This window comes from Ochotona princeps, chromosome 4, assembly GCF_030435755.1.
Source record: "Ochotona princeps isolate mOchPri1 chromosome 4, mOchPri1.hap1, whole genome shotgun sequence".
Taxonomy (NCBI): domain Eukaryota; kingdom Metazoa; phylum Chordata; class Mammalia; order Lagomorpha; family Ochotonidae; genus Ochotona; species Ochotona princeps.
In genome coordinates, this window is record NC_080835.1 from 92,559,301 (window position 1) to 92,847,658 (window position 288,358).

Here is a 288,358-nt window from a genome sequence, read left to right on the forward strand (position 1 = left end):
TTTAATACAATTTTTGACATACATCATGTAATGCCAAAATAAGTAAATCAAAAATTGTCAGAATTATAGGAAAAGCAGATTCACTCATAAACATGGGTAAGAAATCTTATCACGATTCCCTCAGTAACTAATACAACAATCAATCTGCTTGTAACAATTATGACAAAATCAATTAGTTACAAAAATCAATAAGGATCTAAGAAGTTGAACCACACAGTTAACAAACTAATTGCTTCCATAGAATCTTGAACTCAATAATTATAGAATACAAATTCTTTTTTTTCCCAGATTCATCATATGCTGAGCCAGAAAGCAAAGCTGGATAATTTCCAAGAAGAATGAAATCTCACAAAACATTTTCTCTGACCACAGCTTAATCACAGTAAGAATTTAATTTTAAAGTCCCTTTAAAATTTCTGTACATGGGAAAACGAAATACAGTTCTTCTATTTTCCTCTAACTTGAAGGTCAGGCCTCCCTGGAGAGTGATTTTGAACTCGAGCCCTGTCCTGTGGTAGCTGTAGGGGATTTGGTCAATGATGTTATATTGTGCCTTTCATAGGACACTTCTTTATGCTGGTGGATGGCTAATGTGTAAGTGTCCTATCTGTGGTCTAATGTCTGAAGTATCCAGCTTGTGACCCAGTGTCCTACTCACAGGAAATGTATGTACACTGGCAGAGGCTCTCCCGATTCTGGTACGATCTGTGTCCAGTTTATTCCTCCCATGAGAATCACTCTCTTATTAGGGAGCTCTGTCAGTTAAGTGAGACACAGAGGAAGCAACACAATAACACATCTGAGGTAACAGAATCATGTATCACAAATGCTAAAGAAAAGAGGATAATATGCTGTGCTGGGCCAGCAGTAGGGGGGCAAATCTGTAGAGTAAGTGGGCTCAACTAGCATGAGAGCACAAGAGAGAGCGAGAGAAATAGAGTTGTGGGCCAAAGCCACAACTGGGGTCTGGGGCATTACTATGCTGGTTTGCCCTGTGGATTCACAACAAGCTGGCACGAGCTTCCTGAGGTTGTACAATGACAGGGATGAGGTTGCTGGGGAGGGGGGTATCTCTACAATCCACGCCGGGTTTGGGAATCAGTAAGGTGAGTCAAGTCAGTTGTCTATCTATCGCTTCTCAGCCAGTTGGGTAAGATCAAGTATAATCCAATATATTATATCTAGCTGTCCCAAAAGGAAGTGGTCACCAGGAGGCAGCTGCATAAGGAAGATAACTGTGTGGTATTAGAAGGAGCTGAGGAACAAGAAACTATGTCAAAGGTGACCAAATCCTGCTTCTAGTATAACACAATAAAATACATTTAAAATGAGGCAATAGGAAGTTGTAAGAATTCACTACACTTTCTAAATTACCTAGGAATCAAAGAGAAAAATCACAACTGAACGTAAAAAATATTTTGAATTAAATGAAAATGACAATACAGGTTAAAATTCATGGGATTCAGCAACAATAGTGCTTAGAGGAAAATGTGTATCATTGAATGCAAATATTAGAAAAAAGAAAGATCTAAAGTCAATTATCTAAGTTTTTGTCTTACAAAATTAGAAAAAAATAGGGAATTTAAACTAGTAAAAAGAATAAAAGAAAGAAAGAAAGGAAATCTGAAACAGAAAATTCATGGAGAAAATTCAATGAAAACGAAAATTGGCTCACTGACCAGATAAAATTGACAAGCATCCAGATAGGTCAACTAAGAAAAAAGAAAGAAGACAAATAACTCAATCAGAAAAGAGACAGCCAACAAGAGAACATCACTGCAAATCCCATAAACACAAAAAGAATAATAAAGGACTATTACAAACAACCCATGTCGCACAGATCTAATAACCTAGATAGAATGGACTAATTCTTTGAGAGATGTTATCTGCCAAAACTCAGATAAGGAGAAATAGCTAATATTTATTAAAGAAATTCAATCAATAATACATTTCAAAACAGAAAACACCTACTCAAATGGGTTTATTGGTGAATCTATGAAACATTTCAGAAATAAATGGCACAATGACCTGTAATCTTTTCAGAGAATGGAAATACTTCCTAGCTCATTCTATGGGACCATCGTTATCAGAGAAGACTATTGCAAGGAAAGAAAACTACAGAGCAAAACTTCATGAATACAGATGAAAAAGATTCTCAATAAAATGTAGGCCAGATGAACCCAATAATATACATGAAGAATGCTACACTGCAAACTAGTGAGATTTCTAAGGTAAGAGGCTGGTTCACCAAAGCAATTCACATAAGTCATCACAGCAAGATGCTAAAGAAATCCACAAAGAGTTAAAACTAAAATACAATGCAACGTTACATATCAGCACACAATGGTACACAATGAACACTGTATACAGAGCAAATATATACATTTCTAGAGATTTTTTTAAAAGAAAAACCAGTAAGCTAAACAAAACAAAAACAGAAGCCAAAGCACAATGAAGAGCACAGCAGAAAATAATAAAGCAAGGGAGGAAAACAGAGAGCTTCTTTGTCAAGAGAAAGGGGCAGGACAGAAGTAACCAATGCATAAAATAAAATCAAGAAATAATTGTACATCCTTTAGATATAACAAACAAATGAGTCATCAAGAGCAATTTTATGCCATGAGATTTAAAAATTAGCTGAAACAAATCACTAAAAAAAATACAGCTGACTACAATGAACACAAGTGAAATTAAAAAAAAAACTTGAAGCGTTCTAACTATGAAATAAATTGAATCTGTAATGTGAATATTTCCCATATAGAAAACTCTGTATCAAAATGGCTTCACTGGAGAAATATAACAATCATTTAGGGAATAAACACTGCCAACATGATACAGAGAATTATGGTACAGGGAATTTTTGTAAACAGTAGAGGGAGAGAGAGATGCTTTCAACTAATTTTATGAGACCAGTAAGAAAAAGACAGGCCAACTTGACAGAAAAAAAACATGCCTTGTCTTTTCATAAAAGAGTTTATTGATTGGCCAACAAACAGAAAAGACATTTAATCTCCTTATCATTAAGGAAATGCAAGTTAAAGCAAGATAAAATCATACCACACAATCACTATTAAGCTAAGATTAAATAGAGCGGCAGTACCAGTGTTGGTGAGGGAGTGCAATAGTTGCCTCCAAGGATGTCAATTGGCATAACTACTATGGAACACTGTTTCGCAGTGTTATCCACGGCTAAACTATCCAATATGGCCGGTTGTAATTACTTTTGTTTTTGATGCCTGGAAAAGTGGCTAAATTGCTGTAGTATAAAATATGTGCTAACTTTATAAGATTACTGAAAAAGATTAATCAAATGCAAGATTAACATCAATTTTGTATCTTTTTAAATATGACCACCAGATAAATCTAAATTGTATATTTGACTTTATTTGTATTATGTTTCTATTGAACAGTGGTAATCTCAAGCTATGAGCCACAAGCTTCAACTTGGTTATGTTCCCAACAGAATGTGTGTGCAAATATACACAGACACACACACACACACACACACACACACACACACACACACACTGAACATCAAGCACAAGAATACTCATTGTGGTATGTGTAATAGCCCCAAACTGGAAACAGCCCAAGTGTTTTCCAGGGGAGAAATGGATAAATAAGCTGTGGTATGACTGTAAGTTGAAATACTATTTAGTATCAAGAATGAATAATTGGTCCGATGAAATAGCCTAGTGGCTAAATCCTCAACTTGCATCTGTTGGGACTCCAGACAGGTGCTGGTTCGCATCCCGAATGCTCTGCTTCCCATTAAGCTCCCTACTTGTGGCCTGGGAAAGCAGTAGATGATGGCCCAAAGCCTTGGGACCCTGCACTGTTATGGGAGATCCAGAAGAAGCTCCTGGCTCCTGGGTTTGGATCAACTCAGCTCTGGCCATTATGACCACTTGGGGGGTGAATCAGCAGATGGAAGATATTTCTCTGTATCTCCTTCTCTCTGTATATCTGCCTTTCCGATAATAATTTTAAAAATCTTTGAAAAAACTGAAAATTTATAGCTACATAGAATATGAATAACTACAATATTATGTGACAGAGACCATCTCCTCTGATCCCGGTTACATGAGGCTTTAAAATAGGGGATTAACTACAAATTAAAAGTCAAAATGGTAGTTACACTTTTAGGGAAATGCTGGGTGTAAGAATGGGTGGAGTGACTCTATGGGCGACAGGCTACCTTGTGTGACTTGCATGGGTGGTGTTTGCAGGGGAGTTCGTGTGAATTTATTAAGTGTTCTATATTTATGAACACTGTGTGTACTTTCTGTGTGTGTGTTGTCTCTCACAATAAAAAAAATCAAGAGCTTAGTGAGGCTTCTATGATTGGTTACAAATGATTCTAATAACTCTAAGTCCTCCTTGAAAATCAAGCTTCCCATGACTGATTCATTTATGGAAACTGCAGCAAAGCAAATTGAGTTGTTTTTAAGAGACCATATTCTGCCCAGTCAGGAAATCACGGTATTTTCTAAATAGTTCTAACTATGACTCTCCACTTTAAAATAAATTTACAGATCTCTACTCTTTGCTTGCTCACTAGGCTTGGCACAATATTCCATTTCCTCAAAAATTTGTCAACAAGATGGAGAAAAATAATATGTGAAATCTGAGAATTGCAGAACTTAAAGGGATCATGTACCCTACAATTTGTTAAGTCCAGGGTTCTTCTTGAATCTTATGGAATCTGTGGCGTGTATAAACAAAACAGTATACACAGTATACACAGTCTATTACATACGTCTTGAGATGATTCATCACAGTAGTTTAACCAGATTACTTGTTGGACGGTAGCCTAAGGCAGAAGGGTTTCATGACACATACCTGGTTAGTAAACAAAGCAGGACTGGCATCAAAAACTTAATTTCCAAACCAGCTATTACTTTTTAAAGCATATCGGCTGCTTTTCCCTTGCCCCGGACTCCCGTCTCAGCACGACTCTTATCCACATTGAATTCTGCAATTCCTCCCTTCTCTTACTGCTTACTTCGGAAGAGTCTTCAGCTACAAAGGTGATGCCATTATTCCTTTCAAAAAAAATCAACATCCCTTTAATTGCTTTATATCAGTTGTTTGTGTGCTTGCATAATTTTTACAAATACATCATAGCATTCATGCTTTATTTTTATTTTCCCCAAACTGCTTAGCTAAAGGACAACTCATGCAACCATTATGGAACTAATACTTGTTGAATTAGAAGGACATGCAAATATTTGACAGAAACTTGACATTAGAATTATATTCCATCGCTTGAGGGTTATTGTGAACTGAGATTCTGGTGTCAGGCTGACCTGAAGAGGAATTCAATCACTGCCGTTGACTGGCTGTGGTTTGCTGAATGTGTTACTTAACCTGAGTCTCACCAGATAAATCTGATAGAATCAAATGTATTTCACTAGATCATTGTGAGAATGCTGGGTAATAGCATATGTAAAATATTTTAAGCAGTGTCTGGCATAGCAACAACTCAGAAACAAGCTCTCATTGTCATTATACAATACTCTGAATCAAAGCATGAGTTAAACTTAGAATCAACTGGTCAACCAGCCCAACCTATTCATGATTTGTACGTTGTTGTAAAAGATTCTTCCTTTGCTTATCCAATGGATGCAATCACTGGAATTGATCAAAATTGATCAAAATTGTCCCAGTGCTTCCAAAGGGCTTCCTTATTAGTAGCCTACACTCTGTGACATTTCTGTTTGTAGGTCAAAATGATCAAATTATCAATGATTTATAATTCAATAACTGGACATATGTCTTTGTTATTTCCTCCTGCCTTTAGTTGAATATCCACTCTTTTTTCTACTTGAAAGCGCTATAGAAATAATGAAGATTCGATCTTGAACATGCTAGGCCTAACTCCTGGCTTAAGTGCAGTCTATAGAGTTGTCAGGGAGACAACAAGAAGATAAGCAATTATGTATAATTTTAAGTCTCTAGGGGGTAGAAGAAAAATGTTTGAAGAAAATGCCCTAGCAAAGGGAATTCTCACAGACTACATTACACATGAAAATATGGGAATGTTGATTATTATGTTTCAGTGGAACCGTGTGATGAGGACAGTCCAGGGGTGCAGTGGGCAATGTGACGCTCACATCTTTTATGGCAACCGAGCAAGCATCTGCAATGCAGCTAGTGTCCTGTAACTGAGGAGATGGAATTTCAATTTTAATTAATTCAGACATACATAATCACATGTAATCACATACTCACATGACAGGTGGCCATAAGGTTGAACAAAATAAACACATAGTAAGGGGACACAGAGGTGAGAAATTTAGTTGGGTTAGCAAGGCCCAACTTAGGAAGAACCTTGAAGCAAGTTAATGACTGTGGGCCTTATCCTGAGAGTCACAGGGAGTCTTTCAAGGGGTTTAAGCTGCAGGCAATAACCCAGTAAGGTGAGAGCTTTGGCAAAATAACTCTGGCTGGCTTGGGGTATAGATAGGGGAAGATTAGAGGCACTGGTCATGTCTCTGGGAATCTGCTCTATTTGGGAAAAGATGGGAACAAAATACAGAAAAGTTACTCGTGGATATTTCAAAGAAACAAAGAAATATACAATCCGTCACATCTAGTCACATCCAATACTTAAGTATGCATTGATATATTTTTATATAGCATTTGTTAACAGCAGTGGCTTAGGTTGCCTGCCGCTTTTACAAGTTGCTCACAGAGCAGCTATGTATTTTATGTATTTCTGGGTGTTCCCAAAGGTACCTGAGCTTACAGAGAAGTCTTTCAGCAGAGTGCCTATGTAACATCCACCTTAATCTTTTTCATTTAGTTCACTCTGTTCTCATGGTCCTCAGTACTGAGACACTTGTGTTTATGGTCATGACAGTGATCCCAATGAAGCTCCCAAAGGCTTCCATTGTTTTAAAAACATATTTGTTTATTTGAGAAAGGGGGGAGAGTTGTAGGTATTGTGACATTTTCTATCCACTGGTACATTCTCCAAATGGCTGCATCGCTTGGGGCTGGGCCAGGTCAAAGCCAGGAGCCAAGAACTCCAACTGGTTCTCCCCTGTGGGTGCAGAGGCCCAAGTACTTGGCTGATCTTTTGCTGCTTTCCAAAGCACATTAGCAGGGAGCTGGATTGGAAGCAGAATAGCTGGGATTTAGACCTGCTGCAGCTCACGGCTTACTCTGCTGCAGCCCAGTGCTGACTGAGATGCCTGCTGTCTGCGGAAGGGGAGGGAAGCTTGTAGGTCTGAGCGATGTGAAGCCATGCCACTCGGCTCTTCCATCCCTTCATCCTCAGAGCAGTATCTTTACACAGCCCCTTCTGGCGTCTTCACCCTCCAAACCATGCCCATTGGGGTAAAACAAGGCAAAACCAAAGGACACACGTCCCCAGGAGTCCCCTTCGGAGACTTAAGGAGCTTCGCATTTCTCACTCCAGGACTCAACACAAACACATGTACACCACTCCCCATGTCCTCCCTGACACATGCTACAACAAAAGACACAAAACACACACCCGCCTGAATGAATTCTTCCTGTCACTTCAGCTAACAGATTTGATCTCTCTTTGGGATCAGTCAACACCATGCCTACTCCATGAATGTTCCTACAAAAGAAATGGACAAACGAATACATAAGCAATCACAACTGATCAGGCAGAGAGGGTCAGCACGGAGCAGGATCAATGGCATGCGATCTCGTGCGCCCTGCATGTTCTTTGGCGCTAAATGGGATTTCTATCTCAGTCGGTGACTTTCCCTAACAGTGAATTTCCACTTTTGAGTCTGTAAAAAGGACTCCTTTGGGAGAGAAGTAGCATGTTTGCACAGCACACTGCAAGGCACGTGCCTGGAAGGTGCTCAGTGAACCCAGCTGCTGTTTCTACCTTGGGGTTGAAGTTCAGGCTGTCACAGGCCTTGTGAAGGGGCCACCTCCCTTCCCATAGCTTTCTATGGCTGAGACCACTGAGATCAGAGACGGAAGTGACTTGATAAGGGTCACACAGCCGATCAACGATAGAACAGGCCAGGACTCCAGGTGTGCCCGGTAAGGTTGTGTGAACTGCCCAGCCTGCTCTGGCCTGGCTCAAGTTGCTTCTGATGTGAAAACTGTACTCCTCTGCCTTGCACAGGGGATGTCCCCGCAATGCACAGACAGGAAGACAGCTTGAGCTGTGCTGTCTGTGCTCAAACCGAGGCCAGTGCAGCATCCCCGTCGCCATGGCAACCGCAGCTTGGTCTAGGAGGACCAGCTCCTCCGGCACCCCTCCCATCTACGCAGCCGACGTAACACGTGCGGCAAGGTCACGTGTTGTTGTTGGGCCTGGGAAGTTGCTTCCGGGTCAATGCAGGACACTGGGCTTCGGCGGCTGGATTGGGGGACGAGGTGAAGAGGCGCCGGGCCGGGCCGGCCGCCGGGGACCAGGCCGGAGGCTGAACGGCGGCGGAGACGGCGGTGGCCGGGAGGGGGGAGGACAGGCGCAGCCGGAGGAGTCGCCGAGCAGCTCCCCCGCCTCCCCGGCTGAGGGGTGAGTGGAGCCCGGGGCCGCCGGCTCTGCCGGGGATGTCGAGGCCCGAGGCGCTCCGCTCCGGAGCCGAGGCGCGGAGGGCCGCTCCAGGGAGGCGCCGGGAGGGGAGACCCGGGCACGGGATCGGGGGTGGCTGCCCGTGACAGCTGCGGAGCTGGAAAGCCTGCCCAGGGCTGGAGGAAGGATGGGGCCTGGTCGGTCTGGGCAGAGAGGGGAGGGCTCTGGGCTGGGAGAAGGGAGACTGACTCCAGGTTAGAGGGGAAGCCTGTCCGAGCTCCTGGGAGAATCTAGTTTGCTCACTGAGACCCCAGGGCGGTGGGAGGGAAACGTGCCCTGTTTCTGATGGGACATGGAGACATGCCTGTGGAAAGTTGTCTCGGAGCTGGGAGGCCAGACCCGGCAGATGTGCACCCTGGAAGATCTGGAGGGAAGGGAGAGGGCATGTGCAGGGCGTGGGACCCCCGGCTTGCCCCCTGCTGGAGCTGATTAAAAGGTGTGCAGAGGATAGAGTTGCCCAAAGTTATAGTCTTCAGAAGGGTGAGGTTGCAGGTGCCCAGCCCTGGCATCTTCGCTGGGTGGTGGGGGCTGCATAGTGGAACTTGTCTTGGGATTGGGGAGCACAGTGTCCCAGGTCCTATTCTAGGAGCTTCCTAGTTCTGGGAGTTGTTGAAGGGACGAGATGGAGTACTATCTGCTGTTGGGACACAGAAGTGGTAGGTGAGGAAAGTTTGTTGCCAGAGTTGAACTGTTTACAGCCGGTGTAGGAGGGAGGAGCTGTATGCTGAGGGTTGCTAAGCAACTGAGAGTTTGTAGGCTCCGCCTAGGGCTGTCTGGGGAAGCTAGCAGGGCTCTCAGGTCTAAGTCCAGGCAGGACGGGGGCTTGTCCCTGTGCTTTGAATGCTGCCTTGGAGCCCTTCCATGGGTTCCTGGGCTCCAGCTCGAGCTAAAAGCATGAGCGGGTACTGTGGCCTGGGGAGGCTCTAGAAGGTGAGGGCTGCGACTCACTTTTTCATTCTTTTTTTTTTTTTTTTGATTGGCCTCACAGAAGTGCATCTTTCATTGTGATCTAGTATACACCTACCTGTCAACCAAAAGTTTCACAAAGCAGTATGATATGTTCACGTGACACTTTCTGATAATTTGCTGCATTTTTTTTTCTCTTTCGTTAAAACCGTGATGATGTTTACCACTTTGATTTATGGGGAACAATGTAAAGTTTGGAAAGCCCTGTTGTGAAACACATTGCCTTGGCTGAATCAGGACCCTTATATTGTAATCTTCTTGAGGACAGGGGGGATTTTAAGAAGGTAGATAGTTTTGGAGAGCAGCTGGGGGCAGATGACTAAATTGTTTAGGTGTTTGTAACATGAGTGTATTTGACCCATATTTTCTTGAAGTAATTGTCATCTTTGATATGTTAATGTGGCTTGATCATCTGACCAATGAAATTGTGTATGGATGTTTTAATTTTTCTTTATCCTTTGTTTTGTTTAAGAAAGATGAGAGGCCTAGTCTCATTTAGTTGCTGTATCATCAGCAGAAATGTTATTTCACTGTTCTAGCATTCTGAGGATACTCTGGCTTGCTTTTCTGAGATTTAAAAACATTTCAAACTCTTACTATAATAACTACAGTATAGCAACATCATCAAAGATAGAAGGTTCATGGCTTTACCTTGTAATTTAAACTTAGGGTCAGTTAACAATTTCTTCTATGCAAACAATGTTTTCATCTAGAATGGGTGAGGTCCTTAGCTCCTAATAAACATTGTTGAGTGAGTGTTGGTGAGTAGCTAGTGGTCTTCATACTTTGACATGTTCAAGTTCTTTGAAAAGTTGTTACCCAGCTTATTGCTCCAGGTTAGTATCAAGTGATGTTGTCTAATTTCAACAGGTTTATTTATAGGGTCTGTATTTAAGACCAGTTTAATAGTGTTACTTTTTTGTTTGTTTTTTTTTAATGGAATGAGTTCATTTTATTTGGAATGCGGAATTCGAAGGGGAAGTCGTCAGGAAAGTGTTGCCCAACTGAACTTCATCCCTGGGCGCCCATTCTTGATTGCAGGTCTTCTGAAAGCATTCTGTCACCTTCAGTGTTTCCGTTGTAGAATGTGTCCTTCTTGCCTTAACCATTTATTGACTGTGTATCTAGGTTACTGATGAGAGGGGTTGTATTGCCATGTGTTAGCTATTCTTTAAAAATGACCTTTTAAAATCAGATATACATCATTTGTTTTGAAATATTAAGCTTTGAAGAAGATGTTTCTTTTGTGTTAGTTGCTTGGAACATTAAGAAAGACAGTCATTAATTTTATTTTTCTGGGAATCATGTATGCTTGTCAATAAACAATTATGGAGAACTTACTCTGAGTGATTTTGTGGTTTTTTTTTTTTTTTTTTGTAGTTTTTATTGCTTCTTTTGACCCTCAGACTGTTTGAGTGTGTCTACCTGTGCCCTACCTATGCCCTTTCCCCTTCCAAGTCTTGCTTCAAAAGTGGTATGGGTTTGGAAATCTGATACATGGATTCGTTAGAATTTTCTAGAAAATGGGATTGTGTCCCTCTGAATTCTACTTCTTTTCCTTAGGTGATGAACTGTGTGAGGCATATTCTGTCTTTTCAGGGGCCTATTTCCTGATCTCTGCCTGGACTGTGTTTTAAACAAGCTTGCTATATATTTTGGGCTTAGTCGTCGAATTAAAAAGTTGTAAGAAATAACATAAAACTAATAGTGATACAGTTTATCTTCATCTCTAAAAGCTTTTTATTTCATGTGGTTTTAAATATACAAAACAAAATTATAATACAAAGAGTTCCCGTATACCCCACACTCAACTGCTGTTAACATGTTTGATTAGTAGGACAGAGTTATGACACTTGGTAAACCACAATTTAATGACGCAGCTTCTCCTGTTATTACAATTGTTATTATTATTATTGTCTAAATTCCTTGTATCCTTCTCATTCTTTCCCCCTGCTAGAAATCAGTTTTCTGTCTTAAGGACTGAACTTTTCTTTTTTAAGGTTTATTTTTAGCGTTCATTTTTCTTTAATGATTTATTTATTATTTTTATTACAAAGTCAGATATACAGAGAGGAGGAGAGACAGAGAGGAAGATCTTCCGTCCGATGATTCACTCCCCGATGATTCACTTCGGTGCTACGCCGATCTGAAGCCGGAACCAGGAACCTCTTCCGGGTCTCCCACGTGGGTGCAGGGTCTCAAAGCTTTGGGCCGTCCTTGACTGCTTTCCCAGGCCACAAGCAGGGAGCTGGATGGGAAACAGGGCTGCCGGGACTAGAACTGGTGCCCATATGGGATCCCGGGGCGTTCAAGGCGAGGACTTTAGCTGCTAGGCCACACCGCCGGGCCCAAGGACTGAACTTTTAAAAGCTCCCACATATGAGAGAGAACATGCATATTTGTGTTCCTGTGTCTCACTTACTTCACCTGATAGTATCTTCTGATTTGTCCAGTTTACAACAAATGACAGGATTTCATTATGTTTTTATGGCTGAGTAGTATTCCATTTTAGAAATACCTATGTATGTATATTTTCTGTTTTTCTGATGATGGACATGTAGGTGGTTCCATATCTTGGCTATTGGGGATTGTGCTGTGATAAACAGGGTAGGACTCAGTTTGAATTTAAAGGATGAAGATTCCATTTAGTTGTTATTGTTGCCTTTGCCTTATAAGCAACTAGTCATTAAGATTTACCATCTTTTCCTTTTTTAGACCATTCTTTCTTGACTTTTGTTTTTTTGTGATTAATGCTAGTAGCCTAACTATTCCCATTGTCTTTCTTGTGCTACACTGCCTTGTATAGTTTTATAAAAGACTCCCAAAAAGATTGCTGTGATCGTTTAATTTATCTTCCCCCAAACCAATAGGTGCTGTGCAGTGCCAGCACTGAATAAAGCCATACTGTTTAGTTTGCCATTCCGGGCCACCAGCAGCCCTTCTCTGCCTACTTGTGACATTGCCATTCAGTCCCCAAGTGCAGATCCTCTTCCTGTGGAGGCTTGTACTCTTTATACCTGATGATGTGTGTGACATCTGTCCGTTCAGGTGTCAGGACAAAACATGTTCCCTTTTTTTAGTGAAATCCCATTCATTTCTTTTCAGATGGCCCCTCTTCTCTGAAGTTTTTCTTGCACGACTTACCCTATTATTTTCCTATATTTCTCTGTTGTGTGTGTTCACCTCATTTTCCCCCTTTCATATGGTAAAGATGTCAAGAATAGGAGACTCAGTAGGGTCTGTCAGAACCTGTTTAATGGACTGACTGAATCAGAATTGGCTGAACTTAGGCTTAAAATGGAAATCTCTGAATTCTACCCTAGACTTACTGAAGAAGAATCTCCTATAGAGCTTAGGAGTCTGTTGTTTTAACAAGCTGCTGAAGTGCTGCTTTTATACAGTAGAATTTAAGAGTTACTGATCTAACATAATGCTTTAAATTATAATAGATACACATAAATTATTTTTGAGCCAGTAATGTGAGTGAGCTGAACAACATGCAGTTCAGGAGACTGGTTGAATATTAGGACATTGAAACTCAACCTAAGTGTGAATTTTGGCCCTTTCATTCATTAGGCGTCTGAACATAACCTATCAAGGCTTCAGTTTTATGATTTGGAAAATAGTACCCCTCATGAGAGCGTCATGAGAATTCAATGGAATAATATGTGTAAAACCACACAGTATGTGGCACATAGTGAACAACCAGTACTTTTTTATATGCTATTGTGAGTACTAGCACAACAGTGATCTTGTTAGTATAGGTTGAGCATCCCTTATCCACAAATCCGTGATCTGAAATGCTCCAACACGTCTGAGCATGGATGTGAGGTCACAAATGGAGAATTTCACATCTGATAACACTGTGACAGATCACAGTTGGTGCAGGTACTCTTAAAATCCTATATAAAATTGCTCTCATGTCAATTTACAAGATGGATAGAAGGATAAAATAAGTGCATATTGTGTTAATATGCATACCTCCTCTGCAGAGTACCATACATATATGTGTGTGTATGTGTGTATTCTAAAATCAGAGAATCTTGAAATTCTGAGTAGTTCTGGTTCCACAGGCTTTTGGATAAAGGACACCCAACTTGGAATGAAACAGGTTGTGAGAAAATGTTCCAGCTAGGTCACTGTTAATAAACAAGATTTTATTTTGGTTATTATTTTTCGTTTTAGGTTGACCTAGATTGTTGGCCTATATGTTGTTTAGAGGTGTAAAGATATTTTACCTTCTCTAGAAGAATTATTATCAAATTAGGATGTTAGAACTTTCTGCCTGTGTCGTCTTGATGCCACAGAATGAAGTTTAAACTTTCGATTAAAACAGGCAGTTTAACCCGTTCCCATGCGACCCTCCCAGTCCATCTTCGTCTTCCAGTCTTCTTCCCTGACAAGCTGCACGCCAGCTGTGCTGCCTTTCTTACTTGTGTCTCTTGTGCTGAGGCTTCTTTCTTCTTCATTTAGGGAAGGTCTGCTGCTGTTTCCTTCTAAGACCTTCGTAACCAGCCTCCTTGAAGAAGAGAGGCAGGCACTTGGCTTCTCAGAGTGTTTGCCCATCCTTACCATGCATTGTCTTTGTGTGTGCATTTATCTTCTCAGAAGGAAGAGGAGTTAGTCCTGGCCTGTGTTCCTGATACATTGTGTAATTCCTGCACACTGTAATTACCTCTGCTAGCAGGGGAGAATATGTCTTTGTTATCTGACTCATATCAACTTACTGTTTTTTTCTCACTTCCCTACTCTTAGCTTTCACAAAAATAGCCACAATTTATTGATCATCTACTACATCATGGGCACTTAGCTTTTTTTTTTTTTTTAAGAAAAAATTTATCTGTTTTTATTTGAAGGGCAGATTTTGCAGAGAGCTGGTAAGAGGTCTTCCATCCACTGGTTCACTCCCCAGGTGGCTGCAGCAGCCAGAGTTGAGCTGATTGGGAGCTGGGAAATTTTTCTGAGTCTTCCATGTGGGTGCAGGGTTGCAAGGACTTGGGCCATCCCTCTGCTGCGTTCCCAGGCCATAAGCAGAGAGCTGGATCAGAAGTGGAGCATCTGGGACACAAACTGGCACCCATATGGAATGTCAGTATCACAGGGCAGAGAATTAGTCGGCTCTGCCACTGCGCTGGCCCCAGGCATTTAAGTATTTTTTTTTAATCTGTGTCTTTGTATTTGAGAGGTAGAGATAGAAGGCTTCCATCTGGCAGATTACTCCCTGCTGTAGTCATCTGTGGGTCTGAGGATCCAGGCCTTCCTATTCTGTGTGGGAGGTCATAAGGGCGCAGCACACTACGACCCTGGGAAAATGGCAGAGGGCTTGACAAACTGACCTGCTCTGACCTGATGGCTGACAGGTAGCCCGGGACTGGATATACATACCCTGTTTTCCTCTGCTTAGAAGGTCCTTACCTTGCAGTGGGGAGATGAGGGAACCAATGAGGGGCAGCTACTGTCAGGTCAGGCTCGCAGGTTGCTCTCATCAAGAAAGACTGATCTTTAAGCTGATTGGTGGTTGTAGGGGGTGGGGTTCAATCAGATTGCTGTTGCAGGTACTCTGGCCTTACATAAGCTTCACTGTTAGAATTAGTAAGTGGGCTGGTTTGCTGACTCCTGGTTGTCTACTTCCTTCAGTGGTCTTCGGCAGAGAACTCTGGAGAGCAGGCTCAACTCTGCATACCCACAAAGGCTGAAGCCAGAAGCAGTCCAGGTCTGGTGTGTGAGTGACAGGGACCTCGTTGCTTGAGCTATTAGCTGCTATTTCCCATGGTCTGTACTAACAGGAAGTTGAGAATGGGAGCTGGAGCTGGGGCTTGAACGTAGGCACTCTTACTATAAGAACAAATGCCGCTTCAGGCTCACCTTCCTGACCCAGCTGATGCAGACACTTAAGTAGATACTTATTGTTGTATGAAACCTACATTAATAATTCACTAATCATCCTTAGGAATGGGTCCATAACTATACTGTGTTATTTAAAAGATTTATGTTTTTATTGGAAAGTCAGATTTACAGAGAGAAGGAGACAAAGATCTTCCATCTGCTGGTTCACTTCCTAAATGGTCCCAATGGCCAGAGCTAAGCTGATCCAAAGCCAGGAGTCCAGGAACCAGGAGCCTCTTCTGGGTCTCCCACTTGGGTGGAGGGTCCCAGGGCTTTTCTTAGCAATCTGGGTTTCTTCTTCTTCTGATTGTGTGTTAATGTCTTTTGTCTGTTTTTCTGTAGGGCTGTTGACCTCTTCTTTTTTTTCTATTGTTTGAAAAGTTATTTGTGTGAGTTACGGACTTGATAGGAACCTTTTTTCCCCTAGCTTCTGGCTTGTCTTTATGTTTTTGAGTCTTTTGATGCTGCAAAGTTTTTCCATTTTATTGGCAAACTTTTTTGTGTGTATATTTCTTTAATGTTTTGTACCAGAAATAGTTTCCTAAATCATGATCATAGAGTTCTTTTCTTATTTGAAGAAACAATGGTTTTGTTCTCAGGGAAATAAATTTGGCGTTCACATTTTCTCTTGAGTTGAAATTTTTTCTGTATTGTTGAGGTTCAATTTCATTTTTCCCAGATTGCTATTCACTGTCCCAGCATCAATTATTGAGTAGTTGAAGCTTTTCTTACTGATATTTGTGCCACTTTCTGCCATATTTACATGAGCATGTTTCTGGCCTCTCTTTTCTATTCCATTGGTCTATTTTTCTTTTCTCAGAGGTTTGTTGTTGGTTTGTTTGTTTTTTAGCAAAGTGCTATAAATTCTTGGTATTTCCAATATTTTTATGTAAAGTTATCATGAACACTGAATTAATGAATATGGAATCACTGTTCCTTGGGGAAATATAGGAGTTTCCAGTGTGCCTCTGGCATAGCATTTTCATCAAGTGATCAATATTTAAGCTTGTTTTATGTGCGTTTATGTTTCAAGATATTTTATTTAATATATATACAATTGATTTATTACCTTTGAATTTACCATGAAAAGTGTTATAATTCATGCCTGCATGAAGCCCTCTCCCTCATGTATTTTCTCTGTAAGGCACATCACAGCTTCCTCGTGCTTGAAGAACACTAGGTAGCATTTTTGCACTTCTCTTGGGAGTCATTTTAAATAGAGAAATCTCCAAGAAACATTAAAGTGCAAAAGATTGGACATTAAACAGACCACCAAAAGGACCCTTGTTTATGGCATGAGAGCTAAAACAAGAGGGTGAAGGGTTGCCTCATTCTGCTTCAACTGCTCAGTGGCTCATGTATACAAGAGCCATCAATTTGTGTTCATTGAACCTGCCAAACTCTCTTAAGGGTTCCAACAGTCTCTTTATTAAATCTTGGTTCTCCTAGTATAGAATCATGTCATCTGCACACAGGGATAATTGTAATTCCTCATTTCCTATTTGAATTCTTATCTAATAGCTCTAGCGAGGACTTCTAATACTGTATTGAATAGCAGTGGTGAAAATGGACATCCTTGTCTAGTTCTAGATCATAGTAGAAAAGCTTCCAGTCTTTCCTCATTTAGTATGATGCTGGCATTGTGTTTTTCATATTTTGTTTTGATTGTGTTTAAAATGTTCCTTCTAATCAGTATGGAGAACACTTAAACAACTGAAAATCTGCATGCCATGTGATTCAGCAATAGCACTCCTAGGAATATATCCAAAACACGTGTTACATGAGAAACCTACATGCGCCCCTATGTTCATAGCAGCACAATCAATAATTGCAAAACCTTGGAAGCAGCCGAAATGCCCATCAGCAGAAGACTGGATAAGAAAGCTATGGTTCATTTACTTCATGGAATACTACTCAGCTATTAAAAAAACCGAAATGCAGTACTTTGTGGACAAATGGGCCCAACTAGAAACCATTATGCTAAGGGAAATGAACCAATCCCAAAAGGTTAGATACCACATGTTTGCCTTAATTTAAGATGAAATGAAGTCAATCTGAAAAATAGTATCTGTAAATTGTAATATTATTTCAACCTCTAACAGCCTGTATTACACACAATAAGATTATGTGATATAGGGCCCGGCGGCGTGGCCTAGCGGCTAAAGTCCTCGCCTTGAATGCCCCGGGATCCCATATGGGCGCCGGTTCTAATCCTGGTAGCTCCACTTCCCATCCAGCTCCCTGCTTGTGGCCTGGGAAAGCAGTCGAGGATGGCCCAAAGCCTTGAGACCCTGCACCCATGTGGGAGACCTGGAAGAGGTTCCTGGTTCCCAGCTTCAGATCGGTGCGCACCGGCCCGTTGTGGCTCACTTGGGGAGTGAATCATCGGACGGAAGATCTTCCTCTCTATCTCTCCTCCTCTCTGTATATCTGACTTTGTAATAAAATAAATCTTTTTTTAAAAAAAAGATTATGTGATGTGTTCAATGAACCAACAATCAATATGAGTCAGACTGTTCATGATCCACATCAAAGAATTGTAAAACCTAATGCACTTTTAAGACCCTATGCTTCTCGGTATTGGGGCAGGATAGCAGAGAAATCTTCTATCTCCCTAGAATGAGTGAGGAAGACGTGAAGTATAACCTATCAAGAACATATCAAGTAACTTATAGACAACAGATTCTAATCAACATTAGACAATAGTATATAGATAAAGACATATAGGGGGAATCAAGAGCGATCCTGACAGCCTCATAACAGGAGGTCATATGCACAGAGCAGGCAGAGGGGGACCCCACAGTAGAGCAGGTGGACAGGATGAGACTTGTATCCCAACCCTGGAGACTCCCGGATCTTCACCAAGGACTATCAGTACGGGCACCAAGGACTACATCCCAGCTTCCAAGGAGACCACGGGGAATTGGAGTGCCTTTGGAGGCTGAGTACTCTGAGGTCATCCTCTCCCATTTGAATCTCCCACATGGGTTGGAAGAAGCCTAAATCCTTCCTTGCAGGATTCAAGGTCATTGGAACAACAGCCAGGAGCCCTGAGCGATCTGCAGAAACAGAAGAACAATAAACTTCCTTTGGGACTAGGGAGAGGAGCTTTCTCTGGGCCTTACTTAGTTCTAACTTTGGATCCCTACCCTCTCCTGCAATGACCATCAGGGTCACCGTGGAGCCCCTCCAAAAAAACAAAACAAAACAACAACAACAAAAAAAATTAGAATAGATAGAGAACAACAAAGAAAGCTTAGAACCAGACAGGAAACAGTTAGTGGGAACTCCCATATACCTTGCTAGATAGGGCACGAAAATAAATTACTCCTCACTGGGCAATTGAAGATTTCTCTACACACCCCTCCTAAAGCTGTTCTGTGCCTCAACTGTTGACATATACCCTGTTATAAGCCAGTTTGGACTATCCTAACATCTGCCAAGTTCAGTAAAAATTATGCTTCAATACAATAAACTAAATATAAAAATGAAAATAGACACGAGACAGCTGTCTAGTATCCTATAGCCATTTTAAGGTGGATAGAAGCCGGTTGTATAGAAACTAAAATTGAAATGTCAATGAAGTAGTCACAGGATGTGATTAAGAACTTGCATTTTCTAACGTATCAGTCACTCAATATCATGTCAGTTAACTCCATAATGTTGTAAACTGTTATCGATGTTATGTTATGACTTTTAATTGGTTGGGACGATTTTCTGCCAGCTCTGCTTTTGGACCAGAGATGGTCTCCCCAAGAAACTGTTGAATTTACCTGGACAATAAGATGCTGGACTCTATGCATGGCACATTCTTGCAATGAAAGAAGCTTGATTGGTTATGAACTGTAATACTGCAATAAGGTGGAATAATCCACCATGGGAGGAGGACGGGGAGGGGTTGGGGGAACCTCAGAGCCTATGAAATGAAGTCATAAAATGAAATGCAATAAAGGAAAAAGGAAAAAATAGAATGTTTCTTCTATGTCTGTCTTGCTTAGATTTTTTTTTTAGCATGAAGTGGTATTGGATTTCATCAAATGCCTCATCTGCATCTATTGATATGATCTTATGGTTTTTGTTCTTCATTTTGTTGATGTGGGGTACCACATTTATTGATTTGCATATCTTAAGCCATCCCTGCATGTCAAGGGTGAATCCCATCTAGCCTGGGTGATGTATTGCTGGATTCTGTTGGCTAGTATTTTGTTAAGGATTTTTGCATCTGTGTTCATCAGGGATATTGAACTGTAGTTCTCTTTCCCTGTTGGGTCTCTGTCTGGCTTTAGTATCAAGCTGCTGTTGGCTTTGTAGAAAGAGGTTATAAGCATTGCCTCCCTTTCTTTCTGAGTAGCTTGTAGAGGATTGGGGTAAGTTCTTGAAACTACTGATAAAATTCAACAGTGAAGGCGTCTGGTCCAGGGCTTTCCTCTGTTGGGAGGGATTTAGTTACTGATCCAATCTCTATTCTGGTTAGATATCTATTGGGATTTTTAATTATCTTATGATTCAGTTTTGGTAAATTGTATGTATCCAAAAGTTTATCCATTTCTTCAGGATCTTCAGATTTGTCAGTGTATAGTTGCTTGTAATAGCTCCTGATTATTGCATGTATGTTCAAGATATCTATTATCATATTTCCTTTTTTGTCTCTGATGCTTTTGCTGCTTATCTCCTCCCTCACTCCTCTTGCATTTTTTTTATTTGTTGGGCTAGTGGGAAATCTATTTTGTTGATTATCTCAATGAACCAGTATTTGATTCATTGATCTTATGCATTGTTCTTTTGGGCTCTGTTTAGTTTCTTTTCTCCCATATTTTGAGTATTTATTGTTTCTGTTGATTTGGGGATTATTTCGCTGTTGTTTTTCCAGTTCCTTCAGACATATGATTAGGCCATTTACCTGCTGCCTTTCCAGTTTCCTTAAATAGGCACTAATTGCAGTGCACTTTCCTTTTAACCCTGCCTTGATTGTGTTGCGCAAGTTCTGTTCTATTGTGTTGATGCCTTCATTCATTTCAAGAAATTTCTTATTTTCTCTTTGATTTCTTCTTTAGCTTATTGTTCATTATTCAGTCCCCAGATATTTGCATGTTTTCTGATGTATTTTGAGTTGTTAGCCTCCAGTTTGACTTCATGATGGTCTGAGAAGATTGATTCTGATTTTTTAGAATTTATTGAGGCTTGTTTTGTGACTTATAATTTGATCAGCCTGGAAAATGTTCCATATATTGATGAAAAAATAATGTATTCTCTGTAGGGTGAAAGGTTCTGTAGATATCAGCTTATTTCGTTTGTTCTATTGTGTGGTGAGCTCTATTGTTTCCTTGATGAGTTTCTGTCACCTTAATTTGTTTTTTGAGGTTAATAGGTTGTTAAGGTCCCCCACTATTATTGTATTGGAGCTGATTTCTTCCTTTAAATCCATTAATATTTATTTCATGTAGCTAGGTGCCTTGTCATTTGTTGCATATAGATTATTGTGATTTCTTCTTGTTGAGTGAATCCCTTAATCATTTCATGTTGCCCTTTTCCATCTCTTTTTAATGCTTTTCACATTGATATTAGAATGGCTACGCCAACACATTTTTGCTTGCCATCAGGCTGGAATATCCTTTTCCATCCTGTTACAATAAAGATACCAATCTTTACTGGTGAGATGTGTCAGCAGCCTTACTTGTCGTGCTGTGTCTTTTTCACCCTTGGTCACTGCAACTCTGATTAGTGGATTCTTCTCCTTGGGGTCCGTTTTCAAGTTGTCTTACTGTGTCTACAGGTCGAGATTACTGATGCTGTTCATTGCCTGATTTTTCCATTTGCATTAGTTGTGCCACTACCTCCAGTGAGTTTCAGTTCTGGGCTTCTGTCAGGCCTCCGCAGCCCTGGATCTTGTGTTACCGTTCTCCACCTTTTGTGATCCCATGTAATGCCCATACTGTTGTCTGCTCAGCCTTTCTCCTGCTCACGGATCCATCAGTACCCAGGAATAAGGAGGCATCCGCTGTGACTTCAAACTAGATTACAGGGCTTTCAGTGGCACCCATTGCATGGAGTTGCTTTTTTTTTTTTTCCTATCTCTTGCTGGCTCCTGTTGGAAACTAGGTCTGGAGCCAACCTGGTCCTATTTTGAATGGAATCCATGGGATGCCAAATTGATATTATTTTGCCTTGCAGTGGGAGCAGTGCAATTCATTAAGCTAGAAGTAGCTCTTCCCTGGCTCGACACATGTGCAGCCCGCTGTTGTCCTCTACAGGGACTTTGCCACAGAAGTCATAAGGGTGCCCACTGTGGCACTGGTGGGGAGCCGCGCTGTGAAATCCACTCTGTTCCCGCACTTATCTGATAGGGCGCCATCACTCTGCTTTTGCTTGTGATAGGAATAAATAAATCAGTGGGACCCACAGTTCTATGGCTGGTTCACCTTTTGCATTTCTGGTGATCTCCCCTTCCCACATGGCGGTTGGTGGAGCTCTGATCACCACTGGGGTTGCTGTTTGCTACAGCATTGCTCCACTGTCTCCACTGCTTCCCCCGTGTCCATGGGTTTCCAGATGTCCCTGTGCCATTGGCCTGCCCCCTGCTATTTCCCAGGATTGCACTCTCTCTGCTTCTCTCCTGTCCGTTTTAATGTTCTTCACCCTGTTCCGCCATGTTGCTATGCTGTATGTACAGGTTTTAAGTTATGGAATGCATAAAGAATGAGACTTGACCTGTGAAATATTGGAAGTTGGCTTTTTGTAAATATGTCAGGTTGGTAGCACTTTCTCTTCTTTTTTATATTTAGTTACATAACTTTTTAACATTTTTATTTTGAAAGATATTTTAATGCAATAACTTTCACATACTAAGTGTTCTGATTGACAGATGCCATTATCTCTTTTTGAGAATACTTTGATAAAAGGGTGTTTCAAAGAGTTTGTGGAAAGTGGAATTAAAAGGTAAGAATTACTGTCGTGCAAAAAGGTTTATAAAAAATATGTATTACAAAAAACTATGCATGGGTTTTAGTTGTTTTTCACCTAAATAAAATTTTAATTCTATTCTCCATAAACTTTTTGAAGTGTTATAATCATGGTACTGTTGTATTAGTGTAGTTCATTGGTAAGTGTTAGACCAAAGTGATTTTGGGAAAGAATTTCACCTCCTAAAATGTTGAAAAACAAATATTAACATATTAAGCTTTTATTATTGTGACTTATATGAGGATTATATTTTCACAATAGTCAGTATTAACAAGTTAAAATATAAATTTTTTAAATGTAGGTGTCCTATGGAGGTTGAAATTTCAAGATTAACTATTAGTTCCTCCTTCAATTACTGGCATTTCTCCTATGAACATTGGTGAAGAGAGTAACGACAGGAACAACTGGGTACACACAAAAATGCATATACATTGTTGGTCTAATCTTCCAGTAATTGCATTTATTGAGCCCTGGCTCCTCTGCCCTTCTGACTTAACTCCCTGTTAATGCACTGGGAGAGGTGGCAAATGATGGCCCAAGTATTTAGGTTTTGCCACTAATGTGGAGACCTGTAGTCTGCTCCTACGTTGCCTGGTCTTGCCCCAACTGATAGAGGCATTTGAGGAACGAACAGTAGTAGAAAGTCACCTCTTCTCCCCAACCCCATCCTGTCACTCTACCTTCCAAATGTATAAGTAATTCTTTGAAAAAATAAAGATGTACAAATACCCGCTTCACTTCCTGCTTTCAATTTTTTTTTTTACATGTAACCACAAGAAGAATTCCTGAATCCTATGGCAATTCTGTGTCTGAATGTTTGAAGAACTGCCAGGCCATTTTCTATACTAGCTATACCATTTAACATTTCCAGCGCAGCAGTGCACACATATTCAGATCCTTGGTTGTGTCTGTTGTTCTGAAATACTGCATTAATTAACTCTTGCATGTGGGTTGTAGCATTGGTGCAGGGCTACAACAATTATATATATTCAGTATTAATTTTATTATTTCTATGATTTTACATGAGAATGCAACATACTAGAGGAACAGGTACCGTGGCCTAGCTACTGATTCTTTGCTGTTTCTCACATCTTACTTTGGAACCCTGTAGAGTAAGCATAAGTGTGTATCCCAGCTGTGGCTTCGAAGCTTTTTTTTGTTAACTACTCTGTTCATTTCAGAGTAGTTAATGAAATACAGTAAATACAGTAGTTTATAAAATACAGAAAAGTTGGCATCATATTTTATAAAATGTATGTGATATATGTATATATATGTCTGTATATGTGTTTGTATATATGTGTATATACATATGTGTATATATACATGTATATACATATATTTATATATGTATATGTGTATGTATATGTACATGTATTATATATATATATGTATCTCATATATATATGATCAGAAGTGACTAGAAAACCTTTCACTAGCAGGTTTCCTGGGTGCCAGTCGTGTGCAAAGTTCCCATCTGTGATAGTCACAAAGAAGCATTAAGATATGATTTTTACCTTCAGGAGCTGCGTGCTCTGAGATCACAAGAATTAAGCACATACAGGATAAAAATGAAAAAAAAAATGACATGCAAATATGTTGTTAATTAATTGCTCACTGAATATTTTAGGAAATAGATGTTGTGAGCTTAGGGGAAATACAATGACATCCAAAAATGCATCAATTCTGAAGTATGTTTTGAGTAGAGTTTTGAATGTTATGTGGAATTCAGACGGGTGGAGAGGTGTGTTCAAGAACATCCAATAAAGGAAGGATAGCTTATGAGTATCAGATGTTTTTATTGTGCTGGCTCAGTAATTGGCATTACTTAGTCTACTCCTGTTAGCTAAAAAGTTAGAACAAATCCATTTAACCAAATGTCAAGTCCTCCTACCCTACATTCATGCTCCCGTGTTCACTTGGGTAGTCATGGTGGTGGTAGTAGGTGTAGCATTAGCAGTAGAAGTAATAGTAAGCCAATACTTAGTAAGTGCCCATTTGTCAGGCATTGTGCTAAAGGATTCTATTCATTCTTTAGCAACATGATGAGCTAGGAATTAGGGGCTGTCTGTTCTCCTTCCTGTGGACAAGGAATTGGAAACTTGTTGAACTTCAGTAACTTTCCCATGGTTTTCAGTGGAATCAGTCAGGATTGATGTTCAACCAGTGTACTGTAGAATCAGCACTTAATATTACCAGGAAAAATTGCTGTGGTACTCACTAAATGTGAAAGGGGTTAGTGAAAAAAAGTTTTGTTAGTGACCTGTAAACTTCTCAGTGTGGCTGATGTTTGATAATCCGGCAGCCCATGGACATGAGCCAGAGTGGTTTATAAACTCCTCTAAAAGGCTGCGGAGTGATGAGCTGGTATCTGTTGCCACTGAGGCCTTGGCACTACACGACGGCTTCTGTAGAGCAGAGATAACGGGGGTAGTTTATTCCATAAACGGCTAAGTAATGGCCTTGAATTTGTTTTCTCAAGGCTGAGACAATGTGTGCATGTAGTTTTTTTTTCTGATGAAACCTAGTCCATTCAAGATTTAAAAAATACTCTGATTTTTAGAAGAATAGAGAAGTTGAAAATACTTTTTCCCCTTTGGTGACTAGGCCAGTTAGTTCTGCTGTTTGTTTTTATTGTATTTAATTTTTGGTTCAGTCACTTTGGTCTTTTGGCTGTAATGTTTTTCATATATTTTAATACTTGTTTAGTTGCGTTTCTATGATCTGTATGTAGGATTATACACTGTTGACATTAAGTACTTTTTTTCTTTCTTTTTTTTTTTTTAAGAAAGCATGGCTCAGCAGATTAGGGTTGCAGAAAGCATGACTTAGCATGCTGATGCCACAGAAACCTGAGCAAGTCCCTGCCATTTCCTATCCTGTAAGTAGAGATAAGTACTGGTGTGTCTATTTTAGAGAGTGGTAGTCAAAAATACTAGGCTTTACAATGATTGTTAATCTCAGTATGGAACACTTGGTTTGGGAACGTCTGTTCATCCTGCTTTGAGTAAGTGCCACCTGAAAGGCTGGGAGTTTTCCCAGATTCTGGGTCAAATATAAGGTAAGGTTTGATGCAGTTTTGCTTGTGAACGGGTTGGATGTATGTATAGTGGGTGGTGAGGATGGAATTCCTATGCTGCTGAAATAAAGGGTATTGTGAATATTAAACCATGATTGTCATTAGGATTGCTTCAAGGATGTGGAAAGTGATTTTGTTCTGTATTCAGAAGCTTAATTTAATAGTGATGCAGACAGTTGGGATAAACCAACATTTTTGGAAAAGTAGAGGCTATGGATGTCAAGGAAAAAGTGTTTAGAAATATTCTAAAAGGAATAATTCAGTTTAAATAGCAGTATTTGGTGTTTTTCCTCCCACATTTCTCGTCAAAATCACAAGTTTTTTTGGGCTAGTGCATTTGGATCTGAAATTTCAAGTGCTGTTTACATTCAGCGGACCTAGCCTGGGACTCGGTCACATCTGCTAATGTGCAGTTGGAGATGAGAACACTTGGTCTCTTTGTCTAATTTCAAATGGGCCTTGTTGGCAGTGTGTTTCCTTAGAGAAAAATATTGACAACCCTGAAGCAGTACTTCTTGCAGACAGTATAGCCATGGCTTTACACATTTTTAATGTCACTAATGTGGTAAGATAAAGAATTTGGGGTTGGAATTTTAATTTTTGTGATACTATGATTGAAAAAAGAGTGTAGCAGTTTTGGATTAATAGCATAATTCAAGGAATGATTAGGGTTTTGAATTCATATTTCATGTGACAGTGCTGGATTTTTTTTTAAAGATTTATTTATTTTTATTGGAAAGTCAGATCTACAGAGTGAAGGAGAGACAGAAAGCTCTTCCATGCACTGATTCACTCCAAGTAGCTGCAATGACCAGAGCTGAGCTGAGCTGAAGCCTAAGAGCCAGGAGCTTCTTCTGGGTCTCCCATGTGGGTGCAGGGTCCCAAGGCTTTGGACCATTCTCTACTGCTTTCCCAGGCCATAAGGAAGAAGCTGGATGGGAAGCGCCGCAGCCAGGATATGAACCAGTGCTCATATGGGATCGCAGACATGCAAGATGAGGACCTTAGCCACTAGGATACTGCACCAAGCCTGTTGGATTTTTTTAAAAGTTTATTTGTATTTGAGAAGTAGAGAGAGAAAGAAATGGCTCACTGTTCCTAAAATGGCCAGCCTTGGTTGGGCTGAGCTGAAACTGGCAGCTGGGACTGCAATCCAGGTCTTCCAGGTGGGTAGCAGGAACCTAATTGCTTAAACTGTATCATTTCTGTCTGGTGGAACAAATAGTTTCCTGGCAGGAAGAGCTGTTGTTTCTTCCTGTATTAGTAAGGAACTGGGGTCAGCAGTTTGGAGTGTGAATCAAACACAGGTACACAAATGAAACAAACATCTTAACCAGTGTCTTAACTGCTAGGTCAAATGCATGCCCAGGATTTTGGGTTTAATTTTCAACCAAAAAATGTTGGTTTTATATATATATATTTGATAATTGCTAGTTTATGTGAAATATATAAAATATATAAATATACTTAATATTAACTTATTTATTTGAAAGTCAGTGTTATTGGAGGGAAAAAGGTAGGGAGAGAGTGAGAGAGAGAGAAAGAGAGTAGACTATCTTCAATCTACTGATTCACTCCCCAAGTGGCCACAACTAATGGACTGGACTGGTCTGAAGCCAGGAGCCAGAAGGCCAGGAGCTGAGTCCCCTAAATGTGCACAGGGGCCCAAACCCTTGGGCATCTTCTGCTGCTCTCCCAGGTGCAATAGCAGAGAGCTGGATTGGAAGTGGAGCAGCCAGGACTTGAAGCAGGGCCGTATGGAGTACTGGCATTGCAGGAGGTAACATTACTGCTATGCCACAACACTGGGTTCAGTATTATCACACTTGATAGAGGTGTAGCATATAGTTGAGAAAGAGAGCCTGAAAAACAGTGTGGTTCCTAATAGAGTTGGAAAGCATGGTATGTTGTGATAACGTATTTATCAGCTACACTCAAGTTTTGCTCTTGGAATGCTAGCAGTTGAAGCAGTGAATGGACTCTAATTCTACAGAGTACTTCTGAAAGTTTATTTTAATGAGTTAGTTTTTATTACTTTTCATCCAGATAAAGCATCTACACTGATATATAATGCTTAGAGAAAAGCAGTGATATAGAATTTCAGGTATATACACTTAAGTACAAATGAAATGAGAAATGCTATTGAAATGAGACCACCCAGTCTCATTACATTGACTTGGACAATGATTCAAAGTGTTTCCATGTGAAGAGAGCTAGCTTTGCAGCTGTGACATCAACTAGTAGGATAACGCAAACATCTGAAAACAGTTATGTAAATGTGCATTTGTTGTCATTGAAAGCAAAAAATATCGAGGTTACAAAACTGTATATCTAAAAATAATTTTTTGCTAAAATACATACTCATATATCTACATAGACTGGAAAAATGGTCTGGAAGGATCTATTCCATAAGGTGCATCCACAGGCTTAATCTGTTTTCTGAATCTCTCACTGAAGTCTCTTGGTATAGCCATGACTGTAAATATGCTTTAGTTATGAAAAGTGTTTGGACACAGTTATTTACAGCTTTAGTGTAGCTGAGATATTATATGGTGAGGGACACAGGCTGTGCTGTTATTCTTTGGTTATTTTAGATTAGAAATTTAAAATTCAGAAAACATATTTTTTGAATCAGATATTTAGTAAAAAACTGATCAGTAGGCCTTTAATCATTGACTTCTCCTGTTATTCTTGGAGGAAAAAAATACATGTATACTGCATACCCTTAGACTTTCCCAGAGTTGTTTGATCTCCCTGGGGATACATTTAATGTGGCAGGCGAGGTCAGAAAGACTGATTCGTAAAACAAAATAAATAAGCAAAAGTTTTAACTTTCTAAAATGCTCAGTAATCTGTCACAGCTTAAATATAGTTGGGGAGTTTTTTTTTAAAGAAATCTTTCTGGGGATGAGATTAGAAAAGGAATGGGCTTTGAAAAGAAGTTAAGACAAAATTGAGAAAGGTATTGACTTCCCCATCCCTAAATGCAAAATCAGCCTAAGTGCGTTTGCCCATTTTTAAGAAAGAGCAGTTCATTACCCTTGACTGTTCTGCATGAACTCTGCCATTTCTTCCATCTTCATTTAAGCCTCTTAGTGTACAGTCCATCCTCACGGACTGTGTCCATTGAAGTCTCTGCTTTCACTCTGAATGGTGCTGAAAGTGCTTCCCCCGGAAGGACAAACTCCTCACTGCACAATCCTTTGGGGACTTAAAAATTCCTCTTTTTAATCTGTGCGTATTCTAAATAAAGATCAGTAGCCCTCATCCTTGTGCTCAATTTAGAGTGCTGTATGAGAGACTTTCCTTTTATCCCTTTTGGATAAAGTCTGGCCTAGAGCAGGGACAGTCGTGATGCTTTCTGTTAGCGCTATGGCACCATCTCCTGTCTCTGACCCCCTTACCAGTCCTTACCGTAACCCTGTTCCAGTGTTTTATGTGTGTTCGTTAGCCTACTGTGTGCGACTGAGGTGTGTTTTCCTATCCTGTATCCTGATCTTTTCTCCTTGAGAACGGTTCAGGATTCACCTACTTGCTTGCTCACCCTTTTCTGAGTTAACTGCTTCTCATTATGTTTTAGCTTGCCGTTTTTGTGTAACTGGTTTTGGTGTGTGCCATCTTGTAGATTTCATCCTAGAGTTGGATGCCCTGAGGACACTTTGGGTTTGATTCATTTTCCCTTTCTTTAGTGCCAGGACTGTATTTTGCACTGATTGTGCATCTGTTACATAAGCTTGTTAACAGCACACATTTTGTTCATAAATGAACAACTAAGTGTAGTTATGATTACTTGGTGGGATGCAAAAGGAACAGGGGAAACCAAATATATTTTCATTTCATTTTTACTAAACAATTGGTAGAGAGCTTTTTATGTAGGTTGTCTTGTAAGGGAAACAGGCACCTAAGTGGAGAAAAGAATTACTGGGATGAAATGTCTTAAGGTGACATTGTGGAGCCTTTGACCAGTGTTATTTAATGCAAGTTTTGTTTTCAAGTTTTTGGAAGCACACATTTACAAATAGCTTCTAACCGGCATATTTGGTTCTCTGATGAATAGGTAAGATTATGTGTAAATGAGTCCATATGAAATGTCTGAAAGTATTGAATTTTTTAAAAATAGATTTATTTAGTTGAAAGAGAGTTACAGAGCGGGGGGGGGGGGCGGGGGGGAATCTGTTCCGTTGACTGTTTCATTCCTAAAATGACCACAAGCCAGAATCCAAGAGCTTCATCTGGGTCTCTGACATGAGTGACAGGGCCCATGCACCTGGACCAGCTTGCACTGCTTTCCCACTGCTGGGTTAGAAGCAGAGCCACTGATATGGGAGCTGGCACTCACCCATATGGGATTCCTGTATTGCAAGTCGCGGCTTAATCCGTTTCACCACAATGCTGTGGTGATGCTTTAAATTTCTTGTGACTATTTTCCATTTCTCTATTTTTATGAAAATTCTTCTCAGAGATTAACCTTGTCTTAATTGAATGTACATCTCGAATTATTAGTTTTAAGATATGCAAATTTTTCTCCATCTTTATTATTCCTCTAAGTTGAAATCGGTAGGAGCAGCTTCCTTCCCCTTTTTTGGTTCACAGCCAGAGGTGGACTGGAGGCCTGAAGCTCCCCAGGATTTTTAACACCATTATCTTATGATGTGGTTGTTGCTGCAGAGGCAGGATAATTAGGATAAAATTGGGAGAGTTCAGGTGAAAAGATTTGGGTTACTCGTATTAACACATTATTCTGGTCATCTTCCAGCCTCCCAGTGTCCATCATGGAGCTTTTGCTTTGCTCTCGTGTAAGCCCTGCTCACCAAGACAGAACACTGATCCAGCTGCCATCTTAACTCACCTCCTTCCCCCCTTCCCCTTCCTGTTGGTCTGCTTGTACTTCACTGCTAGGCTCAGGTGTGTTTATTTCTGCTTGCTTTTTCTTTCCTGATTTTGTTTTACTAAATATCCAATTCTTTGGCCATCCATCTTGCTTCTCTTTTCATTCCTTTCCCCGATTTCTTTTAAAATTACTTCTTAAAAGAGACTTATAGGTTTGTTTTTTTTTTTTAAAGATTTATTCATTTTATTACAGCCAGATATACACAGAGGAGGAGAGACAGAGAGGAAGATCTTCCGTCCGATGATCCACTCCCCAAGTGAGCCGCAACGGGCCGATGCTGCATCGATCCGAAGCAGGGAACCTGGAACCTCTTCCGGGTCTCCCACACGGGTGCAGGGTCCCAAAGCATTGGGCCGTCCTCAACTGCTTTCCCAGGCCACAAGCAGGGAGCTGGATGGGAAGTGGAGCTGCCGGGATTAGAACCGGCGCCCATATGGTATCCCGGTGCGTTCAAGGCTAGGACTTTAGCCGCTAGGCCATGCCGCCGGGCCCGAGATTTATAGGTTTTTATTGGAAAAGCAGACATACAGAAAAGAGAGGCAGAAAGATCTTCCGTCCACTGGTTCACTCCCCAAGTGGCCGCAATGGCTGGAGCTGGGCCAATCTGAAGCCAGGAGCCAGGAGCTTCCTCCAGGACTCCTACACAGATGCTTTCCCAGGCTATAAACAGGGAGCATGAAGGGAAGTGGAACAGCTGGGACATGAACTGGTGGTACCCATATAGTATTCTGGCAGTTGGAGGATCAGCCAGTTGATCCATTGTGCTAGACCCCTTAAAATTATGTTTAATACTGTAAACTCCATATACAAAATTTCCAATTTGGATTTTTTTTTTTAAAGATTTTATTATTGGGCCCGGCGGCGTGGCCTAGCGACTAAAGTCCTCGCCTTGAAAGCCCCGGGATCCCATATGGGCGCCGGTTCTAATCCCGGCAGCTCCACCTCCCATCCAGCTCCCTGCTTGTGGCCTGGGAAAGCAGTCGAGGATGGCCCAAGGCTTTATATCTGGCTTAGAGGAGGAGAGACAGAGAGGAAGATCTTCCGTCCGATGATTCACTCCCCAAGTGAGCCGCAACGGGCCGGTGCGCACTGATCCGAAGCCGGGAACCAGGAACCTCTTCCAGGTCTCCCACGTGGGTGCAGGGTCCCAAGGCTTTGGGCCGTCCTCGACTGCTTTCCCAGGCCACAGCAGGGAGCTGGATGGGAAGTGGAGCTGCCGGGATTAGAACCGGCGCCCATATGGTATCCCGGTGCGTTCAAGGCGAGGACTTCAGCTACTAGGCCATGCTGCCGTGCCCCCCAATTTGAATTTTTAAGGGACTTTATAATAATAAGGAAATAAGAAATCTTTGTGTCAGTAGTTCATTCCCAAATATGTTAAAATATTTTGTGCTTCAAAAAGATGTATGTATCTGATAAACTCAAGTGGTTCTGACAAGTGAACAATAGTGAATAAATATCTTTTCCACATGGTTCCCCATTTCTTCTCTCTCATACTGCTTTTATGTTATTTCTGTTTTTTCCTTCTGGAGGCATTCTAGGTATCCACAAGCACATAAATCTATTTTTATAAGACTAAAAATTTTACCTTGTCATTCTATGGACTAGAATTTATGTCTTTTGGAAGTTGTGTATAAGGCTGGCAGTATGAACTTTCTGGAGGTGCTACTCCACATCGGCACACCTGCATAAGCCTGTATCTTAAGTATCTTTTGGGGTTAGAGGTCAGACATGTCACATTTTATCTTTTCAGCTATGTTGGATTCCATACTAATTTTGAGCTAACCCTTTAGTTGAGAGCCCAAAGTACAAACGATTTAATAGCAATTGAGAGTGCTTAGGTGATTGGATGCTCTGTTCTTATATAAATTCACTTGACAGAACTGTGCTGAGTAGTTTATCCTCCAACATTCTCCTAACTTTTTCTAAGCACCTGACAAGAGGACATGATATTCAGAATCTTGAGGCACAAAGGAAATTGAATTTTTCTCACACGTACTCCACTTCCTGGTAATGGAACAAAGGGACATCACCCAAGATTCCTGGCTGCCTGGCTGTAAGCACCAATTCAAAACATTTTTACAAATGTGTTAGAATAACCAACTCTAGAGGTAGGGCAATGTAATTTGATGCCTGTTACTTCCAAAGTGTCATAGATGAAGCTGCTCCCCACACACTTGCGCCTAAAACCCTTTTAAAATGACACCAGTTAAGGGCCCGGTGGTGTGGCCTAGCAGCTAAAGTCCTCGCCTTGAATGCCCCAGGATCCCAGATGGGCGCCGGTTCTAATCCTGGTAGCTCCACTTCCCATCCAGCTCCCTGCTTGTGGCCTGGGAAAGCAGTCGAGGACAGCCCAAAGCCTTGGGACACTGCACCCACGCGGGAGACCCGGAGACCCGGAAGAGGTTCCTGGCTCCCGGCTTCGGATCGATGCAGCACCGGCCCGTTGCGGCTCACTTGGGGAGTGAAACATCGGATGGAAGATCTTCCTCTCTGTCTCTCCTCCTCTCTGTATATCTGACTTTGTAATAAAATAAATAAATCTTTAAAAAACATGACACCAGTTAAAGACCTTTTTCTACCCTGTATTTCCTCATTTTTCATTTTGTTTGGTTTTCAACCTCCCTTTCCCACCTGTTGTTCTTTCTCAAACTGCCCCAACAGATTTAGAGTAGATTTATATTACCATTCCGTTTTGCAATCTAAATGTTCTAATTCAAAACTCATGTATTAATATGCACACCATCTGCATTCCTGCAAAGCAAGTGCAATAGAATATCCTGGAAAATGACCAATGAAGGTGCATGCTGTTGGTTTTCAATTTTAGAAAAAGGAAAATTAGGAAAATACACATATAAAGAACAAATTTGTTTGCAAGAGATATTAAAACATTGGGCCCTGAGGAAAACTTAAGTCACCAGATTTGCTTGCCTGCTAGGACATATTTTAATTTGTGCCATTACTATCGCTTCTCTGCCTTTTGGCTAAGATCAAGTGAATGTGCCATTACTCTGTGTTTAAATAATGTGTAAGATTACTGCCTTTGAATTGTACAGATTTGAGTTGGAGTGCTTTTGAAACATCCAAATAAAATATGCTGCTAACACTTGTTGACCGTTATTTTTACAAGTGTTAACACTCCCTCTACAACACATACACTTTTTATTCTTTTGACCTGCCAATTTTGTGAAACATAGCAGTGGCGCTTCTTTGCGTGTTTTTTGTGAAGCATTTCTAAAGATTCTGTTGGAATCCTGTTTGAGACTGGTCTTTGCTAGAAGCCATGTTGCCTGTTGCTAGTGGCATGGCACCGCTTTATGTTTTCTGCTGTTGGTGGTAAGAAGTTTCCATGGAAGAAATGCTTTTCATCCTGGAGGTTCTTGAAGTCCTAGAGGAAGACAGTACAGTTCAGTGTTGACACAAACAGTGTTGAAATAGAGCAGCTAGGTGGACACTTCCACTCTATGTGGATGGAAAGAACACACCATCTTGTACTACCACAGATTCTATGCTAGACTTACAAATGAGGATTTTTTTTGAAAAAGCATTTATTTATTTGTGTATTTGAAAGGCAGAGCTACACAGAGAGATGGGCAGATAAAAAGAAATGATCTTCCATTTGCTTGTTCACTCCCTACCTGACCATACTGACAAGGGTTAGGCCATGCTGAAGTCAGGATACAGGAGCTGTATCTGGGTCTTCCATATGAGCATCACAAATACTTGGCCCAGCTTCTAGTACCTTCCCAGGGAGCTGAATTGGAAGTGTATTAGCTGGATTTGAATGAGTACTCATATGGAATGCCTCCTCAAAATCAGTGGCTTAGCCCACTGTACCACAATAGCAGTTCCACAAATAAGGATCTTGCATAAAGAGCAGCCCTGTTTTTCCAAAGTTATGTGTAGTATACTCATTATAAAATGTATTCCATGGTCAAACTTTGCTAAATAATAAATATATATAATATATAATATATATATATATTATATATATATATTATATATATACACAAAACCTTTGTTTCATGACTGGACATGTGCCCAGTGGATGGGTGTGTTCCAGGCATGTATAAATTGATTTTACACAATCCTGTAGACATGGTAGGACATCAGCCATGGTTAATGTCCACTTTTATGATCCTGCTTTTTTAAAAAAAATTCTTTTGGCAAACCTGAGAAAAAGGTTCAGGCTATCCATCCGTGAGAAAATTAGTAGATGAGCAGCCCCTTTACCCAACTCTACCCAACTAGTGAGTGAGTCTTAATTCCCTAACTCCAGGTGCTTTTTACTTGTTAACACCTTCTCTTATAGGTTTTATAGCTTTAGGAGAACCCTGTAATGTAAACAATGCCTTTATACATTTTAGGTCCCAGCAGCACCCCTGAAATCCAAGTAATACTGATGTTAATACCGTATTTTATAGACGAAGGCATTGAGTTCCTGAGGAATGGGGTGACTTACCTGAGGACACACAGCTACCTGGTCATGAGTACTTCATGAAGCCCTCACCAAATCCCCACACTGAGTTCTCTTCTCTTTCTATTCAGATTACCCTGGATGTTAGCAGAGAGAGGACTCTGGAGAGGGGATTTGGAGGTGTGTGTGTGTGTGTGTGTGTGAGAGAGAGAGAGAGAGAGAGAGAGACAGAGACAGAGAGAGAAATCTACCATCTGCTGATTCACTCCTATAATGACCACAAGTCAATTAGGATCCCAGAACTCCATTTAGGTCTAACATAGGTATAGGGACCCAAACACTCAAATCCTCTTTTGTAGCTTTCCCTGGTCCATAAGTAAGGTGCTGGACTGGGAGTGGAGCAACTGCAGGCAGCAGCTTAATGTGATGTGCCACAATGTTAGACTCAAGGTTGATTTTTCATTAAACAACAACAACAACAAAAACAGATTTTTTGGTGTTTTCTCCCCAAAAAGCTTTGTTTCTTCCTGTTTCCTGTAAGATAAAGATCAGTCTCCTTAAGTGGCATACAGATCTCTGAGTGTCTTATTTAGATACTTCAAATGATGCCTTGTGTGGCTGTGCTGCTTAGGCCAGTTCTAGATCCCCAGTAGTTACTTACGAATACCATTGTTCATTCTCATTGCTCTACTTTCCCCATGATATCCTTTCTTCCTTTAATAATCTCTATGCTTTTATGATTGTTTTTAATAAAATTGCTCGATGCATGATCTTTAGAATCATAGAGAGCAGTTATGCTGACTTGATTGATAGTCAATACATACTGTAGGTCAGCCTCTTAAGTTACTGGGTTCTCAGACTATATAATTTGGCATGTTGGTGAATTGTACCTATTTTAACAAAGGCATGAGTACTGAGATGATGCCACAGTTGCTGAATATTTTTTTAAAGATTTATTTATTTTTATTGGAAAGCCACATTTACAGAGAGAAGGAGAGACAGAAAGAAACATTTTCCATCTGCTGGTTCACTCCCCTTGTGGCCACAATAGCCAGAGCTGAGCTGATCTGAAATCAGGAGCCAGCAGCTTCTGCTGGGTCTCCCGCATAGTTGCAAGGTTCTCAGGCTTTGGGCCATCTTCTACTGATTTCCCAGGCCATAAGCAGGGAGCTGGATGGGAAGTGGAGCAGCCAGGACACAACCCAGCACCCATATGGGATTCCTTGCGGCTAGAATTTTAGCCACTGAGCCATCATCCCAGGCCCCAGTTGCTGAATGTTTGGACCCATAATTGAGGTTACCCAACCTTAGAACCACTGACAAGTATTAGCTAAGTCAGTACTGTTGTAACACACACACACTCATGGAAAAGAATGGTGACTTAAATAAAATGGATTATTTCTCTGTTGCTCAAATGCCCCAAGAGTATCCTGTGTGGCTGTTTGCTGTGATGAAATCATCATGGACTCAGACCCCTTTCAGCCCTTTGTCCCATTCCTTGGGTGAATGGGCTAAGACAGCATCTGTATTCTAGGCAGCAGCATACAATAAAACATAAAAAAGGAGGGCAGATGGCATACTCTGGCTCTCTGTTAAGGATGAGTTCTGGAAAAATCCCCAGAATGTTTTTATTTTGATCCAGTCAGCTTGAACTAGTCATATATTCATGTCTGCATGCAGGCAGTCATGTATACAGCTGAAGTTTCTTCTATTACAGAAGGAGAGACTTTATTTTGAGATAGATATTAAAGAATTCACTGAGACTGTTTAGCCAAATGTTCAAACCTTTTTCAGCCCTTTGCTCAACTATCACATAAAGTCTCCAGCCCAGAGTTGTTATGGTTGGTAGGAAGTGATTACCTCCTCTTTAAATCTCATAGTATTTCCCTCTCTATTGCAAATACCATGTGCAGAATAGTTATTGCCATCATTTTTCTACATATGAATCTTCCCTGAATCGTAATATCTTATGAGATAGAGACCATGGATTGTATGCCTGCAATACCTAGCCTAATGCTATATGAATCATTGGTTTTCAATAAGTATTTTTATATAACTAATAATTTGATGATTTATTGGTTTCTTACAGAATTTTAGGAAGGAAAGATGGATCAGCCTAGCGGAAGAAGCTTTATGCAAGTATTATGTGAAAAATACAGTCCAGAGAACTTTCCTTACCGCCGTGGTCCTGGGATGGGAGTCCATGTCCCAGCCACACCTCAGGGCTCTCCTATGAAAGGTAAGACTGATGAGATCTAAGTACCCACTTACTGAAGCTTAGGTAGGAAGTCTTTACAATATGCCTTTGTTTTGAAGAGTTTCCTTTATTTTGAATGAGCAGTCGAATAGTCTTTCCTACTGGTTATAATTTTTGTTTTTCTTTGGAACCCAATAACACTTGTTTTCTCTCAGATTGAGCAGAAATACGTTTTGGTTACAAGTATTGGGCAAGGTCAATGTTTGAGTGACAATATTTCAAATGCATATTCTTTCATGGAACTTGAAGTAGACAGATGTGTATGGTTGGGGTGTTCCCTGAAGGACCTAACAGCTTCACTGATTTTAACAACACTCACTTTTACAAAGGTGTAATACAGAGTATGGTATGTTTAGCCAAATAATAGCATAGTGATTGGGAAACAAATTTAGAACCTAATTAATATGAATGTGATTAGGAAGGAATTCAAAACTATAAGCCTTGAACTAGTTCTTCAAGAATTTAGAATTTATTCTCTTTATATACATTAAGTCATTAAAAAATGTAGAATTTTTTGTTAGAGTGGAGAGAAAAGTGTTCTAGGAGAAGGATTAAATGTGAAGCAATTTTTGTAACTGGAAATATACAAGGCATATTTTTATTTGCCTTTTAGCTTACTGTTAAATCAACAGTTCTTACCAATAGTATTTTTGTGATTATGTGGGACTAATATGGAATGAGTGTTTTAGTTCCTATGTTCAGAAGTTACTGTTTGTTATTTTTCCACACAGTTATCATTTCATGCAACTTAAAATGGCAGAAAATAAACTTAGTTCTTAGTAATTTTCTCTAGGATTCATTCTCATTCTGAGAAATTTGATATTCAAAATATAAAGTAAATTAATATAATTTACAGTTTCCATTAAAATATCATCTTAAAATTAATATAAATTAATATAATGATAATATAAATTAATATAAATGAGTAGTTGGAGTCAAGCGTTAGTTTTTTTTAGTGGAAATGGCAGTGATCAGAATTACTTGAGTTTCACCTAAATTCATGAAATATTTTAAAACTCTGAAACACTTTCTCCCATTACAAAGAAAGCTTCACAAGGGACAAATTACACATAGATACAAAGGAGAGAAGAATTCACAGACAAATGTGAGAGAAAATGATGTCGAATGGATCCATTTAAGTGAGAGGGACTTGAATGATGTGAACTTGAAGAGATTTACCAGATAGATTAATGGATTGGAGTAATTTTCAAAGGCAGCAAAAGGTAAAGGGAGGGGAAAAAAAGGCTCTCCAGAAAACCTGTGACCTGAATGTTTAGAAAGGAAAGCAGCAAGAGCAGTAAGAAGGTGGTAGTGGTCCGGGCCTGAACTGGATCTGGTGTTGGGTGGTAAGAGGAGAGCAGGGATGTGGCTCAGGTGTAGGGAACTGAAATACACAGTCCTGCTGAGAGTTACAGGCTGGAGGATATCTTTACTGGTACTGGTTGTGTAATCCTGACCTCCTGGGCTGTGTTTGGCTATCTCCTCCTTGGATTCACTTCCCTAGGATCCCATGATAGTCTGTATTTTCCAGGTCTTAGGTAATTTCACACGGTTTGATTTTTGTTTCCTGGCTGTTTCTGGGGGCTGAGCACACGTAGACGAGAGTTGGACTAATGTGCAAAGGGTTTTATGTCTCTTGCACTTTAGATCGCCTCAATCTCCCAAGTGTACTAGTGCTCAACAGCTGTGGAATAACCTGTGCAGGAGACGAGAAAGAAATTGCTGCCTTCTGTGCACATGTCTCGGAGCTAGATCTTTCTGACAACAAACTTGAAGACTGGCATGAGGTAAAGTTCTTACAGTGCTGCCTTTTGTAGAAGGACAGCAGTAAGCACCATATCACTGTGTATGTCATTATATGTTCTGCTGACTGCTGCTCACTTGAGAGTCGCATTTTCTGTGTGTTTCAAGAGAAATAACTGACCACATCAACTCTGTGATGATTTTTTTCAAATAACTTTGCAGTTGCTAATTTGTTTCAGACTTCAAGAGGTTAACGAATCCATAATGGGTTTAGGCTACTGAGAACTAAATTCCCTACTATTCTATTACATATACTATACTTACTATACTGCAATATCTGTTCCTCAAATTAACAAACATAAAAGTTGCTGGATACTAAAACTGAGATTTGGGACTGGCACAGTAGCCTAGTGGCTAATGTCCTCATCTTATATGCCCAGGACCCCATAAGGGCACTGGTTCATATCCTGGCTGCTCCACTTCCCTTCCAGCTCTCTGCTTGTGGCCTGGGAAAGCAGCAGAGGTTGACCCAAAGCCTTGGGCCCCTGCAACCATGTGGGAGACCCGGACAAAGCTTTTGGTTCTTGGGCTTCGGATCAGCCCAACTCTGGCCATTGTGACTATTTGGGGAGTGAATCCTTGTGTGCAAGATCTTTCTCTCTGTCTTTCCTTCACTCTGTAAATCTGGCTTGCCAATAAAAATAAGTAAATCCTTGAAAAAAAAACCCTAGAATTTATAAAAGCATGTATTCTAGTTGCTGAAACTTATTCCTAAGAATCTAGTATTTATATTATTAAATCTTTTCAGTAGTTAGACTGAACTTATGTTTTTTGGACCTCAGAGTAAGTAACTCTAAGCTAAGTAACAATACTATAAATAACAATACTACAACATCCTCTCATTATTACATAAAACATTTCCTACCTGACTTTATTATTACCTGATGGTAACTACCCCAAAGAATAAGAGGAATTTCATCCTTCCGGCGTGGTTCATGCTCTTGCTGTAATTTGGGCTTTTATTTTTTTTTTTTGCTGTGACTGTTGATAAAGTTTCCTAATGGATTTTCCTGGGTCTGCTTGTGTGCTGCTTTCCCTGAGTGATTTTTGCAGTGCTGTGTCACACTCCTTGTAACAAGTGACACATGACTGTCACGCTGTCCTGCATGGAGCCTTTCAGTTGGTTTCATTACCTCATTTCTAGCAGCTGGCCTCCAACTTTACCCATATGCTTTGCCTTAAACCCTTGATGTGAAAATCTTCCTAACCTTAATTCATCTTGAACCCTCCGCTTTCTTCCATTTTCTGCCTAGCCACTTAACTCTTCCTGTTTGGAAGGCGTGGCTAAGATGCTAGTCCTCCATATTTCCCCTAATTTGCGCTTGGACAGAGTCAGATTATCCCAGAGTCCCTGTCCTATACTGTTAGACAGTTGCCTACTTGACAGTTTTCCTGTCTGGATCTGCGTGAACTTAAAGTGGAGAGTTTTAACTTTTTTTTTATTGCCATTGCCCAGCATAGTAGGTAGTGTTTGTTGAATATGTTAATCAATAAGTGGTTATATCCCAGGGGTTGAGTAAAACCAATTACTCCATTTCCTGTGATATTAAAGAGCTCCCTTAATCTGCTAGTGCCTTGGTTAGCTCATCCATGATGGAACAGGCTTGCTGATAAAATGATCAGGCAAACACTTGTAGATACTGAATGTTGTACAAATTCTATGACAGATTTTGTTGTTTGAGTGAAAATGATCAACTAGTTTTGTTCAGCTTTTTGTACATTTATCTGTCTCTAGTAACCATGCTTGTGGTATGGTTTCTATTATAAGTTTTACTAAAACAGTGATAGGTATGTCAGCTAACTTCTAAACAATTTGTTAATTAGTATGTATAGATTTATAAAGGCTGTTCTAAAAAATCATCCCTGCATATCCTTTCATTTATGCACTTACCTAAACAACCAGAATGACTCACTGTTTCACAGGTGACTTTTCCTGCTTCCTTAGTCCCCTCAGACACTTACTTGCTCTGCACAATCTGTCCACACTACACAAATGCAAACATCCTCCTCGATACCTCTCCCAACTATCCTGCTACTGAACCTCTGAGATGCCTGGCCTGCACAGAACCTGCGACCCAGGAAGCAGTTCAGCTGCTCGCATCATAGGCCGAACCCCTGAGATTTGTTTTTTCAAGAGTATAAATTTTCATAGAGTTTTGTGCTTGGTGCTTTGACTTACGAGCTTTGCTAAATGGTGGGAATCCTTTAGCAAATCTAGTTAATGTTGTTGATGTGAATGTGGCTGCCACCTCACAAGGAAGATGCATGTCACATGGATCACTGCAAACCTGGGAAGACAGTGTTCTCTCGGCTTAGACAGAGGTCTATATTAAATATTTCTCAGGCTAAGCAAACATAAGGCCAGATGGCTGAAATTATTTGTACTTTATTTTCATTCAATTTGTAGATTCCCACATGTGCTTAATAGTCTGTTTCTATGTACTTTTCAGGTCAACATCTGCAACATTCAGGTTTCCTGTTTCCAGTTTTTGTTTTAGCATCCCTTGAATCCCTTTCTGTCCTTTGTGTAGTTGATCTCAGAGGTGTATATCAGAGCACGGAGAGATGGGAGAAATTCTGACAGCAAAAGAATATTGATTTTGGGAGCTTGATTAAACTTCTTGCCAGACTACAAATGCCTCATAGGTCATGGTTTTCAGACACTATATTTCAACCCCATTACAACCCACATTACTAAAAAACATCATTTGTCCTTAACCGTCAGGTCTGCCTCTGCCTGTATTGCCATGGCAATGTGGAACAAAATAATACAGTTTGTTCTTTGATGCCTTTGAGTGGTCACTAATGCTATGAGTTATGAGTGGCATCTGATGTTGTTTAAACTGCTTGATGCTGTGTTTGGAGACTAAGATAGCTGCAGGTTAAAAATGGAATTCTTTCGGGGAAAGTGAACATTTCTTTACACTCTTAAAATTGATTATCCATGTGTTTAAAAAGGCATATTTTAGCTTTTTATTTGAATTTTTAGCTGAGTAGAGTTTTGTCTGATGTTTCCTAAAGTATCTCCTTATTTCTCCCCTTTATATCAAGACCTTTTAATTTAAAAAATTAGCTAGATATTTGAAAGGAGGGAGGAATGAAATAAAAAATTAGCTAAATATTTGAAAGGAGGGAGGTGCTTTTGAGAATAGTTTGGGTATAAATTATAGATTGTCATCTTAAAACCCTTTCCTCATTTTTCTTAAGTCTTTAGTTTCTTCCTTTTTAGAAGCCAGAGCGGAGGCTCTTCTATCTGAGCTATACAGACCTAAGAGGTGCTCTGTTTATCTCCATGTTTCTGCACGGAATCATACTTCACGTATCTCAGCCAGCACAGTCTTTTTGATTTGTTCAGTTTAAAAAAGGGAAACCAATACACTCACCAAAAAACTCAATGCAATGTTTGTCAGCCATGGCTATCAAGAAACGTTTCTATCAGATGTCAATTTATCTGCAGTTAGTGGATATTTGAGATTACACCAATAAATATTTTATTTTAATAAAAATGTTTGAATTCCTTAAAGAAAGGATTAGGTGTAACATACTGTTTTTTGTGCTTGAGTGAGTAGCTTCTAGTCCAATTTTGCCTTTATAGGCTGTTTTAGGACTGACGAATATTGATTATTCTGGCTTTATTCTCATTGAGCATAGTGAGCATACAGACCCTGAAGATTTCTCTGCATAGCTGCTATCTGATGAAATTGCCCAGGAATTGTTTCAAAATCCATAAATTATCTATGTTGAGTGTTTTTCTCTTTATTACAAACAAGTTGCCATTAAAAATCATCAGAAAAGGATCCATGCTGGCATCCTCTATGGATGCAATTCAAGTCCTGGCTGCTGCGCTTCCAGTCCAGCTGGTTGCTTATGGTCTGAGAAAACAGCAGAGTCTGGCCTAAGTCCTTGGGCTTCTGCACCCAAGTAGCAGACCCAGAAAAATCTCCTAACTCCTGGCTTTGGACTAGTCCAACTCTAGCCTTTACAGCCATTTGGGGTGTTAAACAGTGAATGGAATATCTCTCTCTCTGTAACTCTGCCTTCCAATTATTTTTTTAAATATCAGAAAATGAAATTAAAAGTATTCTGATGCAAAAAATTGAAATCCATGCATAGGCTTAGAAAATAATATGTATTTTCTGTGAACTATTTTTTTTTAAAGATTTATTCATTTTATTACAGCCAGATATACAGAGAGGAGGAGAGACAGAGAGGAAGATCTTCCGTCCGATGATTCACGCCCCAAGTGAGCCGCAACGGGCCGGTGCGCACTGATCCGAAGCCGGGAACCAGGAACCTCTTCCAGGTCTCCCACGCGGGTGCAGGGTCCCAATGCATTGGGCCGTCCTCAACTGCTTTCCCAGGCCACAAGCAGGGAGCTGGATGGGAAGTGGAGCTGCCGGGATTAGAACCGTCGCCAAAATGGGATCCCGGTGCATTCAAGGCGAGGACTTCAGCTACTAGGCCACGCCGCCGGGCCCATTTTCTGTGAACTTTTAAGTACTTTTATAAATAAAATGGGGGGAAAGTATATGTAACAAAGGTATTCATTTTGTTTTTATTTAATTGGAGTTGTTCCGTAATTAGTAGTTATTTCTGCTTTAGTTCCTCTTCTTGCCTTAGAAGAGATAAAATATAGGAGTAAATATTGTGGCTTAATGGATAAAGCTGCCTGCAACATTGTCATCCTGTGTGTGCTGGTTCGTGTCCCAGTTGCCTCACTTCTGATCCAGCTCCCAGATAGTGGCCCGTGTTTGGGCCCCTGCCACCCATGTGGGCAGCATGGGTGGAGTTCTTTATTCCTGACGTTGGTCTGGCCAAAGCCAGTGTGGCCATCTGGGGAATGAAGCAGTAACTGCTTGGAAGACTTCTCTCTGTCTCCTCTCTGTAACTCTGGTTATTAAATAAATAAATAAATAAGGTAAACAATGGCTGAAGTAAACATGGCTTCTCCATGGAAGTTTGTCGTGCTAGGATTCGAGTCCTGGAATGCAGTGTAGGACTCCCTTGTTGTGTCTGGGCTGGGGTCACAGACTAAACTCCCAGATCTAGCCAGTGAGTATACAAAGGTTGGGCTCATTTGGTCACAAATGAGATAAAGAAGATATTGTATGCAGAGTGATACAAGTTTTTTCATATCAGAAACAGAAGCCTAATGTATTTTCTCTACAAAAGTAGTTCATTCGTGAAATGTGGGTAAATGTGGTATGTGTTTCAAAGACCCATCTGTGGAAGAGATGAAATGGTAAATGTGAGGACCTTTGCGATATTCTCCTCTGAACCTTCTTAGAATCGATCTACTTCTCACTGATTGGAGAGCTCCTGAGCTGAATGTCTACAGTAGGTCTAGTACAAGGTAAAGCTAATCTTCTTTCTACATGTGTTTTTCTCCTTGGATGTACACTTTAGGTGTTATGACTAGAGCTTGCCAGAGAGACAATTTTTTTAAAAGACTTTTTTTTTTTTTTTTTTTTTTGGAAAGGCAAAGAGGAGAAAAAGAGAGAAAGAGCTTCTGTTCACTGATTCACTCCCCAAATGGTCACAACAGCTGGAGCTGAGCTGAAACAAAGCCAGGAGCCTCTTCCGGGTCTCCCATGCCAGTGCGGGGTCCCAAGGCTTAGAGTTATTCTGTACTGCTTTCCCAGAGCACAAGCAGGGAGCTGAATGGGAAGGTAGCAGCTGAGACATGAACTGGCACCCATATGGGACCCCAGTGCATGCAAGGTGAAGATGTAGCTACTAGGCTACCGCACCTGGCCCACAGAGAAACAAATTTATACTCAATCTGTGAGGGCTTCTACAGTGGAACTTGTGAGTCAATATATTTTAAACATTCTAACAATGATTCTAATGGACAGTCAAGGTTGAAATATTGGTTCATACTGTATTTATCGTATTAGTATTTGTTGAATGATTCTATACCATTAATTTATTCAATAAAAAATGGTCACTGTACAGAAATAAATTAGGTAGGGACTGTCCTTGCTTTAATAGGATTTATGTGTTGTCAGGGAAGGGAACAAGGAAATGAGTTTCAGAAAGATGTGATCATTGCTGTGCTGAATGTGTTACATGTCAATTCTACCAATAATCCTGTACCTTTTGAGGTTGGATAACTTGTCTGAGACCACATCTCCAGTAAGTGCTGGAACCTGGTTTGAACCCATGGTTTCCAACTGTATAACTAATCCTAATTATTCTTTTATATACCGTTTCTTATAACAGTTACCACATTGGCTGGCTATTTTATGCTTGTTAAAATTTTAGAGCATGTTACATTAATTTCATATTTGTTTATTTCTTTTCACTGAATTATGCCAATCACTCTTCAATATTTAGATCCAGTTTCCTTTTTATACTTATATTCATTGTGTTATGTTAGAACAGTTATTTGATTTTTAAATTCCAGTAGTAGCTTTTGTGACTGTAAGGCTTTAGTCAAATTATTTAACATCCCTAAGCCTTACTTTCCTCATTTACTAAAATGAAAACCGGCATATTTATCTTGCAAGTTGTTTTGAGGATTTAGTAAAATAAGCTATCTTAAAGGGTGTAATACTAGGCAGAGTCAAGGTGTATAATGCTCATTTCTTTTTTGTTGCTGTTTTGTCTGCTAAATTGTTAGCAAAATATTGACTTGATGATCATGTTTTCTTTTTAAAATTTATTTTCATCTTATTTGAAAGGCAGGGCAGGTGGAGGTGGGGAGAAAGAAGAGCAAGAGTGGGAGTGCGAGATCATCCAAGCACTGGTTCACCCCACCAATGTCTGCCGTAGCACAGGCTGGCCCAGGTCCAGGCCAGAAGCTAAGTCAGGAACTCCATGTGGATCCCCCCCAGAGGTGTCCAAAACTCAATTATGAGCTACCTTTCAGAGTGTGCATTAGCAGAGATCTGCAAATGGAAGTGAAAGTGGGAGTTGAGCTTAGGCACTCTAATGTGGGATGTTTCTGCCGGTTGTCCACTACTTTCTTTATATAGCCAGGGATGCCTTTTGATACTGAGTAAATGTCTTTAGAGTTTGATATCTTTTTAAAAAATTGATTTATGTTTATTGGAAAGTCAGATGTACAGAGTGAAGGAGAGACAAAGATCATTTGTCCTTTGGTTCATCCCGCAAGTGACTGCGATGACTGGAGCTAAACTGATCCGAAGTCAGGAGTCAAGAGCTTCTTTTGGGTCTCCCATGCCAGTGCAGGGTCCCAAGGTTTGGGCCATCCTCTACTGCTTTCCTAGGCCACAAACAGGGAGCTGGAAGGAAAGTAGAGCAGCTGGGATATGAACCAGTGCCTGTATGGGATTCCAGTGTGTGCAAGACGAGGATTTAGCCGCCAGGATATTATGCTGGGCCCTAGAATTTGGTATCTTTTATTCAAACTAGAGCAGTTTTCTGACTTGTCATGATTGCTTATTTGTGAGGACATGGATTGTTACCAGTGGGTTTAAACCTTTAATTAGCCTTAATGTTGTGCTGAGTCTGAGAGAAAGGAGAAATTAGGAGAGAATTATATGAGCCAATCTCAGATCTTTAAAAACTTACTGTCTAAAATGGCTGCTAAAGCATCATTTCTTCATTTATCAAAGCAAGCATCATATAGAGCAGAATCAGAACTCTTGCTCAAGGGACACAGGGAATCTTTCTTTGATGCCATTGTCATTTGCACCACTCTTTCATAGAAAGAGATCAATTATTTGCCAAGAGTTATTGAAATCACCTGTGCCCCCTCCGTGGGCACTGCAGTTAGGTAGGACTCCCCAAGGTAAAGGCCCCTTGCCTGGAGACATACTCAGGCTTGCTTGAATGTGATTGCGATTTAGAATCTGATTACTACCTGATACGCCTTTCTTTTTTTCTCCATAGGTCAGTAAAATTGTATCAAATGTTCCCCAGTTGGAGTTTCTAAACCTGAGTTCCAACCCTCTGAATTTGTCGGTTTTAGAAAGAACATGTGCTGGGTCCTTCTCTGGGGTTCGCAAACTTGTCCTCAACAACAGCAAAGCTTCATGGGAGACAGTCCACACAATCCTGCAGGAGTTACCAGAGTAAGTTGAAGGAAGCAGCGTGAAGAAGGAGCTATATTGCCACCTGTGTTAGTACGCAGACTTACTGCTGATCTCCCATCTAGGAAATACTAGAACTGCAGATTGGGTGGAGAAAGAGATTAGAAAAAACGAAATAATGAGAATGAAGGTGGGAGAGTAACTCAGTAGCATTTCCAATGGAATACTTGTTCAGTGTTGAGTTGCACCAAGACACAGGATATGTAACCTTCTGTCTAGAAAATGCCCCTGAGAAGCACTTATCACTTCTAGATCAACTCAGTCTTTCTTCATTTTAATCTTCTGATTACCTGATTGAAGGATTTTGCTTCTGGCCTTTTCTTTGGGAAGACAAAGATCTTAGTATCTCTGAAATATGTTAGCGTCTACATGTTTATGTGCCTAGCTGGTCTAACAGAAAAAAAAATGGACTTTGTATTCTTTTGAATAATGAAAGAAATTACACACTGTGTCAGTTTGAAAATCCTTATCATGGTTTGTTTGTATATTTTGTAGTTTGAAGAAATATGTGATGTTTTAGTTTGTTTAAATATTGAGAAAAAATAACGAAGTCCCTCAAAGTCTTATTCAATCATAATCTCTCTCTCTCACTTTCATGAAACCAGTTTCCTTGCCATATGCTGCCTGGATAGAATGAGCCTTTAAATTTCAGTCCTAATAAGCCACCAAATGACCTTTGCTGAGCTGCTTAACAGTGGTTATGAGTTGAGCTCAACTGCTTTCCTTGTCCATAAAATGAGCATAATTTGTATTTACCTTGCATAAAGAAAAGTAAAATCTATAATGTACTTGGCAAACAACATGACATAGGATAGGAACTCAGTAAATGGTAGTTATTATTTCTAAACATTTATTCATTTTATTTGTAGAATTTTCTTCTACCTTCTCTCAGCATGTACAAGTCTACTCCGCTTTTAGGGCTATGCCCCCTTTCCTGATTTTCCTGACTACATTGTCAGTGTCATTGCTATATTAACTACTGTTGCTTTCAGTTAATACAGCTTGGTTTAGTGCTTAATCAAGTACAAAATTAATTTAGTGTAAGCTAATATAATTTTTTCCATCTTGTGTAGTTTAAGCTTTCTCTTCCTTGATATATTTTGATTTACTGTATCATTGGCATTTCTTTACCTACTAACTAATTGGAAAATAAGTGTCAAGTAGAAACTAAATGATTTAACCAGTGAAATATTTTTTTTTATTTTTCTCTCTCTGCAGTTTGGAGGAGCTTTTCCTGTGCCTTAATGACTATGAAACAGTGTCTTGTCCTTCTATTTGCTGTCATTCTCTTAAACTACTACATATAACAGACAATAACCTCCAAGACTGGACTGAAATACGGAAGTTGGGAGTTATGTTTCCTTCACTGGATACCCTTGTGTTGGCCAACAATCATTTGAATGCCATTGAGGAGCCTGATGATTCATTAGCCAGGTTGTTCCCCAATCTGCGATCCATCAGCCTCCATAAGTCAGGTGAGGTACAGGCTGCTTCTCACTCCATGTGCAGAATGATCTGAGCTTCCGCATGAAATACAGCGAATCAATGTCTGGTAGTCGTAGCTCTACTTTTTCAGAGGATGAATTTTCAACACGACACGCAGATGCCTGTTGTTGAGCTAAATATAAAACCTTCATTTTCATAAATGGACTGATAAATATTAAGTGACATAGCACTGTGTCAGCAATTTATAGCTTATACATTAAAGAGGTTATGCTAAGGAAGAAGTCGAGTGGAACTGATGAATCAGATAGTAAAAGGCAGAGTAACAAAGGGTACAAGGAATTACAAATGAGATCATGTTGTCTGTATATAAAAATCCCAATATTCTCTGTCTTTGTAAGTGCTCACTTTTTTCTAGTATCTGCATAATTAGTTGGAGTTTATTGCTGTGGGGTCACATTTATCACAGGAATGAATATATTTAACCTATTTCCCTTTTTACAATTAATCAGTTTTGTTCTTTATAGTAGTTTTAGGTTTTTAATTACACAAAGGCTTCATTTTTTTTTTCAATTTAGCTTCCTCAGTTTGTTTTTTGCCTTCAACACTTCCACAGTGATTTTCTGCTCCCAAATAAGGAAAGCCCACTTGATCCTGTCATGGACACACATAGCACACATGGAACCACCATAGGCCCTCTAACATGTTTTTTTCATTGTAGACTATCGCATCAGAACTAACAGCACAAACCCCTTTGCAGTTGGCCAAGGTACATGCCACACGTAGATTTTTTTTCAAAGAAAGATTTAATTAAAAAATTGTTTGAAAGGCAGATTTACAGAGAGAAGGAGAGGCAGAGGCCTTCTGTCTGCTGGTTGACCCACCAGATATCTGTAATGGCTGGAGCTAAACTGACCCAAAACCAGGAGCCAGGAGCCTCCTCCAGGTTTTCCCATGTGGCTGCAAGGGTCCAAGAACTTTGACTCATCCTTCACTACTCTCCCAGGCCAGAAACAGGGAGATGGATGGGAAGTGGAGCAGCTGGGACACAAACTGATGCCCATATGGGATGATAGTACTGCAGGTAGAAGATTATTGTGCCAGGCCACCATGCCAGCCCAACACATGAAGACTTTTGTGCCTTCCAAACTTCATAGTATAACAGCAAGCAGTTCTGTTACCAGTAGTTTGGAGCAGTCTGGATTTGTTGCAGGCTGTACAGAAGAGAGAGGATTGGGCAGAAACCACGGAGAGTTGCCATGTTTTCTGCACTGTTTTCTCTAGTATAGGCATCTGTACCAAAGTAGTACATTTGTGCCTCTTCAGTCAGTGAGCATGCACTGACACATCATTTCACACCAAATCCAGATGTTATTAGGGTTCACTCTTGCCGTTGTGTGTTCTATGGATTTTGACACATGGTTAATACCTCATGTCTACTCTTACACTGTTTTACAGAACTGATTAACTTCCCTAAAAACTCTCTGTGATACGCACATTCATGCCATCTAATCTTGGGAAAAAATTATTTTTTTCTGACTCTTTGGGATTTTCTGTTAAAAGATCATGTCATGGACCCGGCACGGTGGCCTAGCAGCTCAAGTCCTCGACTTGAACGCCCCGGGATCCCATATAGGTGCCAGTTCTAATCTCAGCAGCCCTGCTGCCCATCCAGCTCCCTGCTTGTGACCTGGGAAAGCAGTTGAGGGTGACCCAAAGCCTTGGGACCCTGCACCCATGTGGGAGACATGGATCAAGACCCGGGCTTCGGACCGGCATAGCTCCGGCCATTGCGGTCACTTGGGGAGTGAATCATGAACCCAAGATCTTCCTCTTTGTCTCTCCTCTCTGTATGCATTTGACTTTGCAATAAAAATAAATAAATATTTTTTAAGAGATCATGGAATTTGCAACAGTGACAGTTTGATAATTCCCCTTTCCAACTTGGCTTCCCTTTGTTTCTCTTTCATTCCCAGGTTATTCTGCCCAGAACTTCCAATACTGTATTGAATACAAGTGATGGAAGTGAATGTCCTTGTCTTCCAGATCTTAGAAAAACCTCAGCTTCTCCCCATTTAGTATAATGCTAGCTGTTGACTTGGTTATTTATGGCCTTTATTATGTTGATGTAAATTATTCTATACCTGTTCTGACTGGAGTTTTTATTATAAAGGGATACTGTTGTATCAAATGCTCTTTTTGTGCCTATTTATGTTAGTACATTATTTTTGTCTTTCACCTTGCTAATGTGTGATTTGCTTGTGTTGAACAACTTTTGTGTTGCTGGGACAAATCTCTTTTGGTTATAATAAGTAGTCTTTTTAATGTGTTCTTGAAGTCAGTTTGCTGGCATTTTGTTGAGGATTTTGCATTTGTGCTCATCAAGGATATTGGTCTGTAGCTTTTGCTGTTATTGTTGTATCTTTGGATTTTTTTTGTATTGGTGACCTTATAGAATGAGTTTAGAAAAATTCCTATCTCTCCTGACTTTTGTAGTCATTTAAGAAGAATTGGTTTTAGTCCTTGAATTGTTAAGCCATCTTATGTTAGACTTTTCTTTATTGGGAGCCTATGGAGTTTGTTGGAAGATCAAGGACAATTTGAGTGTTTTCAAATTACTGATTCAGTCTTGTTTGTTGTTGATATTTTTAGGAATTTTTTCTGCGTGATTCACTCTTGGTAAAGTATGTCTAGGAATTTGTTCACTTGTGGATGATCAAATTTGCTAGTATTTAATCATAATAATCTCTAACAATTCTTTATACTTCCATAATGTTAGTTTGATATCGCCCTTTTCATCTCTAATTTTGAATCTTTCCTAGTAGCATGTGTGGCACAAAGCTCCAAGGCAAAGTCCTGTACTCAGGTTCCTACCCCACCGCTCAATAGTTGAAGTTCTACTCTACTATCTTTCTGAAGTAGGGGCAAGGTGAGGGAGGACTTTCTGGCTTAAAAGAGTACAGAAGCTTGGTGTGTAAGTACAGCTCTAAGGATGGGGCTGTAAGGATGTACGGCACTGAGTTTTGGTGTGGCAGACTAGGCACTGAGTTAATTCTCAAGTCTGGACTTAATTCATTCTCTTTGCCTGCAAGTGAGAACCAATCAGTCTCTCTCTCCTTCTCTCTCTTTCTCTCTTTGGTTTTGCTGCTTGGAGTTAGGCTAGGGGTGACTTCAGAAACTGTTCTTTCTTACATTTCAGTTAATAGCTGTTCACATTGATGAGGTGGAGGAAGCATGCCTGAAGTATCTTACTCAGCTGCTTTCTTTTTCCCTTATGGTTTACAGTTTTTAAAAAAATTTACGTACTTATCTGAAAAGCAGAGTCATGGTGGTGGGGTGAGGGGAGAACAGAGAGAGAGAGACAGAGAGAACCATCATTTGGTTCAATAACTGGGACTGGGGCAGGCTGAAGCTAGGAACCTGGTGCTCCAGGGTGATTTCTCTCTTAGCTGTAGGAGCCCAAGCACTGGGCCATATTCTGCTGCTTTCTCAGACACATTAGCAAGGAGCTGGATTGGAAGTATAGCAGCCAGGACTCAGACTGGTGCCTATATGAAATGCTGGCATTGCAAGCAGTGACTTAACTTGCTCTGCCACAACACTGGCCTCTTATTGTTGCATTTAAGATTTCTTTGTGTACTTTTATTTTGCCTAATGATCCTTTTTCTGATGCAAAAATACATTTTCCTTTACAAAAAAATGTGTTTTCCTAATGTGTGATTAAAAAATACGTAAAATGGGTAATTTTCACCTAGATAGTGATACACATTTAGGAGCTTATTGGTATTTCTCACCTTACCCTCTTCCACCTACGTTTCCCATCCACTTTCCCCCTTTCTTATATCTTTTTTTTCTAGTCTTTCCAATAACATAATTTCATTTCACTTTGCAGTTGCAAACTTAACACTTTATTAGATAAAGATACCAACATATGACAAGTTGAAAATGACAGCAAGAGTAATAATAACAAAGAACCAAAGCCCAGAGAAACTAAAAGCTAGACACCTGTTTCTTGGGAATATAAACAAAGACTATATCCACTAATCAAACCCTAGAATGTTACTCTTGCACCCAAAGATTGCATATATTATCACTCTGTATGTTATCACATATTAGGGAAAGCATGTAATATTTATTTTTTCCTAATGTATGATTTTATTCTCATTCTTTTAGTGTTATCATTCAGCTATGTCTTAGAATGACTACACAGTTAAAAATCTACAACTGAGAAAACTTAAAATCAGTCTAATTTACCATAAAGGTTATAAGAGGTAGAATTAAGATTTAAAAATGAGTTTTTACTGAGGAAAGCTGTTTACTTGATAACTTGCTGTCTCTCAGTCTTTTCCTAGCTGGAAACACCATTCTAAGGGAAGATCGTGGTTATGACTGGACATAGTTTTAGTGCTAAGGCTTTCAGAAGTTGCTCCTCAGCCTTTGGCCTTGATAGAGGTTGATGGAAATAGAAAAGGAGGTCTGTGTTTTCTAAGGTGTTTTATATGTTGTAAGATGAACCAGCTTCATTCCTACCAGAATATTTCTCCTTTTTGGAACTCCTACCTGACCAGGAAGTTGAGCACAACTATATGGAAAATGTTATTTGAATTTACAGATACAAAAATATTAACATGCAGTATGTTCTTATATTCAGAGAATCAGATTTTTGTTTTGTTTTGTTTTGTTTCAGCTATAGTTTTAGATATTTTTTCCATCAGCAAGATGAGGAAAACATGGAAATAATACTTACTTTCTGTTAGCTATGTCCCATTTTAGGAGTTGTCAGATAAAAGTCGGAGTATGACAGTATCAACTCTGATCAGTAGTTACATTCTATGCGTCTATATGTGAGTAATATGAGTTGGTCATATCACTTTTTAAAACTGAATAATCATGGCATACACCCTTTTTCTTGAAACTACCAGTGACCCTCCTTATAAGCCATCGTGGTAGGCAGTCCAGTAGATGGATCCCTTTCCTTGACTACCTGGGTCACATAGATGGGAAAAACTATGGGAACAGGCTTATGGTATTTGATTATATTCTACACTTTCCTTCACTGAAGAAAAAACTGCAGGCTCTAATTTACGATCATTTTAACATCTCATAAATTATGGAAGTAATTTTTTGCTTCATTTACCTTCTGATTTGTGTGCTTTTCTTGATTTACTCTACTAATATTGTTTTTTCTCAAATTAGGTTTGCAGTCCTGGGAAGACATTGACAAACTAAATTCATTCCCCAAACTTGAAGAAGTAAGGCTGTTAGGAATTCCTCTTCTGCAGCCTTATACCACTGAGGAACGAAGGAAACTGGTGGTAGCCAGGTGTGTTGTCCCGACATTGTCTGCTTGCTTTTTATTTCATTAAAAGGGTAATGCACTACTAAAAGGGGAGTAGGGCCCTGTGAGTTTATCCATCTTTTGAGCAGGGTGTGCTGGAGGAATTGCTTTTGAGATTCTAAATCCTGGATGAAAAGAGATGCAGACGGATAAGGAATGCATGAAATACAATTGCCTGGCAAGATGGCTAAACAAAATTCTCTCACAGATCTGTTCTATTTTTATGCGACTCGGCACTCAGAATATTTGAATAATATTTGAAATCCTGCTTTGGTCATGAAGCACAAATGTACATCATATGGAAATATTTACAGTTGTCCTTATTTTTTTTGCTCTCACACTGGCTTTGTAAAGTAAAAATACCTGAAAACTGGGCTCTTTCTTTAGTGTTAAACCTAAGAGAACAGAATGTGTCTGTTGCCTTGGATGTGGACCGACTCCTGAACATGATGTGTCCATCCTTGGACTTCTGTGGCTCTTCATATCTTGGACTCTGCCACCACAGGTTCCTGGAATTTCTCAGAGCGTTTATTTTAGTATAAACCTTTAGCAGAAGTAAAATTGTGGCTCTTTTGTAAGTGAACATGGAGCTTGGCTTTGTTCTGTTTGTGTATTATACATACTAATTTGATGAAGGAAGCAGTATAGGCTTTATTTTTCCCTGAAGAAGAGTGGTTCTTTAAGGAGGGTATTGATCTTTCTGACCAACTAACGCCTCACTGATCCTTACATACACATTAATATCTCATTGAAGAAAAAAATACCAACATACTTGTTTTTCAAGAGTAATAAGTCTCGGGGTCAGCGTGGTCCTCTGCCTGTGACACCAGCATCCAATACAGGCGCCTTTCATGTCTCAGCTGCTCCACTTCATCAGCTGCCTATTGATAGCCTGGGAAAGTAGCAGAGGATGGCCAAAGGCCTTGAGTCCCACACCATCCCGGCTCTGACCATTGTAGCTATTTGGGGAGTGAACCAGTGATCTGAAGATGTCTTTGTTTCTCCCCCCTACCCATAACTCTTTCAAGTAAATAAATCTTTTTTTTTTTAAAAAAAAGGTTAATAAATCTTGCAATATTTTATTTCATTTACAAAATCCCTTTCAAATATAATCAATTAATTTATAAATACTGTAACCAAATTGTACTAATTACTGTCTAGTTCTGTGTTGTTTAACATTGTAGTCATTGGCCATTGATGGCTCTGAGCACTTAAGATATGTCTTGTCTAAATTGAAATGTTCTATTAGTGTGAAATCGACAGTGGGTTTCAAATATCTTTTGAGTAAAAGAACATAATAAGCAGCTCATTGTTTTAATATTACCTGTTAAAATGATTATATTCTGGATATATTAAGGTAATCAAAGGAATTATTAAAATTAGTTTCATCTGTTTTAACTTTACAAAACTGACTGTTGAAGAATTTAAAATTAGGCGTGGGCTTGCGTTGCCTGTATTTAAGTTGGGCAGAGCAAAGTAGAATTTTTTTGTAAGATTTATTTATTTTTATTGGAAAGGCAGATTTACAGAGATAAGGCGGTTCAGAGAGAAAGACCTTCTATCCGCTGGTTCACTCCAATCTCAAGCCATGAGCCAGGAGCTTCCTCCTGGTCGCCCACGTCGGTACAGGGTCCTAAGGCTTTGGGCCACCCTCTGCTGATTTCCCAGGCCACAAGCAGGGAGCTGGATAGGAAGTGAGGCTGCCGGACACAAACTGGGACCCACATGGGATCCTAGCATGTACAAAGCGAGGGCTTTAGCCACTGAACCATTGTGCTGAGCCTGCTAAGCAAAACCTTATTTTGAAAGGTGAAATGTGATTATGAAGGTCAGTTTCACATCAAAATATCAAACCAGATTTCTTTTTGGCATTTTATTTTCTGCCACACTGGGTTGTGTCAATAGTTGTACATAAGCAGATCTCTGTCACATGTACTTAGAATAAAGCTGCTCCTCAGACCAATTATTATTGCTGAGACTAAATATTTTTAATACGTTAAAATGTACATGCTGGTTTTGACTTACAGATTGCCTTCAGTTTCCAAACTCAATGGCAGTGTTGTTACGGATGGTGAACGAGAAGATTCTGAAAGATTTTTTATTCGTTACTATGTGGACGTTCCACAGGAAGAAGTGCCATTCAGGTAAAAAAAAAATCTTCTCAGCTGAGTGAGCGCATCAGAGAGTGTTGAGTGATGCAGAAACTATTACTTTGGAGAAAAATCTAATAATTTGTATTGAATCCTTCTTCAAAGCCTCTGATAATAGGTTGTTTTTTTTTTTTAGGAAGAAATACAAGCCTGCTTTCTCTCATTTTCCAGTTTGTTTCTTTTAGTAAAAATTCTTAAAATAAAAATCACTGAGAAAGTATCTCACTAATTCCGATTACCAGTCCCCACTCCACACTTGATATCCTCAGTCATTTCTCTGGGAGCACATTTTAAAAACCTGTCCCCCAAATTGGTCTCTTGACTAATACTCTGTTTTAGGATGGACTAAATTCTGCAGTATGGAAACGTTGGCGCATGTGCAGTAGGTTCATGAATATGAGAACAGGACTGGGCTGTACTACCTTGAATACCCTGTTAACGTAGAAAGAAAGTAGCAAGTATATGACATATGCAAATAAAGAAGAGAAAAAAACCTCACTAAAACAGATTGCTAGGTGTTTTAATTATTTTAAAAATAACACCACTTCTTGTTTTAGACAAATAGAATGAAGTTAGGGCTGAATGTCAAATTATTTGGTGCTTCTGGTTACATATGTCTATTATTCTAATTAACTATTACTGAACATATCTTGTTTCCTTGCAGAGTTCTCTGTCATATGTAGACAGGAGCCTGGGAGTTGACACTCTGGATGCTCAACCAGAGCATAAAGCCTAAGCATTTAAACAAATCAGAAAAATTAACTGAAGTCGTTGAAGGTGACTTTTTAAAAAGATTTATTTATTGTACCTGAAAGAGTTACAGAGAGAGAAAGAGAGACACAGAGAAAGAGAGAGAGACAGAGAGACAGAGAGAGAGATCTTCTATTTCTAGGTCACTGCCCAGATGGTTAGTTGGTTGCCATGGCCAGAGCTGAGGCAGTCCGGAATGGAATGCAGGAGCTTCTTCATGTGAATGCAGGGGCTGAGGCCTTGGGCCATCCTCCCCTGCTTTTCCAGGGCATCAGCAGGGAGCTTGATCGGAAGTGAAGTGGCTAGGACACAACCAGTGCCCATATGAGATTAGCTTGGTAAGCCACCACAGCAACTCCTGGAGAAAACTTAAATATTAGCTGAGAACATTCAGACACAGGTACTATGTCTTTTAACACAATCAAATATATCAGATTGAGCTACATAAGATTTTTTAGGTAAAAAATGGCCTAATATCTGTAATTTCATGTAGTTGCATCTAACGTATTAATGAAAGAAGTAAACATTCTGACTTTGGGCATAAGTTTAGCATCATCATTTGCGTCACTTCCAGTCTGTTACAAGAAGATAATGTTTTCTGTCCCTGATCATGTAATTACCTAGTGTGGATTTATGCATCTGCACTAGTTGGTACAGATTGATTTTACTTATTTGGAAGGGAGAGTTGAACACACACACACAAACACACAGACACAGAGAGAGAATGAGAGTTAGAGAAAGAGAGAGAAAAAGCTTGTATCTACTGGTTCATTCTCCAAATGACTGCAGTAGTCAGGGCTGGGCCAGAACGAAGCCAGAAACCAAGAGCTGCTTCAGGTCCTGCGGAGTGCAAGTACTTGGCCGTCCTCTGCTGCTTTCCCAGACACATTAGCAGAGAACTGAACAGGAAGTGGAATAAACAGAACTCAAACCAGGGCCCATTTAGGATGCCAGCCATTTGCAGGCAGAGTCTTTACCCACTGTACAACAGCACCGCCCCCTACTCAGCATTCTTGAATGCTCTGAAAAGCCAACTGTGATAAGCTTCATTCAAGGGAGGAATTTACTGCAAGGACACTAGAGAAGCTAAGTCATTGGACAGTGTGAGACACCAATATTATGTAGGGATCAAGAGATACAATGACAACCATGGTGTAAACGCATATTCTACTTGTTATTTCATTTCTGGCATTGGCATCTCTAGACATTACAGTTCTGGCCTTGCCCATTGGATATTTTCAACAGTGTCATTGGACCTTTGATTCTCATTCTGGCCTCCTTTTCCATTTAAAAATATTTTAAAGTAATTACTGCATGGTTAATGCCTTTCTAAGTACAGTTAATAAAAGGGCACAATGTTCCTCCTTGAGCTCACATTCTACTGGGTCCTCTTACTGACCTTCCCTTGTCCCCAAGAGTCAAAAATCTGCATGAGGCTCCCCAGTTGGCTATGTCCAGGGCGTAAGCTCACACTCTGTCTCAGAACAGAGGGCGAGGGATTGTCTGCTCCATTCTGGTTCTTATAGTAAGAAGGAGAATATTGTTTCCTTGATCTGGAAATTTCCTCCAAATAGAAGCAATTCAACAAAAACAACATACATTGTAATCTGCCATTTGGGCACTCCAGCATCTATGCCTACCTTTAATCATGGCTATATTTTAGAAAATTATTCTTCCCTGCTGTAATGTATTCCTTTGTGTAAATGAAAAAATAGTTATCCTTCCTGAAGCCAGATAATGACCCCTGTCTTACAAATTGCTACATCTGGCTTCAAGTCTTAGATTTTTGTGTACTGTCCATTTCTTTTATTGATGCATTTTGAAACCTATTGATCCAGTTGTAAAGTTAACCATTCAATATTGTCTTTAGAAAATAATGGGGAAAAACAGACAAGAAAGAAAAAGAAGATTAATAATTAAAATTTATAAATGTTTGTGACACAATAAGGAACATAATATAAATGAATTGATGCTGTCATTTTTCTGCACTGATTTTTGAGGCCATAATTGGTATTTGTGTATTCCTTCTTACATTGTCTGCCCTTTTCATTTGCTTATAACTAACTTTTCCTTCAAATAGCTTTCTTGGGCATAGCTTTTTATCTGTTTGGAGATCAGGAATGGATGTGTTTTCTGCTTTTGTGAGATCTGTATCTTTGGTAGTGTTTTTCATATTCCTGGATTTTTTTTTAACCGCTCTTCTGGGTAACACCAGTAGATAGCAAATGTTTTTCTGTTACTCTATTATATTTCCCCCTTGACACTCAAAATCACATTGCTTGTGACTTTTGAGGGGTGCTTTTGGCTTTGTGATGTATAGAAATTATACCAGATAGTTGGCAGTCTCAGTTTCTAGTTGAAATAATTATTGTAATACTAATGGGGCTACTTCATTTTGGGTTCTCTATCTAGGAGAGCTTAGGAATATGAGGGAATACTTATGCAGATTGACTATAAATATAATTATAGATACCTCAAGCTCTTCCTTTCCAGCTTTACTTTGTAGAACTATTTATTCTGACCAAGGGATAACTTGCATGACTTTTGTTCTTCAGGACTCATACCAACTAATTTAATTTGTGTTACCATTTAGAGAAGGCAGTGCTGCCTATGGTTTAGTGTTTTGCTTGAAAGGGTTAAGAGGCTGTCTAGTTATTCAAACCCTTGATTGGCACCTGCAAGCCATTTATGCAGGCTGTTACCCTCTTGTCTTTCTGCCTATTGATGGAATTAAGCCTACTTTCCCACTTGGCATTAAATGTCTCAGTTATCCTCTTCTATCTTTGACATCAAAATGGGCAATCTGATTTCAGTGTTTCCCAACTCTGCCAATAAATGGTTTTTCAGAGGTGCAGGAAAACTCTACTTGCTAATTATTTTCCTGATCTTATACTAGGAGGGGTGATTTGGGTTCTTTTAGGGTCTGTAGATGGAGAATGTGATGAAAGGATAACATGGGTGATATTATTTCTGTCCTGAAGTGTCCTTCCACATTATCTCCCCAAAATATATGGCATCTCAGCTTCCTTTGAGCATATGTCTTCTCTGAGTCCAATTTTCAGCCAGCCAGCTGGGCAAACATTTAGAATCATTCTCAGCCACTGAGGCATAGATTTTGAATTCAGATTTCTGATAAATGTGCCTATGTCAACAGAGTCAACTGGATCTAAAATTGCCTTTCCTTCCTTGGTTTACCACACTTAGAATCTGTTCCTGGACTTATTTTCTGTATGTTTATCCTTATAAATGACTGAAATCTTATTCATTTGATGGTTTTGTAATCAATCCCACATACACTGCTTCTATGTAATGTTATTATAATAGTATGTGTGTGTTCAAGAAAGAAACAACTGGGAAATTGCTTTGCTTCTCTCATAATGGAATTCTCTTAGGCAAGCAGATTTGACTGTCTTCAAGTCAGAGAGGAACAGTGTCCTTCAACAATAGAGGAGGGGTTCCCCAGGTGGCAAGGGGTGACTGCAGGAAACTAGGCATTCAGGGTGCTCCCAACTCCTCAGATTCTCCCATACACCTCCATTTCAAAGTTGCAACCTTCATATTATAGTCTCAATGTGAATGTAAATATAACTGAGTTGTAATTCAGCAACCCAGAGCATTAAATGGCATGTGTTTGTTTCATGACTACCTCATCTCTGTTGTAAGAAAAAAAGAGAAAGGTCCCATTCTTAGTAGTACCTGGGTTTCAGTAGTACTAGAGCCTAATTTATAGGGATTTGACCTTTATGTTTCTTTCTTTTCAGTTATCTACACTTTCATGATAGCAAGAACTCTACCTCATAGAATAACCCTTCTTATGTTCTGTTCTTGATACTACTCTTTCAATCACCTAAAGCATTCTGTAGGCTCAAAGGTGGTAGTTCTGCTACTGATGCTAAGGACTTAGCAAACTCTTTGCATGAACACTAATGTAACATTCTAGGCCAGAAACAAGCAAAATTTTCCTGAATTATCTGAGGGTCTGTCCAGTTATCTGTTTCCTGGTTCCAATTTCCTAGTCTACCAGAAATCAACTTTGGGCAACTAAAGGAGAGTGAGAGTTTAGTAAAGGTCAGTGCATACACTATGAAACCCAGAGAATTGGCAGGAAGACACAACACGATTTTGTATGTCACTGTACAAGTAGGGCACTTTCAATGCTGGTCATTGCAGTCCTCATAAGCTGCTAGGCTCTGGACTTCATGGTTCTCAGACCTTTATAGCTATGCCTTTGAAATCTTGCCTCTTCCATAGATTCTATAATCTCTGATTCTCTGTGTCTTTGTTTGACTCCTTAATATATCAGATTCCGGTTACAGTTAGTCAGGTTTGTGTCACCTTTCCAGTTTCTAGCTTCCAGAGAGGAGAGGAAGACAATATCTACGTTTTTTCACTTTATATAGAAAAAATGGTTTTTCTTCCCATCTGTCTTGGTTTTCCCACTAGGTTCCCAGAGTTGGGGAATTTTTTTTTTTTTTTGCCAAGGGCCATTTGGATATTTAAGTATCATCCAGGGGCTGTACAAAATTATCAATTTAAATATTAGCTTACTATATACATGTATTGAATTTTGAGTCCCAAAATGTGGTTGTCCTAGTAGAGCTAGACCACATGATTTTGCAGGGTTTACATGGCCCACAGGCCAGATATTCCCTACCTTTGGTGGATGCTGGACTGGCAGAACTGACAAATCTATCCACCATAATACCTGTTCCCTAGTGGTTTTTCTTACAGTTCTTTAGTAGAATTATCCATTAGCAGCAAATACTTTTTTTTGAGCCTTTGTTGTGTGCCAAGAAATGTGTTAGGCATTTTAAAAGGAAGTATAATAGCATTCATGCTGATGGCATTGGTCTAAATTAAGAATAGTGATAAACAGAGTATTCATGTTGTACTCATCCCTGTGTTGCAATTTGTATGTGTAGTTTTCCCCTAAAATGCCAGTGAATCTTGAATGACACAGTACATGGTAAATAGTGAAAATCTGATCATCTAGACAATTCACTGCCTCATAGAGTCACATTTGAATTTTAGTTTCCTTAAAGAATGAGGTATCTATTTCTTTTTTTTTTAGAAAACTTTTGTTTGACCAGGTATTTTTTGTTTTAGTTTTGCTTTATGTTTCAGCTTGTACAATCCTTTCTTAGTTAGATTCCTTGAGTTTTTCCTCCCTCTTTACTTTTTCTGTATGGTGTTAACATGAGTTAACTCTACCCAACTTAGAGATTACAAAAATGACCCAGAATGCCTTTGAGGGTACTGATGAAGAGCAGTTAGGATCGGCTGAATGTTCTTTATGGCTGCGGAGTTATTCTGCGAGTCAGTTGGATTATTCACTTGCTTCCTTCTGGCAGTAGAAGACTCTCAGAATAATGCAAAGATTTATGTGTAGTGTTTCCTCATCCCAGACCAAAATGCAAGCTTTAGTTACAGGAATCGTTTGAATTTTTTATGATGAAAGGAGTAAAATTAGGGAACTAATGGGAGACATATGCATATGTTTTATACATTTATCTTGTAAAAGTCTTACAGGTGCGCAATTATCCTTTTTATTGCCTTTTACTGAGAGGCAGAGCTGGACGGTTCACCTCTGCACTATAAGCTGCTTATGATGATAATGGGAAACCGAAAAACTAAGCAGCCTGTTCTGTGTGTCATATTTATTTACTTTGTGAAACAACTGAAGATGAAAAATGTGCTTTCTGATTCTTGGCCTCTGAACGCCGTAGTTCTTACCTTTCCCATCAATAGACTCTTTCTTTTCAAGCTTTCATCTGTGCTTGTCTCCCAGTGAGTTCTGTAGCAGAGGTGTGTATTTCAAAATAAGTTCAGTGTGTGCTGCAGGTGGTTGGAAAGATGTCCTGACCAGGCTGGTCCTAATTCAATTACAGGATTCTCATGCATTACCAGGAGAACTTCTAGGAAATGACTCTAGATTCTAGTTGGAGTTCAAAGGACAGTTTCATTTATTTACTGAATACCTCCTATGAACCAAGAGGCACTGGGCCAGAGGCAGGAGATAAAAAGACAATAACACTAGTGTCTGCTCTCGAGAAGCTTGCCATTAGACTAAGCCAGAGATCAGTTTCCTCCGCTGGATCTTCCTCATGTCCCCAACCTCTGAAAATCAAGTCACCCCAGGACTTAGTCCTTGAACCTCACCCCTTCTTTACCTCTCTCTAACATATTTTTAGCCGGTCCATGGCTTTCAATATCTTCTGTTTTCTGATGACTGCCAAATGTTTATCTCTAGCTCTGATCCGTTCCTACATGCCATGCCAGACTAGAATTTCCAACCACCTGCTTGGCATCTCCACCTAAGAGTGAACTTGTGATTTTGACACTCTGCATGACCTGTGCCCTCCCTCCCTCTGGCCTGCACCACGGTGCCTGCTCCTCTGCAGAGCTTTCCTCCATCTTTCCATTTTCTCAGGGCAAAAACCCTGGAGTCATTTGACCTTGATTTCTTTGTTCCACACATTTAGCCCATCTAGGGTGTTTTGTTTGTTTGTTTCCTCTTCCTTTAAGCCCTACATTAAAAAATATTCACAGAGTGTGACCATCACTTACCACTCACTTTTGTTTAAGCTTTCACCATTATCCTGCACTCTCTCTTTGTTTTTCTGTCTCTACAGATTTGTTTATTTGAAGGCCATTGCTACAGAGAGAGACAGAGAGAGAGAGAGAGAGAGAGATTTTTCCATCTGCTGATTCACTTCCAAAATGGCTAGGGCTGAGCCAGTCCAAAACCAGGGACTAGGAGGTTCATCCAAGTCTCTCAAATGGATATGGTGACCCAAACACACTTGGGCCGTCTTTAGCTACTTTTCCTAGGACAGTAGCAGGGAGCGGAATTGGAAGTAGAGCAAGTGGGAAATGAGCTGGTGCCCATATAGGATGCCAGTATTGCAGACAGCAGCTTTTTCCTCTAAGCGACAATGCAGGCCCCAAGCCATCATCTCTTACCTGTGTTCTTTTTCCCTTGCTCCTGTGTAGCCTGTGCTCCACAAAGCAGCCAGGTAATAAGCATGCAAATTTATACATATATAAAAAGTGAAGTGAAACACCTTCCTTGTCCTGGGAAAGCCTGGGCACACTCCCAGCACAAGCCTTTGTGTCTTCCCCGCCACCTCCTTTTTCCTTTTTTTTCTGGAACAAAGAAATCAAGGTTTGGAATATGCCCAGTTACCTGCTTGATTCTGCCTGCTGCTCTTCACTCTGCCTCTCGCATCTAAAAGAGCACACTTCTGTCTGCTGAAGTTCTCTTAACCTACTTTTACTTTTCTTGTCACTTATCAACACCTGGCCTACATTTCTTGTACCTTTTCTGTCTCTCTGCACTGTGCATGAGCTCTGTGGAAGGCGGCACCTTTTCTGTTCTGTGCCTTTGCTATCTCCCTAGCCAGACAGTTCAGTGAGATGATTGAATATTTGCATCATGTTATGGGAGCACAAAAGAGAAAGAGTTCAGCCTGCTACAAGATGCTGCTTTACTAGAAAATTAATGAGTTAACCTGGTGAAGATGAAGGGAAACTGTTTCAGATAGCTGTGACTAGCATGGGACATTAATGTCTAGAGGTACAAAATGTGTCTGATATGTGCACTACTGTCCCTGCTATAAACTGCAGCAGCTTGCTGGAACTGGAGACAGGCAAGACACGGGGAGAAAGGAAGGAGCCAGGGCAGGCTTTTAGAGACATGGGTTGACACACGGAGGGTAGAAGAGCTTTGTCCTGAGACAGAGGCAAATCAGTGAGAGGTTTCAGGTGGGGAAGTCACAAGGGCAGATCTTGGTTTGTAGTTAGAAAAAGAAGCTGCAAGATACCCACCTAGCTAATAATGAAGACATTGGGTAAGCAAAATAGGAGTTTGCGACATCATGTGTTTTTACAGAGGTACATGCATTAGTACTGACTTTCACTATGGAATTTGAAGTAGTTCTCTGAAAATGTGTTGGGAAGTTGTTTTCTGGTATTTGTAGCCCAAACTTCTTTCGGGGTGTATAAATATTATTTCGACAGAAAGCTCCATTAACTAAGGCTCTGGTGCATGTTAACACATTCATGTTTAATATTTTTGCCTTTTATGAGATGCCTAGCTAATGTTGCCTGTATTTATTAGTTTTTCCTTTATTTGTTTTCTCTCTCCATTTCCTCCAGGAGATCCAATTACCTTTAGTACCTAATACACAGTCCTCCTTTGTTTACTCTTAAGGAGAAAAACAGAAAAATGATGCAACTTTTTTTTTAAAGAAACATTGTATATCCTTTGACGCTCAGTGATTTTGTTTTGTGGTTAGTGAGGGGTAAGGAAACTTCTCATGTTTTAGAATGTCTCTTTTTTCATCCATGAATAAGGGACACAGATCCAGGGAATTGTTGGAAGAAGGAAATGCTTTGCTTTTGTCAGAGAGTGTTGAAGCTGGAAGCAGGTTTTCTTTTTCTTTTTAAGATTTATTTTGTTTTCCATGTAAAAGTCAGATATACAGAGAGGAGAGGCAGATAGGAAGATCCTCCATCTGCTGATCCACTCCCAAAGAGGCTGCAACAGCCAAAGCTGCGCCAATCTGAAGCCAGGAGCCCCGAGCCTCTTCCGGGTCTCCCATATGGGTGCAGGATCCCAAGGCTTTGTGCTGTCCTCCAGTGCTTTCCCAGGCCACGAGCAGGGAGCTGGATGGGAAGCATGGTTGCTGGGATGAGAACTGATGCCCCCCATGAGATCCCGGACTTTAGCCACTAGGCAACCGTGCTAGGCCCCAGGAGGCAGATTTTCTTAAAGGCTTTTCTTTCCCTTGGGTTCCTTGCTTCCTGTTTGTCCTAGAGGATCTCTACACTACAGTGTGTCCTGGGAAAATCATTTTTTTTTTATGATGTCAAAGATTACATTAGGAATTCCTTCAATACTTACTTGACTGTCATTAGTGGTCAGTACTTTTTAACCAGTGGAGTGTAAGTCTTTTCCCTGCCTGGACTAATGGCTTTTCTGAGAGCTGATTGTATCGCCGTGTCATTGTGAGAGCAGGGCAGTGGCCCATTCTTGGACACCATCGTGATGAAGGCTGGAGAAATCCTAGTGTGTTGTGCCCCTTACTTCATAGTCCTTGCAGACAGAGGACCTGCTGTTGTGAGGGAACATTCCTAACCTGGATGCCAGTCTCCTGGGGTGCTCCATACTGCCAGGCTCCATCATCCCCTGACAAGGGCCGTGACACAGCACTCCTCACATTCAGCTCGGAATCGGATGAGACACAAAAGGAGCATTCTGCACTGTGCACAGGCAGAGCCTCTGAAACGCTAGCTCTCCCTCTGGGTCACAGCCTTTGTCATTCCAAGGACCTCAGAGCCTGACTTCTGCCACTTTCCCAGCCCAGCAGAAGGTTAGGGACCCATCTCCCTGACACCCACCCTCTATCAACCACTGATCTCTTTTTTTGTTTGGGGGTTTTGACTTCCAAAGTGTTGTACAAATGGACTTATATATCATATGGTCTATTTTTAATTGAAATCATTGAGGTAATTGCAAATTTATATGTCGTTGTAAGAAATAATGTAGTGGGATCCAGTGTACCCTTTATGTGGTTTTCCTCAGCTGTGATCTTTGCTTACTTGAGAAACAGAAGGAGAGAGAGAGAGAAGGGCATGGCAAAGGCTGGGAACCTCTGAAGCTGGAAGCCAGAATTGGTAAAGTCAGTGCAGGTCTTCCACCTGCTCTACTACGCAAATCGCCTGCCTCCCAGACGTCTGCCGTAGACTCTGCCGTTCAGAGTCTGCGTTAGCAGGAAACTGGAATCTGTACCCACAGCCAGAAAAGCCCAGGCACTCTGGTGTGGAATTGAGTATCTTATTAGAATGTCTTAGCCACTTAGCCAAATGCGCACTAGAATTGTGTAACATTTTGCAGCACTGTAGTGAAAATATCACCACCAAGATCTTTGATCTTATTCAGATTTCTCTAATTTGTACTGTTGTGTGTTGTGTGTGTATTCATTCTGGCTGTTCTATTGCATATGCATGCGATAAACAAGCAAGCCATAGTTGCTTAGCTTTCTAGAAGGCATCTGAAAGATATCTACATTGATCCCAGTTTGGGTTTTTATGAATACAATTATCTGTTCCCATTCATGTACAGCTTTTTGTGTGAATATGGGTATTTGTTCCTCTAGGATAAATACACCCAGGAGTGTAAATGCTGGTTATATGGTAATTACATGTTTAGTTTTATAAGAAACTACCAAAGTTTTCCAAAACAACTGTAGCATTTTATATTCTTCCTTGCTGTGGATGTGTGTTCTAGTTTCTCACATAATTGCCAACATTTGGCCTCATCACTGTGTCTGACTGTAGTCGTTGTGATAGGTGTGTGCCATCTCATTGTGGGCTTTGGATCCGTTTCCCCAGTGACTGAGGATATTGAGCAGCTTTTCTTGAGCTGATTTGCCATCTGTACCAGCCTCTTTAGAGAAATGTCTGCATGTTCTTCGTCCATATTTTGATCAAATTGTTCTTTACTGCTGAGTTTTGAGAGCTCTGTGTACAGATACTAGTCCTTTGTTGAAAATTGGCTTTCAAACACTCTCCCTTATTCTGTGGCTTGCCTACTCTTTATGTGACCTTTTGTAAGGCAACAATATTTAGCTTGCTGTCTACTTTATTGCTTTTTTTGCTTTTATAAATTGTGACTTTAATGTCAAGAGCCTATTGCCTAGCCATAGATCTAAAAGATTTTTGTGTTTCTTTTCTAAAAGTTTTATAGTCTTATCTTTTACATTTAAGTTCATAATTCACTTAGGGTTAATTATTTGTAAGATGTAAGTTTAGGCCAAATTCCATTTTGTGTTGATTATTAGTTGTTAAGTTGCTCTTGCCCTGTTAGAAAGACAGTCTTCTCCCACATTGCTTTGCTTTTTGCACATTAAAAAGAACCTGTAGTTTATTTGCGTGTGTCTGTTTCTGGATTCTTTTGCTCTGTTTAACTGTGTGTCAGTCTCCTGTATAATATTCTGATTACTTAAGCTGTATAGTAAGATTTAATATTGCACAGAATGATTCTCCTAGTTTCTTATTTCATATTTTTGCTCTTTCTAGGGCTTTGCCTTTCTATAAAATGTTTGAAGTAAACTTATATCTGTCTGTAAGAAAGCTTGGTTAGGTTTTTGGATAGGAATTTTGTTAAACCTATAGATCAGTTCAGGGAAGATTGACATACTTACCATTGATTTAGGTCTTGTTTGATTGCTCCTTTAACGTTTAAATTTTTTTCCCCTACAATTCCTAAACATTTTTTGTTAGGATTATTACCTATTTCAAGTCATTTGAAAATATGGACACTTTCATTTCTGTTTTCCCATCTGTGTAAATGCTTTTTCTTACCTTTTTGTGGTGGCTAGAATTTTCAGTACTGTGTAGAATAAGAGGAGTAAGAGTAAACATCCTTGTTTTTTCTTCCTCCTACTCATTTCAGGGAAAAACATTCAGTCTCTTAAAGCTTAGTGTAATTTTAGCTTCTGGTTTTCTGTAGATGGTTTTTATCAATTTGAGGTCATCCTTTGCTATTTATACCTTGCTGAAAGTTTATGTTGTCATGAGGCATTAGATTTTTCAAGTGCTTTTTCTTGTCAATGAAAACATTGTGTTCTTTTGATTGTTCATATGGTAGTTGTATTCATTGATTTTCAAATGCTGGACTAGCCTTGCACAACTAGAATAAATCCCATTTGGGATATTTGTTTCTTTTTGATGTAGTGTTGGATTTACTTTGATGATATTTTGTTGAACGTATTTGTAGTTAAGTTCATGGGAAATATTGGTTTATAATTTGTTTCATGTGCTTTTGATACCACAAAGTAAGTTGGTATTTTTACCTCTTCTGTTGTATGAAAAAGATTTTGTAAAATCGGTGTTAATTCCCTTAGTTCATGATTTTTAAAATTAAAGATGTATATAACATTTACTATCTTAAGCATTTTAAAATATTACAGTGAAATATACATAAAATCCATCATCTTAACCTTATTTTTTAAAGATATATTTATATTTGTGTATTTATTTGAAAGAGACAAGGACAGATCTTCCATCTGTTGGTTCACTCCCCACATGGCCACATCTCAGCCAGGGCTGGGTCAAACTAGATCCAGGAGCCTGGAACTCCATCTAGGTCTCCAGGTAAATGACAGGGGCCAGGTACTTGAGCCATCTTCTACTGCTTTCCTAGGCACATTAACGGATAGCAGAATCAGAAATGGAGCAGCCAAGACTTGAACTGGTGCCCATATGAGACGTGAGTGTCATAGGAGGCAGCTGCAGAGACTTAGGAGCTTGAGATACAACCCAGATAGAACTCTTATCTTATATAGGTGATTTTGATTGTGAATAATTTTTTTAAGGATTTTTGTGTCTACTTCTATGAGGAATAATGATCTCTAAGTTTCCTATAATATTTTCATCTGTTTTTTGGATAGCAGCTTACATTGACTTTAGAAACAAGTTTCTGAATGTTACTTCCTCTTTTCTAAAAAAGTTTGTGTAGGATTAGTACTTTTTTATTCTGAAATACCTTGTGGAATTTTTCAGTGAAATCATCTGTTCTAATGTAAATTTAGGTAATAATTATAACAGGAATTGCCCAGTTCTTTCTAAATGAGTCTTAGTATTTTGCATCTTTGAAACAATGTATTCATTTAATCTTAGATTTTGATCTAATAGGCATAAAGTTATTCATATTACTAACTTACTAGAAGCCTAAGCCTGTAATGTGTATAAAGTTTGTAATGAATAGCTACCCTCCTTTTTTGTTTCTCTGATGTATTCTTTTCTTGATCAGTCTGGAAATAGAAATTTGTCAAATTTACTAATCTTTTTAAAGAATTAACTTCAGGCTTTGTTGATATATTCTCTCTTTTTAAGAATTATATTGTTTAGTTGATTTATGCTCATTTTTATGAGTTTTTTCTTTAGGTTCAATTTCTCATTCCTTTTTAGTTTGTTAAACTTGCATTATTCAAGATCATTCTTGTTTTCTGCCATAAGCATTTAATTCTATAAATTTCCCATCAAGTAGTACTTTAACTCTATCTAAACTTTCCAATATCCTGACTTTTCTTTGAGTTCAGAATATTTTCTGAATTCCCTGTAACTTCCTCTTTTATTTATGAATTATTTACAAGTATATTTATTTTCCAAATAGTTGATGACTTTCTGGTTATCGCTGTTAGTGATTTCTAGTTCAACTTCACATTGATTCGAGAACATGCTCTATATTGTTTTAATTCTTTTAAACTTATTATGTTTTGAGCCTTAGGATATCATTAGTAATCCCATGTATACTAGAAAAAAATGGGTATTCTGATTTAAATGCTGTGTTTCATAAATGTCAGATCAAATTGGTAGTGTTACTCAGGTATTTCAAGTCAACAATTTTCTATTTGGTTTATCAATGACAGAGAGAAGAATACTGTTATCTCCAAGTATGATTCTGGATTTATCTATTTTGGTTTTTGTTCTGTTAGGGTTTGCTTTATTATCTTCTCTGTATGTGCAGCTATTTTAGATATACAATTTAAGTTGCTAGGTCTTCCTGTTTGAGCTCACCTCTTGCTGTCTAATGGTTTTGCAGTTGCCTCTAACTGTTTCCTGGATTCTTGGCTCAGAAACATTTCTTAATGGTATATTTTGGAGAACTTTCCTTACAATAATTACGAAGAGAGTGTAGAGACAGGGTTTGATTAAATTCCTGGCAGTTATCTTTCACACTTCCTTTTTCTCTCTTAAAAAAAAAGAGAGAGAGACTGATTTTCTGTCTACTGGTTCACTGTCCAAGTGGCTACAATGGCTGGGGTTGATCCAGGACAAAGCCAGGAGCCAGGAACTCCGCTGAAGTCTCTACGTGGGTCACAGGAATCCAAGTACCTGGGCCAGCTTCTATCGCATTACCTAAACTTTACCTGTGCTTTAAGCACTGAGTGTGGCTCAGGTTCCGCTTTTTCCCATAGAACAAATTGGATTTCCCTTGCTGTATAGGACTTGAATTTCTGCCCAGGATTTGGAAGCCAGTGATCTTATGCATGCAGTTCTGATATTTATATTTCTGTTCAACTTATGGCCCATGCTGATTAGTCACTGTATCTTCTAGGAATTGAGCCTTTAATATTTGCTCATTGCTACTGTGAGTTGGAGCAGAAGTGCACTAAAATGGGAGCTTTTGGAGCCATTTTGACCAAAATCCTCTTTGTATTTATAAATGTGTGCTGAATTCATTTATTTAAGTGAATAGTATTCTATCATGTTATTAGGCTCCATTTAAAAAAAAGATTTATTTATTTTTATTAGAAAGCCAGATTTACAGAGAGGATGACAAAGATCTATCTGCTGGTTCATTCTCCAATGGCTGCAACAGCCAGAGCTAATCCAATCCAAAGCCTACGGCCAAGAGCTTCTTCGGGGCCTCCCACATGGGTGCAGGGTCCCAAAGCTTTGTGCTGTCCTCTACCACTTTCCCAGGGCATGAACAGGAGCTGGATGGGAAATGTAGCAGCCAGAACATGAACAGGCACCTGTATGGAATCCGGCACATGAAAAACATACAGTCACTAGGCTACTGTGCCGAGTCCAGTCTCCATTATTCTAACCCATTCTCTGGGTGTGGTTTTGCCAACATTTGGATTTTAACCAATAGTAAAGTGAAACAAATATAGTTCCATACCTTAGGTTTTGATTTAAAGAAGCTAACTATAGGAAAACTGTTCAGTTCAGTTTATGATGCTGTGCTATGTGTGAAAGGTGAGAATAAACAATTTTAGAAGCAAAGCAAATTGCAAACACTTGAGAGAAGTAAATGGGGAGCAGCTGTGACTTAAGTGACAACTCCAGGATGGTAGATCATAAACAGAAAAGAGAACAGAGTATAAGAGTGAACTCTTAGGATATTTATGAACCTGTTGTGGTGTAGGCACCAGAGTAAGGTGAAAATCCTCTTGTTTTTCTCTGAGATAGTCCATGAGCTGCTTTTTCTGTGTATTTGGGACACAATGTCCAAATATGAAATTCTTCTGCCACACACACAACACAAATTCTGATACCAGACATAGTTTAGTTTTCTAATTTACTAAAATTATGTAAAACATATAGTATTTGAATTAGGATAGTTTACAAAGCTCCTCTGCAGGTAAGAATAAATTAACATTTTTGTCTCTATCCATCTTTGAGACTTATTATCAACAGTGGCAGGGACATACAGTCATTTTCAAATAGTATGCCAAATCTTCTTTAGATTAGCAACTGAATTGTGGTTGTGAAAAATGTTCCTCCATTTTGTGAATCCAGAGTGAGGGTAAGCAGGAAGATCCATGTCTCCCTGAATGCCACATTCCTGAGCATCATGCCACCGTCATGCATTCCAGTAGTGGATCTTCCTGGGCCCAGGGCCTTCCTGTGTAAAGGTTTGCATGTTTGCACCAGCAGTAGGGATGGTTCATATCCACTGAAGGGGCCACAATTTATATTTCTTCTTTCTTTAGTGCCACCTTCAACCTCTGCCTGATTACTAACTGCTCATGAATCAAAAACCCTTAGATTTGAAACAAGCTTTTCTCTCCAAGTGAGTATTTTTATTTAATAGGGAGGAAGAAAATCGCGCACCAGTTTGCCTGTGGGTGGTGTTCTTCACAAGGTTGCAGTGAGCATTTGGTTTCCATTTATCACTCACTCCCAGTTGCCCATGTGGTTATGCTGGCCTTTATGCTGTGTAGTAAATTGCGCTTTGCTTGTGATTGGTCATTTTCTGCTGGAAGGTCATGTTGGAATGGAAGAGAGAACTTCTGAACACAAATATAACACATCTTAAATTTTAGCATTTGATGATTGCAATACACCCTTATTGATAACATCTTCCAAAGTAGGCTTATGGCATTTTGCCCACTTCATAAATGAAGCATACTTGCTGTTAATAGTCAGATGAAGATGCTAACAGACAAAATATAAATTGAGATCATTCATTTTGAAGAAGACTTAGTCATCAGAAACCATTTAGATCTTAAGAGTACAGCTTTAAGAAGTCATTGAACAGATGCTAGGAAAAGGTCGTATAATATAAAATATGCAAGTATAGTTCAGCTTTGATGGACTTTTGAGTAGTGAACAAAATATCCAATCTGGAAAGTAGGAAGAAATTGATTCCTAAAATTGACTGGACTGGATATTTTATAAAATCATGATTTCTGTGTTTCCTCATTTTTCCTGCTAAAGTGAAATAGAATAAAGGTGAAAATAAACAGATTGTCTTGCAATCATGGTTTTCACTGATGTAGGTTTTTTTAAGGAATGTATCCAGTATGTGTAATGAATCACAGCGCTAATACTTTTTCTTCACTAATATTTCTTCTACCTTGCCTCCGAAGTCTAACCACCATACATTACTTATTTTATCCGCAAATTAGCAAATAAATGGTGACGTTAAGATTTAAAGATATCAAAATGACATTGCAGGAAATGATCATAGATGTAGTACATTATAAGATTGGAAGGTTATGAAGGACCCAGACCTTGAAAGGTCTTTGATAGTCAATGTATTAGTTTCCTGTTACTATTATAATAAGGTACTAAAAATCTGTCCAGAAATCTAGATACAATTTGGCTTGGGTGGGTCCTCTACTTAAGGTCTCATAAATCAGGGTGACAAGGGGATTGTTTTCCTTAGTGGAGGCTGTTGAAAAGCCTCATCTTGCAGGCTAATTTGGTATGGTGACAGAATCTTATCCCTAGGGTCCAACGTGGTGGCCTAGCAGCTAAAGTCTTCGCCTTGAACATGCTGGAATCCCAATTTGCGTGCCAGTTCTAATCCCGGCAGCCCCACTTCTCGTTTAGCTTCCTGCTTGTGGCCTGGGAAAACAGTCAAGGACGGCCCAACACCTTGGGACCCTGCACCCATATGGGAGACCTAGAGAAAGTTCCGGGCTCCTGACTTTGGATCGGCACAGCACTGGCCATTGCGGTCACCTGGGGAGTGAATTATCGGACGGAAGATCTTCCTCTTTGTCTCTCCTCCTCTCTGTATATCTGACTTTGCAATAAAAAAATCTTTTAAAAAAAGAATCCTATCCCTCCTTAGACTTTCATGTACCTGTCTGTCTTCAGTAAGTCCTTGGGTTTCAAGTCCTTCTCATGCATCTTCTAGTAGCTGGACAAATTTCTCCACTTTTGATACTCATGTGATTAAATTAGGCCCTCCCAGATGTGGGAGCTGAAATTATTCATGCCTCAAACATGTTAAAAATGTAAGGGATTTGTTCTGGTGAGTATTTTGTGATTTTAAGTAGAATGATGTAAATAAATTTGTGGTTTTTGAACCATTGTTTTGGCTATAATATAGGCAAGGATTGTCTTGAGGCTACCCTGAAAGTCATGGGTGCTGTAATGAAGAAGAGATACAATTCCGAAAGTAAATCATGTTCTTAGAAATATTTGGAAGACTTAGAGGAAGAGACATAGGCCACTTCCCTATAATTGACACCAAGATAGTACCACAGAATTGGTTTATTCAGATCCTTGCTACCTCTACCCAGAATCAAGGGGGAAAAAAAAAAAATCAGCCAGCTGCTGTCCCTGGTGCTGATCACGACACTGACTACAATCTTGTGATCATCAAACTGCTTCCAGAGAACGTGCTGCTTGAACTGCACTTTAGAAGGTGGAAAATCTCTAGCCAAACTGTTTCCTCAGCTTGTCTGATAGATTCATTGCTTTTCTCCCCAGGGCTGGCTCTGATTGACAGATGTTAAATCTCATCTTCAAGGGAGAATGGGAAATGTAGTGTTCAGCATTCCAGTTTTTGCAGTATAGGAGGTCTGTCATGAAGAAACTAGAACAGATGTGAAAGGAACTTATCAAGCTCATGTGTTCACAGAAAGTGGCAGCAATACAATTTATCAATGATAGTGGCTGTAATGTACTGGAGGAGTGGGCAACATAGATACAGATAGATTTATGAGATACTTGGGAGAATTGGTGGGATGTGCCTATCGATTGACAGAAGTAGAAAGAAGAAATAGGAGAGAAAGGAGTCACGATGACAGTTTCTAGCTAGCTTAATCAGGTAGCTTTTGTGCTATATGAGATACAAAGAGAAGATGTTTGGGAATGGCAATGAATTCTCTCTAGCATAATGATTCTAGACAACTTCAGGACCTTAACACTATCCAATTTATAGGTCTTTTATTTTGTAGATTCTTGCCAGTGAAAACAAGTAGGCTGATTTCTGTCTGTGGCTTTTAATTTTACATATAAATGAATATTTCTGTGAAAATTGAGTTGGCTATAGTGTCAAATTTAAATGAGTCTTAACAATACAATTGTTAACTTTGAGTTTTGTTTTTGTATTTAAATAGATTTAGTGATTATTACTAGTTCTTTTATATCATTGTTGAGTAGTGTTTTTTTGGGTTATTTCCATGAAGTAATAGATTGATGTTCTAGTCCCCAAATTCTTTCTTTTCTCAAAATTTCTGCTTGTTAAAGTCCGTTTCTGAATAAAACTTGGCTGGGTATAATATTCCTGGATCATCCTTTCTAATTTATTTATATGGCCAATAATAGTGCTGTGTTGTTGCTCATTTTGTTTCGATAGCTCTTTTGTCTCCCTTTTCATCTTATTCTTCTGTTTATCATTGTCTCTGAGCTCTTGCTTTTAAATATTCATGTACTTATTGATTAATTTGTAGACTTGGATTATTTGAGGGGCATTTCCTTTCCAATTAGTTGTATTTGCTTTCAAATGGAGCTCTGACAGTGCCTCTTTCTTGCTGATGTATTCCTTTCCTTTCCTTTTTTTTTTTTTTTTGCTGTGATCTGTGCCAAAATACATCTTTTTGCTTGTGCTTAAAAGTCGACTCTTCTCTCTAGATCATCTCTTTGCTGAAGCATAGAATGAGGGAACTCTCTTTGATCCTGCTGCTGTTTTGTTCCTCCCAGATCAAACTGGAGAGCTAGAGCATTATGGGAAAACATCTTTCACTCTGAGTTCAGCTCTCCTTTGACCATCTGGGTTCAGCTGTCTTTCCTGAGATCTTGTTAAACCATCACATTCTAGTTCCACATATTTGAAGGCATGCATTAGGAGATGGAGCAGGTGAAGGATTCCCTTAGAGTTGGAATCCTTTCACCTTTTCAATTTGGATCTTGGGAAATTTTCAAGTCCTGCTGTAATTTTGTTTGTTGTTTGTTTTAATGTTTTCCCATTTACTTTGTTTCATCATGTTTGCCTTCACTAAAATCCTGATGCTCCAGCAGTGGGACACAGAATCTTCTTGTCCCCCTAATTTTTTTTTTTCTCTACTTAGCTGACTCCATATCACCCCCGCCCCCAGCCCGCTTTTCTGTAACTGGAAGTTATTTATCATATGCTCATAATTTTTTGCCTCAACTTCTTTCTTGGTAATGGTTTCTTGGGTTGGACTAGGATCCTTGCTTAGCTAATCTACATAGTACAGTTTTTTTATTCCTTTGAGAAGGTTATGGCAATAAAGGTATACTCTCTCTTGTTAGTTGCCACTGCTGATTTTTCAAAACCCCTTTTAAAATATTATTTTTGTTTGAAGTCCCAAGAGATTTTAGAATCTGTGTCTGCATAGAAATATTTTTTCCAAGAAGTTCCGTCTGTGCAGTCTGCAATCTTGTATTTCCTAAGTGTCTGTGGGTGTTTTAATGATAGAAACTCTGGGTAGAAATTTGGTACAGAGGTAAAGGTGCCACTCCGGATGCCCACATATAGTATGCCTGAGTGTGCACCATGCCTCTACTTCTGCTTCCAGGCTCCTGATGATTCACAGCCAGGGTTGCAGTGATGATGGGTCTGTTTCTTACGTCCCTGTCACTCATGTAGGAGACCCTGGCTTGAATTCCAGATTCCAAGTTTTAGCCCCTCCCTGCTGCTGCAGGCATTTGCAGAGTGAACTAGTAGATGGACGACCACTTTCTTTCTCTCTCTCCTGTTCAAATAAATCAAAATAGATATATAAACATTTTCAGTGTAGGGTTAAGAGTGGCAGGAACACAATGTTAATATTTGTATCTGTATTTAAACCTAGAATTTACAAAGTGTATGTTCATTTGTTACTTAATTGTTATGACTGTCTTAGGAAACATGAGAGGTAGGACCCAGTTATCTTAATTTTACTAATGAGGAAAGAGAGATCCAAAAGGATTGTGTTGCCAAGTCATACAGCTAATTGAAATACAGAGTCAGCACTGTGAAGTCAGAAGCTATTTTTATCATACCCTGTTACTCCACTTAATGGAAACGATTACCTCCATTTCCAAGCACAGATGGCTTATTATGTCTTTAATGTTCCTACAAACCTTATTGTGACATTGATTTAAATGAGTGAAAGCCAAAAGTGGAGTGGGGGAGGTTAGAGAATAATCTTATATGACTATTGTATTCTGATATTAATTAACCTCAGTGTGTCTTAGTTATAATAATGCTAGTATTTTAAGTCTCTTTGGTTTGTTTTTCCCTCTCTGATGTATAGAAAATTGCTTCACTTCCTCATTAAAATTGGTCTACAATGGGCCAGCACTATAGTGTACCGGGCTAAGCCTCTGCAGTGTTATCCCGCATGGGCACCGAATGAAGTCCTGGCTGCTCTGGTTCTGATCTAGCTCCCTGTTAATGGCCTGGGAGAGCAACAAAGGATGGCCCAAGGCTTTCATCCCCTTCTGCACCCAAGTGGGAGACCTGGAGGAAGCTCCTGGCTCCTGACTTCAGACTGGACCCGCTGTGGCCCTGTAGTTATTTGGGAAGTGCACCAGCATATGGAAGATTCATCTCCCTCTCTCTCTCTGTTGCTCTTTTCTCTGTAACTCTGCTTTCAAATAAAAACAAAGAAATCTTAAAAGAATTGATACAAGAACCTCCAAAGCAGCAATGGAAACAAAACATTGTTTACATTAAAAAACTGATCTGTGAGGCTCTGTTCTTACCTCTATAATTCACTTTCCTCATTTTTTTTAAAGGGAGAGCCGGGAACCAATAGAAAAAGATCTTCCATCTAGTGGTCTCCTCCCCCAGTTGGAAAGCCAGGGCTGGGCCAGCTGAAAACCAGGAGCCTGGCACTGCAGTTGGATGTCCCACATGAGTGATAAGAACCCAGGCAATTAAACCATCATTCACTGCTGTCCCAGGTGCAGATAACTGGATTTAAAGTGGAGGAGTCGGGACGCAAACCAGTACTTTTTAAAAAATTTGTTTTTATTGCAAAGTCAGATATATAGAGAGGAGAAGAGGCAAAGAGGAAGATCTTCCACCCGATGATTCACTCCCTAAGTGGCCACAACAGCCAGAGCTGCACTGATCTGAAGCCAGGAGCCAGGAGCCTCTTCCAGGTCTCCCATATGGGTGCAGGGTCCCGAGGCTTTGGGCTGTTCTCAGCTGGTTTCCTGGCCCACAAGTAGGGAGCTGGATGAAAAGATGGGCTGCCGGGATTAGAACCAGCGCCCATATGGGATCCAGGCATGTTCAAGGCGAGGACTTTAGCCACTAGGCTTCCACACCAGACCCAAACCAGTACTCTGTTATCAGATGCCGGCATCATAGGCTTGGGCTTAACCCACTGGTCCTCAACACCAGCACCATTATCTTTCCTCTTGATATATTTTGCTGTTTCTTCCTTCCACAATAAAGGAACATATATTTCCTATTTGTCTCCCTTTTCCCCTCAAGAGATATCCTTGACACTTTTATAATAAATTTTTGGTTGGAATATTCGAATGATGCTTCACAGAAAGAGTAAGGTGGAGTTGTTAGCCAACCAAAACTGGCATTCTTTTATTGCTAAGTCATGGATTTTCCAGGTCTCAGAATCTGCCAGTGTATCTTTCCATCTGTTACCAAGGAATGTGTGCTTAGACAGCGGCCCATCTTGAAAATATATATTTTTGGGAAACACTTCAATAACACATGATGGACTTGTGACTGTTCATGAAGGACGTCCATTGTAAACTTAGAGGGGAAATCAGTGGGGGAGAGGGGGAAGGACATAGGTTCCCCAAAGGCTATGGAACTATATAAAAACTATTTTTAAATGTAAATATATATGTATATATACTATTTATTTATCTGAAAGACAGGGAGAGAGGCAGTGATCTACTATCCATTGGTTCACTGCGCAAATGGCTGTAACAGCTAGGGCTGGGCCAGGTCAAAGTCAGAAGCCAGTTCTTCCAGGTCTTACATAGGGGTGCAAGGGCCCAAGAACTTTGGTCATCCTCCACTGCTTTTCCAAAGCTATTAGTAGGGAACTAGATTGAAAGCAGAGCAGCCTGGGCTTGAACCATGGGATACCAGCATCACAGACGGCAGCTTCACCTGCTATGCGCACAGTGCCAACCCCAATATCTGCGCTTGTTGATGACATCCAAGAAAGTTGTACAGATTAGACTCTTTGTCTTCGTAGTGTCTACTTGTCTAGTTTCTAACCTGTTATGTGATGATTAACAGCGTGCATGGTGCACTGTCTTCAGGAGAAGCACTATGGCCACAAGGATGTAGCTTTACTGTGACCTCAACAGGGCAAGCACATCAATTCCCAGCATCCACAACAGTTATCCAACACATACGTACAGAGATAGAAGGGATAATGTTAGATAGAATTAAGTATTAGAAGGATGTTGAGAACAGTGTAGTTTATCTACAGTTTGGAAGAAAGAAAGCCTTCACTCCTGCTAGTAGTTTACGTTGACACTGTTGTTTTTATCCTTCCAGGTATCATGAACTGATCACAAAGTATGGGAAGTTGGAGCCTTTGGCAGAAGTGGACCTAAGACCCCAGAGCAGTGCAAAAGTGGAAGTCCACTTTAATGATCAGGTGGAAGAGATGAGTATCCGCCTGGACCAAACAGTTGCAGAACTCAAGAAACAATTAAAAACTTTAGTGCAATTACCGACGAGCAACATGCTTCTCTACTACTTCGACCATGAAGCGCCCTTTGGCCCAGAGGAAATGAAGTACAGCTCTCGGGCCCTGCATTCCTTCGGCATTAGAGATGGAGATAAGATTTATGTGGAATCCAAAACAAAATAACCTCTATCGGCCTTGTAAAAAACCCGCACATGAGGACTTGTTGCAGGGCATTTTTTTCCAATGTGGTTTTCTTTAGAAGATTGATTTTGTTTCATGTTGTTTAGGTTTGGGAGGGGTTTTCTATGTTTCCGGACCCCAGCCCCACCCCGAGAATGGGAAGGGGATCGTATTTGGTATTTTCTACTACAGGTTTCTTCAGCACAGCCAGCAGAATTGGCTGCATCTCCAGTCGAGTGACGTGCCCTCTCATGAAGGATGACAAAGAAAGAGTGCTTCCTGTGCTCCCTAGAGATGCCTTGAGGTGTATGCCGGTCCCTCGCACAGGAGTCGTGGGGTGTTCACTCCAGGATACGGGAACCTGCAAGGAAGGGCCTGCAGTCCTCTCTCCTGTGGCTTCCTTTGCCCTCTGCCACCCCTTCCCGTTTGGGTTCAGTTTTGTATTTTGAATGGCATCATCCCATGTTTATCTATAGTTTCATTCTGCGCATCATTAACTTTCCTATTTTTCAACTTGGTGACTCCCACCTCCCTCATTTCTTCCTTTTAAAATGTTTCAACCTGATTTTCAACCTGACTCTGATCTCAGGTACTCAGTTAGAACCTATCGGGTTAACATCTGTTAGGATGTTGAAATAGAGTAGTTAGAGAGTTTAAACTCCGGGAAATTCAGTTGTTCTGGAGGTCCAAGCCGAGTGTTCTGATCTCTGTGTGTGTTACTATTTCACTTTAATGTCCTTCATATACTATATCAGCCATTGCTTCCAAAACATGAAGGATGTCGATTCCAGAGTTCTTTAATTTTTGCTTATTGAATGTACTTTCTTGGATCTTTCATTACTTTGGACTGCTGGAACTAGAGGCCTGGCTTCATGAATGAATCCAATACAGTAGAATGTACACATGCCAGGAGAGTTGAGAACCAGCTAATAAGTCATCTTTGGTATGTGTAAGGGAAAAAAGAGGGGAGATATGAGAGACCGAGCTTTCCAACTTCTCTGCCTGTGTTGTCCATTTGGAGCCCTGCTTTTGCACTTTGCATTAAAAGTGAAGAATTTTGATCAAAGGAGCTTTGATTCCCAGTTCTTTCCTGGGACTTTGTGGTGTCAGAATTGAGCACTTCCTTTGGTTTTACATTTCCACTTAGTTGCCCCAATAGAAGAACAATTCTGCCTAATCTTTAAGTAAAGATTTGAGTATCAAAACTTTAGAATTGCCTCAAAGTTCTGTTTTTTTGCAGAAGCAAATTTAAAGCAGTTTTTAAAAGAGCCAGTTCCTCACCTGTTTGGAAATCCCTTTGTTCTGTTCCTTTGTTAACCAAATATAATACTTCCTTTAGTGTCTTGTTCCACCGTGTTTATAGGTGGGGCTCTTGAGAAATCCTTAGAGTAACTGGGGAAGAAGGTATACAGGTTAAGTATTTTAGGAAGGATGCAGTCATTTTCTGATGGCATTTGACCTTTAGTTACATGATTCCATCCCTCCTACAAATTTGATTTCTTGCAATATTTCTAGATAACTCTTGTAATTTCTTCATGTTTGGGGGTTGTGTTTATTATTGCTACGTTTTAAATGTTCCTATGCCATTTGGCAGATGTTTATTCTCTTAATGCACTTCAGATTCAGTGTCTATAAAGCCTTTGACCGAGGGCCAGTGAGTCAAATTTACATTCACTGTAATGTTAAAGGTGGGAACCAAAGGGTCTGAGAAAGGTGATGAATGAGCCCTGCTCTGCTGCTGCTACAGACTTTGTCAGAATCCTAAGAGCAGTGGAGATCCAGGCTGGGTAGACAAGAGTAGTTGTCTCCTGGCAAATTTTCAGAAACAGGAAAACTGTGTAGCAACAACGTCAGGAAAATGAAAACTGGGTGCTTTGTGTATGTGCATATGAGTGCAAGTGAGATTGCGGGAGGAATGGTGTCAATGAGCCTGTTGATTTTGTCAACCTGGGAAACAGATACACGCTTATTTTTTGAAGACGTGTGATTCCTGACTGTTGTGCAGCAAAAGGCAGAGTGAACACTTATGTTATCATAGGTGGAATAGTCACAGTAAGATATTTTATATATTTGATGAGATGCTTTTTTACTATTAGAGACCTGTTTCTTCTGTTCTTACAGAGCACAGTATTTATCAACTGCAGGCATCATTCCTTTTATTATACAGTTGCATGTGAAGGGTACTTCTCATTTAATTCAGCAGACATGGATATTTTTAGGGCATTGTAATGGATAGTTTTAATAATTGCTGAATAATTTTTGATTAAGAAAAATTCTAATACAATTACTGGTCTTTTAGAGTAAATGAACAGAAGTAAATAAGAAAAGCTATTTGAGCATGTATACTTAGAGATTCATTTAGGTGGCTAAGTGAAGATGCTGCTCTTGGAATAAAATTGGTGCTGTGTAGACACTGTAACCAAAATTATTTTTATAACAGGCCTAGAAGGACAGAAGAGACCAAGGACCTCTGAGTCTACAAGTTATGCATATTTCATTGTCTGTAGCTTATCTGCATTTTAATATTGACTCTGTCCAGTTTAGTAAGAGCATATATTAACATTTGTGAGACAAAATGCTGTCATTGCCAGTATTACAGATTGTGTTGCTACAGGCAGTGTATATAGAACATATGTTTTCTAAAGTAGGGTTTTTTTTCAGTTATGAAAAGGGAAAGAAGTAATAAAAGAAAGCCAAATGAAAACCAAGGGATCCTTTCTACATCGCTACTGAAGTCACAGTGGGAATGTGTTTGAATTCACATTGTTGAGATAACCCAGATTGCTTTGAAGGAAAAAAAAAGTCTAGAGTCATATGTCTTTATTATTAAAAGTTTATATTGTTCCTGCAGCTCACCACCACCATTGCCATAGTATACAAGAAAGCAGCAACTATTATAACTCCCTTAATTTTAAAGACCTTTTTGGTGACAAACCCAAAATAGAAGTTGAGCTATGTATAACAGGGCTGAAAACTATGATGCAATGTTTTTTAACAGTTCTTTTTGTGTAAAAAGAGACAGGAAGGAAAAGGGGGAAGGGGAAGGAAAAAGGGGAGGAAACAAGGAAAAAAAAGAAAGTGACTTCTAACCAGATATTCAGATTTGTTGGCAAATCTGCAGCATGAAGACCAGGGAACACTTGTTGCACAAAGTGCCACTCGCCGTGGGAGGCATGCCGCTGACAGCTGTTACTAACGCACACGCGAGTGTGCTGTGCTGCATGGGAGATGCTGGGCTCCAGGGCATGGAAAACATGAATACAGAATACTAGATTGTTCTCAGCAATGTCATTCCTGTTTATGAATTTGACTTTTCTCTTCATTACATGCTAGATTGAAAATACAAACTGATTTCAAGCACATCCTGAACCTATCTGTTACCAATATGTGTTGTGAACACTACTGTTTTTTCATAGGTGCTTCCTTCAAATCTGTGTCCCTGTAGTGATGGAGAGGGACTGGACTCTCTCAGGCTCTTTACTTGCCAGTTGTCTCCTGCAGTTAATGGAAATATATATTTTGTTTTAGAATATAATTTAAACATGAAGGTCTATTCTTTGCACTTTTATTAACATATATAGAGAGATGATCTTTAAAAAATTAAAAATCCAAGTCCATTTTCTTTTGTGTTCTGAGTTTTTTCCTGGAGTGTGGGGGTTTATTTTAACATAGATGAAGATGGATACCAGCTTTGTTGTTGAGTTCTCTGGAGGATTGTCCTGCATTAGACAGAGTCTGACCATGCAACCAAACAATTAGAATTTTGCAAAAGTTGAAACAAAGCTTGATAGGAACTGTAATATTAACAGCTAAGTTAGCAAAATTTTATACTGCGTATACTTCCGTTCTTTAAGGAGAACTATCTGAAGATAGTTGGCATCAGTTTTTCTAAAATTGAGAAATCTCATTTTGGTGAAATAAAAACTTTCCAGTCCTTCTCCAAGAACTACTATTTTCCTTTTAGAAATAAATTTCTAGTAGTACTAATTTCTAGTAGTATTAAAAATCTGGACTTTGAACCTTATTGTGTCAGTGACTTCTTGGTAGGCTGTCATGAATTAATCTTGTACCAAGAATTAAGGTCCAGTAACTACTTATTTCAATACTTGAAGACAGAGCCCATTAATTTAATGCTTTAGAAATGCACAAGTTCATGATTTGCTTAAATTTGAAATCATTTCTATTCAAATTTCTAAGAATTGCCATTTTAACTTCTCTTCTAGTTTGCACGTAATTACTGTTTATGAGTATTTCTGAGCACTTGGAAATGGCAAGCTATCCAGACACCTAATGCCGAAGGACTGAACATTGTTAAGACTTTTTCCAGCTTTCAGAGCAGCATTCAAAACAAGAAGGCTGACCTTTGTAGTCCCATTTCTTTTCTTACCTCTTCTCTGGAAAGGAAGTTCCCACTTGGCCTTCAAACAACCTTAAGAAATCAGCACTGTTATCCTGCTTTATTACTAATGAAGAAACTGATGCACAGAAAGAGAAGTAACTTATTGACAAGTCCCACAGTTGGTAAATAACCAGGATCCAGACCCAAGCAACTTGGCTGCAAAGTGTGTGCACCTGACAGCTCTTGCTACTAATACTGTCCTCCAGTCCTGCCCCACAACACACACGTTTACTGTTAGTTTCACGTGTCACTAAAACACTAAAATGGGATGTTCCTCAATATCCACTTGCTGAATTTAATTGCTCTGTAACAGGATCACCAGTGAGGGATTGCCAGATTAGATTAGGATTGTACCTCTTGAAATCACTGTTGGGATGTGTCTCTTGTCCTCCCTGCACCTCTGAAATCCCATTTGAGACACTTGTGGCAGATGCCACTACAAGACTAAGTGAGCTATTAATAGACACAAGAGGGCTGATCACTTAGGGTTTTTTAAAAAATATTTATTCATTTTTATTGGAAAGGCGGATATACAGAGAGGAGGAGAGACAGAGAGGAAGATCTTCCATCCGATGATTCACTCCCCAAGTGAGCTGCAACGGCCGGAGCATGCCGATCCGAAGCCGGGAACCAGGAACCTCTTCCGGGTCTCCCACGTGGGTGCAGGGTCCCAATGCATTGGGCCGTCCTCGACTGCTTTCCCAGGCCACAAGCAGGGAGCTGGATGGGAAGCGGAGCTGCCGGGATTAGAACCGGCACCCATAGGGGATCCTGGGGTGTTCAAGGTGAGGACTTTAGCCGCTAGGCCACGCCGCCAGGCCCTGATCACCTAGATTTTTAACCTAGGACATTCTAGAGTTGTAAAGTATGGTTTCCTCAAATAGCCAAAAGCAAGAGACCTCACTCACTTCCCTCTAAGACTCTTCTCAGGGCGGCCCAGGGAGCTTGAAAGTCCTGTTTGTAAAGGAGAAAGGTGAGAGTGAGAAAAACATTTATAGTGCAGTGGAGTCTTTATCAAAGGTTTTGGGATGGGGAGGGTGATGCTGTCATTGCTGCTCCATAAGATTCAAGAGAATGGGGCCAGCTTTAGAGCTCAACTAGCTAATCCTGCAACTGCAAGCGCCAACATTCCATGGACACTGGTTCGTGCCCTAACTGCTCACTTTTCATCTAACTCCCTAATTATGGCCTGGGAAAGCTGTGGAGAATGGCCCAAGTCCTTTGGGGTCATGCATCCATATAGGAGATCTGGAAGAAGCTCCTGGCTGCTGGCTCCTGGCTTTGGTTCGCCTCAGCTATGGCTATTGCAACCATTTGAAGACTGAAACAGCGGATGGAATATCTTTCTGTCTCTCCTCTCTGTAAATCTGCTTTTCCAATAAACAAATAAATCTTAAAAAAAAATTCAAGGGGAGGTTTTATGAAGAATATAAATACTGCTTACTAGATAGAAGAGACAAGCCATCTATTATGATCTGCAAGATCCCGCACTAACAAAAATGACAATGCAATTTCAGTTTGTCAAGTCCTCCACACTTCTCATTCTTGAATGCCTCTTAATGGTTCTAAGTTACACAATGAAGGTGTTAAATAATACAAATGGGAAGGCAGACATAAATAAATCAGACTAAAAAAGAAAAATACGGTTTGAAATTCAAGATTCCTTCGAGAGCAGGTATAAGCTTTACTGCACTGTGAGGAAATGCAGCTAGGACAACATGAACTGTCCTGGTTACGTAAAAATTTCACTTGCTGTGAATTCTATTTGTTAAAAAGTCTTTTAAAACATTTTAATTTAACTATTAATGGGTAACATTAGCAAGTTCAAAAATCAAGCAATAAAATGAAGAAGATAACATCAGAAAGACCCTTTCTAATGCCATACTTCATCTTTTATTAGTTTCTTGTGTGTCCTTTCAAGATTTACACAAACATTAGCAAATGAAAAAATATATATAGTTTGTTCCATTTTTATGCAAAAAACTAGAATAATATACACTATCACACCCTTGGGGCTTTTTTTCAGTTAATTGTATCTTGATTTTCTATAAACATAGGGAATTTCCTCACCCTTTTATGATATAAATAATAATTTTATAGATGTGATATAATCCATCCAACCAGTAATCCACTGACATTTGAGTTGTTCTTTCTCAGTCTCTCTTTGTCTTCTACTATTTTCAGTTTGCTGCTATAAACAGCCTACGTTTTTTCACATTTTAGAATCTCCTGTAGGACATTATCCCAGAAGCGAGACTGCTGCGTCAAAAGGTCAAAGTGTTTGTAACTTTAGTAGATACTGCTAAATCATTCTCCATTGAGGTTATAGAACACAAGTGACCTTGCCTGTTTATTAATTCCCAATTCCTTTCAAAACCAAAGGAGACGTTCTTGATCTTGGGTTAGATTATGGATCCTGGTTACTGTAAGCAAGGTAATAATCTTCCTCATTAGGCATGCAAATCTAGGCACTTCCTGAATTCAACATGTTATGGATGGCGTGAGGCACCTGTATCATTTGTCTTATGAACCATCTTTCCTCTGGAACCTGTAATTTATGATCACTGGTGAGATTTTCCCTCTCCAGCACAAGGTATAGGAGTATCATTTATCCTTAACAATGTGTAAACACTTGTTTCAGCCAAGCCCTCTTGAAAAGTGATGGATTAATTGCCCTGAAATCCTGTGTTTATTGTCTAGAGTAAGCTTCAATCAGAGCTCATTCTTGCCTACCGGTGAATTTTTCCTACAGGAACTGTGTGATTCCTTGGTGGATCAGGAATATGGTATGTCAACCTCCCTCCCTTTCCATCCTCAACTTGATTGCTAATATACTAGCAAGGATTTTAGAATAAGGCCAGATATCAGAGTTTTGGCTATCAGTCTGTTTAGAATTAGTTGTTGCAAACTCCTTGGCTAGAGATACTTCAGAAAACATCTTTGAGTCCTGGTTTAAATTTCAGAGATGAACGTCTTTTATTAAGCTCTTAGAGATGGAAAATACTGCCAGCTAGTGAATAAATAATAATAAATGTCACTCAGTGTGCTTTTCAAACAGCCAATGTCATATTCCTTATAATTAAACCGTATTTATTAGTTTTAGCTCTAACCAAGAATCTAGAATGAATAAGGCCAGTACAAAAACGTCTTGCAAGCAAATAGTATTAATTCTTTAAAGGCATGGATTATGCAACATTTACTCTAAAATTTAACCTCCTGATGCTTACAGTTTACAGTTAAATGAGTATCACTATGATACTAATAAATATAAAAAATTTTAAATATTACATCAGGGTTTTTCAAATCTATTTCAATAATGAAAAATTAATACACTGCATTAGCATTTCATTTGGGGAAAGCTAGCCCAAATGCCTCGGAAAGAAGATTATAAGCCAAGAAGAGAAACAAACTTCAGATTGGAGGCTCATTAGCACCTTTCTATTATGAATGTTCAAAAGAATGAAAGGATATAGTTATGATTTCCTCATCGCTTTATCCATCTCCAAGATTGTCAGGGGGAAGGTAAGTATAGCCTTACATATAATTACCTTAATGAACTAAATTGAGGAGATTGAACATCTTTTAATCAGTGGCTAAGTGACAGAAGCAACTGGTCTACAGACATTATTTGAATTCCCTGTGGCAGATTACACAATGAAGCAACATGATCCATAGTAGAGGGCTTCTGAATTTATGGAGAGCATCAATTTCACAGTTCGCTTGTTCAGGAAGCAGAGGCTAGGGTGCACAGCTGGCGGTGTGGAAGGATCATTGGACAAGGAGAGATGTTTGGTGAAGTGTTTTAAGCACCCACGTTCCATATTAGAGTATCTGAATTGACTACTCTACTGTTTGCAATCCAGCTTCCTGCTCATGTACAGCATGGAAAACAGAATATTACAAATGCCTGAGTCCCTGATACACGTGTAGGAGACCCAGATGGGGTTGTTGACTTCAGCCTACCCCAGCCCTGTCTGTAGCAAGCACTGGGGAGTGAGCCAATGGATGGAAGAGTCTCTCTCTCTCTCTGTCACTCTCTCCTTCCTGCTCTCCCTCTGTGTGCGTGAGTGCACATATGTGTATGTCTTTTAAATAGTATAGAAATAAATAAATTAAAATGTAAACATTAGATGGTTCAACTGTGAAAAAACAGCATCCTGCAGGAGAGGCCACTGGAGTATGTTACAGACTTGATAAGGTCTGCCTACCCACTAGAGTGTTTGGGAGCCCCTGGGGCTGAAGTGACCCAGGCTTTTTCACACCACTGTTCTCCACTATTGATTGAAAACTGCAACAAGAACTTAGCTGCAGCATAACCACTACTGCAGATACTAAAGGAGACAGCACCCGCACGCTGTCAGCCAACTCTACTCCTAGCTGGAAGTCATTCCTGAAAGTGAGTTTCAATTGTTCATTTTCCTGTGTGTCACCATCAACCCCAAGAAATGTGTAGATCCGGTTCTCTGTGACAGGGAGCTCCCCCTTTGCCGGACATCTCCTCCTGAAGTGACGCAGTAGATGGAAGTTAGGGGAGTGCCACTGCAGTGGATTTCAGGGCCACCACTGATGACCATGATGGCCTTCTTCTTCATATCAGCTCAGCTATCGCCTCCACTGGTCTCAATGGTTTACCTAGTGATTTCATCCAAACCTTAATTCCTAAACTACTGTGAGCCCCTGGTAACTCTTGGCTACTCAAACTAGGGTTGCTACACTTGTCCGTCACAGTCACTTTTGGGTAAGGAGTACTAAGAGATAACTATGTGAGTCACCTGAACTCTACACTACCCTTTGAATCCTTTATGTGACAACAGCCTTATTGCCTCTTGCTAGTCCTGAGAAGGTGATGATTCATCTTCTTGCCTTTGGACATAAAGAGCCCAAAGTGCCCAGACAACATTGCAAATCAAAGCTCAGAGTTCTGTGGGACTTTCTGTGTCTGCCAATGTGGAGGTTCGCAAAGCTCAGAGATGAGGAGTTGGGAGCCCAAGGTTGCCCAGTAATAATCTTGGAGTAATCATCTGACCTAAAGCCAGGATCCAGGAGCCTCTTCTGAGTCCCCCAAACAGGCGCAGGGTCCCAACATTTTGGGCTGTCCTCCACTGCTTTCCCAGGCCACAAGCAGGGAGCTGGATGGGATGCGGAGGTGCTGGAATTAGAACCGGTGCCCATATGGGATTCTAGCATGTGCAAGGACATTAGCCACTAGGCAACCGCACTGGGCCCCCAGTTGATCTTTCTTAAACAATTCACTTCAATGCTTGACCAGACTGGCATCTTCTAGTTACACGTTTGTCCTCCCCCCAGAGGTTCCCATACTCAATAAGCACACAGTAACACTTTCTTTGTATAAACTGGAACTCCCAATCAGATGGCTATTCTGCATGGATTCTATGTCACCTGATACAGTTGTATTGGTATTTGTCTCCCAACCAGATCATATATACAGCCATATATAAGGAGGTACACATGACAGGCTTAAGGAGGGACAAACCTAAGCTTAGTATTTGAATGGGTTGGCTTTGGGTGTGTGTATGTGTGTAAGCCTAAAGCAAATGGTGATTACTCACGTGTGGTTTTAAAGGACACTGATGAGGAAGCGTATTACCAATGCAATGCGTTGGGTGACACAGTTTTGCCAAATGAAAATTCTGAAGTTAGAGTATGTGCAATCTTGCAGCTAGACTACCTAGCCAGGAATCTTGCCATGATTGGTCCTAGGTATACCATTTCCAAGCTCTGATAGGTTGCTTTGTGCTCACCTGAGTTCCAGCAGTGCCCTGATCATGATGGGAAGTTCTATAGGGCAAATATGTAACCTCAGGATCCAGTTTCATGTGTAACTCTATGCTGCCAACCATGTGACCTTGCTCCAGAACTCCAGGACCTTGCTTTAGTTTGTTCATTAGGTTTTGCAATGAATACCACATTTCATATTTTTCCAATCTTGAACCTCCAGCAACAAGGACTCTGCTGAGGGATGGCTGTTATAGTACAGTAGGTTAAGTAGCCACCTGTGATGCTGGCATTACAGATGAGCTTTAGTTTTAGTCCCAGTTGCTCTACTTCTGATCCAGTTCCCTGCCAATAAGCATGGGAAGGTAGCAAATGGTGTCCCAAGTACTTGGGCTTCTGCTACCTCTCTGAGAGATGTAGATAGAATTCTAGGCTCCTGGGTTTGACCACACCCAGCCCCAGATGTTGTGACCAGTTTTGAGGGTGAGCCAATGGACGGTTGAACTATCTGTCTGTCTCTCTAACTCTGCCTTTCAAGTAAATAAAAATAAATTGTAAAAAAAAAAAAAAAAAAAAGATTCTGCTGAATGCTCAGCCTAAGTAGCAGAGTTGCTGCATGGTAGCTTGGGAGCCTGTAGGATTCTGTCATGCTCTCAGTGCACCTTGAATCTGGCTGAATTCCTTGTCCCTGGAATATGAACTGCAGCAGTCTTCCTGGGTTGAATATGTGGCCTCCAGAACCTTCATACAGGGTGACTGTGAGATTCAGGAATTTGTCTTTTACTTTTGAGGAGCTAGTCCAGCATGCTTCTGACCACTAGATTCCTACAAAGGTTAAAGAAGTAGCAGCCTTCCACCTTTGTAGGGTTTATCTCCCACCTGCTGGAGTGCATCTGTCTTCCCAATGCATTCAGACCGCCACCCATCAGCATGTTCTGCTGTGGCTGTCTTTCAATGTCGTGTATCAAGGTGATGGACCAGAAGACCTAAGCGGCCAGATCTCTTTGGAAGACCGAGAGACTTGTCACAGTACTGGATAAAACTGTAAATGCAAGCTGCCATCTGTTCTACCTGATGTGAACTCTTACTTGTCCTTTTCCCTGATTCAGATGGGACTGAAAATGCATTTGCGAAATGAACAGCCACATGTGGGGTACACAAAGCCATGGTAACTGGCTCTAGAAAAGGTACCACATGAGCTCACCAGCCACAATTGAAGTCACTTCTTGGTTGAACTCACAGTTTTACAGCCTTTCTCTAGGATCTATTCTGATCATTTACATGGAGACAGGATAGAGTCTGCCATCCTGGTAGAATCATTCCCACACATCCTTTGTCACAGTGGTGCAGGGTCCTTCCCTTTGGAGACCAGCTGCCATTTCAGTCAATGGACTCCAGATTTGAAAAGAAACTCAATTCAAAAACTGGAATTGTATCATGACTTGTTACTGGGGCAACAAATCTCAGCTTTGGTTTGACCGTTATTGCTTGTATACAAGTATAGTAAACAATTCACTTGCTGTCTGCCCAAGTGCATTACCCCTGGGAAAACAAGTTTTGTTAACCATTTTCATGGCTTTCAACAGATCAAGCCCCCTTGGCTGCAAGTCTGGTCTTCTAGACCTTTAGGAAAATTATGACACTGCCAGCCCCCACTCCTTTCCCAGCTTCAAGCAGGAAAGTGCTGTCACCTGGCCTCTCTTGCTGTGGGGCCCATCCTCTTCAGCGCTCCTGCCATGGCCTGCAGGGGTGAGTCACCCTGAGCTTTGAGGTGGTGCCAGTGCTTCCCTTACTAACTCATTCCTACTGACTTTGGTGGACGATGGGTCTATCCTCTGGGCCTTTCTTGAACTGTGATCATCTGTGGGCTCTGGGTTCAAAGAATTGGTGGATGGCAGCTTGCTCTCTTCCCGGAGCTTTTCACTCCCTTCCCCTGCCATCTACCACAGCAATTCAGGCATTTCAACATGGCTCCATATGAGCCATCACTCTTTTCAGGCTTCTTGGAGATTTTTGTGCCAGTCCCTCGGGGTTCCATACCCACAGAGAAAGCTGGTAACTTAAGCAAGTGTCCCAAGGCAGTAAACGCCTTGTCTGTGTTACAGCCCTGCCTTCTGCACAGAGCTCCTTCAGTGTCCAGTACCTGGGTCTCCGCTCCGCTAGCCCCTGCCCTCCTGTGTTAACTAAATCCCGCAGCTCCTGTGCCAATGTAGTGCCTTTCCTCCCTTGTCAGGCCCACCACATCTCCACCTGAGGTATGCTGCAACTTGACCCTGACTGGGAGCCCAGCAGGCAGGAGAGGAAATGGGAGCACCTCCTGAAGGGCACAACTGTTGCCTTGTGGGGGAAAATCCTCTCTATTGTCTTCCTGAGCTGGCAGAAACTTTAGCTTTTAATGGAACGGAATGGGATATGCCTGAAGGCTCAGAAGTTTGGGGGGAAACTTGGAAAATCAGAATCTTTGGTAGGATCTACCCAGACAGGTCTAATATATAGACTGACTATTCAATCTATAATTTCATGGAAATACTTATGGAACATACATTGCTATGTCATAGCTTTTCCTTCCAGGCCCTACTTTTAGCACAAGCCAGCTGTTTTCGTCACTCTCCAGGGGCTTCCAGACTTATCCACCAGGGGACTCCTGCTATGGGGGGCAGGTGCTGGGTCATTATACCACCACCTTGCCAGTCGCTGTCTGGGGGCTAGCTCAGGGGGAGCAGCCCCTGGTTCTAGAGCTACCACCGGGTCATGCACATTTCTCAAATCTGTCTTGAAGGGGCGTCTGAACAACACATAGCCGTGTTTGTGACAGCATCATTTCACACCAACTCAAGTGTCATCGTCTTCTCCACAGAGAAGGCAAATGAAGCTTAGGAAAGAAACCCTGCACAAAGCTGTGTCGTAGCTTCAGGTGTCCTAGTTTGGGTTTTCCTTTGTGTGAGTGGGCCTTCCTCTGGCCTGGGAAGCACCCTCAGCCCCGCCACCCACATCTAAACCTTGTCAGGAATCTTTGTTCACCTCATGCTTTCAACAGAGTAAGTCCTCCTGCCCACATGGTCTGAAAAGAGACTTTTGTCCATTGTCCAGCTGTGACCGTACAGGCTATCCTCAGAGCAAGCGAGATCCACATGTCCCAGCCAGACTGCAACCAGCTTCTCCCTCTTGTGCCTCCGCGTATGCCCAGGTGGCTATGGAGCCTGGGCACAGACTTACCTCATGAAGGATAAGCCTGGCTGTGACCCCTAAGTGTTCAGATGTGCACACCCTTGAGTGTGTGAAAAGAGCAGACCCAGGTAGCCAGGACATCATGCATGTTGTTTTAACCAGAGCCAGCTCTGTGGCTTCAAACCCAGGGCTTGACTCCTAGACTCAAACCTTCCCAAAGACTGGGCAAGGTGAAGGCATCTCTAGGGGTGCCCCTGACCTGAGATGCATTATAGCCAAATGAGAGACTAGACTTTCTGTCATCCTTTCAGAGGAAATTAAATAAATGTGGGGGAGGGGAAAAAGCACTTCAGGTACAAATGATAATAACTTCTCACAAGTTTCTACAAAAACATCAGATAATTGCTGCTAAAAATGTAGTTTCCCTGAATGCAAATATCTGTTTTAAGATTACTTGCTCAGCTCAGAGGAGTGTGTGTGTGTGTGTGTGTGTGTGTGCGCGCGCGCACACGTGCGCATATCTTGGAACAGTCAGCGCTTAAGTGTGAGGCCAGAGAAACATTTGAAGCAGTTTTTAAATTCCCACTGACTTGCAGAAAAGTTTCTCTGGTACATTCAGTTACATTCTTGGTAAATTACATTTTAAATGCATTGGAGGTAGTGGGTTTAGTTTGTACCTTCACCACAGTCACGGGGAGCTGGGGAGATGGACCGTACTGCCTCTTGCCAGTTTCCAGAGGGAAGAGTCTGTCTCCACCTGCCCTGCAAATACCCGCCAAGGGGTCCCCAGTGACAGTTGCAGGGTGGAGTATTTCCCTTGAGAAGAATTAGGCCTGATGCTGGCTGCAGCCTTTGACTTTGTCTGAAAAGTGCTGGTGAGTACCTGAGTGAGAAGAGAAGGAATAAAACGGGGATAAGTTTGAGAAGGTATTTAAATAGTCCATGCTTAACCTGTATGTGTGTGTATATGGGAGGGGGGCGGTGGCAACTCTTGAAAACCAGAGACAATGAAGAAAAGACATTAGTTGAAAACCCAACTCCATGTAAATGTTGCAGCGAGCGACATTGTTCGAGGTTTTAGTCCCATGCTGGTGGATGCTAATTCTGTAATGTTAGACAGTTGCCTTCTGTGGGTACAAAAGGAGAAGGGAAGGGGGAGTTCTTTTGTGTTTTTCAGTGCGAAGTGATTCTGATCAGAGAGGACCCAAGCTTCAGCTCCAAGTACCTGACATTTCCATCTGAATCTACTTTTTTTTTAAAGCAAGGGGTGGAGGGATGGGGAAGGTCTAGTTTTTCAGGAAAAGAACCTCTTTACGCACTCCTGAAACTGATCTTTAGATTCACTTTTCCTTAATCAATAGGGGGAAGAAAACTTGATTGCAACTCAACACTTAGCTGTAGTGCAGGACGAACTGAATTTTGGTTTCAAGAGTACGGGATTCAGACATCATTTCAGGAATCAGAAATAATTGGCAGCAAGTTGAGAACTGACATGAATTCTTGTTTTGCCTAATTTTCCTGGTTTACCAAGATCTGACTTAATATTTCTGACTCAATTCCTTCAAGTCTCTCCAGAACAGGTTAGTGACATTTTTCATAAACACAAATATCTCAATGCATCCTCCTTACTGCTGTCTGAACTGTTTCCCTAAGGGCTGTGTGTGATCTCTGCTAAAAGCTTTGTACCGTTTCCAGCAAGACTGCCTAATATTTAATATGTGCTTGAAATTTCAATGCGGATACTTGACAACTGAGGATTCGCAATCAAACGCTCACAGGATGAATTCATTGCTTTTGCCGTGAACATTGGGCTTGATGCATCGTGATAACTTGAGATGATAAGAGGAGGGTTTTTATTTTTAAGAACACTGTCAGGGTGGAGACATCTGAATCGGAGCTCGCCTGTGTATTTGCGTCTCAGCTTTGCCGAGTGCTGCAGACCATTCAAGCTCCTTGCAGAGGGTAAAGCTATTAGCTGTAGCAATTGTGAACTAACAGGAAAGCAAGTGCAATTTTACAACGTCTCTTCTTCAATTAACTTACTAGAACTGATAATTCACTTGTGCACTGGATTCTATTTTGCTTGTAATTCCGTGGAGCAACCCTGGCGTGGTTCTTTTTTATGACTAATGTATCTATCATTCTCTTCCCTGTGGAAAGCCATTGGACAGAGGTTTGGGGCTCTCTATGAATCTGGTTGTTTGAAAATGGTGGGTTGGCCCCACAATACTGAGATGATAGCAAACATAGGTGTACGCTAGGTTTTAACCAGCTTGTCTTGGATTCTGCTGGAAATCAGGAGAGTCCAACCTCAGAGAGGACATTGCTTCTCGTCTAGATATGTGGCCTGGGCCCTGCTTCTTTGAAGCGATGCTGTTCTCCAGTGTCTTATTAAATGCAAAGTAGATTCCTTCCCTTTACTCATTGATTCTATATAATTAGCTAACGATTTGTGTGATATTCTGCTTCTCGTCTGGCTTCTTCTGGGAGTCTAACTCACCTGTGAATGTTGAACCTTGGAGGATTTGCCAACTCTCCAGGAATTCCAACCAGGCTCACAACTGTTGATGTTGTGCGAATTTGTTCTATGATGGTTGTGTTGTATCTTGGGATTTGCTACCAAACACACCTGGCGTTCTATTTACTATGGCAAACTGAATTTTTTTCTTTTTCTTCTTTAAATTCCAGGATGAATTATTCATCATTACTTAGAATTTGGGTCTCTTTCATCTTCACGCTTGTACGGCACCAAGGTGAGTACTACAGAATTCCATAAAGCTCTTGATTAGCATGCTCTTGAATTTATAAAGAAACACTTTTGTTGGAACTGTAATTGTAAGGGCAGGTGTACATGTGTCTACAGATACAACAAGGAAAATGTAAATTAAATTCTGCTGTCAAGGGCAAAATATATTAACTTTGAATGTTGTTCGCTTACATCCTCACTTTTTCTTAACTTTGAACACAGTTTGTGTAGACATAAGATCTTTAAAATAATGCAAATGAAAAATGCATAAAGTAGGTATGTGTGCACTCCATGCTTAGTTGCTAATTCCCATTAAGGTATTTAACTTGTTGGGGAGACTTTAAAGGATGTAACTCTCGTGGCCAAAAATTGGTTATAACAATGGCACTGATGTCAGTGACTGAAAATCTCAGCAAAATAAGATAATAAGGCCTTCCGTGACCCCTCTTCCTCTCTCTGTAGCATTGCCCTTGGGAGGCAAGAGACCACATACATTCTAACTTAGCTGCTTTGGGAACTTAGTCAAGGAAGGTGGGGCAGTGAACCTAGACCGTAAGATTTAATGACTGAAGTTCCAAACTATCTCTCCTTATTTGCTATTTGGTCTGGTTAGTTCAGTGGGAATTTGGCTCCAAGTCTAAAACGAATAGATCTATAATATCAAGGGCAGCCCCACATTTTTTTTCCAGATTTACGCAAATTTAAAGTTGTGATTTGTAAACCCTAGTGTGGACTCCCATAATGGTGAAAGACACCCCCTCACTCCAACCTCCTACCCTTGTCCCAAGAAAGTACATTTTATTTGGTTAAAAAAAATCCTGGAAACATAGTCATGTTTATTGTAAATGTCCCAACTTAGAGCAAACATGAGTAGGAATTATTTTTCTTTTAGTTTCTCTGATACTAAAAATAGTTGAGAAACTATCTTTTCAGTTATATATTTAAAATAATATCTTCTGAGATGGAAATTGTTATAGTTAAAGCCTGCTCCTATTTGTTCAGCATCTTTTTTTCATACAAGAAAGACTTATTGAGCTTTTATAGTATTATTTGCCTTCTTCCTAAAAATTTCCCATCAAACCAGTTAGACTCACTCATGAAGAGAGGAATCTTGCAAGCCTGCCTCACTCTTGGAGCAAACAGAGAATCTAGGAAGAGCTCCCCTGGCCGTGGTCTTCCGTCTCCTCCATGAGAGCTTACTGGGCTTCCACATTCCCCAGACAGATTGGCCAACGCTGCCCCAACTACCAATTAACCTTTCTGTGAAAAATGATTGCAGTTCAGTGTGAATTTCAACTCTTATTCATGATTTCTACAAAGCTCCCCTGGAAGGCAAGTCTGTGGCATGGTTTGATTTGTGGCAATTCATTTGAGAAAGTGTATCACCTTTCACATGTGTTAAGTAGTTGTGCATAATACGATGGTGTACACTATAAAGAGATTTTTCTAAAAATCCAGACCTTCTAGGAATTTGGAATTTGCTACTGTGTATGTATGGGGACCCTTCCACAAGACCCTTCTTCCCCTTGCTGATGTAGCATTGGTTGAGTGCTCCTGGGATTAAAACCAGTGAAAGCACCTTCTAAAGATCAAGATTTGGTTGGCTTCCCAGAAACTCCTGAGGTTGGAGGATGACCCAACCAGCCTTCCATGCTCTGTTGTGCTGTGAGCCCTGGCTAAGAGATCAGCCCTCCCTGCCCAGGCAGATCGCTCATCCCCTGAGGGAGAGCTAGAGATCTGGCGCTCTGCCTGGTGCTGCTGAGTGGTTTTCGGCCACTCCGCCTGCTCTTTCACATTAGCTGTTGTTTGCTCACTAAAAAGCTCCCAAAGGAGAGGACTGTCCTTGTCCAGTTGCTTGCTGTCCTATCAGCTCCATCAGTGCTGAGTGGGGACTTTCCCAAGCTCAGGACCCGACAAGAGAATGGGGCATCAGCCTCTGAGTGGCGACAAGCAGGTGCTTCAAGAACCCATGAAAGCCAACAAACAACTTTTTTTTTAAACAAGAAAAAAAGGATGATGTTCCAGTGTTCTGTTTTCATTCAAGAAAGGATAGAGGCAGGGAAAAGTGACACCTGAAATGTAGATTGCTCTAAAGATGCCACTGGACTTGATCCTCTGTGGCACAGACCCTGGGGAAATGGTCTCATTTTTCTTGCCAAACTGGGACACACCTTGCACGAGTTTGAATTGGAACATTCAGAGAAACAAGCTGGCTTGCCCACGGAGGGGGTGGCCCTGTCAAGTGGGGAGTTTGTGTTTGGGGGATGACGCTGTCCTTTGGGAGGGTGAGGAAGAGGCCTGCACCTCTCTCAAGGCCCTCCTTCACCGGCACCACCAGCAGCAGCTCATGTCCATCTCTTGCAAACAGGAGCTGCACAGAGAACCTTTTGCCTGGCAGGCCCTCCATCAATCAAGGTCACTGGAGAGCTACTACAAATTCTCTCCCTTCCACTTTGTACTGGTTCCCGCCATTGTTTATTTCCTTCTGGGATATGGTGTCTTCTCCTACTGTGTAGCAGGCGGGAGGGAACTGCTTTTAAGAAAAGATATCACAGTAGTCTTCTTAAGCGAGCAGGGAATGCCGTAGCGGTGATACCTGCTTGCCAGCTTGCCCATCTAAGTAAGAGCCAAGTCTTCCCAAGGCAGGCCAGACCTAAAGATTGCTTCTCATTCCTCTGACAGCCCCTAGATGGTGGTGGTTTCTCCAACTTCCAATTGTCATCGCTGATCCTTTCAAAATGTAAAGAAGAATGAGTGATGGGGCTTTCTCCTCAGGAGAAATGTATCAGTCCCACCCTCCTCTGTCCCAGGGGCAGACGATAAGGCACTGTGCGAGGTGTAAGGTTAGGCTGAATGCAAGCAGTCACACCTGCGCTTAGCTGGCAAGCCTTACTGAAAGGAGAAAGCGGGAGGGAAGTAGCTGGCCAAACGGAAGAGGAAGCCACCACCTATCTAACCGGCATCTCTCTTGACAGCTCAGCCCAGAGAGCTCATGTATCCATTTTGGCAGAATGACACCAAAACCCCTAAAGTAGACGATGGAAGCTCATCTGAGATTAAGTTGGCCATTCCAGTTTTCTTCTTTGGCGTTCCTTACCGCACCGTCTATGTAAGTGGAGAAGCAGCGCGGCTGTTGCCCTGTGGCTCTCCTATTTTGTTTATCATTAAGGAAAGCGTTTTAAATACCCTCTTCCGGGGCTCTGGGAACGGAGGATTTATCGGCAGCCAAAACGACAACTTCTGAGATTTCATGAGCTGATAGGTTTTATGATTAAGAAAGTCAAAGGTATATTTAATGGCTAACGTTCATATAGCAGAGGAGTGTACAGGGCAATAAATTGCTTTTGTGGGTGATTAAACACAGAAGTGAAGCAGAGGCCCCAATGCCCATGAACATTATTTCTGCTACTCGACAAGATAAAAAGATACAATGAACCACAATTGGAGCAATATCGTTTTTCTTTCCCTTTTGGGGGTGTGAAAAGTTTAGGCATCTGCTGTTCTTGGGCTTCCTACCAATTTGGAGCAGCACTGGAGCATAGTAGAGCGGGTAATCAACTATTAGCATGTAAAAGTTGTTTGCAAAATTGGCTACTCTCATTGGGTCTGCTGCTATGCCAGCAGGGCCCGTTGTCAAGCCCGTTTTAAACAACGGCGCCATTTGTTGTTGAAGCTCTCCCGGGCACCTGTGTTCACAGGTTATTTCTTTGGATCACCGGTAAGACTTGCACATTGAAAGGCAGGTTCAGAGCAGATAGGCCCATCTTTGGCTTTGGCCTTCGTAGATTTGGGCAGACATAAGTGAATCCACTTATGTGGTATCCTTTCCTGGGTCGTGTCCCTACCTTGGGCTGTCTCCACCATCTAAGACCCTAACCTTCTCCACTATCTGATTTACGGTCCAGAGCTGATTCCCACCCCCACCAGACAATAGTTTCCTGGACCTAAGCAGTGTCACTTGGACACTTGCTAGCAATGTCATCAAGTCTCAGGTCCCATCCCTGCTTGTGAGGGTCTAAGGAGCCCTCCAGGAGATTACAATGCCCATAAAAGTTGGAGAGTCACTGATCTAAGCCATAGAATATAATCAAAACACATATGAGTCATCGCCAGCTTCGTCTGCTAGTCTGTGTGTTTTAATTACACCTATTATTCCCTAGCAAACACATCTCTCTGGCATCCTAAAATGCCTTTTATGTGCTTTTCCCAGCAGGGCCTCCCTAGTCTGTGTTTGCAAGAGCTGCCTGTACGTTTTGGAAATGTGTTGGCCTAATTTGGGTGAAGAAAGAGTAGACTTCAGTCTAAAAGTCAGTTTCAAGACCTACAAAACCAAAAAGTTCATAGAAAGATTAGAATACACGTTTGTCTTAGTGCAAAATAATTCTGAAATTTGTGAAATTGAGAATCTTCCAAAAAAGTCATAAAATGTTTTTTATGGGAAAACTATGGAAAAAAATTGAGTTTCTCTTCTGTTGCTTGAAGACAATAGATTTTTAATGGCTTTATTGCTTGGTCTCTGGATTTCTTTCCAAACTTCTGAATACTGTCTTTCAAACTCGGCCAAAGTATTTCTAATCAGATATAGATAATCACCTTTAGGATCTGGGTCACTGTCTAAGCCCATATGTTACTAAGAACATAACCAACAGTGGGAAGGTATAGGAAAATGATTTCCAGCTTTTCTGTGTCCAGGAATTGCAAGTATGTTCATCACAGACATCTTAGCTGCTGAGTCCATAAAAACCATCCAGCAAAATATAAACAGAACTGTACAGACAGGCATAGGCCACTCGCAGGGTCCTATTGGCTTGTGATTTGCAGTAAGATCTCATCATTTAATAAGTTTACTAAGCCTCTCAGAAATTGTGAGAGTCTCCATAAGCTCGTCATTTACATGCATGATGTAAAGTATTCATGTCTCAATTTTTATGCAAAGACACTATCAAACTACAAGAGCTGGAATGGAATTGGTCATCTGTAGGTCTCAACCTTGTCCTTGTTCTGAACACAGAAGAGGTTGTAACATCAATAAAAGTCTTTTAGATGTTTCACCGGGTGCAGGACACAGCTCTTCCTGAGATCTGAGTTCACTGGACGAGTCTTTGATTTCTCTTTCTCTGAGGCTCTCATTTTGTCATCAAATAGGAATCAAGCTCTGACTTTGAGCACCTCTGTTTTAAAATTTAACTCTGCTTCCATGTTTGTTTGCTTTTTTCTGTCTGTATTGCATCTGTGACTTTGGAACTGTATTGCTCACTTTTCCCTCTGGCTGGCCTCGTTTGTGCTGTGCATACGCATACAGTGCACTCACACACATGCATAATCCTGCAGCATTGGATAACTATAAATGGAGATAAGATGCAGAACATGAAAATGAGGCTGATTATTAATAAGAAATGCAGCCGACAACAAATTGAAAGTGAAAGGAAACCAATGAGTTTGCCGGGAAGTAAACAAACCTCCTGGTTTGAACAAAAGAAGCTGATGGTAGGGGCTTCAAAGTCAGTAGCCTACACGTTGTTTTCATTCATCTGATTAGGCAAATGTCTGTGTTGGTTTGTGTCTTTGAAGCTGTCATGTTTCAGATCCACTGGGCAAACCTCTCTGACTTTTGTAGGTCAACAACAATGGTGTGGTTTCCTTCAACGTGCTGGTGAGCCAGTTCACGCCAGAGTCCTTCCCCCTGACGGACGGGAGGGCCTTCATTGCCCCATTCTGGGCAGATGTGCACAATGGAATCCGAGGCGAGATCTATTACAGAGAGACCATGGATCCTGTCATCTTGAAACGAGCCACCAAGGACATCAGGAAGTACTTCAAAGACATGGCGACCTTCTCTGCCACTTGGGTTTTCATTGTGACATGGGAGGAAGTCACGTTTTATGGAGGCAGCAGCACCACACCTGTAATCATTCAAATTTTCCACTTCCCACTTCATGTCCTGACACCCAATTCCTGTCCATCCTGACTGCTGTGAAGGAGCCTAATTGTCAGAGCAGAGGAACGTCAGCTCCCTTGAGTTAAAACTAATGGCTCATGCCACCCACTCATCAGGAAACAGAGGGAACCATCACAGCCAGCTGCTCCACACAGCTGTCATAGCTCAGAAGCTGTCTCACCCCAATCACAAGTCATTACAGGTGTCTAACAGGAAGCCCTCCACAGGTGTCTTGTGGCAGGTAGCATTCCTATTTCACAGGAGTGTCACATACACACTGAGACTTGTTCCAGGTCACGTGATGAGGGGGCCCAGGTAGAATTGAAGATGAAAGGCACAATACAGCTATTAATATCACTCCCTCTGCCCCATAAAATCTGGTAGAAAGAGAGAACTAGGAAGCATGGGTTTGGCCACAAATGGCCTAGCTCATTTTATGTTATTATCACATTTTTTATGGTGACCAGGGCTGGAATTATTCATATTTGATGTTAATTAGAGTGGGCAGTGAAAGCATTTCATGAATAAAGTTTCAGCATCTGCTCTGAAATCCCAAAAGAGCAGTAAAATAAAAGTCACATCAGAACGATGATCACTGATATTATCCTGGAGAGAATCAACTTTCTCCAGGAAGGGGCAGAATTCAGGTTTCACAAAAGCCTGCAGGTGTTTCATTTGGTTTCAAATTCAGTGACTTTAGCTATGGAAGTTTTAGAAGTAGCAGACACATACAACTTCAATGCTAACATCTACTTTCTGAGGATTGTCTCTCATTCCATCTGTCTCCTAGTTTATTTGATAAGGAGTCAGTTATTGAGGGTGGAACAGAGAGGCCAGAGGTAGAGCGGTGAGGAAGTACTGGCCTTGCCAACCTGAGCTGTAACACAACCAGCAGACTGAGCTGGAGAACCTTTTGGCCAGGGCATCACTTTCTTGCTAAGAGGTTCTGGAGAACAGAAGGAGACCAGTTTAAACAGTGGATGCATTGGCTCAAAATAACCTCTAAAGAAGCATACGCTTCCCTCTGTCATGTTATGGATGGCTAACGACTCCTCGGGTGATGTTTTATGGCTTTTAAGCCTCATATCTTACAGTATTAGAATGCAGGATGTCAGCCATCCATAAATTTTAGTGTCAGTCGGAGAAAAAGAGAGAAGGAATGCCCATCAGATGCTGACCACCATTTTTTTCAAAGAAACTTCCATTGGCAATAAAAACTGGCAAGATAATTTAGATACTTTCTGGTTTGTACTTTCAAGTAAATTTCCGAGCTAGGTGAGAACTCTTTCTATGAGGATGAATGAGGGAACATCTAAGTGCTTTGAGCTCCTTGGAGGGAACTGATGATTTAGTTCTCTATGGCTGTGGAAGGGTTCGTCCATCTCTATCTTCACAATGGGCTCCACCTGTGCCAACTGGGAACACATGTTTTCAAGCCAACTACATGCTGGGCTGAAGAGATTTCTTTAGCCAGAAAGTCTCATGGAATTCCAACAGAGAGGGAGTGGGGAGAGCCATGTTTGCCTCTAGGAGGGAAAACCTGCAGTAACAGAGGACTTAACACATGCCCCATGCTGTGACGAACTGTTTGAGGGTTTAATCATATAACCCTCGCAGCAATGTTGCCCTCCAAGTATGATTCCCACTTTCAGGGTGACAGGGTAGGCCTAGTGAGGGGATGTAACTTGCCCTATGTGGCAGAAAGAAGAAAGAGCAATGGTTCAAACAAAAGTCTGCTTTCAATGTAGGACTGTCCTTGTAAATTTTTCAGGGGGAAAGGGATTACTAAGGTTAAAAAAATGCATCCCCCCAAAAATTAATCCGCCGTGGTTTTACAGAAATAGATTCAGAAAGGTCTTGAAACTAATACTGAAGACATACGTACTCATAGGAATGTGTGACCATGAGCAGGAATGCGCATAGCCCTCACCTTCTGGGGTGTCCTTAGCAGGGATGGTTGGTTTTGGGGGTGGTTTGCTCTCAAGAACTGTTTGGACCATGGCTATTTCAAACTTCATTTTGGAAAGGGCCCATTTGGTCCAGGGTTCATCCTTTGTGTGACCTTGCTGTTTTATCTGTTTCCTCGAACCTGACCCTGCTAATGACCTCATTGTAATCAGAGGCTGACTACTCACTCACCTCCGTGTCCCACTTCCCTCATTTGCTGAATGGGGCCAGAAAACAGAGGCATATCCCTCTATCATACATGCCATCAGCTGTGGCAAGCACTGGGCTGGAGGAGAAAGCTCTCTACAAAAAGAGCTTTTCTTTTTTTGCATCTTGTCCCTCTCTAGGACTGTCTAGGATAGGGAGATTTGGGGCTTCCAAGATCCTCTACTGCAGTTTGATTACACGGATAAGGACGGGGCCTTCCTCTGTGTTGGGCAGAATGTTAATAGGAATGGTGTCAGGCAGCTGGGTAAGTGCTAGGTTTGAATAGAGAAAGGTCAATGCAGTCTCTCCTTCTAACTCTATTTGAACTTCCTGAAGACACATGTCAAGGGGCTAGGGATTAGCAAGGGGAAATTGTAAAGGGTAAATTTGCCGCTGCTCACATCTGAGTGCTGTTTGCAAGGTTTGTTTGAATTTGTGTAACATCTCTGTCCCGAACAGTCCAAATGAAGACAGTGTGTAAGGATGGTGCACCAGGAGAGAGGCTGGGGACTCTGGTGCCATTCCTGGGTCCTTATCTCCCTTGGCCCTTAGCTCTAAGACAGAAATTGTAGCCCCCACATATCCCCACCAAAGGAAAATTGCCCATTTTATGTGGGGCTGAGGTGTGGATGAATGCTGAGAGTTTTGCAGATATAAAAGTGGCACATAAATGCTCAATTACAAGAGTGATTTCTCTTGCAAAGTGCTTTTTAAAATCACTTCCCAACTTCCTTTTTAAAAGAGGAAGACTTCTGCGAACATCAGTGTTTTCCAGAAATGGCCAAAGCACAATGCACAGTATCACTCTAGTCCCACTGCCTGCCGTTGTGACCTGGGCACCCACCCAGCTGTGGGAACAGGTATTTGCATCCTGGGCCCGGGGGAAATGTTGCCTATAGTTTATTCTCGTGCTGCCATCTATAGGTGTTCTTGTGTTATCACATAACAGCGTGAATTCTCTGTGGTGTAAACTGGAGATTATGAGCAGGGGCTGGCTGAGTTAGACCCTAGGTTTATCTCAGGGGATTTTTTTTAACAGCACAATTCCACAAGTTTTGCTTTTCCCACTAGAGGCAGGAACAAATTCAGAGAGAAAGCAGAGGGTGAGGACTGTCTGCAGAGCAGCTCAGGGTGCTTAGGGAGTGGGGAGGCACAGGGGAAGAGGAGATGCCTCTCAGGATTCAAGGACCATGAGTTATGAGACCATCCCTCCCACTCCTGCAGGTGAACACCTTCCAAGCCGTCCTGGTGTCTGATGGCTCCTATACATTCACACTCTTCAATTACTACGAAATCAACTGGACCACTGGGACAGCAAGCGGCGGGGACCCACTGACAGGTCTTGGTGGAGTGATGGCTCAGGTAGGCAGTGCCCTCCCAACGCTTCCCAATCTCCTGCAGATTTGAATTACTGTGCTCTGCTTCTGTTATGCAGCACCCTGGAGGGAATCCTGCCAGCAGCTCCTACCTAGAGAAGCTTGTTTGATCTGGCAGGTGCATTAAGGGGCTAGTCTTACCCATCTTTAATAGTTTAACTCAGTGGTGGGATGAACCAGACAGGATTTTGTTATCTGCAATGGGAGCACCCAAGACTCCAGGAAATGAGGTGATTGGGCCAGCTAGCCAAGGAGGGTGTGATTTGCTCAAACATTTTTTCTCCATTTCCTATTCCAGGCAGGATTTAATGGTGGAAACCTCACCAATTTCTTCAGCCTCCCAGGGTCAAGAACCCCTGAGATTGTGAATATCCAAGAGACCACAAACGTCAATGTTCCAGGCCGCTGGGCATTTAAAGTTGACGGAAAGGAAATTGACCCAGCCAACGGCTGCACTTCTAGGGGTACAGCATTTTTTCTTTCTTCTCCAGAACAAGGTAGGGTTTGTTTGGTTTAGATTGACAGGCGAGCTTTGCAGCCATGGGGGCGGACTTGTTCCTGATGCCTTACTCTTTTGACATCTCTCAGCTGGGTAATGGAGATCAAGGTAATTTTAGCATGCACATTCATCACACTGGAGCTGGAATCTGCACTTGCTCCACAGTGGCTGGAGAAACCCCTGCCTGGGGTGTAAATGCAGTGATCCATCCTGAACAACTGCATAGCGGACCAGGCCCTTGAATGACGTCTCAGCAGGAGGGACAGAAGGGAGCCCTCCTGTTGTAGTCATCTCTCCCCACCCCCCTTCCCCAATCTCCACCTCTCTGCAAGTTTTTCTTTTCATTTTTACTCTTGCTCTGCCATCTGCACTTTGTAAATCCACAGGAGTGGGTGAATTAGTTTTTGCTAGTACGAGAAAGAGAAAGAAACAGTAGCATTGTCTTTAGGGTAAGTTCTTCTGACATCCTCCCCGCAGCAGCCAAACACACAGGAACTTGGGGGGGATCCAGGCTGGCACTAGGTCTCTGTCAACATGCTGTGATTGAGTGGGCTTCCTTTACAATGACACCCAAAGTCTAGAGTCTTCTTGAACCATCAAAACCTCTTTGGATGTGCAGAATAGCACTAGGTGCTCACAGGCTCATCCTCATTTATAGATTTCTTATTTCATACGTGTCTAGAAGCATTTTGGAAACAGGATTACCGTCAGTATTTTTGGCTTGCAGGAAAGGACGTAGTAATAAGTAGGAATTGATCCACCGGTCGATTCATCCAAGCACATACTCACCCCTACCCTTCCACCCATCCACCTATCCAATCAGCCATACATGTTCCCACTCATTCATCTCTTCCGACCCATCTACTCACCTACCCATTCAGCAATTGAATTTCCCCTAGGAACATTTTGGGAGCCCCAGTGAGATGCCAGCCACTCTGTTTTGAACTAGAGTTGAGGATGCTTTAGTCTCCGTAACAGCACTATGGTAAAAGAGACAATCCCAGGAGACCTGAAGACATAACAGATGGAGTCTGGTCACAGCCATGAGTGCAGGATGCCGCAGAAGTATAAAGGAAAAACCCTGCTGTTCCAGATCTCTAAGAGAGTTTGGACTGGAGGTTGAGGTTTCTTCCTCTCCTCAGATGCCCTGCATGCTTTGGCAGCCCTGAGAAGCCTGAGGCTTCACTCTTGGCTCAGCTTCAGCTTGTTTAATGTACAGGAAAAGCTATGTTCACGTGATCTGAAATGCCCATGCTCTGTGCTCCCATTTCCTGCACTGTGGGCAGACTTATTAGACTCTGCCTCTGCTCTAAGGAAAGGTCATGTGTGAAGATGAGCTGTGTGGGCATTCTTCACCTCTGCAGGCTTAGTGGAGTCTGCCGTATTCAGAATAACAAATATAGGAGTTTATCTGCTATTAAACTGGATAGGAGAGAATACAGTAGCAAAGCTCACTAGGATTTCTGTGATGATGTCCTCCTCCCCTCAGAAGTATAAATACAGCTTCATTTAAGGTCTGTGAGTGATATCAACCCCACACCACACTATCTCCTTCCTCCTGTAGCCTGCGCAAGGGTCCTGGTAAGTTACAAACTATGACATGAACACTGCCTCCCTTTATTTCTAACATCACACAGCTGACCTGCCGTGTACATGTCACTTTGATGCCCAGTGACAGTCTGTCACTCAAGTCCTGGGAATGAAGTTGGTGACAATGGGAACTACTGGCTTAACAGAACCATGGGGCTGATCAGATGCCAGCTCTGTACAGAGTGCTCACTTCAACCTCCCCCTAAATTATGGGCTTGGGTTTCCAATAGCGGACAAATTCAATACCTTTCTCCAGACTGCTGAGCATTTTCCTATGCCACCGGACACGGGTCAATCTAATGAGATTGTGATTTGTCCTGGGTTAGGGCAGGGGAAGCAGTTCTGTTTATTATACCATCATTTCACAAACAGAATCATCTCAGAGAGTCTACCTTTGGGTCTAAACCTCTTGCATTTGAGGGTATTTTCCTATCGTTTATTGGAATCCTGAAAAAGTAGAGGCTGGAAATGATACTGAGTAGAGGCTGTTATAATACATGCAGCTCTGAATTAGTGCCAATGTGTGTGTGGAGGACTGAGGGCCTGTTTTCAGGGCTGCTGCATGTGATCTAGTGGGAATATGAATAAATCTATTATCTCATGTTGAAGCTCTGTTCTTAACAGGCAAAAAACATCATTGGCTGTTGAGACATGGTCCTGTTGGATGGATCTGAATAGGACTGAGGTGGCAGTCATGCCTTCTGCCTCACAGCCCTGTGCTAGTCACCAGTTACACTGAGGTCTAAAACCCTGAGCAGTCTTAACCAATCCTTTTCAAATCCTTTCCATGCTGATGCACGGCAGTGGTTGCATTTCTAAAGCTGTGTCTTTGGCACTTTCCTTTTCAGATACTCTTGGTTTGATAGTGCCTTTATCTCTGTCAGCATTGCCAACAAGTAGCAGCACTCCCATTCCTCATGAGGCAGGGATGGGGAACAGCCCTGTTCGTATTTCGCAGGTTAGGAAAAATGGAACACATGGATGCTGGGTCAGTTTTCTTAGGAGCTAATTGTGACCATTTGGTCACTGCTCTGTCCTCTTGACCCCAACTTTCAATAGCCATGAGTTTCTAATTCAATTGGTGATTGGTAGTTGATGCTAGCAGCTGGCAAATTGCAAAGTCTTTTTTTATTTTTGTGGTAGGTAAAGGAGATTATTTATTTAGAAACTCAGTTTTAGATTTATTTATTTATTTTAAAAATAGAGAAGGAGAGACAGAGATTTCCCATCTGCTGGTTTACACCCCAAATACTTACAATGGCTAGAGTTGGGCTGATCCTAAGCCAGGATCCAAGAGCTTCTTCTGGGTCTCTCATGTAGGTATCAGGGGCCTAAGCAGTTTGGCCATCCTCTGCTATTTTCTGGGCTCATTATAGGGAACTGGATTGGAGGTGAAGCAGCTGGAACTTGAACAAACTCCCATTTAGTATGCTAAGGCCACAGGAAGAGGTTTTAATCTACTACACCACCAGCCCCTAGTAGTTTTAAAGTCAGAACAACTACCAACTAATTAATGAATATTTATAAGTTGATATTCCTTTTAAAGCTACTCCCCTCTCCCCACCTCACTCTTCTCCTCCCAACCTAGACTCTGTCGTGAAGTGTGTCCAAGGGATAAAGAAAGAGGAGTGACGGACTTGGACAGGGCTGACAGAGGGAGATAAGACCCTTTGTTTAAGCTCTGCCTGAGCAGCATCTGCAGGATTTACAAGACATTGAATGTGGCCAAGCAAGTGGTCTGCCCTTTCCAGAATCTTGCCAGGGAGCTTTGGATTTATATTTGTGCCTCTGATGCTTGATATGTGCTGTTGACCTTTTTTGGCCCCTAACAAATGTCTTTTGATTGACCACATGAGCTAGTAAACATCCAGGATTGCTCAGTTACTTGGGTAAATTGGGTCTTATTTCAGAACACCCTTGCTGAATGACTCCAAATTCCCTGTACCTTTCCTTGGGATGGGTTTACCTATCAACCATGGAGCTAAGTTCAGGAGCTTAGACCTGATTCAGACAGACTGTCTTGGAATCTGGCTTCCGATGAGTGGTGATGGATAAATGTATTGCTCTTGAGTCTCAGTTTCCTGGCTTGTCTAATGTGCTGACAACACCTGTCCTGCAGGGACCTCCTGTAATGGAAGTGAGCCATTTAACCCAGTGTCTGGCACGAAGGATGAGTGCTCAATAAATGTTGGCTCTGATGTCATTATTCCCCAGGACAGTTCCTTCGGCGAGGGGAGGTGTTTTGGGATGATCTGAATTGCACCGTCAAGTGCCGCTGTCTGGACTTCAACAATGAGATCTACTGCCAGGAGGCCTCCTGTAGTCCCTATGAGGTGTGCGAACCCAAAGGCAAATTCTTCTACTGCAGCCCAGTGGAGACCAGCACATGCGTGGTGTTTGGGGAGCCACACTACCACACCTTTGATGGCTTCCTCTTCCACTTCCAAGGCTCCTGTGCCTACCTCCTGGCCCGGCAGTGTTTGCAGACTTCCACCCTTCCCTTCTTCAGTGTGGAGGCAAAGAATGAACACCGTGGGGGCTCTGCAGTCTCCTGGGTGAAGGAACTCTCTGTGGAAGTGAACGGCTACAAGATCCTCATCCCCAAAGGGAGCTACGGCAAAGTCAAGGTGAGGCCCTCTCCATCCTTCAGGGAGAGATAGAGAAGTTGTACATCCCTGCTTCTACTGGTTCTGCTGTGATTTCTTCTAAGTACCGAAAGGATGCAAGAGTCTTCCTGTGTGAGGAATGTCTTGCAGAATGCTTAACTAGACTCGATTAGACTTGTATGAGGAGCTAGCTGTCTTAACCTGTCCCACAACATGTTTTTTATTATTATTTTTTGAAGCACATTTAGAGTTCCATTGTCCTCATGAACGCTGGGAGACATGCACACAGCTCAGAAGTAACCCAAAAGGGAAGCTTCGTTTCCCACGGACCTGGCTTTGTTGGTGATGGTGCAAACCTGAAGCATGAACCCATAATTCAGTACAGTCTTGGATGAGTCCCCCTCACTCCACCTCACACTGTTGGCCCAAGAGTATTGCTTCACATCTAGAAATTCTTTCGCCCTGGTTGATGTCTCCTGAGGACTCCCTGCATCGGCACCTGGTCTATCAGACTGACTTCCTGTTTGAGGCTGTGGATAGGAAAGTCCCATGAAAGCTTTGTCTAGACATCCTCTATCAGAATCTCCCATCCCTGCCTGGAATAATGGAGAGAAACATGGGTCTCTGCTGGCCTGTTTAGTGTATGCAAATGATTCCTGTCCTTGTCCACCTGCATTTCAAGCAGGAATGTTGGCGAGAGAGAGAGAGAGAGAGAGAGAGAGTGCGCACATGCCAAAAGCCGCTAGCAATTACTCAATTGGTGGAGGCCCCAATTTTCATAATGTTAACAAAGACCTTGTTGCAAACAATGTATTTATTCAGGCAATAATTACCAGGACCACATGGGGTTGATCACTACAACCCTTGAAGTCCTTAATCCCCAGGCATGGAGGTCATTGCCAAGATCACCAACCAGAACCAATGCTGAGGCAGGGATTTCTCTCTTTAAAAAAAATGTGCTGTAGTTTTAATTGATGTAGCATGTCCAACAAAAGCCAGGACCAGGGAACTAATTCTACTTTTTCTGGCTCTGCCTTTCTTAGGTCTGTGTAGCTTATCAGTCTCATAATTAGGAAAGTAAGCTATTACTGCAGCTGAAATGCCAATTTACTTGTTATTTGGTTAGTCTCTCTAGGGATAGCTCTGTATATCAAATCAAGCTAAGATTTCGGGTACAGAAATTTGGAGTTCTTCCAATTTAAATTTATATTGTGTTGGTGAGCACTATACTTATCCGTTTAGATAGAAGCTAGCATTTCAGGCTAGGAACATGTTCACCAGCTTTCCTCGACTTGCCTGAATTATGGGGAGGATAGGTTTGATATCAGCACTGGAGAAAGCTTCCTGCTTTATTCCTGCTTTCCATTTTGATTAAAATTCTTTTTCACTCACACAGATTTTGGGGGGTATTTATTTTAGAAAGAAAGGGACACTGTCATTTCTTTCAGGCCCAGCAGCTCTGCTAATTTTGCGTGGCTGTGTTCCATCGTCCAGGCGTAGGGCACGAATTCCTCAATTTTCTGTAGTGACAGGAGCTGTGGCTGTGAATGTAAATGTTTCAGAAAGAAAAGGTTATGTGACTCCAACTGCAAGCTAACAATGGCTTCCTTTTTCTTTGGCAAATGGTTTCCAAGTATCTTTGAATACACCTGCTCTGCTGGGGAGAGTGGCTTCATGGACAGCAGAGGTCCTACTCAGGGTGACATGGGGACAGGCAGGAGAGGGCTGGGGAGCAACAAAGAGTCCGGGGTGCCTGGGAGGGAACTGACTTCTCCAGTCACATTGTGTCAGGCTGGGAATGGCAACTGAGAGCTGTTTTGCCGATCCATAGACCTCCTCCCTTCCTCCTAGCCTGTTTCTGTAGGCTGGAATTGGGAGCTGGGTTCTGTTTATGGATTTTCCCACACTGAACTACTCTCAAATAACCAACAGTTTGGGATTTTCTATGCTAATTGGTCCCAAAGAAAGCTAGGATAACAAAATGCTGCTATATATTAGTATTTGCTTTAAATAACACCTACTTTCTTATATCTCCCCTGCATGAACCCAAGTCATTTTTGTCTGCTTCAAGGACAAAGGTGCCACAGTCAACTGGCACATGGTGAGGTAAAAGCTCAGATTCCAGATTCCGGGCTGGGACTTTTCCCATCCCTGAGTGAATCCTGACAGCTGAGTGACATTCATGTGTTTCAGTGTCTCCATCAGTCAGATGGGGACAGCAATGTCTAGGGGTTGAGGCATCTGGACTGCCCCCGCAGATGTATTTGCATCCATTTGATGCTGCCATAGGGACAACTGGGAGCCAAGGAGAAAAGATGGCTTTACAGTCTGGTGGGAGGCAGGCCTGGACACCTACCTGCAAGGGACACCAGCTCCAATCCTGTTTTCTCAATTGTAAGAAGGGCTAAGGACTGGCTTAGAGAATGCAAGCAGAAGTAGGAATGGGGGTGGGAGGGGGAGAAGGACTTCTCCAGAAGCTCCTACTCCACTGACTTTATGATCTATGATGAGAATGCAAGGGAGAGCACACGCTGCCAGGAAGGAAGGTGTCCAGGGGAACATTATTGGCAACTCCAGGCAACCCAGTTGTATAGTCAGCTAGAATGGGACAGAACAGAGGGACACTCAGAGGCAGAATATCCCATATGTGTGTCTTCTTTGGGACACATAAAGCTTTGCTCGGGCATGGATGTATTTGGCATTTAACATCACACCAAACATGGAGAGACTTAGCTTCCCACATTCTAACACAGAACAGTGGATAGCACTTGTTCAGTATTCTTGCTAATTGACCTGCCTTAAAGGTTGGCCTTTCTCACCCCTGTAGGCTAATCTTCATGTTAGGTGATAATGACAATTAGCCAACTCCTTGGGTTTTCCTCTCCATTTCTAGTCCTCTGAGGATTCTTTCTTCCTCAAGTCTCCTCTTTCATGTTCCCTTCTCCCATTCCTATGCTCTGAATGTTTGTGTCTCCCAAGGTTTTGGAATCCTAACCCTCAAGGTGATGGTTTTACATGGGGAACTTGGGTAGTCCTGAGGGTGGAGTCCTCGTGAAAGGAACTAGTGCCCTTACAAAATAGACAAGCTTGTTTGTTGCTGCCACCATGTGAGATGGTGCCATCTGTGAACCAGAAAGCTGGTCCTTTCAAGGCACCAAATCCACTAATGTCTTCATCCTGGACTTCTCAGTCTTCAGAACTGTAAGAAATAAGTTTCTGTTGTTTCTAAGCTACCCGTTTATGGTGTTTTGTTACAGCAAGCCAAAAAGACTGACAGGAGATTGGTACTAGGAGTTGGTGGGGGGGTGGAGGGGACTCTGTCTGAACAAATACTTAAAAACATGGTAGCCACACCAGGATTGAGGAATGGGCAGAGACTGGAAGAGTTTTGAGGTGCAAGGTGAAATAAGCCCATGTCGCCGTGCGTGGACCGCTAAGGGCCATTCTGGTGAAGGCCAATGACTAATCTCTGGGGACAGAGTGCTGCGTGTGACATCTGTCATGGTAACTGTGGATGCAGTGCTCTGAGCGCCAGCCATCTTAGCTCCTGGACCACTGGGAAAGTGGCAACCATGGTAGCAAGTAAGACCATTGACCTTTCCATGTGCTGGACACCAGTATGGGTCCAAGGTAGCCTGGAAATTTAAGTGCACTTATGATCAAGCCCTCAGAGAAACGTTCTGGGATTGTTCACTTCATCCCAGTCCATGAATGTATTTGTAGGTGCCTGGTATGGTAAGTGTGGCAAGCCAAATGGACCCTATCTGTTGGAAGGCTTATCAAGTCCCCTACTTCTATGAGCTAAATAGGAGTTCCTGCCCACCACAAAACCACTATGGCAAGTTGAGCGGGCTGCACAGCTCATCCCCCACTCCTCATTTCTGCACTGAGCTTAGCTCCTCACCGTTATCGCTCCCTGGACTCTTCCTGCTGCATTTGCTGGTCTGGTTTCTTTGCACATAACCTTGACTTACTTCAATAAGTCCTTCACACTGGCCAGAAGAGGCTTTATAAAATGCAGATCTTACAATGTCATTCCCTCCAGAATAGAAATCCAAGTATTGTTTTGTTTTGTTGTTTTGTTTTTAACAAGGCTTCAAAGGCCCTCCAAGATCTGTTCTCAATACAGAAGCCAGTGAGTCTTTGAAGCAGAGGCCAGATCCTCTCAATCCGTACTCCTAACATCTCCTCGGCATTCTGTCCTGCTAGGAGTCAAAGCCAAGGTCCTTAGGCTGGCTGACGGACTACTATTCTTTCTCTGACACTGTCCACCTCTGCCCTGTCTCACCTCTCGGTTCCAGCCATGCTGGCCCTTGTGCTCCCAGGAGCACACTGTCCAGTTCCCACCCAAGGGCTTGCTGTCCCCTCTACCTAAGCCTTGGTTACTGTCTCAAAATGTCCCCTTCTGTATTTTTAAATTGTTATTGAGAATATTTATTTTCTTCCACTTGAAAGAAAGAGAGAGAGGAGAGAGAGAGAGAGAGAGAAAAAACTCTTGGTTTACTTCTCAAATGTATATAACAGCTAGTAAAGGATCAGGTTGAAGCCAGGAGCCAGGGATCCCTCTGCATCTGCCGCATGGGTAGCAGAGCCCCATGTACTGCAGCCATCTTCCAGTGCTCTCAGGCATGTTAGCATAAACCTGGCTCAGAAGCAGAGGAGACAAGACTTGAACCTGCAAGGAATGTGGCATCCGCAGCACCACTTAACCGCTGAACAACTTAGCACAGCGGCTGTGCTATCCCTTCCCTGTTGAAAAGCAGAAGTCGTTTTTTCTTGGCGCTTTTGTCCCATAGTCCCTGATTTATTTTGCTATGTAAAATAATCTGATGTAACTTCATATTTTATTCATCTACTTTGTTTGTTCTTGGCTTCCCCAGCTAATGTATAAATTCCACGAGCAAGGACTTCTGTCTCATTCTCTTGTTGATAATCCCCACATCTGGGAACTCCGCTCAGCACTGGTGGAATGAATAATCTCCCTGGGTCTCCAGTTCATCCCCAGTCCCCCTGCCCTCTGCAATCAGGAACCTGGGTCATTGCTCCCCAACCTCATGTAGCTGCTGCTAACCCCTGCTCTTCTCTCTTCCTTTGGACACTTATGTTTATGTCTGAAGACCCAGGTCAGACTTTACTGCCTGTAAAAGCCTTCTGTGACTCCCCTAGGCAGGATTAAGTGCTCCTTTACTGTTCTCCAATTACATCACCTATTGATTCGCATTTAAAACAGGACACTACATATTTATCAGTGTCTCTCTTCTTTGGCAGGCAGAGAGCTCCTTGAGGGGCAGGGCCAATTAATTTTTCAAAAGCCTTTATTTCTCAGTTCCTGACATAGTGCTTGGTACTCAGCAGGTGTTCAAACTTGTTGCTGAATGGCTGAGTCAGTCCTCCTGCCAGGAAGGGGCAGGGTAAAAACACACAAAGTGTAAAGCTGTGTTCCATTGATGCAGCACATACTTCTGCTGGCTGGAGGATCATGGAAGGCTGAAGGTAGTGAGGGATTCATGGAAGAGTTGTGGCTAAGCTGAGACGTGAAAGGATGGCTATCTGGAGGAAACACCAGCTGACTGTCTTGCGAGAGAAAACTTGAGGCTAGCTTAGAGACAGCTAGGAAGGGCTGACAGGAGGAGCCTGCAGTGACACCAGAAATCTCAACTCAAATGCACAGTGCTCAGGCCCTGTCTGCAACCAACTGCTATTAAAAATACTCCCCTAGGGTATTGCCTTGGTAAGAGGTAAGCCCACTGGAGCCTGGACATTTTGGGTGGCCATTCTCTCTGGAACGTTGAATTGCTTTGCCTTCTTTTCCTGACTTCTGCTGGAATCCATTGTCTGCAGTACCTGCTCATCTGCCCTCTGCTGTTACTGTTGTTGGCAGGTTAATGACCTAGTGACTTCTTTGCCCGTCACCTTAGACTTGGGGGCGGTGAAAATCTACCCAAGTGGCATGTCTACTGCTGTGGAAACAGATTTTGGACTCTTAGTGACATTTGATGGCCAGCACTACGCATCCATCTCCATCCCAGGATCCTACATAAACTCCACCTGTGGGCTCTGTGGGAACTACAATAAAAACCCACTGGATGACTTCCTCCGCCCAGACGGGAGGCCAGCCATGTCTGTGCTGGATCTGGGAGAGAGCTGGCGTGTCTACCATGCTGACTGGAAATGCGACTCGGGCTGCGTGGACAACTGCACCCAGTGCGATGCCGCCACAGAAGCCCTCTACTTTGGCTCCGACTACTGTGGTTTCCTCAACAAGACAGATGGCCCCCTGTGGGAGTGTGGCACTGTTGTGGACCCCACAGCCTTTGTGCACAGCTGCGTTTATGACCTGTGCAGTGTGAGGGACAATGGCACACTTCTCTGTCAAGCCATCCAAGCCTACGCACTTGTGTGCCAAGCCCTTGGCATCCCAATTGGAGACTGGCGAATCCAGACTGGGTGTGGTAAGCTAGCATCCCATCCTGGTTAAAGACCTCTTGTGTAGGGGGCAGGGATTGGGTTCCAGGGATCCTCCAAATGTCTTGGGTAAGACTCCTGTACTGAGAGTGGGATAAGGCTGAGATATTACACAAAATTAAACAATGAATGATGGTGGGATCTTCATTCTTCTCTCCTACCCAAGATTGCAAACAGGAAATAAGAATCTGTTAATAAAATAGGCAAGGTGTGCAGGGTGCACTCGGCTAGAGGAAGGCCCCATAGCAGGGATGGCAACCCAGAACTGAATGAGGAGGTTCCAGGAGGAGCAACATTTGTGGCTGCTGAGTAATGCAGATGTTGGCTTTGGTGACAAAAATTAGACTCTGGGAAAATAATCCACCTTGCAGGTGGAAGTTCCAGCCATTGCTCTTGGTTCTTTACTCCTGACTTTCTGACTCTTTAGGGGTTATATCCTTCACTGATCCACTGTTGCTGTTTGAAGCGAGGGCTGCAGAAAGGAACGCAGTCCACTAGTTCAGAATTTCCTTTTTCTGAAGTGCAAGGAATCATTAGGAAAAGCCCCAACTCTGGGGGAATCACAGGCTATTTTGAATTCCACCTTTGGACTACCCATTTTATTATCCGTTAGTTCTCATACCAGTTCCTCCTTCACCGTTGTTTCAATCTGCTTTTCTTGTTTATCTAAAATTTTACAATGACCCAAATAAAATGCAAACAATTTCTTTGGTTTTCTCTACATGAGTAAACATAAAATTATAACCCACACATTTGAGTGTGCTGTGGAGGTGAGAAGATTTAACACTATCTTTAAAGTGCAACACCAGAGGAAATATTTTCCTCTGTAACTATAGGTTTGATTCACATAAAATCACCACGTATCAGATTCAAATCTTAATATATTGGTCAAGCTACTGAACCATAGTGTATTTTTCTGGCTGTGGGATTGAACAGCCTTTATTATGCCCAGAGCAGCCATATCACATTTCAAGGTGCAATTGAACATGGCTTCTCTTTGATCCTTATAGACTCCAAGAGCATCCAAATCACCTAAGTAAAATTGTCCCTCTAATAGCTACGTATTTTTTTTCTAATGGTACTACTTTGCCATCTTCTACATTTCTATCCCTTCTCGGATGCTAGTGGATGAATTCTATTTTATTTAGAAAGCTGGTGTACTGAGCTCTGCCTGTTGGATTCAGACATTTGTGTGGGCTTGGATGTTCTTATTTAAGGCAAGAAAGTCATTCAAAAGGTTTCTAATCCTTATCCATTCTTCTGGAGGAATAGGCACACAATCTTTGCAGATAGCAGGGGTTCTTTCTTCTATCTTAATGCTCTAGAGAATTCATCTCCGTAGTTCTCCCTTGGTTCCTCTTGTGTATTTTAAATACCTGTCACTTGGAAATTTCGTATTTTCCAAGTTACGCCTCTAGCAGCTGCATTTTCCATTTTCCCTGAAGCTGGATTTATTTCCTCCTGGGAAAGGGCAATGTTCTTCTAACCCAGATCAACTGATATATTCATCAGTAGAAGACTATAGAACATGCTGATGATTGCAGATTAACAAGTAAGAAACCCATACTGGGTCTTGTCAAATTAGATAGCAACCAAAGTTTACCTTCAGTCAAGATGATTATATTCAAATGCAGTTCAGGTTCTCAGTAGTCATAGGAATGTAACAGAGCTGGCTTTTTCCGATTCACCTTGAGTCTCAGCTTGACCCTCACTCTCAGAATTAAATCATCCAGAAGGAGTCTTCTTTCCTCCTGGGGCCTGTGCTCATTGGATGCTTGGCCCCTGCCACTCGGGGGTCCATTCACCTTGTGACCACACTCTTCTTCCTTTCCCCGCGTCAGTGTCTACGGTGCAGTGCCCGAGCTTCAGCCACTATTCCGTGTGTACCAGCAGTTGTCCGGACACATGCTCGGACCTGACAGCTTCTCAGAACTGCGCCACACCATGCACAGAGGGCTGCGAGTGTAACGAGGGCTTCGTGCTCAGCACCAGTCAGTGCGTCCCACTGCACAAGTGCGGCTGTGACTTTGACGGCCACTACTATTCCATGGGGGAGTTCTTCTGGGCCACGGCCAACTGCACAGTGCAGTGCCTGTGTGAGGAAGGCGGTGACGTCTACTGCTTCAACAAGACCTGCCGCAGCGGGGAGGTGTGCGCGGTGGAGGACGGCTACCAGGGCTGCTTCCCGAAGCGGGAGACCGTGTGTTTGCTCAGCCAGAACCAGGTGCTGCACACCTTTGATGGGGCCGCCTATGCTTTTCCCTCTGAGTTTTCTTACACCCTCTTGAAGACCTGCCCGGAGCGACCAGACTACCTGGAGATCGATATTAACAAGAAAAAACCTGATGCAGGGCCTGCTTGGCTGCGAGGCCTCCGGATCCTTGTGGCTGACCAGGAGGTCAAGATCGGAGGAGTTGGGGCTTCGGAAGTCAAGGTAAGAATTCTCGCTCCCTTTGAGGGTTTTCGGATGAATCTCGTCATTTGAAGCAGCTTGCCATTCTCTACAGGTGTGCCCATCTGCCTCTGCCCAGGAGTGGATTCCAAGAAGGAAATGGCTTTGAAACGGGAGCATGTGCCTGGAATAAGGTTCTGCCACGGAGACATGGAATGATGCTGGAATTTTCCCAGTTAGATAGAGCATGAGTAGCTCTCCCTCATGGCAAATACTGGTGGAGCACTTCCTGAGTGCCAAGAGAGCTATCCCAAGTCCTCCATAAGCCGTGTCACACTTGAGCTTATTATACAAGATCGTATCCTCACTATAACATATGAGAAAACTGAGACGCAGAGAAGTTAAAGTCACGTCCACAGGGACACACAGCCACGAAGTAGGATTCAAGCTCCTGCAGCCTGGCTCCACTGTCTGTGCTCTTAAACTTTGTATTAAACTAACTTCTTCCAGTGACTGGCAATCCACGTGGGGTCATGCATGGGGTGTTTTCACCTCTTGGATCTGTTCTAAAATGCCTGTTGTTAGGCACCCATGCAGGTAGAGCACAGTTCTACAAAGAATCTTAGAAATCATCTGCTACAATTCCTTCTTTCCCAAAGGGCTAGGTATTGGTGGGTGGGTGTGTGGTAGAGACTAACTTATCAAAGGAGTAGTGAGAGCTAGATAGGTGATACACAATTGGCTCATCATAGGGTATGCTGGAGTATGGGAAGACGGAGCATTGAACGGTAAAAGAGGGGCCAGAAAGGTAGAGTAGAAGGGGAGCTGTCTGGGAGAAGCCACTGAAATGGAGATGTTGGGCAGCAAAAAGAAAACCTCTGCAATGATTACTGTTCACATTTCAGTTTTGCTTAATTTGCTTAGGGTTTTCAACACACAAATTAAGGCCAAATGAGATTAACAGATGAAAGCTAGAAATGCTTGACAACATAGTTTATATCTGAGTGCTTCCCATCGAACAACAGTTTTTTGCTTTTTCTCAAAATGCTGTTAATCACGGGACAGAACAACCTAGGAAGTGGTGGGAACTGTGTGTCTCTGTAATTAATGATAATGCTTTGCTTTTTCTTTTTTTTCAGTTGAATGGTCATGAAGTGGAATTACCTTTTTTCCATCCTTCTGGGAAGCTGGACATTTACCGAGACAAGAACAGTACAACAGTGGAGTCCAAGGGTGTGGTGACAGTACAGTACTCAGACATAGGCCTGTTGTACATCCGGCTGTCTACCACCTACTTCAACTGCACTGGGGGCTTGTGTGGCTTCTTCAACGCAAATGCCAGTGACGAGTTCTGCCTCCCCAATGGCAAGTGCACAGACAACCTGGCGGTGTTCCTGGAAAGCTGGACAACTTTTGAGGAGATCTGCAATGGCGAGTGTGGGGACCTGTTGAAGGCCTGCAACAATGACTCGGAACTGCTCAAGTTCTATCGGAGCCGCTCCAGGTGTGGCATCATCAATGACCCCTCCAACAGCTCCTTTCTGGAGTGTCACGGTGTGGTCAATGTCACTGCCTACTACCGCACCTGCCTTTTCCGCCTCTGCCAGAGTGGAGGTAATGAATCAGAACTCTGTGACTCGGTGGCCCGGTACGCCAGCGCTTGCAAGAATGCTGATGTGGAAGTGGGCCCCTGGCGCACCTACGACTTCTGTCGTAAGTTCAGGCTGTGCTGTCGGGGGAGGTGCCCCATCGGGGGAGGAATTGATGCCACACTATGCCTCTGATGGGATTGTACTGCTTACAGTTGGCCCTCTCTATCTTTAGGTTCTGCGTCTATGGGATTCAACCAACTGTAGTTTGAAAATAGTATTTTCAAAATGTTAATTTGAAACTGTACTAAACATGGCAGAATTTTTCTTGTCATTATTTCTGAACCAACACAATATAATAACTATATTGCATTAGATATAATCTAGAGATGATTTAAAATATGTGGAGGATGTGTGTAAGTCATACATAATTACTATGCTGTTATTTAAAACAAAGCATTTGTTTGAAAGAGAGAAGGAAAAACAGAATCCTAAAGCGAGGATCCTGGGAACAGTAACCAGCAGAGGCAGAGTCTCCGTGGTTTCGGTTGACCACCACATCTAATGAGACATTCTAATACTTTCACAATCCTTTTCGCTCCACTTCCCAGCATCCTCTTGTCCTGTTCCTGGTTTATCCAATTTCTATACCTGCCTTTATACCCAGCTTTTCAGTGTGTTTCACTGGATGCAGGATTATCACTTCTCTCCCCTGTCCCCATATCGAATCTATTTTTTTAAATTTTGATAATCTTTACACAAAGGGTCAAGGGCTACAAGAATGTGGGTAAGACCATTGTTTCCACATTATTTTTTTTTCCTGAATCTGAGGTCAAGGGAGAATAAAGGGAGAAGCCCCACCAGCCTTCAATCCACCCAAGGTCCCCAACATGGGGCATGCTCTGAGGGTCCTGCTCAAGTGGTTTTGATAGTCCAACAGTTCTGAGTTGCTGCCAGTCCCACCATTCCAAGCACAATGAAATCTCTCCAGAATCCACTGGCTGACACAGTCTACTTTAGAGTCTCTGTTAGCCCAGATTTTCACTGCCAACACATGGCTGGGGTAGATACCGATTTGTTCTGTCCTCCATCCTTTTGTAACACCAGGTGTCCTCTGCAGGTTCCAATAGACGGCCGTATCCTCCACGTACGCGTGGATTTGCTGTCTACTGTTCCATCTGAGCCTCCTGAGAGGCTCAGCTTTGACATTTGCACTCCATGGTCAGACCAAGGAATCTACTTCTCTTCATGGTTGGTGTTCTGAGATCAGCAGTTCAGTTGGAAGGATCCTCAAAGAAACTTCATCTGAGGGGATCCCAAATCTGATTCTTATATGTACATGTCAGTACAGGGTCTGGCACAGTCTGTCACCCCAATCAGCTTAGGCGTATGTGGGTAGTTGCAATTGCTGTGTCAGTTCTGTTTCCAGCCCCATCTTCCACATGAATCAATGGGTGTTACAGTCTATCCCGATTCTGCTCACCACACACTAGGCCCTCACGAAAACCAGTGGGAGCTGCAGCTTAGTTGGGGAAACCTACACTGACCCCCACTAGGCCTGCCCCCTGCCCTAGTTCCCATACTTGCCAGTATGTACAGCAGACTGGTCCAGTCTGTCCCACATCCCATTCAGCTCTCCTACATGTCAACATTGAAGCCTGGTTGAACCCAACCAGGCCCTCTATCCAGCCCACACATGCTGGTGGGTGCTGTTCTGTCCAGCCACGTCTGCCCCAGTCCTGGTTTTCATGCTCTTCGGTGGGAGTGCTAACCTGAGAGGGAGGTGCCCACTATTTCCCTCCTGGGCCCACTCCCGGATCATGCACTTTCCAGGTGGTTCTGCAGTTTAGCTTGACAGAATTAGTCCCCAGTGCCAGCATCTACCAGCTGGTCAGGTCTTGCAGCTGATGCTGCAGCAAAGCCCCACCGACCCTCACCCACTCTGATTTATGCTTGCACCAGTAGGAGCCATCAACCCATCCAGGCTTTTGCCTGATCTAGCTCACATGAGGCCCACAGATGTTGTAGTTCTGCCCAGTTTGGTTTACCCCCATCCCAACTCAGGCACTCCAGTGGGAGTGGTGTTCCAATAGGGGAGCCCTCCACATTTCCCCTAGATTTACTCCCCCCTCCCCGGGTCTTGTGTGTGCTGGTTGGGAGCCGTGGCCTGGTGTGGCATGGCCTGCCTCACCTCAGCTTTTGTCAGTGGGTTCTATAGCCTAGCCCGGACTGGCCCATCCCCAATTCCAGCTCAGGTTAGTGGGGGCTAAAGCCTAGCCCAGCCCAGCTGGCACCCAATCCAAACCATAATGTGTGCTGGTGTACGTTGCAACTGGGCCTGGCCCGACCCACACTCATTTCTGGTGCTTGGATTTGCCAGTGGGTAATGTGAACTGGCCCTGCCTGGTTCACCCCTGACCTGCACCAAATATATGCCACTGGGTACTGTTCCTTAGGTCTGGGCTGCTCCCTGTCATGGTTCTTGTGCTCATCTGTATACATTGTGTCCTGCCAGAGGAATTTCCCAGGCTCCTCCATCAGAACCATTCCCAATGTCAGATCTCACACACACAGTGGGTCCATGGGCCAGCCCTACTCAGTTCACCTCCTGATCTAGCAGGAACAATGGCTTTTCCTGACCGACCTTCAACCCATTCTGGTTATTGTTGTTGTATATCACAGCCCAGCCAAGGCTGGTCCACATGCAGACACAGCTCATACCTGGCTCATCAGGGGCAAAAACCTAGCCTAGCCCGTTCTATACCTACCCTGGTCCTCATGAGCACCAGAGGGTGCTAGTGTCTAGCCAAGTCCAACGCACCCAGCCCCAGCCCACACTGTACCAATGTATGCTGTAGTCTTGTCTAGACCAGAACATGGCTCCCAGTCTAGCCCTATGCTTACCACTGGGAACCTAGATCAAAGCCAGGGCGTCAAATCTGTTTTTTTTGCCAGGTCATGGCAGTGCCGTCTCTTAAGAGTACTAACTCTATCTCAGCCAGACCTGTTTCTGAATTTTTCTTTGCACTGCCTGGAGCACAGTTTTAGTGGCACCATGCATGCCCGATTAGAGTAGCACAATGCTATTGCTCTTTCTGCTGTTGAGAAGAGATCCTCACTATGCTGGGCAAGCAAAGCTGGAGGAAAAGCTTGCAAGTGCCTGTTCTAGAGAATGATTGGAAGCCTTCAAGTGGGAGGCCAGCTTTACACCTGAGACATCCCTCTAGGGTGTTTTATCTGGACTTTACATACATGGGTCTGGTGCAGATGGATACATCAACACTTGAATAACCGAGTCTCCAGGTACGAAGAATTATCTGGTCAGGGTCTTGCAGAGTAAGCAGATTGGGCAACAGCTGTCCATCAGAAACACAGCCTCGTTTGAACCTAGAGTGGGACAACCACTGCTTTTCAGATATATTTAACCACCCCTCCAGTTGATAGAGCTAGGCTGTCCAATTAAGTAATTTTACAGAGGCATTTCAGGGGCTGGAGGAAGTTTCATTGCTCTGTGTCTGCATGTTCCAGACTTTCAGACTAATTCAGACAACACAATAAGTCATAAAATGAGAGACATTTAAATAAGTCATGTTATTTGCTATCACTATAAACCTGCAGTCAGTGTTACCACAGTCGTAATTTAGAGACAAATGTGAAAATCCCTCTGTACAGACATATATAACCCATGCTAAACTAGCCTTCAACTCCAACACAGTATGGCATTGTAGTTAAGGGGAAAGGAGATAGTCATTTTGCCCAGAGGGAGAAGAGATTGTCTTCCAGTACACAGTACAGAACTATTGAGTCGGGACTGGTGGGCAGAGCTATTATTGCCACACAATTTATTTCTTTGTAGTGTCCTTTGTGTCCTTGAATTGTAAAACACTATTAAGGCATGATGGTATGTATAAGAGAAAGTTTTAAGGGCAAAAATCTTACTTTCCTAGAAGATGGTAAGCACTTTTGCAGATCTGCAGGTTACACAGACTTGCAATAAATTTCTCCTGTGCTCCAGGATTTGATCCCTGCCAGTTTCACAAAGCAATTGGCCTCCATGGGAGAGAGGAGTGGGAGGCATACCCAGAACTCCATGTTGAGCAGTACATGCTGTTGCCAGCTTAAGGGCTATGCTTTTTGACAAATAGACTTGATCTATCAAAGAAGATTTCAGGATGCAAGTACAATTTGAAATAAATTTTTGAAAAAATATTTATTTTCATTGGAAAGGCAGATTTACAGAGATTAGGAGAGATGGAGAGAAAGATCTTCCATCTTCTGCTTCACTCTCTAAATGGCTGCAGTGCCTGGAGCTGAGCCAATCCGAAGTCAGGAGCCAGAAGCCAGGAGCTTCCTCTGGGTTTTCCATGTGGGTGCAATGTCCCAAGGCTAGGAGCCATCCTTCACTGCTTTCCCAGATCACAACCAGGTAACTGAATGGGAAGTGGAGCAGTCAAGACACAAACCAGTGCCCATGTGGGATGCTGCACTTGCAAGTGGAGAATTAGCCCATTGAGCCATTGCACTGCCTGTGAAATGAATCTTGAAGGATGTGTGGGAAGTGGCATTGCAGAGGACCATTGAGGCAGAGGAAAGAATTCAAGTGAAGCTGGCACAGATGACCATGGGTGGATGATGGTAGGGAGGTGCAGGAGATGAGAGGGCACTAGGAACAGAGAAACGAGGACAAAGGCCAACACACTGAGCCAGTTTACAGAGTAAAGACACCCTCACAATGCGTCCCTGTGCAATGGGAAGAAGCAAAGGCGGCATACAGAGTTCTGTGTATTCAGACTGTAAGGCCTCATGTTGGATGATGAATCCTCAGAACAATGCTGCCGGGTGAATATGGTTCCTGCTGAATGAAAGATTCCCTTGCAGCTCAGAGATGTTAAATAACATGCCCGAGTTTAGGGCCTAGTTCAGGCTCCATGACCCAGGAAGCACTTGCCCTTTGCAACACTGCATCTTTCTCTGGTGCTTAATAGCTGAGTTAAATCACTTAACTGCAATTTCCTCTCTCATAATGTAGGGAAAACGGTAAAATAAAGTCTACATTGCAGGCTCTTGAACTGAGGTACACAGGTACTTAGCACCTGCTCATTGACTTGCAATCTTTCACATGGAAAACTGAGTGTACTGGTAGAGCGTGGCAGAGAAGGGTTCACTACACTCAAATCATTCTCCCTGCCAGATGAGGATGCTGGTGGTTCCAACCACACAGCATTCATGGTGCTTGCTGTGCTATACACATGCAACTACACACACACACACACACACACACACAGACACACACACACACACACACACAGAGTCTGCCCCTTGCCCCTCTCTGATGTCTGTCTTCTTGCCCACCACAGCTCTCGAATGTCCAGAGAACAGCCACTTTGAGGAGTGTATGACATGTACAGAGACCTGTGAAACCCTGGCCTTGGGGCCCATCTGTGTGGACAGCTGCTCTGAGGGGTGTCAGTGTGACGAGGGCTATGCTCTGCAAGGCAACCAGTGTGTTCCCCGGAGTGAGTGTGGCTGCAGCTTTGAGGGGCACCAACTTGCTACCAATGAGACTTTTTGGGTGGACCAGGACTGCCAGATTTTCTGCTATTGCAATGGCACAGACAACAGTGTCCATTGTGAGACCATCCCCTGTAAGGATGATGAATACTGCATGGAAGGGGACAGTCTGTACTACTGTCAGCCCCGCACTGACGCCTCCTGCATTGTCTCAGGCTATGGACACTATCTTACCTTTGATGGATACCCGTTTGACTTCCAGACCAGCTGCCCACTCATCCTGTGCACCACAGGAAGCAGGCCAAGTTCAGACTCTTTCCCCAAATTCACGGTCACAGCAAAAAATGAAGACCGAGACCCATCATTGGCATTGTGGGTGAAGCAGGTGGATGTGTCTGTATTTGGCTACAGCATTGTGATTCATCGGGCCTACAAGCACACTGTGCTGGTAAGTAGCCACTGGCTGATCTGAAGAAGGGAGTCACAGTGGGGCAGAGGTGAGGGGAGAGGAGTCGAGGTGGAAAGGGAGCCTGGGTAGGCTAGACATGCTGCAACTGAATCCAAGGAAATTCCAGTCTGATAAAACAGAGAGAGAGAGAGAGACCCTGGGGTTATTTCGGTCACCTTATCTCAGATAAGGAAACTGAGGCTAAAAGAGGAAGAAGATTGCCCGAATCTCAGGCACTAAATTGGCATCAGAGTTGGCTCTAGATATGATACCTGTTGCATTGGAGCAGGGCGTAGCCTAGGATTCTCTAAGTAGTGGTATTGCTTCAATCCACCCCCTCAGAGATCAGAATGACAGTTATCTGGACTTCCTCCCTCTCCCAGTCTTCCTGCTAGCCCCTGGAGAACCAAGATTTAAGAGCCACTTACTTATCGGAGGCCAGCAGGGAACCTCTTGCAATCTCTTCAGTCACCAGGGCTTCAGGTCTTTTTTTGTACCTCTCCCACCATTTCAATCAAAGAACACTTCCTTACCTTAAAGAAAGGAGTGATGGGGTAGGGAGTTTTTGTACCTGCTCGAGCAGGCTGACAACAGCTACCCCAGCTGTGAGCCAGCCATGGCTCGGAGCATGACTTGAAACATTAAGAAGCAAACCCATAGCCTCTGTTCCAGCAGTTTGGAGGAACTGATTTAGGGTATTGGCCTTCTTGACATTATGCTCAGAGATCTGCTGCATCATTTATCTATCTCTAAGGGGACTCTTTTTCATTTTGTATATGTCCTCTTTAAAATTCTGAGCCAAACTGTACTAAACTAACTACACCGAACTAAAGAGTTCCCTGGGCAGTGCTACTGATTTCTTTTTATCCCTGGGATTTCCTTAACCTTTTTTCTCCAGCAAAGAGAGTCTCACATGCTTTTAGAATTATGTTCACTTACACATTTATTGGGAGATCTGCCTTCTTAGCATGGAAGGTAACAGGTTCTCTATGCCTATTTTCGTCCCTCTTTTGGAGTTTATGAACCTGAATCTCAATTGTTTTCCTCTATGCTTCTCATAACAATTTATTCCTGTACTTATGGTTGAATTAATCATATTGCATTTTCCTCCCAATCTCCTTAGTTTCCTCATTCCTAATTGTAGGCTTCCTAGGGGGCAGGGACCACATCTCATTCATCTTCATGTTGGATGAATTTGCAATCGGCAATACTCAAAACACATGTCAAGAGAATCAATGAGATGACATCATGACCTTTTCTTCCAAGGTCCCTGTGCTTTTCATCTTAGCTTCTGGTGGCTTCTTTGGTGATCTGAAAGATTAAGTTGCCGATGGGACAAGTTGGAGACTTGATAGATGCACTGCTTGTAGGCACATAGGCTCTGAGCATGGATGTCTGGAGAGTCGCAGCTGCCCTATGGGGCAAGTTCCCTCTCAATTTTTACCACAGGTTAAAGCAAATATATCAATCTTTGTGTCCATGTGGCTTCTGATAGCGTTCCACCCTGAGATTGATACATTTTCATGAAGTTACTGGACATTCAATACTCTTTCAGATTTTCCTCTTAGAAAGTAAGACCTCTCCATAGGTCCTGCCCCAGAGGGGTTATTATGAACCCTACTCTATGCCTCCTATTACTAGCTTTCAACAGTTGGGTATATGGATAGCTGAGGTTACACATGTCGTCTTTTGATTTCTTCCCAGTTTTTTGCACAGATAGACCAGTGGATCCTCATGAGCACTTAGTTGTGGTTTTTTTTTTCACACTGTCCCTTTTGCCTCCTCCAGAGTAACTGATTCCTCAGTATTTTCAGATATTTCTTCCCTTTCCCTCTGCTGTAGCCTGAGCCCCTAGTGGGGCAACTCACCCTCCAGGCAGTTGTGCTGCCTCAGCATCCTGAGATTCACTCATTGCTAAAGGCAAGGGCCACAAGAATCACACAGCTCATTTAGTCTTCATCTGGAGAGGGTGGGCACATGTATAATTCTTAAAGTTGCCAAAACAAATACTGTAAGACTATGAGGTTTAAACAACAGTTCTGGAGACTAAAGTCAAAGATGAAGGTAATGGTAGGATCATGCTGTCTGAGGTTCTGGAGCAAAATCTGTCCCCAGTCTCTATCCTAGCTTTCGGGGCCTGTGGGCCATCCTGGGCATTTCTTGACTCACAGCAACAAAGCCTCTCTTCTATCATTTGCACATCTCCCTTCCCTGTCCAGGTCTCCCTGTGCATTTCAGAATATCAATCACTAGACTTAGGGCCTCCCTGATCCAATAATTCCTCACTTTAACTTCATTACATTTCCAAATAACTTATTCCCAAATAAGATTGTGTTTATAGGTACGAAGGCTAAGACTTCATCTTATGTTTTAAGGAACACAATTGAACTCACAGAACAGGGTAACTAATGAGCAGTGGGCATCTGGCAGGAATGTACTAAAGGGGTAGGACAAGTTGTGGCTAAGCCCTTTTCTCTAAGTCACCAGAAAATCCAAGTGCACAGGTTGGGAACAAAGCACGTTGTTTTACAAGCCCTGCTGAGAAGAGCAAGCTCAGAGTGCACCAAAGGTTCGTCTTTCCTTTTGGGATCTGGGGGACAGAATCAGCACTTACTTTGAATTATTAATATGTGTTAGAGGATCTGCTTATTCAATGATTTTCATTTGTTTTTCCCATGATGTTATTATTAGTCACCGTCCCTCCGTGAGCCTGAAGAATAATGGCTGTTGTAATAACAGTGTGAAATGAAGTGCAGGACAAAGCAGAACCCAAAGCTCCAGGTCACTGCTGGTGCCTGCAGAAATGGAGGAGGACATGGAAGGGATTTCTGGGGACACAGGATCCTTTTGTGACTCTGACCCTACTCTGCATTCAGGAGTCCTTCGGGATGTGGGAAAAACCACCAAGCCAAGGGATGCTGAAAATAAACATACCATCTATAGAGCAGACCGGGTTATGGGGGTGAGCTACAGAAAGTGAGCCACTCCTGCAGCTCCACCTCCACAGCCAGAGCCAGAGCTCAACAGAGAAGGACTCCCTCCTCTCTGTAGCACAGCCACATCCTTCACATCCATCCAATAGGCAGGATTACAAGGTCTTTACATCCTGTATCTTTGTCACCTGTTGTCAGTCCAGTGGCCATCAAAAAGGAGTGAGAGTCTAAGCATCACTCTGACTCAGTCTCATTGTACAAGCTAGGACAGTTGGCTACTCTGTGCCAAGAAATGAGAACTTTTGGGAAAGATGGTATCAAGCATGAAATCAGTGAAGGCAACAGCATGGCTTTTATGTTAGTTCACTTCTCAGTGCTGCAGTGGAATATTGGAGCATGTATATTTTGTGATAAGAAGAATGGGGTTATTTAGCTCACTGTTTTGGAGTTTTAAGTCCAAGATTGGATGATCTCCTTGGTTTTGCATCTACTGGGGAAGACAGATGGCAATGATGGAGCAGGAAGGACCCCACAGAAAGTCGGAAAATAGAGAGTGAGAGATAAGTTGGTCCTAAACTTGGGTTTTTATAACAACCATCTCATGAAAACTTCTTTCTGGGGACACACCCCAGTGACTGAACTATCTCCCATTGGGCTCCATGTCCTAAATACTGAAACTGGATTATATTTGTCCTCTTCTTATGACTTTGAGGTTTTATATATAGTGTGAGTGAAGGGGAAAAGTCATATTCAAACCATAGACAAAGTCCAAGAGGCTGTCCTAAGAGATCTTAGAGTCTCATGGGACTGATGGACCTGTTATCAATTCAAATCAGTATAATGTGAAGGGTTGCTCTCAGAGGCCTGTGAGAGTGTAGAGAAGGAGTCGTCATCTCAGTCAGCCTGTAGTATTCATTAAGGGCTTGCCAGAAGAGATGACCCAGAGCTGAACCCTGGACTTCCATGCATATCTGCTGGGCTAAGAGTTGAGATCATCCAGGAATGGAGACACCAAAGGGGGTAGTAATGGGTGGGGTGTGTTGGCTGATGGAGCTGTGAAAGATCAGGACCACATACTTACACCTAAACTATTGAAGCTCTGAATGCAGCCTTGTTTCTAATGTAACAAGTGTACCACATGTATGAGTTCGGCATCCACATATTCAGCCAACCACAAAACTTAAAAAAAAAATGTCTGTACTGAGCCTTTTGTTTTGTAATTATTGCCTTTACACTACAGTACAATACACATAGCATTTATCTTGAATTGAGTAGTATAAGCCACCCAGAGAAAATTTAAAGTATACAGGAAGAAATATGTAAGTTCTATGCAAATATTATGGCATTTTCTACAAGGAAAGCATCTGGAAATTTTAGTATCTGAAGCAGGCAGAGGAACCAATCCCTATGGATCCTGGTGTCAGCTGCACTTAAATATTTGAAATACATCCCTCCACCACCCATCCTCACGCTTTTTGCCCTCTCTGTGCCTTCCTCCCCTATCCATCAAGCTCCATTGTCACACTAACCTCCTCCTTTTCCTCTGAGCTCCTCTCCCTTAGAATCTCCTTTCCTTCTGTTTCTCATTATGGAGAGAGAGGAGAGGAGAGGGGAGAGAGAGAGAGAGAGAGAGAGAGAGAGATATTGATTCAGGACAGAGTTGCCTGGATGGAGAACACTGATGTTGAGGGTAGCTTAATTTTTAATTTTTTTCTGCGTTGAAGGATGTTCTGTTCTCAGGCTTTAGCAGTGACCAAACTTGCAAGACTTTTAGCTTTACCCTCATTATCTTCCTTCCCCAAGGTGTTGCTTCCTACATGATGCTAAGGAAGTAAGGTATATGGAATGAAGGGAAACTTGGGAACCAAGTGAGGTACATAGGTCAGTCTTGGGGTGAACTGCCTCTAGTTGGTTGGTTATGAGGCTGCAGGGCAGGACAGGGTCTCCATGACTCTTTCCCTCTGTGAGCTGCTAAGTCAAAGCTGTGTTTGCATAGGGCTCTCCTGGCTGAGAAAGTCATGCTCATTTGGTAGTATCTCCCCTCTCTTCCCCACATCAACACATCCTGACACTCAGGGGGGGTGCCATGGCATGTTTCTCATTCTTCCAGGCACAGAGAACTCAGCACCTCTTCTCCTACCTCACCTCCCCATGACTTTCCATCCATACCTATCCTGCTTTTTGCCTTCTCTGGGATCTTGATGTTCTGTCATCTCCCCTAACCCCTATGTCTTCAATTTTTCTCTTCCTATAAGATCCCTTTCTATGAGACTCTATCCCTTGGGAGCCAAACCATATCTGCTTCTGCATCTCTCAACTATCATTTGCCTCGGCAATCTGACTTCTGGCTTTGTGTTCCATCAAAAATTCTTTTATTAAGATCATTACTGACTTTGTTTTTTGAAAAATGAGTGAGTACACTTCAGGCTTAATCTCATGGACCTATGCCATGCGTGATATGGCATACTAGGCCCTACATGGTGCAGTCCTTCCCCACTTTCATCTTCATATCCTACCATTCCCAAGGACATGCCTTATGCTCCAGCAGCACTAAATTGCTGCAATTCTTCATATTTATCAGGATGTTTTCCTCTCATCTAGGTGTTTGCTTGGGCTGAGCCCTTTTCTCAAAATTCAGCTTTTTTCATTCACATTCCTCTTTGTCTGGCCAACCTCCACCCATCATTTGGGACCAGGTAAGGGTAATGTCTTCTTCAGACATTACTGATGCTGTCTCCAGATGGAGCCTGGTGTTGAGCACTTATTTGTATCTATTGCTGCCTTATCAGGTGATGTTATTATCTCTTTATGTTTCAGTCTCTGCCACATATCTGTGAGCTGCTAGGGGGGGGAAAGTTTCTTTGCTTTTTTCCAGCATTAAACACAGTGCCTGTTGGCACATGGTGGTGCCAGAATGATGTCTACTGGATGGATGAATGAATTCTTCCTGCATGAATTTTTGTAAAAGAGGAGACAGTTGAGTTTGGGAAGAAGAGCACTGCCTAATGGAGAGTGGGCTGGAGGAAAGGTCATTCTTGCTGTCTTACCTAAGGTTCACTAGCAGTAATGTCTGAGATGGGGTTGCTTGGGAAGGTAAGGGGAGCATGAAATTTGAGAAAAGCAACAGAGAAAGAGAGTTCAGAAGGTGCATGGTAGAAGTCAGAGATTTATGGTTAGTATGAGATATTGGGAGATCTAATACATGGCTTATAACATTGAATTGGTCCCTAAACTTGCCTAGTCATCGGCCATGGGTTACACTTGATGTGGATGGTTTATAGCAGGGGCTCATAACCCTTTGGGCCAAGTAGCTCCCATTGACCCAAATCAAGCTTTGAACTTATCATCATTCAGTGTCATGGTGACTGGGAATGGCAGGGCAGGGGGGCAGAAATCTTCATGCTGTAACATAAGAAATGACAGGGAGAAATGACACAATGTGGTTCAGTTAGAACAGCAAATTATTGAGTATTTCAGCTATGAAAGACCTGTGGCTGGGTCTGAGAGGTGAGGTCAAATCCTGGAAAATCCAATGGATTGTGAAAAGCAAGTGAGACATTTGCCCAAGCCCTGGAAAATGCCTTCTGTGTTGGGTTTGTCAATTTCAATTGCATCTTAAAATTCTGGACTGACAGTGGTGAGTGAACAGAGGTGAAGAGCAATCCTTGAGCAAAAGTGACAAGTTAGGAGGTGATTCAACAGTCCAGATGAAGAGGCTCAAGAATCTGCATTACAGCAGGAGCCGTGGGGTAAGCAGAGGGATCAGCCCAAAGATAAAAGAAAGAGGTGATTGGAAAGGATTTCTGGCCAGAGAGTAATCCTGAAACACCTTCTTCTTCCTCAAGAGACTTGCTCACCTTTTGCCCTCACCTCCCAGGAACCAGCAAGCTGTCTCTACTTTCCATCATGTACTAACCCAGCCACAGGCTATCAGATGTGACCCATCTGAATCAAAGCAATTGAAGGGCGGTGTAGTTCTGGAGTTTGATGTTAAGGGATTTCCTTGCTGTCTGAAATTAAAAATATGGGGAGAAACTTGTGTCAAGTGCTTGCTCTTTGTGAGGCACAGTATCAGTCACCTGGGGGATCACCATGGTACAGTAGGTATGATCAAGAAAATGTGGCTGCTGACGGCTCATAAACCTGTAGGTGAGACAGAGTGTATGCAGCTAATCATAATATAAGGCAGACTGTGGTATATGTTTCAATCTCAGGATGCATAGGCTTAGTCTTGGCCAAATAACAAAAGAGAAGTATAAATAACAAGTTATTGTTGCCCAGATGAAGGAGTGATTCATTCTGACCAGCAGTTTGGGCTTGGAAAATCTGGCTTTACAAAGGACATGATGTTGTGGAGGATGAGATGAATGTTGGCTGGTGAAGCATGGCATACCAGGCTGAGGGAACAGCAAAGTGAAGTCATCCTTCAACGGGAAAAAAAATCCTGAAGGAATTAATAAATTGGGGCTTGCCTAAAATAAATCTACAGCAGAGCTGGAAATAGAAACACAAGAGTTTTAGAGTTGGGTATTTTAGTCTAAACCTTAATTGAATTCTTATTACCCTCTCATTACCTTGGAGAAAACAATTTGAACTCCTAGGGGAAATAATGCTATGTAAACAGAAGGCACCAAAATGAATAGGTATATTAGTGTACAAAAGATAGTCATTTAGGTCTGTTCAAGTCCTAATAATAATAGTTGACTGACAAAAACAACCAACATGCGAAGACTGTGCTCAACCTGCCCTAAGTCCCCTCTGGGACTTGTCTTTCTTGAGAAGAATTGGAACTGTTGGGAAATGTCTGGATCAACTGTATTTCCCCACCAAGACTCTCCTTCTTTTGTAGGTCAACAATGAACGGCTGTATCTGCCCCTGAAGTTGGGACAAGGGAAGATAAATATATTTTCCTTTGGCTTCCATGTGGTGGTGGAAACTGATTTTGGTCTGAAGGTCGTGTACGACTGGAAGACCTTTCTTTCCATCACTGTCCCTCGGAGCATGCAGAACAGCACCTATGGACTGTGCGGCCGCTACAATGGCAACCCTGAAGATGACTTGGAGATGCCCATGGGTCTACTTGCATTGAGTGTCAATGAATTTGGGCAGAGCTGGGTGAAGAGGGATACTTTCTGCCAAGTGGGCTGTGGGGACCGCTGTCCATCCTGCAATAAGGTTGAAGGTTTCTCCAAGGTGCAGCAACTGTGCAGCCTGATTCCCAGCCAGAACGCTGGCTTCTCCAAGTGTCACAGCAAAGTCAACCCCACCTTCTTCTACAAGAACTGCCTGTTTGATTCATGTATTGATGGTGGTGCAGTTCAGACCGCCTGCAGCTGGCTGCAGAACTATGCCAGCACCTGCCAGACCCAGGGGATCGCAGTGACTGGCTGGAGGAATTATACATCTTGCTGTGAGTCTTTTTCATTATCTCTCTTTCTGGCTTCCCCTCGATGTCAATTGATGTGGGCACAAACTCCATACAAGTTTCAACAAATTGAATAGAGAAATTTAAGAATATGTCACTGTAGAGTTAAGTTTGTTATCTGAAAGTGGTTAAGTAGCCCCTTGGTGCCTCCATTTCTTTATCTGTAAAAGAGGGTTGATACCCCATTTCAACATATGTATTTCATGGGTTTTGATAAGAAGACGAAGATCACATGTATAAAGCACATCATACCATACATAACTTTTATTCTTAGCAAGTGTCAGTAAAATGCTAATAAAAGGCTAATGAAGGAGGAGTTGATTAGTTCAGTTGTTCTAGAATCTCATGGGACTACCACTGTGTAAGTGATTTCATGATCTCTCTTAAGTGTGTTGTGTTTGGTTCATATAGGTTATATCCTAGTCTTTGGGCTTAGGAAACAGAAGAATGTTGTGAGCATTAGAGATGAATTAGAATGCCTGGATTCTAGCCTTGACTCTGCCCTGAAATATCAGTGTGACATTGGAGCCATTCACCTTCTCTCCTTGTCTCTGCTTCCGTTCTATTTAGCAAGGACTGTGCTGCCTATACCACTTATGCTCTACACACACTAAGTGGCATTAGTTTATTAATGGCTTTCTTGGAGCCAAGCATGGTGCTAAAGACTTTATTAACATTTTATCCTTATTTCTTCTCTATCCAACTGATCAGGGAGAAATTGAGACTCAATGGAGATAAATAACTTGCTTAAGGTCATACGATCTCCATGGAAAAGTCAAGACTTGGCTTTCTAACCTCAAAATCTCAACTCCTACTCTACACTGGTGGAATAATTTGCTTGCCTTTAGCACATGAGAACTGGAAAAGGTTTGGAGGAGAAATTGCTGTTGGTCTTTGGCTAACCTGCTGTGGTCTATTTTCCCATCTCAATCTCATTAACTATAGTAAATTTTTTTTTATTTGGAGATGAGGGTCCTAACTGTACAACAAAAGCTGCTGAATACTTGCAACCCCAAGTGAGTGACATGATAGTATTCCTGGAGACAGCCTCCCATTCTCATCTCAGAAAAGGAAAGCATGGGTGGAAATCCAGAGATAGTGCTGTGGTCCACTATCAGCCTACATCCAACATACAGTCATTGGATTCATGCAAATGTGAGGGGATGGAAGCAAAGAAAGCTTTCATGCAGGCTGAGTCCCAAGTGAGACGTAAGGCAGGTGGTGACAGCAGGGGCCGCTGTCCAAATTGACCTCTGGTGATTTCAGTAAAATGAGTATGCCTATAAAAAGAGTCCAAGTCTGGATAAATCTACAGAGCAGCTCTGGACTCTTCAGGGTCAGCATGGTAGGATGAGGGAGCTCTCCTTCTAAATCAGTAAACTAGTTTCTGAATCTTAAGCTCTCCACCTAGTACATGGTGAGGAAGGGGGTTTTGACAGACTGGGTCTGTTTCCCTTTGAGATTTCTTACAGGGAATTCCCACTTTCCTTATAGCCAGGTATGGAGTCTTAATGCTCTCTGCAGATGGCTGGGATAGGGGCTAGCAGGGAGATTGCCAAAAGTCATTGCTCTAGTTTTGTTGAACATTGCTATTGCCAGGAATTTCCATTCCAGGTAAGTGGTCTCAATCTTTGTCACTCATGGGAAGCCAAACCTAAGTCTGAGGAAAATCAGCCCACGTTCATGGAGCTTAGCTAGGAAAAATGAAGATAAAAATGAATTTTGTTTCTTATCTTTGTGTTACCTCTACTGGTAACCAACCAACCTAGAGATGGGTGAGTACAGACATCTGGCTTGTATGTGGCTGTCTGTTGCCAGATATGATTGGACTTTTAACTTCTAAGAAGTGAAGGCAGGACACACACCACATTCACCCTCCTACACACACACGCACCATTCTGCTAAAAATCAATCTAATTTAACTCTCAGATGTTGAGACACCAGAAATGATGCTTTCAGGAGAAAAGAGGTTAAGCTGTGGAACTTGTGTGTTTTGAGAACACAGTGAAATGTGGGTGTTTTTCAATAGTATTGGCTGTCCCTATCAGTGGAATAATTTATTACTCAATTATGTTATTTATAAACACATTAGAAAACCTCGTCACACAAGTTGAACAAATAGGCTGGGAGGGAGACGGAGGTAAATTGCCTTAATTACTAACCCTTCCTAATCTTTGTACAGCTGAGTTTTCAGTCCCTTAATGGGAGACTTAAAATGACTTCTAGTACGGTCAGAGAAAAAAATAATTAATCAAGCAATAACTGCTTCTTATTTCATCTTACGTTCTAGCAGTACTTTTTAAAAAAAATGTTTATTTATTTATTTTATAGGCAGTTACAGAAAGAGACAGAGACGGAGAGGTTCTCCATTTGCTGGCTCACTCCCATAATGGCTACAATGGCGGGGTCTAGGCCAAGATGAAGTTAGGCTCCTGGAATTCAATCTCAGCCTCCCATGTGGACAGGGTCAAGTAATGGCCTCATTCTAGCATTACTAATGTTCCAAATGGGATTCACAGATTCACTTATTCCTCACACCAACTCTGCAAACACGAGGAATAATCCCATTTTCTAGAAGAGAAAACAGAACTAAAGTCACCTTTCCAGGGAATGAGGCTTGTGTAAGTTGAAAATGAGCTCCAGAGATAGCACACTCTCTGCTATTCAGTGTTGGCCTCTCTATCCCTTGAGACCCACTCTTTGCAGAGTGATAAGAGGTCAAAGTTAGTTGCCGTGACCACCGCCTCTTTGTTGAGAGGTGCTTTTTGGTACTTCAGACTCCTGAGTCCAATGTCTGGTATGACTTCTTCATACATCCAGTTTGTTCCCTCTGAATAATTTTTAAAAATTAATTTCTACCAATCCTACTACCACTACCATTACTAGAAGATATACAAGTATCAGGCACTATATGGATATCTTTCTAAATTGTATCTCTCGTTATCTTAACCAGAGCTGGATGTAGGAGGCATTATTGTCCTCATTTAACAGAAGAGACTAGAGTCAGAACAAACAGCCTGCTCTCTGTGATAGTGCTAGCTAACAGTGGAGGCAGGGTTCAATACCATCTCAGGATAAGTCCAAAGTGGCTGTGTTATTCTGTGATACTAGATGGCATTTCATGGGAGTCTGCTCATTCTGTTGACCAGAGAGGCATCAATGAGAAGACAGACAACTGGATGTGTCAGTCCTAACACAGTGTAATTGCAGATGCAGAATTCACTAATCACTCCACAGATCTCAGAACTTCATTTGTGGGGAATGGCAAGCAAAAAATAAGTATTAGGACTTTGAAAGTTTGTTTTCAATAATCATGTGTTTATTAAGCATCTACCATGTTCTCAGCAACATTTTGGGTGCCAGGGAGTAATCACAAGAATAAATTAATAAAGTGTGTAATACGGTTAGAAAAATAGAATCTGTTTGAAAAAATTGGAAGAATGACAAAGAATGCCAAAAACATACTCCATCTTTCTGGATGTTACCATGTATGCCAGCGCATAAGTTGCTGTTAATTTTGACATATGGGACAAGTTTCAGCAAGGCAATAGTAAAAATCAAACAAGTTAATGCTGGCGCTGGAACAAAAAGACCAAGATGAGAAGATGAGAAACCTTAAAGACAGGTCCAAACATGACAAAGAAATTAGGATGCAGCAGGTCCAATCACAGAAACAAGTTACACATCACACAGCAAACTGTACGGACCCAGGAACAGACTGGAGCTAAAGAAGCAAAGTCTTTCCGTCATTGTCTATGAAAGAAAAACACAGATAGAACAAATATTGGACATAAAATATGAAAATGGAAAAATATTAGACGAAACCAAAGGTTTGTTCTGCCATATTGCAGTGGAGAGGGTCTTTCTTTTGCTTTGTAAAATACCAACACTAAAATGTCCATACATTTGTTTTTAGCATGAACTGGTGTTGGTTTTTATAAAATACCTTCTCTACATCTGTTGAGATGGTCCTATGGCTTTTATTTTTCAATTTATTGATGTGGTAGATCACATTTATTGATTTGTGAATGTTAAACCATCCCTGCATACCAGGAATAACTCCCACCTGATACAGGTGAATGATCTGCCTGATGTGCAGCTGGATCCTGTTGGCCAGTATTTTCTTGAGGTTCTTTGCATCTGTGTTCATCAGGGATCTCAGTCTGTAGTTCTTTGCTTCTGTTGTATTTCTAGCTGGCTTTGGTATTAAGATGATGTTGACTTCATAGAAAGAGTTTGGAAAGATTGCCTCCCTTCTACTGTTTGGAATAGCTTGTGGAGGATTGGAGTAAGTTCTTCTTGAAACATTCAGTAGAATTCAGCAGTGAAGCCATCTGGTTCAGGGCTTTTCTTGGTTGGGAGGGATTTCATTGCAGATTCAATCGCAGTCATTGTTATAGGTCTATTTAGATGAATCATTGCCTTTTGTTAGGTTGTCTGTATCCAAAAATCTAACCATTTCTTCTAGGTCTTCTGATTTGTTGGCACATAGTTGCTTGTAATAGCTGCTAATTATTCTATGGCTGTCCAAGGTATTTGTTGTTGTATTTTCTTTTTTGTTTCTGATCCTATTGATTCATATCTTCTCCCTCTTTTTTTTATTAGTTGGGCTAGTGGGGAATCCATTTTATTGATTTTTTTCAAAGAACTAGCTCTTTGATTCATTGATCTCACGTATTGTTGTTTTGATCTCTCTTTGGTTTATTTCCTCCCTTATTTTGGATAATTCTTTTTTTCCTACTAACCTTGGGACTGATTTACTGTTGTTTTTCCAGCTCCTTCAAATGTGTGGTTAGCTCGTTTACTTGGTGCCTTTCTAATTTCTTAACATCAGCCTTAACTGAGATGAACTTTTCTCTTAAGACTGCCTTGATCATGTCCCCTAAGTCTTGATGTGTTGTGCTGATGCCTTCATTTGTTTCAAGCGATTTTTAAGACTTCACCTTTGATCTCCTCTCTAACCCACTGTTCATTTAGTAGCATATTGTTCAGTCTCCAGGTATTTGCACATCTTCTGAGGTATTTTGAATCATTGGTCTCCAGTTTCACTCCATGATGGTCTGAGAAGATACATGGGAGAATTTTGATGATGCTGAGGTTTGTTTTGTGAGCTATAACATGGTTAATCCTGGAGTGAGTTACATGTACTGATGAGAAAAAAGTGTGTTCTCAGTCTGAAGGATGAAATGTTTAGTAGATATCAATTAAGTCCATTTGCTGTAGTGTCTGGGTGAACTCTGTTGTTTGCTTGGTGAGTTTCTGTCATGTCAGTCTGTCCATTGATGTTAATGGAGTGTTAAGGTCCTCCACTATTGTTATATTGTAGTCTGTTTCTCCCTTTAAATTCATTAATCTGTGTCTCATTTAGCTACATGCCCTGGCATTTGGTGCGCACACATTTATTATGGTGATGTCTTCTTGCTGAACGGATTCTTTGATCATTATGTGGTGTCCTTCTTCATCTCTCTTAATGTTTTTCACGTCGAAGTCTATATTATCTGATATAAGAATGGCTATGCTAGCTCTTTTTTCTTTTCTATTAGCCTGGAATATCCTTTTCCATCCTCTCACTTTCAATTTCAGTTTCTGCCTTTCTTTGTTGGTGATGTGTGTCTCTTGTAGGCAACAACTAGATGGGTTTTTGTCTTTTGATCCAGTGCTCCAAACTATGATGCTTGATTGATGAGTTTAAGTCATTACATTCAGGATTATTCTGGATAGGTAGTAATCTGGTCCTGTCATTTTAGCAATGGATTTTTCATTATTTTACTTAGTCATCTGCTGTCATTTTACTGGGATATTTTCCATTTTTGCCTTAGGTTTTGTTAGGTGCTATTTCTTTTCTCTGTCAAGAAAACATCTTTGAGTATCCTTTGAAGGGCCAGTCTGGAAAAAGTGAATTCGTTGAGCTTTTCTTTTTGTGGAAGAAATGTATTTATTTTTCAAAGACAAAGGAAAGCTTTGCTGAGTAATTTGTTCTGGGTTAACAATTTCTCTGTTTTATAATCTTGAATATGTCATTCCATTTTCTTCTGGCTTGTAGAGTTTCCTGTGAGAGGTCAACTATGATTTTAATTGCCATTTTCTGTATGTCAGTTAATTTTTTTCTCTTGCACATTTAAAGATCTTTTCCTCAGGTTTGATTGAAGATTGCTGATTGTTATGCATTGTTGTGATGATTGCTGTTAGTCAATCTTATTGGTAATATGTGCTCCTCCTATATGCTGTGTCTCAATTCTTCATATTAGAAAAGTTTTTATTTAGTATGTCATTGAATACATCTTCACTGTCTTTTTTTGTACCTTCTTGAATTTCCATATCTCTCATATTTGGCCTTTTAATAGTTTATTTTAATTTTTGAAAACTTTTTTTTTTCATTTGACTCTGGTCCTCTTCTAGCTTTTTGCTTGTTTCCCCATTGTGGCAAGAAATATCTTACAATTCTGAGATTCCTTTTTCTGTCTCACTCATCCTATTATTGAGGCTTTCCATTGTATTTTAAATTTGCTCCATTGTTTTCTTAATTTTTACCATATCAGCTTTCATTTGATTCATTGCTGCTATTTCTTGTATAGCATATTCCTTGAATTCCTGTGTTTCTTGTTGTTGATATAAAGTTTTTTTTAACAAGTTTTCTAAATTCTTTATCCCCCATTTGCTCAATATATTCCTCAGTTAACTCTGAGATTAGCAAAGGCGTTTGCTCCTTTGCAGTGGAGTCTTCAGTAATATTTATTGTGCCTCTGCCTCTCCTTTTGCTCTTGGGCATTGCACTTTTAGCCAGCAGATTCTTCTTCTTAGTGCTGGTTTCTATGCTGTGCTGCCCACAGGTCTACAGGTCGATTTTACTGATTGTGTTTGGTACCCAGTTCTTTGTGGCAATCACTTGTGTATCCCTCTAGCAAGTTTCATTACTGGACTCTTGTGCTAGGCTTCTACCATGGTCCCCATGGCACTGAGCCAGAATTGAGTTTGCTCCTGACTTAACACATGTGTAGCTCACTCTTGCCCCTGCAGTCCCACAGCCTTTGTCACAGTGCACAAAATGGTGCCTGACATACATTGGTGTTATTCTGGGTCTGCTGACCATTAGGTTTGTTGGCTGCAGTAGGATGCCAAGTTGGTACTGTTTTTCCTGTGGGGCCACTGCAATGTGCTCAATCAGAAATGAGATCACTCCTGGCTTAGTGCTTGCAGGGCTTACTGTTGTCTGCCCAGTCCTACTAGCCTTTGCCACAGTGCACAAAATGGCACCTGATGTGGCATTGGTGGGGGTCTGGGCTGTGAAATCCACTCTGTACCTGCACTGCTGCTTGGGGTCTACCACTCAAACAAATCAGCAGGACAGGCAGTTCTTTTCCTGAGTTTATTTCCTGATCTCCTAGTGAGCTCCCTTCCCTCCTGGTCACCAGTACAGCTCTGATCACCAGTTCCTAACAGCTGACCATTGCTGGGGTATCTGATCACTGCAACACCACTCTGTTGTCTCTGCTGCTTCCCCATGTCCATAGGTCTCCAGGTACCCCACTGCTCTTAGCCTCTCCGCTTCTACTTCCTGGAAACTGTCCTTTCTGCTTCACTCTGGCTAATTATGCTCCATCAGTTTAAATTTCACTCAATCTATATCAAAACCTTGCTCTCGCCTGTACATACATTTGAAATACTCTGTGGTGTCTTGGTACAGGTATAGTGTAATGATCAAATCAAGATAGACATTAAAAATTTATTTACTTTTATTGGGAAGGAAAATTTACAGAGAGAAGAAGAGACAGAGAGAAAGCTCTTTAATCTGATAGGTCACACCTCTAATGCAATTGTAAGAGCTGAGCCACTCTGAAGCCAGGAGCCAGGGGCTTCCTGCAGGCCTCCTGTGTGGGTACAGGGTCCCAAGCTTTGGGCCATCCTGCATTGCTTTCTCAGGCCAGAAGCAGGGAGATGGAAGTGAAATGGAGTAGCTGGAATATGAACCAGTGCCCATGTGGGATCCCTGTACTTGGCAGTGGGAGAATTAGCTGATTGAGCCATTGTGCCAGACTCAAGATAACTTCACTGATCATTGCTCCTTGGTGAAAACACTCACAGTCCTTTCCTACAGCTTTTTTGAAATAGTCAGTACTTTCCTGTTTTCTATAGTTACTTAACCATGCAACAGAACACCAGAACTCATTTCTGCAGTCTAACTAAAACTCATTACTCATTGACCAACCTTTCCTCACCCTGGAGAGGGTCTCTCTAATTTTTCCACCAATGAAAAGCTTATATATTTGACCACATTAACATTTCTGCATTTCCACATGTCTAAGACTTGATGAAAAACAAAAAAAGTACAAAATAAGAGATAAGAGGGAAAGGCAAAAGAGATAAATACTTTGCAATATGTATGACACCCAACAGTTTGTTCTTAAGCTATAAGGAATTTCTATAATTTAATAATAAAAATGTGACAGAAATGGGGAAAGGACACAAAACATGTAATTCACAAAAAAAAGATAAATGAAGGAAAAGATGATCATTTTTCCCAGGACAGAGAGACAAAAGACATGCAAACAGGGCATTCTCACCTTTCGTATCTCCATGGATCAGAAGGTTTGGTGATAACAAACCAGCAAGGACATGGGAATACAAACCTCTTGTGTAGTCCTGGTAGGCAGAAACACTGGCATCACCCATTTAGAGGGCAAACCGGTGGCATTTTAATCCTTTGACTCAGAAATTCTACTTACGGGGATTTATAGATTCACTTACTCATGCGGACAAAGACAAATGGAGAGGGTGCTCGCTGTAGCAGCATCATAAACATAAAATACACACCGTGCAACCCTGCACCAACATTCATTTGAGGCTAAACGAGAAAAAAAGCCATGAGCAGAAAAGTGTGTATGTTATGTTACTGTTTATGTAAAAAAAAAGTGAACACAGGATACACAATTTTGTGTCTGTGCTTGTTTATGCACAGAAACGCTCCAGAAGAGTCAACTCTTGTTTATTACTACTTTCAGTTGCATGTTCTACCACTCGTGTGTTCTATCAAACTGAAAATGTTTAAAAATCTATTTAGTGTGCATATATTGTGATCACATGACTCTACACATGTGTGAAAATTCACAGACCTGCACCTTTCAAGAATGTATTTTGGGGCCCGGTGTGGTGTGGCCTAGTGGCTAAGGTCCTCGCTTTGAAAGTGCTGGGATCCAAATGGGCAATGGTTCTGATCCTAGCAGTGCCACTTCCCATCCAGATCCCTGCTTGTGTCCTGGGAAAGCAGTTGAGGACGGCCCAAAGCCTTGGCACCCTGCACCCGCGTGGGAGACCTGGAAGAAGTTCCTGGCTTCGGATTGACACAGTGCCAGCCATTGGGGTCACTTGGGGACTGAATCATCGGACAGAAGATCTTCCTCTTTTTCTCTCCTCCTCTCTGTATATCTGACTTTAGTATAAAAATAAAATAAATCTTAAAAAAAGAGTGTATTTTGCCCCTTACTCTAAAAAAAATATACACTGTATATTATTATATAGAGTAGAAGTCCCAATATAACAGTATTTGAGCTTAGTGTATATTGATTAAAATAATAGCCCCATTAAACTTTGAAGCAACCTTGTCCTTAATGATTGTCTAATCATTGTTCCATACTCACATGTTCCAAACGGGCAAACTCAGTTCCTTACAACCTGCTATGACCTAGATGCTGCCATGTCTGCATTGTATAGACACGACAGCTGGGGCCCAGAGCATCTCCAGACTCTCCCTCTGTCTCTTGCACTTGGCCCCAGGGCTGTTATTCTTTGCCAGCACCTAAATTTCCTTCCCTAACAGCCTGTCGATGCATTTGAAAAATTGTGACACAATGCCAACCTGAACCAGCGTGCACACATGTACACATATGCACACACACACAGTGTATATTTGCTTTCTCAGAAAACATGGTGCTTGGAGATCTACCATTGACAGACTTCTTGTCTAAAATCAGGCTCTGTAGGAGTTTTGGGATGAAGGTAATTTAGCTGTGGGATAACAGGAGCGCGCAGTATGGTTAAGATTGGGACTTGAGGGACAGGAAATGTGGAAAGACTCAGAGAATCAAACAGGCAGGACTGAGAGATCAATATTGAGTGTGGGCAGACTTAAGGCCTGGGAGTGGGCAGGTGAAGGCGGCTCCAGGAGGATGTCAGGTGCTGTGCAACTTGGGAGATGGGTTTGAGCCAGTAGGTGATGAGGACCCCAAAAATCAAGGCTGAGGAGAGAACAAAGGCCATGTGATCAGCAATGAGTCAGAAGGGGCATTTCTCCTGGGCAAGAGGCAATGGGAATGAAGAAAGGTGGCAGTTCCAGAGCCTCCACTCCCCATGCCTTCCATCCCAAGCAATGTCCACATCACCGTGTGGCTGCACAGGTTCTAATTTGCTTCTTTCCTTGTAGTCGTCACCTGCCCTCCCAACAGCCATTACGAGAGCTGCGTGAGTGTCTGCCAACCCCGCTGTGCTGCCATCCGCCTGAAGAGTGACTGTAACCACTACTGCGTGGAAGGCTGTCAGTGCGACGCTGGCTATGTCCTGAATGGCAAGAGCTGCATCCTACCCCACAACTGTGGCTGCTACTCAGACGGCAAATATTACGAGGTATGGAGGCGATCTGGCCTTCTCCTCCAGCCCAGAGAGGCTGGTGAGAACCACCTGAGAAGAAATGGGATGTCTACGGGCAGGGAGGTGGGGCAGGGCTGGGGGTTGAGTGTGGCTGAGATGAGCCTGTTGTCCATTGAGCATCTTCCCTCTTTGTGCCCACTGGCAAGCCTCCCTTCTTCTCCAGTATATGGGTTTTTCTCTGCTGGGCCTTTCTGGAGCTAAGACCCTTCTGAATTCTGCTCCTGTAAATCGTATTGGAAAACCCTCATGTGGCTCTGATTTGAAACACACTAGCTGTGACTCTGACATTTGTAGCTGTCTGGGCTGAGGACATTTTTAATGAAATATGGGGCAAGATAGGATTGGAACAGCCTTGACTCTGGCTCCTGAAGTTGCGTGAGAGGAAACCATGGCTCCACCTGTGTGTGTCCTTGGTCATTGAGCTTCTGCAGAGAGTCAGATCTGGTCTGCCTAGGTGGGGTGGCAAGCTCCCCGCATCCCACCCTGTGCACCTCAGCTGTGAGTTGCTCTCTGTAGATGGTTCTTGATAAAACACATCAGTTCAATCTTGTTGCTTTTTGGAACATGTCATCATTCTTCATGTGTCACAGCACATTGTTCTAGAAAAGACCTCGCCAAAAGAAAGTGTCAAGTTTGAGTTTTGGCTTGCAGTCTCTACTCTGGTTCAGTGACATCAAAACCTCCTGTGGGTGAGCAGACAGCTAACAGCTGAAAACATTGAATGTCTGCTAATTGTGAATCGCTGTGCTGGTGGTATTGTGGGGGATGAAAGTATGTTCCCTGCCTTAAGGACTTTAAAAATCTAATTAGGAGAGGGAAAATGATATACTCTAAAGATCAAGAGAACAATTACAAAATGACAGATCAACAAGTGAAAAATAATACCCTACAGAACTAATCAATTTTAAATGGAAAAGAATAGTAGCATTTAAAAGAAATCCAATTGAAATGCCTGAACTGGAAATATAGGCAAAAAAAAAATTTCTTGTAAAGATGCATTGACTTATTGAAGAACAACTCCATTGTCTTTAAACAAAAAGGGGAAAGCATTATGGAAGTTGCTTTGAATTTCATTTCCAGTGGAAAAATTATTTAAATGCTCATTAGGAAGGCAGGGAGGCAGTTGAGTAGAAAAATTAATCAAAGAAGACTGCTTGGGAGAGGTGGTATTGCAGTTGGATCTAAGCACTACGATTTGAAAGGAAAAAGCAGAACATGTGGGAGAATATAAGAATCAATTTCATTTGCCTACAGTCAGTGAAGAGATATATTGAGGCTTAGAACTCCAGAAGTCCTCTTCTAAACTCCACGCCGCAGCCCAGAGACTTGGGAAGTGCGTTTATGTGTCACCGAAGCCATATGCCTGACCCTTGGAATCCTGACCAGCAGAACAGTTTAACGGAGTGAGATTTGGGTTTAAGCCTAGCAATCCCACCTGTCCCAAGGGAGGTGTGACATTAAGCAAACTGTCTCCTTTCCCTGAGTTGCAGTATCATTACATGTGACCATGGCTGCCAATAACTACCCTGTAGGGTTTTGTATAAATAATCTTTTTTTTCTTTTTTTAAAATATTATTATTATTGTTATTATTTTATAGTACAGTTTCATATTCCTTTATCCCCTCCCCAGTTCCCTCCCATTCCTCTGTATCATTACTAACATATAGTTCTTCATACTCAGTCATATGTCCATCATTGCGGGCATGGACAATGGCAGAGAGTCCAGCATCCTATTGTCAAGATATAGTAAACAGTTTCACTGTAAGTCCATCTTTGTCTGGAAATAGAAATGCATACCACACTATATCCTCACATCTGAATGTTAGTCTCCATTTCACAGCTACTGTACATCCCCTTAAATGAAAAGTCATGATTCAAAATCAACAATAGAAAGAAAAGAGGAAATTTACAATGCCATGAAGTTAAATGACATGTTACTAGACATGACAGTCTCCATTACACAGCTACTGTACATCCCCTTAAATGAAAAGTCATGATACAAAATCAACAATGAAAAGAAAAATAGAAATTTACAATGCCTGAAGTTAAATGACATGTTACTAGATATGACAGTCTCCATTACACAGCTACTATACATCCGCTTAAATGAAGAGCCACAAAACAAAATGAACATCCGGGAGAAAAAAGAAATTTACAACACCAAGAAGTTAAATAACATGCTATTAAATGACTAACGTGTAGCTGAAGAAATTAAAATCAAGAACCTTCTTGAAGAAAATGATGCCACTGTATGATCTACGAGTCACTGAATGATTTAATCAGAAGAAAGTGTTTTGAAGAGATGAAACTAACACAGAAAACAACAAAACCCATGTGATATAGTTTCCGCTAATCTTTGTTGAAGTGTGTCTCCTCCAGACAATAAGCAAATGGGTTTTGTTTTTTAACCCAGTCTACTAATCTATGACGTTTGATTGAGCTTAAGCCATTTACATTTAGAGTTTAATATACATGGGTGTTATGTTGGTCCTTTCATTTTAGCAATGGGTTGTTCATTGGTTTAGTCTTCTGTTGTCATTTTACTGGGATGTTCTTCCCATTTGCCTTTGGTTTTGTTTGGTGCTATTCCTCTTCTCTGCCAAGAGAACATCTTGAAGTATCCTTTGTAGGGCAGGTTTGGAAGAGGCAAATTCTTTCAGCTTTTCTTTACTGTGGAAGAATTTTATTTCATTTTCAAAGAGGAAAGAAAGCTTTGCTGGATATGTTATCCTGGGCCGAAATTTTTTTCTTTTAGAATCTGGAATATGTCACTCCATTCTCTTCTTGCCTGTAGAGTTTCCTGTGAGAGATCTCCTGTGAGCTTAATTGGCTTTCATTTATATGTCAATTGATTTTTTTTCACGTGCACATTTCAGGATCTTTTCATTATGTTCAATTGAAGAGAGCTTGATTATCATATGTCGTGGTGAAGATCGCTTTTGGTCAAGCCTGTTGGGAGTTCTGTGCCCCTCCTGGAACTTGTTTCCCAATTCTTCCTCTAGATTAGGAAATTTTTCCTTTATTATTTCATTAAATACATTTGCAAACTCAGCTTCTCTTTCTGCACCTTCTGGGACTCCCATAACTCTTAGATTTGGCCTTTGAATAGTGTCTTTCAGTTGTGCAATACTTTTTTTGGCCTGATCCAGCTCTGCTTCCAACTTTTTGTTTGCTTCCCCCTGATGACAGGAAATACCTTCCAATTCTGAGATTCTTTCTTCTGCTTGTGTCATTCTGTTTTGGAGACTCTCCACTGTACTCTTAATTTGCTCTACTGTGTTCTTAATTTCTGATATAATAATCTATTACAGGTATCAAGTCTGTTACCTGTCACCCAGTCATTCCATAACTGGTAGCTGTTGTGATTGTTGTCATTCTCTTGAGACACATCTTGTAAAGAAAACAGCCAGGCGGGCCTAGCAGCGTGGCCTAGCAGCTAATGTGCCAGGATCCCATGTGGGCGCTGGTTCTAATCCTGGCAGCTGCACTTCCCATCCAGCTCCCTGCCTGAGGCCTGGGAAAGCAGTCGAGGACGGCCCAAAGTCTTGGGACCCTGCACCCATGTGGGAGACCTGGAGGAGGTTCCTGGCTCCTGGTTTTGGATCGGTGCAGCACTGGCCGTTGGGGTCACTTGGGGAGTGAATCATCGGATGGAAGCTCTTCCTCTCTGTCTCTTCTCCTCTATGTATATCTGCCTTCCCAATAAAAATAAGTAAATCTTAAAAAAAAGAAAACAGCTAGGCATGTAAATGCAATGATGTTCGTAAAAGCCCTTGGCACTCTCAGGGAAGGCACAGGGCAGCTCTGGGCAGCTGTTAGTATTATCAACATCATTATCTGCTTTTTGTCAGAAAGTCAGTGGGTTTTGACAACAGTTTATAAAGTAACAAACTCACAGAACAAACAATCCATGTTTACTTGCCACAGTGCAAATAAACTTGGGGGCTTGTTTACACAGCAGATTTCTTTGGGAATAAAAAGTGAGCACATCCAGCCATTAACATGTAGGGTAATCACCCAGCTGTCGTTGTCATGCCTAATTAATGAAAGACAGCGGCACTGGACCAGTCACTTTACTGTGACACTGGTTTCATGATCAAGATCTCCTGTGAATGAGTTATTAACCTTTGATCACATTCATATAAGCCAAGTTATTTCTCTTTTTCCCCCAATGTAATGTCTGACTTCTTATCTAAGAGAAGCCAGACCATCTACTCAATTATTCTGTAAATCTGATAACAGCAGTACTGTCCACTTGGCAGGCTGCTGACACCCAGAATGTTTCAGAGGTCTGGAAGGAGAAAAAACTGGGTTTGAGGACATGAAAGAATCAGCAATGGCATCTTAAAGCGTGCTGGGATTGGAAGCTCTTCCCCTCTGTTTACCTGCGACTCTGAATCATATCTGAAGTTGATAAGCAGGGTTTTGATAAGTCTTCAGTTCAAACAGAAAACAGTTACTAGATAGAAGCATTAACAACACCTTTTCTGGACAACACTGTTTTGGTAACTTGTTACAGGCTACATATCTTAATTGGAACTGCTCTCAAATCCAACTCTGAGCATAAAGAAGATGCAACAAGTGGCAAATTCCACAGCATCAAAATTTGTGAACAAAATTATTAAAGAAATTGTGTAAGATTACCCATAGGTTGTGTGTACAAGGCAGGTATAACACGTAAATAAACTTTGTGTTTAGGCATAACCCAGTGCCAGGCCACCTCTTCAGGGACATGCAGATAGTCTGAATTCTCCCCAGAAGTCCAAAACCTGGACAATGATTTTTTTTCTGAGCCATTTTAGATAAGAGTTACTCAATTTATTATATTCAGAGTGTCATGCCACTAGGGCATTATTTATTGGGATAAAACAACACCTGGATAATCACAACCCACTTGCGGCAGTGCCAAGAGCAAGTGCAAAGTCAAGAATACAAACAGCATGAGGTAGAGGCCTGTGTAGAGACTGTCGGCCTTTTGGGAAAGGTCAGAAAACAATGGTTACCTCCAGCCAAGAGCAGACACTGTTGCAGGTGTTTTACATGATTTTATTCCTTTGCCTTCTGAACTAGGACAAGTGGCTCTTCTTTAATAACAGCGGGTGTTGCTTACTGAGCACCTACTGTATCAGGAAATGTGTTATACACAACTGCCCAGCAAGTTATTATCATTCTCTCCAATTTAGAGGCAGGCTGACTGACACCCTGGGAGGCTGGTTGCTCCCAGTAGACATGTAAGGTGGCAAGGCTGGGATAGAAACTCAGTGATCTGATACTCCCATTGCTCTCTCATGGACCCTGGCCTTTCTCTGGATGTCTCATGGGCAGGACATATAGAAACAAAGTAACTGGATACAAGGGGAGACTTACAAGGATAAGTGTTGTGAAATGTTGAAATGATTAATCACAGAAGTTGGTTATCACAGACTTCTGAGGATACAAACTTTAAATGACTGACTTACCATGCTCCAGTAAATTTAAATTTCAGCTTTGAAGAGAAGCCTGTACTTTTTGAAAGTGGATTCCTGGGTAATAATGTTATATCAAGCATTTTTCCTCCTCACCCAGCTCTCCCAACAGTTACCCAACCAGTTACCAACCAGTTCTACAAACCAGCCAAGTAAAAATATCGGAGAGCTCTTGACTAACGCTAATTTAGTCTATGGCACCCTTTTTGACATCTGAGTTGCACAGAGCTGATGTAAGATCTGAGTGGAGGCAGCCTCCCTCATGCTCCTGGTGGTAAATTTTTCCTCTTTTTTTTTTTTTTTGAGTTTTTATTTGAATTTTGAATTTTATGGTACAATTATGTACAGTCTAGGATCCTTCCCTCCCCCAAATTCCCACCCGGACTGATTTTCCCCATATTGTTACAATACTATATTTTTTCATAAAAAGTTATAATTCCATCAGTCTGTTATTTAAGAGTGCCCCGACATTGCTGGTACAGACAATGTCAGACAGCCCAACATCCCATTGTCTAGATATGTTCAACAGTTCCAGTCATTCCAGTGAGGCCTCCAGTGAGAGTCCAGATGACTTGCTCTTGGGGAATGGGGAGAGGAGAGGGAACCCAGGCCGCAGCACCAATTGCCTGCGTTTAACTAAACCACTGGGGTTTCTGTCTTGCAGCCCAAACAGCTGTTCTGGAATAGCGATTGCACGCGTCGCTGCCGCTGCTTCCGACGCAACCTGATCCAGTGCGACCCGCGCCAGTGCAAGTCCGACGAGGAGTGCGCGTTGCGCAACGGAGTGCGCGGCTGCTTCAGCACCAAAACTTCCTACTGCCTGGCGGCAGGCGGCGGCGTCTTCCGCACCTTCGATGGCGCTTTCCTCCGCTTCCCCGCCAACTGTGCCTTTGTGCTGTCCACCATCTGCCAGAAGCTGCCGGACATCTCCTTCCAGCTCATCATCAACTTCGACAAGTGGTCCTCTCCTAACCTCACCATCATTTCACCCATCTATTTCTACATCAACGAAGAGCAGATTCTTATCAACGACCGCAGCACTGTCAAGGTGGGGAGCTTGGAGAGGAATGAGGTGGGCGGATTCTTGCCATTTTCCCCAGGTAGCTCCGTCTCTGGGCAGTGCTGGCTTGCTTCCAAGCTGCCTCACACAGCTGAATGGATCTTGAAACTCCAAAGCACAATCTTTCTACAGATGTAAGAACAAGTCCCACTATGTCTTTGGAACCCCACCAAGGATTCCAAATGCCAGTATAATTGCATGGGTGCCAGTGGGACCTCAGGTGGTAAAGTCTCATTAAGTCTACTTTCTCTCAGGATTGATTTCCAAAAAGCAATCTATATGTTTCTTATATTAAAAATCATTTCTTCTTTATTTGAAAGGTAGAATTACAGAGACGGAGAGAGATAGAGAGATCTTCTGTTAGTGGTTCCCTCCCCTTATGGCCACAAGAGCATCTTGGCAGTTTCCCATATAAGTGTAGCAACCCAACAATGTGGGCCTTCCACCATTGCTTTCCCGGGCATATTAGCAGAGAACTGGATTGAAAGTGGAGCAGTGGGAAGTCCAACTGGTATGCATATGGAATGCCAACATTGAAGGTTGCTCTATGTCACAGCACACCCTCCCTCTCCCACCCCTTGCTTTTAAGAGCCTTTAAAATTACTCTTGAGCATTGGACATATAGCTTGGTGAAGAAGCCCACATCTCACAGAGCATGTGGGTTTGATTCCAGGCTCCAGCAGGTGACTCCAGCTTCCTGCCCATGCAGACTGTGGGGTGCTGCAGCAATGCTCAAATAGTTGGGTCCCAGTCACCCATGTAGGGGAGCCCGGGATTGTGCTCCTGGCTCCTGGGTACAGCTCCCTGCCAGGCACAATGGTTGTAGGCAGATGGAGAGTGAATCAGCATATATGGAAATTCTCTTACATCCTTTTCCTCTTGAATACATCTGAAATCTTCCGAAGATTTTTTCCTGGCTCTTCTCACATGTAATAAGGCTAGCCCATTATCTCCGTCATGATTTCTCTAATGTTTTATGTATGTATGTATGTATGTATTTCAAATGCAAAGGGATGGGGTTGAGGAAGGAGGGAGGGGGAGAGAGAGAGAGAGAGAGAGAGAGAGAGAGAGAGAGAGAGAGAGAGAGAGAGAGAGGTATTCCCATTGAATGGTTCACACTCCAATGCCCAAAGCTGGAACTGGGTCAGGCTGAAGGCAGGAGCCTAGAACTCCTTCCAGATCTCCTATGTCACCCAACAATTTTACCCATTCATCATCTGCTGCCTGCTGCCTTCCCGGGAACACTAGGAGGAAGCTGAATCAGAAGCATAGTAGCTGGGACTCAAATTGACAATCCTATATGGGGGAAGGGAGTCAGTCTTCAGTAGCAGCTTGACCCACTGCACCACAGTACCTGTCCCTGCCATCCTTGCAAAAGCTTAGCGAAAGCAAGCATTTCTTGTAAAAACAAGTGTCTAAATAAAACTTAAAAGAACACCCCTTTCTACCAGAGGGCCCCATGATGACATACCAAGTAGAACAAAGTGGGACTTGTAATGGTGAATTTCTTTTAGTTTGGCTCCCCCTAAGGCCCATTGCCTGGCATCTTGTGAGTCTTTAACCTGTCTTCCCTTCTTCCTTCCCCCTATAATTAATATTTAGCTTTGATTTTTTCCCCATCCCTTCCGCTTGAGAAGATAATCCACCCTGATGATATAGTAACAGTGATCTCTAATCTCAGCAAAGCCAGGCTGGTCAGAATAGGTAGACTTGAACAGCCAGACCCTGATGCTGTTAGCACAAATAGGGAGGGATGAGAAGAGCTCACACTTGCATTTTTGAAATTGTTATTGTATGTATCTGTTTTTTCAGACAGTCAGGTGCTGGGTATATCTTTATTTGAAGAGTCATCAAGTAGCTTAGTGTCCAGGGTTAGGCAAAAGACTGGCAGCATTTTGCAAAGTAAAAAAGGAAGAATCTGGATTGTAATAGTGATTTTTAACTCAATGAGAACTGCTACCATTTTTGACATTCCAATTCCTTTTGTAAATTGACGTATAAAGACAGCTGCACTGGTCCAGAATACAGGAGCTAGAAGGTAAAAATGACCACTTGAGAGAGTAAAACTGACATTGTGGCAGAATAAAATACCCCCAGCCAGACAGAACAGTAAAGAACCATATTTCCTAAACTCTTATCTGCTTTTTTTTTTTCTTTCAACGAAAGTTACTAATAACTTGGGGAACCTAACCAATTTATTTTGTAAGTACAGGAAAAATGCATTATACTCTGTCCCAGGGGCTAAGAAAAGAAAATGTTACAAAGCAGGAAAGTGACAAATGCAGAAAATATGGTGCTGATAGGACCTCTGGGGGGACCCCCAACTTGAACATTATAAACAAGCAAACAATAAACGTAGCAATGATCCCCAGATTTATTTTAACTATATCTGACTCTGCTTGGCGCAGGATTGGGATTCATTTTCAGTAATTGGTTTGTGCTGGAGAAAGTTTTTTTATTCGCAACTGCAGGCCTCCATTTTGGACCCCAGTATTTTCTTTTCTTGTCCCTCCCCCTTCTTTTACCACATAGTGGGTTTCCTTTTGGGGGGAACTACACAGCGCAGGGAGAGTGAGTGCCTTTGAACTCTAGGGCAGAGGTTGGCACACTGTGGCCTGTAGCCAAGCTTTCTGCCTGTTTTTGAAAATGAAGCTTTATTGGAACACAGCCATGCTCGCTTAGTTACACATCATCTATGGCAGCTGTCAGGCCACAAGGGCAGACTCAAGTAGCTGCGATAGAGAGTTTAGGACTCACAATGTCTAAGATATTTTCTCTGATTCTGCCAAAAAAAAAAAAAATGCCTGGGGATGGTGTTGTGGCATAACAGGTAATGCCTCCCCACTGGCTATGCCAGAATTCTGTATAGGCATGAGTTCAGTCTCAGCTGCTTTAATCCTGATTGAGCTCCATGCTAATGTGCAGGGAAAAGCAGAAGAAGGTGACCCAAGTGCTTGGAACCTGCATCAATGTGGGAGACCCAGAAGAAGCTACTGGTTCCTGGGTTTGTACTGGTCCAGTTCTGGCCACTACAGCCATCTGGGGAGTGAATCAGTAGATGGGAGATCTCTCTGAATCATACCCCTCCACCCCCCAAAAAAACTTGTCTTTGAAAAAAGTAAATAAGAAAGGAAGAAAGAAAGAGAGAAAGAAAGAAAGAAAGAAAGAGAGAAAGAAAGAAAGAGAAAAATCGCCAAATCCAACTCTAATTCCTCCTCCTTCTTCTCCCAAACCTTCTAGGTGAATGGCACACAAGTGAATGTCCCATTCATAACTGGTTTGGCAACCAAAATCTACAGCAGTGAGGGATTTCTTGTAATTGACACCAGCCCTGACATCCAGATCTACTATAATGGCTTCAACGTCATTAAAATCAGCATCAGTGAGAGGCTGCAGAATAAAGTGTGTGGCCTCTGTGGCAACTTCAATGGTGACCTAACAGATGATTATGTGACCTTGCGAGGGAAGCCAGTGGTGAGCAGTGTGGTACTGGCCCAGAGCTGGAAAACCAATGGCATGCAGAAGAGGTGAGCACATCCAAACTTTCAGGTCACTAGACTTGGTGACCTGGACCCACTTATGGTCTTGAACAGTGTTCATAAAGAACGTGCTTTCCCTAGCATGGCCCATTCTATTTGACAGAGCAAAGCCAAGGGCTTAGGGGATTGTGATGGTTCAATTAGGCACAGCAGAAGCACTGGTAATTTCTTGAACTGCAGAGGCAGGAATATGATTAAATCCCTCTGACAGCCAGCAGAAGAGTGTACCCAGAGTTAGAACTCTCAAGCCTTGACCAGGGTCCACCTGGGACTGAAATACCCTTGCTAGAGGGAAATAAAGAGCCGTTCAGAGAAGGCTGACCCCTGCTCCCTATTACTGGGCCTAATTGAGTGTCCTTGAGTTTTATCATAAGCTTTACTGTGCCCAAGCAGGCAGAAATGGATGAAAATCGGAAAGTGTTCTTTAAAAAGGTTATGGTCAGGCCTACTTCTGGCTGGCTGAGATAGAACGTGTTAAACAAGTTATCCTCAAGGTTCTTACTTCAGGGGTCCTCTGTTTGCTGAATCATGTTAACACCTCATTGGCTCTTCTTCTCTTTCCTGGTATTTCTTTGCTTGTGTAATGGTTTGATTACCCTGTGCTTTACATGGCAGATGTCAGCTGAGCATCCAGTTGTGGAAACGATGCCCTTTGACGCTACTCCAAGGATAAACTGAGTAATGTCTTGTACATTAGATTGCTCTATGAATGATGAGGCCTGGAGCTGCGGAGAGGCCTGGGCGACATCTATACTAATCGCTTCCTTGCCTGGGTGAAATGGAGGCTGAAACATCTAATTCACATGATGAGGCCCTCCAAATGGCAAAGTCAGGGCTGGATTTCAACTTTCCTAATTTGATGTTTTCTCTAGAATACTAGTCATTGACCTACAGATAGAAAACAAAAGTGAACTTTGTGCACTCAAACTCTTCTGGGGATTTCAAAGATAAGTAAGGTTCAATTCCTCCTGAGGAACTGTTTGCATCAACTCCCCCACTTCCTGTCTTGTTTGCTTTCTTCCTTTATAAACTCTCATCAACTGGATACTAACTTTCTTGCAGAGATTTTTTTGCTTTCCAAAAGCTGAACTAGAATTACCTTAGAGGATTCTGTACTGCCTTCCAAATATGCTAACTATCATCAGTATTATTGCTGTTGATTTTTGAACCAAGTTATACGACAAAGGGTTAATGATTGTTACATCAATATCTGCCTTTCACGTAGCACTTTGGCTACTAATCCATTCACTTACCTTGATCTCATTGTTTCCTAGTGCAGGAGGATCCATTTCATTGTCTCACGTAGGTTGAGTTCAGGCCACATAGCTATCTAGCCTTGGCACTGGCATACTGCACCAACTCCAGGGTTGACCATGTGGTGCTACCATCCACTGGGTGTGTCAGATTACTGTTCTTCACCGGTTCTGACCAGACCTCTTGTCCCCAGCTGCAACGAGCTACAGTTCTCCCAGTACGCAGCCATGTGTGACAACGTGCACATCCAGCAGATGCAGGGTGATGGCTACTGCCTGAAGCTCACAGACATGAAAGGCTTCTTCCAGCCCTGCTATGGGCTCCTGGACCCCCTTCCCTTCTACGAGTCCTGCTACCTGGATGGCTGCTACAACCACAACAAGTTCCAGCTGTGTGGCTCCCTGGCGGCCTACGGAGAGGCCTGCCGCGCCTTTGGGATCCTTAGCACCGAGTGGATTGAGAAGGAGAATTGCTGTAAGAGAATTATTTTGTTTCTGTGGCTTCTTTGCTGGTCTAGGCACGGCTGGTCCTCTGTCGCGTTGCTCTTAGCTCTGCCTCCAGCACTGCAGCTTGTGTCCAGTTGTGGAAATCAACAAATAAACTTGGGGAGTCTAGGTCCTTGAGGTTAGAGGAGTATCAACTGGGGCCTTGTGAAGTAGGGGAACATCATCTGAGGAGACTTCAAATGGATTTTAATTACCAAATCAGCTCTCCCATTCCCCTTTAATGTGTGTGACCAGGAATGCCTATGGCAAGAGGTGAGTTAAGTAAAAACTGAGCTGGCTGAATCTGCCAGCATAGCGAAGAAAAGTACAGCTGGCTGCATAGATGAACCCCACATCTGAGAAAACTTACAAAAGTTTGAGGAATATGAAATTAAGAGATACGTTTATTTTGGTACAAAATAATTTGAAACCCATGCAAATGAGGGGGTCTTCAAAAGGCTTAGGAAAAGTTCATCTGAGAAGACTGCATGGATTTCAGAAGTATTGGTACAAATAGTAACAGTAATACATTCTTACGAGAGTTGGGGGGTACTTCTGTGTTTAACAAGTTTGCATGCTAAAAAGCCTTATAATTATTTTTTTTTCTGTAATAGGAAAATCATTCTGATGTGTGCAGTTGACCCTTGATATTCATGAAGACTTGAATCAAGTATCTTTCGCAGATACCCAAATCTGCCAATGCTTAAGGCAATGACCTGTTACCTGCATAGAGCCAATGCAGATCCTCCCCTATACTTTGTGATCTCTATATTACTTCTAACAGCTAATACCACGAATGCCATGTTAACAATTGTCAGTTGTATTGTTTAGGAACTGGTAGTGGAACTGTTGGCTCTGGTTTAGTACAGACACTACTTTTCTCCCAAATATTTTCAACCCAAGATTGGTTGAACCTTCATGTGCACAACTGCAGAGGGACAAGTTTATTTCCATTGTGCAATGGGTTCTTTTTCTCACCAGGTTAATCATATAAATGTACAAATATAAGTGCATATAAACATATAAATATGTGTGTCCGTGTCCATAATGGTCATTCTCATTAATGCACCCTGAGTCTGTGACCCACAGAATGTGTGTTTGTAAACTGACTCCCAACACAAACCTGGGGTATGCACAGGTACTGCTATGAAAATGGCCCATGCCAAGACTAAATAAACACATGGATAATTTGCAGACTGTTTCTTTTCATCTGTAGGAATTCACTTAATTTAGGACCTAAAAATTAGGTAGTTAATAAAAGCATATATTAAGTGATTTCAGAAATAAACAAATTACTGGTCTATAGGAAATGTTTTGTTCGGTAGCTTTAGCGTTTTAGTATATTAAGCATTCTTTTAAGTAACTTGAAAAATTGTTTGCTATACATTTTTTGAATCTGTAAGCTTCTCAACCCAAGACCACATCTTACTTGCCAGCTGGCAGACAGCCCACCTCATCCGCACCTGAGTTTTCTTCCTTCCTGTGGGCTGCAATCTCCACCTGTTCTTTCTGTGGGTCTCTTTGGTCATTTCCATGATGTGTTCATTAGCCAGGGCACTCACCGAGTGGCTGCTGGGTGCCTCGCACCACTAGGGACTCAGCACCCAGAACAAGTGAGAGTCTTTCTAGAGGGAAACCGTAAGAAATAAATGTCTTTCTCTAATGCTGAAGTCTTTCCTCCAGTTATCTTTCCAGAAATGAACACAAAATGATGTGAGGCCATCCATGTACTTCCATCTGGGACGCCCTGAGTCAGGCGTGCTGTGTGCCGCTGTGGGACAGTATGGGGTTTTTGTTTTGCTGCGTTTATTTATTTATTTATTTTGCTCTGTGTCTTTTTATGTGGTGAGAATAGTTACAATGTACTCTTATGTTCAAGTGTGTGATATGTTGTTATTACCTATAGTCAATCTTGGTGGCGCATCATTGATCTTATGGACTCATTCCTCCTGTCTAGTAGACATGTTGCGTCCTTTTAAGATTCTCTTACAAAAACTCAGGAAGCCTACTTGGTTCATGCTGGGAATGAAAGTTGTTTCTGCAGCACTGATCATCATCCTCTGCTGTGATGTATGGGAGGATTATTCTATTTGGTAGAAAGATTCTGTAAATAGAGTCCCTAGAAGAAAAAAACTCCATTAGGGGCTCTCAAGCTGAGGCGCTGAACATGTTACAGGGAGAGTCATCCATTACAAGAATATTGTTTATAATAATATTGTAGGAATATGTTACCTGTATCAATATCTTACTTACAGTTTTTCCCTTTTGACAAAACAGTACTATTAATCTAAGTTAGTGTTGATGGAGTTGTGTGGAGGTTTTTGGTTTTGTCTGCTTTTTATAAAATTAAACAAAAGCTTATGGGAAAGGTGGGCCATGAATCAAAACAGACCACGGAGTCTTGGTGAGGAATTTCTCAGGGATATTTCTGGCTCTAAATTTTTCATTGTTGGGAAATATTTATGGAACTCCAACTATGATGTCCAGTTTGATGATAGTGGCAGGGTGGAACCAGGTGTTACCATGCACACATGTGAAAACCACATTGTGTGTGTGGTACACACACACACACACACACACACACACACACGGCTTGAATCATCCTTTTTATACAACTAAAAATGCAAGTAATTGTAATGCAATGTGGTGGGTACAGTGATTATGGCATATCTTGGCAGATAAGTGTCTGTGTTCTATCTTTACCACCTATCCTCACTTGTGACCTTGGGCAAATTTCAGCTGTGAAATAGGGCTTATGGGTATTTAATTTGAGGAGCATCTGTAAGGGTCAAAGAAGCCAATTTGGCTAAAGCATGAAGCACAGGGCCAGGCGTGAATCAAGCCCTCCATTAACCACCTCTTGCCATTGTTTTCTGGAAGGCTGCCCTGTCTGCTGTCTTGCAGCTTTCATTTGACCATGTCTAATTGGATTAAAGCCGCGAGTCCAGAGCATAACCGAATGCTACTGTGTGTAGGTGTGAAAATCAAGTTGTGTCTGTTTCCGTGTGTTTTCCTTTTTAGCAGGAGTGGTTGAAGATCCCTGTGTGGGGGCAGACTGTCCCAACCGAACCTGTGAGCTGGACAACGGAGGGGAGCTGTGCGGCTGCATTGAGCCACCGCCCTATGGAAACAGTGAGTGACAAGGGCCATCTCCCACCCAGACAGCCCCAGTGGGAAAGGCTGGGCGGCCGTGCAGGAAAACTCTATGGAGAAACCGGATACATCCCATTCTGTAGGTTTGAATCCCAAGTTTACAGGAAACATTTAGCAGAACAAGGGAACAATTGGACTTCCTTCTCCTTTATACAATGTTCATTTCCTCAAAGCTACATTCCTTTCCTTAATAAATCATAGGTGCAAATTTGTACATGAATGGAGCCAGCCTGTTCCATCTGAGGGTGAGTTCAACATCAGAAAGCTCCAAGTTGATATTTTAGACACGGTGGAGTATGGTGCTTCTACGACAACATGTAGGAATTAGGACAAGAGGACCAGGTGCTGAAATGCTGGTTTGAAACCTGCTTTATCTGACCCAAAGCCATTTGGTCTTGAAGATGCAACTGAAACGCGTGAAGAAGCAGTTCCTAACAAGGGCTCTGGGTCTGCTTCCTAAGTGTCGCTTACGATAGCCCTGGCCTGGTCTTCAGTGGATCCCACCTGGATGTCGCTTGGAGCGGGGCTGCTGCCTTTCCAGCCCCTGGGGGCCTTTTCCTTAGCCAAGTAGCTTAGAAACTCGGGCTAATTTAACACACTTCTGAGGACGAAAACCTAATTGACTAAAAGACTCCATGGGAGGTGACAACATTGCTGTTCCAGGGCTTCAGCTAAGCAGATAAAAAATATTTCTCTGTGTTCCCACAGTGCTTATTATCCAGTGTTTATATACGCAGAGAAAATATCAATTGGTTCATCACCATGGCAGAAGACAAGCTCTGGTGCTCACCTGGGACTTGTGAGGGCTTCTGCAAAGGGGGCAGTGGTGAGGGCGACCAGACCAGTGCTAATTTTCTTGCAGCACATGACCTTTATCCAGGCCACAGCAAGCCACACTTACAAAAAAATTAGCTGCCACAAGTGTGGGAGGGTAGAGTGGGGGGGGCTGGATTTATAAAGAAAAGGCAAAAGGCAATCTTATTAGCATTGCCCTTACCATAGCCCCAGTTATTGCTCTGAATGAATTCATATACTCATTTGGTCTGATCAAAGCCCTACCTATGTCCAAGTTATTGCTCTGAAGGAATTCATAGACTCATTTGGTCTGATCAAAGCTTAATTAGAAATGCTTCAGCCTCTAAGTGGAGATCATTTGGCTCTTCTGGAGCAGAATGGTAATGGGAGGCCTTGCTCCCCACCCCCCGGCCCCTGACAGCAGGGCTGACTCCTAAAGTTGTGTCTTTGTTTTGACTGTTTCTGCAGACTCACACGACATCATTGACGCAGAGGTGACCTGCAAGGCGGCCCAGATGGAAGTGTCCATATCCAAGTGCAAACTCTTCCAGCTCGGCTTTGAGAGGGAGGGTGTGAGGATCAATGACAGGCAGTGCACCGGCATTGAGGGTGAAGATTTTATCTCCTTTCAGATCAACAACACCAAAGGGAATTGTGGAAACATTGTGCAGGTGAGGAAGTTGAGCTGGCTGGGGTAATTGACAGAGATCATGACAGCTCCTAGAGTTTGCACATGTAGTCTCTTTTTCAAAAATGATCTATTTGAACATCCGAATCACATAGAGGGAGAGACAAATATAGACAGGCAGGGAGAGAGAGAAAGAGATCTTCCATCTGCTGATTCACTCCCCAAATGGCAACAACTGTTGGGGCTGGGCCTCGACCAAAGCCAGCAGCCTGAGCTTTTTTCTAGTCTCTCACATGGATGCAGAGGTCTAAGCGCCTGGCTATCTTCCACTGCTTTTCCCAGGTGCATTAGCAGAGAGCTGGATTGGAAGTGGAGCAGCCAGGACTCAAAGCAGAACTCCATGGAATTTTGGCATTCCAGGCAGCACCTTTATGTGCTACTCCACAGCATAGTCCGACATGTACTTTTTTAAGACTAACTTTAGAGTGTTTTGTTTAGAAATAGACTCCATGGAGAATAACCAAGGTCATTATCAAAATGAAAGACAACAAAGACAGTATCATTTGGTGCTCAGTGATTGATTGAACTGAAACTGTTATGACAGGTTTGAATCCATGCTTGCTATTGTCCTTTGTCCCCACATGATCACATAACTGTTGTCACTTCTTTTAAGCTTCCATTGTTTTTCCAGCTAAATACACCTAGGCTCAGTGAATGCAAGGGTCAGGGGGTTGAGATGTTCCAAATATTATTTAACGGTTGACGATCAATGAGTCACCAAGTTCCAACTTTGAGCTACTTAGCTTAGCAGTGCACCTTGCTTCTTATCGTGATTCTTGTTTCTTCTTGCTGTGTGTCTTTTATTTGTGACTCTGTCCTTTGTTTTTAAAAGAGAGTGAAAGGAGGTCAAATTTGCACTTGGCAGTTCTAAGTGTCTAGTAAAAGATGTAGTAGAAGGGATATCAACTTTCTCAAGGGTTGAAAAAGAAGATGTGCATTAGCTCACAGGCAGCACTCTGCTGTCTGCAGCTCATGTGCATATAGATAACTGGAAGCTAGTCGTAGTTAAAGTCAGTGGAATAGCTAATCACCCAACATTATCAGACTGGACGGTGCTGTTGACATCAATTGCAGTGCTTTCTTCCCCCAGTAAAATGCTGAGGCTAGATACACACTGATATATACAGGCCTCCAGGTTATAGATGGAATGAAGCCATTTCCCCCCTTTCAGAGAGATGGATTTGAAACGTAAGCCCCCAGCTCACTCCCAGGTATAATGATTTCTAACCCCACCCTTACTCTGCAGTCCAATGGCACTCATATCATGTATAAAAACACAATCTGGATTGAAAGTGCCAACAATACTGGCAACATCATCACCAGGGACCGCACGATCAATGTGGAGTTTTCTTGTGCTTACGAACTAGATATCAAGATCTCCTTGGATTCTGTTGTGAAGCCTATGCTAAGGTAAGAGATCTCACTGGGTATGCACACTGCTTTGTCTTTTCTTTGTCAGTTAAGGTTAGCATAATCGAAACTGCCAGCACTAGTCTGTGATGCACTGAGGGAGATACAATTCTTAATTCTTAGATCTAAATGCTTTGGACCAGCACCGTGCAATAGAACTTATAGAATGCTCCAAATCTAGAAGGTCCAATATGTAGCAATATGGGACCACTGAGCACATGAAAAGTGACTTGTGGCTTGGAGGTATGGAGGAGGAACTGAACTTTTAATTGTATTTGTTTCAATTTGAATTGGCACATATGGCTCATGGGTACCAGATTGGCTAGCAAAGCCTTAGAGTTTACTGCCACTTGCTTTGTCCTCCCTCTGGTTGCAAGTGGTAGGCTCCTGAACCAATACAGCTGTCTGACATTGTATGTCCTGTGATTGTTTTCCCTTTTAGTGTCATCAACCTGACAGTTCCAACCCAAGAAGGTAGCTTCACCACCAAGATGGCACTCTACAAAAATGCCTCTTACAAACATCCTTACCGCCAGGGTGAGGTAGTGTTGACAACTAGAGATGTGCTGTATGTAGGGGTCTTTGTGGTTGGAGCTGACTCCACACATTTAATCCTCACGCTCAACAAATGCTATGCCACCCCCTCCCGTGACAGCAACGATAAGCTCCGGTACTTCATCATTGAAGGAGGGTGAGTAGCTTCATTACAAATGGCTGTCTTATCTGCACCCTTGTGTTTGGACAGGGAAGGGGATAGGACCATATGTGTCAATGGATAAGTGCTTTATGTCTGTAAATTCATCTGCTTCCCATAACAATCTATGAGGTACATATTATGAACCTCGTTTGACAGAGGCTATCAAGCAACTCATTTGAAGTCATACAAGCCACTTGCTTAGGTACCCCAGTCTGTGTGACTTAACTACAAGATGCTTTATTTCTAGATGTGATCAAAGAGATTCTGTCCTGTCCACTTTGAACTTCCATTTGAGAGGAATGTTGAATTTTGCAAATGAAAGATGTAGTAAAAATGAACAAATAGGGAGTTTCAAAATGAAAGAGAAATTGGAAGACAGTAGTTTCCCCTTAGTCATAGTGAATGCATCCAATACCCTCAAGTGGATGTCTGAACCATGAATGGTATATATTTGACTATACACACACACACACACACACATATTCCTGTATCTATATGCATTTCAATAATAAAGGTCAATGTGTAAACCTGTTATAGTAAGAAACGAGTAATAATATTTAATCATACCATGAGTAGGTGTGAAAATCAAGCTGTTTGTTTCTATATGGTTTCGTTTTTAGCAGGAGTGGTTGGAGATCCCTGTGTGTGGGTGGACTGTCCCTGCTGAATCTTCCAAAAATAGAACAATCATAATGATGTTCTGTAATTAAAGTTGTATAAATGTGGTTTTACTCTCTCTAGAGACCTTATTATAATATAATCCTCTTTGTGACAATGCAAGATGACACAATGCCTGAGTGGTGAAATGAAATGAGATTATGACATTTGCACTGTGATGCAACGTTAGGCTACTACATAAGAATCCTTAAACATCAGCACTTCAGTACTGTGACAGTGTATCTGATGACCGACACAACTACTGAGTGACGAATGGGAGATGTCACATCCTGGACAGGGTGGATGGGAATAGCACAGGTTTTCATCATGCTACACATGGCATAATTCAGAACGCGGCAACTATTCTTTTCTGTAATTTTCCATTGATTATTTTCAAGCTGTGTTTGACCATAGCTATCTACAACTGGGAAAGCAGAATCATAGATAAGGGGACACCGTAATAATGCCCTATAAAATCAGCAAGTTTTCATTTACTTATTGTTGTAGGCCCATCACACAATGTACTTTCTAAGACATAGAGATTGCAGAATAAAATTGATGTGGTGAGTGAATGGCAAGAAAAGTTTATAGATGAAGCAATCATAAAAATGACTATCTTTTTAAAAAAAGCACTTCCTGGTTATGTCAGGCAGTTTACACGTATTATAATCGATTTTACAATAATTCATTTTTAACAGCTTTATTGCATGCAGACTTTATATACAATGAAATTTACTTGCTTTGAGTGTAAAATTCTATGATTTTTTAAGATAAATCTGCAGAGGCATACACACATCACTATAATCTAATTTTAGAGCATTTTCATCATTCCAATATAAATAATTCTTCAAGCAGGTGACTATATTAATCAAAATTCTTTCTATTGTAAATGGCAGAGACCAATTCAAACTCACTTATACAAAAAAAAACAAAGCATTTACAAAACTGAATTATGATACTCTGGTTTCTCTTCAGATCGTATAAATCTTTCGCCTTTTACAAAACTGAATCATGGACGTGGCCTCAAGGATGATTGGATCTGGGGATCAAGAGGCTGTCCAAAGCCCCCTCCTGTTGTCTCCATCTCTGCCTCTTTTTGTATCTCTCATTGATCTTGTTAGACCCTGGCAGTCCTGGACTCACATTCTTGTATTGTCACAACTGAGGAGAAAATAATTTCTTCTCTATCCAATTTGAGTAATCTCAAGAAAGGAACATAAGCAGCCTGTATGGGCTCATTTGGCTAGCCTGTGTTGTGGGCCGGGGACGCCTGGGATCAGTATCGACTTGTATAGTAACGCATGGTAGTGTGAATGGTGCAGTTAGCTTTATGACTGCAAGATGGGAGAGGAATAGTTCCCCAAGAGGAAAAGGTTGTGGTTCTGGACAAATAAGGAACACCTGCTATGTGGTAGCTGAAACAGCTTTTAAGAGGTAAGGAACAGGGCTAACCAAAGCCACTTAACTTGTCAGGGACAGAGAAGGACATGTGGCCCCTTTACTGATCAGGCATGGCAGGTAACATGCATTGCTAAGGTATGTTGTGGAATTTTCAGCCAAGACTCATTAAGGAATTTGTCTTTCTGAATTAAATTTAGCCTTCAGAAACGAAGGGAAGGAATTGATGACTACTTGGTAACTGGGAGATGTTGCTGCTCGGGTAGACATCACACTTATTCTCTATGTTTCTTCATTCTGTCATCACATTTCTTTCCCAGCATACATGTGCTAAATAGAAGCCACATTACCAATGAAAACCCAAATGATAAGGCTTGGGTATTTTTCAAATGATGAGCAGGCGTTTAACGTTTAAGAATAGTTTTAGGAGGAAGGACATTTAGTCTAGTAATTAAGGTGGCTGTGTTTCACATTAGACTATTTGGATTGGAAACCTGACTGTAGCTCCTGACTCTAGCTTTCTGCTGGCAAACCCTAGGAGGCAGCAAAGACATCTCCAATAGTTGGGTTTTTGCCACCCACAAGGGAGAGCAGGATGGAGCTCCAAGTTTCTTCCCTCTCCAGTCATAGCAGGCATTTAGGGAGGTGGACCAACAGATGAAAGTCACCCAGCCTCTTTTTCTTTCCCCTGCCACTCTAACTCCCAAGTAAATAAAGATACAATAGCATTTGACAGACTTGACCCAGAGAGGGAGAATAAGCCAGCATGATCATAAATCTCAGCTCATCCTAGTGTCTGTCTGAATGAAGATCTTCAAGTTGCCCTGTTGTTAGATGAGACGTGACTTCATAATGTAGGCTAATTTGACCCCATCTGTCCTCGTTTTTTCCTGGGCAAGTGGGTGGTTGCTTTGTTCCAGTGGATGTAAGGGAAAACCCATGTTCACTGATGAATAAATGAATAGAAAGGGGAGTCCACCTCAGTCTTTGGTGAGGGGTCAGTTTCTCCCTGTCACCAGCATGTGGTAGCAGCCCTGAGGAACCCTTCTCTTTTGCCTTTGTGTGCTCTGACACAGGAGAGGACAAGTGTCCCTTTGGTCCTGGGTAGAAGATGCTTGTGCTTGTCTTACTTGTTCTATGAATGCGCCCAGACAACCAGGGCTGCTCCCCAGGTCTGCCTCCTTTGGCTCTATGTTCTTCTTATCCCCTAAACCTCAGGTTATGTCCCTGGTAGAGTTGGTGGTTAAGAGGGAACGTCTTTGCGAAGGCTGGGGCTGATTCCATTTTAGAATCCTTGAACCAATTTAGATTATCCAAATGGATAATAACAATGAAGGAAAGCACAGCATGCATGTTTTCGTTTGAAAGCATTTAAGGGACAATTGCCTACAAGTCACATTTTGCCTACAAGACTAATTGCAAAACTTAATAGGTGTGGGAACGCTGAAGGATGACTTCAAGTTTTAATTTTCCTTATTGTTAAGCTGTTTAATCCTTGGGCTAGGGAAAAGAGACATAGAGGGGAAAATTCACTGCTCTTATCCTTACCATTGGAAAGCACTTCTTGGCTTTCAGGGCCCTACCTTGGGTGTGGAAACATAAGTCATTCATTCATTCACTCAACCAAGATTTTCAAACACCTGCTGCAGGCTGTGTGATGTGTTGGTGCTGTGGTAAGGATTAGGATTTGGTTCCTGTGCTGAGCAGCTCAACAAGGTGCTGTGGGCAAACCCAGGAAAGGGCACCTGTCCCTGCCCTGTGAGAGCACGGGCAGGGATCTTTAGAAAAGATACGTGACTCGTGACTCGGTTGAAGAAAGAGCAGCAGCTATGCATAGGGAAGAGGAGCAGAAAAACCTGCTGGGTGGGAGGAGCTTCACATAAAAAGATACTAGAGTGTGGAGACAGTGATGAGGGACTCTTAAGTAGTTGGCACAAGATATCTGTGCCCGAGGGATGTCTTGGCAATGACTTGGGTCAAAAACACAGGAAGGAAGAGCATTTTTCTCAAGAGGTGGTCACCTCCCTCAGTGAACATTTGAACCTCCTCCTTAACTACTCTTCATTCCCCTACAGCCCCTACCTATTTTAACGCTTGAGAAGATTTCCCAGTAGGGTTTGAATCAGGGGCTCCTGCCAACAGATAATTAACTGAAGAAAGTACATGAGAAGTAAGAACTAATCTTGCATTGGTTAAATTGTTATCAGTAAAACACAGCATTATGAGGGGGTGGAATGAGAAACGGAAGTGTGGAGAAATTGAGTGTGCTCCTTCAAGTCACTTAATGTTTAGTTGCAGTTGGGATACTAATTCAAAGTGATATTTAGTGTTTCAAAGCAAACTGTGAAGTTACACAGGAGTAATCACGACGGACATGCCTGTGCAGCCCAGGGGTCACTTTTAAATGCAAAAGCATTTTCAATATTTGGGACTGTTTGAGGTGAACAGTAAACTTGTGAAATGAAGATGAGGATTTGAAGCCAAGATCCCATTTTTCTCCCCCAAAAAGGTGTCAGAACATTAAAGATAACACCATTGGCATCGAGGAGAATGGAGTCTCCCTAACCTGTCGCTTTCATGTCACTGTCTTCAAGTTCATTGGGGATTACGACGAGGTCCATCTGCATTGTGCAGTGTCGCTCTGTGACTCAGAAAAGTACTCCTGTAAAATCGTAAGTGAAGAGTGTGGGAATTAAGCACTCAGCCTTGTTCTTCGCTGCCCCCTTGGCCCAACATGGGTCCTGAATGCCAGGTGACAGAACTGGAGTCACCCACAGTTGCTCAGGATGGACGCTTTGTCATCTTTGGTGAGATGTGCAGACACACAGTGGAGTGATGTCTGTTGGCTCCTCTGTCTTTGAAATGCCAACTGGTCACTGAAGTAGCCCTAGATCAGGGCTTCTCAAACTTTTGTGACTTTGAATCTTTGCCACAAGGAGCTGTTGTGTGCACTGTTGGGTGTTAGCAGCATCTCTGGCCTTTACTCACTAAGTGCAAGCAGCTTCCACATGCTAGTTGTAGTAACTAAAACGTCTCCAGACATTGCCCAATCTTCCCGAGGGGCAGGGGAAATTGACCTGAGAACCAGGCAGGGAGATGACCACTGGCTTGAGCTGGACTCCAATACTGAAGCCAGTGCCTGGACATGGGGTAGATTTTATGCAGGGGTCCTACAAATCAGAATCACTTGCTCTACCTCTGAGGGAAGAGGAGGATGGGATGGCAAGCCCATCATCTCTTCTCTGCCAAGATCACATCCCTACCATGTGACTGGATTGTCCTGGAACTTCTTCCCTTCCCTTCAGCATTCCAGAGGTATGCTCAGCTTTTGTTTGCAAAATCAAGATATGAATTATGGCCAGAGCTACTTACAGACAATGCTGCATATATTAGCTTCTGAAGAGATACAACAATCCTCGTTCCCATGCACAGAGGCCCTCTGAATCTCATTCTGGTGTGCAGAGTATATTTAATTCTGCTCAACATAAAGCCTGCAGTCCCAGTGGGCTCAATGATCAAGAATGCATTGGTTCTAATTAATCGGAGCAGCGACAGTGCTCCAGGCCGAAGCCACTGCCTCTCTGGAGGTGGAAACATGGTGAGGAATAAGTTATCAGTTTAATTGTGTGAAATTTCCCCTCTGGTGTTCTGTCTTTCAGAATTGCCCACAAAATTCCAGGATTGCCACAGATTATACAAAAGAACCCAAGGAACAGATCATTTCAGTGGGACCTATTAGGAGAAAAAGTATGTATGTTCCCTAAGACCCACTATAAATAGTAAAACAATGGGCTGTGAGGACTTGGACGTCTTTCAACTGCACCGTGACTCTAGTGAAGAGGCTGGTGCTGGGGACAGCGGCGTGCAAGATCACTCACCTCTTTAAGAAAACCTTTTTATTTTCTTATAAAATCTCCCTGCTATTGGCCTTTCCTCATCCTCTTTTTAAAACCTTGGCCCTAGATGCAAGCTTACCAGGCGGAACTGTGTGTCCCTCATGTGCTCAACTGTTTTTTCTTAGGGCTGGACTGGTGTGAGGACAACGGGGGCTGCGAACAGATCTGCACGAGCCGTGTGGACGGACCCTTGTGTAGCTGTGTGACTGGAACCCTGCAGGAAGATGGCAGGAGCTGCAGAGGTAGCTGGTCTTCCGTTTCCTGGGCAGGCACTTGGGGATACGAGAAATGCTTGTCATGATAAAGGAAAAATTCATATTTAAGCTCAATCAGCAACTTACCGGTGAAAATTTCAGAAGTGAAGAGAAAAAGATGAAGGGGAAATGCCGTAGGAATTCTAGCACCATTTTCAAACCTTTAAGTCTCTGCTCTTTCATTAAAAAGATGAAAGTTGCTTAAAATAATAAGGTATCCCCCACCACTGAAGGACCATGAGGGACCTTTAAGTCTGACTACCTAGGCTAATTGGGTTGAGGTTGGGAATAGGGTGCTGGCACCAGTAGACAGGATTATAGTCTTGACACAGGATCTCCTTGGCACTGTGATATGGACAGGACTCTCCTCAAGAGTGGGTTAATTCAGCCCCTTTGCTTCCTTAGACAGGGCCATGTGGATAAAATGGCTTCTGGGCAGGAAAATTTCCCTTGTTTAATTGATTTCCACAAAGATGTCTGATGCCATCAGACAGGCATTTTCTTTGCTCCTCACGAGGCTTACTTCTTTTCTGTTCACAGCCTCCAATTCCTCAGCAGAACTTCCCCTTTGGACACTCCTTCTCATCGTGACCCAGATTTCATTATGGCACTTTGTCTACAAATCAGGCACGACCTCATAATTAACTCAAGGTTGCTATATAAAGTACTGTAACTTACTTCCTTCAACCCCCTGTAGGATAAAACGTGTGTACCCCTAAGTCAAAACCGATGTGAAAGTGTCCAGCATCCGAAAGGGATGCCACTTGTTCCCAATGGCCAACAGTTTGAAAATGAGTGAAATTCGCAGCTTCTCTTCCGAAGTATACAACAGGGCTTTTAAAGAGCCAGTTGTGAAAAGCATGTTTCTTGCTGAAAACTCATCACTTAGAAAGTCATCACTTAGAAACTTTGGTTCATATGAAAACTCATTAAAGGAAAAAAAGTCTAGTTAGACAGACAGATGAGAAATCTGAGCAGAAAAATCTGTGTTGAGCCAGTGCCATTTGGGGATCAAAGCTTTTACAGAGACAGGGCTTGTTGGAGCAACTTGGAAATGGTGATTGGAAGATCGGACTCCCTATTGGGCTCCTGCTGCTGCTCGGCAGTGTTGTGCTGTGCTGTGCGTGAGCTGCTCTCCACGGTTCGTGATGAGCTCCTTCCCACCCATTGCGCCCTCCAACCTTGCCATGCCAGCTTTGGCCATTCTTTGCAGGCCAGTCTACCCCCTTACAAACTCAACCTGCCCTCTTTTTACAAATCAACCAAATAATTTTTAATGTGTTTTATCTTTAAATAAACTTTGTGTTCAAGTATTGTCATGACTCAATGGCTGGTTTAGTGACCTTAAACTTTGCACACTGACAAAGTGCAAGAAAAAACAAACAAACAAACAAAAACATACAGAAGAACAAGCAGCAGCCGCTGGACCAGGTAGGCACTGCTGGCCCGAGCTTCGGTGCAAGATATTGGGTCCTCTGTGTATACTTAACAGAGAAAAAGCAGTGAGTGCCCTCTCTTACAAATGGCTCATAAACACACGTTTACCATAATTAACCACAAAATCGAGGGCCTGCTAAATATATCCCCAGAGTGCCTCTCCTCTTTAAAGTTAAAAAAACAAAATGCAAACTACTTGGCATTTATGTTGAAGTAGTCTTGCACGGAAGCAGACAGTGTTTTCTGTTTCTTTTGGGAACTCCAAAGAGCAGAGCACCAATGCTGAGTCCTGTTGTGTATGGATGGAAGTGCCATGGCTGTCGTTTGTCCTGTGGAAGGCATGGCATCACACCATGGCTTGGCCGAAGCCTTGGGGTATAAGCTGAGTGTGTCCTGAGTTGCCCTGTTCTCTCCGCCCCAGGAGGCTCGGTGGGCAGTGACACGGGCTGTGCTGTAAAGAGGACAACTGATACTGATGGAGAAAACTATGCATTCATTTCTGCTTGTCCTTCTTGAGATATTTTGGGAAATGCTTAACATTGAGATGAATGAAGGAGTCAAACATCTATTCCAGCTGAGACACTATACTTTTTCCCTCCCCTTTGCATAGGCACATGTTTTTTTTTCCATGAAACTCCCAACCACCTTGCATGCTAAAATCTGAAGGCTTGAATGAGTTACAGCATTTTGCCATTCTCACTGTTGAAGGCATAGGTCCTCAAAAACAGGTTGATGGTGAGGTGTACACAGTCACCCTGTTTTATTGGAATTCCTTAGATGGATATTTACCCAAAAATTTTACAACGAGGAAATGACATAGAACATATTTCATAACTTCTCCAGTGATTCTCTTAGAAATGACAAAGATAAAACCTATAGATTTTTCACCTTTTAATGAGATCCGTTCTTGCCATGCCTCGGTTCTAGGCTATTTGCTCATTCGGTCTGCTTCCATCACTTGTCTATTATGAGAATAGGCCTGGTTGTGGTGCTGTAATGGGAAAGCTCCAGGATCTCCTTGGCTTAAGCAGTGAACAAGAGTCCACATGAGCAGACTACACTCACAGTCGTGAGCCTGGCATGGGGGTGCGGGGGAGGCGCTGCCATCTTCCGATACTGTGAGTGGACTTTGCTCACAGTTGTCAGCCTGGCATGAGGGCCGGGCAGGGGTGCCACCATCTTGTGATGCTGCCCGCTCCTTGTGCGGCTTTCATGTTCACCATGTCAAGGGAGGGGAGCATGGAGAGCCCAGCCCCTTCATGCTTCTGTTCAGAAGTGACCCTTAGTGCTGCTGATTCTGCTTCCTTGGCCAACAGCAGCCACACAGGTGCAACTTTCAGAGCCTGGCAGGTGCCTGGCAGGGAGGAGCTGTGCCAGTCTGTGGCGATGACTCTCACGGTACCTCAGCACCACGGCTCTCTGGTTGAACACAGACATGTCCACGGAACTGATGTGGGGCAGGCCCCTTCATGGACTTCCTGGGAGGCAAAGGAGTTCGGATGTGATTCTACCCCTTTTGTTAACTCTCTGCTTGGAACACAGATTATCCAACACCTCAATACCTTCCTTTACTCCTCTGTAAAATGAGAACACTACAGGCTTCTTTCCCCAACTGTTGTTATGTTAGAAAATGAAGCCAGACACATGTAAGCCAAATGACAGTACACAGAAAGAAAACTCCAGAATATTGCTTTTCCCTGTGTTTAAAGAGATTTGCCTCAAGGAGGAGAAGACAAAAACGCACAAATTTAGCAAAGATTAAGAGGGAAGTTAATTGGGAATCTTGTTGACTTGATATTTGATATGAAAAGAAACAACATCTTGGAATCTGGCATTTCTGACAATGGGGAATTCTATAATTAGTTTCTAACTACTAATAGGTATGCATGCTACTTAAAATCCTAATGGCAAAACTTGAGAGCACTAATTGTTTAACATTGTCTAATATTCGAGCTATTTTTGGAACCATTTGACATTTGGTGAAAGCTTGAAATCTAATAAAGTTTCTTTCAACCAAAAGAATTAAGTAATTATCAAAAGATGACGATCATGCAGGGTTAGGGTAATAAAGAATTGCTTCTTCATTAATTCTGAATTAATTAGGCCTCCACCCCATTCTGAACCTTCCAGCTCACTCGCTCATCTGTCTCCCTTCAGACCCAGGGCACGTCTGTACCTCACGTAATTTGATCGAACACGATGGCATTTTTCAGTGCCCCAGTGCGCTGACATCTGCAACGCAGCCCTGTGAGAAAGAAGATCAAACAGCACCCTCTAGTGTCTTCTTTTTGTGTCTGCAGAAAATCCAAATATATATTAAACCACACCAATCAAATTAGGATTCTGGCCCCGCCCCCTGCCTCACCGCCGCCCCAAACCCTTAGACGCAGAACATTAGCTGAATGTAGCATTGGAAAACACATCAAATGCCAAGGACATTTTCTGGAGAACAGTATGAGATTTATTTTTATGCACAGAGTAAGCATCATTCCAGGAAAATACCAGCTCTTGGCACCCCGTGCAAATTTTGTCCTTAATATCTATTTCTTTAACGTAAAGACAAAAATAGCTGTCAAGAAAAATTAAGTATATCTTTAAAATAGTGAGAAATAAACAATATGACCAACTCCCCTCCCCCAAACCATGAAATATTTAGTGGTGTTCCCCCCAGCAGAATGTGAAATACTTCTGTATGCCACCACAGCACTGCAGCGGGAACTCTGGTCTGACTGATGCCAGGCTGTGTTTGTGATGGTTTAATTATGTTTGCTGAAATACGACTCTCATATAAGACAACATCTCCACAGCAGAGGGACAGATCTCGGTGTCTATAGACAGAAATAAAATACAAAAGACTCATCGTTCCATGAAGAACTCGGCAATCAAATTCTATTTGCCAAGGAAACAAATGGAGGAAGAATAGTCACTGCACGTTTTGATGTGTGTTTCTGTTTGCATACAGCCTCGAGATGAGTTTGGGTTGTTCTTGTTGTTGACGTAAAAGATCGATTACAAAATGTTTGAAACTAGGTATTTTGCCATTAGGTGAGATGATAATACCTTATGCTAATGGATCATCTTTCATGACTAATAGTGTCCTATGTGTATTTAATGTTGCTTGATCCTAAGTTACACTGCATTTTCATTATTTATTGTTTTATTTTATTTGAAAGGCAGACAGACCAGAAAAAAGGACAGACAGGCATAAGGAGGGAGAGAAGGAGTGTGAGAGGCAGAAAGAGAGAGAGAGAGAGATTGAGAGATTCCGTCTGCTGGTTTATTCTTCAAGTGCTTGCAATAGTAGGTCCCAGACTAGGCCAAAGCCCAGAGCCCAAAGCCCAGAACTCATTCCAGTTTTCCCACATGGCAGGGACTCGGGTACCTAAGCCATCACTTGCTGTCTCTCTGAATGTTATATAGGGAACAAGCTGTAAATTGAAGAGCCGAACTGGGACTGGGACTCAGACACCCTGATATGAAATGTGGGTATTCAAAGTGGCAGTATAGCTGCTTCACCAAACTCCCGCTCCTCATGCTGCATTTTGACAGATTATCAGAGCAATGTGAATTTCAAGTGATGCCATGCGTAACACAGTGTTAATTACAGAAAAACACAAACCCACTTATGTGTGCACGCTTTGCCTGTAGGGTTCTTCGGCAATTGTCAACTCCTAAGAAGACATATTAGAATGATAATTGCCAGTTTCGGCAAAATCTGGAATCAAAATTATTGATCTTCTCCCCTTAGCACTTGAATTTCTTTGTGCAATAGTTTAGGGTACAAGAATCTTTCTATAATGCCCTATTTCAACTTGTTAAATATATATTCTTTTACTGAAAAAGACAACATACATAATTACTTTAAGTCTTGAAACACCTTTGCATCAGAAATATTCAGAATTAGAAAAATTTTAAAAACAAAACATAGGAAGACCATATCCACATTGAAATTTACTAGAAATTTAATTACCTCCTATGTTAACCGAAAGCAGAAAAGACACAAGATTTTCCTCTCAACCCCCACGAAATTTTTTAATTCAACAGACCATTCTGGTCTCATTAAAAAAATTTTGATTTACTTGAAAAGTAGGGTGGGTGAGAGAGAGAGAGAGAAACCTGCTAGTTCACTCCCTAAATGGCTCCAACTGCTGGGGCTGGGCCAGCGCAAAGCCAGGAGCAAGGAATTTCATCCTGGTCTCCCACATGGATCTCGGATACCCAAGCACCTGGGCTGTCTTTTGCTGCCTTCATAGTCACATTAGCACGGAGCTAGAATGGAAGTCAACGCTTTTTCCCTCTTGGTTCTGACTCTCCACCCAACCTCTTGTCATGTAATACCTTTTCCCAGTGTTAGAGCACAGCCCAAAGACACAGACACCAGATAGTCACCCATGGACTCTCCAGCCTCCAGAAATGTGAATTAAATTACACTTTTTTTAAAAAAAATAAGTTGCCCAGGCTGTGGAACTCTCTTGCAGCAGAAGACACGAAGCTGAAAACATAACTGCATGAATCATTCACGCCAAGGAGTTACAAGTGTGTATTCACTTTTGCTTTCCATGTGTCGGCACTGGTGACTGCAAAGTGCTGTTAAGGTATATCTCCACCCATGCAGGGAGCTGAGTCTGCCCTCTTGCAGAATCATGACCAGAAAGCAATTTGGCAAACTAATTTGACATGAGGAAAATGACTAAACATATTATGTGTGGAAGTGTCTGGTTGTCATATCAGAATATTCAAGGCACAAAATAAGTAAAAGAGCTTGTAGGATCACACAGAACACAGTGATTGTCCTTAGGAAAAAAATCCCAGATTCTACAATGCTTACACAGTGATTGTCCTTAGGAAAAAAATCCCAGATTCTACAATGCTTACTGTGAACTTCTAAAGAGAGAATCAGTGGAAATATTGAAAATGCTAATTTAAGATTAGCAGCAATGTAGTGGATCAAGAGGTGCTCAGTCATGATGCATTTTTCGAACATTTTTATTTATTTGGCCAAGCTAAAGCCAGGAGTTAAGAGCTTCATCCAGGTCTCCCATGTGGGTAAAAGGGTCCAAGAACTTGGGTCATTGGCTTTTCCCAGGCCATTCTCAGGGAGCAAACACAGCTGCAAGGACTTGATTGTGTTGCAACTGGCAGGCTACACTACAACATTGATTCCTGGCTATGATATATTTTATCACTGTGGTTTTTTTTCTTCTATTTTATTTTTGAGGATAGTTGATTAGAGTTGGAAGGGTCCAGGATCAAGGAAAAGTGGGTGAGACCATTGTTTCCACATTTTTTTTTTTTTTGCTTCTTCCTGTATCTGAGGGAAGGGGAGAGATAGGGAAAAAACAAAAAACCACACTCAGTCTTCCAACCACCTCAGTACTGGGGAATGGCCACCCGATGTCATCTCAAAGTCCCCAGTGCGGAGCATGCCTCAAGGGTTCTGTTCAAGCGGTTTCGATAATTCTGAAATGTTGTCAGTCTCGTAGATGCAAGGATGAGGAAGGTCCATTGGCTGACATAGTCCACATAGTCCACCTCTGAGTGTCCATTCATTCACTCAGAAATTTGCTGTCATGCTTCACTGAGATACTTGACCAATTTGTTCTGCCTGCCTTCCTCTACTATGGTACCAAATGTCCTCTGCAAGCTCCAACGGTCTGACATATCCTCCATGTGCTTCTGAGTATGCCATCCACTGCTCCATCAAAGCCACTGAGAAGGTCCAGTTTTGACACATATACTCCATTGTCAGACCACAGGTCCTGCCACTCATCCCATGGTTGGAGTTCTGAGTCCAGCAGTTTAGTTGGGCAGACCCTCAAAGAAATCTCATCTGAGGTGATCTCAGACCTGTCTCTTGTGTGTGCGCCTGCATGTATGGGACCCAGTTCCTTCTGTTACCCACATCAGCCTATGTCCACACTGGCAATTGTAATTGCTAGGTCAGATCTATCTTTAGTCCCATTTCTTATGCAAATCTATGAGTGCTGCAGCCTAGCCCAACCTGGCCCTCCACACAGTCGGCTCTCACTTACACCATTGGAAGCTACAGGCCAGTCAGAGTGGGCTGGCCCCCAGCCCTGGCTTCTGTGTCTAACAACAAGTGCAGAGGACTGGTCTGCTCTGTCCCACCTCCCATTCAGTTCTCATACACATAATTGGGCGTTGAAGCCTAACTCACTCCAACCAACTCCACTCTCTAGCCCACACTCATGCCAGTGGAAGTCAGTGCCTGTCCAGCCAGGTCAACCCAGTTCTGATTCTCATGTTCACCAGTGGGAATTGCAGCCTACCAGAGAGGTGCCCACTGTTTATCTACTGGGCTTACTCCCAATCCTGAATTGTACACTTTCAAGGTAGTTGTGCAGTCTAGCTTGACAGGATTTACCCTCAGTCTCAGCATTTGAAAGCCGATGCTGCTGCAAAGTCCAACTAGCCTGCACTTACTCTGGCTCATGCCTATACCAGTGGATACAGTCAGTTAATCCAGCTTAGCTCTCCCTTCAATCCAGTTCCTATGCAGGCCAACAGTTGCTATATCCCTGCCAGGCTTAAACTGACCCCAGTCCCTGTTCTCACACTCACCAGTACCAGAGCCGGTGCTGCCTCCCTATGAGGCTCACACCCCTCCATCTGGGTCTCACGTGTCTGGAGGGTGCTGCGGCCCAGTGTGGCATGGCCCTTCTCACCTCAGCTTTTCCTGGCCCAGCCTAGTCTGTGTCTGGTTCCAGCTCATGCTGGTGGGTGCTGCAGCCTAGCTCAGCCCAGTCCTGAACGTAATATAAACTGGCTAGTATTGCAGTCCAACCTGGCCTGGCCTGCACCCCATCCTGGTTCTTGGATCTGCTAGTGGGTGTTATGAACTGGCTCAGGCTTGCCTACCTCCAGACCTGACCCATAGGTATACTGGTGGGTACTGTAACCTGCCTTGGTCTGGGCTGCTCCTGCCTTGGTTTTTGCGCTCACCTGCAGGGACTGTGTCGTGACAGATGAGTTCCCAAGCTCCTCTATCAGTTCCCCTCCCAGTGGTAGATCGCACACACCAGTGGGTCTTCGGCTCAGGCTGACATTTTGGGATTTCTATTCTGTTGCAATGAACTTCTTCACTCTTTCTGTACCAGGACCAGACGGTTTTGATGACCACTGCCCTGTAGTATGTCTTGAGGTCTGGAATTGTGATTCTTCCAGCTTGATTTTTGTTTTTTAGGATAGCTTTGGCTATTTGTGGTCTCTTGTGTTTCCAGATGAACTTATGTATCTTTCTATTTCTGGGAAGAAAGTTGTTGGGATTTTGATGGTGATCACATTGAATCTGTGTATTATTTTTGGTATTATGGACATTTGGATGATGTTGACCCTGCTAATTCAGGAATATGCTAAGTTTCTCCAGTTTTTAATGTCTTGTTCTATTCCTTTTTTAATGTTTTGTAATCATTATAGAGGTCTTCCACATCTTTGGTCAGGTTAATGCCAAACTATTTCAGATTCCTCTCCACTATTTTAGAGGGGACTGTATTTACAATTTCTTTATCAACCATGAAGTTATTTATGTATACTAGTGCCATCAATTTATGTTCATTAATTTTATATCCTGCTTTTCTGCCAAACTCTTTTAAGAGCTTCAATAGTCTCTTGATTAAATCATTTGGTTCTCTAATATAAAGATTCATGTCATCTGCAAACAGGAATAATTTTAATTACTCAATTCCCATTGGATTCTTTAATTTGGTTTTGTTGTCTAACAGCTCTGGCAAGGACTTCCAATACGAAATTGAATAGCAATGGTGAAAGTGGACACTTTTGTCTAGTTTCAGTTCTCTCAGTGGGAAAGCTTCCAGTCTTTCCCCATTTAGTTTGATGCTGTTTGAGGTTATCGTGTGTTGCTTTGTGTCATAAAATGTTCTTAATATGCCCAACTTGCGTAAGGTTTTTAGCATTAAATGGTATTGGATTTTTAATAAATACCTTCTCTACATCTGTTGAGATGATCCTATGGCTTTTATTTTTCAATTTATTGATGTGGTAGATCACATTTATTCATTTGTGAATGTTAAATCATCCCTGCATACCAGGAATAACTCCCACCTGATACAGGTGAATGATCTGCCTGATGTACAGCTGGATCCTGTTGGCCAGTATTTTCTTGAGGTTCTTTGCATCTGTGTTCATCAGGGATCTCAGTCTGTAGTTCTTTGCTTCTGTTGTATTTCTAGCTGGCTTTGGTATTAAGATGATGTTGACTTCATAGAAAGAGTTTGGAAAGATTGCCTCCCTTCTACTGTTTGGAATAGCTTGTGGAGGATTGGAGTAAGTTCTTCTTGAAACATTCAGTAGAATTCAGCAGTGAAGCCATCTGGTCCAGGGCTTTTCTTGGTTGGCAGGGATTTCACTACAGATTCAATCGCAGTCATTGTTATAGGTCTATTTAGATGAATAATTGCCTTTTGTTGGGTTGTCTGTATCCAAAAATCTAATCATTTCTTCTAGGTCTTCTGATTTGTTGGCACATAGTTGCTTGTAATAGCTGCTAATTATTCTATGGCTGTCCAAGGTATTTGTTGTTGTATTTTCTTTTTTGTTTTTGATCCTATTGATTCATATCTTCTCCCTCTTTTTTTATTAGTTGGGCTAGTGGGGAATCCATTTTATTGATTTTTTTTCAAAGAACTAGCTCTTTGATTCATTGATCTCACGTATTGTTGTTTTGATCTCTCTTTGGTTTATTTCCTCCCTTATTTTGGATAATTCTATTTTTCCTACTAACCTTGGGACTGATTTACTGTTGTTTTTCCAGCTCCTTCAAATGTGTGGTTAGCTCGTTTACTTGGTGCCTTTCTAATTTCTTAACATCAGCCTTGATTGAGATGAACTTTTCTCTTAAGACTGCCTTGATTGTGTCCCCTAAGTCTTGATGTGTTGTGCTGATGCCTTCATTTGTTTCAAGTGATTTTTAAGACTTCACCTTTGATCTCCTCTCTAACCCACTGTTCATTTAGTAGCATATGGTTCAGTCTCCAGGTATTTGCACACCTTCTGAGGTATTTTGAATCATTGGTCTCCAGTTTCACTCCATGATGGTCTGAGAAGATACATGGGAGAATTTTGATGATGCTGAGGTTTGTTTTGTGAGCTATAACATGGTTAATCCTGGAGTGAGTCACATGTACTGATGAGAAAAAAGTGTGTTCTCAGTCTGAAGGATGAAATGTTTAGTAGATATCAATTAAGTCCATTTGCTGTAGTGTCTGGGTGAACTCTGTTGTTTGCTTGGTGAGTTTCTGTCATGTCAGTTTGTCCATTGATGTTAATGGAGTGTTAAGGTCCTCCACTATTGTTATATTGTAGTCTGTTTCTCCCTTTAAATTCATTAATCTGTGTCTCATTTAGCTACATGCCCCGGCATTTGGTGCGCACACATTTATTATGGTGATGTCTTCTTGCTGAACGGATTCTTTGATCATTATGTGGTGTCCTTCTTCATCTCTCTTAATGTTTTTCACGTCGAAGTCTATATTATCTGATATAAGAATGGCTATGCTAGCTCTTTTCTCTTTTCTATTAGCCTGGAATATCCTTTTCCATCCTCTCACTTTCAGTTTCAGTTTCTATCTTTTTTTTAAGATTTATTTTATTTTTATTGTAAAGTAAGATACGCAGAGAGAAGGAGAAACGGAGAGGAAGATCTTCCATCCGATGATTCACTCCCCAGAGTGACCACAACAGCACAATGGCTGGAGCTGAGCTGAAATCAGGAGCCAGGAGCTTTTTCCAGTTCTCCCACATGAGTACAGGGTACCAAGGCTTTGGGCCATCCTTGACTGCTTTTCCAGGCAACAAGCAGGGAGCTGGATGGGAAGCGGGGCCACGGGGATTAGAACCAGTGCCATATGGGGTCCTGGCACATTTAAGACAAGGACTTCAGCTGCTAAGCCTCTGTGCCAGGCCCTCTACCTATATTTGTTGGTGATGTGTGTCTCTTTTATGCAATAACTAGATGGGTGTTTGTCTTTTGATCCAGTGCTCTAATCTATGATGTTTGATTAATGAGTTTAAGTCATTACATTCAGGGTCAATCTGGATAGGTAGTAATCTGGTCCCGTCATTTTAGCAATGGATTTTTCATGGTTTGACTTAGTCATCTGTTGTCATTTTACTGGGATGTTTTCTGTATTTGCCTTAGGTTTTGTTAGGTGCTATTTCTTTTCTCTGTCAAGAAAACATCTTTGAGTATCCTTTGAAGGGCTGGTATGCGAGAGGTGAATTATTTGACCTTTTTTTTTTTTTTTACTGTGGAAGAATTTTGTTTTTCAAAGACAAAAGGAAAGCTTTGCTGGGTAAATTGTTCTGGGTTAACAATTTTCCTCCCTTAAAATCTAAGCTCTGGGCCTAGAGCAGTGGTCTAGTGGGTAAAGTACTCACCTTGAATGCTCTGTGATCCCATATGGGCAATGGTTCTAATCCCTGTGGCCCAGCTTCCTATCCAGCTCCTGCTTGTGGCCTGGAAAAGCAGTTGAGGACAACCCAAAGCCTGGGGACCCTGCACCTGTGTGGGAGACCTGGAAGAGCTCCTGGCTCCTGGCTTAGGATCTTCCCAGCTCCGGCCGTTGAGGTCACTTGGGGAGTGAATCATCACATGGATGATCTTGCTCTCTGTCTCTCCTCCTCACTGTATATATCTGACTTTGGAATCAAAATAAATAAATAGTTTTTTAAAAATCTAAGCTCTAAGCCTTTCTTCACCAAAACATGTGTATTTTAAGGAAAAGCTGAATTTCTCACAAGTTATTGGGCACGAGATTCATTGCTTAAAATTCATTCATCTCCATTTATTAGGATTTTGGGTTCTGAAAGAAGTTCTGCAGCTTCCTAACTCCACAACATTGTCAATTTCTCTGAATTTGTCCAAGTAGTACTAAAAACATGAGTTCAAAAACAAGTTTGGAGGTTTTAACTTTTTTATGAATGAATTATGGTCCTCTCAATATGATCATAAAGAAAAATGAGACCCAAGACTTTCATTAAACCACATGAAATAGAGCACTTGGCAAACTCTGGGTAACAAAGTCCTTGGAGACCAAAACAAAGAGAAGAAAGAAATTTTCACCACTGAAAAATCAGAGTTTTTACCTTTTTTTCTTGTTTAGCCAGGATCCATAAACTGAATCAAATTCCTCCTTAGAAGTAATTACGAAAGAACATGTTTGCTGCTATTATACCTCTTGTAAGAAGAAGTTACACTTTAGTGGGAAATGGAACTTCATGACCAGAATAGCAATCTCAAGAATGCACCAACTTTGCACAGAAGCTGTAGTCATCCCTTGCAATGGTTACAGAGTATGAGTCTCAGAAACATTTTGATCCTGGATCATCCAGTTAGAGAATGCCTGAGATTCCCTTTGGGAGAATTCTCTTGGCTATTTCCCATATGTTTGTTTACTTTTTAGTGATGGAACATATCAATCCAGCTCTTCTTGCTTTAGAAACAGAAAAAGAACCTTAGTTGGTTGATCCTAAACATGAGAGTCTTTCAATCAACTTACAGTTTAAGAATGTCAATGTATGTGCGAAGTCCTGTAGTGAGGGCTTAGCCTCTACGACTTCCTTTATCCCCCTTGATGAGCCTGAGAAATAGTTATTTCTCTGTTTCACAAATGAAGGAACTATGGTTCTAACAGATTAAGATCAAGAGCATTTTGTTTCGAATCAGTATTGTGGTGTAGCAGGTAAAGCTGCTACCTGTGAGACTGGCATTCCTTGTGCTGGTCGGCTCCTTGCCAATGTCTTGAAAAAAGCAGTGGAATATAGCTCAAGTGCTTCACTCCCTGTCACCCACATCAGAGACCCAGAAGGAGCTCCAACCTCCTGGCTTTGCCTGGGCCCAAACCCAACTATTGTGACTACCTGGGGAGTGAACCAGCAGGTGGAAGATTTTCTCTTTCCCTCTCCTGCTTTCACAGTTACTAAATTTTCATATAATTTAACCTTTTCAAAAAAAAAAGAAAGATCATTTTGTTATTCCACAGATTATTTTTTATAGAGTTGAAAGAATCATTACAGTCTTGTCTAGGCATCTTAGTAAATAAAATGCTAATTATGGTACAATAGCCAGCATCACTGTTAACTTGCAGAATAAAAATCATCAAGTACACAAAGCAGCAATGGAGGGTTATGACGTGGACTATCACATTTTAAAATAATTTTAGAATTGTACGCTAAAATTAATTTCACATCAGGGACGACGTTTGGTGAAGTGGTTAATTTGCTGATAGGGACACCTACATCTCATAGCAGAGTGTCTGGTTTGAATCCCAGTTACTGTACATCTCATGGAGCTTTCTGCTAATATTCACCATAGAAAGCAACAGATGATATTCCAAGTACTTGGTCCCCTCCACCAACATAGAAGACCTGGGCTGAGTTCTGGGCTCTTGGTTTTAGTGAGGTTCCATCCTGAAAGGCATTTGGGCAATGAATCAATGAATGCACTCCTCTCTCTCTCAATCTTTTCTCTCTCTTTCTCTGCCTTTCAAGTAAATTGATTTACATTAAAAAGTTGACAGTAATTTCACTTTAAAATTTCAACAAACAGACATTAATTTTACACATAGGGTAATAGTTAAGAACACTGATTTTAGAGTCAAACAGATCTGAATTTAAATCCTAGTTTCACCACTAAGCCATGTGTGTTTCTTTCATTCATCAAATTTTAAAAATTTCTTTGAAGATTTATTTGGAAGGTACAGTTACAGAGAGAGGAAAACAGGGGAGAAGGAAGGGAGAGGTAGAGATAGTGTTAAATATCTTCTATCTGCTGGTTTACTCCCCTGATGGCCACAATGGCTGGAGTTGGGCCAGACTGAAGCCAGTAACAAGCAGTTTCATCCAAGTTTGTCATGTGGGTGGCAGGGGCCCAAATCTTGTGCCATCTTCTGATGCTTTTCCCAGGCCATTAGCAGGGAGTTTCAGTGGAAGCGGAGCAGCTAGAATGTAAGCAGTCATCTGTGTGGGAAGCAAGCATTGCAGGATGTGGATTTTGTGTGCTATGCCACAACACTGGCTCCCAAATATTTATTGAATGTCTTCCTAGAACCATCAATCCCAAATTGATGGTCAATAAACCAAATATAGTCCCTACTACCCTAGAATGTTAGTGTGGTCAAGAAGAGCAATAATAAATAGGTAAACAAATCAGTAAAGATGTCATTATCCACACAGCAAGGCTCTATGAAGAAAACAAGCAGGATGTTATGGAAACAATGTAGGTGGAGAACTCATTTGTATAAAGCGGTCAAGTAGGCCTTCTAATGTGACTACCATTTCAGCTGAAAGCTGAGAGAAAAGCAGGAACCACATACAAATGGGGGTAGCGGACCAGGGAGAGAGATTTCAGATGAAAGTCAGAGCAAGACTCCAGCCCAAAGTCCTAAGAAGTTGTGTTTGCAGAGATTAGAAGTTGGCTTAGGAGGGCTCTTTTAAATTGGCACAAGCTAGGCTTGGAGAGGTAGGCGAGACCCGATCAGCCATGAGAAGGAATCTGATTCTTCTTTCAGGGACAACAGTGAATCACCAGAGGATTATACATAGGATAGTGATATTGCTCAATTTACATTTGAAAGAGTTGCAAGTATCATATGGAGATAACATTTGGAGGGCACGAGAAAGTGAACAGAAGAAATAAATGAGGATTTTGGTGGTCAGTTCAAGACTGCACTACAGTCAGCTCTCTATATCAGCAGGTTCTGTTGATTTTTTTCCCCTTGTCTTTATTCCCTAAACAATATAGTATAATGCTATTTGCATAGCATTTACATGGCATTAGGTATTAGAAGGCCATATAGAAATGGCTTCCAAATGTATGGAGAATGTGCGTTGGTTATATGCAAGCTCTGCACATTTATAGAAAGTATTTGAGCATCTGCAGATGTTGGTATCTAAGGGGAGGTAACTGAAAAAAATTCCTTGTGGATCTTGAGTGACAGCTGAAGTGGCAAAATCCCACAACTCTCTGGAATTGAATGGGTAGCTTTGAGTTCTGTTACAGAGGGGACTAAGTCAGGTCTTGGATTTGAAGAGGGGAAACAACAAAAAATGTTTCTGATTTGTGCAACTGTGTAAACATGGATATCCTTCACTGAGATGGGACAAATCTGGTGATTCCCAAGTAGAAAATGAAAGTGTTGGGTTTTGTGCAGGTTGATCCTAAGTTGTCTGCAAGACATCCCCAGTAAATGTTCGAAGGAGGCAGGGAGAGGGCATGAAGGAAGCTCATCAGACTAGTCACGGAGGGCAGTAAACCGAGAAAAGGAGTCATATTCGCTCAGCTGGTATTTTATTAGTACAGAATTTAAGGAGAGAACAGATGAAGTCTTGATTTTGAGAAAGCTGAGAATATGTGGAATCAAAATTCAGAGGTTGGAGAGAGAGAAGTTGCTACACAAAGACAAGAATAGTCAGGAAAAGCCAGGCAAACCCTGAGAGAGAAACGTTGCTGATACCAAGAAGATCCTGGGCAAGCAGAATGGAGTGGTCATCATCATGAACTAGTACAAGAGCCCACGATACGCACAAAGCGGATTAAAACAGAAACTCTGTGGTAGCTCAGAGTGCTCATTGGAATGAAAGGACAAAACTAAGTCACTTTCTGTGTGTATTAAATGTTCAGTATGTTAGATGTCTGGGGTCTTTTATTATCTCAGAGTCATCCAGTATTTCTGTATTACAGGTGTTCAGAAGATCGGCTAGTCAATGAACATCAAAGTAAATTAACTTTGATCCTTTCTCTTTCCTTGTTGATAACATAAATCATTACAACATTAGGAGGCCAGATATGTTCATGCAGGAAATCATGGCTTTTCAGTGTCAGTGAGAGAGTGTAACGTTAATTACTTCAAATCCTACTTTACTTGTCCGCCATTCCCACACACTGTTAGGCTTTCATGTAAAATGTATGAGTGCTTTGTTGTTTTACAATTAATTTTAACTGCAACCTAAGGAGGGACCGAATCAGCAAAGTTATTAACATCTTAAAAAAAAAACTAAGCCACTTACTGCAAAAGCTTTTCTACAAAAATATCTTAAGGGAATAGTCTCCAAGAAGCTTGCAGGTGTTTCTCAATGTTGACATGCTGTTTAAAAAGGAAAATCATCAAGCATGCAGGCTCTATTGAAAGGCAAGAGAAATTAAAAGCTACTAAAAACAGTAGTGCATTAATGAAAAGAAAATGAGCAGCTTCCATTTATTAAAATTTATGTAAACACACTCATTTCAGATCTATTATTACTGCACTTGGATTTCTTCACTAAGTGTTATTAGCAGAAATGTGAGATGAGAGTCTGGTTGCAGCAGAAACTTCTTCTCAAAACAGTAATCCTGACAAAGTTCTATTAAGACTAATTGGACTAATAACCTATGAAAACTCAACTGGTGGAAATCAAAAGATGAAAATAAACGTTGTAAATTCTCAAAAGGAACCCAAGAGAAATCAAAGAAGAACTTCTCTCCTGTCATTCGCGAAACTGAACACGGGGGAATGTTCCCCACTTAACTAAGAAGATGGATCTTAAGCCTTTTATTAGGTAAGGGGGACTATTTTATAGACCAAAATAATAGTCAGTTCTCCTTAAAACATGTCATTAGCTTGGGAATATTTACCCAAGGAATATAGAAACTAGTGGAGAAATAACTTGAAAGGAAGGAGACATATTCATGAATGATAACAGGCTGAACTGATGGCAGTACCAGGGTATATATAAGCTTGACCTAAGGATGTATATAGGTCCTTTCAATCTGTTTTCTTTTTGCTCTTTTCACTCATACTCTTACTCTCACTCTTCCTGCTACTTTTTCCTTCACCATATTCTAGCAACTTTTTTTTTTTAATTTTATTTTAAATTCATTAATTACATTGTATTATGTGACACAGTTTCATAGGTACTGGGATTCTCCCCACCCCTCCCCAAACCCTCCCACCATGGTGGATTCCTCCACCTTGTTGCATAACCACAGTTCAAGTTCAGTTGAGATTCCCCCATTGCAAGCGTATACCAAACATAGAGTCCAGCATCTTATTGTCTAGTCAAGTTCAACGGCTTCTTAGGTATACCCTCTCTGGTCTGAAGACAGAGCCAGCAGAGTATCATCCCGATCAATTAAAAGCTCCAACATACCATCAGCAAAAATTTACATCATTATGGAATTAATTGACATAGTAATGAGTAACCAATATGGTAAAAGTAAATGCGATTTCTTATCCACCTTCTGTGACCACCTCATTGACATTTCAATTTTGGTTTATACACAACATATAACATTCATAACATAACTTGTTATACATAACATCATATCAAATTAAGGCAAACATGAACTTTTTAAAGCAATAACAAGAGTTCAGAAAAATTGTTATGACCATCATTTAGAAATAAGTGAAAAAAAAAAACTAGTGCAAAATTAGACACTTTTTCACATGCCAAGAAATTCTAATTTGATCCTGAGCCTTCCACCAACCTTTCCAACAGTCTCCCAAATGAGTGGCTATGGGATAAAAAAAATTGCTTAGGATAATTGGCAAGTGGAGTAGGAAAAACAGATACAGTTGTTCAGTAAATTCGACCAATACGTCCTGCTGAGATTTACATTATCTGTTGGAGGCAGATTTTTGTCAACTCTGACAGCCATTTAAACAAAGCATCAGAATCAACTGAACTGAGAAGTAGCCCATCAAATTGCTGAATTATACAGAACAGCATAATTGTTCCCTATACCCGGAACAGACAGACCTGGCTCCACAGTACAATAGCAATGAGAAGTCACCATTTATTGAGACCTCACTGAGTCCTTGCCTCTACAGCCTATCCTCTGCATACATTATATCAGCAATTATATCCTCATTCTCATTGTTGGCATGAGTTGAGAGGCTGATTTCTATCTTACAGTGCTGCCGGTGCAGGTTAATGGCATGAAGCTGAAGTTTAACGTTAGAAGAGCACTTCTGTAGAGTCTGAGGACACGGCTCTCTAGAGATGCAGCATCATTAGCAGTCTAAACTAGAAGCTGGAGGAGGAGGATGGGCAAATGTCTTGTGGCACAATGGCCTGAGGTATGCATTAAATATGCATAATTCATGATCCTCTTCAAATCAACTGAATCAGAATCCTGGGGCGATACTTAAGAGACAGTTTTTAACCTGAGCAACAGGTGAATCTCAGGAAAGCTTGAGAACTACTGCTTGAAGGAACCTTGTGTAGTGACACCCAAATATTGGAATGAGCCAAAAAGTAAAAAAAAGAAAAACTCTTTGAGCATGCTTCTTCAATTTAGTACTTGTGTTTATATACTGATTAGATATCAATACTAGTTTGTTTAAATATGATGTGTATTGTGAAGCAGCAATAAATTTTAAAAAGATGAGGTTTTAAATAATTTTTAAGTAGTAACTTAACAGGAACTAGGTATAAATTTCATTAATTTTAGAAATTTTTCCCAGGGATTCTATAACCATTAGGCAAATAATGCCACATTAATAAGATTTGCTAGTGTTAATGTTATTTTTGCTTAGGATTGTGACTTCTAATTTATCAAGTTTTGACAAACATGTTTGTAAGTAGTCAAAAAATGTCCAAGTATTTACTTTGCAGGATTGTAAATGTTTAATTAAAATTTGTGCTGTGAGGGCCTGGTGCAGTAGCCTAGCGGCTAAAGTCCTTGCCTCACAAGCGCCAGGATCCCATATGGGCGCCGGTTCTAATCCCGGCAGTTCCACTTCCCATCCAGCTCCCTGCTTGTGGCCTGGGAAAGCACTCGAGGACGGCCCAATGCATTGGGACCCTGCACCCGCGTGGGAGCTTCGGAGGAGGCTTTGGGATTCTGGCTTCGGATTGGCGCAGTTCCGGCCGTTGCGGCTGCTTGCAGAGTGGATCAGCGGATGGAGGATCTTACTCTCTGCCTCTCCTTCTCTCTGTATATCTGACTTTCCAATAAAAGTAAAATAAGTCTTTTTTAAAAATTGTGCTGTGAAATATATTATACACTTAAAAGCATATAAATATAAAATTTGAAGAATTATAACAAATTAAACACCGAAGTACATCAATGTTTGGAAACATGTTACTAGAACTCCTCATGTCCTTATGTGGCCCTTACCATTCAAATCTATTCCTGCACTTCTTATCAAGGTCACATCATCACATTAATCATTCCTAGGTGGTTTTTTTTTGTACCATCAATATATTACCTCTCTTGCTCAAGCTGTTCTTAAAAGGGATCATACTGTAGGTATTTGTTGACTTCCTCCTTGCACTCAACGCCAGCACTGAGATTCATTCAGCCTTATGCATGTAGCTTTGACTCACTTATTTATGTTTCAGTAGAATGGTCTAATATAGGAATAACCCTCAGCTGGTTTACCACTGCATCACAGATTCGCATTTAGATTGCACACAGCATGTTTTTCAAGAATGCCACCATGCATGCTTCTGTTCATGTCTTCCGGTGAACAGATCTAAGAGTTTCTGTTATTTCTAGAAATGGATCATCTGGTCTCAAGCAATGTTCTACTTTGCTAAGAAATGCCTTTAGGGGCCCGGCGGTGTGGCCTAGTGGCTAAAGTCCTCGCCCTGAACGCCCCGGGATCCCATAAGGGCGCCGGTTCTAATCCCGGCAGCTCCACTTCCCATCCAGCTCCCTGCTTGTGGCCTGGGAGGGCAGTCGAGGACGGCCTAAAGCCTTGGGACCCTGCACCCGCGTGGGAGACCTGGAAGAGGTTCCTGGTTCCCGGCATCGGATCGGCGCGCACCGGCCATTGCGGCTCACTTGGGGAGTGAATCATCAGACAGATCTTCCTCTCTGTCTCTCCTCCTCTCTGTATATCTGACTTTGTAATAAACTGAATAAATCTTTAAAAAAAAAAAAAGAAGAAACGCCCATACTTTGCCAAAGTGATGAAGCAACTTGTTCTCTTCACAACAATGCCTGCGAGTTGTTATGGCTCTCTCTCCTGACTTTGTAAAAACACTTTTGTGTATTTTTTGCCAAGCTATTGGTTCTTAAAGAGCATCTCATGTTTTTAAATTGAATGTTTGATGTTTACTGAGATCATGTATGAATTAATGAGCCGTGTTTGTGTCCTTTCCTGTGCCATCTGCTATATCTTTCCTCATATTCCTGATAAGTTGATTGTAAGTTTCTTACTGATTCTTGGAATTCATTTACCTTCTGGATTGTAATCTTTCTATTTATATGTGTTAATAACATAGTCCTCCAGAGGGATCTGCTTAACTCTCCAATTTGTTTTAAAGAACAAAGATCTTAAATTTAAAATGTATACATATTGATTCTCACTTTATTTGAAAGGCATAGTCAGAGAAACAAACAGAAAGATGATCTGTTATTTCACTCCCCTAGTGCTGGCAATAGCCAGGGTTTAGCCTAGTAAGAGTCAGGAGCCTGAGACTCAATCTGGGTTGAACACATGGGGGGGTGGGCAGGGACACAATTACTTGAACCATTATCTTGCTGCCTCCCAGAATGAGTATAAACGGGAGGCTGGGATTGGAGGAGCCAGAACCCTAATGCAGGCACCTGCTCTAGGATGGAGCCATGCCAAAGGGCATCTTCACTGCTATGCCCAAAGTCTGGCTCCTTGTGCATTGACTTTTCCCTTAATGGTTAGTTATGCCTGCATTTGTGGGTTTTTTTTGGGATGAGTTTGTGTGGGACTTGGATACAATTTAAGCTCTGTTTCCATTTCTAACAAATAGCCTAAACACTGTTTATCCTTTCACCATTGTTTGCCAACGTTTGCATGATATATATGGATTTTTCTCGGAGTCATATTTTATCTATTGGTCTATTTCTGATCCATAACCTAAACCTACTACAAATTTATAATTAATCTTGCTATCCAGAATGAACATTTTTATGAGCATTTTATTATTTATGTCAATAGTATCTTGGCTTTTTTAATAGTCCTTTTCCTTTGTTTATTTTTCATTGATACATAATTGCACATATTTTGGCTATAATGTTTCAATATATGTATATGTACATCCTGTAACAATCATACCTGAGTGATCAGCATATTAATCACCTTATTTAAGTATTTTTCCAAGTATTGCTGTTTTTGTCTAAAAATTCCTGAGGATTTTCTTTTTATTGTTAATGTAAATGGTATTTATTTCTTAAGATATTTTTAAATTGCTTTTGATGCTGAAAAACAACTGCTTTTGGATATTGAATTCCCAGTCATTGTTATAAGTTCTTTAGTTTTGGTAATTTACAAGTAGAATCTTTGAATTTTCTATACTGGCAGTCATATAGTCTGAAAGTAACAAGTGTTTTTTTTGTCCTTTTTAATTCTTATGTCTTTTATTTTTTTGTCTTGTGCAATGTGTTGGGAAGACGGCTTATGGAAATGCTGGAAGGTCCTTTTGTCTTGTTCACAAATGAAAATGTTTGATGTTCATCTTCCACTAATTATGATGATCTTTGCTTTCCAGGTTTTTGGGAATGTCCTATATCATTTCATTGAATTTTCCTTGTATTTCTACTTTGCTAATACTTTTCCTTTTAACTGACTGCTGAATTTTCTTAAATGCTTTTCCAGTGTCTATTGAATTGAATGTATGACCTTTTATTCTTTTACTTACCAATGTGGTCAACTGCTTAATTGATTTTCTAATTGTATACCAACCTTACATTCCCAGGATAAATACGATTTGCTATGAAATAGTGTCTTTTTTTTAAAAAAAATCATGGTTGTGTTATTAATCATTAGTTTATATTGGCCTTTTCTTCTCATTTTCATATGGTCTTTGTTGAAATTTCAGACTAAAATCATGCTATCCTCATAAAATGAGCTGCAGAACACTTTTTATTCTTAAAAACTTCCTGTGCTATTTCTTGGAGATTGGAGTTAGTTTCCCTTTTGATGTCTCGTAGAAGTCCTGTAACTCTTGAGTTTTCCATATGGAATGGATTTTAAACCTCTGCTTCTGTTTGTTACATGACTTTCCTGGCTCTTGATTTCTTCCTATGTCAGTTTTGATGTATTTTTCTTTTTCTTTGTCATTTTTAATCATATTTTTGACAATCTTTACATAGTTAATTAGGGTAAAAAGGTTCAAGGGCTACAGGAAAGTGGGTAAGACTATTATTTCCACATTGTTTCCTTCATGCATCTGAGGTAAAGGGGGATATTGATGTATTTTTTAAAAGAATTTTTTCATTAAAATTTTTTAAATGTTACTGGAATTCAGTGATTGAAACCTACTTATTATATTTTGAATTTACATAACCACAGCCACACTCTTTTTTCATTCCCTATATCATGACTATTTTGAGCTGTTCTATTTTTTCTCCTTAAATCATGGCAGAGATTTATCAGCTTTATTGGTCTTTAAAAAGTCAGTCTTTGGTTTTATTAATCTTCTAATTGTGTTTATGTTTTCTGTTTTATTTATTCCTACTCCAGTGTTCAACTTGTGATTTCTACGCATCAGTTTTGCTATTTTTTTCTAACTTCTTGTCATGCAGGCTTTGCTAATTAATTATAAGTTAATTCTTTTCTTGTAATATAGCATGTATTTGAATTTCTTTCTAAGAACCAATTTAACACAATCTTAAAAAATTTTTTATGTAGTAGTTTTAGATTTTATTTAAACATTTTCTAATTCCTGTTACAAAATTTAGTATTAGGGCCCTGCGCGGTAGTCTACTGGCTAAAGTCCTTGCCTTGCATGCATTGGGATCTCATATGGATGCAGGTTCGTATTCCAGCTGCTCCCTTACAGCTTCTTGCTTGTGGCCTGGGAAGGCAGTCAAACATGGTCCAAACCCTTGGGACCCTGCACCTATGTGGGAGACCCAGAATAAGCTCCTGGCTCCTGGCTTTTGGATTGGCTCAACTCTAGCCGTTATAACTACTTGGGGAGTGAACCAGCAGATAGAAGACCTATCTCTCCTTCGCTCTGTAAATCTGACTTTCCAATAAAAATAAATAAATCTTTAAGGGAACGAGAGCCTTTCATGCTCCTTGCAGCAAGTCTTAACTGAGAAAGGTTGAGAAATCACTGAGACACACTGGAGAGTGGCTAGGACACACACACCCCACTCTCCCTTCTAACTATGCTTCCTCCACCACAGAGCCATCTGTGACACCCTGGGTCCACACCTGCAGGCCAGCCAGGCTCTTTGCCAAGCATCAAGCATCACTGTTTGCAACTGAGTGGAATTCAGCAAGCTTATGTTTGCACCAAAAACATTTGAAATCCTTGAATAATTGTTTCATATTTACTTTCCACAAATTTCCCCTCCCCAAAGATTTATTTAATTGAAATGCGGAGCAACACAGAGAGAGAAAGAGAGACACAAAGGCAAAGATATCTTCCATCCATTTGTTTCCATGACAGTCAAACTAACTCCAGAGGCCAGAAACTCCAACCTGGTCTCCTATACCCAACTTCTGGGCCATCCTCTGCTCGCTTCCCAGGTGCACTAGTGAAGAGCTGGATTGCGTGCAGAACAGCTGGGATTCCAATTGGCACTCTGATGCGAGATTCAAGTGTTGTAAGCAGCGGCTTCAACACCACTACAGAGCTACAGCACAGAGCTATAACACCAGCCTCTCCACGAACTTTCAGAAGTACCCCCTATATATTGACACATGTGTCATTTTTAATTCTCCTTTCCACAATAGTTACCAGATTTTTCCAGTTTCATTTTGCCCCATCTACATTAAAAATTACAGAAGGGTGTGTGAAAGCCGGGTGTATTATGATAAACAAGGGCCAGGAGGCAATAGGCAGAAAATGGCTTTTATTCTTCAAACCAGATGCTTTGTAAAGTAATTCAAGTGATTGGTGCCAGCAAATGTTAATGAGGTGTGCAAAAATCCTCCCCCATTGAAAATACTATATACAGATGCTTAGGTATAGTTAAGTTATGCAAGCTCTCACTCTTAATTCTGTGACCATCACTTCAAATGACACTTGACTGATTCATTCCAGAGAACACAGTCTCATGCATTTTAATAACACTTATCTACCAGTCCATAAAAAATCAATATGTTGTTTACCAGCCTATACTGTAACCTGCCCTATAGACCAGTCATTCTAATTACATTTTAAAAGGAACAGAAATGAAAACCATTTACAGGAACCTCTCCTCTTACTGTTCTCCTTGCTCAGGCACAGAAAACAAAAATCTCCCTTCCATATCTGCTTGTCCAGAGAGCTGCATCCTGTGACTTGCTGGAAATGTATCCTAGTTCTTGGAACAGTTAATATAAAAAGATAAGACTGAATTTTAGACTCAATGACAAGATCATTTTGAAGGCAAATACAAGCAAATACAACAATGCATATGTATTTTAAAACATTGTGTTGTACAAGATAAAATATTATTTTTCATTTGTCAATTAAAATTAACTTTTTAAAGGAAGAGAAAGTGACATGTTCTTAAAGAAGCCTCTCTGAATCCCAAAGACGGTGTAAATAGGAACCCACAAAGCGTTCTCTCGCTTTTCACACTTATTTCTATTGTCCTTGCCACAGTCTGCAACTGCTGGTTAACCTTCAGACTCCTATCTCCACTGTATATTGAGCACCTTCTGTATATGAGCGCCTTCTGTATATTGAGCACCTACTGTATGTTGAGCACTTTGTTTGTTTCCACTTCCTGCATTTGGTCTCTCCATGAGATGCCATGTGAAAAAAAGAGCCAAACTCTGAAACCAAAAAGATTTCAAAAAGTACCAACTCTTTGTCTTGAACAACTGGAAAAATTCACTCAACTAACCATAGGATTTTAAGGATCTTGAACACCTGCCAAGCAATCTATTATGAGCCACAGCTATTTGCTTCAACCAAAAAGCGCCCACTACGAGCATTATTCTTTGTATTCCTTATCTCAGGGGTCGTCACAATTGCCTTAGCACATAGCTACTGGCATAACCATTTGATAGATGGGGATACCAGGGCACATTGTTACAATAATTTGCTGGAGGATCACAGAACTAATACATGGTGGAGCCAATCCATTCCTCATATTCTGGCTCCATGGACTATGCACCAGAAGCAACAGATTTCCAAAGATGTACACACACACACACACACACACACACACACACCCCAAACAATTCTGGAAAATAGAATTAAAGGATGAATTCATCTTGGTGCAAAAAAATGAAAATCTATGCATGATTAGTCTTTAAAACTGCCCTTCATGAAAAGGCAGGCATTTGGCACAGTAGTTAAGACACTGCTTTGGGACACACGCACACACACACATCCATAATGGAATGGCTGGGTACCAGTCCCAGCTCCACTACAACTGATAACTTTCTGCTAATGTGCATGTTGGGAGGCAGTAAGTGATGGCTTAAGTACTTCACTGCTTGCAGCCCTGTATTGATCCAGGCTCTTGGTTTCACCATGGTCCAGTCTCTGCTATGATGAGTATTTGGGGAATGAACCAGAAGATGGACACTCTCTGTCTCTTCACATTCCAAGTAAAATGGAAATACAAATAATGAAACACTCACAGAAAATGAATATTATGAGGGAATTACCTAGTTGCCTTGTAGCTAGGTAAGTAAATGTTGTATTGTGGAGAGAAAAGCAATCATTAGCTAGTGGGCTTTCTAGATCTGGTTTTAATTTTACCAGTGAAACAGCATAATTACTTATTCTGTTTTTTTTAAAAAAAGATCTTGGGAGAAGATGGCTGAGCATCTGCTGTGCCATCAGTGGGTATACACAAGGCAGAGCCATCCTATCATAATTACTGTTATGAGTGTGTTGGGGCATTGCTAGGGTCTAGGGTACTGGGGATAGATCAGAATAGGGATCACTTAGGGCCTCTTTGATCTATCTATATATATATTGATTATCTATCTACCTATCTTGATTTCTGGGGTTTTTCACCAGCTGGGTCACTGAACCCACAGTTTATCAGGGGAATTGAGATGGCTTATATCAGGACAGGGAATCTGGAAGGTCTCCCTGGGTCAACCCAAAGCACCTGCTCATATGCTAAGAGCCAGGGCTTAGGGGAAGGCCAGGCCAGGTTAAGTTACAGCACCCACAAGCACTCTTGAGAGCAGTGTAGGGGAGTAGGTCTGGTAAAGGTTTTTTTTAGGGTTACCTCATTTAGCCCACAACACCCACTGGTGAGTGTAGGATCTGGGGGTAGGCCATGATGTGCTAGGCCACAGCACACACTAGTACATGAAAACCAGAACTGGGAACGGGCCTGTCAGGGGATCTTTGAGGACTCTCCTAGGCCACGGCACCAGTTGGTGTGCATAAGAGCTGGGGCTAGGGACAGATCAGGCTGAGTTAGGCTGCAGCATACTCGGACACAAGTGAAAGCTGGTGCTGGGAACAGACTAGGCTGAAGCACCTGCTGGCAAACACGAGAGCTGGGGCTAAGGGCAAGACAGGTAGGGATCCTTAGGGGCTCTTCCTGACTAGTTTGGAACACCAGGCCAGGACACAGTACCCATCAGTGAGAGCTGGGTCTAAGGGCAGACCAGACCAGGCCAGGCTAGGCTGCAGTGCCAGCTGATATAAGAGTTGTAAGATTTCATTAGGATGGATTTGCTGACTAGCATTCTGAGAGAAAATGAGAGCTGGGTCTAGTGGTGCCTGGAAGGGGTTCTCAGAGGTCCCTTTGACTAGGCCACAGCATTACCAGTATAAGAAAGAGCCAAGACTGGGGGTGGACTGGACAAGACTGCAAGTACCCTTTAATGCTCACAGGAGCTGGGTCTAGTGGTGCCTGGAAGGGGTTCTCAGAGGTCCCTTTGACTAGGCCACAGCATTACCAGTACAAGAAAGAGCCAAGACTGGGGGTGGACTGGACAAGACTGCAAGTACCCTTTAATGCTCACAGGAGCTGGGTCTAGGAGTGGGTTGGGCAAGGCCACAGTACGTATGAGAGCCGGCCTGGGAGTGGGCCAGGCTGGACTAAACTATAGCACCCACTGGCACATGTGAGGGTTGATTCTGGGGGCAGATCTGGAAAGGGGTCTCCCTGCATAGGCCATACCTCCCACTAGTACAGATAGGAGTCATGTATGAGGTTGGGCATGTGAGGTGGCCAGATTGGGTGCAGGCCTGTTTGGGGTTCTTTGGGCTCACCAAAACCAGGCTGCAGTAACCAGCGAAATGTGTGGGGCTGGGTCTTATGGGCGGGGCAGGCTGGTCTGGGCTGCAGAGCCTGCTGGTGCACGTAAGAACCAGATGTGTGGACAAATTAAGTAGAGACCCTTAGGAGTTGATCTGATGGGATCCTCTCCAGCCAATCCCCAACATTAGAGAACACATCTGGTCTGACCTTGGTGCACATGTTGTAGGACTGGGCCGCCCTGTTGCTGATTCCACGTAAGGAAAAATAATATGCACAGAAAAGGAGAGCCATTCTTTCTTATTCAACAGAGGACCTTGAGTGCCTTACCAGAAGATAGAAAGAAGAGAAGGTTGAACAATACTATAGGCCAACTTTTCCACCAAACATTCAAGGCTATGGACATACCAAAATAGACACAAATAGCTGGCAAGTATGGAAAATGGCATCCTACATATGGTGCAACAAAGTCAAAAAAGAACAATTGAGACGACTCAAGAAACATCCTCAGGACATTCTTCTTCTCAGTATGGTCCCTGGTAAGAAATCAAGGGACCATCTCTGTCCCTTGGTGCTGATTGATCTGGCAGCAAGGAGCAACATGTCCCTCTCCTTCCTACCCACATGCCATCACAGAGGGAGGGTGGATTCTTTTCCCTGACCCACCTTCTCCCTCTCCCTAACCCTTCCCATCCCACCCAGATACCTGCATGGGTCTGCAATCCCCTCACACCGATGTAACAAACACTTAAACATGAATTTAAATTTAAAAATATGGAAAACTATGCATAGTTTACAATTTTATTGAAATGTGTATTCATATATCTGTATGTGTGTGCTTGAAGGTTGTAAAATTTCATTAAGATGGATTTGCTGACTAGCATTCTGGGAGAGAATGATGGAGCCTTTTAGACAGAATGCTAAGAATCATTCTCTCAGGCAGCCCAAGTTTAGCTTCACAATAGAACAGAGTCATCCTTGCACCTGGGGATTTCACTTTTATTATAATTACAAATGATCATACCACAATGAATTCCAATGAATATCTCCCTGATGATGGAGGCTTCATATCTGAGTTGTGGAGCAAACATGGTCATGGGCCCAAGAAAGGCTAAGCACCTGCTTAGAGGGTGACCACTGCTTTTGTACTGCTCTGAGTTACTGACCAGTCAGAGGAAGGAAGAACCCAGCATACTATTTAAGACTCCACAGTGTCTGAAAGCCGGACATGTTAAAAAGGAATAGCAAAGTAAGAGACAGGGCCTGGCACTGCGGTACATTAGCGTAAGCTTCAACTGGGACACAATGGCATCCTGTATCAGAGAGCTGGTTCCTGTTCCTTCTGCTCCACTTCTGATCCGGTTCCCTGATAATATGCATGGCAAGGCAGAAGATGATGGCTGAAGCGCTTGGGTCCCTGTCATCCGTGTGGGAGACCCGGATGAAGTTCCTGGCTCCTGGGTTGGACCAGCCTAGGCCTAAAAGATGTTGGAGTCATGTGAGGAATGAATAAGTGGATGGAAGATTCTCACTCCCTATCCGTGTAGTTCTGCCTTTCAAATGAATAAATCTTTTAAGAATAATGTACAAGTGATTTTTGTGTGTGAGCTGTGAAGTTTTGTTAGGAAAGAAAAACAGGAAGTGATAAATGAGTTTCTAGTGCTTTATGGAGTTAAACTTTGAAAGGAAAACATTCCTCAATCATCTTTTTATCAGAAAGTCAAATTTACAGAAAGAAGGGCAGACAGAGAAAAAGATTTTTCTGTCCACTGATTCACTCCTAATTGGTCACAACGGCCGGAACTGAGCTAATCTAAAGCCAGGAGCTTCTTCCGGGCCTCCGAAGTGGGTATAAGGTCCCAGGGTTTTGGGCCATTCTCTACTGCTTTCCCAGGCCACAAGCATGGACCTGGATGAGAAGTGGAGTTACCGGGACATGAACCAGCGCCCATAGGTGATCCCCATGCATGCAAGGTGAGAATTTAGCCATTAGGCTAAATTCTGGGCCCATCCTCAATCATCTTTAATGAAGACATTCAGGCTTCCTTAACTGGTAGTAATCCTGCTTTTTCATTAATGATGCTTACGGAGCATGAATGCTTATTTTTGCTTCATTTAATGCATAGGCAAAGCTCCCTCCATGCCAGCATTTACACCCAGTGCCAGCCACAGAGATCACTCACAGAGAATGTAAATCACGCTCACCATTCCTTCCTTACCTTCTATTTAGCATCTATCTTGTTGCACAATAAAATGTTGGGGTTTTTAAGATCTACATGAATATTCCTTATACACAATCACTTAAGCCTCTTTCTCAGCATGTAGAATATACTGGTTAATGTATTTTCAATTTTTAAAAATCTGATCTTAAAAAAGATCTCAAGGGTGAAATCCATGAAAATGGCAGAAAAAGGACCTCCAGAAATTCTTTCCTGCACAAAAGGAATGATAACCTGATAAAACAAAACAAAACAAAACTGTCAGGATCTTTTTTGGGGATTCTGGAAATCCCTCAAGGACTTGAAATAATCAGAAAGTATCTTTTTCAAGAAAATAGAATCTTGACAGAAACAACGAGCATTATGACATTCTTTTTTTACTGACGTATTTAAAGGCAGACTTTTTTTTTTTAAAGATTCATTTTTATTACAAAGTCAGATATACAGAGAGGAGGAGAGACAGAGAGGAAGATCTTCCGTTCGATGATTCACTCCCCAAGTGAGCCGCAACGGGCCGATGAGAGCCGATCCGAAGCCGGGAACCTGGAACCTCTTCCAGCTCTCCCACACGGATACAGGGCCCCAAAGCTTTGGGCCGTCCTCGACTGCCTTCCCAGGCCACAAGCAGGGAGCTGGATGGGAAGTGGAGCTGCCGGGATTAGAACCGGCACCCATATGGGATCCCGGGGCGTTCAAGGCGAGGACTTTAGCCACTAGGCCACGCCGCCGGGCCCCTAAATGGAGACTTTTAGAGAGAGGAGAGAGAGAAAAGAGAGAGAGATTGAGACTTGAGATACTGGCTCACTTTCCAAACAGTTAAAATAACTGAATGTGGGCCAGACCAAAGCCAAGAGCCAGGATCTCCATCTGAGTCTCCCACAAGAGTGGCAGGGACTCAAGCCCTTGCCCTGCTTCCTGTTGCCTTCCTTCCCAGGCATAGTAGCAGGAAACTGGATTGGAAGAGAGGCAGCTGGGGATGCACAGGTGCACAGATAAGGAGATGGCAGTATTGCAAGTGGTGACTGAACTGCTGTGCTACAATGCTGGTCACAACATTGTGACAATCTATCTTGCCCTGTTACGTCCCACCTCCTTCAGTGCAAAGGTAGCCATGAAAACAAGCAGTCCATGCTCACAGCCTGGCCCCTGAGGGATGATCAGAAAAAGATTGGTATTCTGTCAAAGTACAACACAAAATCCAACAAGTTAGTGCTAAAGGAGATAAGAAATGTCTCCACAGGACCTTGAAATCCTGATGCATTCTGGGCTTTTAGAAGGTTGAGTGAAAGCTGAAGGCTATGCCGTGCTCAGGAAACATCCATGAAGATGTCAGGATCTCATGGCTGGTTATGTGTAGGCAGGAAAGGAAGGCCAGGATGGAGTTATGAACTACCTGGCTGAATGTGGAAGGCATGCCCTGACCCCCTCAACCCCCCCACAACAACACTCCTGTCAGAGATCCTGAACAAAGACTGGGAAATTAATGCTTCCAAGAAAATCTCTACATGAGTACCAGCTCACCACTAACCTCATTAAGTTTTAGGGGCCACACCTGATATTGCCCTTTTGAACTATGTTCAAATAAATAAAAACCAAATCGCAGTTCTAGAGTCAGAAATTTGAAACCAAGGTGTCATCAGGACAGGGCTCTTCCCTTCCTCCGGCTGCTTGTGCCCCAGTCCCCTCCACATTTTCTTAAAGACAATAATGTTGGTTTATTGTTCCATTTTGTGTATTTTTGTGCCCAAAGTGACATGGAAAAGTGACTCTAGAGAAATGTCAAGATTACCCCCATGAGCAACAAACGAGTGATACTGATCCTAAACGGATACAGGAGCCCTGGTTCGTGTGCAGAACACGCGTTGGTGACCTGCCCACACACATCAGGAAGTCCATTGGGAACACCAGGTCCGGCTGGCCTGAGCACACTAAGGTCCACTGAACAGCGACAAAGTCCCAAGAGTCAGCCCCTGTTGAGAGGCCCCAAGGTGGCATGGAGAGACCCCAGGAGGCCCAGCTCGCTTGATGGTGCTACTGAGTTTCCTATCTTGGGCTTTCTCCACTGACGTGTTCTGCATTCGAGCTGCCGAGCGGAGCACTTCCCCAGGAAGCCTGGCTCAGCTCCGAGTCTCCTCCTGCCTGCCTAAGTCATTCAGAAATCGTATTCCTTTTTCATTTTTGTCTTGCGCTCTTTTTTTTTCTGTCATGTTTTCTTCTATCAGTTGAATAATCATTTCCTTACTGGAGAGATTGTCTTTTCCTATTGATTTATGTGGTATAGTGACTACAGCTTAAACCAATACACAGAAAAACTGCAAACTTTATTCTCAGGTTTTAATTTGCATATGAGATTTTGAAAAATGTTCAGGCTTTTAAAAATATTTTTCAAAAGGCAGAGTTGTAGAGAGAGGAAGAGAGAGAGAGAGAGACAAAGGGAGAGACAAAAATATCTTCCATCTGTTAGTTCACTGCCTAAATGCCACCAGTGGCTGTTGCTCAGCCAGACTGGAAAGAGGAGTCTAGAATTTCATACAGGTCTCCCACAAGTGTGGAAACAGCCTAAGCATTTTGCACATCTTCTGCTGCTTTCCTAAGCAGGAAACTGGAATGGAAGTGAAGCAGCCAGGACTTGAACTGGTGTTAATATGGCATTCTTGGTTGCAGGCAGCGGTTTAACTCACTAAGCCATAATGTTGTCCCGCCTCCCATCCATTTTCAGTTTTATAAAGTTAAAGCTTTTTCTCTTCACATTTATAAACCTTCTCCCTCCTTCCTCGTTATGTAAATATTGACTCTTCTTCACCTTATATGTCTTGGCTTTTCACTTAAAGTTTTACTCCAATATTGATTGCATTAGAAATTTAAATCATAGTAAAATGTCCCATTATGGGTTGAGCAGGACTTGTCTCCCCAAAACTCATGCACATGTTTAAACTGCTGACTTAATAAGTGAGGTATCAATGATGGACACTTGTTGTAACAGTGGTAATAGGAAGAGAGGCTGGTAGAGGATCTAAAGGGAGTGTCTTTGGAGAGTACCTCTAGCAAGACGGCTCATTATTTTGAGATCAAGTTCAGCTTCACTTCTCTTTCTTTGCTCCCTATGTGATGATTTCTCCACACTGACCGTGATCAGCCTCCAAAGACACTGCACATGTGTGAGGCCATTTGATCCTGATCTGTAGCCTTCACACTGTAAGCCGGAACACACCGTTTCTTTTCTAAGAAGTTTTTCTCAGGGTATTTTAGTTAAGGTGACAAAAGTAGACTAACCCACTCTTGATACCAACAGTGACTTTCAAACTCCGCATCCCTGCTGTACATTGTCTCTTTCCTCCCCTTGAATCTGGTATCTTGACCTCCAGTTCCTGGCAGAACCTTTCACCTGGGTTTGTCCTCATTACATGACTGAAACATCTTCAATGGACAGCAGGGATTTCTTAATACTGCACTGGGCTAAGCTGTGCCAACTTGCCCTGAAGACACATTCCAGCCCTAATTCCGCCTCCCTCTTGTGTAGGTGACCTTACGTGGAAACAGAATCTACACACATGTAAATCAAGGCAAGATTAGATCATCCAAGATTAGTGCAACAATGGTTTGGTGTTTGTGTAAGAGAAAGACCTGGTTGTGATTGTGGCCTGGACTCTTATTGGGAAAACCTCCATCAGGACACAGTCTTTCTGCCAGGGTCTCATACAGCTCCCCCTCAGTCTTCCCAGCTTCACCTTTTGAGAGCTATCCTGCTGGGGACAGGGATCTCAAGGGCCAGCAATGGTGGCATCAGCGTGGCTATGACTGTAGCGTGGGTCCTGTGTCTGTGTGATACCATCTCACATTATGTGCTTACTTAGGTGGTTAGTACCTCCTCATACCTTGCCACCACAAGATGCAGATCCACCCCTTTTTCCAATAAGTCTTGGTTCTAGTATTTGGACAATCTTGTCCCAGAATCCCAACATACAATTGCAAGGGGTACATGATGCTTCTGTGGTGTTATCTCCTCCAAGCCATCACCACAATCAGAAAAAAATATGTGTACACTAAACCACATTTATGCACATATCTATATTATTTCTATATGTAAACATCTATGGTAGATAGAATAATGCTATCCATTCAAGACACCCACATCCTAATCCCTGGAACCTGTGAATCCATTACCTTGCCTGGCAATTGGTAATTTGCAGACTGATTAAAAGATCTTGAGCTAAAAATCTGAATTATTAACTATAATAGAGTTAAAGATCAGTAAAAGATCCGAATTATCAGAGGGGACTGATGTAATCACACGGCTGATTTTACTAGGAAGGGATGGAAGGGAAAACCAGAGCAAACGAGATGACAGACCAATGGGCAGAGACTGGAAGATGCTGTGCTGGGACTCAGAAGACAGAGGAGCCACATGAGCTAAGTTATGCAGCAGCCTCCGGAAGCCAAATATTGTAAGGACAAGGACTTTCTCTAAGGCCTCTGAAAGGAACCAGCCCTGCCAACATTTTGTTTTATCCCAAAGAAACTAACTAAGAATTACTGGCCTCCAGAACTATCAGAGAATGATTTTGTCGAAGCCCCTGCATTTGTCATGAGTTGTTGTAAGAGCAATAGAAACATGTATATAACCTGTCTCTTAAGGCTAATCAGGAGTTCCCACTGATGTCAGCTGAAACCCATTTCCACATGGATAATTTCATCTCTAACCCTAAGAAATCTGACTCCTGTTATCTGCCGTCTACTTGTTTATTTCTAGTACACATGTCTAACAGTATCAGGCTCTGAACCCCAACCTCTACAGAGAATGAAGTGCTCACAGACAACTCCACTGGCCCGGGCTGACACAATCCATTCATTCCCTGTGTCCTTAGGTCAGCATCTTCCCCCACCCCCACTGACCCCTTTCAATGAGGTTATTTATTGTTACAATGTTTGCACAGTGAGATGTCTTATCATGTGCTGAGATCCATCTTGGAATCTTCCAACTTTGTGAAAGCTTTTGTAAAATTTTAAGACATGTTTAAAACTTTGGGTTTAGACAAAAGTGTGGCGCTCCGTATCTGCTATGACTGTAACATACAGAATCATTTCATTGTCCCCAAAACCTCCTTGCTTCGCCTGTTTATTCCACTCCCTAGCTTTGTGCCCCCTGGCAACATTGGTCTTTTTACCGCATCTATATCTTTGCCTTTCCCAGAATATCATGATTACTATCACACAGGATGAAGCCTTCTCAGGCTGACTTCTTTTACATAGCAATATGCATTGAAGATTCATTTCTGTCTTTTTGTGACTGGACAGTCCATTTGTTATCACTGAATAATATTCCACAGTGTGGATATGCTATAGTTTATCCTCTCATCTACTGAAGGACATCTTGACTGCTTTGGAATAAAGTTACTGTGACCCTTCTGTGTAGACATATTTTTCTTGTCAGCTTGGTAATAGTTGGTTAAATAAACTTTGAAGAGTTTATACAAATTATAAAAGTTACACAAGATATAGATATAAAACATGTACAAAATTATTTGCTTTTTCTTTATTTATAACATACCTGAAAATTTTCTCCAACTACTAGAAGAATATATGTTTATAATCAATGGAACTTAATTTCCTCATGTTTTCTGATTCTATCATATCTGCCTGAAATGTGTGTGTGTATGTGTGTATGTGTGTGTGTGTGTGTGTGTGTGTGTGTGTGTGTGTGTGACTGCTAAGAAACGTGCGGGTGTTACCTATCCTGAACATATGTAAGCTCTTTTGAACATCTAAACTTAAATAGAATTGATCAAATGAGAATTTCAGTTGGGCCTTTAAAAATTATTTATTTAGCACCCAGCACAGTAGCCTAGTGGCTAAACTCCTCAGCTTGCATGCAATGGGATCCCATATGGGTGCCAGTTCTAATCCCAGTGGCTCCACTTCCCATCCAGCTCCCTGCTTGTGGCCTAAGAAAGCAGTCTAGGATGGCCCAAAGCCTTGGGACCCTGCAATCATGTGGGAGACCCAGAAGAAGCTCCTGGCTCTTGGCTTTGGATTGGCTCAGTTCAGCCATTGTGGTCACTTGGAGAGAGAATCAGTAGATGGAAGATCTTCCTCTCTACCTCTTCTCCTCTCTGTATATCCGCCTTTCCAATAAAAGTAAAATTTTTAAATATTTGAAAGGTATTTATTTATTTATTTATTTATTTATAAGCATTTATTTTTCTTTGAAAGGCAGAGTGACAGAGAGGGAGAATCAAAGGAGATATCCCAAACACTGATTCATTCCTCAAATAGCTACAATGACTGGGAAATGGACTGAGATGGGTGAAGCCAGATGAACCAGGAGCCTGGAGCTTCATCTTGTTCTCCCACAGGCTGGCAGGGGCCCAACTATGTGGAGCACTATCTGCTGCTTTCCGAGGTGTCTTAGAAAGGAGTTGGATGATAAGAAGAACAGCTGGGACTTGAACCTGCACTCTGATATAGGACCTTGGAATTGAAAGTTTCAACCTAACTCTGTGCCACAACCTTGATCACCTCACTGTGCCCTTTAAAAAAGACTTATTTATCTTTAGTAGAAAGGCAGATTCATAGAGAAAAGGAGAGATAGAGAGAAAGATCTCCTATCAACTGATTTTATCCCAACTGAGTCTCACATGTGGTTGCTGGGTTCCAAGGCTTTGGGCCATCCTCCATTGCTTTTCCCATGCCATAAGCAGGAAGCTGGATTGTAAGTGGAGCAGTTGGGATTAGAACTGGTACCCATGAGAGAATCAAGATGGCAGAATAGGGTAAGAATATGTTTAAACGGATGGACAAATAATAGCCAGTGTGAAGAAAAGAGGGCACATCCCAGGAAATAGGAGAGGACAGAATAGCAGCAGAGGGGTAGCTGGAGACTGACAGACACAGGAAAGCAACGGACACAACAGTGTGGTGTTGCAGTGACTGACAGCCCAATGGCATTCAGCAAACGGCCGTGTAAATTGCACTGGCAGCCAGAACTACACCAGCAATCAGGTGAGAAGGGATTTTCACTGGGAACACAGGAGATGAACCCAAAGAACTGTCAGTCCTTCTGGTCAGTTTGATTTGACCAGGAGCAGAGACAGAGTGGCAGATCCCAGATGGGCAGTGTGGGAACCAGGTGGATTTCACAGCCCAGTCTACCCCACAGAGCCGTATGAGGTGCCATTTTGTCTAAGGAGGCAAGGGCTATGGAAAGTGCTGGACATACACTAAGCTGGGAGTGAACTCATTTCTGGATCAGCAAACTGCAACAACATGGCATCTCTACAGGTTTCACCCAAGATAGTTCCAGGTAGCCCTCAGACCTGACGGCCAGTAGATCAAGAACTCTAGTAGTGGCACATCAGGCTCCATTTCTTACAATGTGGCAAAAAAATTTAAGATTGTAGGGACAACAATGAGCTGCACATACACTTAGCTCGGCAAGAATTCACTGAGTTCTGTGGATTTCACTGGTCCCACAGGAAAATAATACCAACCATGGCATTGTATGGGTCAAAACGGGTCTGTGTGGCCCTCAGACCTAACAGCCAACAGGTTCTGGCAAGATCAGCACCTCCAGCATGATAGCTACTCAGGACACCTGGTGTCTCCATAATCCTGGGAACAGCGAGAACTGAAAGAGGGAGAAAGGTTGTACAGACAATGGTGCACCCTAAGTGCAGTATCATAGGAGGCAGAGATTGGTAAGCCAGGAGCTGGGGTTACAGAGACCGTGGTGGAAATCTAACATAAGAACCCAGACCTGGAATTTGCTGGAGGGAGTGGCACAAATGACTACAAAGAGCCATGTGCCAATTGCAATAAGTAAAATTTAACTGCAAGACCTGTGAGTAACAGAGCTTAGAAACCTGCCCCAAGGAGAAGAATCTGTTAACCACAAGTACAATGAACAAAAGCAAAGGAAGAGACAGAGGAACAATGAATATTTCTGAAGACTCCCTGGCAAAGGAGCAAAAGCCTTTGCCAACCTCAGAGTTAAATGAGGAAGGCATTGAGAAAATGGGGGATACAGAATTCAAAGCACTTATTATAAAGCTTCTTATCAATAATGAGAGGCACATAAAGCAAGCATTCAAGGAATTTAAGGAATATGTCACACTGGAAATGAATCAAATGAAAACTGATCTATCAGAAATGAAGAATACAGTGGAGCAAATTAAAAGTACAGTGCAGAGTCTCTAAAACAGAATGAAGGAGGCAGAAGAAAGAATCTCAGAATTAGAAGACATTTCCTGTCACCAGGGGGAAACAAACAAAAAACTGGAAACAGAGCTAAAAAAAAAAAAAAAACATTTAAAAATTAAGAGATACAATTAAAAGTCAAATATAAGAGTTATGGGAGTTCCACAGGGTGCAGAAAGAGAAGCTGGGTTTACAAATGTAGTCAATGAAATATTAAAGGAAAATTTCCCTGATCTAGAGAAAGACTTGGGAAACAACATCCAGGAGGGGCACAGAACTCTCAACAGGCTTGACCAAAAGTGATGTTCACCACAACACATGATAATCAAGCTCTGTTTAATCAAACATAAGGAAAAGATCTTTAAATATGCACATGAAAAAAAATCAACTGACATATAAGGAACGCCAATTAAAGTCACAGGACACCTCTCACCAGAATCTCTATAGGCCAGAAGAGAATGGAGCAACATATTCCAGATTCTAAAAGCAAAAAATCGTCGGCCCAGGATAATGTACCCAGCAAAACTTCCCTTTGTCTTTGAAAATGAAATAAAATTCTTCCACAGTAAAGAAAAGTTAAAAGAATACGCCTCGGGCCCAGCGGCATGGCCTAGCGGCTAAAGTCCTCGTCTTGAATGCCCCGGGATCCCATATGGGCGCCGGTTCTAATCCCGGCAGCTCCACTTCCCATCCAGCTCCCTGCTTGTGGCCTGGGAAAGCAGTCGAGGACGGCCCAAAGCTTTGGGACCCTGCACCCGTGTGGGGGACCCGGAAGAGGTTCCTGGTCCAGGCATCGGATTGGCGCGTACCGGCCCGTTGCGGCTCACTTGGGGAGTGAAACATCGGATGGAAGATCTTCCTCTCTGTCTCTCCTCCTCTCTGTATATCCGGCTTTCCAATAATAATAAAATCTTTAAAAAAAAAAAAAAAAAAAAAAGAATACGCCTCTTCCAGTCCTGCCCTACAAATGATACTTCACGATGTTCTCTTGACAGACAAGAGGAATAGTGCCCACCAAAACCAAAGGCAAACGCAAAGAACATCCCAGTAAAATGACAATAAAAAACTAAATCAATGAATAACCCATTGCTAAAATGACAGAACCAAATTACCACCCATTCATATGAACCCTGAATGTAAATGGCTTAAACTCATCAATCAAATGTCATAGATTAGACTGGATTAAAAAACAAACCCCATCTATACGAGACACATTTCACCAACAAAGATCAAAGGAAACCGTATCTCATGGATTTTGATTTGTTTTTAGTTTCATCTCTTCAAAACACTTTATTGTGATTAAATTCTTCACTGACTCATAGATCATACAATAACATTTTCTTCAAGAAGGTTCTTGATTTTCTTTTTCATTTCTTCAGCGACACATTAGTTATTCAGCAGTATGTTATTTAACCTCATGGTGTTGTTAATTTTGTTTTTTTTTCCTCCTGTTGTTGATTTTTTTTGTGGCTTTTCATTTAAGGGGATGTAGAGTAACTGTACTGGAGACTATTATATCTAGCAGCATGTTATTTAACTTCATGGTATTGTAAATTTCTATTTTTCTTCCTGTTGTTGATTTTTGTGCTGTGACTTTTCATTTAAGGGGATGTATAGTAACTGTGTAATGGAGACTATCATATCCAGATGTGAGGATACAATGCAGTATGATCTCTACTTCCAGGCAATGATGGACTCCCAATGAAACTGTTAACTATATCTTGACAATAGGATGCTGGACTCTCTGCTATTGTCCATGCTCACAATGATGGACATATGACTGTGTATGAAGAACTATACTATAGTAATGGTATAGGGGGACTCAGTGAGGGGATAGGGAACTGGTGATGGGATAGGGGAAATCCAAGGGCCTATGGAACTGTATCATAAGATGATAATAATTAAAAAGTTAAAAAAAAAAAGAATTGGTGCATTTGTCTCCCTTGTTCTGCCTTACTATGTCTTTCTGAAGACAGTTGCCATGACTTGAATGTTTCCTCCAAAACTCACACTGAAATTCGCTAATAGCCCCAAATTCATATGTTGATGATATCTTGAGGTGAGCAATAAGGGAGGTCACTGGAACCAGACAAGACAAGGCCATAATGGTGAATGCCCTGTGATCAGACTGGTGGCTTTATACAAAGAGAGAGACTTGAGTTGTTGTACGTGTGCTCTGTATTGCTGTGTGATGCCTCTGAAATGGTCTGAAGCAGCCAGAAGTCCTTTACCAGAAGTTGCCAACTTGATTCTGGATTTCCCAGCCTACACAATCACTAACTGAACGTTCCTTCTTTGTAAACCTTTCATCCTGAGATGTTCAGTGACAGTAATAGAAAATGGACAAAGAGCACTGGCTGTAGTGAGGGGGCACAGGTATGCGGTAGAGGTGCAGGGAACACTGAGTCTGAGGGTTGCTCTCCAGCTTGCAATTGTCCCTTGCTGGCTTTTTCTTCCTCCATTGTCCCCTTTAAAGGATTGTTTCTGTTTAAGATGCACTTCCTGGTCCATTTCTGCCTTACTTGACCAGCCTCACTGGCAGCCTCCTCCTTTTCTAGTTTCGTTGTCACTTTCATTTGATCATCTCCAGGGCTACAGCTCTCACCAGAGCTATAGCCCTTAACATTGAATGGATTAGAATGATCAAACCTAATGATTTCCCCACAGTATCCTTTGGATATCCCACATTCAATTTGTTCACAAAAAACCTATTCTACCTCTCTGGTTCTATCTCTTAAATGGCAACTTCCACTTTCTCCTGTTTCTATCTTAGCAGGAGGAACCAACTTGTATCAATTGTTCCTTTAAAAACTTAGTTCACATCATTCCTTTTTCCACTCTACTATTCTCATTTAAGTCTCCCTGGAGTCTTTGTCCTTCCATATTGTCCTTCACATAAAATTCTTTTTTCTAAATAGCACTGCTTCATGTTCAACACTTCCAGTGTCCCATGTGTTGACATAACGCAATTCCCCCATACCGTGGCTCAGGGCTCTGTCACCAACCTCCACCCCATCCCCAATCAGGTCATAATGACGCTGTATCCCTGGACTGGGCTAGTTTGTCACAACCCCTCTGCAAAGTCAGGTTTAAGGCAATGCAAGCAGTGGGGAGTCTTGTGGAAACCAGAGCACAAAGGTCCAACTCCATTGCCCTTTTTTTTTTTTTTTTAGTTTTTAGATTTTTATATATTTTTATTGGAAAGAGACAGAGAGACAAAGATCTTCCACCCTCTGATTTACTCCCCAGGTGGCCGCAGCAGCTGGAGCTAAACCAATCTGAAGCCAGGAGTTTCTTGTGGGTCTCCCACATGGGTGCAGGGTCCCAAGGTTTTGGTTCATCCTCCACTGCCCTCCCAGGCCACAAGCAGGTAGTCGAATAGGAAGTGGAACAGCTGGGACATGAACTAGCTCCCATATGGGATCCCCATGCATGCAAGGTGAGGATTTGGCCACTAGGTTACTATACCAGGCCCTGTCATTTTTTAAAAAAACACTTTATTTCATCCTTTTAAGCACGGTGGCAAAATATTATCTAAGATTTACTAAATGGGGCAGACATCTTGGCCTCGTGGTTAAAACACTGGTTGAAATGCTCACATTCCATGTTGCAGTGTTTGGATTCAAGTCCTGGCTTCAGTTCTGATCTCAATTTCTAGCTGATGCAGATCGTACAAGACTGCAGTGATGGCTCGAGCAACTGGGTCCATGTCACTCACACAGGAGGCTTGGATGGAGTTCCCACCTCCAGCCTCTGTGGACTGAGACAGCAAAAAAAAAAAAAAAAAAAAATTATTAAGTGCTTAATTTCAAACTGTAAAAAAGTTCAGATGGACTGGCGCTGTAGCCTAATGGCTAAAGTCCTCATCTTGCATGCCCAGGATCCCACAATGGCGCTGGTTCTAATCCTGGCAGCCCTGCTTCCCATCCAGCTCCCTGCTTGTGGCCTGGGAAAGCAGTCCAGGATGGCCCAAAACCTTGGGATCCTGCACCCATGTGGGAGACCCAAAAAAAGCTCCTGGCTCCTGGCTTTGGATCAGCACAGCTACAGCTACTGTGACCACTTGAGGAGTGATTCAGTAGACAGATCTTCCTCTCTGTCTCTCCTTCTCTCTGTGTATCTGACTTTTCAATAAAAATAAGTAAATCTTTTTAAAAAAAAAGTTCAAAGATATCTCAAGGAATTCCCTTCTATGTAAAAGGGATATGTTAAGCCTCTCATGTTCCTCAAGTATTTGCATATATTTAGCAAATTAGCTATACTTGCGAGGCCATTGCCTTTTAGATCGTTTGGATGTCGCATGTCTAGTGTTATGGTCATGTAGGAAAATAAGCCCCAACTTCCCATCTTCCCATTGCTTACTGCTGCCTGTGGCCTTCTTTCTTAGGGACATACACTGTGGCTTACAATGCAAATGAAGCCCACTGGGACTGAGGAAGAGGTGGCTTTCTGATGGGAGAAAGTCACAGAGGTCAGGTGCCAGAACTGCTGGTGGTATGTGTCCAGCCATGTGGCAAAGCCAGTGTGGGACAGGACACTGGAAGGTGGTCAGGTACTAGGAACAGGAGGAAGTTCAGGACACAAAATGCCATGCAAGAGTTAGCATGGTGGGGCTCGGCAGTGTGGCCTAGTGGCTAAGGTCCTCGCCTTGATCCCATATGGCCGCTGGTTCTAATCCCGGCAGCTCCACTTCCTCTCTATCTCTCCTCCTCTCAGTATATCTGACTTTGTAATAAAAATAAAAAAATAAATCTTTAAAAAAAAAAGAGTTAGCATGGTGTTCATGAATAAGAAGGGGGGGGTTACAAGTTTAGCACAGATGTTGAGCACAACAGCAGATAAGATGGGATAAGAACACAGGTTAGGCACAGGTGTTTCAGGGGGAGAAATTCTAACAGTGATATTTAGGATACTTAAGTGTAGAAGCAAACCTGGTAATAGGAGCTCATGACCAGTCTTAGTCTATTTTACTCTGCTATAACCAATTGCCACAAAGTGGAGGGCTTATGAAGAACAAAGATTTACTCAGCTAGTAGTTCGGAAAGCCAGGAGCCCAAGAGCACAGTGCAAGAGCCTTCCGGCTGCATTGCCTGGAGAGACAGAGCAGGTGTGCGAGTTCAGGTCTCTCTTCCTTATTTATGAAACCCCTGAGGCCTGGTGGATGTGCCACTCTTATGACCTTACCTAATACTAATTACCTCCCAAAGACCCCACCTGAACATATCATCAAAATATGAATGTGAGGAGTAAGTGTCCAACCAGGAGCTTTTGATGAACACATTTAAACCACAGTACCACCTAAAAGGCATGCTATAAGGAGGCAATGAGTCAGTTATTAAATACTGAATATGTTTGCTTCCAAAGTCTCATGAGTTCATCACTTACTGTCTGCTGCCATAATCACTGGCCCTCATTTTAAGCACCGATTGTGGTTTTTTACCTATTTATGTTTACACGTCCATCTACCTCCCCCTAGTGGACAATCACCTTCTTGAAAAGCATTCCTCTGAGGACCCTGATCACGTCAAGCATAGTACACAGCCAAAGCAAATATAGCACAGCGCTAACATATAAACTTCAGAGCCAACCAAACTTGTAAATCCCAATTATATCCAATTTTTAACAACTACAAGATCTCAGCCAAGAATTTTCAGGTCTTGACCTCTTTATGTTAGTCTTAATTTCATCAGGCTGCTGCAAAGATTAAATTACAATATACAATCACAGCAGAAATGCCCAGAATATAAGATTAAATGCATGTTAATTACTAGCATTCTGGCTAGTTCAGTATCTGGTATCTAGTAGTAAACAAATGGTAATTATTGTATTTGTTATTTCTTGAACAAACTTTTAGCACACAAAGTTTGTCAGATAACTGCATGTCTCTACTTTGGACACAATTTGTCTCACTGTCCACAGAAAGGATGCTTCTCCGCTTTTCATCTGGTGCTCTCAAGCTCTGAAGCCCTGTTTTTTTTTTTTTAACAGTAGAAGTGCATCAGTGATTTAAGTTGAAAGCAGTATACTCGTACATGGCTCTTGTACAAATAACAGGAATGTACAAATGTCTTCTTAGTCCAAAACACAAGATACGTTCTCTGTAGGCATGGGCATGACAGTAGTAAATCACTATACATTGTCAACTGAAACCAGTAACTGATGTTTACAGTGACTTTCTTCAGCCTGTCTTTTCTTCATCTTCTTCCACTGACTTCTCTGAAGTCCTTGATGAGGAACATCACCTTGAGCTTGCTGTCACAGTTCATTAGCAAGGGTTTTAAAGCACTATTCTAGGAATTAGAACATCTCACCTCCCCAAATTCTCTCCCATTCTGCCCATTGCTTCTGCTGCAGCTAACAGAGATGTGACGCCAGCAACACCCAAAATAGCAGTTCTCACCAACTTTGTCGGATCAGTGATTCCTTTGTCTAACATATTCACAAGCCAATTTCTGAGGGACTTTGCAAATTTTCTCAACAATCAAGTATCCTTCAACACCCCCATTCTTAGTGATAGTCACTGCCAGAATCTTGAGTGTTATTTTGACAGCATCTATGCCCATTTTTAAATCCTCAGTAGATCGAGTGAATGAGTCCAAGGCTGGGATGCACCAAAGCAGGGCACCCATCTCCCAGAACAATGCCTTCTTCAAGAACAGCTCTGGCAGCATTTGGAGCATCTGTAACTCTGTCTTTCTTTTCATTTACCTCAACATCACTTGTCCCACCAACCTTCAGCACAACAACTCCATCTGAAAGCTTTGCAGATTGTTCATTCAGATTACCCTTTTCACAGCCATTAGTTGTGCCATCTAGCTGCTCAATGATTTCTTGAACATGTTTTACAATTTGAACCTTGTTATCATCTCTTGTCGCAATGACTTCTCCAACTTTTCCTAAGATATGAGGTTGAATGTCTTCAAGATTTGGGGCCAATGCCTCTTCTCCAAATGCAACAGCTGTGTCTTTAAGTGGTTTTTATCAGGTCAGCAAAACCTGAAGCTCTCACTGCTACAGCCTGATCACCAACTTTAGCTTATTCAAAATGAGCACACTCAGAGTTTCTCTGTCAACATCTCCACCAATTATGACCAAAGACTTACAGTGAGCATTGGCAATTTCAAGAACAGGTATAAAGGGTTGCTCACTAGAATTTTTTTCACTCAGCAGAACATAAACATTTTAAAATCCATATTTCTGACCTTTTGATATATTAAAAATATGAATAAACATAGCTTCAATCAAACCTCAAGCCTTTAATAATTTCCAATTCATCATTCAGTATTCTTCCATCCTTTCCTGTGATGACCCTTTTTCTTCCAACCTTCTTTATTGCATCAGAAATGATATCGCCAATTTTTTGTCTCCATTTGTACAAATCATAGCAACCTGAGCAATTATTCAGCAGCTGTCAGATTTTGACTGCTTCTTAAGCTCAGCAATAACAGCATCAACAGCTAACATCACACCTCTCCTGATTTCCACTGGATTAGTATCCTTGCTAATCTTCTCAAAGCCTTCCTTGGCAATAGAGCAGGCCAGTACCATAGCTTTGGTGGTACCATCCCCAGATTCTTCATTTGTGTTATTGGCAACATCTTGAACAAGCTTAGCTCCAATATTTTTGTATTTATCCTTTAAGTATTGGCAACAGTCACAATATCTTTTGTTACTTTGTGACTCTCCCAAGTATGTTCAATAATCACTATTCTCTCCTTAGGCCCCATTGTAACAGCTACAGCATTGGTTAAAAGGTCTACACTTTAAAGCATTAAGGTTTGAGCACCTGCATCAATTTTTACATCTTTGGCATAAGCCTGATTGAGATGAGGCACCAGTGCCCTGAATACAGGTTTGCTATGGAGAGGAACACAGAATAATTGAAGCATTTCTGTGGGGTGACAACACGGAGTGCACACAGTGAGGCAAGCCATTGGTGGGCAAGTGAGTCTGTGTTTATTATTGATTTTGCCTTTTTGAGTGATATCACCAACAAAAACAAGGGGCCTGTGGATGAGCCTACCCCTGGCAGGTAAATTCAGCCTTGGAATAACACCAAGAAAAAAATTTCAGGATCATTGACTGCACATAAAATAATAAGCAAGGTTCAGCAGTTATTTTTGGAAACACTTCTGATTCTATCATCACAGCGTTTACTTTAAATGTACCCAGCCAGAGGTGGGTGTTGTGGCTTGACCAGTTATGCCATTGTATGGGATGTCTGTATCCCATATTGGACAGCCTAGTTTGAGTCATGGGTACATTGTACTTCGACTCCGGCTTCCTGCTAATGAACGTGGGAAGGCAACAGAAGATAGCCTCTAGTACTTGAATGCCTATCACTTATGCCTACCCAAATTGAGTTTCTGACTCCCTCTATCTTCAAAATGGAATTAAAATGTAGTAATTAGGAGACAGAGTTTAGGATAAAGGACAAGTAAACCAACTGACAATACAACCACCTCCATCAGAGTGGAATGAGCCTTCTGACTCCCAGCCCACTGACTCCCAACGGCTCTCCTTTCTATCTCTACTCTTGTCACCTTTCCTGGGTGATTTCAGATGCATGTAGAAGATCTATCCAAAGCCTCCAGGCCAGGCTTCTGAACTTCACCCCACCTCAGGGACCACTCTCACAGCCATATTCCAATCCTTACCATCTGAAGAACAGAACTGAATCTGACATCTGGACTTTGAACAACACTCCACTTGACAGCCATCCCTAAGCCTGCCAACTCATTTACTCACATCACAGACTTTCTCTGTTGACATCACCATTTTATTTCCATCCAGCACCTGGCTTGTCCTTGCTTCTGTCATCTTCTGACTCATAGTCTGTGATTTGTTATGTAACCATTCTCTTGAAACCATGTTGAAACCTTCTGCCAGAGCCTGGCACAGTAGCCTAGTGTCTGAAGTCCTCGACTTACATGTGACAGGCCCCCATATTTGTGCCAGTTCCTGTTCTAGCTGTTCCAATTCCCCTCCAGCTCCCTGCCAGTGGCTTGGAAAAGCAGTCGAGGATGGCCCAAAGCCTTGGGACCCTGAACCCGTGTGGGAGACCTGGAAGAAGCTCCTGGCTCCTGGCTTCAGATCAGCTTAGCTCTCGCCATTGCGGCCAGTTGGGGAGTGAATCAGTGGACAGAGGATCTTTCTCTTTGTCTCTCTTTCACTCTGTAGATCTGACTTTCCAATAAAAATAAATAATCTTAAAACTTTTTTTTTTTTTTTGCTGCTCAGCTCTTCTTGTGGAGTCCTTTGGAAAATGAACACCTTAGTCAGAATATCCTGTGTGTTTTATGCCTTTGTTCCTAAAGCTGAACATGGATCAACAAAATCTTTCCTAATGGATTCTCTTTCAACGAATGACTGACAAATCTCAAATGAGAGTCACCTCAGTCGAACAGTCCTAACACACTTTCCAGTGAGCTCACTCTCACTGAAAGGTCTTTTTTCCATTAGGCTCTCCTTTTAGGTCTCCAACAGTTTCTTCCTCCCATTCTTATTTTGCTGAGTAAAAAGCAGCATTGAGAACAGCCATTCTTCTATCTTGCCCTGTCTAGTAACCTGCAGGCATCCGTCTTCAGCTTTTCTCCTCTCCTGATACAGTGCACCATACATTCTCTCTGTGTCAGAGAGAAACAACCTGCTTGGCTCTGTATCCCATACCCGCTGGCCTTCTTGATAATTTTTTTATTACACCATCAATCTCACTCTCTTGACTGCATCAGCATGCAGATAAGTGTTAATAATAGCAAACTCAAAACTCAAAAATCTTTTGATAATCCCCTTCTCACACTCCATCCAAGTACCACTCCATTTCTCTGCTTCAGCTGAGAGGATAAGGTCATAACTAGATGCAAGTTTCATGGACTCCTTTAAAGAATTTTTTAACCTAGCACAATGTTTTTATTATTAATGTTACAATGTTACATTATTAAGCACATTAGTAGCTCATTCTTTTGTATCAATGTGAAGTATATTCAGTGCGTGAGCGGACTTCAGTCTGCTTACTTATTCACCTGTTGATGAACAGAGTATTTTCAGTTTTGGGCTTCTGCAAATAAACTGTCATGAGCCGGCCTTTCCAGGGACATATATTTCATTTCACTAGGACAAATTCTTAGGATTTGAATTACTGAGTCATAAAATAAGTGTATATTTAAGCTTGCTAAGAAAATCAAGCTGCTTCCAAGGTGGTTGTAATATTTCACACTCTCATGGGCAACAGTGAGAATTCTTGTTGCTTCACAATCGTATCAACATTCAGTGTTGTCAGTCTGTTTAATTTTAGACATTGTAATGGCATGATATGGCAGCCCACTGTGATTAAGACTAACATTTTTCTGGTCACAAATGGTGTTGAAAATCTGATGTGTTCGGGGCCCAGCGGCGTGGCCTAGCGGCTAAAGTCCTCATCTTGAAAGCCCCGGGATCCCATATGGACGCCGGTTCTTATCCCGGCAGCTCCGCTTCCCATCCAGCTCCCTGCTTGTGGCCTGGGAAAGCAGTTGAGGACGGCCCAAGGCTTTGGGACCCTGCACCCGCGTGGGAGACCTGGGGGAGGTTCCAGGTTCCTGGCATCGAATCGGTGCAGCACCGGCCGTTGCGGCTCACTTGGGGAGTGAATCATCGGATGGGAGATCTTCCTCTCTGTCTCTCCTCCTCTCTGTATATCTGACTGTAATAAAGTGAATAAATCTTTAAAAAAAAAAAAAGAAAATCTGATGTGTTCCTTGGTTATTTGTGCATCTTCTTGTATGAAATGTTCATTCAAATCTTTTGCTTATTTTATATGCACTGTAATGTTTACCATCTCAACTTTATAGCTTTCTTTTTCAGTTTCTTAATGATGTTATTCAACAAGCAAAAGATTTTAAGTTTCAATGAGTCAAGGATTCGGAGCCTTGGGGCTTGGGGCGGCTGATAGCCCTCCACAGGGTGGCAGTCCTGGGGGCGCCCCGGCCTGACCGGATCCGAGAATGGGGACTCAGCAGGCCAAGACCACTGCCGCAAGACAGTGACTGAGTCCCTAGCTTTGGGCGGCCAGTGCACCAAATGGTGCCAGGCTCTGCCTGCTGGCCGCCCAGCAGCGAGCTCTGGGGTTTTTTATGATTTGAAATAGCTGCTTACGGACACCCATGAGTAAGGCCAGCTTTAGTGTAGGTGAGACATGAATTCCTGGTGATTCCCAGTAATAGGGACATGAAACTCTAGGGCAAGAGTGGGACTGAGACCTGAAGGTTTGAAGGGGAGCACCCATAAGATCTATTTGAGCCAGACTGAAACACCAGCCAAATTAGAAATCCTGAGAATGGCTATTAACATAGAGCATCACTGACTGCCACACACGGGTCCACACCAAAGCTATGGATGGCGGCCTGTCTAGCAGGGCACCATAACTTGACTGGGTGGTGGAACAGTGGACTGGTCACATCCGGCAGGATCAAGACACCAGCACGCGAGAGAATTTGGTCCGGGGGTAAACTCTATGGGGGAAGTGTGGGCCTAACCCTGTGGAAATACAAGTCCCGCAGGTTAGCTCGCGGGCTGGGGTGGTGAGGGGCTAAGCCAGGAGTGACCATGGCCCCTCCATCACTTATGGGTAAAGGAACCAATGGCATTCTGGGCAGGTCAAGGCAGCATCACCCAAAGGAGCATCGTAAAACAGGATGTGGAGTGGGTCAAGCTGCAACTGGAAGCAGGCCGACTGGGCAGGCCAAAAAAATTTCAACTCAAAATAAAAAGAATAGAAATCAGGATAGAGCACATGTCATTCCAACCTAGGCTCTTACAACAACTGGTCTACAGGAGGCAGGGATATGATGCCACAGCACTGAAGGCAAAGGCTGAGAAAGGTGAGGGGAACACCTGTGGGCTTCAAGTGAGCTAGATCGGGGAAGAGCCTGATTGGGCTGACTGTTCCAAATGCTGCAACCAAATTAGAGTGGGCAAGTGTTGGTAGGGCTTTGCCACATCATCAGATGGCAGAGACTGGCACCAGGGGCAAATTATGTTAAGTTAAATGCCAGAACCACCTGGAGAATGTGCAATCCAGAAGTTGGAGTGGCCTAGTAGGGAGATAATGGGCACCTCCCTCGTGGGTAACTACTCCCACTGGTGAGCACGAAAACCAGGACAGGGACGGGGTTACTAAACAGAAAGGTACCCGCCAGTATGTGTGTGGGCTGGATAGTAGGCTGGTTGGGTCGAACTAGGCTTCAATGTCCATTGATAAGTTCCAGAGCTTAATGAGAGGTGGGACAGACTGAACAAGCCTGCGGTACATACTTGCATGCATGGGAACCAGGGAAGGGAGCAGGCCTGCTGGTGTTATGGGGAGTCGCCCCAACTAGGCTGCAGCTCCCACTGGTTTGCGTGAGGACTGAGTATGAAGTGGGTAGGATAGAGCTGGACCACAATACCCATTGGTCCAAGTGGATGACAGGGATGGGAATAGAACTGACCCAGCGGAGACCGGTCACCTTAAGCAGGGCCATGACATTAACAAACACGCTAGAGAACCATATCTGGGGGAAGATTCTGTGGGGGAGGTTTGGGCCAAACCCTATGGAAATTCTAGCCACACAGGATACTTCAAGAGATGGAGTGGTGGTGGACTAAGCTAGGTGTGACCGGGAAGCCTACCATTGACCACAGATTGGAGAACCGACGGCAGTCTGGACTAGTCGGGGCAGTGGTGCTCGAGTGTGCATCCTGAGTGGGGTGTGGGGTGGGCTGGACTGCAACGTTCACCAGCTCAAGCAAAGCCAAAGGGAGGGCCGGACTGCACTGGGCACTGGCCTAAAGCTCAGTGGCATGTAGGAGAACTGGATCTAGGAGGGGATCAGGGGAGAAACATGGGAAGCTCCCCTGGCTAGTCATAGCTCCCACTGGTGAACAGGTGGTCCGGACCTGGGGGTCGGACAGGTTGGGCAAAGTTGCACCAACAGCTCATCAATGTATGAAAAGGTGATGGAACGGGCGCACCAGGCAGTACTGAGCAAACCTTAGCCCACAAGTAAGATTGGAAAGCAGGTTGGAGCACAGGACATGCCCAGCTAGGTTTTTGCACCAACTGGTCTGCGTGAGCCACGGATGCTGAGCCACAGTGTCTAAGGAAGGGGTCGCGACAGGTGAGGGGCTGTGCCAAGCTGAGTCAGAGCAACCACTGGCATGTGCGCAATCTATGGCTTGGAACAGGCCCAGCTGGGGGGCTAAGGGAACACCCTAGCTGGGTAGAGGTTCCCACCAAGGGGCACACGAGCTGGAATGGGGCTGCATCCTGGTCAGGAAACAGTTGTAGTCTCCCTTGGCACAAATGTGGACTGGGACAAGACGCACCAGGCCAGGCCAGACTCCAACACCTTCTGGTTTTCTGAGGGACCAGGGTAGATGTGGGATGGACTAGGCTAGGTCTCAACCCCTACTGAGCCATATATGAGCTATATGTGGGTATGGATGAGCTGTGGCTGGGCTGAAACATCCAAAAGCAAGAACCAGAATGGGTTGAAGGCCAGTCAGGAAAAGCCACTGTTCCTGCTAGGACAGGAGGTGAACTGAGTAGTGCTGGTTCATGGGGCCCCTGGTATGCATGAAATCTGGCACTTGGAGGGGTTCTGATGGAAGAGCCCGGGCAACTCCTCTGGCAAGATACAGACCCTGCAGGCAAGCACAAGAAGCATGGAAGGAAACAGCCAAGAGGCCATGGAAAGTGTCCCCCTGGCATACACTTGGCATGGGTCGGGGGTAGACTAGGCTGAATCAGTTCACGTCATCCATTGGCAAATCCGAACGCCAGAACAGACTGTGGGTCTAGCCAGGGTGGGTCGCGACAAAAGCACTACACAACATGAAATGCCAAGGTGAGGTTGCCTGTGCCAGATGTGACTGCAGCACCCAATCAGCACACATAAGAACCAGGAAGGGAGGGGGCAGAATCGGCAGGGGAATAACGGGGGGTTCCCTTGCTGAACAGCTACTCCCACTGGAGAGCGTGAGCTGGGATGGGGGCAGACCAGACTAGGCAGGGCTACAGCACCTGTGCGCCTCATGTGGACCAGATCAGGGAAAAACCAGGCTGGGCTGATTATTCCTACTGGTGCAATCTACAATTAGAGTGGGTGAGGGTTGTTGAGGCTTAGCCACAGCATCAGCTGGCAGAAGCTGGCACTGGGGGCTAGTTCTGTCAAGTTAAACCACAGAACCACCTGGAGCGTGCATGAACTGGGAGTGGGAGTGGCCTGGGAGGGAAATAGTGGACTCCTCCCTCTTGGGTTACCACCCCTCACAGCAGGGCACGAAAACTAGGACAGGGGCTGGGGTGGCTAGACAGAGACACCCAACAACATCCGTGAAGGCTGGATAGTTGAGCTGGTTAGATGGAACAAGGTTTTAATACCCATTGACATGTATGAGAGCAGAAGGGGATGTGGGACAGACTGGACTAGTCTGCCACACATACTGGCAAACCAGGGTAGGGGGTGGGCCTGGTGGGGGTTATTGTGGGTCGCTCCGGCTGGGCTGCAGCCCCCACTGGTTTACGCGAGGGCCGAGTATGTGCTGGGCAGAACCAAGCTGGACTGCAAACACCCATTGGTTCCAGTGGAAGACAGGGCTGGAAACAGAACTGCAACCACCAGCTGATTGGGGCGATGGACTGTGCCGGGCCCGGTTCTTGCTAGTACATACAAGAATCTGGACTGGGAACACCTCAGAGAAAGTTTCTTTGGGGATCTTTCCAGGTGAGCTTTCGGACTCAGAACGCTAACCATCAAATGACAGAGGACAGAACAAGTCAATCAACCACCTCAGCTATACGCTGGCAATGAAAATAGTGGGCAAACGGAGACTCTATGATGGACTATGTCAATCAGTGGATTCTACAATGACTGTATTGTGCTTGGAGTGGTGAGAGTGGCAGCAATTCAGATCTGTTGAACTGTCAAAACCACTCTACCAGCTCTACCTTCAGACCAGAGATGGTCTCCCCAAGAAACTGATGAACTTATCTGGACAATAAGATGCCGGACTTTAAGCCTGGTAGATACTTGCAATGAAAGAATCTCAACTGAATTTGAACTGTGATAATGCAACAAGGTGGAGGAATCCACCATTGGGGGAGGGCGGTTGGGGAGGGGTGGGGGGAATCCCAGTGCCTATAAAACTGTGTCACATAACGCAATGTAATCAATTTAAAAAAAAAGAATAACAAAACATCTAATAAAAAAGTGTTTCAACGAGTCAATTTTATTATTTTTTTTCTGTCACACGTGTTAAGTCTAAGAATTGTTTGCCTATTCCAAAATCCAAATGATTTTATTCTGTTTTGTACTAGAAGTTTTGTTGTTTTCACACTTACATTTTGCTCTATTTTTTCTTTTGAGCTGATTTTTGTGTATGGTGTCAGGTGAGGGTTGGAGTTTTTCCCTTCCATATGGATATCTAGTTGCTCTAGCATGCTTTATTGAAAAAACTATTCTATCACATTATCTACTCTGTCAAATATCAGTTGGTGATATATACATGGGTCTCTTTTTGGACTTTATTCTGTTACATTGGTCTGTAACTTGAGCCCTTTCTTTTTCTCACCTGCTTGCTGTGGTACCATGTTCTTCTGGTTATCCTCTGATCATTTCTCACTCTGTTTTCTATACTAGTCTTCTATCTTCTGATTCTATCCATTATTAGTTTCAAATTCAGTGTTTGGTGGATCTTAGATTATGAAACAAAAAATTGATGTGATTGGAAATAATGAGTTGAAGGAAAGCCATGTTTCTGAATTGGAAGAGCTATTTTCCAGTGACAAAGACAGCCTCCACATCTGGCTCAAACTAATGTATACTGTTAGGAATACTTCATGCTTTTTAAAAATATTTGTTTCTTTTCCCCAGACTTTCATATTATGGCGAAAATGAATAATATTTTGAAATGATTTGATTATGGAGGATAAGTGTTCTACTTACATAACCACGAATTTCAGTTATTATCTTTCAACCTTACTCCAGAGTCCTGAGCTGGCTTTTGAAATGTTATATAATGAATTTGCTTCTAAGCTGATGAGTCAAATGGACAAAGTCAAGGCTGTGAGCCAGGCAGATTTATATCTGGACTCTCTGTCCAACTCAGGGAGAATGCTGTCTTGTGGTTTCAGAAACAAATTTATTTGTGTAGGACAGATGGTTGCCTCAAGAACAGTTTATATCAAATTGCTATGGCATTCTCATTCATTCACGACCAGATCAGTTTTTCCCACATTACACAAAAAATGGTCTGTCCAATTCAGACTTCCACTAACATACATACACATATTCATAATATAGAGAACCTAAATCATAACTTAAGATGTACCTATTTTATAAAATTTTAACGGATCTGTTTTATTTACTTGAAAGGCAGAGTTACAGAGAGATGGGGAGAGAGAGATTCCCCCATCTGCTTATTCACTCCCCAAATGAAACACTAGGATCAGAGCTGGGCCAGGCTGAAGCCAGGAGCCGGAAACTCTATCCTGGGCTTCCATGTGGGTGGCAGGGTCCCAAGTGCAAGGGCTACTGTTCATTGCTTTCCCAGGTATGTTAGCAAGGTACTGCATCAGACGTGAAGCAGCTGGCATGCAGACTGGTGCCCATATGGGGCACAGGCTGCACCACAACTCTGTTCCCCAAATAGACATACTTTAACTTAAGGATGTGTGCAGACTGTAAATCAAGTGGCCACCCCTCTCTCTCAGTAGAGCCCTCTCTCCAACGTACTTAGGGGTTGACACTGGATGACCCTTGAGATGATATTTGCTACAGCTAATGTCTGATCCTCTCTGCAATTTTCTGTTTATATCATATGCATTCATCACTTGAACACTCAGACTACCTGCTTCTGATACGAAGCTGCTATGGCTTAAAAGTGCCTTGGCGAGGGTTACGCTCAGGTAAATTCAGTTGGATGGAGCACCGTGAAAGTTTCTGAGAGTAAATTTCTCCTGAGGCGAAGTTTAGAGAAACCAGGCAATGGTAATATCTGCTAGAGAAGGTACAGACAGCATGGTGCACCCCCTTACCCAGACAGAGGGGTGAATTTGTAGCTAAACTTAATCAACCAATAACAGGCACACAAGCCGTTTGTTCAACTGGAGCTAATGAAATCAAGTAGGGAATTGCAGGAGAGGAACCTAGAGAACTGTCTGGATCACTTAACACACCTGATGTTACAGATTAGGCAGTGCTTGTTTGCACAACAGAGTTAAGTATTTCATGTTTTTATTTCTTTTTATTGCTTGATTTGAATTCTCAGTCCTCCCATTCTTTCCTCCCCGGTTGAGTTTGTCGCAACTGGGGATCCAGTAGTTTTGTTCCATCTCACCTAGTCAGCAACTGTCCTTGACAACATTCTGAAATACCTTCTTTCTCAGTCTGTTTCTATTGCTAGAGCAGAATACCAGAAACTTGGCAACTTATGGAAAAGATTTTTCCTCCCATTTCTGGAAGCTGGGAAATCCAAGATGAGGGGGCCAAACTAACATAATAAACTATCTTTCTGCATAATAAACCCATGCCAATGATAACAACCTTGACCCACCTGCAATAGCAGAAATTGCCTGTCCAATCACCTCTTAAGGGCCGATCTTTCAACACCTCCATGAGGGATGAAGTTCCTAACACATGCACTTTAGGGGACATACTTATGGCATAGTCTCCTCTACATATGTGTGCTCCCAGCACACATGGGAGTGTGAGCTCCCAACAATGTCCTGATCTGCTCTGTGTTTGTGAAACTAGAATGCAGACAGAGAGCAAGAGACAGGCATAAGTGGTGGGGTTGAGAAAAAAGAGATTCTTCTTTTGCAACTGGCAAAGCTTTCCATAACAGACCATATCATGAGCTTCTAGTCTGACCTTGAATTGGCTGACCTTGGGTCAGACCATAGTACAGAACGTGTCTGCCAAAGGCTGTTACTTCATCAGGGATTGTAAACAAGATCTTTCCCCTTTGATCAGGCCGTGGAAGAGGCAGGTATTGTCACTGATATGGGATAAGGCCCAGCTTCACTGCTCACTAGTTATGCTGCCATGAATAATCATTGTAATCTTGCTAAAGCCCTAGACCTTAGATTTTTAAACTGAGAATGAAAAATACTTAACTTGCAGAGTGATCACAATAATTAGGGACTGTATATGTGTGTGTGTATAAATCAACTGCTTCACTGCAAGTGTGCAATAAATGATTTATTTTTTTTTTAAAGATTCACTTGTTTTATTTGACAGAGTTATCGAATGAGAGAGAGAAAAAGAGAAAAAGAAACAGAGAGGGAGAGGAGAGAGAGAGAATCTTCCATCTGCTAGTTTATTTCCCAAGTGGCTTCAATGGCCAGAGCTGATCTGAGCTGAAGCTAGGAGCTGCCTCTGTGTATCCCAAATGGTTTCAAGGGCCCAAGGACTTGAACCATCCTTTGCTGCATTCTTAGACTATAAGCAGGGAGTTGGATCAAAAATGGAGTAACTGGGACTTGAACCAACACTCTTACAGGATTTGACAATATAGGATACGACAATGGCCCCAATAATTTAATTTTTAAGAGGTGCAGAATATTTAACCTAGCTTTGAAATGACACTTTCCATAATCATTGCCTCTAATTTTGCATTGTTGTAAACTGAATTTTGCCTTTTGAGTTTAAAAAAAAAATAAGCATTTATTTAGTCATGGGAAAGGCAGAATTACAGAGGGGAGAGGAATGAGAATGAGAGAGAGAGAGAGAGAGAGAGAAAGAAAGAAAGAGAGAGGTCTTCCATTAGCTGGTTTACTCCCCAAATCACTGTAATCACCAGGATTAGGCCAGGCTGAAGTTAGGAGCCTGCAACTGTATTCATATCACCCACATGGGTGCAGACCCAAGCATTTGTGTCATCTGCTGCTGCATTCCCATCTGCATTACAGAGTTGGACAGGAAGTGGAGCAGTTGAGACTCAAAACCACAACATGGGATGCCATGCATACAATGTAAGCCTTACCTTTTGAGTTATTTTAAGATAAGTTTTTATGTTTCACTAAAACAAAGAATAAGGCTGTATCTATGGATTATAATGTACATTGCTAGATAAAGATGTCAAAACAAATAATTCCTTAAAATATGTTCTGTTCCCCAATTATCTTACAGATGTGATTGAGCATTACATTTTCTGGTTTTTGTTTTGCTTAGTAGATATAAATGGGATCTTACTAATGTTCACTGGAGTTATGATGACTAACAATACTAGAGTTTGAAATGTCTGTTAATTTTTTTGTTTTGTGACTGGACTGTTTGCATACTCTATTTATGAGCACATGGAGTAAAACCAAGTATATTTTACATACACATATACAGGTATACCAGAGAACGTCACAAAGTTCATGGAAGGGTAGACACTGGACCTAGAAGTTAAGACACCAATGTTGGTTGTTCACATTCAATACCATAAAGCCTGCTCCTGCTTCTAGCTTTCTGCTAATGTGCAGCCTAGGAGGTAACAAGTGATAGCTCAGGTAGGTGGGACCGTGCCACCATGGGAGAAGCCTGGGTTGAGTTCCTGGCTCTAGGTCCTAGTATGGCCCAGCCTTGAATGCTGTTGATATTTGGGAGAGGGGTGTATACCAGTAGAGGACAGACCTCTCCTAGACTTTCTCGCTCTCTCACTTCTTTCTTAAATAAGCAAATTAAGTTCTTGGGCAATTGGTCTCATCTACTAATTCCAGCCCTCCATCAACCTTTCAAAGTCCCCTCACACAAACACACACCTCCCTATACTTACGATATATACCCATACATTAATGATCCTTATTATATATTAAAATTTTATGTGTAATTCCTCTTGTTTATGGGTTTCCCATCCAGTCATACAAATGGAATTTTCTTGGTTTGTATCAGTTCCACATTAACAATGAATTCTTTTTGTTTTTATTAATTACATTGCATTATGTGACACATTTTCACATGCACTGGGATTCCCCCCACTCCTCCCCAAACCCTCCCCACGCGGTGGACTGCTCTACCCCGTTGCACCACCATAGTTCAAATTCAGTTGAGATATTTTCATTGGAAGTATTTAACAAGCATAAAGTCCAGCATCTTATTGTCCTGGCAAGATCAACGGTCTCTTGGTGAGACCATCACCGGCCTGAAGGTGAAGCCGGCAGAGTATCGTCCCAATCAATCAAAAGCCCCAACATAATGTTTACAACAATTTATAACATTATGGTATTAATTGACATGGTATTGATCAACCGATATGTCATTAACAATGTATTCTAAAATATGTAGGAGGCAGATTTTTCATTGTTTTTTCCTTTTCACTTAGATAATTTATTATCATCATTGCCAGACTATTTAAAATAACTTCAGAATTATTGGGTTCTATGAAATTGTTATGTTGCAGTTTCACTGATGTTGATAAATATAATCTATACATTCACTGGGAAAATATTTGATTTCTGTATAACAGATCTCCAAAATACTTCTTCCTTTCTTCCAATATGATGTGGTAATTTATCTTATGTAGATGTGCACAACCCAAGGTATAAATTTTGAATGCTACTATCAGTGTTTTTAAAGATTGATTGATTTATTTTTATTGGAAAGGCAGATATACAGAGAGGAGGAGAGACAGAGAGGAAGATCTTCCATCTGATGGTTCACTCCCCAAGTGGCCGCAACAGCTGTAGCTGAGCCAATCCAAAGCCAGGAGCCAGGAGCTCTTCCGAGTCTCCCATGTGGGTGCAGGGTCCCAAGGCTTTGGGCCATCCTGGACTGCTTTCCCAGGCCACAAGCAGGGAGCTGGATGGGAAGCAGGGCCGCCGGGATTAGAATTGGCACCCATATGAGATCCTGGCACATGCAAGGCAAGGACTTTAACCACTATGCTATCGCGCTGGTCCCTGCTACTATCAGTTTTAATCTAACTTCTCAGGCCCTTTTTCAACTAAAATTAATGTAGTTTTATGAGAAAATTTTTAACATACATAATGAATGCTTGAAGTCTTATAAAGGAAGAAAGTAAACAAGGAAGGGGCATTTGAGCCAGATTTCATTGACTTTTAACATCTCAGTTTAAATTCAGTCACATCTTTTGAAAAATGATACATGAATATTTTTCTAAAAAATATAATTATCTTGTACATATTCCCTTATGGGATTTTTTTTCTGACTCATTTTCTACAAATAAGCATACTTTTGCTTTTTTCTTGAGTAATAACTTTTTATAACATTATGTGTTTTTATTGCATTGTCACTTTGAAAGTGATGTAGTAAGAATAGCAATGAAGAGAGGAGTCCGGGCAGCATGCAAGTGCTTTCTTCCCATTTCTCCACAGATCTCCATTCCTCTCTATGCTGGACCTCCACTTGTACTTAATGTCCTTGCTGACTCCTCAGGAGTCACCAGAACATGTTTTGGCAAAGGGAAGGATGCTCTATTAGAACATGATGCATCTATACTGTGCTCTGATCCCACTCTCCTCCTAAACCTGGAAGGTCCGCTCTAAAGAGCTAACAGGTCTGCACAGGCCTCCCGGCAGATGATGAATCCTTAACATTCATACTCCAGTCTGTAGCACATATTTTATTATGTTTTTGGTTTGTTTTTAAATTATGAATAAAAAGGTACTCTGTTTCCTATGGCTTCCTAGATCCAAGTGCTTACTATACCTACACAGCCATGGGACCAAGTACCATTCCGTCAAGACTTAAGTATATGAGAACATAATGTTATGCACAGGACTCTTTCTAGCCCATATGGTACCTTATACAGAACATAAAAAGTCTCATGTCTCCGCAAAACACTTCATTCGATTAAGTATAAAGGCATGATGAATGTGACAGGGGTAGAGTCTTCTAAAGCTGTTCACCGCACATGTTTCTGAAAGCTTGGTCCTGGCTCCTGATGCCAATCAAAGCAAGGACAAGGACAAGGTTTTTGGGTGAAGGAAAGAAGAACATTCAGTCTACAAGCAGATGAGTGGGTAACAACCCCCTAAAACTTCTTCTCTGCTAAAACAAAGTGTTTGGGGACCTCAAAAGATTCTGAGGAAAGGGGTGCTGGTACAGTGAAATCCACAAAAGAGCTACACATTCCTAGTGTTAGGCACAGAGGCTTGCCTCTAGATCCCTGACAGCACATTGCTTCTCTGCTTGCATCATGGTGCCTCTTGAGGTCCACAAGGCCATAAGGTTTACATTTTTTGTTCTAAAAGAATCTCATGTGAACTTGAACTTGGGTAATACAACAAGGTGGAGGAATCCACCAAGGGGGGAGGGTTTGGGGAGGGGTGGGAGGAATCCCAGTACCTATAAAACTGTGTCACATAATGCAATGTAATTAATAAAAAAAAAGCTATGGCATAAGGCAATGTGCACCTTAGGATATGGTCAAGGAGGAAGACGGCAGCCCAGTTACGAAACATCAACTTCCTGGCTTAACATTTAATGCAAGTAGTTAAAAGTGTTTATGTTCTTTTATACCTGGCTGCACAACCCACAAACTGAATGTGGTGGCCTGGTAGGTGTGGAAATGGAAATACAGATGGAGTGAGGTGGTGTGAGACTATGCTGAGTTCCCTGACCACAGCTGGCCTGACATTCTGGTGGCAGCTGGAATCTTCCAGCAGCCTCCACCCTAGGGCTCCCACTGCCATTAAAAATGCACTAGTTTGGCAAGAAAACAAATTCTTTTCCCACCAGGAAAGTGCTGCCTGAGATCTCAAACTGAGCCAGCTTAGTTAGGTAAGTCTTTCCTAGGGTAGGAGTGGATGTCTCAGGATCTCAAATCAAAATGGAAGCTGTGGATATCATATTTCCATGTGGAGAGAATAAGGCCATAGTTAGAGTCAGGAATGCTCACTTCAAAGCCAGCCTATGTATGTACCACTTACAGGGGAAACATTGAGGATTATTCTTTAGGAAATGAGTGCATATTGGGGGCGGGGGTCTTTAAAGTTTGTGAGAAAGACAAATTATGAAAAATTTTGCATGAATAATTTTTGCACCAAAATTTTCAGATCAAAAATACAGTGGTCTTTCAGTTTCATTTTTCCAAAACCTTTGAAGTAACCTTATGCACATACATATATACCTGTACAAACATACCACACAATATGGATATGTGCATATAAATATATTTATTTTTTCCCTTATTCCCAGTGAGAGCTGAGGAAATGGTACATTTAAAGTGTTCCTGGTGCAGGTGTTTGGCACAGCAGTTAAAAATCTGCTTGGTATATTTGCATTCCACATCCAAGTCCTTGGATTCAGATTCTAGCTCTCCTTTCAATTCCAGCTTCCAACTAATGTGTAGCCTAAAAGGAGGTAGGTTTTGATTCAGATCTTGGGTTCCTGCCACTCACTGTGCAGACTTGATTGAGTCTCAGGCATCCTCTTGGCCCAGCCTGAGGTGTTGTAGGCATTTGGAGTGAACTACTAGATGGGAGATTTCTCTCTCTCTCTCAAATTCATAAAACAAACGCTAAAAAATTAAAGTGCTCCTAAACATTTCCTCTAATTTGGACATCTGGAAATATTAGAAAAGATACCATAATCACATTTATAAAAGATGATTTCACAAGGCAGGAAAATCAATCCCCATCATTGAAAAATAGAAAGAAGTCCGAAATCAAGACAGAACTCTGACAGTGAAAGTTTCACTGCCCTCCAGGCATTTGTCAGTTGTGTTGTACAAATCAACTGTCCTCTCTCACACACAGAACAAGTGCATAAAACTTCCATGACTTCAAAAGTTGTGGGGATGCCAGTTGGGCATCCAGTTCAGTTCAGTTCTGGTACTTTCCACCTAGCGAAGAGTCTGAACTGTCATAATGTAAAGGCATGATTCAATCTTTCAACTATATCCGTAAATACAAGGTGTCTTTGCCTGTCCTTCACCAAAAAGAATTCACTAAATTGAGCTGACCCAACAGGGTTTTGATCACCAGACTCAAGAAGTCATTTGCTTTTCTGACACACAAAATCTTATTGTTCCAGTGTCATGCACAGTGGTGTGTTTACAGGCATTCTAAGTCTGTGGCAGAAGATAACTACCACTTACAAGACCCTCCCAGCTAAAACGAATCCTACCTGACCATTATCAAAATTCCCTAAAGAGCATACATAGTATCACTGACCAATCAAACGAAGGCCAGAAGCACCACTGACCAACCAGCAAATCAGATATGTGTTAAACACAGTTCTCTCTGAGGCCTGATTTCAATCTATAAGAACTTTTACCCATAACTCCTCAGGGAGCATTGGAATTAAGTAATAGCTGCCCAATGATTTGTTGTGCACTTTGCAGTAAATGCCGACATTCTTCCAACACCCAGTGTCAGTGTCTGCCTCGCTGCACATCGGGTGCATTGACCCAGGTTTGGAGGTTCCATAACAACACTTCCAACTAATTTAAGAGCTGCTTTGCAAAGAGATAGCATCAGATCCTACAGGCTGAGGGCTTGGTTCCCAAGACTGTCTTGCCCACACTCCACCCTCCACCAGAACAATCACAGGCTCCAGGTGGATTCTGACCCACTAGTTGACTTTCCAACAAGTTCCTTCCTGGCAGCAACTCATTTAGCAGAGCAGCTCTCAGAATTCAGCCAAACACTTGCAGTTGGTGATTTATGATTAGAGGCAAATGAAGAAAAAGACAAGATGAGGCATGGGGAGTGGGTACCCAGCCATTCAGAAGCTCTAAGGGCTTTCAGAGACTTTGTTGCACAGACAAGATTACTAATGGATTGGTTGAGACACTCGGCAGTCTATCTGTTCAGATTCTCCAGTATTTCTGCTTTGAGTGTATAATGTGGAACCCTTCCAGAGTCAGTAGAGTCTTATAGTCTAAGTTCTGAATTTCTAACACCTGTGTGGAACAAGAAGCCAGGAATTAAAGACAAAAATCAAAATATAGAGAAAATAATACCCCAGGAGTATATTGTGGGTATTTTAATGGCTAGTGGGAGACAGAGAAGAAACCTGCACAGCAGGCTAGATCTGGGAGAGCAACACCCATGTGTAGATGGATCCATCTAGGAGCAATAGAAATCCCTTAGGAATATTTCTGTCTCGGCCTGTGCTAACAGTGGGAACAGTCACCCCTAAGAATTTGTAAACACAGATCTACCTTGAGTCGCCCTGGGGTTTGAATTTTACACTCACCACATGATCAAAGAAACTTAAAGGTGATGATTTTGTACAAGAAAATTCATGGGTAAGAAACATGTAGAGTGCCTGGTGTTGTGGCATAGTGGATAAAGCTGTCACATGTGATACCAGAATCCCAGATGGATATTGCTTTGTGTCTTGGCTGCTCTACCTCCAAGCCAGCTCCCTGTTACTGGCCTGGGAAAAGTAGCAGAAAATGGCCTAAGGTCCTTGCCATTCTTTTTTTTTTTTTTAAGATTTATTTATTTTTGTTGGAAAGTCAGATATACAAGAGGAGGAGAGACAGAGAGGAAGATCTTCCATGCGATGATTCACTCCCCAAGTGAGCCGCAACGGCCGGAGCGTGCCGATCCGAAGCCGAGAACCAGGAACCTCTTCCGGGTCTCCCATGCGGGTGCAGGGTCCCAGTGCTCTGGGCTGTCCTCGACTGCTTTCCCAGGCCACAAGCAGGGAGCTGGATGGGAAGTGGAGCTGCCGGGATTAGAACCAGCGCCCATATGGGATCCTGGGGCATTCAAGGCGAGGACTTTGGCCGCTAGACCACGCTGCCGGACCCCCTTGCCATTCTTGTAGGAGACCCTTATGAAGCTCCCAGCACCTGGCTTTGGCATGGCACAGCCCCAGCCATTGCAGTCATCTGGTGAGTCAGCCAGAAGATGGAAGATCTCCCTGTCTCTCTGTAACTCCTGCTTTCAAACAAATTTCTTTATAAAAGAGAGAATCATGTATGATTCAAGGGAAATTAGGGAAAGAAAAAAAATTGAAGTTACAGTGGTTAACAATTTTACAAACTTGAAAACTAAATTTATAGGTAGGCAAGATGACTGAGCACAGGTGCCTGGCATGTTTTCTCCACAACAAAAATCAGAAGAAGGACAAAACAAGAGCAGTTACAGTGGACATACGACAGAGTCAGTATGGACTGTCACCGTTCTGAAAACATCTTTCTTTTCCTTTCATACCCTAACCTTGAGACTAGTCACACATTTGCAACTCTAATTATATCTTCCTTTCCTTTTTCATATTTTAGGTAATAATAGCTAATATCTGGACTGAAGTTGATCATACATAATGCTTGCTCAGGGGCCAGTGCTGAGGCAGTGAGTAAAACTGCTTCATCTAATGCCAACATCCCATATCTGCACCCCATTCCATATCTGAGTGCCAGTTTGCATACTGGTTGCTCTGATCCAACTCTTTGCTAATGTGTTGGGAAGGCAACAGAAGACAGTCCAAGTATTTGAATTCATTGTTACCCATACGGAGCTCCAGACTCCTGGTTTTGACAAGCTCCAGCTTTGTAGCCATTTGGGAAGTGAGCTACCGGATGAAAGTTAATCCCTCTTTTTGTCACTTAGCCTTTCAAATTTTCTTAAACAATGTTTCAAATTTTCTTGAAACAATGTTCAGCAAATGCTGACCTAAGAATTTTAGGGACAGACTTCAGATAAGAGAGCAATTTATGACTACCAGCCAGAAACAATCAAGTTTCATGTTAAAAGAGCATTCCCCCAAGTGGGGCAGTCCAAGAGCCAACCTTAGAAACTTATCTGTTTAATTCCTGTAACAACTATTTCCCAGGCCTGGTGCGATGTCTCAACTAGTTAATCTTCCCTTTGAAGTACAGGGATTCCATGCGGGTGCTGGTTCTGTTCCAATGCTGCTCCCTCCTTGTGGCCTGGGAAAGCAGTGGATGATGATCTGGCACCCATGTGGGAAACCCAGAAAAACTTCCTGGTTCTTGGCTTCAGTTTGCCAATGGCTCCAGCCATTGCGGCCACTTTGGGAGTAAACCAAAGGATGGAAGATCCTGTTCTCTGTCTCTCCTTTTTTTCTGTAAACCTACATATCTAGTAAGAACAAGCCAATCTTCTTTTCTAGAAAGGAAAAAAAAATCCTTTGAAAAATCCTCCTGCTAACTTGCAAATAGCGGAAGAATGCTTTGGGGACTGTAGAGTTCTACTGCTCTCCCTAAGACGTTGCCTCAGCACTTACCACCAGTGACTTGGCTGTCCAGTGTAGAGCTAATTTTAGCTGACAACAGGATGGCCTTTTAAAGAAGGGAGCTGAGCACACAGCATCTGCTCTTCTGTCTTGAGACCAATCCTGAACCAGGAGAGACTTGGCTCAGCGGAAAAAGAATAAGCAGAGGCCTCCAACAGTTGCCGCTCACAGCAGAAACACAGGAAGCCTTTGGTGTTGGAGGAGCTAGCACATTTGTAAGCCCCGAGTGCCCTTTAAGGAGCTGCTATTGATCCCTCCATTGCTTTGGACAAAGAGCCCAACCTGCATTATACCCTTCTCCACCCAAGTTCTTGCTGTATAGCATCGTCCAGAGTTCTGAGAGATAGCCAAGAACTTACCCCTAGTAGCTTGGCTGACCCACCTCTGCAAGCTGCATCCTCTCCCAAGACCTCAGAGTTACCTCAGTGAACAGTTAGGCGTTTCTGCCTGCCCTGCCCTCACACTAGCTGAACAACAAAGCAGCCCACACTCTCACCCTCCACCTCTGAAAAGTACTGGGAGAGCCTGCCCAGACTGACTGCCCAGTTCTAAGAGGTGCTAGAAGGCAGAAGGGCTTCCAACTCACTGAAGACCCTGGAAGGTGTTCAGGTGGTCTTACCTGAGTGATTTGGCTCCCAGCATCCCCAGGAAGCTGCCATGCTTCTGCAGATCTAAGAAGCAGATGAAAAATTGACCTCAGAAGTTCAGCCAGCAAAGCTGTGAGAAGCAGTCAGCCACACACAGCCACTCTCGGTTACTAGGAAGCAAAAGGGAAGCTGGCCCAGAGCAGGTCAGCTACTACAGGCCCCATGCAGTCTACTCTTGCAACCCTCAGATGTGTGATATGTGTCCCTGTGGAGTCCACTCAAATGCTCACCTTGATGGGCACACTGTGCAGAGCCACCTAGCATCTGCTGAACAAGCACCCACCTAGGTCCATAAAGGAGGGGCCCACTCCCATACTACCTGCAGAAACTGATAAGTACCTCACACCTGAAGCTAGGTTCACCACGCAGTGAGTGGAGCATCCCAATGTATACAGCAAACATTACTATAATTAAAAGGAAAGAGAGATTTTAATTTTTAAAAAGGTTGGAAGATTCAACACTACACTTTTATTAATTGACAGATCATCTAGACACAAAGTCAACCCAAAAACGTCAGAGTTCAACTCTACTGTAGACCAAATGGGCAACAGAGACATGGAGAACATCACATCTACTAGCTGAAGAATACATTCTTTCCTGTCAGTACCTGGAACGTTCTATAGGATACTGTAGTAGACTACAAAGTAATCAGAACAAATAAAAAAAAAAATCAAATCCTATCCTGTGTCATCTCCAACCAGCTGAATCAAAGTAGAAATGAACAACAAGAGGAAATACATGCAAGTTGGGGATGTAAATGGTGACTGCAGAGGTCTAACTCATTCAAGATGTTGTGAACCTCACAGTCCACACCTATACCTCACAGCTCACACCTACACATCACAGCTCACGCCTACACACTATGAGGATGTTCTGAAACTGGTTCAACATATCTAAGCCACAGCCAAGGAAGCATCTGGGCAAGGAACTATATGCTGTACCCTAAGAAGCACTGGACTGTGCCCAGAACAGGAGCCTAAAGTCCTTGCCTTGCATGTGCTGGGGTCCCATGTGGGCACTTATTCTAATCCCGGTGGCCTTACTTCCCATCCAGCTCCCTGCTTGTGGCCTGGGAAAGCAGTTGAGGACGGCCCAAAGCCTTGGGACCCTGTACCTATGTGAGAGACCTAGAAGGAGTTCCTGGCTCCTGGCTTTGGATTGGCTCAGCTCTGGCCATTGCGGCCACTTGGGGAATGAATCAGAGGATGGAAGATCTTCCTCTCTGTCTCTCCTCCTCTCTTTACAATAAAAAATAAATAAATCTTAAAAAAAAGAAGTTATAAGCAGTGGATTTCACTTTTAAGGGGACAGTGACTCATGAGCCCATTGTTTTTGCTTCTCCCTGCATTCAATAATATCCCAAGAGGCAGTGAGTATGTGAAGGTAATGTAACTCCTCAACTAATACTCAAGTATGTTAGCTATTACCCAGCTTTCCATTTTCCATGAGGTATTTGTCAACTTTCAGCATGACTGATAATCACACGTAAATCTGATTTGTTTATTCAATATATGTACTCACCCTGCAAGAAAAATATAAAAGCTGTTATCAAATTCAAGCTTGCAGAACAGCCAGCTCAGGCAAGTGACTGGTTGTTCTGGGTTCAAAGAAGCTTCAACTTTGATTTTTCAATAACTTCGACTTTTGTTTTTCAACCTGACTTTGAAGCTCAAACTTGGTTATCTCAATTGGACTTTGATTCTTTCAGTTAATGAAATTAAATAACATTTGCTTAGATTACCAGTGGGTCAATGAAAAATTCGAAATGTAAATTTAAAATGTCTTGGAACAAGTAAAAAAGAAAACACAAAATACTAAAAGCCGCAGGGTATAGCAAATGCAGTGTTAAGAGGGTTTTTTGTAAGACTAAATGCCTACATTAAAAAAATAGACCTCAAATTAATGACCTAATGCTGCCACTCAGTGAACTATCAAGACTAAAACAAATCAAAATCAAAATTAGTAGAAGGGAATAAATTACACATAGCAGAGCAGAGGAGAAAAATTTATTGATAGATGCTAGGTTATAACAAGATAGTAGCAAGAATGAAATTCTGTCATTTGTAGCAAATGATTAGAACTGGAGGACTTTATGTTAAGTGAAATAAGTAAAACAAATATTGCATGTTTTAACTTCTATGTACAAGCTAACATGTTGATCTCTCAGAAATACAGGAGAGAATAGTGGTTCCAGAGCCTAGAAAGGATATGGAAAAGGAGAGATGGCAAGAGAATGGTTAATGGGAACAGGACTGCAGTTATGTGGGAGGAAGGAATAACTTCTAATATTCTAGAACACAGTAGCTTAACTGAATAACACAAATTAATGGAATATATAAAAATAGCTTTAGAAAAGATTCTAAACATGCTTATCATAAAGAATGGATCAATGACTGAAGTTATAAATATGGCAATTAGCCAGATCTGACCATTATACACTACACAAATGTATTAAAATGTCTAGCGTATCCTGTAAATGTATGCACTCACTATGGGTAAATTTTAAAAGTACATATGTACATACATGTGTTTTCAACACTAAATTGTCAAATTTATCTATCTATTTATTTATATTTGAAAGGTAGACACAGAGATTTTCATCCACTGGTTTACTCTTCCAATGCCCACAACAGGCAGGGCCATGCCAGACTGAAACTAGTGGTGGCAGAGCCCCAAGTATTTGAGCCATTACCTACTGCCTCTGGACACTGGCACTAGAAATGGAGCCACTGGGACCAGCATTACGCTCAATTCATTCATCCTCCACTTGAAAGCTCTGGCTTCCTATATGGATGCCAATTTTTGTCCTGGTTGCTCCAGTTCCCATCCTGTTTATGGCTTGGGAAAGCAGTGGAGAATGGCCCCAAGTCTTGGGACCCTGAGCCCATACAGGAAATTTGGAAGAAGCTCCTGGATCTTAGCTCTGGATTGGCTCAGCTCCAATATTGTGGCCAACTGGGGAGTGAACCAATAAATGGATGACCTTTATTTCTGTGTCTCCTTCTCTGTGTAAATCTGATTTTCCAATATAAATGAATAAATCTGGAGGAAAAAAAGAAAGAAATGGAGCCTGGACCAGAACTCTATCATTCTATGTGATGTGGATGTACCAAGCAATCTTCTAACCATACAACCATTATCTATTGTCAAAATATCTTTTAAAAATACTTTGAAAAACAAAATAAAAAATAATTTAGAAAACTTGACAAAGGACCTGAATCTTCAGGAATAAGACAAACAAACAAACCAAAAAAAAAAAAAAAACCCATACAAGCCCAGCATACTTACACAATAGTATGAAACTGCATACCATCAATGAGATTGTCTTAGAGGCAGCCTGGTTAGAGACAGATGATCTACAAAGAAATAGTATTTGATTCACAACAGGTTCTTCCTAGCAAAAAGTTACAGAAAATAAAATGCTAATTGAAAAGTAAATGATAACTTGAAATTTTATGTCCACAAAAATAGATTTTCATAATGAAGAAATAATAAAAATTCCAGATGAAACAAAATCAGAAAACTTATCAGTAACATAACTTTACTAAAGGAACTTCCAAAAGTTGTATTTTAGGTAAAAGGAATGACAACTTTTCCCCAGAAGAAAGGTTTGATGAATAATGATGAAATATGATGAATAGATAAAATGATTGGATGATTTTATGAGGATGATTTTTTAAAATGTTCTGTTTATAATAGTAGCTATAATGCCTACCATGGGGAATGGAAAAATAGAATATCAAATTTCCGGACCGCAGTGACAAGCAAGTGACAGATGCAGTAAAGGCAGCTGGGCTCTAGTCTTGGGAGAGCCGAGATCCTGGTTTGATGTAAGCATGGTTAAGATGGTGTGTGCATGTTAACATTTTCAGGGAAGCCACTCAGATAGTGGAAGTAAAGTTTTAACTTCCAAATCAATAGTTAAAACAGAGAAGCATGGAAAAATAAACAGCACAAAACACATCACCAATAAGCCTGAATCACAGAATAGGTGAATGAAATTAGTGGGTTAAGAGTTTGTCTACTTTTGAAGTTTAATTTTTGTGAAGTTCAACATTATAATATTCATAAGAGACGACCTAAAATGTGTCAGTAGACAGAGCTTAAAATACTAATAATTAAGGGAAAAACCTAGTGGGCAAATGCTAACCAAAGAAAGCTGATGAAGGACTGGCATTGTGGCACAGCTCCACGCTGAGGCACCATTTGGAGTCTTGGTACCTTGTTATTGTACCGGGGAAAGTGACCAATGATGTCCAAGTGACTGTGTGCCCTGTCACCCCCCTGGGCGATCCAAGCTGAGCTCCTGGCTCCTGCCTTGAACCTGGCTCAGCCCTATCTATCATGGCCATTGTAGGAATGAACCACTGATTGTAACACTTGTTTCTCCTTCTGTGCTTCCCTCTTTTCTATTCTGCCTTTCAGAATAAACAAAGCAAAGCTTTTTTTTTTATTTTAAAGAGGTGGTGTATGTGGCTCTATACTTCACTATCAATGTACGACAGGAACACACATTAATATTGATGAAGCTATCTGTTACCAATTACAATTAGGGTGGCTTTAAGGATAAGTGTTATTAGAGGTAAGGTCACTACATTAAGATAAACTTTGGGCCCGGCGGCGTGGCCTAGTGGCTAAAGTCCTCGCCTTGAACGCCCTGGGATCCCATGTGGGCACCAATTCTAATCCCGGCAGCTCCGCTTCCCATCCAGCTCTCTGCTTGTGGCCTGGGAAAGCAGTCGAGGACGGCCCAAAGCCTTGGGACCCTGTACCCGTGTGGGAGACCCGGAAGAGGTTCCAGGTTCCCAGCTTCGGATCGGCGCAGCACCGGCCCGTTGCGGTCACTTGGGGAATGAATCATCGGACAGAAGATCTTCCTCTCTGTCTTTCCTCCTCTCTGTATATCTGACTTTGTAAGAAATAAATAAATACATAAATAGATCTTTAAAAGATAAACTTTCACATCATCAAAAAAGCATAAATAATCTCAACTTAAAATAAATTGACAGCATAATCTCAAAATATATAGAGAAAAATTGACAGAATGGAAGGGGAAACTGTAACTCTTAGCATATTTGAGATTTTAATCTATTTTAAAGTATCTCTATTCATTAGAAAATTAACATAGTGGAAGGTCAGAATGGAAGAGATTTGAGCAACACAATTAACAAACGATCTTGTGTAACAAAAATTTTGTGTACATTCTTTTTTCATGTATTTGTTTTGATTTGAATGGCAAATTTTACAGAGCAAGAAGGAGGGACATTCACTGGGTCATTCTCTAGATGGCCATAAATGAATGAACTGAGCCTATCCAAAGCCAGGAGCCATGAGCTTCCTCTGAATCTCCTATGTAGGTGCAAGGTGTCATCCTTCACTGCTTTACTAGGCCTTAAGCAAGCAGCTGGGTCAGAAGTGAAACAGCCAGGAAATGAACCCGTGTTCATGCGCAATACCAGCTCTGCTATGCCATTACTGGTCCCTGTACATTCTTTTAAAATAAGTACTTACTGATTTGAAAAGCAGAGTGACAGAGAGAAAGAGTGAGAGACACCAAGAGAAAGGGACAGGGAAAGAGACAGACAAAGGCAGAGAGAGATCTTCCACCTGTTGGTTCACTCCCTGAAGGCCCAGAACTGCCTAAGTTGGACCAGGCCTAAGAGTTCTGGTACTTCAACCAGTTCTCCAATATGGGCCATCAATTGCTACCTTCACAAGATGGATGGCTTGAAAGCTTGATGGATCAAGAACAGAGAAGCCTGAGTTTAGGTAGCACTCAGATTGGGGATGTGGGGGTGTCAAGCCTAAATTAACCTGTTACACGACAACCCTGCCCCGGTGCACACATTCTTTTTAAGTACAGATAGAACATGATGAAGTATGACTATGAACCAAACCAAAAGCAATCATGCATGAATTGCAAAGAACATACATCTCTGGGGAGTGAATCAAAGAATGGGACTTCTTCTCTGTTCCTGTCTGCTTTTCAAATTAAGCAACTTTTTTTTAATCTTAAAAGTATTAGGATATAATGAAAATCTGTGATCGTGATTGGCTTTATTAAAAACTGAAACAGTTTGTAAGATGTTTCTAATCATATTAAAATAATTTGTATTTGCAAGTCTTCTCAGCAAAAGCTGTGTTTTTTTCCCTTCTAGTGCTCAAACATCAACTTCAATTGTATGCTAAATATTAACTTTTATAGAAGTATTGTGGAACATTATAATATTCAGAGATTATTATATTCAATATGACAAGTAGAAAAAATTCAAATGTACAGCAAGTTGGTAATAGTTCCATAATCACCCTCTGGTAGGTTCTAATGAGAGATGAAGAATGTACTAGGTATTATTGAAAATACTCTGTTTTGCCTGCCTTGTTGCAAACTTTATACAGTATTAAATTTATCTGCTGTGATTAGCTAAGACCAATTGCTGACTCTAACATAACCAAAGGACGCAGTCCTTGTGCCCTTGTATTGCTTAAACTAAACAGCCAAGGGTCAGTTACACAAATCAATGGACGAGTTTGAATGCTAGCCATAATAGCTATGCGTACTCTTAAAAGAAGCAGAATTCTCAAGGCATAAGACAAAAATGTATGTGAGTGGTGCAAAAGATTGTTATAGGGACAGGATTTTGACTTAGAGGTTAAGATTCCAGTCAAGCAGCCAGTGTCTCATATTAGACTGGGTGTAATTCGGGCCCTGGTTTCTGTTTTCAGCTTCTAACCAACACATGGGAGCAGCAGGTTATATGGCTGAAAGAACTGGGTCTCTGCCACCCACTGGGGAAATCTGGATTGAGTTCCTGACTCCCAGACTTGGCCTGGCTTCTGTCAGCCCTTGGGTTGGAACCAGTGGACAGCAGCTCTCTCCAACTGATAAATTTTAAAATTGTAAGCCATTGTGACAAATGTTTTATCTGATGACATCTTCCAACTTGTCACTCAGTCTGCTAAAGGAATTGGCTTTTGAACAATGCACACTGAAATAGAATTGGACTGATAGAGAAAGTTATAAAAAACACAACAGAAAAGAAGTATAGCTCGATCAGCCCTCGAGCCTCTTCCCATGTCATTCTAAGCATGTACTGGTTTCACTGGGTGCTTATCCTAGGACTCTTAACCAAGACTAATGTCTAACATGGTGTCATATTCCGTCATCCCCAACCCAAGAGACTGTAAAATAGAGTCCCTTTTACAAATATCTACTTTCTGGAATGTTTATATGTCTACAATTACAATATTCATGAAATCAACAGAAGGGTACTCAAGATTCAATGTAGATACTGTGGCATTTATTTTTTGAGGATTATTCTTGCTGTTCGATTCAAATAGGAATAAGAATGCCCTTGATTGAAAATAATAGAAAAACCTTTGCATGGGGACATCCACAAGCTGTGATTCCCTAATTCACCACTAGATGGACCTAGCCGATATCTTGTTTCCTGTGAGGCAGAATAGTTTTACATTCAAGGAAATCTTTCTCACAGATTTTTAGATTTTGCTTTTTCTTAAAATTAATTTGGGTTTTTTAAAAAAATATTTTACACAAAACATTGAGTAAAATATTTTTAAATATTTATATGATGTTAATAAATACACACATCCATATAACCATTTCCTGGCTTAAAAAATAAAATACAGCAAAGTATATTTTTGATACCAACTCAGCTCCTTGTCTGACTCTCTCCCTCTTTTTCCCACCCAGATAACTGACCACTCTGAATTACACATCACAAGTCATATTTAAAACATAATTTCACAATACATGATATCCTTAAATAATGTAATGTTTATCTAGATCTTGAAATTCACATTTGAAAAACTCACGTTGAATCTATTTTTCTCTAATTTTATTTTTTCCACTCATTCAATTCATGATATACATCTATGCTAATACATATGGCTCTAATGCACTTTCTTCAAATTTGTAAAGGTAGATCGGATTTCCAAAGAGAAGAAGACAGAAAGAAAGATCTTGCACCCATTGGCTCACTCCCTAAATGGCCGCAGTGCCCACAACTGAGCTAATCTAAAGTCAGAAGCCAGGAGATTCTTTCAGGTCTCCCATGTGGTTACAGGGTCCCAAGGATTTGAGCCATCCACTACTGCTTTCCCAGGCCATCAGCAGGAACTTGGATAGCAAGCGGAGCAGCCAGGACGTGAACTGGTACCTGTATGGGATCCCAGTGCCTTAAGGTGAGGATTTAGCCATTGAGCCATCACAACGGGCTCAGTAATGCACTTTTTAAAAGCACACACCTGTGTGTGATATTTCTGTTACATAAATGGATAAAATTCACTTTTCCATTTTAACTAATTTTGGACTTAGCTTTTTTCATTCAACATTATGATCTTATAATTTCCTTATTTTCTCACACAGCTAAATTTAAATAGTGTTTATCTAACACCTCCAACATAAATTTTGGAGTTCTGATCATTTGGTTCTCATATTTATTTATTTACTGTGCTGAACTGTATTCTTTGAGGCTTGTTTGCTTACATGTTTTAGCAACCAAACAAAATTATGAGTACAATTCCTTCAGTGGAAGTTGTCTAAAATAATGTGTTGCTTTTGCTTTTTTCTTTCACGCAATCTTGTCTTTTCTTGGCCACCAGGATTTCTCCAACCCTCTCAGAGATTATTTCACCAATACCCGGCTTGGCTAACAGTCTCTGTCTGTTTCCAGCAATAGTGAGGCAATATGCCTCTATGTTGGGACAGGGAATCTATGATCTGATATCTTCTCCAGTGACAAAAGTGTTGATAAGCCTCATGGCATAACTATTGCCTTTGACTTCTTTCACGTGGGCCACAACCAAAGTGTCCTTCCCTTGGGTTGTCAAACGAAATTGTCTTCCACATGTAGGCAACCACCTAGGTTGCCTTGTAACCAGGCAAGTATTCCAATGATGGGAGAAAAGTAGCCAATAGTTAATGGGCATTCTGGACTTGGTTAAAGCCAAATTTCTGTTGACTATACCAGTGTCAGTAGAGTTGCCTATGCCATTTTTTTTCGATATGGTTGGAAGGTGGGGAATGCCAGCCTGGGAAATGCCACTCCGTTCCCTAGGTGAGGGGGGAGGGGGACTGTATTGCAAGGGGAAAGGGGCGTTGGGACATATTGAAGTGGGGGTAGCTGAGGGTATGTTCGGAAGGGGAGCCACTAGACTCATAGGAAAGGTAAGGGAGCTAAGATGGAGTGGTTTAGAGGAAAGTCAGAGGGCAAGTGTGGGTTAGGTCAAGGTACCTGCCCATGTGGGAGATCTGGGCTAGGTTAAACAGCATTGCCTACTGCCTGTTGGTACACACAGAAGGGAATAGTGGCACTCCTGCCTGGGCTCAGCCACAGTACCAGCCCACGAATGTTGGAGCTGGGGGTGGGCCCTGTCAGCCTAGACCACAGCACCCACCAGAACATGAGAGAATCAAATCTGGGGATAGAGTCTGTAGGGAATTTGTGAACTCGCCTCTGTGGGACTGCAGTACCCACCAGTTTGCATAGCGAGCTGGAGGTGATGATGGACTCAGCCAGGCTGGACTATGCAGCCTGACACTTGCAGGAGACAAGACTAGGAGGGAACTGGGCTGGGTTATGCTATAGCATCCACTGGCACATGCAAAAGCCAGAACTGAGGAGAGACCATGCCAACCAGGGCCTCAGCACCACCTGGCATGTATGAGATCCAGGTCTGAGAATGGAAACTCCCCTGCTAGTTCACATCTCCCAGTAAGAAGCATAATAGCTGAGACTGGGAGCAGGCCAGGCAAGGTAAGGCTACAGCAATTGTCAGCATTTGTGTGTGTTGGGTCTGGGGGCAGGCTGGGCTGGACCAGGCTGTAGCATCTGCTGGCATCCATGAGTCAGGACAGGGTGTGGGTGGTGGGCCTGGCTGTGAAAGACTGCAACACCCACAGCAAGAGTTGAGACTACAAGTGGACCTGCCAGGCTGGGTCAAAGCACCTGCCAGCATGCACAAGATCTGGAGCTGGGAACAGGACTAGCAGGGGAATTGTGGGGACTCCCTTGTTAGGATGAAACTCCCACTAGTGAGTGCAACAGCTGGGGCTGAGGGTAGACCAGGCTGGGCAATGCTACAGCACCTGTCAGCATGCACGTGGGCTGGGTTTGGGAGTGGGCCAGATTGGCTAGGCTTCAGCATCCAATGGTGCTCACGAGAACCAGAATAGGTGTAGACAGGCCAGCCTAGTTGCAACAACTGTTGGTTTACATGAGAGCTGGGTCTGGGAGTGACCCAGAGTGGCCAAGGCTGCTGCACCCAACAATGAGAGCTGGGACTAGGGGATTGGGCTGTGTTGAACCAGGCTGCAGCGCCTGGCACTGAATTCCAAGACTGGGGGCAAACACTGTGCACAAGACCCAGAGCTAGGAGCAGGCCTGGTAGGTGAGCTTTGGGGACTCCTTTACCAGGTTGCTGCTTTTGCTGGTGAACATGAAAGCTGGGAATGGATGTGGGTCAGTCTGGGGCTTAGCCAGAATGGGCTAGGCTGTCACACCTGCTGGTGTGCATGAGAGTTAAAATAGGTGCAGACCAGAAAGGTTAGACTGCATCACATGCTAGCAAGTGTTGGGACTAGGTGAGAGTTATGACAGGTTGACAAAGGTACACCCTGACAGGTGCAAGGTCTGGAGCTATGAGCAGGCCTGGTAGAGAAACTATGGGCACTCCCTTGCTGGCCTATCATTCCTGCTGGTGTGAATGAGACCCAGACCTGGGGACAGGCCAGGCTGGTTAAGGCAACAAAACCCATTGGCATGATTGTGGGCCAGTTCTGCGGGTGGGTCAGGCTGAGCTAAGCTATAGTACCCATGTCTGTGCATGGAAGCCAGATGGAATGCAGGATGAACTGGGCTAGATAACATGACAGCACATGCCAAAACAGGCTGGGGGATGGGCCTGGTAGAGGTTATTGGGGGTTGCTCTAAATAATAGGTCATGGTACCTGCTGGTGCCATGTGAGGATCAGGCCTGTGGTGGGCTGGGCTGAGCTAGGTTGCTGCAAACATCAGTTTGTCCAAGAGATAGGGCTGGAGGCAGAATGAACCAGACAGATACATCCACCAGTATGTACAATGGTTTATGCAAGTGATAGACCAAACCTGACCCTGCACTGGCTGGGATACACAGGAATCAAGTCTGAAGTCACTTCAGACAAGGTTTTTTTGGGAGACTCCCCAGCTAGACCACTGGACTCAAACTCTGGCCACAGGAAAATCATAAGATGTGTGGTTTGACCTTAGATTGCATGTATTGTAATGGGGCCTGCTTAGTTGCTCATGCCTGTGCAGTGGACAGCATGCCCAGAAGCACATGGGGGATATGATGGTCAGGTCATCTAGCCAGCAGGGGATGTTGAGTGACTCATCAGCATAGGAAAGGCAGAATAGGTTGGACAATCCTCCTGGCCAAGCTTTGCAGCATGTTCCTGGGTCTGTGGACGCATTAAGGTGGGCTTTGTTAGCCAATAGACCTTGGGAACATTTTCTCAACCCTGGAGCAATGAAACCAACAACTTCTCAGAACTATCCAAGCCACTCAAGTAACACCCTCACAACACTCTTCCTCACACCAAGGTCTCTAAGGCAACATCAAATGACTGTCCCCTATGCTTGGTTCTGCTGTAGTTAGACAGCAAGGGAGAGTAGCCCCCTGCCCCCTGCAGAGGTAGAGGAAAAATCATTGAAACATGTGTTCCACTCACTTTCTTCCATGCTTTGACCCTCTCCACTCTAATTGGAGGTCCACACGGGCATTCATTTTTCTCAACTATGTAAATAATATTAAGTAATATTATTAATATATTAAAATACTAATATTTTAATTAATATATTACCATATTATACCTATCACAATATATTAACATAATTAATTATATTAAATAATATCGATGCATAATAATATATTGAAAATATTGATATAATTGATATATTAATATATTAATATTAAACAATATTAAAAATAAAGTAATAATGTCATAATAAAACCCCAAGTTATCCCTGTTTAGCACTTTCAGTCAACAAACCTAGGTTATGGGAACTTGATGAAATGTATAATTTGTTTGACCAACCTCTGAATCAACTGGAAGATATCAATCTAGTTGGGGCCCACCAGGACTTTTCATTTCTCAGAACTTAGGTGTGTCTTCTCAGGCATAACTTGATGAATAGTCAAGTAAACCCTGGTCCACAAATCAGTTGGAAATTTCCGCTGGTCTTATCAGTACTGGGAGCATGCATACAGCTGATATTGATGTGCCAGTTTTAGCAATGTGGAGGCTTCCTCAATCTTAACAAATGACTACATGCAGGTTTCGGGGGGGGGGGTCGGAATAAAGGGAAGGAGTGTGGATGTACAGCAGAAAAAACTAGTGACTCTGTTCACTACCCAATGCTTTGAAGACTGCATGTACTTTAGGACCATGAGTCACGGATGTTAAAGGTACAGAAAGAGCTGAAGTGAATGACTCATGAATTGCACATTCAGGATTTGCTTCACTTCTACCAGGTACAAAAAGCAATGCCAACCTAAGGCCACTTTAACATGAAATCCTGGCCAAATGGTCTTTAGATCATGTAGGTAGCATGAACTGTGGCACTAAAGTAACATGACCTGTGGTTCCCAACTCTCAAAAGAGATGCTTTATTTCTTCTCCTTCTCTCTTAGGGTCATGCCCAAATATATAAGTCTTCCCTCTAGTGGTTGGTTCCTATACTAAAAAGCCTTTCTAGAATTCTGGCTAATGTTGATATTTTGACATCTACTTTCCCCCTTCCTGGAACCCAGATTCTGTTTTCTAGTCAGTAGAGGTTATTAACCCAAAGTTTCAAGCTTTGCAATTCTGAGTCCTAAAAGGCAGCTGTGACTGCCTTACCAATAAAAACAAATCAGATAAACTAAAAAGGCATATAGTCTGTACAACAACCAGAGACCTGAGGACAGACACAAAGCTATGTAAAGCCTAGAACTAAACAGCTAGATGTGAAGAGACATCATTTTCACAAGAAAAACCTGTAGGTGTCTTCATCCTATCAGAACCTCTGAAAGAGGAAGGAGTGCACTATTGCTGGTCACGGAAAAACAGTCACAAGTGAATGGGTTTTTAATGCCTGCATGTCAACTAGTAGCAGGAGTTAGAATTCCAAAGATCCCTAATTATAGAAAGAGTGTGCACCTCCTTGCCAGAGGAGCAGCCAGGAATAACAACATCAATGCGCTAGTTAACTCACTGAGAGATAATGCCAGACCAGCTGTGAATCTTAAAAACAAACAAAAATAAAGCAACACAGAGAAGGGAGAAACTGAAATCCATGATCATGAGAGTTAAGAAGCAGACATCAGGGTGGACTTTAAAATAACCATAAAACTCCATGTTAGAGGATCTAGTGAAAAAATGGACAATGTTTATGAACATAATGTCAGCAGAGAGGAGAAACTGTAAAAATGGGTCAAATAGAAGTGAAAAGAAAAGTAATATAAGTCATAAATGAAGAATTCACTCAATAGCACCAATATCAGTCTGCATGAACACAGAAGAGGAAAATGCATAAATTTCAACAGTAGAAAGCATGTAAACAGAAAAAAAGAGAAAAGAAAACAGCACCTGAGAGTACAGGATACACATATTTAATGAGAGAGAATGGAGTAGAATAAGTATTTGAAGACACAATTTTTGAAGTATTTGAAGATAGTTTTCTTCCAAAATTATCAAAATATCAATTACAAATTCCAAGCAAGGTAACTGCATGTTTGTGTATCTGTGAACTGTGCACATGTACACACACACACACACACAGTGTAGCACACTTAAGAACATCAGATTCAGATTGTTAAAAGCCAAGACAAAGAACAAATCTTAAAAATTGCCACTGTATATTATATTCATATAGGGAAACAGGTATAATTATTTCTGACTTATCAGAAACAATAGACCATGTGACAAAGAAAAGACAACTTTCAATGTGTGGATAAAAGTAATAAATCTGGAGTTGTATATACCAAAATATACATCTTTCAAAAGTAAGGGTATTCTCAGACAAAAGTGGAGATATTTCATCTCCAGAAGACCTGCCCTAAAAGAATTGCATAACAACAGTAATAATAATAATAAAAGAAAAGGACAAAGTTGCTCAGACAGAAGGGAAATTATACCAGATGCAAGTTTAGAGCTGACGGAATGAAGAACATAAAAAGGTAAATGGGCACATACAACATCACTGTGTATATAGGTGGTCACTGGGGCTTGTACTGTGATGTAGTAAGCTTAGCCTCTACCTGCAAAGCTGACATCCCATATATGTGTGGGTTTGAATTTGGTTGCTCTACTTCCAGTCTAGATCTCTGCTAATGTGCCTGAGAAAGCAGCGGGTGATGACCCATGAGCTTGAACACCTCAAACTTATGTGGAAGGTTGGATGGAGTTCCTGGCTCCTGCTTCAGCCATTTGGAGTGAACCAACAATGGATATTTCTCCCTCACTCTCTTAGAAAAATAGTGTTTTATGGGTTTTATATATAGATAGAAGGAAAATACACAACAGCAAGAAATATGGATAAGGTGATAAGTATACACTATTAGAAGATTCTTATCTATTTCTCAAAGCAGTATGACATTTTAAGCTAAAGATGATATTGCAAATTTTAGAACACCATTAAAAATGACTTAATTCATTTAAAGGAAGCAGAGAGACTTAACTCATGAGATCTGTCATGTTAGGAGGCTGATGGCAAGTGGGGTGACTATTTATGGAAATGTTGAATACCTACAATGAGATGAGCTTTAAGGGCATAGGAGGCCCAAAGGCCAGGATACCACACTGCCTGCTAAGCTATCAAACAAAAACATCCAGCTGGCACTGCTTTACAAAAAGGTGATTGGTCTCCAACATCTGCTTTGTCAGCTCTGCCTCCTGGCTAAGACAGTCCAGAAATCAAATCGGGAATCTTTTTAAATGGCACCCAATGTAGGCTGTAATCGAGCTCTAGGACTTTTTTTTTTTTTGTATGCTAAAAGATATTTCTAGAAGCAAATATTTAGCCATGATGGGAAGGACAAGGTGCTCCATAGAATTTGCCACTTCCTATCTCAACTTCCTTCCCACCCTAACCCAATAGCAATTGGAATATTCTGGAGTCAATCTAGAGACTTCCAGGAGAAATGAGATTGTTGAAAAACATACAAAAAAACCTTTCATGCTGAAAAGACTTTCAGACTTGTCAGAACTTGTTTATCCTCTTGCAAATGCTCCCTCAGAGGCACCTCACCTTCTTTCTGAGTCCACACAGGCAAGTTAAATGATCATTGCTAGTTTAACTTGTAGGCACAGAGTTTTCTGCTCACACACATTGGTAATCTATTAATAATGATTTTATACTGAGGCTGGTATTGTGGTACAGAGGGGTTAAGCTGCACCTGTGTCTCTGACATCATATTTATCATATCACTGGTTTAAATCCTGGCAGTCCTGCTCTCAGTCCAGCTCCCTGCTAATGCTCCTCAGTCAACAGCAGAAGATGCTCAAGCAAGTGGGCCCCTGCCACTCACATGAGCAACACAGATGTAATTCCTGGCTCCTACTTTGGCCTTGGCCAGCTCCAGCCATTAAGGCCACTTGAGTAGTAAACCTGTATACAGGAAATCTCTTTCTCTGTCTCTCTCTCTCCCCACTCTCTGTCACTCTGCTTTCTTCAGAGTTGTGTAACCACTATCACTATCTAATTTGAGAACATTTTCATCATCCAGAAAGAAGAAAATGTTCCCATTTCCCTCTGCCTGCAGCCATTGGAAAACATGATCTGTTTTCTGCCTATAAATTTGCCTGTCCTGAGCTCTTAATATAAATGAGATCATACAATGGGTGGCTGTTTGTGACCAGTGCCACGTTTTCAAAATTCATCCAAATTATAGAGTGGATTAATGCCTCATTCTTTTCATGGCCAAATACTACCTTATTATACAGATGTCTATACTTTGCTTGGGCTTATCCAGTTATCAATTACTGAATATTTGAATTGGTTTCTACTTGTCTGGCTATTAACATTTATTATATATTGATTTATTCATATTAATATCTTATATATTAGTTATGAACAAGTTTATGTGTAGAAATACATTTGTAATTCTCTTTGATAGATTTCATGGTATTATTATATACCATATATATTTTTGTGGTATATTATATTCCTTATATTATATATATCATATACATATTATTATAGGTACTATGTAGTATAACAATTCCAAGTTTACCATTTTGTGGACATGACAGTGTTTCAAAGCCCCAATGTTATTGTATGTTCCCAAGAAACATATGAGGACTAAAATTTCCACACCTCTATATTAACACCCACTATGACCTTTTCAATAACAGCCATTCTAGTGCAGAGAATGATATTCCATTGTGTTTTTGTTTAGCATTTTCTAATGATGCATTATGTTAAGCATTTTCTCATGTGCTTATTTGTATATCTTCCTTGAGAAAATGCTGGTTCAAATCATTTGCCTATGATAAAAACTAAGTTATTTGGGGGCCTGATGTTGTGACATAGAAGCAATGTCAGCATCCCATATTGGTGCTAGTTTGTGTCCCAGCTACTCCATTTCTGTTTGGGGTTAATGAGTTCATAGCGCTTGTTAAGCTGAGCAGTAACTGGACTTGCGGCTACAGCAGAAGCACTGGCTTAACTGTTGACCCTGCAAACCAGGTTTCTCCTGGACTCATTTTTCAGACTGAGAAGAATTGGGCTCAGCTGTATGCAATTTTTTCGCTAAAGGACTTTGTAGGGGAAGGTACACAAGGCAAGGTGAAGGAGTAATAGAGACTTCTACCATCACTGGTCTCCTGTCTGTGCTTCATCCCCAGACCGTCTCCCTGTCCACGTTACTGGCTCTCCACTGGATGAGCAACTTCTGATTCAGTTCCCTTTTAATGGTCTAGGTAAAGCACCAGAAGATTGCTCAGGTGTGTGAGTCCTTGCCTCCATGTGGAAGACCTGGAAAATGCTCCTGTGTTTGATCTGACTCAGCCTGGCCGTCATGGCCATCTGGGTAATGAACCAGCAGATGGACACTTGTGCGCACACTGTGTCTCTCCCTGCTCCATCTCTCTGGAACGCTTTCATATAAATAAATATCTCTTAAACTGACCTTTTAAAATTTTTCGTGAGTTTTAAGAATTCTTTCTAAACCCTGATTAAAAACCCTATCAAATATATAATTTTTTAAATTGTATGTTTGTAAAAACAGACAAATCTATAGGCAGAAAGTAGATCATTTTCTTTCATTCTGTGTGTAATCTCTTTTTCTTGAGGGTAATCCTGGAATACTGATAGGTTCAAATTTATTTTTTTATGAATCCCATGCTTTTGGTGTCACATCAAAAAATTATTTCCTAATCCTATGTGAGGAAGATTTATTCCCATGTTTTGTTCTATAAGTTTATACTTTTAGCACTTATATTTAGGTCTATGGCCCATGTTGAATTAATTTTTGCATCTGGTGTTGAGGTAGTGGTCTGATGTCAGTCATTTCCACGAAGATACTCAGTTTTGCCAGAACACTTAGTTATTACTATTTTTTGCTACTTGAACTGACTCAGCATGTTTGCTGAAAGTAAATTGACCATTAATGCATCATTCATTTCTCAAAACTCAGTTCTATCCCATCATCTATTCTATGTTTACCAAGGACTCAGAATCGTTAATAACATGGCTTTGTAGTATGTGTTGAAATTGGGAAACAGTTCTTCCAACTTTGTGCTTTCTTTTTCTTCTTCTTCATTTTATTTATTTGAAAGAGATAGAGGGAGGGAAAGATAGAGAGATCTCTCATCCACTGTTCCACTTCCCAAATGACTGTAACAAGCAGGTTGGGCCAGCTGAAGCCTAGAGCCAGAAGTTTCTTCCAGGTCTCCCACATGGTTCAGGGAATTAAGCACCAGAGCTACCTTCCACTGCTTTCCCATGCCATTAGCAGGAAGGTGGATTTGAAGTGAAGGAGCCAAGAATCAAACTGTTACCCATATGGGAAGCCAGCACTACAGGCAGCAGCAACTTGATCCACTCTACCACAAGACCAGTCTCAAAGTTTATTTTGTACAAAACAAATGTATCTGTTACACACACACACACACACACACACACATATATATTCTCATAGATAAACTGTAGAATGAAAAAATGAAGATATGTTGCTGTATGCATCTCTACTCTTGAAAAGAAGGACTCTCAATGAAGCTGTTAAACATATCTTAATAGGATACTAGATTTCCTACCATTGTCTATACCTACAATGGCATGATACACTTCTAAAGCAGAATGTTGGACTTGTGACTGTTGCTGAAGGACTATACTACTGTGATAGTACAAGGGAAAACAGTGGGGTGAAATGAGGGGGTAGAGGGATGAATCCCTGTGCCTATGAAACAGTATCATGAAAAATTTTATTTTAAGAAACCTTAAAGTGTATTTTGGCTATTGTAAGTCCCTTGTTTTCCATGTAAATATTTGAATCAGTATGTCAATTTCTATAAAATATGAAGCTAGGATATTAATACTATATTCAATCTAAAAATTAAGTTCAGTGTATTCCCATTTTAACAAAGCTGACTGTTATAATCCATAAATACGGGAAGTTTTTGCATTTTTTTATGCCTTAACTTTTCTCCTTGAAGTTTTATAGTGTGCAAATCTTGCACTTCTTCTGCTACATTTTTTCCAGTGTGCGTTACTATTTTGATGTTATTGTGAACAGAATTATTTTTAATTACAATTTTGATTGCTAATATACAGAAATTCAAGAGATTTTTTTGAATGTTGATTCAGAATCTTTCACCCTTGCTGTACTTGCTTATCATTTCTAAGAGCCCATGAATCCAGTGGGGAGACATTTATTCTCTATATCCATTTATCTTGCTTTGTTTGCCACATGCTTCTTAAAGTTCTTCATTCTATGAAACACATGACACATTTCTCCCTAATATACCACAGACTAATATCACTGGCTGAAGGAAACAGGCAAATAGCAGATATAAATGGGTGTCAGTCCAAAGGATGAAATATCTCCTTCATAGCACAGATACTAAATTAAATAAGAGAACCAGTTGAAAGTATTGACCATCAAGCTACTGATTCAGATTTATGACAATGGAATATCTGGGTCATCCAATGTAGCCACTCCAGATTCTATCTGTTGACAAGAATTTCCTTAATAGTGTCCTGTATGTCTACACCTGAGAACTTCCCGAGAATGTCCAATAGAAAGGTGCACTAGTTCATCTCTTAATTTCCTATAGATGTTAGTATTTGCATTTGAATATTCCATTAAGGATATTTCACACATATGTGGTTTTTTCCCCTCATACTGCAACTTATTCAGTAAGTGTCAGAATGATTTTTGGGGGGCTCGGGTAGGAGGGTGCAGAATAGGCCTTAAAAGGTTGTTCTCAGACATGAATTCTGAAGATCTTCATTCAGTTAGCCTAATTTGTTGGTATAGCTGGTCAATGCCAAGATCCTCTCCAATACCCCATGTGCATTCTCTTTTTAATAGGAAGCAGTATTGCTTTTCATACGGGACACATACACACACATACACATATACACTAAGTGAAAAGAAGTAGGAATGTGGGGAGAGCTGTGTCTTCTTGTGGTGTAATGTGATGCTTCCCAGAAGTATTCATGTCCTGCTGGGCCTACCTGGAATCTGATCATAGTAAATAATGTTTGGCAAGGGGGTATGATGTTACCACTGAGATTACGTTACAGAAGTTCATGAGTCTCTATTTATGTACATCCCATGTACCTCCTCTGATGAAGCAACATGAAGAGGCCCACATGATAAGAAACTAAGGGTGCCACCCAGCCAACCACCGGTGAGGAATTGAAGCACTCACTCCACCAGCCTTACATATTTGCAGCTTGCCAAGAACCTATGTACCTAATCTTGGAAGCCAATCCTTCCTCAGCTGAGCTTTCAAGAGAGACTATGACCACAAATGGTACTTCTACAACAGCTTTGTGAGTCTCTCAAGCAGGAGGTTCATCTAACCCATGTCGATTGCTGACAGAAATGCTCAGGTAACAAACGTGCCATTTTAAAGTGCTAATTTCTGAGATAATTGCTATGCAACAATAGGTTATCTAGTTGCAGGTTATTCACGTGCCATCCATCATCTTGCTGGTTTTCAGATGCCATGAATAACTTGGCTGGTGAAATAGGGCAAAGTATTGGTTTTCTGATCTGAGACATCAGTGTCTCAGATCAATCACTATGAGCAGAGATATCTTCACCCCTGTGCTTAATCTGAAACTTCTCAATAAATCAATCTCTCTCCCTGCTGCCAGGGTATTTCCTCTCTCCATTTATTGCTCCCCTCTGACTTCTTTTAAGCTGTGGTCTTCAACAGTTAATATCCCAACACCATAACTCTTCCCTATTGTATCAGTTGAAGGCGCCAGCTTGGCTGATTCCCTGACCAGAATAAACCAAGAAACTGGTTTCTCAAACTTTCCTTGGTGCATAACAAATTCTACTGGCTTTCTTAACTCAGAGGAGAGTTTTTCTCAGCACCTTTCTCAGCTCTCTCTCAGCACCACAACCTAGTGTATTTTACTTTTCTAAAAAAAATTGAGGTACAATGTCTATGACATAAAAATAATTTCAAGCATACAACAGTGACATTTCATAGATTTACAACATCATGCAAGCATCATCATTATCTAGCCCCCAAACAATTTCAACTTTTTACATAGTACATCATCACTTGGGTTCCTATCCCCTCAAACCCTGGCAACTACTAGTGTGCTTTCTGTCTACAGACTTACTTGTATGAATACCTCATACAGATGATATCACATACTATGGGCCTGTGCTTCCTGACTGCTTTCATTCATACTGACTTTTATATTTCAAGGACATTTTCAACAACCCACTTCAACAATTGACTTTTGTATTTGTATTAGTCACGACTTTTTGCGTGGCAAGTAACTTGAACTAGTGTTCATCCCTATATCAGAAAAGTCACATTATACATGCACATGATTAGAAAGAACTCCAGGAGGAAGATTTTCCAGAGGTTCTCTGGAAATGCTTTATCTATAGACTGCCAGTGCTATGTGCTATTATGTTTCTCATGCTTCAGAGAATTTGATGAAAAGAGCTCCTTTTAGTGTTTCTTGCAGGTAAGCAGGTTCTCATTAGAAAATAACGATTTAAGCTCATGATGGAATCCTACTATATAACTTCCCATGCACAAATTGTTGTAGTGAGAAACATCTCCCCATTATTTTCAATATTGTTACAGTCTATTTCAAATATTTTGGCTTGGATCTTCTGTTTTCATAATTTCTTATTTCAGTCATTCTACTCGTAGTCAGCTGTAATTTAATATAGTCTCATAAAACAAAATAAATGGTTCACCACTGGAATTTCCCTAGTATTCCTTAGGAAGCTCTTCAGATACTGGTGAGACAGGAATTAACAATGTTGGGAAATGCACTATTAACTTACAGCATTGTTATTGCAAGTTGTCTTAGTCCCTTTAACTTAGTTGCTTTAACAATATTTACCAGAACTCTCTAAGAATGGGTCTGAGTTACTAGCTTTTCTCAAATGTTTTTGAATACAGAATCGTTTACTGAAAAAATGATGTCATAGTACCAGTATTGCATAGGATATCTTGGGAAACGTATATTTATGTGGTGTGTTACATTGACTGTTGCCATTTATTTCATCCATGAAGGTCTTGGGAATGGTGTGGAAGCTTTCTCCTCAATGTGATAATGCCACATCTCCTAATCTCCTGTGACTTCTCAGTTCAATATGATTCATTTATAGAAGAATCATCACTATTCCTGCAAAAATGTGGGAGCACATGCAATGCATCTCAACGCATCCCCTGCTAGTGTGATTTTACTTCAGATCCTGGAAAATAAGATGCTTGTATGCTATCTGCATGGAAGGGATGTAGAAGTCATTGCTTACCACCAATGGCTGGTAGAAATCACACACAAGGTTTGCAGCAGCTTCTAGGCAAGCTTCTATGAATTACCTGTTTCTGTGCAGTAGGTAGCTGCTATTAATGGCACCCTTCCTAGACTGCTTTTATTTCTCACTTTTCTAGAAGCTCACAGCAATTCTCCCCAACCTGTAGTCCTTCCAATTAGACACTATCTTACAGATTACTTTGCACAATAACCTGCCCTCAGCTATTGGTGGCTGGCTATATCACTGCTGCACTCAGGGTAATCGTGGAGTGCAATGACAAAAGGGACCAGTGCAAATGTTACACAAAGTCTTCACCTGGCCAGACATACACAAACTTATTTAGATTCATGGGCATAGGCCAACATGTGAGCCATGCTATCGGGATTTAAGTAGAGTAAGATTGGAGAGTTGATATCAGGAAGGTCTGCTGCTATACTCCTCAGAGTGGACACAGTATTTGAGGATGTGTGTCTTGTGTGAGGTCATACATTATTCATTACTGAGGCAGTTTTCAATAATTAGGTGATTAGAAGACCCTATTCTACAGGTCATTAGCCTTTTTCCAGGTGCCTTATGCCATGCTTTTTACTCCAGGCAATCATATCAAAATTCTTGAGAGCTTTTTTTTTTTCATCAAAATCTATAATCTGATTAGACCTGATTTGGAAATGTAAAGGGCCAGAGTACCCAAGCTGACATTTAGAGTGGGAAATGGTACCAGAACAGCAGGGCAGAAACAGTTAAACAGAGTACAGTGAAGAAGCAGACTACGGACACACAGACATTTGGATCAATGACAAAGATGGCACGGAAGGGGCCAGTGCACAGCAAGCTGATACACTGCCTGTAACTTTGGCACTGATTTGTATCCTGGCTGTACCACTTCTCATTCATCTCCCTGCTAGTGTGCCCTGGAAAGCAGCATAGAGTGGACTATGTGAAAAATGGAGCTCCAGGCTGCAGGCTTCAGCTGGATCCAGTCATTGATGCTGCAGCCATCTAGAGAGTGAAGCAGTGAATCCAAGAACTAACTTTGTATTTCCCTCACTCTCTCTGTGTAATTATGCCTTTCAAATAAATAAATAAAATTCTTCTTTGAAATTCTGCAGAGCAATGAAATATAGATATATTTTCATCCAATAGTATTGGGTTTTCTGGACAGCCATGAGGAGGAACAGAATAAAACTATTCTATTTTATTAATATAAACAGAATGGAATCATACATTGTGTAAGTATAGTTAGAAGAAGGCAACCACACTTTCCTCACTAGTGTTTTCCCGTAAGCGTCTTCCTTCTCCCCCTCGTCAACACTTTTTGTTAAAACATATTTTATATATTTATTATTATCATTATCATTTTATGATACAATCCCACAGGCTCTGGGATTTTCCTTATCCCCATCCAAGTCCCCTCTCCCCCACTAAGTTCCCCTATATTATTACTACAGTATAGTTCTTCATAAACAGTCATACGTCCATCATTAGGGCAGGAACAATGGCAGAGTCCAGCATCCTACTGTCAAGATGTAGTTAATAGTTTCATTTGTGGTCCATCTTTGATCTGGAAGTAGAGATGCCTACTGCATTGTACTCTCACTTCTGGATATGATAGTCTCCATCACACAGTTACTATACATCCCCTTAAATGAAAAGCCACAATACAAAATCAACAACAGGAAGAAAAACAGAAATTTAAAATGCCATGAAGCTCTCAAGAGGTTTTGATAGTTCAACAGTCCTTAACTGCTGTTGATCCTGCCACTCCAGTCACAATAAAATCTCTCCAGAATCTACTGGCTGCTATGGTCCACCTTAGAGTCTCCTTCTGCCCAGATATTCACTGCAAATGCTTGGCTGGAATAGTTGATCAATTTGTCTGTCCTTCATCCTCTGCCATGGTACTAGATGTCTTCTGGAGGCTCCGATGTACTGCCACATCCTCCATGTGCATTTGGATATGCTGTCCACTGCTCCACCTGAGCCACTGAGGAGGCCCACCTCTGACACATGCACTCCATAGTCAGACCATGGAACCTGCAATTCTCTCCACTGTTGCAGTTCTGAACCTAGCAGTTTAGTTGGTAGGGAATCACCAAAGAAACCTCATCTGAGACCACCCCAGCCCAGATTCTTTATTTCTTTTTTTAGTTTTCACAATTTTTTATTCTTAAAAATTTGGCTAGGCCAGTATTGGGTCCAGAATCATCCAGGGTGCTTGAAAGTTACCCCTGAAGTCAGAATCAACATTTCCAGTATAGTGGCAATACTATAAACACACATGAAGTCCCTCTCAAAAGAAATATCCCTAGCCCAAGGTGATGGGCTCAGCAATTCCTTGGTAAATTGCATTTGCCAGGGATTGGCTGCAAAGCATCACTGGCTCAAATGAATACAACTTTAGTACAACTTTCTTTTAGAAAGAAATTGGAGTACTCACAGTCTTAGAATCAATGAATATAAGGTGAAAAATACTTTATGACTTTCTTTTAAAAAGAAAAACAAAAACAAAGGGCCCAGCCTAGCAACTAAAGACCTAACCATGCATGTGCCAGTTCTTACCCAAGTTGCTCCACTTCCCTTCCAACTCTCTGCTAGAGGCCTGCCAAACCTGATTCTTGTGTGTGTTTGCCAATACAGGGTCCAGCACAGTCCGTCACCCAAATCAATCTGAGCACACACTGGTAGTTGGGTCAGTTCTGTCTCTAGCCCCGTATTTTACGCAAACCAATGGGTATTGAGGTTCACCCCGATCTTGCCCACCACATACTTGGCCTTCACATAAATCAGTAGGAGCTGCAGTCTAGTTGGGGTTATCTGCAATAACCCCCACCAGGCCTGCCCCCCCTGGTTCCCGTGCTTGCCAGTATGTACAGTAGATGGGTCCTGTTTGTCACACATCCCATTCGGCACTCATACATATCAATGAGCATTGAAGCCCAGTTCATCCCAACCAACCCCACCACATTAGTGCCATCAGGTGCCATCAACTTTCTAGCCATGCCTTTGCCTGACAGAATTTGCCCACCTCCCACCCCCCCATGCCAGCTGATGCTGCAGCAAAGCCCAACCCACCCACACCTACTCTGGCTTATGCATGTACCAGAAGGTATAGTCAGCCCAGCCTGGCCTTTTCCTGATCCAGCTCACATATAGGCCATCAGATGTTGTGGACCTGCCCAGCCTGGTCTGCCCTCATCCCAGCTCTCATGCTAACCAGTGGGAGTGGTGGCCCAGTAGGGGGGCCCTGCATCACCCTCAGAGTCTGTCCCCACCACTCCTTGGGTTTCTCATGTGCTGGTTGGGTGCTGTGGCCCAGTCTGGCACAGCCTGCCTTACCTCAGCATTTGTAGCACCCACTGCTAAGACATATTTTTTAATCCACTCTGTATTTACAGGCTTAATCCACCACAAATCACAACTTAGAACAAGTAAAAAGCAAGAAGACCCCACTCCCACAGGAGTATGTGCAAAGGCTAACAATGAGAATTACATTAAAAAATGACCATTTATTTCTTAACTGACTTTAATTATTTCATTCTGTATTAATTTGGGGTTTGTTGGAGATTAGTTGATAGATCACTCAAGGGGAAATTCATCCAAGGCCTCAAAGGATTCCCACAGAAATCATTCATCCTTGTGCCACATTTAAACAATGATTTTCAGCTTTAGCTTCTTACATCACAGAATATACTCTATTTTCATTTTGCCATCCATTGCATAGGTAACTTCCTTCCAGTCCTATCACTTGGCCCTGGTGAACTCCCATTCTTCCTTTAAGTCTTAACCTGAGCTATAAAGCTTTTCTGACTCCCTTAGAAAGTAAAAGTCAATATCCTCTTTGTGCTGCTGTCCTTTAGTGTGTAGTTTGCATCTGCAACTCAAATTTCCCCAGCTCCTACCACCCATGGTTACGAATAACAACCCATCAACATTAATAGTTCAAACATCACAGATTAACCATTCCTTGACCAACTAGTTTCACACACCATCTCCCTTTAGCTATTTCTGAAGATTTACAGATGTGTCCTGTATGTGTAGGCGAATACTTCTGCACTCTGCTAAGGGAATCACATCTTTCTGTGAGAGCAACGTTCCTGGACAGACTCCTAATCCCAGAGACCCAAAGCAGAAATCATCCACAGCCCAGCAGGAATGAACTGTTGTTGTTATTTTGGTTGATTGGTTTTAACAAAAGTTAATGGCAGATGAGGGCAACACAGCTGTTGAGGTCCTCCACTGATCATCTCCCCATACAGCTAGCTTTCTGAACAGCTACTAACGTACCAATCTGCATTTACAAGAGTTGAGGAGGCCAGATGAGAGGCCATAGATAGTAACAAGCCAATAGGGCAGGAAAGAGAATGTGCCTGTGTCTCCTGTTCCCTGACCGTAACCAGCATAGTGCCTCCTTCCTGTTTGGGTAAGAGGGAATTTTTTTAAATTATTTTTTATATTAATTTTTTTATTAATTTCATTGCATTATGTGACACACATTTTTTTTTTTTGCACTGGAATTCCTCCCACCCCTCCCCAAACCCTTCCCCCCCCACGGTGGATTGCTCCACCCCGCTGTATTTCCATAGTTCAGACTCAGTTGAGATTCTTTCATTGGAGGTTTTGACCAATCATAAAGTCCAGCATCTAATTGTCCTGGCAAGTTCAACGGCTTCCTGGTGAGACCATCTCTGGTCCAAAGGCAGAACCAGCAGAGTATCATCCCAATCAAGTAAAAAACTCAACCTAATATTTACAACCATTTACAGCATTATGGCATCAATTGACATGGTATTGATTAACCAATATGTTACTAGGAAAATGCATGTTCTCGACCACAACCTGTGACTTCCTCATAGACATTTCAACTTTGGTTTACATTCAACCATGGTCTATATACCTTAAAATGGCTGTAGATTGCTATTCAGCTGTCTCTTGTCTATTTCAATGTTAGTATTTAGCATTTTATAGCATTGAAGCGTGATTTTGCTGAACCTGGCTGTTTTTCGGGTAGTCCAACTCTAACTTTAACAGGACAAATGTCAACAGTTCAGATGAATGTTTTTGGGAGGGGTGTGCAGAGAAATCCTCAACACCCCAGAGAGGAGTATCTGATCTTTGTGTCCCACCCAGTGAGTCACAAGTGCATCCTGGCTGGCCACTTCCTGTCTGCTTCCAAGCCTTCCCCTCTGTTCTCTGTCTGTCTATTGTAGCTTGTTTGTTCGTGTTTGTTATGAGAGGTTTCTGGAGCAATCCTGATGGTCCTTACAAAAGAGTGGGGACCCAAAGTTGGAAGCAGGCAAGGGCCAGAGGAAGCTCCCCTCCCTAGTTCCGAAGGAAGCTTACTGTTCTTCTGTTTCCGTGGACCGCCCAGGGATCCTGGCTGTCGCACCGATGTCCCTGAATCCTGCAAGGCAGGAATTGGGCTTCTTCCATCCCATATTGTAGGTCCTAATGGGGGTGGGTGACCTCAGAGTTCCTGGCCTCCGAAGGCACTCCTTTTCTCCCGTGGTCTCCTTGCAGTAGGGATGTAGTCCTCGGTGGTCGTACTGATAGTCCTTGGTGAGGCTCCGGGAGTCTTCAGGGTTGGGACACAAGTCTCCTCCTGTCCCCCTGCTCCGCTCTAGGGTCTGCCCCCAACTCTATGCGTATGACCTCTTGTTAAGAGGTTGTTAGGATTGCTTCTGATTCCCTCTACATGTCTTTGTAGTTTTGCTATTGTCTAATGCTGACTCGAGACTGCTTTCTATGAGTTACCAGTTATGATCCTGATGGGTTATACTTCCCCCGTCTTCCTCACACCTACTGGGGTGATGTAAGATTTCTCTGCCCTCCCTCCCCATTTCCAAGTGTCATAGGGCTTTACAAGTTTGTTAGATAACCCCAAACAGCCTGTATCTCAAGCAATAAGACATTGTGAAGTAACCAATGAACCAACAATCGATATGAGTCAGATTGCTTATGATCTACATCAAGAATTGTAAAACCTAACAAATGGGTAAGAGGGAATTAAATCCAGTCATTAGTAGCACGTCTGAAAGTCAGTGCTGAGCAGAGCCCCACAGCCTCTGTCAGTACTGGGGACTAACCAGGTGGCAAGTGACTGCTGCTGGCTCCCTCTCCCCAAAGCTGGGGCAGCACAGCTTGGAGGAAGATTCCACCCACTTAGGAGTGGGGCAGAAGAGTGACTAGATGTTGCACAGCAATGAGATATCACAATGTCTGTGTAAAGAACAGAACCACATACACAAAACCTACTTTTTGTCTCTTGAAATAAACCTTGAACTAAGAAGGATTTGGCTCAATGGGAAGAAATTAAGCAAGATGCCCTGGCAGTTTCCCTTTATGCCATGCTGCTGGAGAGCCCTGAGTCCCTTACAAACCATGAACCCACTTGGAGAGCTACTGGATTGCAGTACTTCCCCATTACCCTGGAGAAATAGCTGAATCCATGATGCATGGAGCCATCTTGAGACTCCAATCATTGAAGAAGCTGCTTCCAATAGCTTTGCAGTTCTAGTCCTACAAACCAGCCAGGCCCAATGGGAAATGACCATGGCTCTGGTAAGAACTTGGATAGCACACAATGAGTGGCTTAGTCTATAGAGGCCCCCATAAAACAGCTGGGCAATCTTTCCCATTTTCCTGCTATCCCAGAAACAACTGGATGATCCTATTGACGCACCCATAGAAACCAAATATATAATCAACCTTGAGTGACTCAGCCAACAGAGGCCTGGGGAGGTGGATGAATGGTGCTACCCACCTGCTCATGACAGTGGGAAGTACCCAAGTAGCCTTTCCTCAGCAACCCAGTACACCAAGGAAGTCCAGAAAACAACACAGTGACTCCATCCATCCTCTTGTGGTCCAGAGACAGCTGAGAAGTCTCTTTTCAAAATTTGCCCCACTCAGGCACTGAGGGCACATGCTCAGTCTCACCTACCCAGCCTCTGGGAGGCAGGTGGGCAGACTTTGTTAAGCAGATCAGCCCTGTAGGGAGCTGTGAAGTTAACTAAGTACCCATCAGAAACTGACAGATGCCCTATTTGACTATCAGATATGTTGCACTACACCCAATGGGCCCACAGGTTGGTCCTGTACTCACATAGCTAAAAACAAAACAAGACAAAACAAAAGCTGATGGAAAACCCACACCTGCAGGTGGGTACAACATGCACAGAGTGCTGGTTGCTGGCAACAAGAACTTGCTGTACAAACGTTAGCCATATCCCCCTGGTGGAGCAACGTCATAAGCCTTTCACACATCGCCAGTGTCGACTATTGCTGAAGTAGCTACATGGACACTACATTAACGCATCCACCCAGAATCAGAACCAAGACGGCACATCTAATCAACACAAAGACATTACTTGCGTCCGAAGTCAATTGGTAGAAGCAACTGACCCAGAGCAACCTCAAAATTCAAGTATGGGGAAACAAGAACCACAGGTCTTTCTAAATAAGTCAGAATAAGAAGAGGAAAGTAAGAATAAAAAAGAAAGTCCTAGAGAATTCTGTGCACAAATAAATGAGCAAACATTCATATTATAGGTAGGCCAGAAAGAGAAGAAGAGACAAAAGATGTAGAAAAATCCATTCAATGAAATGATTGAAGAAAGTTTTCCAAATCTTGGAAAAGATACAATACCCAGGACCAAGAGGCTGCAAGAGCCACCGTTAACTTTAACCCCAAAAGACCCTTTGTGAAGCATATGACAGCCCAACTTTCAAGTAAGTGAGACAGAATTCTAAAAATGGCAAGAGTACCCATTCTGGTAATAGCAGACGTCTCAGGAGAAACCTAATAAGACAGGATATAACAGCAGGAAATACTTGAACTTCTGAAAGAAAAAAGTGTGAGCTAAAAATACTACACCCAGCCAAGCTACTATTCAGGAATGAAAAAGAAATACACACTTTCCATGACAAGAAAATAATTGAAGCAATTTATTGCCTACCAAAAATGCTTAAGGCAGTCCTACGTTAAATGTGAGATGGTAAAGTACATCACAAAAACCTACAAAAGTGTAAGCCCCAGCAGTATATTAGACACATGAGAGAGAAGAAAAAAAAATCTAATAATTCATTTTATTTTTACTTTTTTCTAGGGTTTGTCATGGTTTCATTGCTTGTGTTAACTGGGACTATAAGTTAACTTTCTTGTACTCATGCTTGCAACGAAAGGTCATGACTGGATTTGAACTTTAATACTGCAAAAAGGTGGAGGAATCCACCATGGGGGGAGGGCATAGGGAGGGGTTGGGGAATCCCAGAGCCTACGAAACTGTGTCATAAAATGAAATGAATTTTTAAAAAAGTTTCTTGTACTCGTTAGAGTTCTGATATCAGAACTATATTGCTCTGTCAAAATAAGTTGGGAAGCATTTGTTACTTCACTGTTTTCTGAAAGAGTTACATTATTGTGCTCTTATTTCTTGCTTAAATGTTTAGTGGAATTCTCCACTGAAACAATTTAGAACTCTCGCTATCTCTGGGGACCAATTGTAAAAGTGAATTCAATTTCTAGGACTGGTACGGTGGCAGAGGTCAGAGTAATCCTCTGTCTGCAGTGCTGGCATCTCATATGAGTGCTGGTTCATGCCCTGGCCACTCTACTTCTGATCCAGCTCTGCTAGGAAAACAGAAGAGGAAGACACAAGGCCTTGGTCCTCTGTACCCGTGTGGGAGATGCAGAAGAAGTTCCTGGCTCTTGGCTTCAGATCAACTCAGCTTCTACTGTTAAAGCCATTTGGGAAGTGAACCAGCAAATGGAAGATCTTCCCATATCTCCTTTTTGTAAACTTGCCCTTCAATTAAAAATAAACAAATCTTTTCAAAATGAATTTACTTTCTAAAAGACACATGATATTCAATTTTTCTTCTTCTATGTCACTTTTCTGAATTTGTGATTTTGAATAATCATGTACATTTCACCTAAGTTGCCAAAATTGGCATAAAATTATTTAATGTCCTTTAAACTTTTTCATTTTTTTAGAAAACAATGCTAATCTGTACATGATACAGCAATCCTATAAGGAAATTTCAGTCTGTTGAGGAAACATCTGCACTACCAAGATAATTGCAGTAGCACTGCCAAATATGAAATCAGCCTAAGTATTCATCAACAGATGAATTCATAAAGAAAAGGTGAAATTATATAAAACATGATATATACGTGATGTGAGATACATATCTAGAGAACACACACTATGTTACACACATGCATACTAATATACAGTGCCATACGTGTGTATGTGTATGATAGAATATGACTGAGCCCTTAAAAACTTGAAATCCAGTAATACGGATGAACTCAGCAGACATGTTAGGTGAAATAAACCAACCACAGGAAGACAAATACTGCATGATTTCACCATATGTGGACTTTAAAGTTGATTTCACAGAAGCTGAGAATAGAACCATGCACATTAGAGGGGAAAGAGGAGAGAGTAGGTGACATGAAGAGAGATCAGTCAATAGTTACCATGCGACAGGTAGAGGGGAGTGCTGGCACTCCATCACAACAGTGTGACTGTGTCACTATTGTAATATTGCGTATTTCAAAGTAAAAGGTGATTCTCAACGTTCCTACTAAAAGAAGTAAAGTTTTGAGGTAATAGATCCTCTAGCTACCAATTTCATCATTACACATGTATATATGTGTTGCAGCATCACGTTGTCTCTGGTAATTACATAGGTACAAGGTGAACAATTTTTTGAAACATAAATTGAGAGAAGCAGAAATAAAGGGCAGATTATACCACTGGGAATATAACCAGTGTTTGTCTCTGCGGAGCAGGATAAGGAAAGAAGTATTGCTGTTTGTGCTTCCTTCATAAGATATTATATATTACTCCTATATTTAAAGACTGTTAATACATTTACTTGAAAGACAGAGAAAAATCTTCCATCTACTGCTTCACTCCTCACATGCCTGCAACAGCCAGATCTGGGCCAGGCCACAGCTGGGAACCCGGAACTCCTTCAAGGTCATTCTTCTAGCCGGCAGGAACCCAAGTGCTTGGGCCGGCTTCTGCTCCTTCCCAGGTACATCAGCAGGAAGCTAGATTGGGAACAACAGCTGGGCTTTGAACTGGTCCCAAATGGGATACTGGTGTCACAAGTGGAGCATAACCTATTGTGCCACACATAAGCCCCTGGTTGGATTTTAAATTATCTAACTATATCTTTGATTAAAGTAGTCTAAATAGTTTGTTAAACAACACAGCATGCTTTTCAGTTGGCCCTGTACTGCAGTTAGATTATGTTCTATTGGGCTAGAAGATTAAGTCCCCAACTGTGACACTAGTTTCGGTTTGGGTGTCACTTTGAGTCCTGGCTGCTCTACTTCTGATCCAGCTATCTACTAAGGTGCCTGGGAAAGCAGTAGAAGATGGTCCAAGTCATTGAGCTCCTGCATCTACGTGGGAGATACAGATGAATTTCTAGGCTCTAAGTTTCTGTCTGGTCCAGCCTGTGTCCATTTGAGAAATGTCTGTGTCCATTTGAGAAGTGAGCCAGAGATGAGAGGTTAAAATTATTCTCCCTATCTCTGTTTCTTTGTCTCTCTCTCTCTCTCTCTCTCTCCTTCATCCCACCCAGCTTCCCTCTTTGAGTGTGTGTGTGTGTGTGTGTGTAACTCTTTTAAATAAATTAATACATTTTTTAAAAGTTGCTGGTTAGGCATTGAATGACAATGTTGCCTCAAATGGGATACAAACGAATGAGCCCAACAATTGCCCCAGTTTGCTGTCTGAGAGTTTCTAGGCTGCCATGTAGAACTAGCAGTGGGATGAAACCTGGTGAGAGAGCTGACCAAGACAGTTGGAGTCCACTGGCCAGAGTACCCAAGGGGAAAGTGCTGCACTGAGAGATGACCCCAAAGAACGGTGCAGTGTACTCCTTCCATAGAGCCATTCTAGGAAACTTCTGTCACCTAAGTAACAGAGAATTCTCCAAAAGCTAATGATCGTCATTTGAGCACAGCAGAGCACTGCAATGGGAACACACATAACACAGAAAACTCGGTATTCAAAAGGCTTGAAGAAAGGGAAGTCTTTAAAGGTGAAATGAGGATTACATAAGACATTTAGAATCATTAACCTGTGGCTACAACGACAGCCCCAGTCCCATGATGAGCAACAGCTGTGGCACAGATTTCCTTCCAGGAGAGTTTCCAGCTCAAGGTTGTGGTTCTGATGGTCATTCGTGGAGGGTGCTTATTATCAGGCATCCAAGAATGAGATTCTCACCTTCACAACCTCCCAACGTCATTAGTTTGCTTACTTGGATTTTGCTTAGGGATTAACAAAAATGATTCCATTTTGATTCTGACCACTATCACAGAACTGGACCGGCTGGGGGAATCTATGGAGACGTGAGGGAACAAGCCCCAGCATCCAAACAGGCACAATCTACTTGTGCAGCTGGATAATCCCACAGCTAACATCATACTCAACAATGAAGACTTGGAAGGTATTCCTCTAAGAGGAAGGCAAAGGTGTTTTGCAAGTCGATCAAATATATTCCAGAAATGAGTTGCAGGCAGACTCTTAGAAGCTCAGGAGTCTTTATTCACCGGCTGGCACTGACCAGTGTACTGTCCAATCACAGTGAAGCAATCAGCAAACCAGTGTAGTATATTTCCAGATAACATTTTATGGATTCCTTTGGATAGATATGTTAATTAGCTTAATGGTGCTAATATTCACAAAGCAAACCATCATGTTCAATGCTTTAAATACATATATTTTTATGTGTCAACTATACTTCAACAAAACTGGAAAACTAATTTCAGAAACTGGATTTTTCACCAGATATAAAAATGAAGGCTCATCTGGTGCGGTGAGATCTGAACTCTGTTTAGAGACAAAAAGAAACAAGTGCCACGGGGCAAAGTGACTTCTTGTTCCTTCTCCTCTGGTCTCCACAAGGCATTGGTTTGTATACAAAGAAGAGGTTTCCAAAAATTCTCTGTGTTTCAACTTCTTCGTCTGTAAAGTTGGTAAAAATAATAGTACTTATCTCAAAGGGCTGGTATGTTCATTTAAAAAAAAGTTTATTTCTTTTTCTCTACTTGTGAGACAAAGCAACAGAGAAATCTTCCACCTGCTGATTTACTCCCTAAATGTTCTCAATAACCCAGGCTTGGTCAACTTGAGGTAACACACTAGGAACATCTGGATATTCCATTTTGGCGGCAGGGGCCCACACTCTTGACCCACCATCTGCTGCTCCCCCGGATACAATCACAGAAAGCTGGATTACAGTGGAGCAGTCGGCATTCTGACACGGAATGCAGGCATTGCAAACAGCTCATTAACCAGTAGCAGCTTACCTGGTTGTACCATAAACATGACCCTGTGTAAAGGTTTAAGGAGCTAACACAGTTAAAGGCCTTAGAATATTTAATTATTACCTGTAAGCTTATTTTTATTATCCAACATATTTAGAATTGGTTAGTTAACAAAATGTCTTAAATTAGGGAGCCACAGACCCAAAAAACATAGATACACTAAAAGACATTCCTGGTTTTCTTTTTTTCCCCGCCAACATCATCTTTTCATTGACAGACACTAAAAGGCTACCCCTTGAGTAAGGGTAGGCTCTAATGGCTTGCTTCTAAGAGACAGAATATAGTAAAAGTGACACATTGTCACTTCTGAGAGCAGGCCATTAGATGATTCTAGTTTATGCTTTTGTTTTCTCTCCCACTAACCCTAAGGGAAACCAGCTGCTGGGTTGGAGCAGCCCTATGCTGAGGCCATGCGGCCATGAACCTATTTCCCTGGCAATGGCCATCAGGGACACAACGGTGGCCAAGAAGGACACGATGTGAGCAACAGCCATGTGAGCAAGCCTGGAAGCTGTGTCTGCCCACATAGAGCCTTGAGATGCCTACAGCTCTTGCTGTGGCCTTGACTAGGGTCTTGTGAAAGACCCATAAAGACAGCACCCAGCAAAGCTTCAACCAAATTGCTAACCCACAGAATCCGAGATATAATACATGCTTATTGATTTGCTCAAATGTTATCAGTAAGTCACTACATTTTAAAGTAATTTGTTACAAAGCATTAGGTAAGTAATATAGTAGTAGAAATCCTGATTTTCAGTTGAACAAATAAAGGATTAAAGATCCCTCCAAGGATGTGACCTTGTGACTAAATAGCTGCTAACAGAATACGAGACTATCTTCCAGACCAGGGCTTAAACAGAGGCCTCTGCATGTTTTACATCCTCCTTCCTATGTCTTGAGACACAGAAGTTAGAAGGACAGAGCCAAACCTCAGACCCTGGGTCACAAAGTGGAAGACAGCTGTCCGCTGATCAGGGTCACTCATGTGGACAGTCACGTGAGTGAGAAATAAACTGTTATTGAAGCTGAGTTGTTACAGCTTTTACCAAAACCCCAATGAACACCTTTATCTGAAGGACAAATAAATATTTCTAGAGAGTTAACAGCTGTTATTTTGAGAGTCTGTCATGTTAACTTAAATCCATCTACATACGTACCTAAACATTTTAGTTTCACCTAAATACTTATTACCCATTCAATCAGCCTTTCCTGTAAGTACAGCTCCTCTGACGGGCGCTCCGGGCGGTCTTTCTCACGTGAACTGTACCCTTACTGCTTTGTATTAGTTTCACTTTAGTCAAAAACCAGGAACAAAATCAATAGTTCTCTAATCAAAGTGAATGCAGTACCATACTCAAGATTTTTAAAGATTTCTCTGGTCTTTCGTTATTATTTTAAAAGTTTATTTTACGTATTTGAAAAGCAGACTGACAGAGACAGGAGTATTCTATCTACTGATTCATTTCCCAAATGACCAGTTTTAATAGCTGGGACTAAGCCAGAAGCCAGGAATTTCATATGGATCTTGCCTACAGGTGGCAGAGGTCCAAGGACTTGCACCATCTTCTGCTTTTCCAGGTCATCAGCAGGTCTTCAACAGTCACTCTGACACAAGATGCTGGCTGGCATTGCAGGTGCCAGCTTAACTTGCAATGCCACAACACCAGTCCCTTTCTGGTCTTACATAAAAATCTTGCCTATACCTTACTCAGCAATTACTTTTCTTTTAAATCAGCACTCACCTTTATTCACTTTTTCTAAAGCATTCTTCTGGTTTTCACAGAAAAGCCATTATTTTTCTTTACAGACTCGCTTATCATTTGGTGTAAATTGTACAATTATGACAAATAAAATATAAACCAACCATTTGGGAGCAGACACAATAAAAGTGCTAAGCATTCTATTCAGTTCGTGGGAGCAGACATACAGGAGTGAACCAGGGGGCTACCAGCCACCAGCATCTGAGAGGATTTCTTGGCATTTTTCAGAGAGAGGATTGAAAACTTCTAAGCGGCAGGTGGTTAGGAAATCTTCTATTGCATGGACATATGTATACTTTGCAGGGAACAGAGTTCTCCACTTTTACCTTCTTCTGAGGGATTTATGAGTTCTACCACGTTCAGGATCACACTTGCAAATTAAAACCTATTCCATGCAGCCAGTTTGAGCAAAAACATTTTTTCTTCTTCTTGTGATCTGCCTTTTGGACACTAGTACATCTATATTTTTATGGAAAATTCCTCTTGTCCTAAAGAATAAATTAATGCTGCAAACAGATTCCATGTGCCAATAGCTTTCCAAATTCTTCCCAAACATGCAGTTACATCTATATTTTTATGGAAAATTCCTTTTGTCCTAAAGAATAAATTAATGCTGCAAACAGATACCATGTGCCAATAGCTCTCCAAATTCTTCCCAAACATGCAGACTGTAAACAGCTCAGGATTTAGTGTTCTTAAAAGAGTACAACGTCACTAATAAACCTGAGCTGATAAATTACTAATGAAATAACAAGTGAAATGCCTGCATTGCTTAACATTAGAAATTACAGTCTTATTGAAGAAAATACAATAATCAGGTGTTTAAACATTTTCAATACTTGAGGAGATGGAAATGTGAAATAACTGAATTTGATCTTCACACACTGAATACACATATTGTATTGACACATTGTATCTAGATATGTACAATAAAATGGGTGGTAGAGGCCTAGTATCTGGACCATCTTTTGCTCCCTCCCTAGGCCCATCAGCTAGAGGATGAATCTGAAGCAGAGTAGCTGGAACTCTAATACAGGTGTCACAGCAGAGGCTTGCCCAAGGTAGTACTTCACACAACATGTGCTATGTAATGAACATGGGCTGGTAAATTATTAATGCATTCAAAGGAAGCTCTAAATCTGTTTAGAATGTTCTGAGGTCCCTACTCTATTTAGGGTCAATGTTGCCCTCTTAGAGACGCCCACGCAGTCTAAAGAAACAAACAGCCCCATTAACTCTGATCCCCTCACTCTTTATACTTCATAGCTCTTAGCCCTGTATTACACTCATTGTTATACAGCTATTCATTTGTTTTATATGTCCTCATTAGTAGAATAGCTTTATTTTCATTTTAATTGAAGGGTGGAGGAAGGAAATGGATCTTCCATCTGCTAGTTTACTCCCTGAATTCCTGCAACAGCCAGAATGAAGCAGAAAGCCAGGAACTATTTTCAGGTCCTCCATGTGGATGACAGGGTCCCAGTTGCTTGAACCACTATGCATTAGAACAAAACTAGATAGGATGCAGAATAGTCTAATCTTGATCAGGCACTCTGATATACGGAATGTGTCAACAACTGCCCCAGACTCCTGTTCCAGTTTTAGATGCTTTATGAGGACGGGGACTTGGTTTCCATTTCCCACAATTACTTATTCAGTAAACTGAATGCTTTGCTTGCATATTTGTGATCTAATTAGATATGCAGAGGTAGGCCTTATGGCTTATCTGTGAATTCCTTGGCACTAGGTTAGCTGGTATTGAGTCTTGCAAATAGTGAATAAATTACCCTGCTCTCTATGCCTGGATATGAAAAATGGAGAAATACTGCTCTGAGGGTGTGCTATTAACACAAGACTGGTTTTATAAAATGGTCAGTCTGTTTTGGTGGTAAGAGGAATAAGCCAGTGGGTAGACAAACCCTGTCTGTCTCTGTCTCTATTTCTCAATCTTTCAAATAAAATGAAAATAAATAAATAAGATGATTGTCTGTGGGTTTGCCTAGAGAAGGCTGCACATTTTTATACACTGGAAACCTTGAAATTCCTAACAATAAAAGCCTACTTGCTACAGCTGGACATATTCAACAACAAAATTCTACCTGATTAGGACTTCATATTTGAGATTTGCCTATCACATTTCATGTTGGAGCTTTCGCTCACTAAATAAGTGTTTTTCTTTGATCATCTTCCATGTTTCAGAAAAACATTAAGTAAGTATCCATTCAGCACATTTCATGAAATAAAACAACATTCTTCCCATCATTTCCTCCATGGAGTTAACAGCCTCTTTGTCTGTGCTTCCAGTCTCTCCCAGCAGCCATTGTTCACTGCCCATCCTTGTAATAAGCAACATAGTCATCCATATGTGCTCAGTTTGCCTTGCAGGCCATAAATGACTGGAGGCTGTGAAATGTGGCTCTGCCTTTAACTCCTTTTTTACTTTCAGTATTTAGCAGAATGCATCGTACACAGTAGACACTCAAAATATTTTTGTCAAAATAATTTTCACATATTCTACCTAAGCATTATTTTAAAATTCACTTGCAGTAGTTTTGAAAAGGATTTATTTATTTTACTTGGCAATTCAGAGTTACAGAGAGGGAGAGGCACAGAGAGATATTATCCATCCACTGGTTTACTCCCCAAATGGCTGCAAAGGCCATAGCAGGACTGGTCCAAAGCCAGAGTCCAGGGGCTCCCTCCAGGTCTCCCATGGACTTGGGACATCCTCTGCTGTTATCCCAGGCATATCATCAGGGAGCTGGATCAGGAAATGGAGCAGCTGGGACACGATGCAGCTCCCATATGGGATGTCAGCACCAGCAGGTAGAGGATGAGCCTGTTATGCCAGCAGCACTTGCTCCCACTTACAGTATTTTAACTTTATTCAACCTCATACCCCCATAAAAATGCAAACTTTAATTATCAGAAAAGTCTTTGTAAAGGCAGACTGGATCATGCCTGCCTCAACATCATTTCTGTGATTTATTTTCATATACATAATTTATTTACTATGTAAAGTGGCCTTTCCACCCAAATACACTGGGTCAGGAAGCACACATTCATCTGCCTACAGTTGCCAGCGAATAATATAGCCTAGCTAGGCCGGAATACAACAATGAACAAGGGTTCTACTGAACTGTACTATCCAAAGGAACAGCAGACTTTTGGCAATTATCACCATGCAGAAGCCAAGGCCCAGTGAGCTCCTACTTTCCAAACGTCCAAGAGAACTGCCTGTGCATGTTTTAAATCTTCTCTTTAATATATTTTCATTATATTTGAAAGGCAGGAAGATAGAAAAATATTCTATCCATTGGTTTAACCCCTCAAATACTAACAACAGCCAGCCCAAAATCAGGCACCTGGAATTCTTTCCCAGTTTCAGGCGTGGGCAGCAGGCACCCAGCACTATTGTCCATCCCCCACTGATCCCAGTGTGTGCCTTAGCAGCAAGCTGAATCACAAGTGCAGCCGAGACTTTGAAATGAGACATGGGTGTCCCAAGCATTATCTTAAGCCATTATACCAAATCTGAAATTAATTCAAGTAGAGGGATTATCAAAAGATAAAAGTACAAATAACATTGAAAGATCTAATTGACTTTTGTTTAGATTTCCTAAATCAGACAGCATTTCCGTTGTATAAAACCGTGAATGCTCCGTTGGGTGTAACAGAACAGCTTTTTTTTTTTTTTTCTTTACAACATTAGTAACAAGGAAATAGGACAACAGAAAAAAGCAGACTGGTTAAGATCAGAATACTGTGGATTACTTTTCTTTCAAACATTAAGCAGAAGGCAAATCATCATTTTGATGACTCAAGCTTTTCAACAAGCTGCTATAAATCTTTTCAAGACAACTGTCTGGGATCTACTTGCTTCTATGTTTCAGTTTAATTATATAGCACTTAACATCAATGACGCCATTTGAGTTTGGTTTGGTTTGCTGAGGGCCTGGTGGAAGAACTCAGTCCAAAACATTGGCTGCCCAGAACCAGGAGAAGAAAATATCTGTGGACTAGACTACATGCTTTATCCTATGGCAGCCACAAATATGGAATCCTTGTAAAGTTAACTATCTTCTATTTAACTTCTATTTTTCCTAGAAATGAATGGAGAAGTCTTAACTTCAAAAGTATAGGATGGCATAAGAATAACAAGGTGGAAAAAGAAGGAATGTCATTTTGAAAGGAGGAGGTGGGGTCGTCCTTGTGGAACAGCAGGTTGAACTATGACACTGCCAGCGTGCCATATCAACGCGCCAGTTTGGGCTGCTCAGCTTCCAATCCAGCTCCCTGATAAGGTATCTGGGAAAGCAACACAAATGCTTGGGTCCTGGCCACCACGTGGGAGAGCCCTTGGAGCACCAGGATTCTGACCTTGGCCTAGCCACACCTGGCCATTGCGGCCATCTGGGGAGTGAATCAGAGGATGGAAGATCTCTTTCTCCATCACTTGGAGTTTCAAATAAAATTAAATTAAAAATAAAGAAAAGAGGAAAGCAATAGATGTTTGACTCTCACTAGAAGGCTGTAATCACTGGACCCTAATAACGTCTCCTTACAAGGTAGCACTTTTGGTGATGCTATCAGGAAGTAGAAATTATCCTTGCCAAACTTAAGCCATCTCCCATTTCCCTGAACTTTTTTGATTAGTCACTTTGGAGGGAGATACACTGAATGACTAATAAGATTTTCTTATCAGCCATGTTTACTAGAGCAATGTCTCTCAAACTTTCACTCTGGGACTTATTCAAACACATTCAGTGGGGCCTCCCAGAATTTCCAATAAAGAAGGTCCAAAGAATTTACATTTCTAGTCAATCCCCAGAGGATGCTGACAACCACAGGTTGAATGCACTGAAAGCTCCCAGAAAGCTTGCTTTGTAACTGTAACCATGTAATTCATGTTTAATGCTGCATGCCCACTGTTCCGGACTTGTCCCCAGTATCAGGTCCTAGCAGTCCAGGTCAAATCTGACTGCAGTCACCTGTACTGAGGGTCCTAATTAAGCCGATCTCTAAAGGGGACCAGTTCTCCCCACCCTCCAAAATGAGAAAATCCACAGCAATGCAAGGAAGGAACCCAGTTTACAAGTTAGTCCCCTTTCAGGAAAGCAATCTTCGTTCTGGGCTTTCCTTTCATCCACACCCCAGTTCTGCCTGTTTCATCAACAACCTCAGGTTCTACCCACAGGGTTCTCTCACTGTATTGGGTAGAATGGGATGCTGCCCCAAATCACGAAACCCCAATAAAAACCAATCGGGTCTTTAAAGCCAAAGTGCTGTCATGTGCGTCTTGAACAACCTATCTCATCTCAGTACCACTCCAACATTCACCTAAACCGGTTTAGCTAGATTTTAGACAGTCTGAGCGCTCTACAAAAGGGCAGGTCCATGGTAGGGGGAAAAAAAAAAGCAGTAGTGCCTGAGACGTTTGTACCTCCCTGGTTCGCGCTCGTGAAAGTTTCGGACTGGCACTTTTTAAGGGATTGTCATACTTTCCTCAAGGTCTAGCATCATTTTGCAAGGGATGTTCGCTCAAATAACGTCAGGCCGCCTGGCACGCCTCCGAGCCACGGACACTCAGGGCCAGTTTTAACAAAAGCAAAACACTAACCTACCCTGGAAAACGCCTTCCTCGGCCGGTGCGGTTCCCGCCCTCCTTTTCGTTCAGCAGCTCGGAGGGGCCGGGGCGGGGCGCGCGGCGCCCACGTGACCGCGCAGGGCCCCGTCCCGCCGGGTCGCGCGATCCGCCGTCATATCAGCTTATGCGGCGGCCCCCTGATTGGCCGGGCGAGCTGCCGCTCAGCGCCCGGGCCCGGCCCCGCCCACCCGCGAGTAACCTGCGCCCGGCCCAGGTAGCCAGCCAAGCGGGGAACGGCGGCGCACCCTCTCCAGGTAGGGACGGGCAGCGGAACGTGGGGGGACCGCGCTCCAGCCGGCCGCGGGGCGGAGAGGCCGACAGAGGGGATGTAGACACATCAGCCCGGCTGGACCCAGGTGGGAAGGGTCGGATACGTGCCTGGACCTTCCTAGCTGCCAGGTAACTGGGCAGGCAGAGGCTGGGAGCATGTCCGAAAGCCGGGAGGCCCCTCGCGCTGACGAGGACCGGGGCAACCCTTAGGACAGAGTGTCAGGGCGCCCAGGACGCGCGGGGGCCTGGGCTGGCTGGAGGGGCGCGGCCAGAGGACACCGCTGGCTTTTGAGGGCCGGAGGGGAGGCCCGGGCCGGAGAGAGACGAGGCACGTGGATTCACGTGCAGGGTTTGAGGCCCCCCGCGGGAGGCTTGGCCACCCGCACTCGCGCTTTCCTTGGCGACAGAGTTCCCTCGGTTCGTGGAGGGAAGGAGTGTTTCAAAGGGGCTGGGCTGAAGAACTGCTCAGTACTGCGCAAGCCTGGATGGATCAAGTTGGTGGTGGTCGAGTGTGTTACTGATCCGCCGTCACGGTTCAGGCTCGAATGATGCAAAGCTAATAAGTCATAAACACCTGCCTCCGTGGTCGTTTGCCAAGTGTTTTCCCATGTATTGTGTAATGTAATTACCGTGGAGCTAGTACACGGGAGTCCTTATCTAGATAGGTAACACTTAGAAAGATAACGTAGTGTGACAGGTGCCTACTGTTGAATCACTGTCATTGAATAAAGTTCTGCACTAATGTTCCTCGCCTCAGCTTCCCTATCTGTGAAGATAATATGTGCGAATCAGACAAGGTTATTCCAAAAAAGCACTTCAAATAGTAACACCTGGTTCTCAGTAATTATCTCTACTTTTTAAGTTAAGCCAAAAGGTAATAGGTGACTCGGTCATTCTAAACCTTATGGTGTTTTTATCCGTATGAAAGAGGTTTTTGTTTTGTTGTTGTTGTTTCTGTCCCCCTGCAAAGTAAAATGGAGTTCATGAAGGCTTCTGTGTTCAGCAGTGGTACTTGGGGCTTTGTGGGGCCTCTGAATTCGGGGGAGAATGACCTGCTAAAGCTGTACGCAAAGGTAGGAGCTGCTGGAGCCAATAAGAATTCAGAGATTTAAGGCGTTGAAGCGTTAGTGATTGCAAGGCAGTAGCACTTGGTAAAAGTTCACGGAGCTTACTGGCATACTGTGTGCGCTTTTTGTTGACTCCACCATTTATTGACTATGTAATTCTGAGCAGGAAGTTTTCTGTGCCTGGTTACTTCATCTGTAAGAAACAGGTAATTCGAATACCTGCCTTTGTGGTTTCTTGAAAAGGTTAAAGGAGTTAATGTATGTAACATCATAGCTGGTATTGGGGAGATCATAATGTTACCTGTGACCGGTTCATTGCTTGCTCCTGTTTCACTTTATCTAAAAGTGCTTGGGATTCCAGTTTGGCTGCCAGGACAGTAGTGAGTAGCTCTAGCTAGTTAGCTTCATCCTGTGTCTGGTGCTGTCAGAAGACTCCCCAGTCTCTAAAACTTGCAAGTCTTCAGCATACGTGAGTTACCTCCATTTTACAGAGATGGGCTCACTGAACAAATGTAGTTGCCATTTTGAGTTCTTCTGATTGCAGAGTTCATGTAGTTCATGTATTAGATGTCAAAAGTGTATAGCAGTATGAGGATACTTCAGAAAGTTCTTAAAATGGAATTAAAACATTTTGGTGCAAAAAAATGGAAATCCATGTGTGATTTTTTTTTTTTCGTAACACATGCTTTCCATAAACTTTTTGAAGACCCTCCTATGTAGATTTCAAACATTTTTGCTCCAATGAAAATTTTTTTAATTCCATTTTAAAGTGGCAGATGTATTCATGAGTGCCTAATTACCACATCCAACAGAGAGTTTATCGAGATGGAGTTCAGATCAGGTTTAGTTTGTCAGTGTCTCAGCCACCTGCAGACGGGTGCAGTACCTCTTGCCTTCCTGGCACAGCTTTACACTTAGAGGAGTAGCACAGGAGCAAGCACGGTTTTCAGACAAAAGCCAAACGAAAGAGCTTTTTGAAATTAAGGACAATCTTAAGGTTTTTACTTGCTGATATTAAAGATTGAATGAAGAATATTTTTAGCACATGACTGGGTTTTGTTGGCTGTACCATAGCATCCTAGGAATCATATTGAATGAGGGCACTTTGGCAGTCAAGGTCAGCAGGTAGGTTGTGTGCAGCAGCTCTGACTGGGATCTCATAGCAATGACCTTTCCACTTCGTGTTCATGGTATTTGTGTGCTTTCTTTACTCTGCTGTCTCTTGACAGTCTTCACTCTTTGTGACTTCAACTACTGTCTGTCTACTAGACTTTGTTTTCTTGTCTTTTTAAACATTTGTTTAGTTGCAATGCAGAAATACAGAGAGAAATTGAGAGAGGGAAATCTCCCATTCATCATTTCATTCCCCAGATGGCAAAAGCTGAGGCTGAACCAGGTCAAAACCAGGAGCCCAGAGCCTCTTGTAGATCTCCCACATGGGTGCAAGCAGAAGGGGTCCAAGCACTTTGGCTAGACGCATTAGTAGACATCTGGATCAGAAGTGGCTCAACAGGAACTTGAACCAAATGGGATGGAGGTACTGCAGGGCAACTCCCACCATGCCACAGTCCTGATCCCTAGCCTTGCTTTTCAGTTTCAGGTATCATATTAACATGTGACTGCTGCTTGTACCTAGGCATCTGGATGAGCCACAGGCAATTCAGTTTGGCCCCAAATTGAGCCCATGATTCCCTACCCACCCTGTATTCTTGCACGAATCTTCCGGCACTCCCTGTGCTTATTATATCAGCTATGCTAACAGCACCATCCACTCAAGCAAGGTTAAACTTCATAGTCATCCTAGATTTCTCCACCTTCATGTTCCAGGATCTGGGTGTTATCCAAGTATTGTGGGATTACTTCTGCCTGCTAAATCTCCAGTGTGTTTGACTGTTTTCAGAGCAACTTCCTGAGGTTCAGTTGTCTACTCCTGGCTAGCACTGCGCCAGAGCAAAGGAAGAATTCTCCCTGCTCATCTACCAACACTCCATATTCCAAATGCATCGATTCTTGGGAAATACAGGTTGAAATAATACCTCCTTTCTGCTCAAAAACACTTCTACCCGCCTTCTGCAGTAGAGAAGGTCTAACGTCCTTAGGGAGGCAGTGGTCTACCTGCAGGTTTGTCCCCTAACTTTTGCTGCCTGTCCTCCTCCCCATTACACTGATGCACTCCCCAGCCATCCCCACTGAGGCAGAAGCGTGCAGTGACACCCTGTAGTTATTTCTTCAGATGACTCTCCCTCTTTCAACAGTGCCCTTCAAAGCCTACATTGGATGTCATATTTGTTATGAAGCCTTTTATAGTAAATGACATGGATATGTCGTCTTTCTGACCTCACAGAATATGTATATGTTTACACCTTTGTTGCAGCACTTGTCATATTGATGTAATTGTGTTTCTTCAGTTTCAGTACCTTTAGGAATGATTCTTGTCTTCCGAAGCTCATTACCTAGTGTAGTGCTTGCCATTTGGAGGAATCGGCACTGGCATATATGGTGGAAGGTATTTGCTAATATTTAACATTAATTGGATTTTTCTTTCCCTGACAAAGTGAGAAAGATGTGATATATATTAGGCAAAGCACATCATAAACCAAAATAAAAAATTTTCTAATCCACAAAAAGATTTTTTAGAATATAATTTTTATGAAGAAACTAAAAGCCCAGTAGGAAGATGAGCAATAGTAAAAACATATAATTTACTGAAAAGTGCTATTTTAAATATCTGAGGTGCTGCTCAACCTCACCAGTAATAAGGTAAATGCAATTAAGTAAGCACTGGGATTCCTGTCTTTCTCATTTGATTGGCGACTCTGCGGATGTTTGATGATAATAACTCTTGGTAAGGTAGAAGAGAATAGGTACTGTCCAGTGTTGCTTGGGGACTAGCCACAATATTTCTTCCTTATGGAGAAGTTTAGCCACATCTACCAGAGTTAAAAATATAGTTCCTCTTTTGCTTGTAAAAGTTTACGCAGTGGTAGGTGAGTCACAACCTCAAAGTCTGGAACGCTCAGAAAGCCACAGGGTCATTATATGTACCAAGTTCAACACTCAAACTCATTTGGTGGCAAATTCTCAGTCTTACTGACTGGGGTGCCTTTTGTATCTTGGTGCATCTGCCAGTTATTTTTGCCTGTTGTTCACTGGGACAGTCTAACTTTTTGGTTGCTTTGTTATTTCGTTTGGATTCAATTACATATGAAAATACTGAGAACAGGTTAAGAGAGCCTGATGGGTGGGTAACAATGAGAGTGCTTGGAAACATCTGTCATGATTAATAGCACAAAGTGTGGAGTTGTAGGAGCTTCCACTTAGGACGTCTCTGAAGCATCCTGCTGAAGGAGCCAGCAGCAAGTATCACAAAGTGTGAGTTACAAAGTAGAAAGACGGGGCCTGCATTGTGGCACAGCATGACAAGCTTCTGCAGGTGTTCCACAGGGGAATCCTGGCTTCTCTGCTTTTGATTTAGCTTCCTGCCACCCACATGGGAAACCATGATGAAATTCCTGGCTGCTGGCTTCAACCTGCCCTTTTTGTAGTGGCAATGAGGAAATAGGAAGTGGCAATGGAAAATAGGAAAACACTACATGGGACAGAAAATGTAGGTCCTAACCATGTTTTCCTTAAGTGAATCTGACATGTGGAAGTGCAGATATGCCAGTGACTGCCTTTGCTGGTCATGCAACAAGTTAGCATAGAGAAAGAACTACCAGAGATGTGTATTACTGTTAGAAGGAAGGATGCAGAAGCTTAAGAAGTCATGTACCTAAAAAGATCTAGAAGTGTAGCAAAAGATAATTGAAAATTCAAGTTACTCATCAAAAATTCTTTTATATTTTTGTCTCCTCTACTTTGTATAGAAGTAGGATTTGGGGTATTTTCTCTCTCCCCATTATGACTGGAAAGCAGCCTTTTCCAACAAGGAGTGTTGTATCTGGGAGCAGTTGAATGTTACCTTGTACATCTGTGCAGTTAGCAGAGGTTGGGGAATTAGAGCGTTCTGTAAGAGGTTAGTCATAATGATGCTGTTTGCAGAATGACTTCATGCTTGAAGTAATGCTGCTAAAGAAGCATTAATCTAAGTGCTTAACATTGTAGGCCGACAATGAAGTTTGAAACTGAGCCACAGATTTTGGAAGAATTTTCTGTCACTCATGAGAAGGGGATATCTAACCGCATTAATTACACCTTACAGTTAATGGCTGATACTGTAAATAAAACAGGAAAAATTGAAAATGAAGAAATGCTAAACCACTGATCGTGACGCTTCCATAAGGCATTTCTCGGGGAAATTGCTAGAATATTGTTAAACACACAGAAGCATGAGAATAGTGATAAGAACTTAAGTGATGACAGCAGTGGCTACATAGGTTGTGAACACAGATGGGAACATCACTCAAGACATGATGATTATCTAAATACGAATTGTTTATGCAGAAACGTGTTAATAAGACAGATGACATTGGTGGACTTTTCAGAGGGCAATTTTTCCAGTCTATCAGTTGTTAAACTATGTGATTACATTTAAAATTACTGCACAAATTATCATTTAAATAAGCTGCAATTAAGTTTTTATTTTTATTTGAAAGGCCGAGTGATAGAGACAGAGAGCTAACACTTGCTCTCTTCAGGATATACATTAGCAGGAAGCTGGTTCTGAAGCAGAGATGGGACTCGAACCCAGGCACTCCCCTACAGAGTGCATCTTACCTGCTCTACCAAACATTTGAAGAAGTAAGCTAGGGTTCAGTGTTGTGGCATAACAGATAAAGTCGACACCTGTGACACTGGCATCCCGTATGGGTGTTGCTTTGTGTTCAGGATGTTCCATTTCCAGTTCACTATCCTTCTCATGGCCTGGGAAATGCAGTGGAAGATGGTCCAAATGCTGGCACCCCTGCCACCCATGTACCCCAAAATGGTGTGTGGTACATCGTCCTCCTGGCTCCTAACTTCAGCCTGAACTAGCCTCAGCCATTGTGGACATCTGGGGAGTGAACTAGAGGATGAAAGATCTCCGCATAGCTCTTTTGTATAAGCAAGTAACTATTTTTTTTTAAGTAGTTCGTACTTTTAAGTATGAAAAAAAAGGTAAGTATGTACTTCACTGTTAAAGAGAAAGAAAGAAGGTGTTGTCTTGCCTTCCCATTAGCAGAACAAGAGCCTCCTAAAGGCTCTCTTATAAAAGCAACACAAATTGAGGAAAGTTATCAACATGAACTCAGAACAAAGCAAAGAAGCCAACACTAGAAATGGAAGATCTGTAATAATCCTAGGAATATTTATTTGAGAGAAAATGGCACAGTGAGAGCAGTGAGCTTGGTTGCATTTTTTCTTTTGTAAGATTTATTTACTTTTGGGCCCGGCGCCATGGCCTAGCGGCTAAAGTCCTCCGCTTGAACGTGCCGGGATCCCATATAGGTGCCAATTCTGATCCCGGCAGCTCCACTTCCCATCCAGCTCCGTGCTTGTGGCCTGGGAAAGCAGTGGAGGATGACCCAATGCCTTTGGATCCTGCACCCACATGGGAGACCTGGAGGAAGTTCCTGGTTTCCTGGCTTTGGATCAACACAGCACCAGCCGTTGTGGCTCACTTGGGGAGTGAATCATCGGACAGAAGATCTTTCTATCTCTCCTCTTCTATATATATCTGACTTTGTAATAAAAATAAATAAATCTTTAAAAAAAAGATTTATTGGAAGGCAGATATACAGAGAGAAAAGGTTTAACCCACTGGTTTAACCCACATGTCCACGACAGCCGTTGTTGAGCTGATCCGATGCCAAGAGCCAGGAGCTTCTTTCTGGTCTCCCACATGGGGTCCCAAGGCTTTGGGCCATCTTCTACTGCTTTCCCAGGCCACAACCCAGGGAGCTGGGTGGGAAGTGGAGCAGCCAGGACGTGAACTGGTGCCCATATAGGATCTTGGAGATAGAAGATTAGGCAGTTGAGCCGATGTGCTGGCCCTGAGCTTGGTGGCAATTTAACTTGCTCTTTTTCCTGCTCGTCTTTCCCCAGTTAACAGCCTTGCAGCAGCAGGCAGAAACTTACCCACCTAGAGAGGGGACAAAGCTGGTGTGCAACACAGCTTCTCCCAAGTCCCAGGTACAGGTGTGCCACTGTTGGGGCCCTCTAACAGGTCCCTGAATGTTCATTCTCAAGGCTTTTCCTCTTTATGGATTCTCTTAGAGCTGGCCCTTTGTGTGTGGGTCTGTCAAGAACAATCCATGTTCACATTACAGCTTCTAGAGGCACTGAGACCACTTGGCATCAGTCAGCTCCCAAACTCGACACACTGCCCTGGCACCCTCAAACATGCACAGGATAAGCAAAAACATCAAGGAATCAGAGGTTTTGAAAAGTTCTGACTTTTCTGAGAATCTAAAATGATTTCCAAGGGTAAGGCTGTGCACATACCCAGAAAGAGGGGAGAAGACCCTGCGTGTCCTGCATAATTGCCCTCAAGGTACGTGCAAGCAGGAAGTGGAAAGCTAAGGTCAGAGTTGGAAATTCCCATTAAAAGTGGTAAAACTAGAGACCAACAAAGGTGGGAGGCTCTTTGGCTCAAGGCATTTAAGGCATCTCAACAGTAAGAACAGGTGTGTTAGACGATTAGTTCTGGACAGTTGCTCACTGAACAACTGCAGCAGCATGAAACCCCAGGGCCAGCACACAGGGAACCTGCTGTTTTCTGTGAAAACAATGAGGCCCACAAAGAATCAGCGATAGCATAGCTCATTTGCACAGAAAGGACAATGAGTCAAGCTGTCCTTGAGATATAAGGATGTGGGGCATAACTGAGCAAAAACTAAATAGCTGCTATTAAATATGTAGAAAGAAGACTGTATTTAAATAGGTAAAGTATGAGCTATTTCCCACAAATTAAATAGTATAAACTGATAGAATCATTTTTAAAAGAATCAGAAATCTGGAAGTTGAAAAACACAGTAAAATGCATTGGAAATCATCAAGCTGAGCAACAGGCTTGTGTTGACAGAACAAAGAATCATAGAACCTGAAAATAATACTTAAATCAAGAGTATCTAGACTGAGGAGCGAAAAGCATGAAGATTACAAGAGCCGCATTTTCTCTTTGATTAAGGCAGTGAGGTATGAGTCCATCATAAATGATAAAAAGCCAACCTTAATATAATGGTACGTGGGTGGTGTCTGAGAGCTGTTAAACAGAGGGTGACATTGTTCTTTATACAGATTGAACAAGATCCAGGAGGTAGACATAAAATTATATATATACACACACACATAAAGAAAGAAATGTCACAGTGTAAATATATGCTACTTTTTGTAAGGAAGATGGAAGAGAAAAAATGGGTAGGTTTTTTTTTGTTGCTTGTTTTTTTAAGATTTTTTTTTTTTTTGGTCAGAGAGGACGACTTTATAGAGAGAAAGAGACTCAAAGAGGAAGATCTTCCATCTGCTGGTTCACTCCCTAAGTGTCCATAACAGCTGGAGCTGATCCAAAGCCAGGAGCCAGGAGCCTCTTCCAGATCTCCTGTGTGGATACAAGATCACAAGGCTTTGGGTCATCCTCCACTGCTTGCCACAAGCAGGGAGCTGCTGGGATCCTGGCGCTTATAAAAGGAGGATTAGCTGATTTAGCCATTGTGCTGGACCCATAACAATTGTGCTTCCAAAATCAGTTTAACATTATAAATATATGTGATTTAGTGAGGGGGATAGGTTACAAAGCTGTTAAGTAGTGTAAGAGAAGCTGGTGTAGTGGTACTACAGCCAAAGCTGCCATGTCTACTTCCCATGTTCCTTGAGAAGCAGGTGACAGCCCCACAGCTTGAATTGCTGCTACCGGGGTGGGAAACCCAGATGGAGTTCCTGGCTCCCGGCTCCAGCCTGGCCTTACCTTGATTTGGGGGGCATCTAGGGAGTGAAGCAACAGGTACAAGATTTCTCTGTCCCCTCCCCCTCCTCAACCCGGCTCTCCCTCTCTCTTTGTCTCTCCTTTCTCTCTGTTACTCTTTCAAATATGTACATCTTAAATAATTTTCCTTTCCTCTAGGCTATTTTATTTCATAAATTGTATTTGCTTAGCCCAATATAAGGTGAAATATAAGGTGGGTAGGCAATTTCAGAATCTCACAGGTTTTGGTTGTTCAGAAGTCTCAGTGATTTGGTGTAGAATGCTGAACACATTTTTCACTGTGAATAATGCAGAGAGTAATGAGTCCATCATAAAGGATGAAAAGCTGACCCTGGAGTTGCTTACCTGTATTGTAATAGGACCCTTGAGTTTGGAATGGACTCAGGTAGGTACTGAGTTACTAAGTTTTCCTGAAGTGCATCATGTGGAGCAGGAGTTGTCACCCTTTCTGACACAGGATAAGCGGATAGTCCTTTTGGCTTTGTAGGTCACACTGGTTGCATGTGACTCAATTTGCCTTTGTGGAAGAAAAATAGCCTAGAGCAGTTAAGCAAGTGTCCAAGCGACACTGTGTTCCAATAAGCTTTCCTTCAATAGCGTCTCTTGCATTCAGCCAGTAGGCCACGTTGTGCCAGCCCCTGATCTAGAATATTGATCAGGGGGAGAAATATACATGTATTCCGCTTCTTATTCCCAAGAACACTTCTCTCTCTATTCCATCCCTGGGAGTGGCGGGCCTTTCTCCTGCCACAAGAACAGGTTGTCCTCGACTCCTTGTGGCCATGATGGAGGCTCCCGAATCTTTTTGGAAAATTCATCTTAGGTCTCAGCCCTGAAACAGAAACCTCAGAACTGTTTAGTCCTTGGAGGAGAGAGCTGCAGCTGAAACTCTCAGCTAAGGAAGAAGCCATTTGAGTGCCAGAGGCCCCCACTGGCTGTGTTAGCTTAGCCAGTAATAGGAAGTAGTGACATGGAGTCAAAGCTGGGCTTATACCACTTGCCACCCCAGGGTGGGATGTGTCCTATGCCTCAGTTTCCCTCAGTGCGCTTTAGTATCCCAAGGTATAATGAGGGAATTGGACTAGAGGTGGTATGTAGATCAAATCTTCTCAAGGTTAATTCCCGCCAGCAAGCCCTGAGACCTCTGAGGGGTGAGGCGAGGGTGTTCTTCAGCTGCAAGAACCACTGGAGACAAACCGGTGATGGATGTCTGTTTATTGCGAAGAAGTTACAGGCTTATATAGAATAGGAAAGAGGAGGCAGGGGGGCATCTCCTGACAGTCCCCTCCACCCCTTCCCGCCCAACAGTGACACTGTAATTGGCTAGAAGGCACATTTATCCCTTTAGATCCTCCACTTGTGTCATGGGTCATGCTGTGCACGCAGGACTGGAAGCTGTGCCTCAGGGCCTGGGCAGGTAGGCCTTGAGCCATGCCTACCAGGCCGTTGGCAGAGATCCAGGGGTGATTTCCCATGAAATCTGGCTCTAAAGATAGCATTTAGGGTTTCTTACAGGAGCAGGTATGAGTGTTGGTATCTAGTTCTTCTGAAGGTTGT

General features: G+C 42.0%; 2 protein-coding genes and 1 pseudogene across 7 annotated transcripts in view; 2 read left to right on the forward strand and 1 right to left on the reverse strand.

Annotated features, from left to right (window-relative positions):
* Positions 1-8,376: 8,376 nt before the first annotated feature.
* LOC101520095 (tubulin-specific chaperone cofactor E-like protein) lies at positions 8,377-170,687 on the forward strand. Of its 4 annotated transcripts, XM_036493823.2 has the most exons (30): positions 8,377-8,515; positions 36,861-37,010; positions 38,676-38,815; positions 46,689-46,870; positions 48,107-48,363; positions 53,528-53,654; positions 55,697-55,813; positions 95,624-95,688; positions 98,657-98,790; positions 101,299-101,586; positions 104,998-105,135; positions 105,448-105,613; positions 109,453-109,865; positions 115,726-116,296; positions 118,151-118,743; positions 119,841-120,414; positions 125,648-126,249; positions 134,032-134,593; positions 145,026-145,225; positions 151,379-151,762; positions 155,015-155,301; positions 156,761-157,041; positions 160,074-160,184; positions 161,469-161,671; positions 162,935-163,098; positions 163,541-163,789; positions 168,360-168,522; positions 169,510-169,597; positions 169,872-169,988; positions 170,541-170,687. In XM_036493823.2, exons 2-30 carry the CDS (start codon positions 36,878-36,880, stop codon positions 170,639-170,641), a joined length of 7,410 nt encoding a protein of 2,469 aa, XP_036349716.2. In that variant the 5' UTR covers positions 8,377-8,515; positions 36,861-36,877; the 3' UTR covers positions 170,642-170,687. The 4 variants fall into 4 exon arrangements, with proteins under 4 accessions (XP_036349716.2, XP_004585044.1, XP_058519995.1 ...); XM_004584987.4 differs by lacking the exons at positions 95,624-95,688; positions 98,657-98,790; positions 101,299-101,586; ... (18 more) ...; positions 169,872-169,988; positions 170,541-170,687 and adding an exon at positions 79,317-79,677; XM_058664012.1 differs by lacking the exons at positions 8,377-8,515; positions 95,624-95,688; positions 98,657-98,790; ... (19 more) ...; positions 169,872-169,988; positions 170,541-170,687 and adding exons at positions 25,241-25,265; positions 79,317-79,677.
* Positions 170,688-214,275: 43,588 nt separating this feature from the next.
* LOC101524316 (60 kDa heat shock protein, mitochondrial-like) lies at positions 214,276-215,857 on the reverse strand (annotated as a pseudogene).
* A 61,867-nt stretch (positions 215,858-277,724) lies between these two features.
* The window catches only part of SC5D (sterol-C5-desaturase), an 18,851-nt gene continuing 8,217 nt past the window's right edge, over positions 277,725-288,358 (forward strand). The window contains exon 1 of one of the 3 annotated variants that reach the window (XM_058664013.1): positions 277,725-277,815. The gene's annotated coding sequence lies outside the window, so the exon portion shown is untranslated. The other 2 variants (XM_058664014.1, XM_058664015.1) reach the window with 2 other exon arrangements.

What these genes read in the sequence shown, in the direction of transcription:
- LOC101520095 (XM_036493823.2), top strand. Translation starts at nt 36,878, where the DNA reads ATGGATCAGCCTAGCGGAAGAAGCTTTATGCAAGTATTATGTGAAAAA. An exon ending in TCAGGGCTCTCCTATGAAAG is followed by an intron (nt 37,011 to 38,675) that starts GTAAGACTGATG and finishes CTTGCACTTTAG; the next exon opens with ATCGCCTCAATCTCCCAAGT. An exon ending in CATCAGCCTCCATAAGTCAG is followed by an intron (nt 48,364 to 53,527) that starts GTGAGGTACAGG and finishes TTCTCAAATTAG; the next exon opens with GTTTGCAGTCCTGGGAAGAC.